This window comes from Brienomyrus brachyistius, chromosome 23, assembly GCF_023856365.1.
Source record: "Brienomyrus brachyistius isolate T26 chromosome 23, BBRACH_0.4, whole genome shotgun sequence".
In the NCBI taxonomy this organism is placed as follows: Eukaryota; Metazoa; Chordata; class Actinopteri; order Osteoglossiformes; family Mormyridae; genus Brienomyrus; species Brienomyrus brachyistius.
Window position 1 is genome coordinate 22,034,302 of NC_064555.1, and position 248,543 is coordinate 22,282,844.

At 44.5% G+C, this 248,543-nt stretch overlaps 12 protein-coding genes and 1 long non-coding RNA gene across 23 annotated transcripts in view; 6 read left to right on the top strand and 7 right to left on the bottom strand.

Annotated features, from left to right (window-relative positions):
* The window catches only part of LOC125718908 (CMP-N-acetylneuraminate-beta-galactosamide-alpha-2,3-sialyltransferase 1-like), a 25,456-nt gene extending 6,141 nt beyond the window's left edge, over positions 1 to 19,315 (top strand). The window contains exons 2-8 of one of the 2 annotated variants that reach the window (XM_048993212.1): positions 7,941 to 8,058; positions 8,589 to 8,748; positions 10,484 to 10,677; positions 11,788 to 11,967; positions 12,861 to 12,906; positions 15,740 to 15,859; positions 16,048 to 19,315. In XM_048993212.1, coding sequence (XP_048849169.1) covers positions 7,941 to 8,058; positions 8,589 to 8,748; positions 10,484 to 10,677; positions 11,788 to 11,967; positions 12,861 to 12,906; positions 15,740 to 15,859; positions 16,048 to 16,221 — 992 coding nt within the window. In that variant the 3' untranslated portion in view covers positions 16,222 to 19,315. Of the gene's footprint in view, positions 1 to 7,940; positions 8,749 to 10,483; positions 10,678 to 11,787; positions 11,968 to 12,860; positions 12,907 to 15,739; positions 15,860 to 16,047 lie in introns of both variants that reach the window. The other variant, XM_048993213.1, reaches the window with a different exon arrangement.
* Positions 19,316 to 22,425: 3,110 nt separating this feature from the next.
* On the bottom strand, positions 22,426 to 57,428 carry LOC125718909 (serine/threonine-protein kinase PLK3-like). The gene is made up of 8 exons (XM_048993214.1): positions 57,330 to 57,428; positions 46,585 to 46,701; positions 35,570 to 35,699; positions 24,274 to 24,352; positions 24,076 to 24,171; positions 23,684 to 23,882; positions 23,434 to 23,578; positions 22,426 to 23,341 (listed from the first exon to the last, which is right to left on the bottom strand). Exons 1-8 carry the CDS (start codon positions 57,423 to 57,425, stop codon positions 23,211 to 23,213), a joined length of 993 nt encoding a protein of 330 aa, XP_048849171.1. The 5' UTR covers positions 57,426 to 57,428; the 3' UTR covers positions 22,426 to 23,210.
* cpsf1 (cleavage and polyadenylation specific factor 1) lies at positions 29,220 to 110,599 on the top strand. 6 transcript variants are annotated; one of them, XM_048993189.1, is made up of 38 exons: positions 29,220 to 29,223; positions 95,275 to 95,419; positions 95,580 to 95,607; positions 96,163 to 96,296; positions 96,485 to 96,565; positions 96,808 to 96,959; positions 97,767 to 97,913; positions 98,082 to 98,221; positions 98,317 to 98,427; positions 99,042 to 99,135; positions 99,207 to 99,294; positions 99,435 to 99,557; positions 99,876 to 99,927; positions 100,509 to 100,603; positions 100,716 to 100,790; positions 101,195 to 101,275; positions 102,181 to 102,273; positions 102,830 to 102,937; positions 103,162 to 103,303; positions 103,385 to 103,563; positions 103,893 to 104,032; positions 104,312 to 104,489; positions 104,613 to 104,819; positions 104,911 to 105,000; positions 105,084 to 105,233; positions 105,336 to 105,488; positions 105,962 to 106,078; positions 106,260 to 106,350; positions 106,523 to 106,607; positions 106,849 to 106,990; positions 107,153 to 107,305; positions 107,568 to 107,744; positions 108,001 to 108,067; positions 108,159 to 108,206; positions 108,291 to 108,446; positions 109,208 to 109,337; positions 109,429 to 109,567; positions 110,358 to 110,599. In XM_048993189.1, the coding sequence occupies exons 2-38, from the start codon at positions 95,276 to 95,278 to the stop codon at positions 110,403 to 110,405; spliced, it is 4,338 nt and encodes a 1,445-aa protein (XP_048849146.1). In that variant the 5' UTR covers positions 29,220 to 29,223; position 95,275; the 3' UTR covers positions 110,406 to 110,599. The 6 variants fall into 6 exon arrangements, with proteins under 6 accessions (XP_048849146.1, XP_048849147.1, XP_048849148.1 ...); XM_048993190.1 differs by lacking the exon at positions 29,220 to 29,223 and adding an exon at positions 39,266 to 39,269; XM_048993191.1 differs by lacking the exon at positions 29,220 to 29,223 and adding an exon at positions 50,035 to 50,038.
* On the bottom strand, positions 64,027 to 66,413 carry LOC125718905 (serine/threonine-protein kinase PLK3-like). Its single transcript, XM_048993208.1, has 9 exons — positions 66,129 to 66,413; positions 65,954 to 66,049; positions 65,744 to 65,860; positions 65,524 to 65,653; positions 65,272 to 65,350; positions 65,074 to 65,169; positions 64,682 to 64,880; positions 64,435 to 64,576; positions 64,027 to 64,342 (listed from the first exon to the last, which is right to left on the bottom strand). Exons 1-9 carry the CDS (start codon positions 66,228 to 66,230, stop codon positions 64,248 to 64,250), a joined length of 1,056 nt encoding a protein of 351 aa, XP_048849165.1. The 5' UTR covers positions 66,231 to 66,413; the 3' UTR covers positions 64,027 to 64,247.
* LOC125718904 (serine/threonine-protein kinase PLK3-like) lies at positions 74,715 to 77,416 on the bottom strand. 2 transcript variants are annotated; one of them, XM_048993207.1, is made up of 10 exons: positions 77,187 to 77,416; positions 77,012 to 77,107; positions 76,802 to 76,918; positions 76,582 to 76,711; positions 76,330 to 76,408; positions 76,132 to 76,227; positions 75,740 to 75,938; positions 75,490 to 75,634; positions 75,377 to 75,397; positions 74,715 to 75,340 (listed from the first exon to the last, which is right to left on the bottom strand). In XM_048993207.1, the coding sequence occupies exons 1-10, from the start codon at positions 77,286 to 77,288 to the stop codon at positions 75,267 to 75,269; spliced, it is 1,059 nt and encodes a 352-aa protein (XP_048849164.1). In that variant the 5' UTR covers positions 77,289 to 77,416; the 3' UTR covers positions 74,715 to 75,266. The 2 variants fall into 2 exon arrangements, with proteins under 2 accessions (XP_048849164.1, XP_048849163.1); XM_048993206.1 differs by having other exon boundaries at positions 74,715 to 75,397; positions 77,187 to 77,415.
* Positions 82,002 to 84,184, bottom strand: LOC125718916 (uncharacterized). Its single transcript, XR_007384978.1, has 2 exons — positions 83,914 to 84,184; positions 82,002 to 83,336 (listed from the first exon to the last, which is right to left on the bottom strand). It is a non-coding gene; the product is annotated as an uncharacterized LOC125718916 (long non-coding RNA).
* On the top strand, positions 84,202 to 92,122 carry parp10 (poly(ADP-ribose) polymerase family member 10). Of its 2 annotated transcripts, none has more exons than XM_048993196.1 (11): positions 84,202 to 84,297; positions 84,767 to 84,942; positions 85,066 to 85,302; positions 85,448 to 85,678; positions 85,833 to 86,833; positions 86,985 to 87,197; positions 87,787 to 87,892; positions 88,228 to 89,175; positions 89,389 to 89,522; positions 90,081 to 90,255; positions 90,951 to 92,122. In XM_048993196.1, exons 2-11 carry the CDS (start codon positions 84,768 to 84,770, stop codon positions 91,247 to 91,249), a joined length of 3,519 nt encoding a protein of 1,172 aa, XP_048849153.1. In that variant the 5' UTR covers positions 84,202 to 84,297; position 84,767; the 3' UTR covers positions 91,250 to 92,122. The 2 variants fall into 2 exon arrangements, with proteins under 2 accessions (XP_048849153.1, XP_048849154.1); XM_048993197.1 differs by having other exon boundaries at positions 88,279 to 89,175.
* Positions 110,600 to 110,792: 193 nt separating the features above from the next.
* On the bottom strand, positions 110,793 to 119,974 carry adck5 (aarF domain containing kinase 5). Of its 2 annotated transcripts, XM_048993202.1 has the most exons (15): positions 119,605 to 119,974; positions 118,489 to 118,580; positions 117,761 to 117,910; positions 117,018 to 117,093; positions 116,692 to 116,892; positions 116,270 to 116,410; positions 116,070 to 116,183; positions 114,576 to 114,707; positions 114,354 to 114,437; positions 114,147 to 114,228; positions 113,000 to 113,078; positions 112,767 to 112,858; positions 112,306 to 112,558; positions 111,860 to 111,976; positions 110,793 to 111,770 (listed from the first exon to the last, which is right to left on the bottom strand). In XM_048993202.1, exons 1-15 carry the CDS (start codon positions 119,626 to 119,628, stop codon positions 111,668 to 111,670), a joined length of 1,740 nt encoding a protein of 579 aa, XP_048849159.1. In that variant the 5' UTR covers positions 119,629 to 119,974; the 3' UTR covers positions 110,793 to 111,667. The 2 variants fall into 2 exon arrangements, with proteins under 2 accessions (XP_048849159.1, XP_048849160.1); XM_048993203.1 differs by lacking the exons at positions 118,489 to 118,580; positions 119,605 to 119,974 and having other exon boundaries at positions 116,692 to 116,887; positions 117,761 to 117,820.
* Positions 119,975 to 120,190: 216 nt separating this feature from the next.
* On the top strand, positions 120,191 to 189,611 carry ctdp1 (CTD (carboxy-terminal domain, RNA polymerase II, polypeptide A) phosphatase, subunit 1). The gene is made up of 13 exons (XM_048993201.1): positions 120,191 to 121,234; positions 124,327 to 124,410; positions 124,534 to 124,627; positions 124,736 to 124,864; positions 125,552 to 125,702; positions 129,028 to 129,118; positions 129,872 to 130,035; positions 131,269 to 132,252; positions 135,894 to 136,035; positions 136,370 to 136,594; positions 139,369 to 139,522; positions 155,408 to 155,607; positions 187,892 to 189,611. The coding sequence occupies exons 1-13, from the start codon at positions 120,927 to 120,929 to the stop codon at positions 188,061 to 188,063; spliced, it is 2,898 nt and encodes a 965-aa protein (XP_048849158.1). The 5' UTR covers positions 120,191 to 120,926; the 3' UTR covers positions 188,064 to 189,611.
* Positions 189,612 to 207,358: 17,747 nt separating this feature from the next.
* On the top strand, positions 207,359 to 221,226 carry kcng2 (potassium voltage-gated channel, subfamily G, member 2). The gene is made up of 3 exons (XM_048993204.1): positions 207,359 to 207,925; positions 213,148 to 214,001; positions 219,996 to 221,226. The coding sequence occupies exons 2-3, from the start codon at positions 213,243 to 213,245 to the stop codon at positions 220,818 to 220,820; spliced, it is 1,584 nt and encodes a 527-aa protein (XP_048849161.1). The 5' UTR covers positions 207,359 to 207,925; positions 213,148 to 213,242; the 3' UTR covers positions 220,821 to 221,226.
* A 770-nt stretch (positions 221,227 to 221,996) lies between these two features.
* Positions 221,997 to 242,749, bottom strand: LOC125718910 (solute carrier family 66 member 2). 2 transcript variants are annotated; one of them, XM_048993215.1, is made up of 5 exons: positions 242,290 to 242,749; positions 240,139 to 240,272; positions 238,045 to 238,095; positions 233,108 to 233,324; positions 221,997 to 224,520 (listed from the first exon to the last, which is right to left on the bottom strand). In XM_048993215.1, the coding sequence occupies exons 1-5, from the start codon at positions 242,490 to 242,492 to the stop codon at positions 224,313 to 224,315; spliced, it is 813 nt and encodes a 270-aa protein (XP_048849172.1). In that variant the 5' UTR covers positions 242,493 to 242,749; the 3' UTR covers positions 221,997 to 224,312. The 2 variants fall into 2 exon arrangements, with proteins under 2 accessions (XP_048849172.1, XP_048849173.1); XM_048993216.1 differs by lacking the exon at positions 238,045 to 238,095.
* A 599-nt stretch (positions 242,750 to 243,348) lies between these two features.
* On the top strand, positions 243,349 to 245,043 carry LOC125718915 (heat shock factor-binding protein 1). Its single transcript, XM_048993221.1, has 3 exons — positions 243,349 to 243,871; positions 244,303 to 244,369; positions 244,495 to 245,043. Exons 1-3 carry the CDS (start codon positions 243,827 to 243,829, stop codon positions 244,587 to 244,589), a joined length of 207 nt encoding a protein of 68 aa, XP_048849178.1. The 5' UTR covers positions 243,349 to 243,826; the 3' UTR covers positions 244,590 to 245,043.
* Positions 244,950 to 246,502, bottom strand: txnl4a (thioredoxin-like 4A). The gene is made up of 4 exons (XM_048993218.1): positions 246,305 to 246,502; positions 245,835 to 245,988; positions 245,559 to 245,662; positions 244,950 to 245,310 (listed from the first exon to the last, which is right to left on the bottom strand). The coding sequence occupies exons 2-4, from the start codon at positions 245,985 to 245,987 to the stop codon at positions 245,139 to 245,141; spliced, it is 429 nt and encodes a 142-aa protein (XP_048849175.1). The 5' UTR covers position 245,988; positions 246,305 to 246,502; the 3' UTR covers positions 244,950 to 245,138.
* Positions 246,503 to 248,543: the final 2,041 nt, after the last annotated feature.

Sequence of the window (248,543 nt, forward strand, 5' to 3'; positions counted from 1 at the left end):
CTCATGAGGAGTGATTCCGGAGTAAGCTCTTAGAGCAGGGCATGGCCTTTTTTGCAAAGTTATGGGTGCCATAAAGAGGTTACATACAGGAGTCACAATATAATTCAGCTACAGAACGTTCCAGGATGGGGAAGTTGGGGGGCAGGTCTTGTATTCCTACCTCTGCATGTATCCTTTATGGGTTTTAAAATCAGAAAGGAAATGTTTCATGAAAGCACCAATAACTCATTATGTCCGGTTTTGCGGCTGGAGAGACAGCTATGATTTTATTTGCTGATTTTATTTGTCTGTATTTTGCGATAGGGGATGAATGGTAAACTGTGTCATTACATTACTGCTCTACAGTCATATCTGATTAAGTCTTTTGCATTTTATCTGGGTTTGCCCTGTGGAATACGGTCTTGGTTAATGTTTGTGGGACTGCTTTTGTTAGAGCTTTAATAGCTTGTTTGCTTGTTTTTCAATAGCTTCTGTGAGATTGTTGGCTGCAATGACTGAGGCAGAATTTTCTATCTTTTTATTGATTTTTTTTCATCACTGTTCAGGCAATGATGGAGCATTTTGTCTAAATAAAATTTCCATCCATATATTCTCGTTTAGAAAAATAATTGTTAGAGACCTGCTTATTTGGTTGTTGTTTTTTTTGCATTGTTTTTAATTCAAAAGGTTATTCGGGATGATTTTTTTTTTTTATCATATACTGGAAATAATTACCCTAAAGTGTTTTAATTTTTAGGCATTCAGGTGACATTCGATCTGCATCTATAGTAAGAGCAAAAAATGGGACCTACAGTTTCACCTTCACTTTCTCTTCAGTTAAAAAAAAAAGTGGATAATTTGCACCAGGAGAAGCAGGCATAATGATCAGGGTCACAACCAGAAGCTCATCCCATGAATGGCATGAAAGAAGGAGCATCATTGTGCGATGAGCAGCTGTCTTCATCCAGAGCACACTGCCACATTACCTGATAGATGTTAAACAGGTAATTCAGACTCAGTATTCAAGTTGTGGCTGCAGATGTTCTATCCCGGTGTTATCTTTGTGAAAGATAAATAGGGAAGTAGAGATAATGCCGCTGTTATTATCCTCAGCTAATGAAGTGCTATGTAGAAAAATCCTTTTTTTTTTTCCTTGTCTCACTTACCAGGCTGAAACTAAAAGACAATTAGCTGGTTTGAAGCACAAATGAAAAACAGTCTGCTTTAGTGACAGTCTGCGACAGCTGACATTGTAGCCCAGATTGGTGGCAGATAAAGATAAAAATAACCACTTCATTTTATCCTCGTTATAGTAGGAATTTGCTATGAGCAACATGCAGCAGAAATGAGTCACATAATGCATTACTATATTTTGAGTATATATACACCGGTGAGCCAAAACATTATGATCACCCCCACATGACGTGAATAACATTGTCTATCTTGTAAAAACAGTGTATGTCAAGATCTGGGATATATTACATGGTAAGCCAACATTCGGTACTCGCGCTCACCGTGTTAAATGCGCAGTAATGGGCAGGAGGGTAATGACCTGACTGACTTTGAAAAGGGTCAAATTGTTACGGCCAGACAAGTGGGTCAATGCATCTGCGAAACAGCAGTGCTTGTGGGCTGCACACTGTCAGCCGTTCTGAGTGGTCTACCTACCAAACCTACCTCCCTAACCAAGCAGGGAAAAACCCTGACCTCAGATCTTCACTCAGATCTTTTCCCCTTGCCATTTCTACTGCAATCAGGATGTCAACTATGAGTTACAAATGTTGACTTACCGTGTCATGTTGACTTACATTATTTGCTTCAAATGGGAGGCTATGTTTCAGCTCATCGGTGTGTATGTGTCACTAGTTTGAAGTGTGTAGTTTTATACATTATTATAGCCTTTATTAGATGCGTATATAATTCCTTTTTTATTATCTTTAAAGATAGACTTGTCTCGTGTTATCTTTCATTATACAGCTTATACCAAGTTTTATTGCTATGCTTTGCCAGTTCAACATTGTTAAACGAGTGGGAAGGAAGATAAGCCACGTATGTGTTCCATTGATTGAAAAATTGATAGAATAAGGAAGAACAAGTTAGTTAAAGAATATTCCCCTTTTTCCACAAGAAAAAAAAATCAAGTTGAATTGAACAAGTAACTCTTACAGTTAGATTGTTAGATTGCACCAATATCATGTAAAATAAGTAACCAATATTGAATGTTAAAATGGATGTTGACCTTTCAGGCCGTGTTAACCTCCCTTAGTGCCTCCTGTTTATTCAGTTCTTTAAAAGGAGTGTTACCCATATTATGCCCCCACCCCCAGTATAAATGTGGCCTGTCAAGCTGTTAAAGACCAAACAGGTTGTATTGGGGAAGTAAAGTGTTATCATTGAATCATTATCATTGAAAGGAATCGCGATGATAATATTGCGTGATTATGATGATGTGTGATCTACCAGTAGTGCTGGAGCAGAACTGAGTACAGGAACATGTAATATTCAGAATGTTCCGGGGTGGGGAAGTTGTATTGGATAGAGGAATAATGTATTGTCCGCCAATACATTATGTTTTTATATTGTTCTGCAAGCTCTAAATATAGACCCGTGTAATATCTAGGTTGCAACTACTGTAAATTTAGTTGCACAAATAGCAAAGCAGCCAAAGGTCAGTCATGACTGCAGAATCCATGTGGAAGTTCAAGGGAAAATTAAGGATCAAATAAAACTAAATGTGTTTTCTCCAGAGTAAGTGTTGCTAGAAGACTGCATGTAAATCGCATGGCTTCTCTTGTAAGTTACCAGAAAAAAATCTTTGTCTTCGGTGTATTGTGATTGTACAACTGCAGTTAAAACACGCTGAACCTTGGAAGATATCGTAACACATGATTGGAAGATATAATATTGATCATCGTTAATGTAAAACCTGTAAGTCACATATCGTGCTTGAACTTGAGAGGTTTAGGAAACGGGAAATTAAGACGTGGTATGTAGACGGTACGTTACGAAAAAAATGACTTAAAGGCACTCTAAGATTTATTTATTTTTTGTTTGTTTTTTTTGCTTTGTATGGACAGATATTTAAGTTTCAGACTTGAAAGTAAATCTTGCTGTGTGGCCCCGAAATGGGTGTTGTGACGGTTTCTGATAAATTTAGTAAAACGTGTAATTTCCTTCCCCTTCACTCTCTGGTCAAACTCCTCGAAAGCCATTTCTACTGTGTTCAGGTCAGGTGGCCAGGTCATGTCAACACCATCACTCTCCTTTGTAGACAGCTTAGCAAGTCCAAACTTTTGACTGGTACTGCAGAAAAACATGTTTACAACTACCTAGCCAAAATTAACTTCAAATTAATTGTAGTTTAATGGTAATCACATTCGCAGTTACGATCAAAATGTGAATGAACTGAGGAGTTTCAATTGTGGTATGAACACCACAGGGACCAGGGGTCTCCAGCTCTGCTCCCAGAGAGCTACCGTCCAGTATATTTCCTATCCTGCCTGGCCTCTCATGAGCCTCACTTGTTCCTTGTATTTACCTCAGAATAAGTGCGGCTCATTAGAAGCCAGGTAGGATAGAAAACCTACTGGATAGCAGTTCTCCAGAACCAGAGTTGGAAACCAGTGGTGTAGGCCATTGCCTCTCCCTTTGGACCAGTTGTGACGTCAGAACTTGGTTGTTAGGTATATTCGAGTCTCTGCGCAGTAGATAAGCAAGTATCTGTACTGACAGGAGTCTGCATCTGCTAGGTAGTAGTAGTTAGCTTCAATTTTACTTTGCTTCTGGTAAAAATATATGTTACCCAAGAATTCTATTACGAAAATGACAGGGCAGTCTAGTTCCCGAAACATTTAGAGTGGCATTCGGACAGTTATGAATCATTGCCTCTTCCAAGGCTACGTTTTAGGAATGTTTTCTTGGCTCCTAGCTTGATCTTCAACGTTCAAAAGACATTCTGGTGTGCGTTCACCCTCATGATAATTGCTTTATTAAAATAATTTTGTGGGTAGCAAGTCAATTTCTGTGGCCCTTGAGGATTGTCGTTAAGGACTGTAATGAGGCTATTATCATCTAGAGCTTTTAACTGAAGAGCCACAGAAATGTTGGAGAATGTTTATCCAATCAGTTCCTGTTTTATAGGGCAAAATAATGTTACATTTTTTATATTAAAATTCAAAGTAATATGAAATAGCAACGTGCATTTTTTGATAGTATGTTTTCAATAAAAAAGGGAGGGATCTTTCAAACAAGACGGAGTCGCTGCGGACATGAGGTCCAGTGGTTTGCACTGCAGCCACACGTCTCCAGGTTTTGGGGTCTGCTTCCTGCCTCCTGTCGGCCTGCGCCTACATCTGTATCGTCTGCCATTCTTCTCCCATAGTCAAAATGTATATACTTAGGATAATTGGCTTTTCTAAATTGGCCTTAATACACCTAACATATTGGCCTATAGGGGCGGCATGGTGGTGCAGTGGTTAGCACTGTTGCCTCACACCTCTGGGTTCCAGGTTCGACTCTCTGCCTGGGTCACATTGTGTGTGGAGTTTGCATGTTCTCCCCATGTCGTCGTGGGGTTTCCTCCAGGTACTCCGGTTTCCCCCCCCACAGTCCAAAAACATGCTGAGGCTAATTGGAGTTGCTAAATTGCCTGTAGGAGTGCATGTGTGAGTGAATGGTGTGTGAGTGTGCCCTGCGATGGGCTGGCCCCCCATCCTGGGTTGTTCCCTGCCTCGTGCCCATTGCTTCCGGGATAGGCTCCGGACCCCCCGCGACCCAGTAGGATAAGCGGTTTGGAAAATGGACGGATAGATGGATATTGACCTATATTTTTTTACCCTTATTACCCCCACGCTAAATTGTAAGGTACGTGTGAATGGGACATTTCATATAGCGGCAGCTTTTGCAATGTTTGCCTAACTTGACCAATTTAGCTTGTTTTATGGATAAAGAATGACAATGGATTCTGGACACTTTGGAGAGGTGGGTGGTTTCTACACAAGCAAATAAACAGGAAGATTCACAGACTTTATGAATACGATATAATTATTTCTACGCTATTTCAATTGGAAAATGGCTCAAAACTGTTTGAAATGTAACAATTTTATGCTAATTTTTCCCTTAAAAATGAAGGAATTAAGTTTTTGCATGCTCCATGTGAAAATGGCAATTTACGGCTTGCCAGGGGACCGGTGTTTGAGATGTAAAAAGTTAAATTTGTTTAGAAATACAAATGTCTTAGTGTTCGAGGAAGGTGTACTCAATCTAGTATTTCTTGAAAGTCCTATATATGCATTAAAAGGGTTTAGTTCTTTTGACAGACATTGTATGCAGTATAACCGTTAAAAATGTTTCCAAAAAGAAAACCAATGAGATTTTTCTCTTCTGAATAGTTACTATTGCTCTTCAATAAGGCAAAAGTATTTTATTTATTCGATCACCCAATTTTTCAGTTTAATAATGAATAAAATACTTAGCTGCAGCCCTGCTTAACAAAAACAGCCAAGTCTGAAAGTTTACAGTGTGACAGGATGTCCTGATCTACACGAGGGAGACAAACATATCGGAGGAAGTTACAGTTTTCAAAGACATTGCTGAATATTATTATGTAACATCTGCGCTTCTTAATTTGCATTTAGCTACTTGAAACCTGTCGTACAGGCATTGCTGTGGGTATAAATTTTACCGTTTCGCATTTGGCATGTATGTGCTGCAAATAAATACGGCAATAAATATCAGTACTTATCATTTGTGCTAATGAGGCACAGAATGCAGGGGGGTCCCTGTTAGCTTGGAAATTGCCTATATAAAAACTGGAAGATCGTAAACATATACCACAACCTCTGGGGTTTATTATAGCCATACCTGCAGAGCGGCCTTCGGTTTAGATCAGTGTTTCTCAGTCTGGTCCTTGGGGACCTACAGACAGTTCACATTTTTGCTCCTACTAGGAGCTGGGAGGGAGTAAAATGTGGACTGTCTGGCAGGGAGCTGGAGGGGATCAAAAAATTGGACCGTCTGCGGACCCCCGAGCAGCAGATTGGGAACCACTGGTTTAGATTGTTTATTCCTGTGTCTCAGTTTGATGAATGTGTGGTCACTCTTCAGCAGGACAGGGTCAGGGGGCAGCAACAGAGATCTACATGTTGAGGGGGGGGGGGCACCATCTGTGTACCTTGTCACCTGACCCTCTGGAGTCTGACGCCTCTCAGCCACTTTCGAGATAGTCTGACGTACCTTAACATTCTGAAATATTTTATCCATCTAAAAAAAAAAACATCTCTCCCAAAGTGCCACTAATGCTTTTATTCAACAGAAACTCAGCACCAATAATCTGAGACCACTTAGACTGCCATTATTTTTTGTTAAAATCAACTGAAAACATACACTTTTCAAAAAACGATTTTCAGAGGTGCTGAGAAATTATAAAAAAACCTCATAAATATTTCTAACCAAAACCTTTGAGCTCTGGAGCTTTTAGACATAGGGGTTGGCTACACACAGGTGTATGAGACATTCTGAAATTTTATGTGGTTTGATTACTAAAGTGTTAGAGCTTTGGAGTGAGACTTTTCTTTCACTTCTTCAAAATCAGTGGCCTGCACTATGAATATTGATGAGATAGGTGTCACCACCTAAATTTCAGATGTCACCATGAAATTTCATTACTCCGAACACTACTCCTAGTGCCAAACGTGATTGGCTTCTCACTACCATCAGCCATTTTATGTGAAATGACCTAGTCCTACCGGTGAAGCGTCACATGCTAAAATGAGGGGTAGTTCTGGGTGATAATGCACTAGAGCCTGATTGGATTTCAAGTTCCCTTTGCCAATTGTCTGACGATTCCCACTTCACGTCGTTGCATAGCAATGCTGTCACTGGCTGAATAACTGTGGAAAGTTTGTTTAGCAAGTCCAATCAGCCTCAGCATGTTTTTGGACTGTGGGGGGAAACCGGAGTACCCGGAGGAAACCCCACGACGACATGGGGAGAACATGCAAACTCCACACACATATGACCCAGGCGGAGACTCGAACCTGGGACCCAGAGGTGCTGAATAACTGTTGTTTGGAATAAATTTCTTATAGTAATTCAACAAGAATTAGCTCAGTTTAGCTTTGAGCTCAGTTACAACAGCAGCCTTTTCAGTTACTTCAGTTTTTTCCTTGGGGTGAATCCCAGTTGCATCAATAACATGTCCCAAATAAGACACACTGCTCTGAAAAAAGAAATATTTGTCTCTCCTAACCCTTAAGGTGTAAGATTATCAAAAGTTTCAGGATGAAACATCCCATCCTCGTCGCCAAAAACCTGTTGTGTCCCGAATAAAAAGAAATACACCAGAAGTTTTAACAGTAATGGTCAAAATGAGAAAAACAAGGGAAATTTTGTAATTTACAAAGTCACTGCTAACCCGAATTCGCAGTTATACATGAATATATATATATTAAAAGTAGATCATTCAAGGTCTCTGTTGTTTGTTTTTTTTTTTTTAATGTTTCTATGACCAAAAAAAGTGTGAGATTTCTGTTTGGTCCCACGGACGGGACCGCCAAGAGGGATAACGCTTCAGGTGTTTAATGAAGGATACTAAGGACAGATTGCAGGCATGTCAACTTTGAATCTATGCGGGAAAGAAGTTTCAACTTTCCACACAATTCAGAGATTGATGTAACTCAGGGGAACAGTGTTTTCACTGTTTATATCTGTGTTTACTCTTCAGGGATTCATTTGGAGTCAAGAATAGGTCATACAGTACCTGCTACTATCGAGGTATATCAAATAAAATGCGTCCTACCCAGTCCTAGCTAGGTGTACTTAATAAATATTTCAATTCCCCCCCCCCGACTTAGACTGTTGGATTTACTCGATTTGTATCATGCGGTCAGTGATCCTTATTTTTTGATGTATGAAAATATGTGGCTTCATTGTTTAAAAAAACATGTTTTTCTTTGTTTCAGGTGAGAGGCAGCAAAGACAGAGAGAGAACCCTGAGCTCTCAACACCAGACACTGCACTGAAAGTCCTCACAGCTGGCTCGAAGGAACCTGGAACTTGTAGATCAAATGGGAAAGTTCCGTCAGTAATTTTAATAATTTTAAGAAATCAGAATGCCACTTAATAATGAATTTGTACACAGCACCACAATTTAAATTTAATTCGTTTTCATTTTTTTTTCTAAGGCTCTCCAGAGACAACATGGACATTATTATTTTACAAGCTGCTATCAAAGGGACATAGACTTGCGGGACAAGCTCATTTTATTTTAAACTATTTTGTAATTGTTTTAGATGGTCAAACACTCTGTATTTGCAGTTCACCACTTTCGTGTTCTGGGGATGCTGCACATTCTTCTTTCAGTATGATCGTGAGCCACTATGATGTAAATGACCTAAACATGCTCCCTGCATCTCTTAATCCTGTCGAACTCTGCCTTTGAGACACGCCCCCCCCCCCCCCCCCCCACCTTCTGCGATTTACAAGATGTTTGTCATCAAGCCCAGGAATAACCGAAAATTCGCTCTTTTCTGCATCATCTCCCTGACAATGCTGTTTCTCAGCTACACCTATCACAACCCTTCGATGTACCTCTTAAAACTTGCCTTCAGACAGCCCAGCGGCGATTTCTCCAAGGGGCCGTGTGCCTGTGCGACGTGTATAACTGAGATGGATGACGACTGGTTTAGTGAGCACTTTAACCAGTCCATACAACCCCTGCTGTCAAGGAAGAATAGCCTGCTTTCAGAGGACACCTACAACTGGTGGCAGGTAAGAACCACCTATAGGTTTGATAACTGCAGTCATGCCTCAGACTGGTTAAACATTCTCAGTGGATTTTTTTAAGGTTAACATGTAACAGATTCCTTGCTGGCTTTACAGGGAAGTTGGCTGCCCTCCCAGAATTCAGTTTATTTATAATTGTAATATTGATTTTATTACCTTGAGGATTTTCCATCACCACTCGCACTATTTTTCCTTATTACACCTCTTACAAAAGCATTTAGTTGTGAAATGGTCCCTTGTTGATTAAGATTTTATGTTTAGATACGTTTTAAAACTGTTTTTTTTTTAGTTTCTTTTGTACTCATAAATTAAAGGGTGGGAAATCAAAGATGTGTGAATAATGAATGACCGGCTAACGTCAAAGGCGTGTTTTTGCCAGATCTAATGAAGATGGAGGGATTGGTGGCCTGGACTTGGGTGTCTCAAAGTCACTTTCTGTGTGTGACACGGGCACATATTTCAGTAAATAAAATGAACTCCCCGGGCTGCTACCCAAAGTGTTTAAAATGCAGCTTCATTATATCAAGGCCAGAGATTCATTTCGAGGTGAAGGGGTCAGGGGTATGCTAGCTTTAAAATACGCTTTAACGGCATATGTCACGACTCCCATATCCAATCAGAGTAAGAGTTCCAATTATGGCTCGTGCTGCCGCCATTCGTTTTTTTCTTTTCGGGTATTATTTCACACGGTGCTTTGATAGAGCACCAGATTAGGTGCTGTTCCGGGCTTTGCTGAAAGCAGACAGTGACTCACACAGTTCCCTGCACGGCACTATGTATTTGTATGGCCCATCGCTGCCAAAAAAATTAACATAGCGATTCATTAAAAATAAATGAGATCAGGTCCTCTGGCAGTCTGTTTCACCTGCATCTACAAATAGTCACGTGTCCTGTGTAGCGGGCAGATTTACCTCTAACTTCTATCATCTCCTCTGCTTTCTTCTTTTCAAGTGTTTTCCAATATGATCCTTGAGGACCCACAGACAGTGCACATTTTTGCTCCCTCCCAGCTCCCGGAGCTAAAATGTAGACTGTCTGGCAGGGAGCTAGGAGGGAGCAAAAACATGGACCGACTGTGGGTCCCCGAGGAGCAGATTGGGACCTTGCTCTTCTCTCAGTCAAGTTTCACAGTGGTACCACTCCATGCTTGATGTGAAAACGTGTATCTCAAGAGGGACACTTACGGACACTTTAACCTTTCGGAAAATGCCCCGATGCCCCCTTTCGCATTTTGACAAAAGCATGAACTGTACTACCAAGTCTTAAAGGTTGCTGTGAGGGTCATTTCTGATGCCCTGGGGTGTGTCGACCTTTTAACCAGCACATGAGGAAGGGCAGTGATGGAGTCAACATGTTTGCAGGGGTACTTTTCAAAATTCGCATAGTCAACTGCAAAGAAGATTTTATCTCTGATTAAAATCAATACAACCAATTACAGCCCACTCTCCATAGGACAAAACACAGCCAAGTATTGTTCATCCAAAGTGTGGGAAATTACATACTGTTCAAAAATCAAGCTTACTTAGTCTTTAGTAATTAAATGAAGATGGAGGTATGCTATGGAGAGAGAAAAATATCCATAGTCTATTATAGAGGCCTTTAAAAAGGCCCCCCTTTGCTGATTTGTGTTGCCTTGGTAACCTGCTTGTCATTAAATGAGTTTGACTAAAGGGAATGTTCAGTTTGACCCTTTTTGTCTCCCCCTGCTGGCCGTCATCAGTGGCTGCAGAGAGAGAAGGATCCAGCCAACTACAGTGATGTGGTGCAGAGGCTTTTTGAGGTCATTCCCGATGAGGAGTGGTATGTCGACTCAGGACCCGGTCGCTGCAGGACCTGCGCAGTGGTAGGGAATTCTGGGAACCTCAAGGGATCGAGTTACGGAGCGCGCATCGACTCACATGATTTTGTTATAAGGTGACTGGACTTTTTGTCTCGAATAAGCTACACTTTTCGTGTGAGCAGCAGTCATGTTGCTTTGAAATGTACCGTCATGTCACAACAGTCTGCTCTTGACTTGCATGAAACACAACTCTCCTTGATGAGAAAAGCAGTCTCGCTGGGAATAGCTGTCAACAGGAAAACAACTGCGTACCTTTCCTTGTTTAGATATCAAAGGAAACAGCCTCTGAAACCATTGCATATGTTTTGCTTTGATACTATGTTTGTACATGTGCATGTATATATTATTATAGTTAGGGGAGTAGCTAGAAATGCTGGGTTCCCTCGATAAAATGTCCACCCTGCCCAGTGCTACTTATAATAAATCTGCCAGGGTGTCCATTAACCCCGCGAGCCCCGGATTATGCCTATAATTGTGGTATGCAATGGCAGCTCACTGTAATTTACAGAACGTGTGTCATCTTTAGAAAAGCCTGTTTGAGACTTAATAGCAGTAGTGGGACATGAAGGGGAGAAGAAACAACAAAATGCAGTACCGGTCAATGCGTTAGGCAGCTGCCTAGGGCGCCATCTCCTGGGAGGGGGGGGGGGGGGGGGGGGGGGGCACTGACTAAGCAAGAGAATTTCACTTTGTGTCAGACGAGGGGCATCCTCTCGAAAGCTTGCCCAGGGTGCCACATGGTCACTGACTGGTACTGACAGACTGGGTAAGCTTGGCCCTGACCTCCAGGGGGCGCCGCTCATTAGATTCTGGGCAAAACTGGAAGCTTATGTTGATCCCACATTACAGTTTAACTTAATATTGATGCTCTAACTCCTCACAAGTGTGCACATACACAGCTTTGATTGCTGGTTCTGGGCAGTGATCGTTCACTGCAGGACTTCTGAAATCTGGCCCGCGATTCCAAATCCAGGCCTTGTTTTCAGTTCTCCCAGGTAGGTAGCTTAATAATTACTGATTCTGATTGGCCAGAGGCTTCACACCTGGTTCACCAGTAAAGGGTGGCTGGAAAATCAGCGGGGCTCAAACCTGGAGGACTGTGATTTGGATAACCCTGGTTTACAGTGTTTTTTTGAGAGTCCCTCCCTACAAGGCAGAGTGACTGATACGTTTTTGCTCCATAGAATGAATCACGCTCCTACACTGGGCTACGAAGACGATGTCGGGAGCAAAACCACTCATCACCTCATGTACCCCGAAAGTGCCAAACATTTGCAGAACAGTACAAGCTTGGTGCTGGTCCCCTTTAAGACCCTGGACCTGGAATGGGTCATCAGTGCATTAACCACGGGTACCATCACCCAGTAAGTAACCCTTGATTAATCATCACAGTGAATATTGCGGTTTCTTACACAAATAGCACCTTTCATTTTCGTTTTTGGTATAAGAAGTGCGGTGCAGTGGTGCAGTGATTAGCACTGTTGCCTCACACCTCTGGGACAAGGGTTTAAGCCTCCATGTGTGTGGAGTTTACATGTTCTTTCCATGTCATTGTGAGGTTTCACACTATCACACCTCATCTTGGAGACAACTGCTTACTTACCCATAAAGGAGGAACGCTTATTGACAACGAAACTGAATGATGTTTTAGACGATAAGCAGTGACATAACTGCCATACGATTCCTCAACTTCCAGTTTCCATGAAAAGTTTGCACTGTAAAGCATTCTTCTTTGATCACTGGATGATTTACCGAGTAGAACAAAACCACTCTCAAATCAACGCATTGACTGATAAATGGAATGAGTGGTCGCATAAGTTCACAGTTTATGAGCACAGGATTGCAGTTGGACTCCCCAAAGCCTCTTAATCTAATAGATATAAATGTAATTTTTCATGTGAAAATATGTCTTGTAAGCTAATATTGTTCAAACGTAGATGCCATGTGACAGCGGGAAACATAGTATAGATGGAAGGAAAAGTGTTTGTGCCTGTATTGTGTTTGTTACATAGAGAAAAAGTCTCTTACAATTAATGTAAAATTAATGAATTGTTCTTTTATACAAGTAGTTATTTGCGCGTTCAATATTTATGAAGCTTTGATAATCCCAATGTAAATCGCCACTTACAAGGTTGCCAGTCACTTTTAGCGGGTTTTAAAATAAATACTGGCACATGGTAGGACACAGTTTTGCAAAATAAATAAATATTTTCAAAAAGTATTAGTTCTGTCGTTGACAATTGTTGCTATGTTGCAGGACTTACATACCTGTCAAATCCAGGATAAAAGTTAACAAGGATAAGGTAAGTGCCTTGTTTGATTTTCCACTAGCGGTGAGTGACTAGAGGCACCTTAACTGAGATTAGTGTAATATAATTCAGGATTAACTGAGATTAGTGTAATATAATTCAGGATTAATATCCTAACATTTGAATACACACCACACAAACCGCAACTTGTGAAAATACTAAAATATGGTATATGACAGGGCTTGGCAATTAGTTTCGACCACAGGCCAGTTTTTTCCAGCTATGTTCAATAAAGGGTCAGTATAGTTGTACAGATGCAAATATAGCCTTGGACTGCATCCGTCTCTTCAGGGTGGGAATTTAGCATACTAATTAGTAAGATATGAGGTTACATTTGATGGGAAATACATAAGCTGTGTAAGTCTATTTAAATAGTGGTCTACATCAGATTTTTAAATGAAAAATAAATGAAAACTGAAAAGGGAAACGGGGCGGATCTGGTCCATGAGCTGCCATTTGCCGACCTGTGGCTTACGACTTCATCAAGACAAAAACCGTGATTTCCTGCCAGATACCCAGCAACACACACAGTACACTGTCTGGCCAGAAAAAAATGGGTCGCTACTTGAATGTTTTGTTCGCTTTTAGCTTTGATTATGGCGCACATTTGTCATGGCGTCGTTTCCACAGGCTTATGCAACTGCTCAACATTTATTTTCATCCAGATTTGCATTCATTTCTCACCGAGAACTTTTATTGATAAGTGACTTGAACCACTCCATAGTCTTAGGCAGCACATCCCAGAGACTTTCAGTGGGATTACGGTTAAGACTCTGTGCTGGCCAAATCATGTGCGAAAATGAATCCTAATGTTCCTGAGGCACTCCTTCACAATTCCAAGCTGATGAATCTTGCCATTCTCATCCTGGAATATGTCCATGACATGAGGGATGAAACAGATCCATTGGTGATGGCTGGATGTATAACCTGGCCATTCAACAGATTCAGACTCAGCTGCCTCTACTTTATTGCTCTATAACTTTGCTGAGCTGTAATAATGATCCAGTATTTGGCTTTTAAGTATGTGCGGAATTAAATTCAACATGGCAACCTTGTTTTTAGTGGGACACACGTGTGTAGTTTGCATGTTCTCCCCATGTCGTCGTGGGGTTTCCTCCAGGTACTCCGGTTTCCCCCCACAGTCCAAAGACACGCTGAGGTTAATCAGAGTTACTAAATTGCCCATAGGTGTGCATATGTGAGTGTGCCCTGCAACGGGCTAGCCCCCCCCATCCTGGGTTGGAGCCCACCTCATGCCTGTAGATTTCGGGGTAGGCTCTGGACCCCCTGTAACCCAGAAGGATAAGTGCCTTGGAAAATGGATGGATGGATTTTGCATCCTTCAGCAAACTCCCACTACTCAGCTACTCTGTTCATCTTACCATTTCTCTGTATCTGCTCCTAGTCTTCAATTTTTATACTGCATCACTAAAGCAAAGGTTGCACGTTTTTACGAAGAAAGGCCTTCCACATTGCAGATTTGTTTTCCTGTAAAATATACTCATTTGTGTCTGTTTCATCTTTGGGCACAAAATGAATCACTGGGCTTTATTTGGGCAGGATACAGACAGGAGTGTATTTCCTATTATGTTATGATGAGGTTCAGAAGCCGTACCTATATATTTGCTTGTAGCAGAAGACAGTTCGTCAAACTGAGTCGCCGAGTGCATCTTAGGGGAAAAGGAGAAGTCATGGAAATGCCCACAGGGAAAAGCATGTATCCACTTTAAGTCACATGTAAAAATGGATCACATTTTATTCCGATGAGGAGAATTCATGCCTGTGCAGTGACTTATTGTCCATGTACTTTTCATGCCTGTGCAGTGACTTATTGTCCTTGCACTTTTCATGCCTGTGCAGTGACTTATTGTCCTTGCACTTTTCATGCCTGTGCAGTGACTTATTGTCCATGTACTTTTCATGCCTGTGCAGTGACTTATTGTCCTTGCACTTTTCATGCCTGTGCATAAAGCACAGTCATACAACCTGTTAACGTCAATGGACACTCTCATGCACATCTACACTCACATCTGAACTCACATGGTCATGTTTACATTCTGGACCCTTGCACAAAGTCACTTTAATAAGGCATCTTAAGACACTTTTTTTCATGCATACTTGCACACCATACTTCCTCCACCTAATTTCAATTTGAAAGAAAATTTCTATTGTACAGTATATTTCTATTTTTATTTCTATTTTATGTACAGTACACTTCTTTCTATTTTTACTTCTATTTTATGTACAGTATACTTCTATTTATATTTTTATTTCTATTTCTGTTCTAGTTAAGTTTTAATTTTTCTATCGTATTTCTTCTATTCATATTTATTTCTTACGACAAGCTTAATTCTCTTTTAGGTCACTGGCGGTCGTGTAAGCATTTCACTACATATCGTACTGTGTATGACTGTGTATGTGACAAATAAAATTTGAATTTGATTCATATTACTGTAGTTACTGTTTGAAATATGCATATATTTTACCTTAAACATTTCGTATCCCATGTGTTCTACAGAAAGTCAACCTTACTGTCATTCTGTCTTTATTTAACAGTATGGCAAATTCTTGGCTTTTTACTTGTTTTGCCACAGCAACAAGAGACGTTTGCAAAAACTAGACTTCCATATTTACAAGCATAGACAGGGCACTTACTATTCTCTCCGTACATTTTACGTAACATTTTTAGTCTATGTCAAGAGCGTAGTTTTAAGTCATATATACATATTATATATATATACTAGGTAATTATGATTCATCTCCAGCTGCATGGTTAGTCTTTGACTTAACATGACTTCTCATAATTTCACGTTCTCACAATTTGCAGGTGTTGGTGTACAACCCCACCTTCTTCAAATATATCTATGACAACTGGCTGGAGAATCATGGAAGGTACCCCTCCACAGGCTTCCTTGCCTTAATGTTTGCCATTCACATTTGTGATGAGGTAAGCTGTTTCTAGTCCAGGGCTCCCCAACTGGCCAACACTATTACAGATACAAATTAAATTTTATTATGGTATTATATTGACATCTAGTGGTCATGTTGATATGATTTTTTTTTTAACCATATTACTTTGACTTTGGTGTTGATTTTGTTTATGAGCTTAAATATGGATGAACGGCTCTTGTCCAGGTGAGTGTCTATGGATTCGGAGCGGACATGAACGGAAACTGGCACCACTACTGGGAAAACAACCCTGGTGCTGGAGCTTTTCGCCACACCGGGGTGCATGATGGGGATTACGAATACAACATTACGATGCTGCTGGCTGACAAAGACAAAATAAAAGTGTTTAAAGGAAGATGATGCCTTAACCATTTCAAAATGTTTATCTAAACAACACGGATCTACTGAGTGTGCTTTCAACATGGGAAGTGTTGAATGACGATGGACTGAAGGCAGTTCTACTCTTCTGACCTAACTTTGCTCACATTCTAAGTTTATAATGCTTTTTTATTGGGAATGGACAGCAACGCTGCCTTATGTCATATGGCCCATGAGCAGAAGTGGAGTCGAGCCCAATTTGAGATAATCTAAATGAGTGGTTTGAGATTTAAAGGAGATTTAGTTGCTTATTGCGGCTAACGGCGTTATGTAGCGCTGCATTTATCATCAGTAAGGTTGCAGCACCACCCCGTGGCCAGTAGAAAAAGCTCATCAGTGTTATGATGGGTTACATTTTCAAAATTATATCAGTGTGATTTTCTCCTAATGGTTTATATTAAGTAACTTTTAAAAATTAGTTTTGATTATTTAAAAAATATATTAACAAATAAAGAATGTTTTATGTACACACACACACAGTTTATTCTTTTTTTTTTTTACTTTCTCATTACGCAAACTTTATAATTCTGATATCACACTGCATGATGAACGGGTAATCCCAGTATTCCATCAATGTGGAAAGGCTCATCAACACAACTCTCATTTCGGTTTAAGAAGGGTAAATGGCTGCACACAGCTCAACCCAGTGCTGCTTACTTAGTTCCACCCACAGGTTGAAAGGGCCCATCTGACAGTAGATTACCTAGTAGAGCTGTTGAGAAAAAGAAAAATCCTGCCTACTTACACACCCAGTTTATTTTAAATCATTTTTATTCCTCCAACCTGCTCAACACAGACATCCAATGCAGTGTGGTCTAGACGGAAATCATATCCCCCTACTGTGTGATTACCTTGATTTTACCTACCTGTGCCACTGGAGAAACACCAATGATATCCAAAACAATGCCACACGAACCGTTTTCTGTATTCTCTGACCCAGTATGTGGTTCTCTGTTCAAAAAAAGTGCTCAGCGCACACCAAGAGCATCATCTAGTTGGGTTAGAAATACAGCAAATGGTTCATGAAGAGTAGTTTTGGCCAACACCACGAAACACTGTGACTGCTTACATACTATTACATACTGTAACAGCCTGATAAGACATTTAACAAAGGGTTTGCAGAGGAATCAATCAGAAATGTTTTTTTCACCACCAAATTCGAAAGCACACTACCACTGCCTATGAACTTCATCTGCACTTTAAAAACAATGCAAATGTACAACCAATGGCTTTTGTATGACTTTTACTAAAGGTAGATATAGCGCGTCCGTGTACCTATAACTTTCGGGACTTAACAAATGGGGTATTGTCCAAATCAAATTGACATTAATATTGCATGATTTGCTTGGAAAGAGATGAATGGGAATTTTTGTAATTTGAAGGGTAATTAGTTTTTATTTGTATTTAATGTTATGGGACATTGGGATGTACCTTATATGAAGTGCCTTGCAGTTTTGATAGATAGTTCAAATGATGTAATAGTTGTACTTGTCTGTGTGAAGAAGGAACCAGATTCATGTGCCTTTTTAAACTTAATTTTTCAGTTTTTATAGGCTTTGGTTTCATTGATCGGTTATGCGAGGGGTTAAATATTCACATCCAACTTCAGTTTCATTTCTTTTGGATGGTTCAAACGTGGGGATACTATTATGAATATTTTGCAAACAAATAGGAAACATTTAATACATGCTGGGGTTGGTGCAATACTACACAAAGGGTGTAAATTTTTATTGGTTTGAATGTAAACTGCTCCCACTTGTGTGGAAGTAATGTAAACATTTTTAATGAATTCCCAGTGTACAGAAAAGACTCATTCAGAAGTGATGTCTAATATACACCAATCAGCCATTAAAACCACCTGCCTAACGTTGTGTACGTCCCCCTCGTGCCGCCAAATCAGCTCTGACCCGTCGAGGCAGGGGCTCCGCAAGACCTCTTAAGCTGTCTTTTGGTATCTGGTACAAAGATGTTAGCTGCAGATTCTTTAAGTCCTGTGATTTGCAAGGTGGGGCCTCCATGGATCAGACTGATTTGTCCAGTACATCCCACAGATGTTTCACTGGATTGAGATCTGTGGAATTTGGAGGCCAAGTCAACGCCTAGAACTCTTTTCATGTTCCCCAACCCATTCCTGAACAATTTTTGCAGTGGGGCACACCGTCCTGCTGAAAGAGGCCACTGTAATTGGGGAATACCACTACCATGAAAGGCTGCACTTGGTCTGCAGTAATGTTTAGGTATGTGGTACATGTCAAAGTAACATCCCCATGAAATGCCAGGGCCCAAGCCATCCTAGCAGAATATTGCCAAAATTATCACACTGCTACCGGCAGCTTGTCTTATACCCAAATCATCACACGCACACTTACGTTTTTCCTTCTGCCAACTTCAAGAACTGACTGTTCACTGACCTGATATATATTGGCACCCGTGACAGGTGTCATTGTAATGAGATAACCGATGTTCGTCTGTCAGTGGTTTTAATGTTACGGCTGATCGGTGTATATTTCCCATGGTTTGCGATTTAGTGAATGCAACGTGACATGAAATGTTCAGTTCTAAGAAATCCTACATTGCGTAAATATCGGAGAGATGTTTAAAATGCAGCGTCATTTCATATCCATGTAAGATTTTACATTCCTAGTAAATGTAGATCCATTTCAAATCACTTCTGTATTTATTTTACTATAAATTTGTTTCTTTTTTTCTCTCCAGACTGATAACCCTCGAATAAACATGAGTCAGTGCTCCAAATGTTATACAATAAAAATTATTAAATGTGGGATAAAAGAAAATAATATCAATCTTTATGTTAAATTCACTATGTGGTAATTATTGTATGTAGTTTTTGTTTTTCTAATAATTTCCTATGTCTTACTTTAATCTGATTTATATATTTAAGTTAAAAATGAAATTATGCATGGATTCTATACAATCTGTACAACTGTACAGTAGAAACATTAAAATAGTCCTAAGGAAGCTTTATAAATATCATTAAAAAATTTTTTAGATCATTACTGTCCGAATAAGGATATTTCATGGGTCGTTTGATTAAAGTTCACTTTCAGAAAAAGTTTTCCTTTTGTGTGTGTGTGTGTGTACTGTCTGCCAGCGCTACTCAGAAGAATATATTTCCCTAAGGTAGGGGTGGCCAGTCTTATCCGCAAAGGGCCGGTGTGTGTGCAGGTTTTCGGGATAACCTTTAGGTCAGCCATTCAAACCCAGGGGTGAGGACTCTTCAGCCAATCAGTCCTCTAATTAGTGACCAATTTATGGAGTTGCAGTGAAAACCTGCACACACACCAGCTCTTTGTGGATAAGATTGGCCACTCCTGCCCTAAGGGATTAGAAATTAGGACAATAAAACCCTTTGGCAGGACTGGGCAGACTAACACGCTAATTGTATAGGCCAGTAGTACAAAGTTTTCATGATGGACTTTCTGTGACTGAACTCAACTTGTACATCACATTAATTTTTCTCCTGCCCGCCCTGCATTCCCCCTTAACAAAGACATAATAACTTAAACAATTAGCCTAAAGTTTAGAATGGCCCCAGGGTTTTAGCTTGCACTAGACTAACAAGAAGACTATTCCATTCTCGAACTTCACGCTGTGTAAATAAGTGTTTTCTCAAATCCAGGTATTAATGTTCTCCCGCTAATTTCCACCTATGGCCACAAGTTCTTGTATTTGAACTAATATTTAAGTAACTATTTGGTTGAACAGCATCCAGACCTATTAGAATCTTATATACCTGGATCATTCCCCCCCTTAGTCTCCTTTGCTCGAGGCTGAACTGATTCAGCTCGGCTAACCTCTCCTCATAAGACATTCCTCTAAGGCAGGGGTGTCAAACTCCAGTCCTGGGGGGGAAGAGCCCTGCACAGTATTCAGTTCATCCTCGTTTAACAGACCAGATTCAACTTCTTGTGCTAATTACAGCACAGCTCTTGTGCTGAATAATTTGTGATAGAATAGGAAAGAACTAAGCTACACAGGCCTCCAGCCCCCCAGGACTGGAGTTTGACACCCCTGTTCTAAGGCCTTTTTAAGGTATGGTAACCAAACCTGCACACAATATTCTAGGTGGGGTCTTACTGAGGAATTATATAATCATAGCATCACCTCCCTTGATTTAAACTCCACACACAAAGAGATGTAACCCAACATCCTATTGGCCTTTTTGATTGCTTCCCCACACTGGCAAGAGTGGGACATGGAAGCATCAAAATACACACCGAGATCTTTCTCATAATCAGCTACCTTTATTTCAGTGAAACCCATAAAATATCTGTACTTTATATTTCTACTTACTGCATGGATTACCTTAGATCTATCTACATTAAATTTCATCTGCCGGGTATCAGCCCAATCACTAATTAGTGTTTTTTACACTCACATTCGTCTCAAAACCATATTTGAAAGCTCTTCACACAGTGGGCTTTATCAGTACACACCTAAGTACATCACTTAACCTTTGGTGCCAAATGCACTACAACCACCAAAGCGTTTCACAATTCACCCAAAAGGGACTCATGCTGCCATAACAATGACAAATGCTGACACCCAACAATAATACTGGGGCACTCAATGTTCCGTGGGCTAAAAAACACTAACAACGTTCTGCATTACAAATTCCACATATAAAGTGTGGCTGTATCATCCAGTTGGGCACGAATTACTGTCATGCTGCATTGTAAAATGAGTTAAAGCCATGTTAGTATCAGCACCCGTACTTGCGTACTACGATGCCAGCAAACCGACAGTCGTCAGCGCCGATGCAAACAGCTACGGCCCAGGAGCCGCCCTGCTACAGGCACATGATGGTGAACTTAAGCCCGTCGCCTTTTCTTAAACTGCTTTTTACATATATAATGACAGCATAAAGTTTTTAAAAGATAGCAAAATTCTTCTTGTGTACATCCATCCATCCATTTTCCAAACCGCTTATGGTAGGCACTTTCTTAAATAAAAATATTTACATAACGTTAGATGTTTATGTTAATATTACAAATGATATGCTAGTATTTCACGTTAGCTAATTATAACATGTTTAACATTAGCTATGTCTACAATAGTCTTAATATAATATTAATTATAATATTATTATTTGGCGAATTATCTAATCCATTCAAATCTAAAACTTCTATGACTTCCAACGAGACGTTCGTTTGCAATCGGTGCATACGCGAAATGCGCCTGGTGGCAACACTGTCAAACAAAGCATATATTTTAAAAAGTCTAAATATACATACCTTAATATGTGTCTTAGTCCTTCTCTGACTTCGTAGCGCTTTCTTGTATCAATTCTCAGATGATCCCATCAGTTCTGATCTGCAAACCTTTTATTTCTTTAAACAGATAAATAGAGCCTTCCACTGACCTCTGCGTATGCGCACAAGTTTGAAACCAGTTGCGACCGGAAGCGTCCGGTCCATCACAGTATAGACCTTTTGCGAATGTAGGAATTATAAATCTCTTTAAGTCTAATATAAACGCTCCTGATTGTTCATGTTAAGATAAACACGCTGTAAACTGAGCTATGACAATCTGCTTTTGATGAGTAATTATTTAATAATATAATTACACTAAATACCAATTCGGTGACTCGTACATTCCCAATATTATCTAATTTTCAATTATTTTTTGTAATGTTTGTAACCTTAACTCTACACAAACCATTTAATATATACACAACAACACAGTACAATTGTGGTGGATATATGTTTAAGAATGAAATGTGCAACAGGTTTTAGAACGGTTAACCAATGTAGATTTTATACACACTGAATGCAAAATTAAAGTTAATGAAAGAAAATTAACAAAAAAAAGTGCTGTTGCGCTTTAATAAAACACCAGTACATGTTGGTACAGTAAAAACATTAAAATTTTACAGATAAAACATGTCACCATAAGTCTAATTTCTGTAAAAATACAGAAAAGAAATTGTCCAGTTTCACTGAAGGGATCTCTCTGTTATTTTACAAACTGTGCGTAAATATACGTTTATGCAATGTAGTTTTAATAAAACTTTTCTGTCATTTAACATAACAGGAAAAAAATGTGAATTACATTCAAATTGATTGACATAAAACTGTTGAATAATTGCAGCACCAACAGCGATAAACTCGAAGGAAAAAGGACGGAGTCAGAGAGCGCTTCTTCTTCCTTTTATTAAATCACACAAGTAATAATAAAAAAAATCTCACTGATAGTGGCACCAGCGCCCCTCAGTGGCAACAAATACACTACCTCATAGTTATCACAACATAAGATAGCAAACATATACTGCAATTTGAGTATACCGATTTTACTTCTTAACAAAAATAGTCTAAAATTCTGAAAAAAATGTCATTTTTTACAGTGTACACAAAGCACCACTTAGGTGCCAGCGTCTGTTGATGTGCCTCATGCGTTTCAATGTGAAGGCCGTGCATCTGCCAGGCAAGCAACTAACCGTGGCTGACACACTGAGCAGAAACCCACTGAGAGATGAGACAATGTCCAACACAGAGGAGGATGTTGAGGTCTTTGTGGAGGCTGTGGTGACGAGTAGGCCAATGTCAGTTCATAGAATAGACGACATTAGAGAGGCCACGCGTAATGATGCAGATCTCCAAACGGTCATCAGTTTCATCTGGTCAGGCTGGCCAAAAAGAGTTGGTAATCCTACTGGGCAGAAGGCAGGGAACAACCCAGGATGGGGGGGGGGCAGCCCATCACAGGGCACACTCACACCTATGGGCAATTTAGCAAGTCCAATTAGCCTCAGCATGTCTTTGGACTGTGGGGGGAAACCGGAGTACCCGGAGAAAACCCCACAACGACATGGGTAGAACATGCAAACTCCGCACACATGTGACCCAGGCGGAGACTTGAACCTGAGTCCCAGAGGTGTGAGGCAACAGTGCTAACCACTGCACCACCATGCTGCCCCTTGTTGTTGACCCAGTGTATGGTATATCTTTTCTTTAACAGGGAGACTTTGCTGGCTCTTCCTTTAGCGGTATGATCAGCGGCCTGCGTTCCACCTGTCTGATGCTGGGTGTCTCCGCAGGCTGGGCAACCTGAACCCTGCTGTGCTCCACATATGAAGACTCAACTGCAAGAAAGTATGTAGATGCCAGATCAAGGGTGTGGCACTGAGGAACAAAGAGACCCTCTACTGCCAGGGTGTACATTAAGGGAGCTTACCTCTGGATCGGTTCCTCCAAATGAAGCACTGGGTCAACCTCCTGAAGAACCTCCTGACACGGCTTACTGGTTGAATATGTTGTATTTCTTCCAGCTGTGGCACTGAATAACAACTACTGTCAGGAAGTTCCTCAGGGGTGAAGCCCTAGGGTGATGATTTAAGATGGTTAAGTAAAACAATTCTATTGGAGGGATAAATATCAGTGACCAGCAAGTCATCCATGTCCCAAAAGTTTGCAGGTGCGCTAACCTCAGTGAAGAATTTATCCTGGAGAATCTGATCCAGAGTTGGTCGATCCTGTGGATTCTCTTGAAGGATTTTTTTAAGGAGTCTCCTGGCTGATTTTGGGACTTTCCTTGGCACAGTGAAGTTCCTTCCCAAGATGGAAACAATTATTTCTCTTATATCACTGCCATCAAATGGCAATTTCCCAACCAGAAGCTGGTACCTATATTGAGAAAGATAGCAAAGGCGTTTAAGTTTCATTCACATATGATATAAAATCTTGCACTGATGCACATTTCAGATGTTATTCTTTCTCATATTTATGTATGTAAATATATGTTACTGTAAAGCCCCACACAGACTTTAACTGCCATGGTGATCTTTGACTGTGAGGCTGCTTGAGAAGGTATACGTACATGACACAGCCCATTGCCCAAACATCAGACTCTGGTCCGTGCCCCTCCCCTATCCACACTTCTGGAGCAATATAATGGAATGTCCCACAGAGTTGTCTACAATACACAGAAATGTGAAATGTTAAAGCACACATGTGATTTAGTTTGCTACATAAGCAATCTGAAACTTCTGCCAGAAAATCTAGAAAAAGCACCTACATATCCCTTGGGTCCTGCTTGGTTGCCAATCCAAAATCTCCGATTTTTATTTCCATGTTCTCATTTATTAGCAAATTCGCTGAAAGATGAATGGATTTGCATTAGGTATATACTCAAGTACTTCACAAAATAATACACTTTTACCCGGTTGCAAAATTAACAGCGGAATTCAATATGAACTTCACTGACAATGCTATGTGAAATGCAATATTAACCGAAGATTAAGCAAAGCATGTGTGCATGCACACATACCTAATTTGATGTCTCTGTGGACATAACCTTGTTCGTGGATGTACTTCAACCCCGAAATCAGCTGCCGCATATAATAACGGACTTCGGGGGTGGTCAGAGTCCCACGAACATTTTTGATGCTCATTAATGTCTGGGCAAGGAGAACAAAGGGCGGCCTGAATCAACACTGAGTCTTAGCCTTAGCAAACTGTCTGTGAAGATCCAATACAACTGCACTCACCTCCTTACGACATAGTTCCATAAAGATATACATGTTTGTCTCATCCTCAAAACTGTGTGAGATGCCCACCACATGTTTGTGTTGCATCTTCTTTAAAATTTCAGCTTCTTTGCATGCCTGTGAAAAATGTCAAACTGCTTCATTAAGTAAAAGGGAAACATGGTTAAACAATCTAGAGGACTGACATTGAACACAATTTATAGCACATACCCTTTGCTTTTGGTCATACTTTAGGGGAATAACTTTCACAGCATAGGTCTCATCGCTGTCCATGTCTGTCATTTTACAACATTGTCCATATGTACCCTAAAAAACATGTAAACATATTTATAATGGAGGAACGTCTGCTATCACTGCTCTACTGCAATATATTTGTAGTGCATACTTCTCCTAAATGTTCTTCTCTGCTGTACCACTTTGAGGTTCTAGGGTCATTCAAAAACCTGGGCACTACAGGTCTCCTCAGAGTCCCTATTTGACCACTCATGATATGATTTTGAAGAAAGCAACGATGAAGAACTAAACCAGGGAAAGCACAAAATGAACAGTGAGCCTCAATTACAGTCGCTTTTATACTCTTAGTGGTCGAGGCAATTCGTGACGTCGTATTTGGCAGGGGCAACGTCACCGCATTCTAGAATCTATCAACATAGCAACTATACCTAACTACCACGCTGAAGATTGCATGTCAGTACTGCATACATAGCTCACTGTACGGAGGGAATATTACGTAGCAATGACACAGGAAACATTTTATGTTTAAGCACAGCGGCCAATAAATGCTTTCATAACATTTCCTACTTTCTCATTTCGGCCGTTGTCGTTGAAACGTCGACTTTCGGAAATGGACGGTTTATCTACAGTACAGCCCGCTAGCTAACAGCCATATCATATAATACCTGTATAAATAGGTAAACTTTAGTTTGACGCTACAATATTCTGACTTGCTAACTTCGATGGACATCTTGTCTTTCTGAACGCTTCGAAGCCGTTCGGCGTAATAATGTTCTTGCCCGACAGCGACACAGATCATTTCGATTAAATAATAAATTTCAACGATTATTTTTGCGCTTCAAACCATTTCGTGATTTCTGCAAAATCGTGTTAATAGCTAACATCATAGGTCCTTTCAGCTGCAATGACATGGTGGTTTAGCATTTTGGGCTCATAGCGACTGTTGCACACCTCTTTGTTTCCCAGATTGCCTTACGTACGAAGTTTAATTAATTTTTGAATGTTCGAATGTATCCGTATAATGTGCAATGGGACAATACATGAATGGGTTAATTACTTTAAAACTAGACAGGACAGGCACATCTACGGAAGTGTGCTTTGATCAGTGGATTACAGGGAACCAGGGACGTACACAGGAATTTTAAGGGGCCATTGCTCTGAGCTGAAAAAAGGGCACGCAGGCTGTATGGAGAACTGAAAAACATACCATTTCTTTATTAATTAAGTCTTTATTAACATACCTTTAATGTAATACATAGTGCTTTGTCCCAAAGGCATATAATATGGATACAATGTATCAAATAATAATTGTTAGAGAGAAATTAATACTGAAAATCCAAGGCGTGTGCATTGTCCCCCAGGTTCCCCTGATCAAAGCCCACTCCATATGATATGCCAAGGATGCAAACAGTGGGGCAGGGCACGAGCCCATGTCCGTCAGCACTGTCCACGACCAACCCAGATCAAGAATGGATCTATACCTTATCCCAGGACGGTTCTGACCTAAGGAAATTCCAGCGAGAGGATCCGGACATTGCCACCCTCCTGTCGTGGCTGGAAGGCAGCCAAAGACCACCCAGGTGGACACTGAAGGGCTCAAGTCAAGGGCTAACATTAAGCACAATTTATAGCGCATACCCTTTGCTTTTGGTCATACTTTAGGGGAATAACTTTGACAGCATAGGTCTCAGTGCCGTCCAGGTCTGTCATTTTATAACATTGTCCAAATGTACCCTAAAAAACATGTAAACATATTTATAATGGAGGAACTTCTGCTATCACTGCTCTACTGCAATATATTTGCAGAGCATTCCTGTCCTAAACATTGTCTCCTGTACTCTCTTGTTTTGGGGTCATTCAAAATCTTGGGCACTTCAGGTCTCCTCAGAGTCCCTCCTTGACCACCCATGATATGATTTTGAAGGAAGCAAGGATGAAAAACTAAACCAGGGAAAGCACAAAATGGACAGTGAGCCTCAATTACAGTCGCTTTTATACTCTTAGTGATCGAGGAAATTTTTGACGTTGCCAACAGCACCATCGTGACACCGTATTTGGCCAATGTAGCGTTCCAGTGTTAACGTCACCGCATTCCAGAATCTATCAACGTAAGCGGCTACCTAAGCGCAACATAACAAGATGAAGAATAGCTACTACGCTAAACATTACCAACATATCACTACTGCATACAGCAGGACTTTCAAACATTTTTAAGATCTCCTTCAGTGTCTGGGCAGGCAGAGAAAAGGGCAGCCTGAGTCAACACTGAGTCTTAGCCTTAACAGACTGTCTGCATAGGTCAGATACAACTGGGCTCACCTGCCTATGACACAGTTCCATGAAGATGTACACATAGTGCTGGTCTTCAGAACTATGTGAGATGCCCACCACATGTCTGTGTTGCATCTTCTTCATGATTTCGACATCTTCCCAAACCAGAGAGAAATTGCAGACAAACTACCTCATTAAAAGGGAAACACAGGAAACTGTTATTATTTTAGTAAAATGAGTATTCTATCGATTATTCCATCGATTAATCGGATAAGAAATACTTTTGTCTCATGAAAGAGCAGCAGTAACTATTCTTAAAATGAATAACTCATGGGTTTCCATTTTAGGAACATTTTTAATGATTAAACTCCATACAACAACTGACAAAAGAACTAAACCCTTTTAGTGCATTATGTACATATTTGTTTTGCTTTTTAAAAGAAAGCACTTTTTTAAACGCAAAAAATAAAATGTCAAATAAAATTACTGAAAAAGGTATACATATATCTTACTAAGGCATAAATTAAAAGGCCCTTTACTCTCTGTGTTCTTGTGCATTTATCGGAGGCATAAAAAAGGTTCTGACAGGATTGTATCTCCTGGATGAGATAGGAATGCTATGTTCATGTGTGTGTAAGTGAATGTGAGTGAGATATGTGTGTGAGCCTTTAAAGGAGCATATGTGGCAGTAGGATAATTCAGCGTCTCAAAGTTTCACTGGCCCAAGGCTGTTGGGGGAGGGGGGGTGGGTAATTTTTATGTTATATTTATAATATATTATTTATGTTATTATTTTACATTATTCATATTAATCTAAATCTGCAGAATATTACTAAAGCCTTGAAATAGATCTAGTTGAGTACACCCCATGCTCCCCTTTAGACTCACCCCTGCATGCTGCAGGTATCATTGCGACAAAGTGTGACGGCTGCTGTCAGTCTGCTGCAAGTTGCCAAATTTAAATACTGTGTCAAACTAAGCTTACAGTTTATCTGCAGACAATCAGCTTCTGTTTTAACTTGTATAGCTTTACTGTAGCTTTGCTGCTATGATGGACAAACGGCAGTTGATGGGAGCAGCTGAAAACATTTTCCAAACCGCTTACCTGACTGGGTCGCGGGGGGTCTGGAGCCTATTTTGGAAGCTATGGGCATGAGGCAGGGAACAACCTAGGATGGGGGTCAGCCCATCACAGGGCACATTCACACACCATGCACCATGAACTCCTACGGGCAATTTAGCAAGTCCAATTAGCCTCAGCATGTTTTTGGACTGTGGGGGAAACCGGAGCACCCGGAGAAAACCCCACAATGACATGGGGAGAACATGCAAACTCCACACACATGTAACCCAGGTGGAGACTTGAACCTGGAACCCAGAGGTGTGAGGCAACAGTGCTAATCACTGCACCACCATACCGCCCCCTCTTGTGTACATAAACCTACAAATGCTCAGCTACCAATAAAATACAATGCATTTTGTTGTATTGGTAGCATACTGATTAAAAAATTACATGTTTTTGGGGAAATTAATGACACATTACACAGATATTCAGTTATGTCCGGTTTATTAACAACTTTCAAAAGCATTAAAACTGACATTAACTGTCTTCAAATGTGTCAACACATTTTAACATCTAAAGTACTCACATAAACAAGCTCAAAAACACCAAGCACAGAAACATGCTTATATAAACTGGCAAAAGCCTTGTGCAGAACAAAAGAAGTATAATCACTTTTGTTATTTACAATGTTCAGAGATCGCATTGTGAGGGCAACTTATGCTACTCCCTCCACTCAAAGTCAGCTATATTTTAAATAAGAGACAGAACATTTGAATTCACAGCTTGTCTTTTTGCTCCTTTCTCCACCTTGAAGCCCCTTTCTGGGTTAATTTGGTGATTTACGTATCTTTTTAAGGATGTAAATGCACTGTCACAAAAATGGCACTTGAATGCTGCAAACTTGACATCTCAAAATGTTGAAGGAACAGTTGCTCATTACATTGAACTTCAGACAAGATGGTCAATATGGTATCTGATGGAATCTGAGTATCTGGGGGGGAATCGAAATTAGAAACCAAATGCAGAAATCACCATTTTGTAATGCATAATTAGCAACTATGAATATATTTTTCGTAACAGGGTAATGGTAGGCACTTTCTTAAATAAAAATATTTACATAACGTTAGATGTTTATGTTAATATTATAAATGATATGCTAGTATTTCACGTTAGCTAATTATAACATGTTTAACATTAGCTATGTCTACAATAGTCTTAATATAATATTAATTATAATATTATTATTTGGCGAATTATCTAATCCATTCAAATCTAAAACTTCTATGACTTCCAACGGTCTGTTCGTTTGCAATCGGTGCATACGCGAAATGCGCCTGGTGGCAACACTGTCAAACAAAGCATATATTTTAAAAAGTCTAAATATACATACCTTAATATGCGTCTTAGTCCTTCTCTGACTTCGTAGCGCTTTCTTGTATCAATTCTCAGATGATCCCATCAGTTCTGATCTGCAAACCTTTTATTTCTTTAAACAGATCAATAGAGCCTTCCACTGACCTCTGCGTATGCGCACAAGTTTGAAACCAGTTGCGACCGGAAGCGTCCGGTCCATCACAGTATAGACCTTTTGCGAATGTAGGAATTATAAATCTCTTTAAGTCTAATATAAACGCTCCTGATTGTTCATGTTAAGATGAACACGCTGTAAACTGAGCTATGACAATCTGCTTTTGATGAGTAATTATTTAATAATATAATTACACTAAATACCAATTCGGTGACTCGTACTGTCACGATCGGCGATAGCGGGTGAGGCGCAGGAACAGGGCGACGGGCAGAGAAGCAGGAGATCAGGCAGAAGCATGGAAACCGGGGATTTATTGGGGGATCTACGGACAGGAAACATCGGTCGTAGACGAACATCAATGACAGACAACGGCAACAGGGGAGACCAGGACTTAAATAAGACAGGACCAATCAAAGTAAATGGACAAAGCTGGAGACTATCAGGGAAGCACGCGTGGATAATGAGGGGGCGTGGCACACATGAGGAGCCGACGAGCCGGGTCATGACACGTATTATTTTTATTTTTATGTAATAATATAATTACACTAAATACCAATTCGGTGACTCGTACATTCCCAATATTATCTAATTTTGAATTATTTTTGTAATGTTTGTAACCTTAACTCTACACAAACCATTTAACATATATACAACAACACAGTACAATTGTGGTGGAGTTTTTCGTCAGTCCACGTCGGAATACGTGTACAGTCGTCAGGCTCTCTTACACATTCGGAGAAGCAAGATCTGCCAAGTTTTGAACATGAACGTTGTGATGCTAAGGGAGATAGGACTTCTGCGACAGCCTGCTAGCTGGCCTAGCAACTCACCGGACTCGCCTGCTACCCCTCCCCGGACAAGGAGGCGTCGCAGGCGGTGCGCTAGGACAAGGAAGCGGGGCACGCGCGGAGGTGTCCGAGTCAGGCTCCAGGCTAAGCCAACTCGCCCAGCCATACCATCGATCCTCTTGGCCAACGTACGATCTCTGGACAATAAAATGGATAACATACGACTTCTGAGATCAGCGAATCGCAGAGTAAGTGACTGTTGTGTGCTAGTTTTCACTGAGACATGGCTTAATGACAACATTCCGGACTCGGCCATACAACTGGAGCAGCTAGCATGCTACAGAGCCGACAGGGCTCTCGTAGACGGAGGCAAGACCCGAGGTGGCGGGGTCTGTGTTTACATCTGTGACGAGTGGTGTCAGGATGCCACCGTAGTACGCAAACACTGCTCATCACTGGCGGAGTTCATGATCGTGAAGTGTCGCCCTTTCTACTTGCCTAGGGAGATAAGTTCGATCCTGTTGGTCACTACTTATATACCTTCATCTAGCAACAACAGCGATAGAAATGCGGCGCTGAACGAACTGTATCAGGCCATCAGTGAGCAACAAACGGCACACCCAGACGGTTTCATCATCCTATCAGGAGATTTCAATCATGCTGATCTTAAAACTGTTCTCCCAAAGTTTCATCAGCATGTTCATTTTCCAACACAGGGAGACAAAATATTGGACCTGGTCTACACACAGGAAAAAGGAGCATAGAAAGCCACCCCCCTCCCCCACATCGGCACCTCTGATCACCTCACTGTTATACTAATGCCAGCATACAGACAGAGAGTGAAAGTCATCACACCCGCTATGAAAGAGGTAAGGGTGTGGCCACAGGAGGCCACCTCTGCTCTTCAAGACTGTTTTGGGTCAACAGATTGGGAAATATTCAAGGAAGCAGCCACCTACAATAACATCATAGACATTGAGGAGTACACAGACACTGTGAGCTCATACATCACCAAATGCATTGATGATGTTACACAAATGAAAAGCATCACAACTGGAGCCAACCGGAAGCCATGGCTGACAGGAGATGTCCACAGGCTGCTGAAGGCCAGAGACGAGGCCTTCAGAGCTGGGGATGAAGCAGGCCTGAGAACAGCGGATGCCAACCTCACCCGTGGCATCAGGAAAGCGAAACAGGACTACACACACAAGATAACCTCCCACTTCAATGATAGCAAGGACGCACAGAACCTATGGCGAGACATCCAGGCTACTACAGACTACAAGCCTGCAGCGCGTAGCTGTGAGAGCGACACCACTCTGCTCAACAACCTGAACAGCTTCTTTGCACGATTTGAAGCACAGAACAAGACACGCCCACAGAAAACACCACCACCTCCACACGACCAGCCTCTGTGCCTGTCTGCTGCCAGCGTGAAGAGGACACTCTCTGCCATCAACGCCCGGAAAGCAGCGGGTCCAGATAACATCCCTGGTAGGGTGCTGAAAGACTGCGCAGAGGAGCTGAAGGATGTCTTCACAGACATCTTTAACACCTCCCTGACGCAAGCCATTGTCCCATCATGCTGCAAGACTGCCACCATCATACCTGTGCCAAAGAAATCATCCCCAGCCTGCTTCAATGACTACCGCCCTGTGGCACTGACACCCATCATCATGAAGTGCTTTGAACGACTAGTCATGTCACACATCAAATCCACCCTGCATACCACCCTGGACCTATACCAGTTCGCATACAGAGCGAAACGATCCACAGAGGATGCAATCTGCTCTGCTCTCCACCCAGCCTTAACTCACCTGGATAAGAAAGACTCATACGTGAGAATGCTGTTCATAGACTTCAGTTCAGCATTCAACACCATAATACCACAACAACTCCTCTGCAAACTGGACAGACTGGGCCTCAGCACCTCCCTCTGCAACTGGCTGCTGGATTTCCTCAGCCAGAGGCCTCAAGTGGTGCGTGTGGGCAACAATGTCTCAAACAGCATCACCCTGAGCACGGGGGCTCCACAAGGCTGTGTGCTCAGCCCGCTGCTCTTCACCCTGCTGACACATGACTGCACACCAACCTACAGCTCCAACCACCTTGTGCAGTTTGCAGACGACACAACGCTGGTGGGGCTCATCACCCAGGGCGAAGAGACCCACTACAGGAAAGAGGTTGAGCTCCTGACCACGTGGTGCAGAGACAACAACCTCCTGCTAAATGTTAGCAAGACCAAGGAGGTTATTGTCAACTTCCAGAGAGGCCACACCTGTTACCACCCATTGACCATCGACGGCGCCGCTGTCAAGAGGGTGAGCAGCACCAAGTTCCTGGGGGTGCACATCAGTGAGGACCTCTCCTGGACTACCAACACAGCATCACTGGCCAAGAAAGCACAACAGCGCCTCTACTTCCTACGCAAATTCAAGCGGGCAAGTGCTCCACCACCCATTCTGACCACAAGTATAATGCCTTAAGCCTACTTGCACTTTTTTTTTTTTTTTGACTTAATATTACCTTATTGTGTAGAACGGTTTTTGTGTGCATCTGCACTTATTGTTGTCAATGTCTACGCATGGGACAGTGTGAAACGTAATTTCGATTCCTTTGTATGTCAAGTACATTTGAAGGAATTGACAAATAAAACTGACTTTGACTTTGGATATATGTTTAAGAATGAAATGTGCAACAGGTTTTAGAACGGTTAACCAATGTAGATTTTATACACACTGAATGCAAAATTAAAGTTAATGAAAGAAAATTAACAAAAAAAGTGCTGTTGCGCTTTAATAAAACACCAGTACATGTTGGTACAGTAAAAACATTTAAATTTTACAGATAAATCATGTCACCATAAGTCTAATTTCTGTAAAAATACAGAAAAGAAATTGTCCAGTTTCACTGAAGGGATCTCTCTGTTATTTTACAAACTGTGCGTAAATATACGTTTATGCAATGTAGTTTTAATAAAACTTTTCTGTCATTTAACATAACAGGAAAAAAATGTGAATTACAGTCAAATTGATTGATATAAAACTGTTGAATAATTGCAGCACCAACAGCGATAAACTCGAAGGAAAAAGGACGGAGTCAGAGAGCGCTTCTTCTTCCTTTTATTAAATCAGCGCACACAAGTAATAATAAAAAAAATCTCACTGATAGTGGCACCAGCGCCCCTCAGTGGCAACAAATACACTACCTCATAGTTATCACAACATAAGATAGCAAACATATACTGCAATTTGAGTATACCGATTTTACTTCTTAACAAAAAGTCTAAAATTCTGAAAAAAAATGTCTTTTTTTTTACAGTGTACACAAAGCACCACTTAGGTGCCAGCGTCTGTTGATGTGCCTCATGCGTTTCAATGTGAAGGCCGTGCATCTGCCAGGCAAGCAACTAACCGTGGCTGACACACTGAGCAGAAACCCACTGAGAGATGAGACAATGTCCAACACAGAGGAGGATGTTGAGGTCTTTGTGGAGGCTGTGGTGACGAGTAGGCCAATGTCAGTTCATAGAATAGACGACATTAGAGACTCGAACCCGGGTCCCAGAGGTGTGAGGCAACAGTGCTAACCACTGCACCACCATGCTGCCCCTTGTTGTTGACCCAGTGTATAGTATATCTTTTCTTTAACTAATTAAAGAAAATTAACAGGGAGACTTTGCTGGCTCTTCCGTTACTGGTATAATCAGCGGCCTGCGTTCCATCTGTCTGATGCTGGGCTCCATATATGGCGACTCAACTGCAAGAAAGTATGTAGATGCCAGATCAAGGGTCTGGCACTGAGGAACAAAGAGACCCTCTACTGCCAGGGTGTACATTAAGGGAGCTTACCTCTGGATCGGTTTCTCCGGGTCAACTGGGTCAACCTCCTGAAGAACCTCCTGACACGGCTTACTGGTTGAATATGTTGTATTTCTTCCAGCTGTGGCACTGAATAACAGCTACTGGCAGGAAGTTCCTCAGGAGTGAAGCCCTAGGGTGATGATTTAAGATGGTTAAGTAAAACAATTCTATTGGAGGGATAAATATCAGTGACCAGCAAGTCATCCATGTCCCAAAAGTTTGCAAGTGTGCTAACCTCAGTGAAGAATTTATCCTGGAGAATCTGATCCAGAGTTGGTCGATCCTGTGGATTGACTTGAAAGATTTTTTTAAGGAGTCTCCTCGCGGATTTGGGGACTTTCCTAGGCAAAGTGAACAACAATCCCCAGATAGAAGCAACTAATTTGCTTATATCGCTGAAATCAAATGGAAATTCGCCAACCAGAAGCTGGTACCTATATTGAGAAAGATAGCAAAGGCGTTTAAGTTTCATTCACATATGATATAAAATCCTGCACTGATGCACATTTCAGATGTTATTCTTTCTCATATTTATGTATGTAAATATATGTTACTGTAAAGCCCTACACAGATTTTAACTGCCATGGTGATCTTTGACTGTGAGGCTGCTTGAGAAGGTATACGTACATGACACAGCCCATTGCCCAAACATCAGACTCTGGTCCGTGTCCCTGCCTTCTCCACACTTCTGGAGCAATATAATTGAATGTCCCACAGAGTTGTCTACAATACACAGAAATGTGAAATGTTAAAGCACACATGTGATTTAGTTTGCTACATAAGCAATCTGAAACTTCTGCCAGAAAATCTAGAAAAAACACCTACATATCCCTTGGGTCCTGCTTGGTTGCCAGTCCAAAATCTCCAATTTTTATCTCCATGTTCTCATTTATGAACAAATTTGCTGAAAGATGAATGGATTTGCATTAGGTATATACTCAAGTACTTCACATAATAATACACTTTTACCCTGTTGCAAAATTAACAGCAGAACTCAATATGAACTTCACTGACAATGCTATGTGAAATGCAATATTAACCGAAGATTAAGCAAAGCATGTGTGCATGCACACATACCTAATTTGATGTCTCTGTGGACATAACCTTGTTCGTGGATGTACTTCAACCCCAAAATCAGCTGCCGCATATAATAACGGACTTCGGGGGTGGTCAGAGTCCCACGAGCATTTTTGATGCTCATTAATGTCTGGGCAAGGAGAACAAAGGGCGGCCTGAATCAACACTGAGTCTTAGCCTTAGCAAACTGTCTGTGAAGGTCCAATACAACTGCACTCACCTCCTTACGACATAGTTCCATAAAGATATACATGTTTCTCTCATCCTCAAAACTGTGTGAGATGCCCACCACATGTTTGTGTTGCATCTTCTTTAAAATTTCAACTTCTTTGCATGCCTGTGAAAAATGTCAAACTGCTTCATTAAGTAAAAGGGAAACATGGTTAAACAATCTAGAGGACTGACATTGAACACAATTTATAGCACATACCCATTGCTTTTGGCCATACTTTAGTGGAATAACTTTCACAGCATAGGTCTCACCGCTGTCCATGTCTGTCATTTTAAAACATTGTCCAAATGCACCCTAAAAAACATGTAAACATATTTATAATGGAGGAACTTCTGCTATCACTGCTCTACTGCAATATATTTGTAGTGCATACTTCTCCTAAACGTTCTTCTCTGCTGTACCACTTTGAGGTTCTAGGGTCATTCAAAATCTTGGGCACTACAGGTCTATTCAGAGTCCCTAATAGACTACCCATGATACGATTTTGAAGGAAGCAACGATGAAGAACTAAACCAGGGAAAGCACAAAATGAACAGTGAGCCTCAATTACAGTCGCTTTTATACTCTTAGTGGTCGAGGCAATTCGTGACGTCGTATTTGGCAGGGGCAACGTCACCGCATTCTAGAATCTATCAACATAGCAACTATACCTAACTACCACGCTGAAGATTGCATGTCAGTACTGCATACATAGCTCACTGTACGGAGGGAATATTACGTAGCAATGACACAGGAAACATTTTATGTTTAAGCACAGCGGCCAATAAATGCTTTCATAACATTTCCTACTTTCTCATTTCGGCCGTTGTCGTTGAAACGTCGACTTTCGGAAATGGACGGTTTATCTACAGTACAGCCCGCTAGCTAACAGCCATATCATATAATACCTGTATAAATAGGTAAACTCTTAAACTTTAGTTTGACGCTACAATATTCTGACTTGCTAACTTCGATGGACATCTTGTCTTTCTTAACGCTTCGAAGTCGTTCGGCGTAATAATGTTCTTACCCAACAGCGACACAGATCATTTCGATTAAATAATAAATTTCAACGATTATTTTTGCGCTTCAAACCATTTCGTGATTTCTGCAAAATCGTGTTAATAGCTAACATCATAGGTCCTTTCAGCTGCAATGACATGGTGGTTTAGCATTTTGGGCTCATAGCGACTGTTGCACACCTCTTTGTTTCCCAGATTGCCTTACGTACGAAGTTTAATTAATTTTTGAATGTTCGAATGTATCCGTATAATGTGCAATAGGACAATACATGAATGGGTTAATTACTTTAAAACTAGACAGGACAGGCACATCTACGGAAGTGTGCTTTGATCAGTGGATTACAGGGAACCAGGGACGTACACAGGAATTTTAAGGGGCCATTGCTCTGAGCTGAAAAAAAGGCACGCAGGCTGTATGGAGAACTGAAAAACATACCATTTCTTTATTAATTAAGTCTTTATTAACCTCTTAAGTCTTAGCCTTAACAGACTGTCTGCATAGGTCAGATACAACTGGGCTCACCTGCCTATGACACAGTTCCATGAAGATGTACACATAGTGCTGGTCTTCAAAACTATGTGAGATGCCCACCACATGTCTGTGTTGCATCTTCTTCATGATTTCGACATCTTCCCAAACCAGAGAGAAATTGCAGACAAACTACCTCATTAAAAGAGAAACACAGGAAACTGTTATTTTAGTAAAATGAGTATTCTATCGATTCTTCCATCGATTAATCGGATAAGAAATACTTTTGTCTTATGAAAGAGCAGCAGTAACTATTCTTAAAATGAATAACTCATGGGTTTCCGTTTCAGGAACATTTTTAATGATTAAACTCCATACAACAACTGACAAAAGAACTAAACCCTTTTAGTGCATTATGTACATATTTGTTTTGCTTTTTAAAAGAAAGCACTTTTTTAAATGCAAAAAATAAAATGTCAAATAAAATTACTGAAAAAGATATACATATATCTTACTAAGGCATAAATTAAAAGGCCCTTTACTCTCTGTGTTCTTGTGCATTTATCGGAGGCATAAAAAAGGTTCTGACAGGATTGTATCTCCTGGATGAGATAGGAATGCTATGTTCATGTGTGTGTAAGTGAATGTGAGTGAGATGTGTGTTAAGTGTGTTAGAGAATGAGTGAGTGTGTGTGTGAGCCTTTAAAGGAGCATATGTGGCAGTAGGATAATTCAGCGTCTCAAAGTTTCACTGGCCCAAGGCTGTTGGGAGAGGGGGGGTAATATTTATGTTATATTTATATTATTTATATTATTATGATTATGTAATATTATTCATATTAATCTAAATCTGCAGAATATTACTAAAGCCTTGAAATAGATCTAGTTGAGTACACCCCATGCTCCCCTTTAGACTCACCCCTGCATGCTGCAGGTATCATTGCGACAAAGTGTGACGGCTGCTGTCAGTCTGCTGCAAGTTGCCAAATTTAAATACTGTGTCAAACTAAGCTTACAGTTTATCTGCAGACAATCAGCTTCTGTTTTAACTTGTATAGCTTTACTGTAGCTTTGCTGCTATGATGGACAAACGGCAGTTGATGGGAGCAGCTGAAAACATTTTCCAAACCGCTTACCTGACTGGGTCGCGGGGGGTCTGGAGCCTATTTTGGAAGCTATGGGCATGAGGCAGGGAACAACCTAGGATGGGGGGCCAGCCCATAACAGGGCACATTCACACACCATGTACCATGAACTCAATTTAGCAAGTCCAATTAGCCTCAGCATGTTTTTGGACTGTAGGGGGAAACCGGAGTACCCGGAGAAAACCCCACAATGACATGGGGAGAACATGCAAACTCCACACACATGTGACCCAGGTGGAGACTTGAACCTGGAACCCAGAGGTGTGAGGCAACAGTGCTAACCACTGCACTACCATGCCGCCCCCTCTTGTGTACATAAACCTACAAATGCTCAGCTACCAATAAAGTACAATGCATTTTGTTGTATTGGTAGCATACCGATTAAAAAATTACATGTTTTTGGGGAAATTAATGACACATTACACAGATATTCAGTTATGTCCGGTTTATTAACAACTTTCAAAAGCATTAAAACTGACATTAACTGTCTTCAAATGTGTCAACACATTTTAACATCTAAAGTACTCACATAAACAAGCTCAAAAACACCAAGCACAGAAACATGCTTATATAAACTGGCAAAAGCCTTGTGCAGAACAAAAGAAGTATAATCACTTTTGTTATTTACAATGTTCAGAGATCGCATTGTGAGGGCAACTTATGCTCCTCCCTCCACTCAAAGTCAGCTATATTTTAAATAAGAGACAGAACATTTGAATTCACAGCTTGTCTTTTTGCTCCTTTCTCCACCTTGAAGCCCCTTTCTGGGTTAATTTGGTGATTTACGTATCTTTTTAAGGATGTAAATGCACTGTCACAAAAATGGCACTTGAATGCTGCAAACTTGACATCTCAAAATGTTGAAGGAACAGTTGCTCATTACATTGAACTTACTTCAGATAAGACGGTCAATATGGTATCTGATGGAATCTGAGTATCTGGGGGGGAATCGAAATTAGAAACCAAATGCAGAAATCACCATTTTGTAATGCATAATTAGCAACTATGAATATATTTTTCGTAACAGGGTAATGGTAGGCACTTTCTTAAATAAAAATATTTACATAACGTTAGATGTTTATGTTAATATTATAAATGATATGCTAGTATTTCACGTTAGCTAATTATAACATGTTTAACATTAGCTATGTCTACAATAGTCTTAATATAATATTAATTATAATATTATTATTTGGCGAATTATCTAATCCATTCAAATCTAAAACTTCTATGACTTCCAACGGTCTGTTCGTTTGCAATCGGTGCATACGCGAAATGCGCCTGGTGGCAACACTGTCAAACAAAGCATATATTTTAAAAAGTCTAAATATACATACCTTAATATGCGTCTTAGTCCTTCTCTGACTTCGTAGCGCTTTCTTGTATCAATTCTCAGATGATCCCATCAGTTCTGATCTGCAAACCTTTTATTTCTTTAAACAGATAAATAGAGCCTTCCACTGACCTCTGCGTATGCGCACAAGTTTGAAACCAGTTGCGACCGGAAGCGTCCGGTCCATCACAGTATAGACCTTTTGCGAATGTAGGAGTTATAAATCTCTTTAAGTCTAATATAAACGCTCCTGATTGTTCATGTTAAGATGAACACGCTGTAAACTGAGCTATGACAATCTGCTTTTGATGAGTAATTATTTAATAATATAATTACACTAAATACCAATTCGGTGACTCGTACTGTCACGATCGGCGATAGCGGGTGAGGCGCAGGAACAGGGCGACGGGCAGAGAAGCAGGAGATCAGGCAGAAGCAGGGAAAACGGGGATTTATTGGGGGATCTACGGACAGGAAACATCGGTCGTAGACGAACATCAATGACAGACAACGGCAACAGGGGAGACCAGGACTTAAATAAAACAGGACCAATCAAAGTAAATGGACAAAGCTGGAGACGATCAGGGAAGCACGCGTGGATAATGAGGGGGCGTGGCACACATGAGGAGCCGACGAGCCGGGTCATGACACGTATTATTTTTATTTTTATGTAATAATATAATTACACTAAATACCAATTCGGTGACTCGTACATTCCCAATATTATCTAATTTTGAATTATTTTTTGTAATGTTTGTAACCTTAACTCTACACAAACCATTTAACATATATACAACAACACAGTACAATTGTGGTGGAGTTTTTCGTCAGTCCAAGTCGGAATACGTGTACAGTCGTCAGGCTCTCTTACACATTCGGAGAAGCAAGATCTGCCAAGTTTTGAACATGAACGTCGTGATGCTAAGGGAGATAGGACTTCTGCGACAGCCTGCTAGCTGGCCTAGCAACTCACCGGACTCGCCTGCTACCCCTCCCCGGACAAGGAGGCGTCGAAGGCGGTGCGCTAGGACAAGGAAGCGGGGCACGCGCGGAGGTGTCCGAGTCAGGCTCCAGGCTAAGCCAACTCGCCCAGCCATACCATCGATCCTCTTGGCCAACATACGATCTCTGGACAATAAAATGGATAACATACGACTTCTGAGATCAGCGAATCGCAAAGTAAGTGACTGTTGTGTGCTAGTTTTCACTGAGACATGGCTTAATGACAACATTCCGGACTCGGCCATACAACGGGAGCAGCTAGTATGCTACAGAGCCGACAGGGCTCTCGTAGACGGAGGCAAGACCCGAGGTGGCGGGGTCTGTGTTTACATCTGTGACGAGTGGTGTCGGGATGCCACCGTAGTACGCAAACACTGCTCATCACTGGCCGAGTTCATGATCGTGAAGTGTCGCCCTTTCTACTTGCCTAGGGAGATAAGTTCGATCCTGTTGGTCACTACTTATATACCTTCATCTAGCAACAACAGCGATAGAAATGCGGCGCTGAACGAACTGTATCAGGCCATCAGTGAGCAACAAACGGCACACCCAGACGGTTTCATCATCCTTGCAGGAGATTTCAATCATGCTGATCTTAAAACTGTTCTCCCAAAGTTTCATCAGCATGTTCATTTTCCAACACGGGGAGACAACATATTGGACCTGGTCTACACACAGGAAAAAGGAGCATACAAAGCCACCCCCCTCCCCCACATCGGCACCTCTGATCACCTCACTGTTATACTAATGCCAGCATACAGACAGAGAGTGAAAGTCATCACACCCGCTATGAAAGAGGTAAGGGTGTGGCCACAGGAGGCCACCTCTGCTCTTCAAGACTGTTTTGGGTCAACAGATTGGGAAATATTCAAGGAAGCAGCCACCTAAAATAACATCATAGACATTGAGGAGTACACAGACACTGTGAGCTCATACATCACCAAATGCATTGATGATGTTACACAAATGAAAAGCATCACAACTGGAGCCAACCGGAAGCCATGGCTGACAGGAGATGTCCACAGGCTGCTGAAGGCCAGAGACAAGGCCTTCAGAGCTGGGGATGAAGCAGGCCTGAGAACAGCGGATGCCAACCTCACCCGTGGCATCAGGAAAGCGAAACAGGACTACACACACAAGATAACCTCCCACTTCAATGATAGCAAGGACGCACAGAGCCTATGGCGAGGCATCCAGGCTACTACAGACTCAAGCCTGCAGCGCGTAGCTGTGAGAGCGACACCACTCTGCTCAACAACCTGAACAGCTTCTTTGCACGATTTGAAGCACAGAACAACACACGCCCACAGAAAACACCACCACCTCCACACGACCAGCCTCTGTGCCTGTCTGCTGCCAGCGTGAAGAGGACACTCTCTGCCATCAACGCCCGGAAAGCAGCGGGTCCAGATAACATCCCTGGTAGGGTGCTAAAAGACTGCGCAGAGGAGCTGAAGGATGTCTTCACAGACATCTTTAACACCTCCTTGACGCAAGCCATTGTCCCATCATGCTGCAAGACTGCCACCATCATACCTGTGCCAAAGAGATCATCCCTAGCCTGCTTCAATGACTACCGCCCTGTGGCACTGACACCCATCATCATGAAGTGCTTTGAACGACTAGTCATGTCACACATCAAATCCACCCTGCCTACCACCCTGGACCCATACCAGTTCGCATACAGAGCGAAACGATCCACAGAGGATGCAATCTGCTCTGCCCTCCACCCAGCCCTAACTCACCTGGACAAGAAAGACTCATACGTGAGAATGCTGTTCATAGACTTCAGTTCAGCATTCAACACCATAATACCACAACAACTCCTCTGCAAACTGGACAGACTGGGCCTCAGCACCTCCCTCTGCAACTGGCTGCTGGATTTCCTCAGCTAGAGGCCTTAAGCGGTGCGTGTGGGCAACAATGTCTCAAACAGCATCACCCTGAGCACGGGGGCTCCACAAGGCTGTGTGCTCAGCCCGCTGCTCTTCACCCTGCTGACACATGACTGCACACCAACCTACAGCTCCAACCACCTTGTGAAGTTTGCAGACAACACAACGCTGGTGGGGCTCATCACCCAGGGCGAAGAGACCCACTACAGGAAAGAGGTTGAGCTCCTGACCACGTGGTACAGAGACAACAACCTCCTGCTAAATGTTAGCAAGACCAAGGAGGTTATTGTCAACTTCCAGAGAGGCCACACCTGTTACCACCCATTGACCATCGACGGCGCCGCTGTCGAGAGGGTGAGCAGCACCAAGTTCCTGGGGGTGCACATCAGTGAGGACCTCTCCTGGACTACCAACACTGCATCACTGGCCAAGAAAGCACAACAGCGCCTCTACTTCCTGCGCAAACTCAAGCGGGCAAGTGCTCCACCACCCATCCTGACCACATTCTTCAGAGGAACCATTGAAAGCATCCTTTCCAGCTGCATCACTATGTGGGGCGGTAGCTGCACTGCATACAACAGGAAAGCTCTACAACGCATTGTGAGAACAGCTGAGAGGATAGTTGGTGGACCACTCCCCTCCCTGCAAGACATCTACACCACCCGCCTCACCCGCAAAGCCATCACAATTGTCAACGATGCAACCCACCCCGCACACTGTCTCTTCAGCCTCCTGCCCTCTGGAAAGAGATACAGAAGTCTCCGCTCCCGCACTACCAGGCTCACCAACAGCTTCATCCACCAGGCGGTGAGACTGCTGAACTCTCTCCCCTCCCGGCTCCCAGCCAGCAGAATCACCAGACTGGCAGGAGTATAGGAAGACAGACTGGACTCTACCCCCCCCCCCCCCCACACACACACTCCCCAACAAGGAAACAAACATTCTGAACTAAGAACTAAAAAAAACAACACTCTTGACTGAAAATAACTACCTCTGCATTGCAAATTGCACACACCTCCTGCTATATATTTTTAGTATTTTTTTTTATACCAGTATTTATATTACTACTACTGCTGCTACAATCTTGTGCTGCACTAAAACAAAAAACCCTTACCAACCACAACCTGGGACTATCTCAAGTAGACTAGTATACTACTTCCCCTGTGCACACTGCTGGAACACTTTACTATATGCTATGTTTTTGTCTTGTTATATCCTGTATGTTACCTAAGTATTATGCCTCAAGCCTACTTGCACTTTTTTTTTTTTTGACTTAATATTACCTTGTTGTGTAGAACGGTTTTTGTGTGCATCTGCACTTATTGTTGTCAATGTCTACGCATGGGACAGTGTGAAACGTAATTTCGATTCCTTTGTATGTCAAGTACATTTGAAGGAATTGACAAATAAAACTGACTTTGACTTTGGATATATGTTTAAGAATGAAATGTGCAACAGGTTTTAGAACGGTTAACCAATGTACATTTTATACACACTGAATGCAAAATTAAAGTTAATGAAAGAAAATTAACAAAAAAAAGTGCTGTTGCGCTTTAATAAAACACCAGTACATGTTGGTACAGTAAAAACATTTAAATTTTACAGATAAAACATGTCACCATAAGTCTAATTTCTGTAAAAATACAGAAAAGAAATTGTCCAGTTTCACTGAAGGGATCTCTCTGTTATTTTACAAACTGTGCGTAAATATACGTTTATGCAATGTAGTTTTAATAAAACTTTTCTGTCATTTAACATAACAGGAAAAAAATGTGAATTACAGTCAAATTGATTGATATAAAACTGTTGAATAATTGCAGCACCAACAGCGATAAACTCGAAGGAAAAAGGACGGAGTCAGAGAGCGCTTCTTCTTCCTTTTATTAAATCAGCGCACACAAGTAATAATAAAAAAAATCTCACTGATAGTGGCACCAGCGCCCCTCAGTGGCAACAAATACACTACCTCATAGTTATCACAACATAAGATAGCAAACATATACTGCAATTTGAGTATACCGATTTTACTTCTTAACAAAAACAGTCTAAAATTCTGAAAAAAAATGTCTTTTTTTTACAGTGTACACAAAGCACCACTTAGGTGCCAGCGTCTGTTGATGTGCCTCATGCGTTTCAATGTGAAGGCCGTGCATCTGCCAGGCAAGCAACTAACCGTGGCTGACACACTGAGCAGAAACCCACTGAGAGATGAGACAATGTCCAACACAGAGGAGGATGTTGAGGTCTTTGTGGAGGCTGTGGTGACGAGTAGGCCAATGTCAGTTCATAGAATAGACGACATTAGAGACTCGAACCCGGGTCCCATAGGTGTGAGGCAACAGTGCTAACCACTGCACCACCATGCTGCCCCTTGTTGTTGACCCAGTGTATAGTATATCTTTTCTTTAGTTAAAGAAAATTAACAGGGAGACTTTGCTGGCTCTTCCTTTAGCGGTATGATCAGCGGCCTGCGTTCCACCTGTCTGATGCTGGGTGTCTCCGCGGGCTGGGCAACCTGAACCCTGTTGTGCTCCACATATGGCGACTCAACTGCAAGAAAGTATGTAGATGCCAGATCAAGGGTGTGGCACTGAGGAACAAAGAGACCCTCTACTGCCAGGGTGTACATTAAGGGAGCTTACCTCTGGATCGGTTCCTCCGAATGAAGCACTGGGTCAACCTCCTGAAGAACCTCCTGACACGGCTTACTGGTTGAATATGTTGTATTTCTTCCAGCTGTGGCTCTGAATAACAACTACTGGCAGGAAGTTCCTCAGGGGTGAAGCCCTAGGGTGATGATTTAAGATGGTTAAGTAAAACAATTCTATTGGAGGGATAAATATCAGTGACCAGCAAGTCATCCATGTCCCAAAAGTTTGCAAGTGCGCTAACCTCAGTGAAGAATTTATCCTGGAGAATCTGATCCAGAGTTGGTCGATCCTGTGGATTCTCTTTAAAGATTTTTTTAAGGAGTCTCCTCGCGGATTTGGGGACTTTCCTTGGCACAGTGAACTTCAATCCCAAGATGGAAGTAACTAATTCGCTTATATCACTGCCATCAAATGGCAATTTGCCAACCAGAAGCTGGTACCTATATTGAGAAAGATAGCAAAGGCGTTTAAGTTTCATTCACATATGATATAAAATCCTGCACTGAAGCACATTTCAGATGTTATTCTTTCTCATATTTATGTATGTAAATATATGTTACTGTAAAGCCCCACACAGACTTTAACTGCTATGGTGATCTTTGACTGTGAGGCTGCTTGAGAAGGTATACGTACATGACACAGCCCATTGCCCAAACATCAGACTCTGGTCCGTGCCCCTGCCCGCTCCACACTTCTGGAGCAATATAATGGAATGTCCCACAGAGTTCTCTACAATACACAGAAATGTGAAATGTTAAAGCACACATGTGATTTAGTTTGCTACATAAACAATCTGAAACTTCTGCCAGAAAATCTAGAAAAAGCACCTACATATCCCTTGGGTCCTGCTTGGTTGCCAATCCAAAATCTCCAATTTTTATTTCCATGTTCTCATTTATGAACAAATTTGCTGAAAGATGAATGGATTTGCATTAGGTATATACTCAAGTACTTCACATAATAATACACTTTTACCCGGTTGCAAAATTAACAGCAGAACTCAATATGAACTTCACTGACAATGCTATGTGAAATGCCAATATTAACCGAAGATTATGCACACATACCTAATTTGATGTCTCTGTGGACATAACCTTGATCGTGGATGTACTTCAACCCCGAAATCAGCTGCCGCATATAATAACGGACTTCGGGGGTGGTCAGAGTCCCACGAACATTTTTGATGCTCATTAATGTCTGGGCAAGGAGAACAAAGGGCGGCCTGAATCAACACTGAGTCTTAGCCTTACCAAACTGTCTGTGAAGGTCCAATACAACTGCACTCACCTCCTTACGACATAGTTCCATAAAGATATACATGTTTCTCGCATCCTCAAAACTGTGTGAGATGCCCACCACATGTTTGTGTTGCATCTTCTTTAAAATTTCAGCTTCTTTGCATGCCTGTGAAAAATGTCAAACTGCTTCATTAAGTAAAAGGGAAACATGGTTAAATAATCTAGAGGACTGACATTGAACACAATTTATAGCACATACCCTTTGGTTTTGGCCATACTTTAGGGGAATAACTTTCACAGCATAGGTCTCATCGCTCTCCATGTCTGTCATTTTAAAACATTGTCCAAATGAACCCTAAAAAACATGTAAACATATTTATAATGGAGGAACTTCTGCTATCACTGCTCTACTGCAATATATTTGTAGTGCATACTTCTCCTAAATGTTCTTCTCTGCTGTACCACTTTGAGGTTCTAGGGTCATTCAAAATCTTGGGCACTACAGGTCCCCTCAGAGTCCCTATTTGACTACCCATGATACGATTTTGAAGGAAGCAACGATGAAGAACTAAACCAGGGAAAGCACAAAATGAACAGTGAGCCTCAATTACAGTCGCTTTTATACTCTTAGTGGTCGAGGCAATTCGTGACGTCGTATTTGGCAGGGGCAACGTCACCGCATTCTAGAATCTATCAACATAGCAACTATACCTAACTACCACGCTGAAGATTGCATGTCAGTACTGCATACATAGCTCACTGTACGGAGGGAATATTACATAGCAACGACACAGGAAACATTTTATGTTTAAGCACAGCGGCCAATAAATGCTTTCATAACATTTCCTACTTTCTCATTTCGGCCGTTGTCGTTGAAACGTCGACTTTCGGAAATGGACGGTTTATCTACAGTACAGCCCGCTAGCTAACAGCCATATCATATAATACCTGTATAAGTAGGTAAACTTTTAAACTTTAGTTTGACGCTACAATATTCTGACTTGCTAACTTCGATGGACATCTTGTCTTTCTGAACGCTTCGAAGCTGTTCGACGTAATAATGTTCTTGCCCGACAGCGACACAGATCATTTCGATTAAATAATAAATTTCAACGATTATTTTTGCGCTTCAAACCATTTCGTGATTTCTGCAAAATCGTGTTAATAGCTAACATCATAGGTCCATTCAGCTGCAATGACATGGTGGTTTAGCATTTTGGGCTCATAGCGACTGTTGGACACCTCTTTGTTTCCCAGATTGCCTTACGTACGAAGTTTAATTAATTTTTGAATGTTCGAATGTATCCGTATAATGTGCAATGGGACAATACATGAATGGGTTAATTACTTTAAAACTAGACAAGACAGGCACATCTACGGAAGTGTGCTTTGATCAGTGGATTACAGGGAACCAGGGACATACACAGGAATTTTAAGGGGCCATTGCTCTGAGCTGAAAAAAGGGCACGCAGGCTGTATGGAGAACTGAAAAACATACCATTTCTTTATTAATTAAGTCTTTATTAACCTCTTAAGTCTTAGCCTTAACAGACTGTCTGCATAGGTCAGATACAACTGGGCTCACCTGCCTATGACACAGTTCCATGAAGATGTACACATAGTGCTGGTCTTCAAAACTATGTGAGATGCCCACCACATGTCTGTGTTGCATCTTCTTCATGATTTCGACATCTTCCCAAACCAGAGAGAAATTGCAGACAAACTACCTCATTAAAAGGGAAACACAGGAAACTGTTATTTTAGTAAAATGAGTATTCTATCGATTATTCCATCGATTAATCGGATAAGAAATACTTTTGTCTTATGAAAGAGCAGCAGTAACTATTCTTAAAATGAATAACTCATGGGTTTCCGTTTTAGGAACATTTTTAATGATTAAACTCCATACAACAACTGACAAAAGAACTAAACCCTTTTAGTGCATTATGTACATATTTGTTTTGCTTTTTAAAAGAAAGCACTTTTTTAAATGCAAAAAATAAAATGTCAAATAAAATTACTGAAAAAGGTATACATATATCTTACTAAGGCATAAATTAAAAGGCCCTTTACTCTCTGTGTTCTTGTGCATTTATCGGAGGCATAAAAAAGGTTCTGACAGGATTGTATCTCCTGGATGAGATAGGAATGCTATGTTCATGTGTGTGTAAGTGAATGTGAGTGAGATGTGTGTTAGAGAATGAGTGAGTGTGTGTGTGAGCCTTTAAAGGAGCATATGTGGCAGTAGGATAATTCAGTGTCTGAGTTTCACTCAGGCTGTTGGGGGAGGGGGGTAATTTTTATGTTATATTTATATTATTAGGATTATGTAATATTATTCATATTAATCTAAATCTGCAGAATATTACTAAAGCCTTGAAATAGATCTAGTTGAGTACACCCCATGCTCCCCTTTAGACTCACCCCTGCATGCTGCAGGTATCATTGCGACAAAGTGTGACGGCTGCTGTCAGTCTGCTGCAAGTTGCCAAATTTAAATACTGTGTCAAACTAAGCTTACAGTTTATCTGCAGACAATCAGCTTCTGTTTTAACTTGTATAGCTTTACTGTAGCTTTGCTGCTATGGTGGACAAACGGCAGTTGATGGGAGCAGCTGAAAACATTTTCCAAACCGCTTACCTGACTGGGTCGCGGGGGGTCTGGAGCCTATTTTGGAAGCTATGGGCATGAGGCAGGGAACAACCTAGGATGGGGGGCCAGCCCATAACAGGGCACATTCACACACCATGTACCATGAACTCAATTTAGCAAGTCCAATTAGCCTCAGCATGTTTTTGGACTGTAGGGGGAAACCGGAGCACCCGGAGAAAACCCCACAATGACATGGGGAGAACATGCAAACTCCACACACATGTGACCCAGGTGGAGACTTGAACCTGGAACCCAGAGGTGTGAGGCAACAGTGCTAACCACTGCACTACCATGCCGCCCCCTCTTGTGTACATAAACCTACAAATGCTCAGCTACCAATAAAATACAATGCATTTTGTTGTATTGGTAGCATACTGATTAAAAAATTACATGTTTTTGGGGAAATTAATGACACATTACACAGATATTCAGTTATGTCCGGTTTATTAACAACTTTCAAAAGCATTAAAACTGACATTAACTGTCTTCAAATGTGTCAACACATTTTAACATCTAAAGTACTCACATAAACAAGCTCAAAAACACCAAGCACAGAAACATGCTTATATAAACTGGCAAAAGCCTTGTGCAGAACAAAAGAAGTATAATCACTTTTGTTATTTACAATGTTCAGAGATCGCATTGTGAGGGCAACTTATGCTCCTCCCTCCACTCAAAGTCAGCTATATTTTAAATAAGAGACAGAACATTTGAATTCACAGCTTGTCTTTTTGCTCCTTTCTCCACCTTGAAGCCCCTTTCTGGGTTAATTTGGTGATTTACGTATCTTTTTAAGGATGTAAATGCACTGTCACAAAAATGGCACTTGAATGCTGCAAACTTGACATCTCAAAATGTTGAAGGAACAGTTGCTCATTACATTGAACTTACTTCAGATAAGACGGTCAATATGGTATCTGATGGAATCTGAGTATCTGGGGGGGAATCGAAATTAGAAACCAAATGCAGAAATCACCATTTTGTAATGCATAATTAGCAACTATGAATATATTTTTCGTAACAGGGTAATGGTAGGCACTTTCTTAAATAAAAATATTTACATAACGTTAGATGTTTATGTTAATATTATAAATGATATGCTAGTATTTCACGTTAGCTAATTATAACATGTTTAACATTAGCTATGTCTACAATAGTCTTAATATAATATTAATTATAATATTATTATTTGGCGAATTATCTAATCCATTCAAATCTAAAACTTCTATGACTTCCAACGGTCTGTTCGTTTGCAATCGGTGCATACGCGAAATGCGCCTGGTGGCAACACTGTCAAACAAAGCATATATTTTAAAAAGTCTAAATATACATACCTTAATATGCGTCTTAGTCCTTCTCTGACTTCGTAGCGCTTTCTTGTATCAATTCTCAGATGATCCCATCAGTTCTGATCTGCAAACCTTTTATTTCTTTAAACAGATAAATAGAGCCTTCCACTGACCTCTGCGTATGCGCACAAGTTTGAAACCAGTTGCGACCGGAAGCGTCCGGTCCATCACAGTATAGACCTTTTGCGAATGTAGGAATTATAAATCTCTTTAAGTCTAATATAAACGCTCCTGATTGTTCATGTTAAGATAAACACGATGTAAACTGAGCTATGACAATCTGCTTTTGATGAGTAATTATTTAATAATATAATTACACTAAATACCAATTCGGTGACTCGTACTGTCACGATCGGCGATAGCGGGTGGGGCGCAGGAACAGGGCGACGGGCAGAGAAGCAGGAGATCAGGCAGAAGCAGGGAAAACGGGGATTTATTGGGGGATCTACGGACAGGAAACATCGGTCGTAGACGAACATCAATGACAGACAACGGCAACAGGGGAGACCAGGACTTAAATAAGACAGGACCAATCAAAGTAAATGGACAAAGCTGGAGACGATCAGGGAAGCACGCGTGGATAATGAGGGGGCGTGGCACACATGAGGAGCCGACGAGCCGGGTCATGACACGTATTATTTTTATTTTTATTTAATAATATAATTACACTAAATACCAATTCGGTGACTCGTACATTCCCAATATTATCTAATTTGAATTATTTTTTGTAATGTTTGTAACCTTAACTCTACACAAACCATTTAACATATATACAACAACACAGTACAATTGTGCTGGAGTTTTTCGTCAGTCCACGTCGGAATACGTGTACAGTCGTCAGGCTCTCTTACACATTCGGAGAAGCAAGATCTGCCAAGTTTTGAACATGAACGTCGTGATGCTAAGGGAGATCTTCTGCGACAGCCTGCTAGCTGGCCTAGCAACTCACCGGACTCGCCTGCTACCCCTCCCCGGACAAGGAGGCGTCGAAGGCGGTGCGCTAGGACAAGGAAGCGGGGCACGCGCGGAGGTGTCCGAGTCAGGCTCCAGGCTAAGCCAACTCGCCCAGCCATACCATCGATCCTCTTGGCCAACATACGATCTCTGGACAATAAAATGGATAACATACGACTTCTGAGATCAGCGAATCGCAAAGTTAAGTGACTGTTGTGTGCTAGTTTTCACTGAGACATGGCTTAATGACAACATTCCGGACTCGGCCATACAACTGGAGCAGCTAGCATGCTACAGAGCCGACAGGGCTCTCGTAGACGGAGGCAAGACCCGAGGTGGCGGGGTCTGTGTTTACATCTGTGACGAGTGGTGTCGGGATGCCACCGTAGTACGCAAACACTGCTCATCACTGGCCGAGTTCATAATGTGTCGCCCTTTCTACTTGCCTAGGGAGATAAGTTCGATCCTGTTGGTCACTACTTATATACCTTCATCTAGCAACAACAGCGATAGAAATGCGGCGCTGAACGAACTGTATCAGGCCATCAGTGAGCAACAAATGGCACACCCAGACGGTTTCATCATCCTAGCAGGAGATTTCAATCATGCTGATCTTAAAACTGTTCTCCCAAAGTTTCATCAGCATGTTCATTTTCCAACACGGGGAGACAACATATTGGACCTGGTCTACACACAGGAAAAAGGAGCATACAAAGCCACCCCCCTCCCCCACATCGGCACCTCTGATCACCTCACTGTTATACTAATGCCAGCATACAGACAGAGAGTGAAAGTCATCACACCCGCTATGAAAGAGGTAAGGGTGTGGCCACAGGAGGCCACCTCTGCTCTTCAAGACTGTTTTGGGTCAACAGATTGGGAAATATTCAAGGAAGCAGCCACCTACAATAACATCATAGACATTGAGGAGTACACAGACACTGTGAGCTCATACATCACCAAATGCATTGATGATGTTACACAAATGAAAAGCATCACAACTCGAGCCAACCGGAAGCCATGGCTGACAGGAGATGTCCACAGGCTGCTGAAGGCCAGAGACAAGGCCTTCAGAGCTGGGGATGAAGCAGGCCTGAGAACAGCGGATGCCAACCTCACCCGTGGCATCAGGAAAGCGAAACAGGACTACACACACAAGATAACCTCCCACTTCAATGATAGCAAGGACGCACAGAGCCTATGGCGAGGCATCCAGGCTACTACAGACTACAAGCCTGCAGCGCGTAGCTGTGAGAGCGACACCACTCTGCTCAACAACCTGAACAGCTTCTTTGCACGATTTGAAGCACAGAACAACACACGCCCACAGAAAACACCACCACCTCCACACGACCAGCCTCTGTGCCTGTCTGCTGCCAGCGTGAAGAGGACACTCTCTGCCATCAACGCCCAGAAAGCAGCGGGTCCAGATAACATCCCTGGTAGGGTGCTAAAAGACTGCGCAGAGGAGCTGAAGGATGTCTTCACAGACATCTTTAACACCTCCTTGACGCAAGCCATTGTCCCATCATGCTGCAAGACTGCCACCATCATTCATACCTGTGCCAAAGAAATCATCCCCAGCCTGCTTCAATGACTACCGCCCTGTGGCACTGACACCCATCATCATGAAGTGCTTTGAACGACTAGTCATGTCACACATCAAATCCACCCTGCCTACCACCCTGGACCCATACCAGTTCGCATACAGAGCGAAACGATCCACAGAGGATGCAATCTGCTCTGCCCTCCACCCAGCCCTAACTCACCTGGACAAGAAAGACTCATACGTGAGAATGCTGTTCATAGACTTCAGTTCAGCATTCAACACCATAATACCACAACAACTCATCTGCAAACTGGACAGACTGGGCCTCAGCACCTCCCTCTGCAACTGGCTGCTGGATTTCCTCAGCTAGAGGCCTTAAGCGGTGCGTGTGGGCAACAATGTCTCAAACAGCATCACCCTGAGCACGGGGGCTCCACAAGGCTGTGTGCTCAGCCCGCTGCTCTTCACCCTGCTGACACATGACTGCACACCAACCTACAGCTCCAACCATCTTGTGAAGTTTGCAGACAACACAACGCTGGTGGGGCTCATCACCCAGGGCGAAGAGACCCACTACAGGAAAGATGTTGAGCTCCTGACCACGTGGTACAGAGACAACAACCTCCTGCTAAATGTTAGCAAGACCAAGGAGGTTATTGTCAACTTCCAGAGAGGCCACACCTGTTACCACCCATTGACCATCGACGGCGCCGCTGTCGAGAGGGTGAGCAGCACCAAGTTCCTGGGGGTGCACATCAGTGAGGACCTCTCCTGGACTACCAACACTGCATCACTGGCCAAGAAAGCACAACAGCGCCTCTACTTCCTGCGCAAACTCAAGCGGGCAAGTGCTCCCCCACCCATCCTGACCACATTCTACAGAGGAACCATTGAAAGCATCCTTTCCAGCTGCATCACTATGTGGGGCGGTAGCTGCACTGCATACAACAGGAAAGCTCTACAACGCATTGTGAGAACAGCTGAGAGGATAGTTGGTGGACCACTCCCCTCCCTGCAAGACATCTACACCACCCGCCTCACCCGCAAAGCCATCACAATTGTCAACGATGCAACCCACCCCGCACACTGTCTCTTCAGCCTCCTGCCCTCTGGAAAGAGATACAGAAGTCTCCGCTCCCGCACTACCAGGCTCACCAACAGCTTCATCCACCAGGCGGTGAGACTGCTGAACTCTCTCCCCTCCCGGCTCCCAGCCAGCAGAATCACCAGACTGGCAGGAGTATAGGAAGACAGACTGGACTCTACCCCCCACCCCCCCCCACACACACACTCCCCAACAAGGAAACAAACACTCTGAACTAAGAACTAAAAAAAACAACACTCTTGACTGAAAATAACTACCCCTGCATTGCAAATTGCACACACCTCCTGCTATATATTTTTAGTATTTTTTTTTTATACCAGTATTTATATTACTACTACTGCTGCTACAATCTTGTGCTGCACTAAAACAAAAAACCCTTACCAACCACAACCTGGGACTATCTCAAGTAGACTAGTATACTACTTCCCCTGTGCACACTGCTGGAACACTTTACTATATGCTATGTTTTTGTCTTGTTATATCCTGTATGTTACCTAAGTATTATGCCTTAAGCCTACTTGCACTTTTTTTTTTTTTGACTTAATATTACCTTGTTGTGTAGAACGGTTTTTGTGTGCATCTGCACTTATTGTTGTCAATGTCTACGCATGGGACAGTGTGAAACGTAATTTCGATTCCTTTGTATGTCAAGTACATTTGAAGGAATTGACAAATAAAACTGACTTTGACTTTGGATATATGTTTAAGAATGAAATGTGCAACAGGTTTTAGAACGGTTAACCAATGTAGATTTTATACACACTGAATGCAAAATTAAAGTTAATGAAAGAAAATTAACAGGGAGACTTTGCTGGCTCTTCCGTTACTGGTATAATCAGCGGCCTGCGTTCCATCTGTCTGATGCTGGGCTCCATATATGGCGACTCAACTGCAAGAAAGTATGTAGATGCCAGATCAAGGGTCTGGCACTGAGGAACAAAGAGACCCTCTACTGCCAGGGTGTACATTAAGGGAGCTTACCTCTGGATCGGTTTCTCCGGGTCAACTGGGTCAACCTCCTGAAGAACCTCCTGACACGGCTTACTGGTTGAATATGGTGTATTTCTTCCAGCTGTGGCACTGAATAACAGCTACTGGCAGGAAGTTCCTCAGGAGTGAAGCCCTAGGGTGATGATTTAAGATGGTTAAGTAAAACAATTCGATTGGAGGGATAAATATCAGTGACCAGCAAGTCATCCATGTCCCAAAAGTTTGCAAGTGTGCTAACCTCAGTGAAGAATTTATCCTGGAGAATCTGATCCAGAGTTGGTCGATCCTGTGGATTGACTTGAAAGATTTTTTTAAGGAGTCTCCTCGCGGATTTGGGGACTTTCCTAGGCAAAGTGAACAACAATCCCCAGATAGAAGCAACTAATTTGCTTATATCACTGAAATCAAATGGAAATTCGCCAACCAGAAGCTGGTACCTATATTGAGAAAGATAGCAAAGGCGTTTAAGTTTCATTCACATATGATATAAAATCCTGCACTGATGCACATTTCAGATGTTATTCTTTCTCATATTTATGTATGTAAATATATGTTACTGTAAAGCCCCACACAGACTTTAACTGCCATGGTGATCTTTGACTGTGAGGCTGCTTGAGAAGGTATACGTACATGACACAGCCCATTGCCCAAACATCAGACTCTGGTCCGTGTCCCTGCCTTCTCCACACTTCTGGAGCAATATAATTGAATGTCCCACAGAGTTGTCTACAATACACAGAAATGTGAAATGTTAAAGCACACATGTGATTTAGTTTCCTACATAAGCAATCTGAAACTTCTGCCAGAAAATCTAGAAAAAGCACCTACATATCCCTTGGGTCCTGCTTGGTTGCCAATCCAAAATCTCCAATTTTTATCTCCATGTTCTCATTTATGAACAAATTCGCTGAAAGATGAATGGATTTGCATTAGGTATATACTCAAGTACTTCACATAATAATACACTTTTACCCGGTTGCAAAATTAACAGCAGAATTCAATATGAACTTCACTGACAATGCTATGTGAAATGCAATATTAACCGAAGATTAAGCAAAGCATGTGTGCATGCACACATACCTAATTTGATGTCTCTGTGGACATAACCTTGTTCGTGGATGTACTTCAACCCCAAAATCAGCTGCCGCATATAATAACGGACTTCGGGGGTGGTCAGAGTCCCACGAGCATTTTTGATGCTCATTAATGTCTGGGCAAGGAGAACAAAGGGCGGCCTGAATCAACACTGAGTCTTAGCCTTAGCAAACTGTCTGTGAAGGTCCAATACAACTGCACTCACCTCCTTACGACATAGTTCCATAAAGATATACATGTTTGTCTCATCCTCAAAACTGTGTGAGATGCCCACCACATGTTTGTGTTGCATCTTCTTTAAAATTTCAGCTTCTTTGCATGCCTGTGAAAAATGTCAAACTGCTTCATTAAGTAAAAGGGAAACATGGTTAAACAATCTAGATGACTGACATTGAACACAATTTATAGCACATACCCATTGCTTTTGGCCATACTTTAGTGGAATAACTTTCACAGCATAGGTCTCACCGCTGTCCATGTCTGTCATTTTAAAACATTGTCCAAATGCACCCTAAAAAACATGTAAACATATTTATAATGGAGGAACTTCTGCTATCACTGCTCTGCTGCAATATATTTGTAGTGCATACTTCTCCTAAATGTTCTTCTCTGCTGTACCACTTTGAGGTTCTAGGGTCATTCAAAATCTTGGGCACTACAGGTCTATTCAGAGTCCCTATTAGACTACCCATGATACGATTTTGAAGGAAGCAACGATGAAGAACTAAACCAGGGAAAGCACAAAATGAACAGTGAGCCTCAATTACAGTCGCTTTTATACTCTTAGTGATCGAGGAAATTCTTGACGTTGCCAACAGCACCATCGTGACGCCGTATTTGGCCAATGTAGCGTTCCAGTGTTAACGTCACCGCATTCCAGAATCTATCAACGTAAGCGGCTACCTAAGCGCAACATAAGATGAAGAATAGCTACTACGCTAAACATTACCAACATATCACTACTGCATACAGCAGGACTTTCAAACATTTTTAAGATCTCCTTCAGTGTCTGGGCAGGCAGAGAAAAGGGCAGCCTGAGTCAACACTGAGTCTTAGCCTTAACAGACTGTCTGCATAGGTCAGATACAACTGGGCTCACCTGCCTATGACACAGTTCCATGAAGATGTACACATAGTGCTGGTCTTCAAAACTATGTGAGATGCCCACCACATGTCTGTGTTGCATCTTCTTCATGATTTCGACATCTTCCCAAACCAGAGAGAAATTGCAGACAAACTACCTCATTAAAAGGGAAATACAGGAAACTGTTATTATTTTAGTAAAATGAGTATTCTATCGATTATTCCATCGATTAATCGGATAAGAAATACTTTTGTCTTATGAAAGAGCAGCAGTAACTATTCTTAAAATGAATAACTCATGGGTTTCCGTTTTAGGAACATTTTTAATGATTAAACTCCATACAACAACTGACAAAAGAACTAAACCCTTTTAGTGCATTATGTACATATTTGTTTTGCTTTTTAAAAGAAAGCACTTTTTTAAATGCAAAAAATAAAATGTCAAATAAAATTACTGAAAAAGATATACATATATCTTACTAAGGCATAAATTAAAAGGCCCTTTACTCTCTGTGTTCTTGTGCATTTATCGGAGGCATAAAAAAGGTTCTGACAGGATTGTATCTCCTGGATGAGATAGGAATGCTATGTTCATGTGTGTGTAAGTGAATGTGAGTGAGATGTGTGTTAAGTGTGTTAGAGAATGAGTGAGTGTGTGTGTGAGCCTTTAAAGGAGCATATGTGGCAGTAGGATAATTCAGTGTCTGAGTTTCACTGGCCCAAGGCTGTTGGGGGAGGGGGGGTGGGTAATTTTTATGTTATATTTATAATATATTATTTATATTATTATGATTATGTAATATTATTCATATTAATCTAAGTCTGTAGAATATTACTAAAGCCTTGAAATAGATCTAGTTGAGTACACCCCATGCTCCCCTTTAGACTCACCCCTGCATGCTGCAGGTATCATTGCGACAAAGTGTGACGGCTGCTGTCAGTCTGCTGCAAGTTGCCAAATTTAAATACTGTGTCAAACTAAGCTTACAGTTTATCTGCAGACAATCAGCTTCTGTTATAACTTGTATAGCTTTACTGTAGCTTTGCTGCTATGATGGACAATCGGCAGTTGATGGGAGCAGCTGAAAACATTTTCCAAACCGCTTACCTGACTGGGTCGCGGGGGGTCTGGAGCCTATTTTGGAAGCTATGGGCATGAGGCAGGGAACAACCTAGGATGGGGGTCAGCCCATCACAGGGCACATTCACACACCATGCACCATGAACTCCTACGGGCAATTTAGCAAGTCCAATTAGCCTCAGCATGTTTTTGGACTGTGGGGGAAACCGGAGCACCCGGAGAATTTCGTAACAGGGTAATGGTAGGCACTTTCTTAAATAAAAAGATTTACATAACGTTAGATGTTTATGTTAATATTATAAATGATATGCTAGTATTTCACGTTAGCTAATTATAACATGTTTAACATTAGCTATGTCTACAATAGTCTTAATATAATATTAATTATATTATTATTTGGCGAATTATCTAATCCATTCAAATCTAAAACTTCTATGACTTCCAACGGTCTGTTCGTTTGCAATCGGTGCATACGCGAAATGCGCCTGGTGGCAACACTGTCAAACAAAGCATATATTTTAAAAAGTCTAAATATACATACCTTAATATGCGTCTTAGTCCTTCTCTGACTTCGTAGCGCTTTCTTGTATCAATTCTCAGATGATCCCATCAGTTCTGATCTGCAAACCTTTTATTTCTTTAAACAGATAAATAGAGCCTTCCACTGACCTCTGCGTATGCGCACAAGTTTGAAACCAGTTGCGACCGGAAGTGTCTAGTCCATCACAGTATAGACCTTTTGCGAATGTATGAATTATAAATCTCTTTAAGTCTAATATAAACGCTCCTGATTGTTCATGTTAAGATGAACACGCTGTAAACTGAGCTATGACAATCTGCTTTGGATGAGTAATTATTTAATAATATAATTACACTAAATACCAATTCGGTGACTCGTACTGTCACGATCGGCGATAGCGGGTGAGGCGCAGGGACAGGGCGACGGGCAGAGAAGCAGGAGATCAGGCAGAAGCAGGGAAAACGGGGATTTATTGGGGGGCTCTACGGACAGGAAACATCGGTCGTAGACGAACATCAATGACAGACAACGGCAACAGGGGAGACCAGGACTTAAATAAGACAGGACCAATCAAAGTAAATGGACAAAGCTGGAGACGATCAGGGAAGCACGCGTGGATAATGAGGGGGCGTGGCACACATGAGGAGCCGACGAGCCGGGTCATGACACGTATTATTTTTTTTATTTATTTAATAATATAATTACACTAAATACCAATTCGGTGACTCGTACATTCCCAATATTATCTAATTTTGAATTATTTTTTGTAATGTTTGTAACCATAACTCTACACAAACCATTTAACATATATACAACAACACAGTACAATTGTGCTGGAGTTTTTCGTCAGTCCACGTCGGAATACGTGTACAGTCGTCAGGCTCTCTTACACATTCGGAGAAGCAAGATCTGCCAAGTTTTGAACATGAACGTCGTGATGCTAAGGGAGATCTTCTGCGACAGCCTGCTAGTTGGCCTAGCAACTCACCGGACTCGCCTGCTACCCCTCCCCGGACAAGGAGGCGTCGAAGGCGGTGCGCTAGGACAAGGAAGCGGGGCACGCGCGGAGGTGTCCGAGTCAGGCTCCAGGCTAAGCCAACTCGCCCAGCCATACCATCGATCCTCTTGCCCAACGTACGATCTCTGGACAATAAAATGGATAACATACGACTTCTGAGATCAGCGAATCGCAAAGTAAGTGACTGTTGTGTGCTAGTTTTCACTGAGACATGGCTTAATGACAACATTCCGGACTCGGCCATACAACTGGAGCAGCTAGCATGCTACAGAGCCGACAGGGCTCTCGTAGACAGAGGCAAGACCCGAGGTGGCGGGGTCTGTGTTTACATCTGTGACGAGTGGTGTCGGGATGCCACCGTAGTACGCAAACACTGCTCATCACTGGCGGAGTTCATGATCGTGAAGTGTCGCCCTTTCTACTTGCCTAGGGAGATAAGTTCGATCCTGTTGGTCACTGCTTATATACCTTCATCTAGCAACAACAGCGATAGAAATGCGGCGCTGAACGAACTGTATCAGGCCATCAGTGAGCAACAAACGGCACACCCAGACGGTTTCATCATCCTCGCAGGAGATTTCAATCATGCTGATCTTAAAACTGTTCTCCCAAAGTTTCATCAACATGTTCATTTTCCAACACAGGGAGACAAAATATTGGACCTGGTCTACACACAGGAAAAAGGAGCATACAAAGCCACCCCCCTCCCCCACATCGGCACCTCTGATCACCTCACTGTTATACTAATGCCAGCATACAGACAGAGAGTGAAAGTCATCACACCCGCTATGAAAGAGGTAAGGGTGTGGCCACAGGAGGCCACCTCTGCTCTTCAAGACTGTTTTGGGTCAACAGATTGGGAAATATTCAAGGAAGCAGCCACCTACAATAACATCATAGACATTGAGGAGTACACAGACACTGTGAGCTCATACATCACCAAATGCTTTGATGATGTTACACAAATGAAAAGCATCACAACTCGAGCCAACCGGAAGCCATGGCTGACAGGAGATGTCCACAGGCTGCTGAAGGCCAGAGACAAGGCCTTCAGAGCTGGGGATGAAGCAGGCCTGAGAACAGCGGATGCCAACCTCACCCGTGGCATCAGGAAAGCGAAACAGGACTACACACACAAGATAACCTCCCACTTCAATGATAGCAAGGACGCACAGAACCTATGGCGAGGCATCCAGGCTACTACAGACTACAAGCCTGCAGCGCGTAGCTGTGAGAGCGACACCACTCTGCTCAACAACCTGAACAGCTTCTTTGCACGATTTGAAGCACAGAACAACACACGCCCACAGAAAACACCACCACCTCCACACGACCAGCCTCTGTGCCTGTCTGCTGCCAGCGTGAAGAGGACACTCTCTGCCATCAACGCCCGGAAAGCAGCGGGTCCAGATAACATCCCTGGTAGTGTGCTGAAAGACTGCGCAGAGGAGCTGAAGGATGTCTTCACAGACATCTTTAACACCTCCCTGACGCAAGCCATTGTCCCATCATGCTGCAAGACTGCCACCATCATACCTGTGCCAAAGAAATCATCCCCAGCCTGCTTCAATGACTACTGCCCTGTGGCACTGACACCCATCATCATGAAGTGCTTTGAACGACTAGTCATGTCACACATCAAATCCACCCTGCATACCACCCTGGACCCATACCAGTTCGCATACAGAGCGAAACGATCCACAGAGGATGCAATCTGCTCTGCTCTCCACCCAGCCTTAACTCACCTGGATAAGAAAGACTCATACGTGAGAATGCTGTTCATAGACTTCAGTTCAGCATTCAACACCATAATACCACAACAACTCATCTGCAAACTGGACAGACTGGGCCTCAGCACCTCCCTCTGCAACTGGCTGCTGGATTTCCTCAGCCAGAGGCCTCAAGCGGTGCGTGTGGGCAACAATGTCTCAAACAGCATCACCCTGAGCACGGGGGCTCCACAAGGCTGTGTGCTCAGCCCGCTGCTCTTCACCCTGCTGACACATGACTGCACACCAACCTACAGCTCCAACCACCTTGTGCAGTTTGCAGACGACACAACGCTGGTGGGGCTCACCATCCAGGGCGAAGAGACCCACTACAGGAAAGAGGTTGAGCTCCTGACCACGTGGTGCAGAGACAACAACCTCCTGCTAAATGTTAGCAAGACCAAGGAGGTTATTGTCAACTTCCAGAGAGGCCACACCTGTTACCACCCATTGACCATCGACGGCGCCGCTGTCGAGAGGGTGAGCAGCACCAAGTTCCTGGGGGTGCACATCAGTGAGGACCTCTCCTGGACTACCAACACAGCATCACTGGCCAAGAAAGCACAACAGCGCCTCTACTTCCTACGCAAACTCAAGCGGGCAAGTGCTCCACCACCCATCCTGACCACATTCTTCAGAGGAACCATTGAAAGCATCCTTTCCAGCTGTATCACTATGTGGGGCGGTAGCTGCACTGCATACAACAGGAAAGCTCTACAACGCATTGTGAGAACAGCTGAGAGGATAGTTGGTGGACCACTCCCCTCCCTGCAAGACATCTACACCACCCGCCTCACCCGCAAAGCCATCACAATTGTCAACGATGCAACCCACCCCGCACACTGTCTCTTCAGCCTCCTGCCCTCTGGAAAGAGATACAGAAGTCTCCGCTCCCGCACTACCAGGCTCACCAACAGCTTCATCCACCAGGCGGTGAGACTGCTGAACTCTCTCCCCTCCCGGCTCCCAGCCAGCAGAATCACCAGACTGGCAGGAGTATAGGAAGACAGACTGGACTCTACCCCCCCCCCCCCCCACACACACTCCCCAACAAGGAAACAAACATTCTGAACTAAGAACTAAAAAAAACAACACTCTTGACTGAAAATAACTACCTCTGCATTGCAAATTGCACACACCTCCTGCTATATATTTTTAGTATTTTTTTTTTATACCAGTATTTATATTACTACTACTGCTGCTACAATCTTGTGCTGCACTAAAACAAAAAACCCTTACCAACCACAACCTGGGACTATCTCAAGTAGACTAGTATACTACTTCCCCTGTGCACACTGCTGGAACACTTTACTATATGCTATGTTTTTGTCTTGTTATATCCTGTATGTTACCTAAGTATTATGCCTTAAGCCTACTTGCACTTTTTTTTTTTTTGACTTAATATTACCTTGTTGTGTAGAACGGTTTTTGTGTGCATCTGCACTTATTGTTGTCAATGTCTACGCATGGGACAGTGTGAAACGTAATTTCGATTCCTTTGTATGTCAAGTACATTTGAAGGAATTGACAAATAAAACTGACTTTGACTTTGGATATATGTTTAAGAATGAAATGTGCAACAGGTTTTAGAACGGTTAACCAATGTAGATTTTATACACACTGAATGCAAAATTAAAGTTAATGAAAGAAAATTAACAAAAAAAAGTGCTGTTGCGCTTTAATAAAACACCAGTACATGTTGGTACAGTAAAAACATTTAAATTTTACAGATAAAACATGTCACCATAAGTCTAATTTCTGTAAAAATACAGAAAAGAAATTGTCCAGTTTCACTGAAGGGATCTCTCTGTTATTTTACAAACTGTGCGTAAATATACGTTTATGCAATGTAGTTTTAATAAAACTTTTCTGTCATTTAACATAACAGGAAAAAAATGTGAATTACAGTCAAATTGATTGATATAAAACTGTTGAATAATTGCAGCACCAACAGCGATAAACTCGAAGGAAAAAGGACGGAGTCAGAGAGCGCTTCTTCTTCCTTTTATTAAATCAGCGCACACAAGTAATAATAAAAAAAATCTCACTGATAGTGGCACCAGCGCCCCTCAGTGGCAACAAATACACTACCTCATAGTTATCACAACATAAGATAGCAAACATATACTGCAATTTGAGTATAACGATTTTACTTCTTGACAAAAACAGTCTAAAATTCTGAAAAAAGTCTTTTTTTTACAGTGTACACAAAGCACCACTTAGGTGCCAACGTCTGTTGATGTGCCTCATGCGTTTCAATGTGAAGGCCGTGCATCTGCCAGGCAAGCAACTAACCGTGGCTGACACACTGAGCAGAAACCCAATGAGAGATGAGACAATGTCCAACACAGAGGAGGATGTTGAGGTCTTTGTGGAGGCTGTGGTGACGAGTAGGCCCATGTCAGTTCATAGAATAGACGACATTAGAGACTCGAACCCGGGTCCCAGAGGTGTGAGGCAACAGTGCTAACCACTGCACCACCATGCTGCCCCTTGTTGTTGACCCAGTGTATAGTATATCTTTTCTTTTAACTAATTAAAGAAAATTAACAGGGAGACTTTGCTGGCTCTTCCGTTACTGGTATAATCAGCGGCCTGCGTTCCATCTGTCTGATGCTGGGCTCCATATATGGCGACTCAACTGCAAGAAAGTATGTAGATGCCAGATCAAGGGTCTGGCACTGAGGAACAAAGAGACCCTCTACTGCCAGGGTGTACATTAAGGGAGCTTACCTCTGGATCGGTTTCTCCGGGTCAACTGGGTCAACCTCCTGAAGAACCTCCTGACACGGCTTACTGGTTGAATATGGTGTATTTCTTCCAGCTGTGGCACTGAATAACAGCTACTGGCAGGAAGTTCCTCAGGAGTGAAGCCCTAGGGTGATGATTTAAGATGGTTAAGTAAAACAATTCTATTGGAGGGATAAATATCAGTGACCAGCAAGTCATCCATGTCCCAAAAGTTTGCAAGTGTGCTAACCTCAGTGAAGAATTTATCCTGGAGAATCTGATCCAGAGTTGGTCGATCCTGTGGATTGACTTGAAAGATTTTTTTAAGGAGTCTCCTCGCGGATTTGGGGACCTTCCTAGGCAAAGTGAACAACAATCCCCAGATAGAAGCAACTAATTTGCTTATATCACTGAAATCAAATGGAAATTCGCCAACCAGAAGCTGGTACCTATATTGAGAAAGATAGCAAAGGCGTTTAAGTTTCATTCACATATGATATAAAATCCTGCACTGATGCACATTTCAGATGTTATTCTTTCTCATATTTATGTATGTAAATATATGTTACTGTAAAGCCCCACACAGACTTTAACTGCCATGGTGATCTTTGACTGTGAGGCTGCTTGAGAAGGTATACGTACATGACACAGCCCATTGCCCAAACATCAGACTCTGGTCCGTGTCCCTGCCTTCTCCACACTTCTGGAGCAATATAATTGAATGTCCCACAGAGTTGTCTACAATACACAGAAATGTGAAATGTTAAAGCACACATGTGATTTAGTTTGCTACATAAGCAATCTGAAACTTCTGCCAGAAAATCTAGAAAAAACACCTACATATCCCTTGGGTCCTGCTTGGTTGCCAGTCCAAAATCTCCAATTTTTATCTCCATGTTCTCATTTATGAACAAATTTGCTGAAAGATGAATGGATTTGCATTAGGTATATACTCAAGTACTTCACATAATAATACACTTTTACCCTGTTGCAAAATTAACAGCAGAACTCAATATGAACTTCACTGACAATGCTATGTGAAATGCAATATTAACCGAAGATTAAGCAAAGCATGTGTGCATGCACACATACCTAATTTGATGTCTCTGTGGACATAACCTTGTTCGTGGATGTACTTCAACCCCAAAATCAGCTGCCGCATATAATAACGGACTTCGGGGGTGGTCAGAGTCCCACGAGCATTTTTGATGCTCATTAATGTCTGGGCAAGGAGAACAAAGGGCGGCCTGAATCAACACTGAGTCTTAGCCTTAGCAAACTGTCTGTGAAGGTCCAATACAACTGCACTCACCTCCTTACGACATAGTTCCATAAAGATATACATGTTTCTCTCATCCTCAAAACTGTGTGAGATGCCCACCACATGTTTGTGTTGCATCTTCTTTAAAATTTCAGCTTCTTTGCATGCCTGTGAAAAATGTCAAACTGCTTCATTAAGTAAAAGGGAAACATGGTTAAACAATCTAGAGGACTGACATTGAACACAATTTATAGCACATACCCATTGCTTTTGGCCATACTTTAGTGGAATAACTTTCACAGCATAGGTCTCACCGCTGTCCATGTCTGTCATTTTAAAACATTGTCCAAATGCACCCTAAAAAACATGTAAACATATTTATAATGGAGGAACTTCTGCTATCACTGCTCTACTGCAATATATTTGTAGTGCATACTTCTCCTAAACGTTCTTCTCTGCTGTACCACTTTGAGGTTCTAGGGTCATTCAAAATCTTGGGCACTACAGGTCTATTCAGAGTCCCTAATAGACTACCCATGATACGATTTTGAAGGAAGCAACGATGAAGAACTAAACCAGGGAAAGCACAAAATGAACAGTGAGCCTCAATTACAGTCGCTTTTATACTCTTAGTGGTCGAGGCAATTCGTGACGTCGTATTTGGCAGGGGCAACGTCACCGCATTCTAGAATCTATCAACATAGCAACTATACCTAACTACCACGCTGAAGATTGCATGTCAGTACTGCATACATAGCTCACTGTACGGAGGGAATATTACGTATCAATGACACAGGAAACATTTTATGTTTAAGCACAGCGGCCAATAAATGCTTTCATAACATTTCCTACTTTCTCATTTCGGCCGTTGTCGTTGAAACGTCGACTTTCTGAAATGGACGGTTTATCTACAGTACAGCCCGCTAGCTAACAGCCATATCATATGATACCTGTATAAATAGGTAAACTCTTAAACTTTAGTTTGACGCTACAATATTCTGACTTGCTAACTTCGATGGACATCTTGTCTTTCTGAACGCTTCGAAGCCGTTCGACGTAATAATGTTCTTGCCCGACAGCGACACAGATCATTTCGATTAAATAATAAATTTCAACGAGTATTTTTGCGCTTCAAACCATTTCGTGATTTCTGCAAAATCGTGCTAATAGCTAACATCATAGGTCCTTTCAGCTGCAATGACATGGTGGTTTAGCATTTTGGGCTCATAGCGACTGTTGCACACCTCTTTGTTTCCCAGATTGCTTTACGTACGAAGTTTAATTAATTTTTGAATGTTCGAATGTATCCGTATAATGTGCAATGGGACAATACATGAATGGGTTAATTACTTTAAAACTAGACAAGACAGGCACATCTACGGAAGTGTGCTTTGATCAGTGGATTACAGGGAACCAGGGACATACACAGGAATTTTAAGGGGCCATTGCTCTGAGCTGAAAAAAGGGCACGCAGGCTGTATGGAGAACTGAAAAACATACCATTTCTTTATTAATTAAGTCTTTATTAACATACCTTTAATGTAATACATAGTGCTTTGTCCCAAAGGCATATAATATGGATACAATGTATAAAATAATAATTGTTAGAGAGAAATTAATACTGAAAATCCAAGGCGTGTGCATTGTCCCCCAGGTTCCCCTGATCAAAGCCCACTCCATATGATATGCCAAGGATGCAAACAGTGGGGCAGGGCACGAGCCCATGTCCGTCAGCACTGTCCACGACCAACCCAGATCAAGAATGGATCTATACCTTATCCCAGGACGGTTCTGACCTAAGGAAATTCCAGCGAGAGGATCCGGACATTGCCACCCTCCTGTCGTGGCTGGAAGGCAGCCAAAGACCACCCAGGTGGACACTGAAGGGCTCAAGTCAAGGGCTAACATTAAGCACAATTTATAGCGCATACCCTTTGCTTTTGGTCATACTTTAGGGGAATAACTTTGACAGCATAGGTCTCAGTGCCGTCCAGGTCTGTCATTTTATAACATTGTCCAAATGTACCCTAAAAAACATGTAACATTTATAATGGAGGAACTTCTGCTATCACTACTCTACTGCAATATATTTGCAGAGCATTCCTGTCCTAAACATTGTCTCCTGTACTCTCTTGTTTTGGGGTCATTCAAAATCTTGGGCACTTCAGCTCTCCTCAGAGTCCCTCCTTGACCACCCATGATATGATTTTGAAGGAAGCAAGGATGAAAAACTAAACCAGGGAAAGCACAAAATGGACAGTGAGCCTCAATTACAGTCGCTTTTATACTCTTAGTGATCGAGGAAATTCTTGACGTTGCCAACAGCACCATCGTGACGCCGTATTTGGCCAATGTAGCGTTCCAGTGTTAACGTCACCGCATTCCAGAATCTATCAACGTAAGCGGCTACCTAAGCGCAACATAACAAGATGAAGAATAGCTACTACGCTAAACATTACCAACATATCACTACTGCATACAGCAGGACTTTCAAACATTTTTAAGATCTCCTTCAGTGTCTGAGCAGGCAGAGAAAAGGGCAGCCTGAGTCAACACTGAGTCTTAGCCTTAACAGACTGTCTGCATAGGTCAGATACAACTGGGCTCACCTGCCTATGACACAGTTCCATGAAGATGTACACATAGTGCTGGTCTTCAGAACTATGTGAGATGCCCACCACATGTCTGTGTTGTATCTTCTTCATGATTTCGACATCTTCCCAAACCAGAGAGAAATTGCAGACAAACTACCTCATTAAAAGGGAAATACAGGAAACTGTTATTATTTTAGTAAAATGAGTATTCTATCGATTATTCCATCGATTAATCGGATAAGAAATACTTTTGTCTCATGAAAGAGCAGCAGTAACTATTCTTAAAATGAATAACTCATGGGTTTCCGTTTTAGGAACATTTTTAATGATTAAACTCCATACAACAACTGACAAAAGAACTAAACCCTTTTAGTGCATTATGTACATATTTGTTTTGCTTTTTAAAAGAAAGCACTTTTTTAAATGCAAAAAATAAAATGTCAAATAAAATTACTGAAAAAGGTATACATATGTCTTACTAAGGCATAAATTAAAACGCACTTTACTCTCTGTGTTCTTGTGCATTTATCGGAGGCATAAAAAAGGTTCTGACAGGATTGTATCTCCTGGATGAGATAGGAATGCTATGTTCATGTGTGTGTAAGTGAATGTGAGTGAGATGTGTGTTAGAGAATGAGTGAGTGTGTGTGTGAGCCTTTAAAGGAGCATATGTGGCAGTAGGATAATTCAGCGTCTCAAAGTTTCACTGGCCCAAGGCTGTTGGGGGAGGGGGGGTAATATTTATGTTATATTTATAATATATTATTTATATTATTATGATTATGTAATATTATTCATATTAATCTAAGTCTGTAGAATATTACTAAAGCCTTGAAATAGATCTAGTTGAGTACACCCCATGCTCCCCTTTAGACTCACCCCTGCATGCTGCAGGTATCATTGCGACAAAGTGTGACGGCTGCTGTCAGTCTGCTGCAAGTTGCCAAATTTAAATACTGTGTCAAACTAAGCTTACAGTTTATCTGCAGACAATCAGCTTCTGTTTTAACTTGTATAGCTTTACTGTAGCTTTGCTGCTATGATGGACAAACGGCAGTTGATGGGAGCAGCTGAAAACATTTTCCAAACCGCTTACCTGACTGGGTCGCGGGGGGTCTGGAGCCTATTTTGGAAGCTATGGGCATGAGGCAGGGAACAACCTAGGATGGGGGGCCAGCCCATAACAGGGCACATTCACACACCATGTACCATGAACTCAATTTAGCAAGTCCAATTAGCCTCAGCATGTTTTTGGACTGTAGGGGGAAACCGGAGTACCCGGAGAAAACCCCACAATGACATGGGGAGAACATGCAAACTCCACACACATGTGACCCAGGTGGAGACTTGAACCTGGAACCCAGAGGTGTGAGGCAACAGTGCTAACCACTGCACTACCATGCCGCCCCCTCTTGTGCACATAAACCTACAAATGCTCAGCTACCAATAAAATACAATGCATTTTGTTGTATTGGTAGCATACTGATTAAAAAATTACATGTTTTTGGGGAAATTAATGACACATTACACAGATATTCAGTTATGTCCGGTTTATTAACAACTTTCAAAAGCATTAAAACTGACATTAACTGTCTTCAAATGTGTCAACACATTTTAACATCTAAAGTACTCACATAAACAAGCTCAAAAACACCAAGCACAGAAACATGCTTATATAAACTGGCAAAAGCCTTGTGCAGAACAAAAGAAGTATAATCACTTTTGTTATTTACAATGTTCAGAGATCGCATTGTGAGGGCAACTTATGCTACTCCCTCCACTCAAAGTCAGCTATATTTTAAATAAGAGACAGAACATTTGAATTCACAGCTTGTCTTTTTGCTCCTTTCTCCACCTTGAAGCCCCTTTCTGGGTTAATTTGGTGATTTACGTATCTTTTTAAGGATGTAAATGCACTGTCACAAAAATGGCACTTGAATGCTGCAAACTTGACATCTCAAAATGTTGAAGGAACAGTTGCTCATTACATTGAACTTCAGACAAGACGGTCAATATGGTATCTGATGGAATCTGAGTATCTGGGGGGGAATCGAAATTAGAAACCAAATGCAGAAATCACCATTTTGTAATGCATAATTAGCAACTATGAATATATTTTTCGTAACAGGGTAATGGTAGGCACTTTCTTAAATAAAAATATTTACATAACGTTAGATGTTTATGTTAATATTATAAATGATATGCTAGTATTTCACGTTAGCTAATTATAACATGTTTAACATTAGCTATGTCTACAATAGTCTTAATATAATATTAATTATAATATTATTATTTGGCGAATTATCTAATCCATTCAAATCTAAAACTTCTATGACTTCCAACGGTCTGTTCGTTTGCAATCGGTGCATACGCGAAATGCGCCTGGTGGCAACACTGTCAAACAAAGCATATATTTTAAAAAGTCTAAATATACATAACTTAATATGCGTCTTAGTCCTTCTCTGACTTCGTAGCGCTTTCTTGTATCAATTCTCAGATGATCCCATCAGTTCTGATCTGCAAACCTTTTATTTCTTTAAACAGATCAATAGAGCCTTCCACTGACCTCTGCGTATGCGCACAAGTTTGAAACCAGTTGCGACCGGAAGTGTCTAGTCCATCACAGTATAGACCTTTTGCGAATGTAGGAGTTATAAATCTCTTTAAGTCTAATATAAACGCTCCTGATTGTTCATGTTAAGATGAACACGCTGTAAACTGAGCTATGACAATCTGCTTTTGATGAGTAATTATTTAATAATATAATTACACTAAATACCAATTCGGTGACTCGTACTGTCACGATCGGCGATAGCGGGTGAGGCGCAGGAACAGGGCGACGGGCAGAGAAGCAGGAGATCAGGCAGAAGCAGGGGAAGCAGGGAAACCAGGGATTTATTGGGGGATCTACGGACAGGAAACATCGGTCGTAGACGAACATCAATGACAGACAACGGCAACAGGGGAGACCAGGACTTAAATAAGACAGGACCAATCAAAGTAAATGGACAAAGCTGGAGACGATCAGGGAAGCACGCGTGGATAATGAGGGGGCGTGGCACACATGAGGAGCCGACGAGCCGGGTCATGACACGTATTATTTTTATTTTTATTTAATAATATAATTACACTAAATACCAATTCGGTGACTCGTACATTCCCAATATTATCTAATTTTGAATTATTTTTTGTAATGTTTGTAACCTTAACTCTACACAAACCATTTAATATATATACAACAACACAGTAAAATTGTGCTGGAGTTTTTCGTCAGTCCACGTCGGAATATGTGTACAGTCGACAGGCTCTCTTACACATTCGGAGAAGCAAGATCTGCCAAGTTTTGAACATGAACGTCGACAGCCTGCTAGCTGGCCTAGCAACTCACCGGACTCGCCTGCTACCCCTCCACGGACAAGGAGGCGTCGAAGGCGGTGCGCTTGGACAAGGAAGCGGGGCACGCGCGGAGATGTCCGAGTCAGGCTCCAGGCTAAGCCAACTCGCCCAGCCATACCATCGATCCTCTTGGCCAACGTACGATCTCTGGACAATAAAATGGATAACATACGACTTCTGAGATCAGCGAATCGCAAAGTAAGTGACTGTTGTGTGCTAGTTTTCACTGAGACATGGCTTAATGACAACATTCCGGACTCGGCCATACAACTGGAGCAGCTAGCATGCTACAGAGCCGACAGGGCTCTCGTAGACGGAGGCAAGACCCGAGGTGGCGGGGTCTGTGTTTACATCTGTGACGAGTGGTGTCGAGATGCCGCCGTAGTACGCAAACACTGCTCATCACTGGCGGAGTTCATGATCGTGAAGTGTCGCCCTTTCTACTTGCCTAGGGAGATAAGGTCGATCCTGTTGGTCGCTACTTATATACCTTCATCTAGCAACAACAGCGATAGAAATGCGGCGCTGAACGAACTGTATCAGGCCATCAGTGAGCAACAAATGGCACACCCAGACGGTTTCATCATCCTAGCAGGAGATTTCAATCATGCTGATCTTAAAACTGTTCTCCCAAAGTTTCATCAGCATGTTCATTTTCCAACACGGGGAGACAAAATATTGGACCTGGTCTACACACAGGAAAAAGGAGCATACAAAGCCACCCCCCTCCCCCACATCGGCACCTCTGATCACCTCACTGTTATACTAATGCCAGCATACAGACAGAGAGTGAAAGTCATCACACCCGCTATGAAAGAGGTAAGGGTGTGGCCACAGGAGGCCACCTCTGCTCTTCAAGACTGTTTTGGGTCAACAGATTGGGAAATAACATCATAGACATTGAGGAGTACACAGACACTGTGAGCTCATACATCACCAAATGCATTGATGATGTTACACAAATGAAAAGCATCACAACTCGAGCCAACCGGAAGCCATGGCTGACAGGAGATGTCCACAGGCTGCTGAAGGCCAGAGACAAGGCCTTCAGAGCTGGGGATGAAGCAGGCCTGAGAACAGCGGATGCCAACCTCACCCGTGGCATCAGGAAAGCGAAACAGGACTACACACACAAGATAACCTCCCACTTCAATGATAGCAAGGACGCACAGAACCTATGGCGAGACATCCAGGCTACTACAGACTACAAGCCTGCAGCGCGTAGCTGTGAGAGCGACACCACTCTGCTCAACAACCTGAACAGCTTCTTTGCACGATTTGAAGCACAGAACAACACACGCCCACAGAAAACACCACCACCTCCACACGACCAGCCTCTGTGCCTGTCTGCTGCCAGCGTGAAGAGGACACTCTCTGCCATCAACGCCCGGAAAGCAGCGGGTCCAGATAACATCCCTGGTAGTGTGCTGAAAGACTGCGCAGAGGAGCTGAAGGATGTCTTCACAGACATCTTTAACACCTCCCTGACGCAAGCCATTGTCCCATCATGCTGCAAGACTGCCACCATCATACCTGTGCCAAAGAAATCATCCCCAGCCTGCTTCAATGACTACCGCCCTGTGGCACTGACACCCATCATCATGAAGTGCTTTGAACGACTAGTCATGTCACACATCAAATCCACCCTGCATACCACCCTGGACCCATACCAGTTCGCATACAGAGCGAAACGATCCACAGAGGATGCAATCTGCTCTGCTCTCCACCCAGCCTTAACTCACCTGGATAAGAAAGACTCATACGTGAGAATGCTGTTCATAGACTTCAGTTCAGCATTCAACACCATAATACCACAACAACTCATCTGCAAACTGGACAGACTGGGCCTCAGCACCTCCCTCTGCAACTGGCTGCTGGATTTCCTCAGCCAGAGGCCTCAAGCGGTGCGTGTGGGCAACAATGTCTCAAACAGCATCACCCTGAGCACGGGGGCTCCACAAGGCTGTGTGTTCAGCCCGCTGCTCTTCACCCTGCTGACACATGACTGCACACCAACCTACAGCTCCAACCACCTTGTGCAGTTTGCAGACGACACAACGCTGGTGGGGCTCACCATCCAGGGCGAAGAGACCCACTACAGGAAAGAGGTTGAGCTCCTGACCACGTGGTGCAGAGACAACAACCTCCTGCTAAATGTTAGCAAGACCAAGGAGGTTATTGTCAACTTCCAGAGAGGCCACACCTGTTACCACCCATTGACCATCGACGGCTCCGCTGTCGCGAGCGTGAGCAGCACCAAGTTCCTGGGGGTGCACATCAGTGAGGACCTCTCCTGGACTACCAACACAGCATCACTGGCCAAGAAAGCACAACAGCGCCTCTACTTCCTACGCAAACTCAAGCGGGCAAGTGCTCCACCACCCATCCTGACCACAAGTATAATGCCTTAAGCCTACTTGCACTTTTTTTTTTTTTTTGACTTAATATTACCTTATTGTGTAGAACGGTTTTTGTGTGCATCTGCACTTATTGTTGTCAATGTCTACGCATGGGACAGTGTGAAACGTAATTTCGATTCCTTTGTATGTCAAGTACATTTGAAGGAATTGACAAATAAAACTGACTTTGACTTTGGATATATGTTTAAGAATGAAATGTGCAACAGGTTTTAGAACGGTTAACCAATGTAGATTTTATACACACTGAATGCAAAATTAAAGTTAATGAAAGAAAATTAACAAAAAAAAGTGCTGTTGCGCTTTAATAAAACACCAGTACATGTTGGTACAGTAAAAACATTTAAATTTTACAGATAAAACATGTCACCATAAGTCTAATTTCTGTAAAAATACAGAAAAGAAATTGTCCAGTTTCACTGAAGGGATCTCTCTGTTATTTTACAAACTGTGCGTAAATATACGTTTATGCAATGTAGTTTTAATAAAACTTTTCTGTCATTTAACATAACAGGAAAAAAATGTGAATTACAGTCAAATTGATTGATATAAAACTGTTGAATAATTGCAGCACCAACAGCGATAAACTCGAAGGAAAAAGGACGGAGTCAGAGAGCGCTTCTTCCTTTTATTAAATCAGCGCACACAAGTAATAATAAAAAAAATCTCACTGATAGTGGCACCAGCGCCCCTCAGTGGCAACAAATACACTACCTCATAGTTATCACAACATAAGATAGCAAACATATACTGCAATTTGAGTATACCGATTTTACTTCTTAACAAAAACAGTCTAAAATTCTGAAAAAAAATGTCTTTTTTTTACAGTGTACACAAAGCACCACTTAGGTGCCAGCGTCTGTTGATGTGCCTCATGCGTTTCAATGTGAAGGCCGTGCATCTGCCAGGCAAGCAACTAACCGTGGCTGACACACTGAGCAGAAACCCACTGAGAGATGAGACAATGTCCAACACAGAGGAGGATGTTGAGGTCTTTGTGGAGGCTGTGGTGACGAGTAGGCCAATGTCAGTTCATAGAATAGACGACATTAGAGACTCGAACCCGGGTCCCACAGGTGTGAGGCAACAGTGCTAACCACTGCACCACCATGCTGCCCCTTGTTGTTGACCCAGTGTATAGTATATCTTTTCTTTAATTAAAGAAAATTAGCAGGGAGACTTTGCTGGCTCTTCCTTTAGCGGTATGATCAGCGGCCTGCGTTCCACCTGTCTGATGCTGGGTGTCTCCGCGGGCTGGGCAACCTGAACCCTGTTGTGCTCCACATATGGCGACTCAACTGCAAGAAAGTATGTAGATGCCAGATCAAGGGTCTGGCACTGAGGAACAAAGAGACCCTCTACTGCCAGGGTGTACATTAAGGGAGCTTACCTCTGGATCGGTTCCTCTGAATGAAGCACTGGGTCAACCTCCTGAAGAACCTCCTGACACGGCTAACTGGTTGAATATGGTGTATTTCTTCTAGCTGTGGCACTGAATAACAGCTACTGGCAGGAAGTTCCTCAGGAGTGAAGCCCTAGGGTGATGGTTTAAGATGGTTAAGTAAAACAATTCTATTGGAGGGATAAATATCAGTGACCAGCAAGTCATCCATGTCCCAAAAGTTTGCAAGTGTGCTAACCTCAGTGAAGAATTTATCCTGGAGAATCTGATCCAGAGTTGGTCGATCCTGTGGATTCACTTGAAAGATTTTTTTAAGGAGTCTCCTGGCTGATTTTGGGACTTTCCTTGGCAAAGTGAACAACAATCCCCAGATAGAAGCAACTAATTTGCTTATATCACTGAAATCAAATGGCAATTCGCCAACCAGAAGCTGGTACCTATATTGAGAAAGATAGCAAAGGCGTTTAAGTTTCATTCACATATGATATAAAATCCTGCACTGATGCACATTTCAGATGTTATTCTTTCTCATATTTATGTATGTAAATATATGTTACTGTAAAGCCCTACACAGATTTTAACTGCCATGGTGATCTTTGACTGTGAGGCTGCTTGAGAAGGTATACGTACATGACACAGCCCATTGCCCAAACATCAGACTCTGGCCCGTGTCCCTGCCTTCTCCACACTTCTGGAGCAATATAATTGAATGTCCCACAGAGTTGTCTACAATACACAGAAATGTGAAATGTTAAAGCACACATGTGATTTAGTTTCCTACATAAGCAATCTGAAACTTCTGCCAGAAAATCTAGAAAAAGCACCTACATATCCCTTGGGTCCTGCTTGGTTGCCAATCCAAAATCTCCAATTTTTATCTCCATGTTCTCATTTATGAACAAATTCGCTGAAAGATGAATGGATTTGCATTAGGTATATACTCAAGTACTTCACATAATAATACACTTTTACCCGGTTGCAAAATTAACAGCAGAATTCAATATGAACTTCACTGACAATGCTATGTGAAATGCAATATTAACCGAAGATTAAGCAAAGCATGTGTGCATGCACACATACCTAATTTGATGTCTCTGTGGACATAACCTTGTTCGTGGATGTACTTCAACCCCAAAATCAGCTGCCGCATATAATAACGGACTTCGGGGGTGGTCAGAGTCCCACGAGCATTTTTGATGCTCATTAATGTCTGGGCAAGGAGAACAAAGGGCGGCCTGAATCAACACTGAGTCTTAGCCTTAGCAAACTGTCTGTGAAGGTCCAATACAACTGCACTCACCTCCTTACGACATAGTTCCATAAAGATATACATGTTTGTCTCATCCTCAAAACTGTGTGAGATGCCCACCACATGTTTGTGTTGCATCTTCTTTAAAATTTCAGCTTCTTTGCATGCCTGTGAAAAATGTCAAACTGCTTCATTAAGTAAAAGGGAAACATGGTTAAACAATCTAGAGGACTGACACTGAACACAATTTATAGCACATACCCATTGCTTTTGGCCATACTTTAGTGGAATAACTTTCACAGCATAGGTCTCACCGCTGTCCATGTCTGTCATTTTAAAACATTGTCCAAATGCACCCTAAAAAACATGTAAACATATTTATAATGGAGGAACTTCTGCTATCACTGCTCTGCTGCAATATATTTGTAGTGCATACTTCTCCTAAACGTTCTTCTCTGCTGTACCACTTTGAGGTTCTAGGGTCATTCAAAATCTTGGGCACTACAGGTCTCCTCAGAGTCCCTATTTGACTACCCATGATACGATTTTGAAGGAAGCAACGATGAAGAACTAAACCAGGGAAAGCACAAAATGAACAGTGAGCCTCAGTTACAGTCGCTTTTATACTCTTAGTGGTCGAGGCAATTCGTGACGTCGTATTTGGCAGGGGCAACGTCACCGCATTCTAGAATCTATCAACATAGCAACTATACCTAACTACCACGCTGAAGATTGCATGTCAGTACTGCATACATAGCTCACTGTACGGAGGGAATATTACGTATCAATGACACAGGAAACATTTTATGTTTAAGCACAGCGGCCAATAAATGCTTTCATAACATTTCCTACTTTCTCATTTCGACCGTTGTCGTTGAAACGTCGACTTTCGGAAATGGACGGTTTATCTACAGTACAGCCCGCTAGCTAACAGCCATATCATATAATACCTGTATAAATAGGTAAACTTTTAAACTTTAGTTTGACGCTACAATATTCTGACTTGCTAACTTCGATGGACATCTAGTCTTTCTTAACGCTTCGAAGCCGTTCGGCGTAATAATGTTCTTGCCCGACAGCGACACAGATCATTTCGATTAAATAATAAATTTCAACGATTATTTTTGCGCTTCAAACCATTTCGTGATTTCTGCAAAATCGTGTTAATAGCTAACATCATAGGTCCTTTCAGCTGCAATGACATGGTGGTTTAGCATTTTGGGCTCATAGCGACTGTTGCACACCTCTTTGTTTCCCAGATTGCCTTACGTACGAAGTTTAATTAATTTTTGAATGTTCGAATGTATCCGTATAATGTGCAATGGGACAATACATGAATGGGTTAATTACTTTAAAACTAGACATGACAGGCACATCTACGGAAGTGTGCTTTGATCAGTGGATTACAGGGAACCAGGGACGTACACAGGAATTTTAAGGGGCCATTGCTCTGAGCTGAAAAAAGGGCACGCAGGCTGTATGGAGAACTGAAAAACATACCATTTCTTTATTAATTAAGTCTTTATTAACATACCTTTAATGTAATACATAGTGCTTTGTCCCAAAGGCATATAATATGGATACAATGTATCAAATAATAATTGTTAGAGAGAAATTAATACTGAAAATCCAAGGCGTGTGCATTGTCCCCCAGGTTCCCCTGATCAAAGCCCACTCCATATGATATGCCAAGGATGCAAACAGTGGGGCAGGGCACGAGCCCATGTCCGTCAGCACTGTCCACGACCAACCCAGATCAAGAATGGATCTATACCTTATCCCAGGACGGTTCTGACCTAAGGAAATTCCAGCGAGAGGATCCGGACATTGCCACCCTCCTGTCGTGGCTGGAAGGCAGCCAAAGACCACCCAGGTGGACACTGAAGGGCTCAAGTCAAGGGCTAACATTAAGCACAATCTATAGCGCATACCCTTTGCTTTTGGTCATACTTTAGGGGAATAACTTTGACAGCATAGGTCTCAGTGCCGTCCAGGTCTGTCATTTTATAACATTGTCCAAATGTACCCTAAAAAACATGTAAACATATTTATAATGGAGGAACTTCTGCTATCACTGCTCTACTGCAATATATTTGCAGAGCATTCCTGTCCTAAACATTGTCTCCTGTACTCTCTTGTTTTGGGGTCATTCAAAATCTTGGGCACTTCAGGTCTCCTCAGAGTCCCTCCTTGACCACCCATGATATGATTTTGAAGGAAGCAAGGATGAAAAACTAAACCAGGGAAAGCACAAAATGGACAGTGAGCCTCAATTACAGTCGCTTTTATACTCTTAGTGATCGAGGAAATTCTTGACGTTGCCAACAGCACCATCGTGACGCCGTATTTGGCCAATGTAGCGTTCCAGTGTTAACGTCACCGCATTCCAGAATCTATCAACGTAAGCGGCTACCTAAGCGCAACATAACAAGATGAAGAATAGCTACTACGCTAAACATTACCAACATATCACTACTGCATACAGCAGGACTTTCAAACATTTTTAAGATCTCCTTCAGTGTCTGAGCAGGCAGAGAAAAGGGCAGCCTGAGTCAACACTGAGTCTTAGCCTTAACAGACTGTCTGCATAGGTCAGATACAACTGGGCTCACCTGCCTATGACACAGTTCCATGAAGATGTACACATAGTGCTGGTCTTCAGAACTATGTGAGATGCCCACCACATGTCTGTGTTGTATCTTCTTCATGATTTCGACATCTTCCCAAACCAGAGAGAAATTGCAGACAAACTACCTCATTAAAAGGGAAATACAGGAAACTGTTATTATTTTAGTAAAATGAGTATTCTATCGATTATTCCATCGATTAATCGGATAAGAAATACTTTTGTCTTATGAAAGAGCAGCAGTAACTATTCTTAAAATTAATAACTCTTGGGTTTCCGTTTTAGGAACATTTTTAATGATTAAACTCCATACAACAACTGACAAAAGAACTAAACCCTTTTAGTGCATTATGTACATATTTGTTTTGCTTTTTAAAAGAAAGCACTTTTTTAAATGCAAAAAATAAAATGTCAAATAAAATTACTGAAAAAGATATACATATATCTTACTAAGGCATAAATTAAAAGGCCCTTTACTCTCTGTGTTCTTGTGCATTTATCGGAGGCATAAAAAAGGTTCTGACAGGATTGTATCTCCTGGATGAGATAGGAATGCTATGTTCATGTGTGTGTAAGTGAATGTGAGTGAGATGTGTGTTAAGTGTGTTAGAGAATGAGTGAGTGTGTGTGTGAGCCTTTAAAGGAGCATATGTGGCAGTAGGATAATTCAGCGTCTCAAAGTTTCACTGGCCCAAGGCTGTTGGGGGAGGGGGGGTAATATTTATGTTATATTTATAATATATTATTTATATTATTATGATTATGTAATATTATTCATATTAATCTAAGTCTGTAGAATATTACTAAAGCCTTGAAATAGATCTAGTTGAGTACACCCCATGCTCCCCTTTAGACTCACCCCTGCATGCTGCAGGTATCATTGCGACAAAGTGTGACGGCTGCTGTCAGTCTGCTGCAAGTTGCCAAATTTAAATACTGTGTCAAACTAAGCTTACAGTTTATCTGCAGACAATCAGCTTCCGTTTTAACTTGTATAGCTTTATTGTAGCTTTGCTGCTATGATGGACAAATAGCGGTTGATGGCAGCAGCTGAAAACATAACTTTTATTCACCTGTCAAACAGCGGGTTTTATTCCTCCATTGTCGAACAGCTGGTTTGATTAAGGACTCTCGCCAGCTCTTTACCAGTAAAGGTTTAGTAGCGATTACAAGCACTGCTGTTATTTTCCGTCACTCCACCTGAGTTCACCATCTCTGTAACGGAACCGTCTTTTTGCTCTTTGCTGTTTGTGTATAGACAGGCTCCAGCTCCATGTTAATTAACTACGACAGCATCATTTTCGCTGCTGTTGTGTTATCAGTGTTTTTATTGAGGAAAATAGGGGCTCCTTGGGCTGAATCTCGTTATACTTTTTTATTCACACAAACAGCCATAAATATGTTTCTATCGCAGGTCTGTTTTAGCCCCGAATGTGAATGAAGCGTTCGCACTTACTTTATATACTGGTTCCGCTATGTGGAGTGGATGCATAGACTCGGTGCTTTCTGTTGAGATGTTGAATCATTGCCGTTGTGCTATTGTGGTAAGCTAATTCGGTTTAACAATGGACACACTGTACGGTACTTTCACTTTTCTTTTGTTTGAAATGGTCCCAAACTTTAGATATTTTGGCATTTAGGCAGATCTGTTCAGAAGCTGTGGTGGTTAGGAACAAGCAAATGGACAGGAAATCGACAGGCAGATCCGAAGTCGGGGTTATGTTGCGGGGATGGTCATGAATTGGTGAGGTCAGTCCAACAGAGAGCACTCCAGACTTGGGGCAGGCCTGAAGGGGAAGTTCAAGGAAGAAGAGATCAGGATGGGAATGGAGCAAAATGGGCAGGCAGGGTAGATCAGGGCTAGACAAGAGACACTGGTTTGTATGCTCGATAAGTTTCATGCAACCACTCAGCGGTACCTCACATGGAACCCAGGGTTAAATGGGGAGTTTGCTAGGTGTTTCCACTTAGATGTGGCTGCCACTACTGCATTGTCACAAGGGGGGCATGAAACAAACATCTCTGAGACTAGGTCTGATGCAGCAATATGCAGATTTGGAGCAACAGAGAGGTAATGGGCATGTGCTAATTATAGTACCTTGCTGCATCCACCACACAACAAACCACCACAGGAATGAGAGTCTGAGTGCAGCCACGTGGCAAGCGATACCTCAGCACCACACTAGTCTGAATGGAACAGTGTGAGTTTTTCTCCAGCGGCTGGAGTGGCAGTCCTGCCACCATCCGCCAAATTTTCCCTATAAGTTGGAGGACCTGCTTAGAGAACTGAATGTAGATTAACTACATACCGAGGACACAGCAAGTATAAGTTAAGGGCTTTGCTCAAGGGCCCAACAGAGAAGAGTCACTCCAGGCATTCACGGGATTCAAACCAGCAACCTTCCGATTGCTGGCACAGATCCCTAGCCTCAGAACCACCATTCCACCTGGAGTGATAGACATAGATTGTTTTAACAATGCTGTCACGCAGTTCAAATTCTCAACATATTCCTTTGATCCACTCCCAACTGCTGTGTTCAAGCAAACATTCTTGCTGTACAGTGACTGGGTTCTTGACATTGTAAAAACGTCACTTACATCAGGTATTTTTCAGGATCCTTTGCGTAAGTTCACCCACTTTATTTAGAAGCCTACCTTAGATAACACCATTCTTAATCATTGTAGAGGGGAGGAGCTGGGAGAGATTGTTAGCAGGATGAGAGGAGTCCCTAAGAATGCTGTGTGCCCGTCGTAGACATCTCTTCTTGTGGACATCCTCAATGGCAGGAAGTGGAGTTCCTATAATGCGTTGGGTGGTTTTCACCACCCGCTGCAGTGCCTTGCAGTCAGCAACAGACCAATTTCCATACCAGACTGTAACATAGTTGGTCAGGATGCTCTCTATCGCACAGCGGTAGAAGTTACACAGTATGTCAGCAGATACGTGGTTCTTCTTCAGCGTCCTCAAAAAGAAGAGGCGCTGATGTGCCTTCTTGACCAGGTGGAGATGTTGGTTGACCAGGACAGGTTCTCTGAGATGTGGGTCCCCAGGAATTTGAAGCTGGAAACCCGTTCAACAGTCAAGCCATTGATGTGTGTTGGGGAAAGCGCCCGGCGTTTCCACCCCAACTCCACCTTTTATTGAGACAACACACTTTATAGTTTTTACTTGCAAGGGTACTCTCTGCAATGCAACCTACAGCAGAATGTGTTACAAAGGGTGGTTCCCCTTGGCTCCTTTATTTATAGTCAGTGGGAGGTGCAAGAGTCATGCAGAATAGGGAGGTGAGAACAAGAAAAGTTTTTTACCTAAGTGTACAGCTGTTGAGCACATACTCAGGGTACGTGCAAGCTAAATACTATTATTAATATAATCTAGAGCATGTGGATAGAAGACAACAAAATAATGTATATACATATTTACACTCATAGCTAATCATACAGGAATGATAACAAAATGATTAATAACAGTTTCTTCAACCTAACAAAGTGGATGGGGTCATGGGTGTCTCCCTTCTCCTTCCTGAAGTCCACAATGAGCTCCTTGGTTTTGCTGGTATTCAGGAGCAGGTTATTGTCAGCGCACCATACAGCTAGGTGCTTTACCTCTTCCCTGTAGTCAGACTCATCATTGTCACTGATAGTGGTAGAGCAGTTATGGCCTGAACTAAAATGCTGGGGTCTGGTGGTCAGAAAGTCCATGATCCAGTTACAGATAGAGTTGCTGATTCCAAGAGATTCTCCTTCAGCTTCTCCTCAGGATATCACCCCTAGACGAATGCTCAGTCTGAGAGACTGAATCAGGAGACAGATGGATTTCTGCAACCATACTCGACTAACAATCAGTCAGACTGGACCCAGTTTCTGCCATGGGCCAAGTATGCCCAGAACTCACTATACCACGATTTTCCACATCTTACCCCTTTCCAGTGTGTTTTTGGTCACCAATCCCCACTGTTCCTTTGAGAGACAGAACCCAGCAAGATACCAGCAATGGATTAGTACAGAGAAGTGAGAAAGTCATATGGGGGTTGGTCATAATGTTTCGGCCTGTCGCTGTATATGCATGTGCATTGCTATGATGCTATGAGAAAAACATATGAAGATAAAGCTTGGAGATCATTCTGATTGTTGATTCACGATGGAGCTATAACTGTATTAGCAGGCCTTATGCCCAAATAACCCCAGGTGGTGGGTAGGGGTTGATTTGACGTAACTCAGCTTTAACTATCCCTGGCTCTCAGCACCACCCCTTTAGACAACCTGCTCAATCATTCTGGCCTCTAGGTGTCACAGTTTCCAACATTGCAATACGTTTAATAATATTACAACTGTTCTTGGCTGACAGAAAATGTGTTTTAAAGTAAGATTTTGCAAATGGGTTATTTCGTAAATTAATCTCAAAAACAGAGAAGGTACTTGCTCTTTATCTCTATGGACCACCCGCCTCTAAACAGTAGTATGTAAGTTCTAAGGTAATCTCCCTTCTTAGCAATGGACTCAGTCGCACAGACACATTAACGGCGTAAAACTTCACCTGGGACGGACAAATGCAGAGAAAATGCAGTATATTCTTAGAAGCAACAACAGAACATGATATTCTGCTATTACATTTTAGCTATGACAGTGTAATAAATGCAACACTGCGCACACACAAAATCAGGTTAACAAATACGTACACGTTAAAGCCCATAGCTGCGAATGTTTAAATTTGTGCAGAGGTAATAAATATTTACATCATGATTTACTTTTACGGTCATGAGGCATCGCACCCCGTCTGTGTCGCATTTCATTTACTCCTCATCCTCCCCCTGCTTGTGCGCAGCTGCGTAGGATCGGGAAGTAAGCGCAGCAACCGTTTCCGTGTAAAGGCAGCCAGGGGGACTGACATGTCGGATTTCACGATCCAGCATTAATTCGGGTAAAAATAAAACCTGCAACATCATGACAAATTTCCTTGCTATTCATTGTCTGTGTTTCCTAAGATCATATTTATATCTGCTCGTCAGCTCAATTAATAAGTCTTGCACTAATAATAATATCGTTTTTGGCTGCCTGTAACGATCGGTTTCACTTTTCTTTTCGTGACTTTTCAGACTTGACTAGCAGTGTGGTTAGGGTTTTGTGACTTTTAATAATGTTATTGTAGTTAACATAAATAGTCGTGTGTTATTGATGATACAGTATATGGCACTGGGCAATTTCGGAAGTATTAAATAGTCCGGTTAGGGTGGCGCTGCGTGAGGTAGAACTTAAGATGTTTTGCTTCAACCAAACAAAAATGACGGAATTAGTGTATTTAACCACCGTAAAGAGAATATTGTTTATTTAAAATAATGTTTGCGGATCTACAGTCAACTGATTGTTCTTTTCTTTCTCTTTCGTTTTAGTATGTCTGACATCACCTTGGAAAACCGGACTTTGGAGGTGTCCGGGATTCCTGAAAACTTTACGGACGAGTTTTTGACTTTGTACTTCGAAAATAAAAGACGGTCAGGAGGAGGACCGCTTGTTTCTCTCCAAAAGAATGGCAGTTGCGCTGTCCTCGTGTTTGAAGAATCAGAAGGTAAATATACATGTAGCAGATGTTTCATGTCAAGTCACATGCCATATTCTTGTACTTTATAAGTATTTCACAGCACAAACTGCTTAAACGTCGTTTTACATATATGGATATATCTGTTCGCAGCCGCTGAAAGGGTTTTGGCTAAAGGAAGCCATACTGTGCAGAATAATACACTCTTTGTGGGGAAGAAAGCGCCGCATGACCCCAAAAGATTACTACTCCGCGGGATAAAGCCTTGTACCAGCCTTGAAATGGTGCAGTTGTATGTGGAAAATATGACAGACGTAGACTCCAATGAATACACCGTAATCCGTTCTCCCAAAGGAGACCTGGCGCTCATTACCTTCCAAAATCCACAAGGTTTGTTTATATATATGTGTGTGTGTGTGTGTGTTTATATATACAATTATGCAGTTGTAATAATAGAAAAAACAAACAAATTGTTGCTGGTGAATTATATTTGCCAATAGAATTAATTTTTTGCCCTGCATATATATTTGGGCAGATTTTCAAAATGTTTTTGTGAAGATTAAAATGAAGACTTTGGATGGTGCCACCATTCATCCCGAACAAGTAGATCAGACAGACTCCATTTTGGTGCAAAACCTGGCTCCCAGTGTCTCAGATGATCTTCTCAAGCTTTATTTTGAAAGCAAGCGTGGTGGTGAGACAGAAGTGAAGGAAGTTGTCATGATACAAGATGGGATGGCCAAACTGTCCTTTCAAGACTTAAACGGTAAGATATTGGCTGTAGGGTACAATGTGTCATAGTGCTTAATTAATGAGAAATATGATTGAAATCCTGATATACAGATAAATATTATGTTGATACAGTATAACTATAAGCTGTTCTTCTCTATAGATATTAATTAAAAAGTACTTTTTGTCAGGTGTGGAACGGGTCCTTGGGAAATCCCACAAACTGGAAGAGCGGGACTTGAAGATTCAGCCTTACTTTGATTTTCTACAGACAGAAGATCTTCCACTGACTCTCAGTCTCACGCAAACACAAAACACGGTTCTTGACTTGGCACAAAGTGACAGTCTTGGGCCTGCAGAAAATGATATAGAAAAACAAACCCAGACCAGTCCTGTCACAGATACACATACCGACATGCCTATTCCTGAACAAGGAGTGGTTGAGGAGATAGCAAAGGATACTGTAGCTGATATGTTCTTCTCTGGTATTACACTCCCTGACCCACTGAAACTCAGCCTATTTAAAACAAGCAACTACCTCAAAGACCTCCAAAACTCACATCATGATTATGTGATTAACATTGTGGACAATGTAGTGGAAATTTCTGGGCCAAGCAAGCTGGGAACCGAGCGGCTGAAGAGCCAAATTCTGGAGTTTTTCACTGGCTTTGCTCAGGCCTATGTGACTCTTGAAAAGACAAAGGCAATGTTTCTCTCAAGAGAAGAAGTCAAGGATACAATTCTGAAAAATCTAAGACAACAGGGCCTAGCATGCATATACAGTGTGACAGACTGCACGGTGATGGTCTTGGCATTGTCTCTGAGTATGGTGGAGGAAGCTTGTGACATTATAAAGTCTTCCGTTTTTGAATTTAGCGTAGCGGTCTCTTCCGACATCGAGTGCATGTTGTACTCGAAGGAGTGGCCGACGTTCATGAATTCCCTAGAGCTCTGTTCAGTGACGATTCCCGAAAAAGGTGAGAAAATTGACGTTTTGACAGTCAAAGGCATGGAGGATGAGAAAAGGAGTAAAATTTTCGAGTTTCTCAATACGTCGATTCAGACGGAGGTTATAATCACTATGGAGCCCGGTAGGCTACGATACATTCAAACCTACTATGACCAGATTCTCGCTGACATGGACCAGGTCTCAATCTTACCCTTGGAATCAAAGGATGTCTCTGGATTTAGAGTATGTATATTTTGCTTTGATTTTGCTATTACATTATGATATTGTAATGTGTGGGTTTGAAGCTGCATGTTAAAGCAAAATGTGTTTTTACAGTTCTACTTCAAATTGCTCCACATTTCTTGAAGTTACAGCATCCGGTTTCGCTTCTCAGATACACGGGAACTGCATGGCCTGCCAGGCAGCAGAAGATCTCCTGCGTAGCATCATGACCTCTATTCAGACCAAGACTATCACGCTAAACCAGCCTGGAGTGGCTCGCTTCCTGGTCCATGGGGAAGGAGTTGAAATCCTGAAGGAAATGGAGCAGAAATTTGAGGTCCACATCAGTTTGGACAAGGTTCACTGGGAGCCCTTGGAAAATGAGGTGAACTCGGAGCTCCTTCTAATTTCAGCAACTGCTTATGAACTATAGTTTCTTACCTGTGGCATGAGTAACAAGAGAGGTTACACCTATGGATCCATATAGGCAGTACTGGTGCTTATAGCCATTAGTTGCTAATACTGCATGATTTACTGCACTTTATGTAGCTTGGTGATCTGAAAGCAAGAGCATACTTTAAGGATTTGCTTGTTTATATATTTATTCTATTTTGTATTTTATGTTGGGTTTCCTAAAGCCCTATGGAGCAAGTGTATATAGAAAATATGTGGATGGATTTTGTACCTTGTGAAAATAGTTCTACAATGTCATAAGAGCACACATTGCATATGATGCACTTCTGCACATTAAATAATTGTGCATTCTTACTGCACAACCGCATACACTTTTGCATGTTTCATGTTTTCTATATTTATACTTGTATTTTGAGTGTTAATTCGTGTTATACTGCGGCTGCTTTGAGAGGCTTTGCACACAAGCATTTCGCTCACGTGAATCGTATTTGTGTACTGGATACAAGTGACGTGACAGAGTGATTTGATTTGATTTTAACCTGCTGTTTGATCTACTGCAGGACATCTTGGAATCCGCATGGAAAATGATGTCACAACAAAACTTTCATAGAAATTCCAGAAATCAGGCTGATGTTCCTGTTAATGGCATTAATGCTGCTGAAGGAGGTTTGTCAATATTTACATGTATAAGCCCAGATGACTCAGAATTATTGTCTTTAAATATTAATTAAAATGTGAATGTTAGCGGGTTTTCTTTTACGCAAGTTTTCTATTTTTTCACTTGCTAGAAAAGCAATTATTTGGAAGGTGATGCATTTTACCCCGATTAATATATTTTAAGGTATTTTACTGTCTAAAGTTTTTCCCAACCCGATCCTCAGCACCCACAGACAGTCCATGCTCTCTCCCAGCTACTGGTATCAAAAACATGGACTCCTCTTCAGAGGACCGGGTTGGCAAGCACTGGTCTAAAGCAAATTCTGTTTAATATCCTTGTTTAGGTATTATAGAAGAGGCTAAAAAGCTTGTCTCCATTATCCATATGGATTCAGGTGCCACAGATCAGAACAGCGCAGAGGAATGTAACCCTACCACAAATACTGAAGACCAGGCAGAAGATGACGTAAGTGTAGAAGACATGTTGCAGACCACAACAGGAGGAGATGATGAGACAGTGTTGGGCCATACTGCCCAACTTTCTCTGGATAGTTACCATGACCTTGAGGAGGATGCTAAACTCTGTCTGGCTATACAACTCTCAATGGAAAACGGCGCTAGACAGGCAGAAGCTGAAGATGACGAACTGCAAAAGGTCTTAGAACTTTCCAGGAGGGAACAGGGTCCCACTGCAGATTTCCAACTGGAGAGAGCTATCTACATGTCCCTTCAGGATGCCATTATGGCAGCGAATAATGCTGAGATTTTGGTGTTTGCACGTTACGGTCATGATCTTATTAGGGTAGACATTGCCCTTGGGAAGAAGGTTGACGTACGGCAGTGCAAGGAAAAAGTCGAGGACAAGTGCTTTAAGAAGCTGTGTGAACATCAGACGAAATGTATAGACGTCCTTAGAAGAAAGCATGCAGTTGACATCCATATTCAAGGGACTACTGCCATGATCTCGGGATTCAGGGAATATGTTCAGAGTGCAACTTCAGAGCTGAAGCAGCTGTTGAAGTGGATTTCAAACACGTCATCAGACTCCGAAATTTTGCGCACTGTGCAGTGGGTGTGGCATGATGCCAAGTCACAGTCTGTACCGTACCCTGGCAACGCCAATATTTTCATAGAGAATTCCTGGCAAATGAAGCTAAAGACGATCGATATCATATTTGATAATCGGCCTTACATGATAAATTTTGAGACAATGCATGAATATAGCATTGCCTCAGGAAAATCGGTTCCAATCAGAAGAAAACTCCTCACATCAGGAGATATGACTATACCAGGTAAAACTGCTGGCAAGGAAAATATTAATGAAGAGCTTTATGTAATTACAGTAAATATGATTTGTTGATTTGTTTGTAGATATGTTTTTAGTATTTATGAATTTCTTTGTTTTTCATTCATGTTTAGTTAATTTATGTGTTATGACATTAAAAAGTATTAACCTTGGGTGCCATTTTCACATTTGTCTATGTATACATTCATTTTTTGCTCAGAGGAAGAGTACAGTCTTCTGTCAAATATGTCTGAAGCATCCAGAGTTCATGAGAACTCCAATGAATTCTCCGACGTTGTCAAAAACTTTTATGAAACCATCAGGGAATACCACAACAAGATCAAAATCATAAAGGTGAGGATTTATTTGCATGCTGTTTAGAGAAAATGTATGGATAAGTTTAGGTCTCTACAGGCTGGAGCACTGGGTGTGTTGAGACCTGGGTGTCTCAAATGGTTTTTGGGCGTGTAGAAAAGTGGGTGTGTCAAGGTTTGTGGGGGTGTCTAAAATGTGCCTTGAAAGGTTTGTGGGCGTGTCAAAAGATAGGTGTGTCGATAGCAAGAGGGGAGAAGTGGGTGGAACCGCACACATTCTTTCTGAAAGTGTAAATAGTAGGACAGGTCTTATGCTACATGAACAAATATGAAGCTGGCATTTAATTGTAGATATTTGTTAATCCAATCATTGACAGCATTTTTGGCCAATAGAAATAAGCTTTTGGTGCCACTGCTCTATGACATGCATCACCTATCGATACACCCACCTACTACTCCAGCCTGCAGAGACTCGTATCTCTCTTGACCCTCGCAGCCCATAAAAGTGCAAGTAATGTAGAAAATCAATTTTACTGAATAATATCACTGGTTTTTGCATATTATCAAGAAAATATGGACATTGTGTTTTGCTTCACAGGTGGAAAAGATTACAAATAATCTCCTACTCAGCCAGTACAAGTTGAAAAAGACCAGCGTTCTGGCGAGCTCCACTGAACCCGTGATAGAGAGAACACTCTACCATGGAACAGGGGAAATGAGTGTGAAGGAGATCTGCATTCATGGGTTCAACAGAAGCTTCTCAGGAAAAAATGGTGAGGAAGAGACCTATATTGAACAGCAGCGCACGTTTAAAAAGAAAACGAAACTCTTTTGATTCTGTAACGGAGACGGGGCAGCATGGTGACTGTAGGACCTGCTGAAGCCCTAGACCTTGAATGTTGTAGTTTCAAATCCCACCTGCTTGTGTGTGTGTTTGGTTTGCTTTCTCTCCACATGTTGCAGGTGTTTCCTCCTGCACTCAAAAGATGTGCAGTTAGGCGTATTGGAGCCTCTGTGTTTCTCCTGGTGTCTGTCTTGTGATGAACTGCCATTTCTCCCAGGGTGTCCCTGACTTAAGCCCGACTTAAGTCCTGCCCGCCCTGTGTGACCCTATACTGGATAAACGGTTAAAAGGTGGATGTAACAGATAATAATAGTTTAATTGTTCATTAATTGTGGTGCGTTCTCTGAGGGTGGTCCAGCTCGCAGGATCCTCAGAGCTGGGGACCTGAGAGGCTGGACCAGGCCAAGGGCACGCCCACGTAACACCGGGCTGCAGCAGATAGATGGGCACCTCCAGAGGGTGGGACCAGATCTTGCGTCAGTCTGGGGGGAGGGGGGGGCGCCAACTGGGATCCAGAGGTGTTGTGTCATGTGGTGTCATGTGCTCCCCAACCTGACCTCACCTGCTAGTTTCAGGTTAGCACACTGTTTTAACATTTCATGTCCCATTGCTCTACACCTACAGCTACTGTGTACGGCCAGGGGGTTTACTTTGCGGTAAATTCGGCCGTCTCCGTCCAGGATCAGTACTCACCCCCCAACGCTGATGGCCACAAGTTTGTGTTTGTGACCAAAGTGCTGACAGGGGACTTCACCAAGGGGAACCATGACATGAAGACCACTCCTCTGAAAGAAGGCTCGGAGATGCCCCTTAGATACCACAGTGTGGTGGACCGTGTGGACTCTCCCACAATATTTGTCATCTTCAATGACACCCAAGCCTATCCAGAGTACCTTATCACATGCCAGAAAATCCACGGGTGAAAGATTCATTACGGCAACATCACCATGATCCAACTCCCAACAACATAATTCCTTCAGAAATAGGAGAGGGAGACATACAGAAATAAAGTGTGTTCGTTTACTCATAGGAGGATACTGGAAGGAACTTTTCCTTTTTTGAATTTGGTCGTTCGGGAATTAGTTCAAAATCAAATTCTGGAATATTATGCCAAGTTTAAACACATTTTTCACAAATCAGCATTTCTCTCCATAATCACATGTTCTTGGTGCAAGCAGTCTATCTCCTCCTTGGAAACATGCGTTCTGTTTTTTCTGTACATACTGTATAGATTAATTCCCATAAATAAACAAGTGTTATTTTAAAGCTGTATGAAAGTTGCAGGTACTGGATGGAGCACACACATGTATATCAGTTGTCTTAGGATACTGTATTTTCATTCTGTTTGATGTTACTGTGAAAGCCTCCTTTGAATTGATAAGTGCTGAATTAGTTGTCTTGGATCTACCACATTACAGATGTCCTCCAGTATGCATCTTATATTTAATCAAGACCGGCAATAGAACTTCTTTCTTTTATGTAAAGGTTTATATTTGATCCAGGACGTAGCCCAGCCTTCTGCCCTGTGTTTCTTGGGATAGGATTTGTGATCCTTTCTGAACCTTGACCAGGACATGCACTTACAAGATGATCGCATGCATGGATGACTGCTAATATTAACATTTTTTTTTTATGTGTTTACTTGATTCTGTCCACTGTGTAATTGTTGAGAATACGGCTTCCTCTGTCTCTGACTGCCGATTTTCTTTCAACACACTTGGGTGTAACAATGAATGGAAAATTTAGATTTTGTGGTTTTTGAGTACTCTTTATTCAAATAAAAAATATACACACAACCCACCTTTGTGAAATCATCTGTTTCAGTTTTAAAATCTTTGATTTACATTATTTAATGCCTAGCGGCATTTAAGTTTGCAAATTGGCGGTAACCAAGCAAACTAAGTGCTTTTCGGTATCCTTATATTTTTTTTATGAATGGCATTATTCAATAAGCATTTATATGTGGAGTGAGAGATCAGCTGATTGACATGCGTATCCTCAGTTGAATTCTGTTTTCCGTATTCTCCATTGTTATTTGTTCTACGTTTGAATATATATTAAGAAACATTGTCAATTAGCTATGAGATGCATTCAGTAAGCTATGTAGGGCTACAGGGAGAGGAATGAAATATGCAACCTCTCATTTCCAGGGTTCCAGTGCTGCTTCTGAGTGTGGCTTGTTTGTTCTCCTCACGATTGCAAAGGTTACTTCAGGTTGTCTGATTCCTCCAGTAGTAGTAGAATATACAGTGGGGGGAACTGGTGTTGCTAAATTGCCCATTTTATGCGTGTGTGTGTGTGTGGCCCATGGTACACTAGCAGTCTGGAATAGACTCAACATTTAGCACTAAATTGTACAGTGCTCTCTTTTGTGAATATACAGTCAGAGATAAATTCTCTACAACCAAATACAGATATAGGACAATGTGGAATTCATTGAATAATTTATATGAATTAATATTTGAAAATAAGAACATAAGAACATAAGAACTATACAAACGAGAGGAGGCCATTCGGCCCATCAAGCTCGCTTGGGGAGAACTAAACTAATAGCTCAGAGTCGTTAAAATCTTATCTAGCTCTGATTTAAAGGAACCCAAGGATTCAGCTTGCACTACATTATCAGGAAGGCTATTCCATACTCTGACTACACGCTGCGTAAAGAAGTGCTTCCTTAAATCCAGCTTGAAATGTTCTCCCGCTAATTTCCACCTATGGCCACGAGTTCGTGTATTTAAACTAATGCTGAAGTAACTATTTGGTTGAACAGCATCCAAACCTGTTAGAATCTTATATACCTGGATCATGTCCCCCCTCAATCTCCTTTGCTTGAGACTGAACAGATTTAGCTCAAGTAACCGTTCCTCGTATGACATTCCTCTAAGACCAGGAATCATTTTTGTGGCCCTACGCTGCACCTTTTCTAAGGCCACAATGTCCTTTTTAAGATATGGTGACCAAACCTGCACACAATATTCTAGGTGAGGTCTCACCAAGGAATTGTATAATCTTAGCATTACCTCCCTTGACTTAAACTCCACACACCTGGAGATATACCCCAACATCCTATTGGCCTTTTTTATTGCTTCCCCACACTGGCGAGAATGGGACATGGAAGCATCAACATACACACCAAGGTCTTTCTCATGATCAGCTACCTTTATTTCAGTGACACCCATGAAATACCTGTACTTTATATTTCTGCTCCCTAGATGGAGTACCTTACATTTATCGACGTTAAATTTCATCTGCCAGGTATCGGCCCAGTCACTAATTAAATCAAGATCCCGCTGTAGCTGCTGAGCCACTAATTCAGTATCTGCTACACCACCCACCTTGGTGTCATCTGCAAATTTCACCAGTTTACTGTATATATTTGTATCCATATCATTTATGTAAATTAGGAACAATAGTGGTCCTAAAATCGAACCCTGCGGTACCCCACTATGAACGCAAGCCCACTGTGACATTGTGCCTCTTATAACTACTCGCTGTTTCCTATCTGTTAACCAGTTATCAATCCAGGTCGCTACGGTACCTAAAATACCAGTCGCTTTGAGTTTAAGTAGGAGCCTCTTGTGGGGGACAACATCAAAAGCCTTTTGGAAATCTAAGTAGATGACATCATAGGCCTTCTTATCATCAACTTCCTGAGTAGCTTCCTCAAAAAACTCCAACAGATTTGTTAAACAGGATCTACCTCTTCTAAATCCATGCTGGCTATCCCGCAAAATGTTATTGGAGTCCAGGTAATCTATCATTTTCTCTTTGATTATAGCCTCCATAACTTTACCAGTTATACAAGTTAGACTGATTGGCCTATAGTTAGACAAATTGCTTCTATCCCCTTTTTTGAAAATAGGCGTTATGAAGGCGTGCTTCCAATCAGAAGGTACCACACCTTCAGATAAGGATTTTTGAAACAACACAACCTCTCATTATATCTTCCCCTTTTCTTTCAGCCAGTCTGTAACAAATTAATAGTAGGCTAAAAAAATAGCGTTTTTAAGCTGATGCTCTCTAAAACAGGACCTGGGGGAGTGTTTGATATATCAGGGCACAACTTTAACGTTTAAATGCAAAGTTATATTTTCGGGGGGGGGGGGGTGAATTAAGCCAAATTATATGTATACTCGCCTCTCCCTGGTTCCTACGCCCCTGCTTTTAATGAAACTGTATAAACAAGAACTGGCTCTGTTTGGGAACCCCAATCACAGCGCCTGTTTTCACTCCGGCAGATATTTGTTCTCCCACCTGCGCGGTGCATGCCGGGAACTGCTGTGAATGGTCCGGTGAAAAGCGCCGTGGATCTTGGATAAAAATTTAACGAGGGAACATGAACTAAGAAATTCAATAAGTGTGTTTATTAAAGGAGGAAGTCCAAATTAAGGAAAGTGAACAATCGGTGTGTGTATAATTTTATTTTGAGTTTAAGTCGGATGCTCGCTGACCAGTATAATGTTACCGCTGCTGACATCTTCCACGGCTTAGCTAGCTTCATTATGTTTGCTTTTAAATCTAACACGTTGTACATACTATTTCACTAAAAATGCAGGTTTCTGGACGCCGAAATTACCCCATAATCCATTTTGACAGTCAGGTGATAATCTGTGTAGACTGGTGGAGTGAAGAATGGTCCATCACTGGTTGTCTTCTGTAGCATATTGCGTAGCTCGTATAACTCATTATCTTTGAACGGATTCGTTGTATAATAAAGTATTTCACGGCATAAACAGACATTAGCTGCGATTCACATCCGTCGCGTGTTTTACCCTCCAAGCACGTCGTTATGCCCTTTGTGAGCATGAATATAAATCATGCTTATCTGTTTCAGGGATGACTAATTTGTGATGTTCAAGTCCTCTTGTGTGTCTAGGTGTAAAAAAAAAAACTTTCTTTCTTCATTCATTTATCAGGTGTAAAGACGTGCCTGACCGGGTGCTAGCAAGATGTACGCTGTTTACCGGCAAGTCCACTGTCCGACCGCGGTTGAGTTCGCCGTGTACTGCAATTTCATCTCCGGCGAAGAAAAAAACCTTGTTGTGGCCGGTACTTCACAGCTCTACGTCTACAGAATCATTCATGATGTGGAGGTACGTGGTCTCTCGCATTTCACAACCTCTTTGGGGGGTGACACGACACACATGTTCCGTTCAATATTGTGTTACTCTAATGTATCTGTTGTTTGTACCGTGTTAATGAAATGTACACATAGGATTAAATTCTTACAAATTTTTCCTTGTTTTGTTGTAGAGCTCTGCAAAGATGGAGAAGTCATCAGGTATGAGCAATAATTATATTTTTCATAATTTTAGTTATGGCGGCATAGTTGCACTGTGGCTTTATACTTCCAGCCAGGAGTTCCAATCTCAGCCCTGCTCTGGGTATGTGGAGTTTGATTGTTCTCCCTGTGTCTTGCAGTATTCTCCAGATACTCTGGTTTTCTGTCATAGTCCAAAAACCTGCTTTTAGGTGAATTGGTGTCTGTAAATTGCCTCTATCATATCATTGTGAGTATGTGCCCTGTCATGAATTGGCATCCTGTCCAAGGTCAGCCAGGGTCTATCCCATGGTCTGTGGAAGACGGGATGATATCAGTGCTCTGTGTTTGTGGGCTGGTGACCAGTTAACGCTATAGCTTACTTAGTGGCTGTCTAACTGTGCGTCTCAAACTGAATATCGTACCATCCCCTGCCAGGGGGCCCGTCTCAAGTGAGACATTCCTGAGCTGAAATTCAGTCCCACTCCGGCCCTGATGGATATGTTGGTTACTGTGAATATTCATCTGCAGTCTTAATCTTAATGATTCACCAGTGTACCGTGGAATTTTTCCTAGATGTCAAGAGTCGCAAGGAGAAGCTGGAGCAGGTGGCCTCCTTCTCCCTCTTCGGCAACGTCATGTCCATGGCCAGTGTTCAGCTCGTTGGGACCAACAGAGATGCTCTTCTGTTGAGCTTCAAAGATGCCAAGGTAAAAATCAGCCAAGCGCCCCGGGAGCGGAGCCCCACATGCTTCCCAAAGCACCTCTCCATAGCTGTGTCTGACTTATGGTGCAACATTGGGATACTTGGAAATGTCTTTCAGTTTTATTAATACACTTCAAAGCATCTAAATTTTTTTTCCCATAAGAAGATGATGCATTTAAATATCTATTCTAGCTGTCAGTAGTCGAGTATGATCCAGGAACACACGACCTGAAAACTCTATCCCTGCACTTTTTTGAGGAACCAGAGCTGAGGGTGAGTGTGTGATCGCCTTGCTAAGCTGTAATAGATCCTAGTCTACAAAGATTTTCTCCTCTGAGTCTTTATTGTTGTTTTGTTGTCGTCAGTATGTATGTATGTATGTTACTAGGTAGCCATTTAAAGATGCAAATGATGTCATTCTCATATCATGTATGCTAGAGGTATTTCACAGAAGAGACGTGGAAGGGATGTCGAACTTCTGTTCCACGCCTGATCTCTGCACGTCTTGTATGCAGGATGGCTTTGTGCAGAACGTGCACATTCCCATCGTCCGTGTGGATCCAGAGAACCGCTGTGCTGTCATGCTGGTCTACGGCACCCAGCTGGTGGTTCTGCCTTTCAGGAAAGATACCTTGACAGACGAGCAGGAGGGTATAGTTGGAGAAGGGTAAGTTACCAGTGAACAGCCATATTTACTTTGACTCTTACCCATATTTACCTATAATTATGCTGAGTGGCTACACTTTTGTGTGGGGTTGTTGCCGCTTTTCTTAGTTTTGACGGTGATGGTTGACACCATCTAATCCGAAAACACATTTTGCAAATAAGCTTTTACGGAGGGGGGCCGGTGGTGCAGTGTTGCGTCATAACTCTGGGACCTGGGTTTGAGTTTCCACCGTGATTCCATGTGTGTGGAGTTTGCCTGTTCTCTCCTTGTTGTCGTGGGGTTTCCTCCCACGGTCCAAAAACATGCTGAGGCTAATTGGGGTTGCCAAAATTGCCCATAGGTGTGCATGTGTGAGTGAATGGTGTGTGAGTGTGCCCTGCGATGGGCTGGCCCCCCATCCTGGGTTTGTTCCTCGCCTTGCGCTCGTAGCCTCCAGAATAGGCGCCGGAGCCCCCATGACCCTGAATAAGTCAAGTAGTTATAGAAAATGGATGGATAGATAGAAACTTTTATGGAGAGCAGTATTCATGCCATTTATACATTTCCAGCTTTTCTGGAATAGTCCACTGTAAGATTTGTAAAAAAAGAATGTTTGACCTGTCAGACCAAAGTAACAGAGAATGTGAGGGCTGTGGTTACCACTGACTGGTCTCAAACCCTTTGTTTTACATGCAACCCTATTGTAACATTACTGGTTGTCTAGGTTCATTCGCTAAATCATGTGCAGATTTCGGCAAATCGTGTTTGTTTCTTCTACGTTTTCTTTCGGTAACTGCATTCGGGACGTGTTCCTACCATTTATTTCAGGCAAAAATCGAGCTTTCTGCCCAGCTACATTATCGATGTGCGCGAGCTGGACGAGAAGCTCCTCAACATCATTGACATGAAGTTTCTTCATGGATACTATGAGCCCACGCTGCTCATTTTATATGAACCCAACCAGACCTGGCCGGGGTGAGCTCCAGTCTACACTGATCTCCTGAGCAGGGAAGTTCAGGTTTTGTGGTGGGAGGGGGGTCAGGGTAGCTGCGTGTTACCCAGCCGGAGTGGTAGGTCTAAGCTGGTAGCCCGTATCGTTGACTCTTGAGTCCGGTGGTGAATCATGCTCTTGTGTCCCGACAGGCGCGTAGCCGTCCGCCAGGACACCTGCTGCATTGTAGCCATCTCCCTCAACATAATGCAGAAGGTGCATCCGGTGATCTGGTCCCTGTCCAATCTGCCCTTCGATTGCACGCAGGTCATGGCGGTGCCCAAGCCCATCGGTGAGTCTGAGGCACCTGGGCTCTGGCTCGTGAGTAATACCGCTTCTCCAGTAGCATGGCGGTGGCGTTCATGTGGGCTCTTCTTCCGTCACTAGGTGGCGTCGTTGTGTTTGCTGTGAACTCCCTGCTGTACCTGAACCAGAGCGTTCCGCCCTACGGTGTATCGCTCAACAGTCAGACCAACGGGACGACTGCATTCCCCCTGCGTGAGTGCCCCCCCCCCCCCCCCCCCCCCCCCCCGGAGGCCCAGACACTTTTTACCTTCTTTAGATTACAGCCGCTCCCCAGGTTGCAATAGGGTTATAGTCTAATAAACCTGCCATAAGGCATAAATATTGTAAGGAGAAAATGCATTTTAATGCAGTACAGCTAAACAAACAAACCCTACCTTAAACACGCTTAGAAAACTTACATTAGGATGCAGTTGGGCAAGCTCATTAACACAAAGCCTATTTTATAAGAAAATGTTGAATATCTCTTGTAATTTATTGAATAATGTACTGAAAGTGAAAAACATTTGCCCATCATAAAATCGAAATATCCTCGTATCGTCGCTGTTAAATTGTGATTCGATATAAATGAAGTGAAACATCAGGTGTGCGATTTTCCCAGCCAGTTTGGCCAACCTGTAAAACGTGGCAGATGAGCCGATATTTTTCACTAGCTTTTGACCTTATTGCTGTTTTTATAGTGTTTCGTAACAATCGGGTAGCTACGCCGGAATGTCTTTCCAGCCATCTCATCCATTGTACCTTTCTATCATGTTTCATCGCATGCCTTGGTGGTCTCTCTTCCCAAGACGTCGTCTGTCATCTTGCAGGTGTGCAGGAGGAAGTGAAGATCACTCTGGACTGTTCCCAAGCAGCGTTCATTGCCTCTGATAAGATGGTTATTTCCTTGAAAGGGGGTGAAATGTAAGGATTTGCTGCCTCCGTTTCCCTGTAGCGTCCGTTCCCGTGTTAAACGCCCCCGTCTCTCTGTACAGATACGTACTCACGCTAATCACAGACGGGATGAGGAGCGTGCGAGCGTTTCATTTCGACAAGGCTGCTGCCAGCGTGTTGACCACCTGTGTGAGTTGCTGAGTCGATTGGTGTCGCGCCTGCCTCTCTTGGGCTGGGGCTCGGCCGTGCGAAGGACTGGGAGTCGGGGCCAGCCCCAGCACCTAAAGCGGTGGGAGGGACCCGTCACATGACCTGCTCTTTGCCCGCAGATGATGACGATGGAGCCGGGCTACCTCTTCCTCGGGTCTCGTCTAGGAAACTCCCTGGTCCTGAAATACACGGAAAAGCTGCAGGAGACGCCGATGGAGGAGAGCAGGGAGAAGGAGAAGCAGGTACGGGTGTGATGTCATGGCGACACACGCACACACATGTATGCTGGTAGTCTGTCTGGCTCCCCCATAAAATTGTCATATGGTATCTTCCTGCTACGGTGCCCTGGTGAGTCAGAAAGGCCATGCTTGTTAGCTCCAGTGTTCCCACAGTGCTTGGCATTCAAAACTGTACCGGTCACAACTATAATAGTAATGTTATTAATTAGAAGTTTTTCAGATATACTTTTTTTGGGGAAAAAAATCTGTCTTATACTTGTGGCAATACATAATAGGAATTGGCTCCTCTGTAATCTGTAATTATTTCCTTGCAAACATCAGGAAGAACCACCCAACAAAAAGAAGAGAGTGGATTCTACGGCCAACTGGACAGGTCAGCAGAGTAACGGTCGTGCTCTTCACCCTTAGGAACAGTGTATGGCTCTGCATGTCAGGACACTTTACCTTTTGACTGAATGGTCATTGGTTCAAGTCCCATGTCTGGAAGAGTGATGTCATCATTGGGTCCTTGTGCAAGGCCCTTAATCCCAGTTGCTCCAGTGACACTGGCTCTAATTTCCACTTGTGTGTTGTTTTGGACAGAAGTTTCTGCTAAATAAATTGTATTATAGAGCAGTTAGTTCCGACCAAGAAAACGAATTGGGCAAGAGGCATTCAATGTGTGCAGTTATCTGAGTATTTAATTTCATCAGCTGTATTACTCCGCTTTACTGATGTATCTAAAAATCGTTACATGGTACCTTATTAATACTACTTGATAAACTGTTGTACAAAAGCAGTAACATACTCGAAGTCATGCAGTTATACTCCAGTACATCACGGCTGTGATTGCCTTCAGCACTCGGCCTGCGGCCTCCTGATTTATTAGAGTACAACCGCACTCCTCGTTTGTCGCGGCTTAAGTATGCTGAACTCAAGCATGGCCGTCGTGGTTCACATCTGCTTGTGCGGCAGGTGGGAAGGCCCCGCTTCTGGACGAAGTGGACGAGATCGAGGTGTACGGCAGCGAGGCCCAATCGGGCACCCAGCTGGCCACCTACACCTTTGAGGTATTACACCTGCTCCTCCCATTCCTCCTTTGTACAAGCTGGCCTCCCGTCCAATGCGGGCGCGTAGGCTGGACGTGTTGGTAAGACGCCTCTCTTTCACGCTGGTGTACAGGTGTGTGACAGCATTTTGAATATCGGCCCTTGTGCCAGCGCCTCCATGGGGGAACCAGCCTTCCTGTCGGAGGAGGTACGTGATAATTGACCTCTATCATAATACTGCGTTACAGGGACTGGTAGCCCTGTAACAACACATTTTATAATATCCCCGCATTATGTGAAAGAAAGCCTCCATTTTGCTCATTTATTACGTAATGCAGCGTATTGTTGCATTTTAATCTAAAAAAATAAATAATGCAACTTGCATATTTAATGATAACCACTGAAAAACTTAATAAATGATCACAAAGAGCGAAATTTACGACATTGTTTGAAAATGCAGAAGATTATTACAAAATGCAGGCACTATTACATAATAAAGTGAAAATTTGTTGCATTTTGTGGAGTTTCACCACAAGGCGGTGCTCTCACGTAATGTTCAAAGCCCTTCAGGGGGTTGGGTGTATGTGACGTGGTTGTTCTGCTTCTCCTCAGTTCCAGAGTAACCCGGAGCCGGACCTCGAGGTTGTAGTTTGCTCAGGTTATGGAAAGAATGGCGCTCTGTCTGTGCTGCAGGTAAAACGTGTCCGAGTCCGACCTGCCCAGACGCACTTGTAATGTCCTGTCATTCCTCTTAGAGTAATAGGGGCTGTTTGCTGGCAGACTAGGCTGTATTTCTTATTCATGTGCAACGCTATTAACAGAGGAAATCCAACTCGGTTTTTATGTAGCGCCTTTCACTAATCTCTTTGAAATCTCTCTGGATTTCCACATTATTTTAACAGCATGCGCCGTCTTTGCAGTGTGCTTTGGTGTGCATATGCAGGTGTGTGTGTAGGGCTGGGTATCGTTCCGAATTTTTCAATACCATTACCAGAATAATACCTTGATTACACTGGTTCACTGGTTTGTCTCTGCATGTGTTTTTTTTCCTCCAGCCTCTATGTTGTGGCTCGTGAAAAGTTACGTTAGACAGCCAATCACCAGCGACTTTAGGTATTTACACAAGTATGCTGCGTGCTTATTAGCTCTCGGACGCTGAGATTTACTGTTTGGGTATCAGAATTTGGTACGAAAGATGATAACTTTTTCGACCCTCGATATGATTGAAGCATTTTGGTCATTACCGCAAAAGTATGGAAGTTTGGTACCCAGCCGTGTGTGTGTGTGTGTGTGTGTGTGTGTGTGTGTCCATACGCCCGATGGCCGCCGCGCTGCACTGGTCCAGCCCTGTGACAGTGAGGCCAGTCTGCCACAGGCCCCGCAGTGGTGCGACAGTGATTTCCGGGTTTACCAGGGCTGCCTCAGAGATTCATGGAGTAGCCTGGAAACACTCGTGGCACAGTGGGTGTAGGTGGTGGAGGTACCCGAATGAGGGAGCGTTGCTGTGTGGTGGGAGGGCAGTGGCCGGGGGGGGGATGTGAAGCTGCTGCATTAAAACCCCGGGCTTTTACCCCCCTGTGACCGTGACTTTGTTCCAGAGGAGCATCCGGCCACAAGTAGTCACCACCTTCGAGCTCCCAGGCTGCCATGACATGTGGACGGTCATCTCCTCTGAGAAGAAGGATGCAGAGGTAAGATCCCTCACTGCCACCCCTCCCTCTTCAGTGTGATGGGAAAACGTCCAAGCAGGAAGCGCCTAAATGACTGCTGATGCTCGTTAATATTCCCTGATTTCTCTGGAACTGGTTATATATGACAGAAGTCTTACAAGATGTCTATGCTCTGATGTGCCTGAAAGGACTTCATGTACTTTTTACACATTTAACAAACGCTGTTATCCAATGATGAGCATATTGTGAAAGCAGGGGTCAGCCAGTCCAAGGGGCAGTTGGGAGTTAAAGGGAGTTGCTCAAGGGCACTAATGATAAAACCAGTCTGTCCACCTTGGGAGTCGAACTGGCAACCTTCCAGTCACAGGCACAGCATCCTGACTGACTAATCCACACACTGCCACATGGAGCAGTACAATATCGTAGCGATGCTTCTGTGACCATTGCGCACACTGTGAGATTCCGCACTTGTATGAGGTAGAAGTATGCCTGTTGGGTTTGGCCTTGGGTGCGGCCGGCTTTCCCAGACAAGTTCCGCTAAAGTACTGAACAGGTTCAACATGCGAGTCTGTAATAGGTACCACCTGAAGGGGAGGATGAGCCCTCCACGGAGCCCCCACCTGAGCCCACTGACGACAACAGGAAGCATGGCTTCCTCATCCTCAGCAGAGAAGACTCCACCATGGTACTCGCCTCCCAGACCTGTAGATGTAGAGTTTGTGGGAGCTCTGTAGGATTTCGGTTACTGGCAACTCTAGATTCTGTTCAGCAATTCATTACTATTATTAAACATGATTATTACTTGGATTTGTTTCATTCCACTGTCTCTACCATAGAAATCCCAGAATTGGCTTCCTTAATGTTGGGATTTCTGGGCCTCATTTCTCCCATATCCTACATTCTGTGCAGATCCTGCAGACAGGACAGGAGATCATGGAGCTTGACACCAGTGGGTTTGCAACTCAGGGCCCCACTGTGTTTGCTGGCAACATCGGTGACAATAAGTACATCATCCAGGTGTCACCTATGGGCCTCCGGCTCCTGGAAGGAGGTAGCCGCCCTCCCGCCCCTCCAGCTCTGCCCCGCATGCGATAATAAGCTCATGGTCCTCTCTCTCCCATATCTTCTCAAGTGACGCAGTTGCACTTCGTCCCCGTGGATCTGGGCTCGCCCATCGTGCAGTGTGCGGTCGCCGACCCCTACGTGGTCATCATGACGGCCGAGGGGGTAGTGACCATGTTCGTGCTCAAGAGCGACTCCTACATGGGCAAGACACACCGGCTGGCTCTGCAGAAGCCACAGCTGCACACCGTGAGTGACCCTCCCTCGCCATTCCCTTTGTCTTCACCGAAGAGCTCTTTCCCCTGGCCGTCATGTAGAGTGAAGGTGTCCCTTGACATGATACAAACATGGAGACCAAGATGGGTAGGAAAATAGCTCCCCCTGGAAACTCTAAAGAAGTGGGATCATCATATTCACTTCTATCATATCATAAAACCCTAATTTTCCACGTTGTAGTTGTCTTCTAACATAGTAGATCTGAATAACTTGGAGATGCAGTATTGGTAGTGACTGTACTACGCCCAGACGGAGTAGCAGTCTGTAAAAGCGCGTCTGTGTCCATGCCTTTGTCCGGACAGCAATCGCGGGTGATAACACTCTGCGCGTACCGGGACATCAGCGGGATATTCACCACCGAGAGCAAGGTGTGCAACCTGACCAGGGAGGAGACGGCCTCCAGGAGCCAGTCTGAGACACAGACCATCATACACGACATCAGGTAAGGCCGCCAGCAGGGACCCCAGGCCATGGGGAGAGCCCCGCATAAACTGCAGGTCTTCTTGTGTCCACGATGTATTACGATAGATGTGAAGCAATGTGGTTGAAGTTCAGCTTACTGAGTGTGAATTGTTTCCAAAGAAATTAATATGTTGCCTGTGTAAGTGAGTTTCTTTGCCAATTCTGATTGGGTAGTCTTAGTTCTCGCAATATGACATCAGGAACGAATTCCAGTTGTGTGAGATGTGTCCTGGGTGTGTGTCCCTGATGCGGCCTGCAGTAACACGGTGGATGATGAGGAGGAGATGCTGTACGGAGACTCCAGCCCCCTGTTCAGCCCGACTCAGGAGGAGCCTACCGGCAACACGGGCACGACCTGTCCCGGGCTGGAAGGAGCGGCCCACAAGGCCGAGCCCACCCACTGGTGCATGGTGGTGCGGGAAAACGGCGTTATGGAGGTGAGGCCTTGTCCATGTGCTCCATTCACAGCCCGAGTCCCACTTACCTCTACAAGGGCAGCACAACAGCTTCTGTCGATTCGTCTCACATAAAATAATGATCATGTTGCGTCTTGGGCCCAGATTTACCAGCTCCCGGAATGGCGCCTCATCTTCCTGGTGAAGAACTTCCCAGTCGGCCAGCGTGTGCTGGTGGACAGTTCCTCTGGGCAGTCTGCTGCACAGGGGGAGGGCAAAAAAGAGGAAGTGACACGGCAAGGAGAGATCCCATTGGTCAAAGAGGTGGCCTTGGTGGGATTGGGCCACAGCCATTCTCGACCTTACCTCTTGGTCAGTTTCTGAGTTGACCTGTGAATTTCTTGCTTGATGGACAGGTTTGTGAGCTTTGTTGATGTTCTGTTTTCCTTGTTGTCCCTGCCAGGTCCACGTCGACCAGGAGCTCTTAATCTACGAAGCTTTTCCATATGACCAACAGCAGTCACAGAACAACTTAAAAGTGCGGTTTAAAAAGGTTAGAAATTAATCCTTCAGTAACCTTTGTCACATATTTACCCATTTTGGTCGGGAACACATATTCATTTATCCTGTCCTCAGATGCCCCATAACATCAACTTCCGTGAGAAGAAAATGAAGCTGTCGAAGAAGGACAAAAAGACTGAGGGCTGCCCTGGGGAGGAGGGCTTGGGGCCCAGAGGCCGGGTGACCCGCTTCCGGTATTTTGAAGACATATCTGGTTACTCGGGGGTAAGGGTCTCCTTTCCGTCTGCCGCTCTAACGGTCATATTCAGAGCCAAATCCATTGCTGTGAACACCGCTACCGGGCCTCATGGACCGTCTGACCTACAGGTGTTCATCTGTGGACCTTCTCCTCACTGGATGATGGTGACCTCCCGTGGAGCGATGAGGCTTCACCCCATGACCATCGATGGCCCCATTGAATCCTTCTCCCCCTTTCACAACATCAACTGTCCCAAAGGATTTCTCTATTTCAACAAGCAGGTATGAACTAGGATGAGTCCTACTTTTGTCTGGTTGGCTTATATCCGGTATCTTTTGCTTTTTCTTGCCGGCAAATGTGTCGTAGCCTAATTAAAGATTTTTTGGCATACATTTTTTTTTTCTTAAATTTTTAATAATATTTTTATTTTTTATATAAAATTAAAATATTGTATATTTTTATAATATTTATTTTTTATAATTTTATATTTTATTACGTTTGTATTTACTAGTTAAAAAATATTAATAAGATGTGTAAATATATGTTATCTTTACTGAAATATGAAGTAAAATGAGCTCTTGTATCGGAATCGGATCGGAACGGAACTGAAAAAATGTGGATCGGTCCCTACTAAGATACTTAGCTTTATGACAAGGAATTTACCGATTTGAACTCAAACATATGGAGTTAAAGATCACGTATGTGATCACTAGTGTCAGTAGTGTGAAACTAGTGTCTGGTTTCCCTTGCACAGGGTGAGCTCAGGATCAGTGTGTTGCCGACGTATCTATCGTACGACGCCCCATGGCCCGTCAGAAAAATCCCCCTCAGATGCGCCGCCCACTATGTGACGTACCACGTGGAATCCAAGGTGAGAGTTGATACCAGACTGAGGCTCATTCCATTACACGCACAGCAGCTTCCTGTGGTTTTGGATACTGGGACTCGGGATTTGTTCCTCCTTAACGGGTTCGTCAGCTGTCGTGATGGATTTCTCAAAGGGCTCCGATAAGCATTTCTAAAAGGAGCTCCATGCTTTTCCCTCCCATCAGGTGTATGCGGTATGTCTGAGCGTGAAAGAACCTTGCACACGTATTCCCAGAATGACCGGGGAGGAGAAGGAGTATGAGGCCATAGAGAGAGGTGAGATCCTCGCTGGCCATCTGCAGACGTATGTCTGCCGTGTGTATCAGTGCAGGTAGCAGTGATAGGGGGGCAGTGGCAGTTGTCTTTCATGCATTTGGTCTGTCCACATCACTGCGCACCAGGTAGTCTCCTCGTTAATGGGGCCGCCTGTCCTTCTTTATGCCCTCAGACGAGCGGTACATCAACCCTCAACAGGAGAAGTTCTCGATCCAGCTGATTTCTCCTGTCAGCTGGGAGGCGATTCCCAATACACGGTAAACGTGGTGCAGTGCCTCTGCAGGACCATCTGTGCTGCTTATCAGGGTGCCAAATCTGGTCTGCAGTCAAATTATCTAATGCGGTACTGGAATGTTTACAATAGTCATATTCTGGATGTGTATGACACCCCAAAAGCAATAATGTAGATAAACGGCCAATAGGACTGGACAATTTTTAAATAGCTTTTGCGTGCGGAAGCATTGAAATGGAAGTGTGCATGCATGGTGTCCTTGGCAGAATCGATCTGGAGGAGTGGGAGCACGTGACCTGCATGAAGACGGTGGCACTGAAGAGCCAGGAGACGGTGTCAGGCCTCAAGGGATACATAGCTGCCGGGACCTGTCTGATGCAGGGAGAGGAGGTCACATGTCGAGGCAGGGTAAGCGGCCCCCACACCACGGATTCTGGCTTAAGGCAGGCCTCTTCTAAAATGACGCAGGCTGACAAAAGTTTTGGGGTAGTTCGAAGTTCTGTTCGGCTTTGCGTGTTTTATTATAGAAATTTTTTTTGGAAACTTGTATTTTCTCTCTTTTGCTTCCAGATCCTGATCTTGGATGTAATTGAAGTGGTACCTGAGCCAGGACAACCTCTCACCAAGAACAAATTCAAGATCCTCTACGAGAAGGAGCAGAAGGGCCCTGTCACTGCCTTGTGTCACTGCAGTGGCTACCTCGTCTCAGCTATTGGCCAGAAGGTGGCTCCTTCTCCCACTGAAACGCTGTACACTTTTTAGGAGACTTGGGGTTTTTTTCCATTAAATATACGACTCCAAGACACACATGAAAACCATACAGATTCACCGTAACCCTGTCTCCATCAATTTGTAATGCGCATTTCATATTAAATATACATCAGTTTTTAGCAGAGGGAAGACATCCCTGGACTGCAAACCTCTCAAAGTTCTCCAAAATGATATGTGTTCTGAAATGTGAGCTCCACTTTTCATAATGCCGTAGATATTCCTGTGGAGCCTGAAGGACAATGACCTGACCGGCATGGCCTTCATCGACACCCAGCTCTACATCCACCAGATGTACAGCATCAAGAACTTTATCCTGGCGGCTGATGTCATGAAGAGCATCTCGTTGCTCCGCTATCAGGAGGAGAGCAAGACACTGTCGCTCGTCAGCAGGGTACTTGAAAGCCCTCTCTCTCTTTCTCTCTCTCACCCTAGAATTGACCCAGACCCAGAAAATAAGTCCTTGATCTACAGATTAGCTGTTGCCCACATAATTGCTTTTGTGAAGAACCTGGTCAGAATTGAGTTAAAATGGTCATATTCTGTGACACTCGTCAACGGGGTTTGGGTCGTACTAGGCCTTGCCATGCCGTCATGTTGGTTGCCCATTGAGCTGTTTAAGTTTCCGACTTTTGGCTGTGTGATTTTAGGACGCCAAACCGCTGGAGGTATACAGCATCGAATTCATGGTGGACAACAACCAACTTGGATTTTTGGGTACGTTTTTGGGCAGATCTGCTGTAACGCTGGGACATGAATGCGGCGTGTTCGGTTCTCTAAGAGCAGCTTGTGTTTCTGTACATTCCAGTGTCAGACCGAGATAAGAATTTGCTGGTGTACATGTATCTACCAGAAGGTATGTGGTTCTTAAATCATCATGTGGACAGCAGTAGCCAAAGACGAGCACATGTCCGAATGGATTTGCGTTTGTTTCGTGCAGCCAAAGAGAGTTTTGGCGGGATGCGGCTGCTGCGTCGTGCCGACTTCAACGTAGGCGCCCACGTCAACACCTTCTGGAGGATGCCGTGCCGGGGGGCCATGGAGGCCGGCAGCAAGAAGACTCTCACGTGGGACAACAAGCACATCACCTGGTTTGGTACGCCATGAACTCCCGGCCGTCTGTCTCTCGCGAGGAACAGGGAATTGAGTGCCCTGTGCCTCAGGACAGGATTGTTGGTGAAAACCATTGGGAATTTGAAAACTCCTATCTATGCATCAGCCCAGGGCAGATCAGCTACGTGTATTTCATTGATAGATGGCAGTTAACATGGTCTGTGTCTTAGGTTGGCATCATTGCACGTGTCCGAGTACTTTTAGGGGCACGAGAAGCTAGTTTTTTTTTTTCCAATTTTTTTCGGAAGGTTTGTGCCACGGGCAATTCAGCACCCCTGGCAATATTGGACTAACTGGCCCTGGTAATTAGGCAATCCTGTGATAGGTTAACTAATAAGTTCATTTGGGGAAGCATGCCTTTAATTTTATGCACCTTAATTGCAAATCCAATAAGTAGGGTGACCATACGTCCATTTGTTTTCTTCTCTTTTTTGCGACCTAAAATGCCTGAAATATCCAGGATTTCACTTTTTCATGTTGAGATTTGCTTTCTACAGTCAGAATATTTTCTATGTGCTTATTTGCACTGCATTGACGCCTGTCTTTGGAACCTACCCCAGAGTGTCCTCTTTTTTTACAAAGCACAATGGTCACCCTAACATTGTTCTCTGTAGAGGGTAGGTCATTGCTCGGTGATGGCTGGCTCAAACGCTCAGTCCGTGGCACTGGGTGTCCAGTAGGCCCAACGTCACTGGGCATGTGCTAGGATGCCCCACCACATACTCTGCATTTTACTCTGCACAGCAACACTGGATGGAGGCATTGGGCTCCTTTTGCCCATGCAGGAGAAGACGTACCGTCGACTGCTCATGCTTCAGAACGCACTAACCACCATGCTGCCTCACCACGCGGGACTCAACCCAAAAGCATTCAGGTGCGTGTTCTCAGTGAGCCCTGTTCACTCAGAGCCATGGGGAGTTTCGTGAAGTCATGCAGGCTGATGTAATAATCTTTGCGTTTTGCAGGATGCTTCACACGGACCGGCGTACTTTGCAGAACCCAGTGCGTAACATCTTGGATGGGGAGCTCCTCACCAAGTACCTGTATCTCAGCACCATGGAGCGCAGTGAGCTGGCCAAGAAGATCGGGACCACCTCAGATATTGTGAGTAGAGCTCTGATCATGCCTAGGAAAGATGAGGGTTACGTAGCTGATTTTGTGTGCGTTTCAGTGGACTGTTAGAGCACGAGAGACCTTACAAACTACCCCTCAGAAGATGCTTGTGGAACTTTCACTTAAATAAAAATGTTCTGAGGGCAGAAAGAGAAACGATTGTTTCGGGGAGATAACCAATCAGATTGTAGAGGAGGTGGGTCTAAGCAACTAGGGGAAGATGGTGGCGCAGGAGGTAGTGCTATCGTTCGGCAACTGGAGGGTTGCAGGTTCGAGCCCTGGTTCCTCCTGACCCCATCAAAGTGACCTTGAGCAAGACACTGAACCCCAAGTTGCTCCTGATGAGCAGGTTGGCGCCTTGCATGGCAGCCACCGCCACCAGTGTGTGAATGAGTGTGTGGATGGGTGAATGTGAGGCATAAAAAATGTAAAGCGCTCGTAGGAGTAGAAAAGCGCTATATAAATGCAGTCCATTTACCATTTAAGCAACTAGAAGATGCAGGATCAACCAATCATATCTGAATCCACCCCCTCTACATTGATTGGTTATCTCTCTGAACCAATAATTTTTTGTGCTGCCCTTAGAACATTTTTAAGTAAAACTTCCATGAGCCCAGAAAATGACTTTAAGGCCAAACTGAAGGAAGATGTCCAGTCTAAGTAAATCTCTGCTAGTGTACATATTTTTTTCCCCAAATGACACGTAGAGACTAGCAATTGCACTGTTGTGCCAGGAAAACTGAAATTTGAAAACATTTTGTTTTTCTCCTGGTTGTTTCAGATTTTGGACGACCTTCTGGAAATTGACAGAGTGACAGCTCACTTTTAAAATGAGTTTCTCATCAAAATGATCCTTACTGGTTTTGATTGTTTTACAAGGGGTCAAAACAGTTTTCTTAAACTGTTCCCATTTTCAGTGTTTTTGTAGTATGTATTTGAGGAAGACGGATGTATCATTTTTTCATAAAGAACCATATTTTGTAAGCAAAAGAAAAAAAAATAAAAAAACAAACCAGAGTTGTCTAGAAGCAATTCATGCACTTTGAGCCCAGCATCAGTGGGGTGACAGATAAGCCGTCAGCAATTCTCTCCCTGTCCTGGTTCACTTTTACCTTTTTATTACATGATACCAGGGTAAAGGTTATGAATTCATATAAATCTGATCCAAAAGATCTATTAGTAACTGTCGTGACAGAAGTGGCACAACAAGTGGACAGAAGTTAAAAATCACCAAGTTTACTGCAGCTGCACGTCATGCCACATTTGTATACACAGTGTACAGTGTACTGAGAAAGCGTCACTGTAATACACGAAAGGTTTGGGTGACAGTAAATTCACAGAAAATCAGGTTTGTGATGTGTGGAAAAGAGGGCTGATGAGGAAAATGAACCATTTTCTTGCATATTTAGTTGTCTATGTGGATTCTGTGCGTTACCTACCTAAATGTGGGCTCACTGCCACATTTACATGAAAAATGATATACATTTAATACGTGTGTAATATAATTTAAGACGGCTTGTTTCAGGAATAGTACAACTGCACTAATCTATGATTCTGAGACTGATTTATTCAGTCAAGGTAAACACAATAAAAAACCATTAAAAATTAAGGTCAAAGTAAAACGTCTCATTTGGCTGGGATACATAATTCAGTTCTTAGTCACTTTCATGATTTCTGCTTTAGTCCAGCAAGCTCTGTTGCACCCTGTCAGGTTTTTTTTTTTTTGTTAAAAAAGTTTGGCTTTGAATATTTTAAGTAATCAGTCTTTTAAAGTTTCCTGAAACCATCTGCTCTGTACATAAGGTCCTATATCCTAAGGTCTGTGACTTGTCAAGCCCAGTTCTGTCCAGCTGTTTGATCGGGAGGGGGAGGGGGACACCCCACACATAACCCTTACATTACCAATCTCCTACTTTATCTATAACCTATGTTGACCAGAGTATCCCACCTGCAAGGGCATTACCCAACAGAGCCACCGTACTTTGAACTTTGTTTCTTCAAAACCGAACTTCATTGGTCCATAAAGACAGCTATCCAATCAGCTTCAGCTCAGTGGTTCCATACACTGTGTGTCAAGGTTAAAAAAATTATTTACTGGAGGTACTGATGGATTTTGTCATCCAGCGTCACCAGGCCGAAGTAGGAGAGAAGTCGCAGTAATGAGCGGGTCAGACTCATCTTTGCCATCTCTGACCTGCAGACAGAAGTATTATTTTAAAGTCTATATAAGTAAGGTAACAGGGCATTACATGTCAAGCAGAGGCAGAGGGAGATGTCTGATACCTGAGAGCGCACTCAAACTTGAGGCCCTCCCAGGCTGCCCACAGCCAGTGAAGCACCCAGATCCTGGGTAATCGCCCGGCCTCCTCTGCCTGGATGCGGCCCCAGCCCCTCACAGCACTAGGACCAGGTAGCGGAAAAGAGCAGGCAAATTAGGCAGGGCCCAGACACCTTGAGGCACGGGGCTGCTCCTTGTTGCTAAACAGTCAAGCTGCCTCATGTCAGAACATGCTTTATTACTGGGTGGTCACAGATCGCCATACATGTTAAATGGCCATTTGAACCCTCACACAAATGGCTGAATGTGACATAACCATGGTCACCCATGCATGGCTGGAAAATAATAAGAGTCTGGAGTTTTTCTAAGATTAGTAGGAGAAGCCATACTGGAAGAGACCCAGAATCTCACAGAGCCTCCAGGCCAGTAGAGGGCGAAAACACAAGCTGACCTCTTGGCCATGACAGAGTAGCGATCGACGGGCGCCCCCAGTGTGATGTTAATGCTGCGCACGGTGTTGACGTTGCGGAACACCAGGAGCATGGGCCGCGGCAGGGACTTCAGCACCCTCATGATGTTCTCGAAGTGGTGCGTGGCCATGTCTCGCATGTAGGACGTCTCCTCGCGAGTCAGGATGTTGCCCAAACCCAGCTCACGCATGTTGATGGGCCGCTGCAGCAGCATCTCAGAGAACAGGAGGTAGTCTGGCCGACAAACAGGTACGTATGCAATTAGATTTACACTTTTACCATGTTTAATGTTTAGGAAAAGACTGATTAATCCTTGTGTATGATGTGTAGACCTTTCATTGCTGCCCACCTTGTATCAGATAGAGCAAAAACACGGACTGCATGCTGGTCCCCATGGATCAGACTGGGAAACACTGATATAGAGGTACATTTACGTGCTTACCTTTGACCCCAAGGTCATTGGAGTGTTTCCTCATGGCATCCTCATCCCGCAGGATGATGGCACGCCAAAGCTTGCACAAGGCCACCCTGTCGCTATTGGGGCCGCAGTAGACACAAAAATGGCATCCGTTCAGTAATGCATTGTTTCCACAGCCCGTGGAAGATCCCATGTGTATGTGATAGCACTCAATGAGGGGTCATGCTCTTAGAGTGCAGGATCCATTAGCCTCTTACCTTTTGCTGAGTAGCTGATAAAGCCCATGATCCAAAAGAACCAACTCTGCTTTATTATCTGGTCCTTTTCTCACCAGCACTGGAAATGTGGGAAATAGCTTTTCTGTAACTTCTAGTGAAAACAACCTCCATCCATTTTCCATACCCGCTTGCCCTATGCAGGGGGACACAGGGATCCCAGAAGCTATGGGCACAAGGAAGGGAATAACCCAGGACAGGACGCTGACCCATCACATGCGCACACGCACACATTCACACCTATGGAGAATTTGGCATGATAGCAGGTTTTTAGATTGTGGGAGAACACCGAAAGAACCCTAACAACAATACAAGAAGAACATTCAAATATGAACGTTATAACACTTACTACTGAGCAATATCTGTAATAACTCTTTCCCAACACAGGTTCTAACTAAGCTTCTACCTAACTAGACCAGTAAATAACCGTATTTGAATATGGTCCTTAAACCAAATCTAGCTCATCAAATTAATATGCTACACAGACACTCCTCACTTAACAGCTGACCTGTTTAACGACCACCCAGTCAGTGTTTTATGCTGTATGAGAACTTTGGCTGTGGAAATTTCAGCACAGCATCTCAGCGTGAAGCATCTCATCTCACATTACCTTTTGTTCTTGCAGTCGCTCAGTACACTAGCGTTCACAATATCCAAGACTGCATATTTCATCTACATATAGATATATATGCACAAATATATGCATTAATATGTATAAACATATTAATATATACTAAAAATGTTTTAAATGGTGCAAAGGTGACTGACAGAAACCCACTACCAGTACAGTCTGCTTGAAAGGTCTTTTGCTTATCGACCAGTTCGCTTAACGACCGAGTCATAGGAACGGAACTTGGTCATTAGGTGAGAAGTATCTGTTTTAAGCTAGTAGATGTGAAAAGGCGATGCTCTCTCCACTTCTGTTTTATGTAACTAAATGGATCAGAACCTGTCAGGGACAGGCATGAGACTATGCTGATTGCAGGCTTTGACCCAAAATGCTCCCCCGTCAACACCAATCCTAACCTTCAAATAAACTGCTGCATTTTAAAGCTTCGCCTCCCATTTTGTGATGAGGCAGCCCCACCAACAGCATAACCATGTTCAAAGTAATACTTCTGACATTTACCGTTGCCGGGATGAGGGTCAGCATGGATGAAGCCAGTGTAAAAGATCTGCTCTGCGAACGTCCGGATCAGCTTGTCGGCAACCTGAGTAGCAAGCAGGAAGAATCGAGAGCCGCCCCCACCTTCACATCCAATCACATGCTCCGAATCACCGATGTCTTGGAACCTCCAATTAGAGAAGTAATTATACACTCGATGTCTGTACTCACATCTCGCAAGTCAAGCCCTTGCTGTCGGATTCCTTCTATGTTGTTTATCTTGCAGCCCTCACAATATTCTGCTGTGAGCACCCTCTGTAAGGCCAAGTAAACTGGTTCGATTAGTCTGTCCTTCACTAAGGAGCTGCTGGAACCAATTGTAGTGATATAGCGAGTCGTTTCCATTTAAAATGGCGTTCATACCACTGTGCTGTTTGGATTATGTTTGCACACCTTGCTAGACTGATTCCAGAAAACCTTGGGAACTATGACAAATCTGAATTGCTTGAGATCTTCTGCGCAGCGTTCAGAGTTCCTAGCCTCATTCTCAAAGTCCAGCTCCTGTGCCAGAGTCCCCTTCAGGTCCTGAAACACAAGCACACTGACGTCTAAGTGGCATCTCTGTCACCTTCCACTGTGTTAATGCTAGTCCTATTCAGAGGGGTGGTGGCTATAACGCGACGTGCCATAAATGAACAGAAGGTCCTTCGAATATGAGAGCTTAGTTAGCAGTGCGACAGGATGCAGTGGTTACTCTGGATCATGAATATGGTGCATTTTGTAGTTCTTCTCTGTATTCTGTTTACAATTGTCACAGTCTTCCTGACAGGCCCTCCTCCTAAACGTTTTTTTAGATACTTTTATTTTTAGGTATATGTAAATTTAAAGGCATATGTACAGGTATTTATCCCCCCCCCCTTTATCCTCATTGTTGATCTGTCTAAGTGTGTTGTATGTTGCACATTTGGTCCTGGAGGACGTTATTTCATCTCACTGTGTGCTTTAATGTACATGGCTGAGATGACAATAAAGCTCTTCTACTACTACTACTACGTGAGTAGTAGGGATAAAACGATAATGACAATTACCACGGTATAATTGCCCTCGATAACGATATGCCAATTGCTTGATGAAAGTTCAGCATAATTTAAGACACAACATGCTGCTGACGACGCGCTCTGCATCACAAAATTACCGCATTTTCTCCATGACTACTTGTCAGGACCGGCAGTGCAGCACAAGCACAAAACACAGCTGTGGAAATGGGGGATTTATCGAACAAATAAAAGAATGCAATAGGGCAGGTAGGCAGACAACAGACAAAACCGTCAAAACAACAGGGCAACTCACCGGAAGAGCAAGTAAGTCCAAAGCTACCCATTCAATAAGGGTAATCCAGCGAAATCCGAAAGGAAAATCCACAGTAAAAATCAGTCCATGAGAAATCCCGACCGTAACAGTCCACAGAGAATTCAGAAAGGATAGGATGAATGCCAGCAGCAGCGTGTTTCATCGATGACTACAATAACCTGCTTATTTTCTATCTTGGACTTGTGAAATGTGAAATACACATCTGAGCCCACATGGCGCTTTTGGTTTCCTTTTGGGCACGCTTTGAGCCCTTTTTTTGAACAAAGCGCTCCATCTAGTGGGGTCACATAATGTAGCAAATTGTTCCGGAAGCGTCATTTTTGTCATCACTACTGTTTGGCAAGTATCGTTAACGTTCTGATGCCAAATAAAACTTTAGAACTATGATTAACCTTCTGGCTTCTGCAACTTCAGCTTAGGAGTACGAGTCAGCCTTTAAACTGGAGAGAAATAATAATCTGACGTTTATCACAATAGTTATTGATATCGACTGACGCAATTTTTTTTTTTATCGTGATAACATTTTTGGCCGTATCGCCCAGCTCTGTTTCAGAGGACAATGTCTCACACATATACCTGTAGGACCCATCGGAATCCAAAGCTGGGATGCATTAATTTTATGACATCCAGAAGAATCTCCAAAGTCCGAATATCCCCATCAAATCGATCTCTCAGGTCTATGTACTGCACCTGGCAAAAAGATCCAGACATCTTGGTGTGTCATAGTTCTCAATTATATAAATATATATTTTAAATCCATAAACATGATTACACACCTTAACGGCCACAGGAGTTCCATCGTGCAACTCTGCCTTGTGTACCTGAGCTAAGCTTGCAGCTGCCACAGGTTCATAGTCAAATGTTTTGAACATCTTATCTGGCGTAGTACTGAAATCTTCTAGAAAGAGTGCATCTACCTGTGGGACAGAGCAAATGAGAAACAAAGAGATGTGAGCTGGTGTGTAACTCAGCATGTTAGGGTTAGGGTTAGGGTTAGATATCCCATGGCAAGAAAAGTGATCTTATGATTGCTGGGCCCGTCAACAAGGCCCTTAAGCTTTCCACACTTCACTTTGGACAAAAGTGCATGCTAAATAAACACAAATCTGGATACGGCCCTAACTAAGTGCATTTCATACTTACTGGTCCAGCATGGACCAGCCAAAATCCCTCAAGGACCCACTGTAATGTATCTCACCTCCTTGTACTTCCGGCTGAGTGCCTTGTCCTCCAGCACTTGCAGAGTGCGAATGTACTCTGGGGGTAGCAGATGATTGAAGGAGCAGAGGCCCTGGCCCAGCTTAATGTACAGGCCCCCATTCTGTACGGCACCACTGACCATGCTCTCTGCTGCCCTCTGGTGGCAGGCCGTCATGCCGTCCTTAAAGGCTTGGCTGCTCTGGCAAGGGAGGACAGGTCCTTCATAAAGAGCACAGCTAGGGAATGATGTCACTGTGCAACTTTTTTTTTCTTTTCTTTTTAAACTAACCAACTAAGATGTCAAGAACCGTGAACGAGCTTTACCTCATCCAAGCTGCGGAGCGTTACATTGGCCGTCCACCAATAATCAACTGAAATCTGGATTCCAACAAACAGCGACCTGTCCAATAACAGTTCAGTGTGAGATGTTAATTTTTTAAAAACTGACCAACATAACTTACACCAGTGACACATGTGAAATAGGTGTTTGTAACGGTCACTGCTTGAAGTGGGGAAATAACAGGTACAGTAAAATGCCGTTATGATGGACTTCAAGGGACCTGGCAAAACAGTCCTTTATATTCAAAGTCCGTTACATCCAGAGTTGCTGTATGCCGAGAACACAACTACAGGACACCATTTACTCATGCCACGCCCCAACAGACACACTTGTGGTACAGATTATAATATTGTACATGTAGTAATCCAAATTTACCTGACCAGATGCATTACTATTAATAATCCCAACTACAGGACCAGCGGACCTTGTCTGTTACAGACGATATTCCATTATAAGGGAGTCCAGCATAACAGGATTTTACTGTACTAATACCTCCTGTGTTATTCAGTGTTGGCATGCAAGAAACAGTCCTTCTATGTACAAGGTGGTGCCAGTGCTGCGGACCAGTAAGTACTGGCCCACTGTAAGCACTGGTAAGTGTGCTGAACATCAGGGCATTCTACCTTCTGCAACCATACTCCATCTGTCTTTATTTTACATACTTTATTCCCTATGTTTCAAAATTCATGTGAAATTGCAGGAAAAAAACGCAAGGCCCAAAACCCACCTACAGAATCGGCCAACCCCCTCTACCAAGATCCTCAACTTCCGCCGCTCCCGATTATCCGATATGCCGTACTGGACCCCAGCCACAAGGGGGGCACCAAACAAGAGGCCGAGCAGCATCTTCTTCAACAGCCCTCGGTCTTTTCCCCGCCTGCAGAGTGAAACCCCCAGCGATGAGTCAGCCATGTAAATCACCATCCTGCACTGAGACTGCCCTCTTCATCTGTACAGTACGAGCTGGACCAGAGTGGCATCTCGCTTTGAACACAATCAGCTAATACTGCAAAATCTCTGCAACAGTTTCTCCAGTAACCCGTCAGCATTTCTCACTAGAATTCCGCAATGCGATATATTTGTTAAACTTGGCGATACCATACGAATACATTCACGGTTTATACCAGGTTTTAACTGGATGACTTTCATTGACATTTACGTAACTCTGTTTAGGTTACTCAGCGATCAAAGGGATTTCACGGAAGCATTCAGTTCTCTTTTTCATACTCCCTGAACGGGTAACAACAAGTTAAAGGGCATATTTACTTTCCTTATGCACACATTGTTTAAATAGCTGGTTACATTAACTAAAAACATAGATTCTCTCAAAATGCTAATGTATGTTAAGTTAAAGACCAGTGTATGAAAAGCTTTTCATTAAGCACCAGTTAGTAGATAAACATGCTGCTTAGTTGGGTGCCTGACCTGACAGCTAGTGTTTGCTCTGCCACTTACCTGTGTGAACTGAAGGGCCTGTGCAGTACCACCTGGGATCCAGACAGTGTGGTTACGCGCAGCAGGGCCAGGTGATGGCGACATAGATGCAGCTGAAACAGCACAACAGAGAGCGAGTGGAATATAATGGGCAGTTGCAGGGGAGCAAAGACAAGAGCTTCCAAGGAAACCAGGGATTGGGGGGGGGGGGGCATATCATATCCACATAGTGGACCTGATCTGAAGAACATTAACAGTTATTTTCAAAAATAATTTAATTCACAATCCTAAGCCCTCCCCCCCCTTGTAAAACGTGGCTGAGGAATTAGACCAATGTTTTCTCGGTGCCAAGGCCAGGGGAGATAATCCAGTCAAGTTTGTTGTTTTCATTACTTATATCAGAGAACAACATGTTACAGACAAGATGATTTAGAGACTGGGCCTCTATGTCAGGGACCTGTCCCCGGTGGAAATTTAAAGTTATGCAACAGTGGGAAATGTAAACTATCCTTTCTGAGATCATTCTTAGAATGAGTAGCATGTTGTGGAAACATTCAAATAAATATGTTGAGTGATACTCATTAAGGAACTTATTTCCCTTCAATAAGTATCCAAAGGGAGCGCAGGGGGTCAAGGAGCACAAATAAACAGAACTGTTATTACTGAGAATATATCTGAGAAGTCAATGCAGTGTATGGATTAAAACCATTATTATCTTATTATGATTCTACCAGGGTTCCTCAAGGGTCTTCCAACATTTACGTCGAACATGCAGATAAATACCATCCTACAGCTTTGTGTGTATTTTGAAGAACTTCAACTGTAATTGCAGGTCTGCGATACTAAGCATACGAGTATAAGATCACGTTTAACTGTTAATCTGTCAATTTACCAGATCTTCATTATTGGCTTCTACAACAGGCGTTTAGAAGCCGTGTTAGGGGCTTTCAACAGCTTCAAGGACATACAATACGATTTCAATGCTATTACCGTGTACTTTCAGTGCGTTAAAGCTCACCAACCGTTAATTATCTAGGGGGCTGGCGAACACTGTCATTCAACTGATGTGACACGTTACGCAAAGCGCATTCAGCTGCAGAGACTGAAGTATCTGAGAGAGAGACAGCGTAGCCTTACCGCGCTTAACATGTCGCCGGCCATATTCTCGCCTTCTTATTGCGACGCTCTTGCCCGCTTTGGCTTCGTCTGTTCGGCCACTAAAAGGCTAAAAACACGTCGTTACCAACACGTCAAGGTACAGCCATAGTCCCCACAACCCAAAGTCACTCAAGCCTCCCCGCTCGCGCGCCGCCGCAGCTCACGCAGATAGCGCGCGGCCGGTCACGTGACCGATCGACCGCTGACAGACCGCCAGTCTGGTGTCAGTGGGGGCGCTTCGGCGGGGTGTCCACGGCTCCGCCTGAACGGTTAGCCCACAGTCAGCGGCCAGTAACGAGAATGTTTCATTGCGTGGCACAAGTACAAAGTATTCTAACAATTATACATTTATTTGTGGTTGCACAAAAATGTGTACACGTGATTTAGCGTAAAGGGATTAACCTTGCTAAAAAAATGTATATAAAGTAACATCTTATGTATTTCTCGTTTTATTCCGAAAAACATCTTCCCTTTCACTTATTCCTACGTAACGCATGGATTTAAGGGTTTGCGTAATCACGTTGCCGATGCATACTTGACATTTTTTTTGTTGCTATTCCAATTAAATATTTATGTGTCTGTTTGCCTCGCTTCTTCTTTCATAAAGCTTCAATGTGTAATATACATCACTGAAGTTATTTTGAAAGTGTAATTAGTGTAAACGCAGAGAAAATATGCTTTCTGACTGACACCCCGGGGTCACCTGCCGCTGCGTAGTATATGATGGAGACGTTACATCACATTACATCATAATCACCTGCTGCACCTTTGAGGAAACTCACGCCGGACCTGACAGTGAACTTCTGCAATAAAAAAACTAATTTGATATACTATGTTACGGTTAATTGCACTGGCCAGACTTGATGGCTTTTCGAGGAAAGAATCTTTTTCGAGTAATGGAGTAGCATACACCTCGAATGCTGTGGGCGTCAGCTGCACGCTTTGTCCGACGCACTAGCCGTTTCCACCCCAAAACATCCAGTGACGTTTGTGTAAATACAGTATCGTGCACCGCTGCTGACCTGCCCACCGCTGGCAGCGCCTCCCGGAAGCCGCGCAGCTGCGCTGTCTCTGCGGTCTTGTGTTTCCTGTTTACGGGCGGGAAGAGCGAACGATAGCTGGGCGCAGATCGCATCACGGCGTTGGGCTTTCTGCTTCCGCGGACTGCACGCTGCTGCTGTCTGCTGAATTTCCAGTAACGGTGCCGCTGATCCGCTTTTGCTCCTGAGGGATTTTGATACATTTCAGTAGGTGCTGAAGTTTTTTTTCACCGCCACAAGGGATCGGGGCTGCGAGAGCAGATGGAGGACCATGCGGACTCTGGTGGTGGCGGTACCGCTGCCTTGGCGGGGCCCTCGGTCGTGGTGACCGAGGTCCGCTGCCCGGCTGCCAGCCGCCCCCTCCGCCTGCTGGAGTGGAAGGTGAAGCCCGGATCGCTGGTTAACGTGGACTCCGTGCTGGCACTCTGTGCTCCCGTGCCCCCGGAGCGGGAGGACGGCCCAGACGTACGCCAGCGGCCGATCAGGCCATCGGAGAAGAAGGTGAAGTCGGACCGCGCCGGGGTGGTGCGGGAGCTGTGCTGCCAGCTTGGACAGCTCATTCCTCCGGGGTGAGTAGCGCCGGGACCGGGCCACTTCCATGGGTCCTCCGGTTGCTGATGCGCGGGACTTCATATGTTAACGGTGTTTAGCTAATTAGCTTTAGCCTGCTGTTGTGGAGTTAATAATAATACATGTGCCTGTCCACCCTTATTATTAACGCCCTGCCGCGCATTCTTTGCAAAAAAAAAAAACATATGCCAAGCACGGTTTTCGTTTCAGTAAGCGTGTGATCAGTTGTTGACATGCAGGATAGGCTCAGCATGGCTTAAGGTCTGCTTAATGTTGCCGGTAGTGAAAGTTTGACGTGCGGTAATGTGACTTTGTGTTTCCGAACTGATGCTTTTTTGGGGACAGCAGTCGCCCAGACAAGGACAGCTGATAAGAGCTAAAAAAATGCTTTGGAGCGGTTTAGATGAGGCGCAGCGTACTGTTTGTGGCCATCAGCTCTGCTGTTAGAGCACATGCTAGTGGTTTTTGTATGTGGGTTTGGGTCATTGACCCTAACTAGCCAGTTAACTAATTCTTAGACTGGAAAATGCTTTCAACTCAACAAATACAGCATATCCCTGATTTGTGTTTCTATGACTATAAACCAGACCTTTCTGTAACTTTAATTTCTGAAAGACAAATAGTGCTGTTTCATGTGTCTCTATTGGTAATATTTATGTTTGTTAAAACACGAACTGTTTCACAAGTGATGCTTAAAGTGACTTGTGTAGCAGATATTGTTTTGGAAAAAGCAGGAATTTGAGGGAAAGGAAGCTAAATCCTGTCCTTCGGTAACAGACTGGACCCTCTTGAAGGTTGTGACTCCTGGTAAAATGATAGACGTTTGTTAAAGATAAACCCTTTGAAATCCATCCATCCATTGTCCAAACCGCTTATCCTTCTGGGTCGCGGGGAGTCCGGAGCCTATCCCGGAAGCTATGGGCACGAGGCAGGGAACAACCCGGGGGGGCAGCCTGCCCAACCCTTTGAAATAGTAGCTAAAATTAAAAAGTCTGATTATATGAATTATTGAGATCTGTTTTTACACCAAACTTTAAAATGGAAAGCTGGGAAAAATCATCTGACAAGGCATGAGCATCCATGTGAGGGGGCCCCTAGGGACGGGCCGAATGGTGGCTCAGTGAGGGGCTCTGTGGTCCCAGACCCCCAGCGTTTAAATCCGATACCTTCTGTGTGTGGAGTTCATGTCTGCTTCCTGTATCTGTATCAATTTAGCTGTTTCTCTACACCGTTTCATTGTACAATCACTGTGTTGTACATCCTAGGATAAGCTAAGTAGTGATTAAAACGGGTTTTGTGTGCAATATAGAAGGAGGAAAGTGCAGTTTTTCCTTGATATTTATGCAAATATGTATGCATGCATGTATGTTTGTGATTTGATGTTTGTATCTGATCAGGTATTGGTAGTAATATAATTCATAAAATGATGTGGGGGGCGTTATATGCATTTTCTTGTGTCGGACACACTTTTAGGTGTGTGGGTGCTCATCTTTATTTCAGTCTTGGCTGTTGATATATATTCCAAACATAACTGTTCTGGCCCACTGTAGCTAAAGGCTTAAGACCAGTTCTTCAGAAGAGGACGTGGCTTCCATTGTTGGGATATGGCATTCGATACGGGGACCAGTAAGGTGATGGGTTTTACAGTGCTGTACATATGCGGCATGCGTTTAATGCAAATGAACTGGCTACATGGAATCATAATCCTGACATTGTTTTTAATAATAATTTAACACTCCTGGGCAGAGTTAAACCCCCCCCCCCCCCTCCCCGCCAACGCTGCTACCGCCTCCTCCTCTCTCTGATTAAATAGCATCCTTGCAGCATTGCCTGTTGCGCCTTGACTTTTAGTAAGAAGAATTTTTAAATGTCAAGTTAACAGGTTACCGGAGCACATTGGTAATTCTGTTACTGAGAGCCTCTGGGTACTTTTAAATGGATTTTACTTTTGTTAAATACTAGGTTCCTTAAAAACAAAGTAAAATTAAAGTCAGTGTGTTTCCTTTTAACATGCTGAGTGTTTTTTTCCCCATTCTCTCTAAATGCCATCATTCAGTGAGGAATCGCTGCGCCGGCCTTCATTCGAAAGAGCAGGGCGTTTATAATGAAGTCCTCGTCTGTTTCAGGACGTGCTGGTGTCCCTTTTAAAGTAGAGAGGGCAGTTCTGGGTGTGAAGCAGCAGCAGGCAGAAATCATCCACACCCCCCCTAGACTGGCAGTGCTGTCCAGACCATTTTTACTAAATTGCCCTTTAATTGGAAAAAAAAGTAGAAACGCAAATATGTTTTTGTCCAAAGGCATGATTAATGTGTTCTGTGTGATAAGTTTTTGCACTGGCAATAAAACGTGTTGTCATTGCCAATGGTAAATATTGTGTAAAAGGGGTTATTAAATGGGACAAGATTAAATGCATCCATCTGTTTTTCTGCTCTGTTCAATGAAATCATAATATGGGAGAGAAATAGCTCATTCATGTGGTCTTTAAGACTTTCTCAAACCCATTGTCAAGGGGGATGGGTCATTTAGATCCTGATTCTAGGAATAAAAGTAGTTTTGTGGCATTAAGGAGTTATTAAAGAAAATTGCATTTTCCATTCCATGCTGTTTAAGCCTAGTAATACAGCTCACTAACAGCAGGTGGCAGTGTCTGTGTGTTTATAATTCAAACAGTCTGAAAATGCTTTTCTGTGTGAGAACAGTGATCGTTTCAAACTTTGCTGTTTGTGCAGATGTGTTCTGGTTTAGAGGTGAGACAGTATTTTATGCAATTTCAGTTGCACTGTTAAGAAGAGGACACGTTTTGCACAGTTTAAAAAGATAAATAAAGGAATATTTTTGAATAAATTTGTCTTTAGCTCATTCTGTTAAAAAATCATTAGAAAGTCATCATTTTGTTAGACAATCGTGAGAAAATCGTATCATTCACATCTTATCGCGAATGTATCGTTACATCCCTTGTGAGCATAGCAGCACCCTGCGCTGTTCTGTGTGAGAACAGTGATCATTTCAAACTCTGCTGTTTGTGCAGATGTGTTCTGGTTGAGAGGTGAGGTTTTGGGCTTGATGTGTAAAGCGGCGTGTTCTGTACCAGGAGCGTGTTGGTCCGGATAGAAGAGTGCAGCCATCCCATCGTGATGAAAGGCCTGTGTGCTGAGTGTGGCCAGGATCTTACGCAGTGAGTGCAGCACGTTCGCGCACAAACACACGTGCACAGATAAATTGCATTTCAATTACTTGCTACAAATAGCAGCATTTCGCCCGGATGCCAACTGGGATTCATTTTTATTTCCCCTTCCAGACTGCAGAATAAGAATGGCAAGCCGCAGGTGCCCATCTCCACAGCTACCGTCTCCATGGTGCACAGCGTCCCAGAGCTGATGGTCAGCTCAGAGGTGAGATCTCTGATGCAACGTCTGGTGACCCTTGTACTCTGTGCGCTGCGGTCCGCAGAACTGTTCCCTGATCAGTTTGCCACGGCCGTGCTCTCGCCTCCCTGATAGCAAGCGGAGCAGCTGGGCCGAGAGGACCAGCAGCGGCTGCACCGAAACCGGAAACTGGTGCTCATGGTGGACCTGGACCAGACACTCATCCACACCACGGAGCAGCACTACCAGCGCATGTCCAGCAAGGTGAAATGAGGCCTGGGGGGCGGAGTCTCCGCCGTGGCACGACATCTGCCAGAAAAGGGTGATTTTGGGAAAGGGTTATACAGTGAGGTGCCTGTAAAAGTGAATTTGGAGTGATTTTAAGGTGCTAAAGTGATGATACACGGGGCAACTTTTTGAGCAATGTTGCTGGGCAATTGCCAACCAGGTGAGTCAAAGGGCAACTCATCTTGATCTGGATGATTGTGAGAAGTTTGACGTTTTTCAGATAGAAATTTGTTGCCCGGTATCAGTGGGAAATTGCCCAAACATCATTGGTGAGCAGCACTGCTCCAGGAGACCCCTCCTGTACCATCACTCTAATGAAGCCTTTTGTGGTGACCATTTTGTTGTAATAATAATATGATACTTTAATGATCCCCATGGGGAAATGGGCAGCCACCCGTAGAAGCACCCTGGGAGCTGGGGTTTTAGGGCCTCGAACCGGCGACCTTCTGATGACAGGCACAGAGGCTTAGCCCTCTGAGCCACATGCTAGTTAGAATGTAGACTGTAAGACAATAAACTGCTGATTGTTAGCTGTGTCGGCGAGCTCATGGCACGGTTGCCGTCGATGGTACTCCCGGCAGCAGGCCCCCCCCCCCCCCCCGCACGTGTAATGGTGGGGGCTGTTTGGGTGGAGCTGTAAAGAGGGCGACCCTCTGTCCTCAGGGCGTGCTGCACTTCCAGCTGGGCCGTGGGGAGCCCATGCTACACACGCGACTTCGGCCCCACTGCCGCGAGTTCCTGGAGAAGATCGCCAGGCTGTACGAGCTGCACGTCTTCACCTTCGGCAGCCGGCTGTATGCGCACACCATCGCAGGTAGGCGGCCGGGCTGAAGGGGGGAGACTCTCGGCGGCCGATATCGCCGCTCGTCTCTTCAGTCATCATTAGCCATGCCCCCCCGTCTAGCTGCAGTCTGTTCAGAGGCCGTCACAGTGGCATAGTAAGCTTGGATCTCATCCCTGCTGACTGCATGTGTAGTTTGCACACTCCCTCCGTTCCCTGTGGGATTCCTCTCACAGTCCGAAGACATGCCGTGTCGGAATTGCCCATAACAATTTTGCGTGTGTGCGTGTATGCGTGTATGTGTGTATGTGTGTGTGTGTGTCTTTGAGCATTAAACATGTAATGATGAATTGCAAGTCGGTTAAAAATCGATGTAAATGTACGACAGTTTAATCCGGCTGATGCGGAAAATGAATCGCTACTTTAGGAGTACTTCACGGTACTGTACTTAACAGAAAAACTGGTGAAATATTACATTTGATGTAATATAATGACATACATCGACATTGTACGTTGTATGATTTTGACCGAACACGAGGTGGCTAGCAAATTTGAAATGGATGACAAACAAATTTGTCTGCAGCTCGTTCTGTTAAAATCGCTAGAAAATCATATCGCAAATGTATCATTACATCCCTAGTGAGCATACCCGCACCCTGCACTGCCTTGGTTAGGCCCAAAGCTCACCGTGACCATCTGCGGTGAAGATGGATGTCTAATATGTTAGGTGTTTATTGTCAAAAGGAAGCTGGTATAACTTTTTTTCATAACTTCCAAAAAGGAAACTGACCTGATAGTTACTGATCCTGGTCGAAACACGTCAGTGGTTAAATTTCTTGTTTCGTAATTTTAACGTTAAATGAGATGTGTTGTGCTGATGAGGTGCCTAGTGTATTATTTCACCGCAAGGATTAATTTGAATATTCTGTAGTCTGGACACTGGATGCTGTTCATGTGATTACTGAGAACCCGCCTCTGCATTACATTAGTGTCTTTGACTGAATGGCTTCTCTTTGTGATGTTTGTCTTTGCGTCTCCTCAAGGGAAGAACACAGAGGAACTAAACATGTATTAATGCTGTTTAAATTATGGCAAAATATAAGGGAAGTTCTAATGAGAAAACCCAGCTGGTGGTAATAAATGATTCCCGTGACTCGGGGTGCTGATATCTCTAGGGGGAATTCTGATGAGCTTAGCCTGGAAACTGTTGTTTATATTCTTCCCTCACGCTTATGAATTTCGTTGTTGGGACCCATCTGAGTGATGTAAAAATAGGGAAAAATGTTATGACCTAAACTGAAATTTTGTTCAGTACAGGCAGTCCCCAGGTTTCAAACAAGATCAGTTCCCTATGTCTGTCTTTAAGTTGAATTTTTAGGTAATTTGGAAAAATAATACAGTATGTAATAATAATAGCTTTAGAGTAATAATAATAGTTATAGTGTAATAATGATGGTAACTACGTACGGTAATATTCTGTATCTCGGGCTGACGAACTACTGAAGCCATGCAATGTTTTCACAAGCGTCACAAAATAGTGCCTGCTTTCGTTATTACAGTCCATTGTATTCACTCTGCATTTTTTTATATACGTGTTTTTATCAGAGGTGCAGCGATCAGATATTAAGATCGGCATCGATCCATACCTGTTACACGCATTTGGTATTGACCATATGTGACCGATTCATGTCCGATACCTATTTAGTTGTCAGCAGTCTGTAGAAAGATAACCTCCTATTTCTTGTTAAATTGATTTGTTCAATCAATTGTGCGTCTGCTCATTCCCATTGTAGATGTTTTTTGCAGCATTCAAGCTGAACGCCAATGGTGCCACTCAGTTTTTCTGCCACTCAGCAGATGTGAGCGCAGTGACTTCTGCCTGCTGTGACGTCATGCGCATACTCTTTGCGGTACGAGGAGCGTAAGAATATCAGATATGAGGGTGACGATCTGGAAGCATTTCACGCTTTTAAGAACAACTAGTAGCACAACGATTTGCAGTCTTTGCAAAAAGAAAGTTCTGCGGCGGAAGCAGCGTTTAGTGGGAAATCCTACTGAACAAAGTGCAGGCGATTATGCCTGACAACACAAGTAACATGAAAGAAGCAGTGGGTGATCTGGGAGTCGCTAGCTTGGGCTGTTTCGCATGCTCTCTACAGCTTATGATACAAAAGGGGCTGCTATGGCAAGGAAGTGTAAGTAACGATGCTCCCAGTGGGAGAAAACATTTAAGCATTAGCCACTAGCGTACTCTCTCTTGGAAATTAATCAAATTGACGCTTAAAACAAGATGTACAAACAAGGTAGAACTAACTGTACGTTATGTATGTTTCTAATAGCCTGATTATAGATATTGTGGCACACATTTTTCATTTGTATTTACTAGTTTAAAAAAAAAACATTAATACATAAAGTATATATACATCTATTATATTAATATATTTAAAAATAGCTCTTGTATCTGTATCGGCAGTTGTGCATTGGAATCGGATAGGAACTGGACAGAATGTGGATCGGCCCGTCCCTAGTTTTTATTTTTTATATTCAGGCATTATGGCTATGTTTGTGAGTGTCCAAGTTAGGAACAACTTGTAATCTTAACCTGGGGACTGCCTGTAGTAAAATTGTAGTAAAATTTTAATTTTAATTCATTACTTTATTAATAATTTGTATGGTATGTAATTATTTACTTTGACTTCCACTAGGTGGCACCATTGCACTCATTTTTACATGCTTTCCATTGGATCAGAGGGTAGGCAGTGTGCCAGTGGTTAGGGGCATATATGCACAACAATAACAAATGTCTCTGTTGTACAAAATTCAGGTAGGAAATCTATTGGATTGTTTATTTCGAGCAATTTTTCATGAAGATCCCGAGCCTCGTTTAATTACGCTCTTGCACTGAGATTTCGGTACTGCCATTCGGATTTGTATGTATCGCCCATTACAGAGCATTCATTACAAAGCACCATACCTAAGATGTGTTATCTAGAGCCCCATCTAACAGGTGACAGGTGCTTTTTTTTGAGCAGGGCTGATGCTGGGCCTCTCTTCTGCCGCAGATGAACATTCTGGAATGAATCGGAGTGATAAACACACTTTCGAGAGTCTCTAGTTTGATGAATTCTCTGAAAGCGAATTTCGCCATGTAAGAGAGTCGATAAGCGTGCTGCCAGATAAACCACGGGGGGAGGTGGGTTTGGGGGGAAAGCCCCCCTCCCCCAGAGCAGATGTGATTTGGATCATGTGAGAGATGTGGCTGCTGTGTTTGTTGATTCATCCCTTTTAAGGATGGCCCTCATTCCACATCTCCCGGAACCAGCCTCTCATCAGCCTTCTTTCCTTCTGTTTCCTGCAGGCTTTTTGGATCCTGAGAAGAAGCTTTTTTCCCACCGGATCCTTTCGAGGGACGAGTGCATCGACCCCTTCTCGAAGACGGGGAACCTCAGGTATCCCCACCTCGCCACGGTGTCTTGCCCCTCATGGCTGTTTCTCCTGGCTGTCCACCGTTGTTACTTAGGTTTTGAGCAGGGATGCACGTAAGTGGTACGCATTTGGCGTAAAAAGCAACACGTGGCAATTTCTTGCCGTAACAGCGCAAACGCGCATAAAATATGTATACGCTTCCGCTGTTATGGAAAGATATTACCATTCGTTTTAACCTTTATACTGCAAATAAAAACTGTATCTCTGGCTATGTTTTTGGTCCTTATCGAGTGTTTTTACCTGCACTACAGTGTCGTCGCCCATTTGGCCTCAACCAAAGCCTTTATTTTGCTCAGAATGTTGATGCAGTCAGATGATTTTCCCCCTTATTGACCGATAGCACAGACTCTCTGTTGCTGTCCTTTCCTGTCATTCTCGGTTGAGATTCGTGGACGTAGTACTCTGCTTTGCATTTATATCTAAATCCCCCCACCCACCCACCCACCTTGTATGACGGAAACTCAAAATTCAGCACTGATCAGCCTTCTGAGGGTAATAGGAGATATTTTAGTCACAGAAGGAATTAATGGGATTCCTTAATTTATTTCTTGCTGCTTCATCCATTGTTGGAGTCCCCCTCTCCATCTCTCTGATGGCCCTAGACCTCCAGAATGGAGAACCCCCCCCCCCATATCCCTAGATGCTAATATTTATGATAGGGGGGAAATAAAAGCAGATTACAGATTAGTGTTTGCTTGTGTCGTTGTTTTTAACAGGAATCTCTTTCCCTGCGGAGACTCCATGGTCTGTATCATTGACGACCGCGAGGACGTGTGGAAGTTCGCGCCCAACCTCATCACGGTGAAGAAGTACACTTATTTCCAAGGGACGGGTGACATAAACGCTCCTCCCGGCTCCAGGGACGCTCAGCCGAAAAGAGGTAGGGGAACTCCTCCGCGCGTCCCCGTTAGCCGCCTCACATGATCCGGAGGGCAGCTACGTTCTGTGTCGGGGAGCGGAGGATCGGATGGGGTTTAGGGTCGGATGGTGGGAGAGTGTGCATCGGGGGCTTCAGCAGTACCTAGCATGGCAGGGATTTACAGGATGTTCTTGATGGCTTGGTTCAGGTGAGCTGGGAGGGAGCAACACTCTGGACCGTCTAGGGACCCACGAGGTCTTGGTTAAGAAACTCTGCCTTAAAAGTTCTAAAAATGTTGACCGGCAGCATGAGGGGATGTACTCGTAGGAGGGCTGAGATCATAGTAGATTCTGATGCGGCACTTCATTGCAGTGCTCTTTGTGGATAGGGGATAATGCCGAGAGCCATTCGCCCTGGATTAAGATGTGCTATTGGGATGCTCTTATGCCGTAGAGTGAGCTCTGTGTAAGCGTGGAGTACCATGCTCGCATCATACTCGTGCCCTACTCGCATGATACACAAGTCCGTGGGAAACCACTGTCGCCTTAATGGGTCATGTCACTGTCTGGGACAGTCTGGTGAGACTCGGCCCGCTCTTCCCCGACCTTGTTCCGGCAGGATTTCCCAACTTCTCAAGACCTCTGTGCAGATCCGTACACATGAGTGGCCCAGTAACCCACATGCGCAGTATCATCATCGCCAGGGGGGGGTTAGGGTGGGCGAGAAGGGGGCGGGCCGTAAGCGGATGGCGGTATAATGAACTGACAGCCCCCGGCTGCCGGTGCCGCACAGGAAACGGTGTGAACCACCTCTGTGCGCTTAGTCAGGGCAGGGGGGCGTGAGCCGGCCTGCTGTTATTGCGGTTTTTATAGAAAGTGGCCCTTTCCTTCCGCGGGGGTGTTTTTAGGGAGGTGTTTCTGTCAGCCAGTGTGGCTCGTTCTGGGGGGGGGGGGAGAGACACCAGCAGCGCAGAGGTTAAGGACGCAGGCAGGTCTGTGGTTTGTAGACATTACTTTCTTGATTTAGCGTGTAGATCGACATGCCTTCAAGTAGCCTCAGCTCCTATAGGGGGCACCTCTGCATATCAGATAATATTGTAAAGATCAGATCCTGGATCAGTTCTGTGTAGAGGCTGTACTTGAGCGCAGAAATTAAAGTTGAAAAGGGTTGAAAACATCACGCAAAGTGTCCAACTTGCCCAAGCTGGTCACATGACCTGGGGTTCCGCATGCTAATCGAGTCATCTTCTCACAGCCAATCACGTGGGCAGGCCGACGGAGGGCGCCGAGCTCACACCACTGGCCAATAAGGAGGAGAAGAGCAATGGCGTCCGGAAACGGTGCCGAGAGCGGCCCACTGGACGGGGCCCGGCCGAGCCGGAGGACCGGGCCGCTGGGGATAATGCTTCCGGGTCTCAGGAAATCGTCGGCGAGCGGACTCCTGTCGCCGAGGAGGGGGCAGGGCTTGCGGCGGGCGCCTCGCAAAGAGGCGATGCTGCAGACGCTACGCAGCCGGCCGACAGCATGGGGGTGTCGCCGGCCATCCCTGCCAGGGGCAAGGGTGTCACAGAAAGGACTAGCAACGATTTGGACTTTGAGCTCTCCAGCGATAGTGAGAGCGAGCCGGGCCTAGGGAACCCATCGCCCTCGGGGAGCGAGGACGAGGGGGTGCAGGGTGGGGAGAAGGACACCAGTGCTGGAGGGGTGAACCTGGCTGCTGAGGACTTTGGGCAGGGGGATGCCGGGCTGTCGCTGGTCCCTCCTCAGCAGGAGGGTCTCCAGGATCTGGACAATGGCTGCCCCGACAGGAAGGAGGCGGAAACGGAGTCCCAGAACAGCGAGCAGTCCGGCGTGACTGTCGGTGAGGAGCAAGAGGAGGACCAGAGCGCCGAGGAAGATGAGGAGACGGAGGAGCCCGACCTGGACCAGGATGACCACCTGATTTACCTGGAGGAGGTCCTGACCCGCATTCACAGCGAGTACTACGCCCGCTACGAGGCCTTCCTGAAGCAGGGGAGCGAGGAGATGCCTGACATCCGCAAGATCGTCCCCGAGCTCAAGAGCAAGTCCTTGGCTGGGACGGCCATCGCATTCAGTGGCCTGTACCCGACCAACTACCCCATGGAGCGGACGCGCGAGTGCTACCACGCCAAGGCGCTGGGGGCCCGGATCCATAAGAACCTGGTCCTGAACCCCAAAGATGTGAACCAGACGACACACCTCATCGCAGCCCGAGCCGGTGAGTCCCCTCGCGAATGCGTAATCTGCTGGATAATCCTGCCTCATCTGTAATACCCTGCCAGTGGATATCGGTTCTCTCTGTTGTCTTTCTGGTGATTTCAGCCATTTCTTATAATTTTACTTAAACATTCCTCATGCTTGGTCTACGGTCAGTTTATGCAGTGTATACGCTATAACGTAATTAAAAACACAGGAGACACTAAACTTTCTTTAAATAACGTACAGACGCTCCCCTACTTACGAATGAGATACGTTCCGAATGGCCGTTCGTAACTTGAAATGTTTGTAAATCGTTATTCAACATCATTGTAAAGGTATACGCAAGTACAAAGAACTAGGCTGCTGGGAGTGCGCACGCTGCGTAATTGGAAAAAAAAAACTGATGTTACAGACAGGAAACGAGAGCCCAATGAACACAATTTGGACTTGCAGTCGTCTTCGTTCGTATGTCTGAAAGTTCCTAAGTTGAAAGTTCGTAAGTAGGGGAGCGTCTGTATAGCATTTGACTGGCTGCACTGCACCAGTGTGTACATGCTATTCATCTTGGATTCCTCTGATTTATTTGTTTCCTTTTGAAGTCCAGAATTATGCAGCTAAGTCAGTTGTACTCTGCCATGCGATGGTTTGGCCTCGTACCCAGGGTGTCCACTGCCTTGTGTGCGCAGTGGTCCACAGGATCGGCTCACTGGAGCCCTCTGCTGGCACAGAAGGATCGGCCCACTCCAGAGTTTCTCTCCCAGATGATAAGACCTGTCAGTTACACAGTTGTAATTTTATTCTGGGGTTGATCTGAAGTTCACATCATCCACGTTTTGTTGAAGTGCCAGTGAATTGTCATTCTGGGAAGCTGTCTGTCAGGTTATGTAAGCGGGTGATGTGGGTAACGGTGTCGTAACGAGGCGGCGAATCAGGTGGGCTCATCAGCCCCCTGTTTAGCGATAAAACCCGTAAATGGCATGTGCTGTAAACAGCGGAGGATGTGCAGAGGTGCACAGGTGACAGATGAGTCCCGTGGGTCTCCTTCCATCATGCTGGGGAGGGTATCCGTTTTCAAAGCTGCTCTACAAGTTGTGAGATTCCCAAGCTGTCTGGGAAAGAGGACTGGTGCCCTTGTTACAGCTGATTGTTCTTAATGTCTGTCTGATTGCCATTCATTTCGTAATACTTATACATTGTACATGCAGTTATAAATCCTAGGTCGTCTGTTTCATAATTGTTCTACATTAGTTATTTATAACCATAAATTTATGATTCCAGCATACAGCTCTTTCAAGTTACCATTGTTACGAATGCATATATAACATTTAAAACCAATAAAGATTTATAAATCTGTTTCATGTGGAAACATCTTTTATGCAGTTTTACTCTTCGTAGCGTTTTTGATCCAGCTCAGTTATGATGATGATGATGATGGTGACGATGATGACAATGATGCCAAGCCAAGTGGAGTCCATGGTGAATGAGAAACTATTAATATAATCTTTCGCTTGTTTTTATTCTTATTTTTTTAGATTTGGCTCGTTAGCTATTTGTTACTGTGTTTATTAGGGAGCTGACATAAGCGTACTGACCGGATAACGACTACAGATCGTTATTTATATTTATAAGGCCACTGTGCCTGTGATCCAAAGGTTGCTGGTTCAGATCCCATGCTCGGCAGACTGATTTCACCATTAAGTTTTTAAGCAAGGCCCTTAACCACTAGTAACTCCAGGGACTGGCTGACCTTCAAATGTACCTGTTTGGATAAAAATGCCTGCTGAGTAACTAAAAAGGTAGATCTTCAGAGCGGCCCTTCATTACGGTCTTTCTTGAATGCCAACTGCTTTCATTCTGAGCTCGGGTTGGTCTAGATTCCGATTGGCTGGAGGCGGTTTCCCATGGCCGCGCCAGCGAGGGTGCTTCTCACAGCTGGCGTGGGAGGCACCTATAAAGCCTCCTGACAGTGAAATCCAATTAGCTTAACGTGAGGCAGGATTGGCTGGAGAGGTCATCTTCCGGTAAAGGGGTCCAAGCTGGAAGCTCTCGTTCCGTGTTCCTTCATGGGGGATGGAAGCTATACGTTTGCGATGATTCTGATGCCAGCTTTGAAGCAATCTGGAAAAGTTTCCAGTTTGATCGTTGCTGCCGAATATGTTTGTCTGAGTGGGTCATTTCTGAAGATGAATGGACAGGCATAGCTGAGGTATGTAAACACAAGGGGGCGCAATTTGTAAACATGGTGTCCTCCAAGTCGGCTGGGCTTTTGTGTATATATGCAGGGCTGTTGACCTGGGACTTGTGACGTCTATAGCTCCCAGCTGAGCCTTCGTGGTGATGTTATCCAGATTGCTGGCTGACCCTGCTTTCATCTCCTTGACGTCCTGACCTTTAAAGTCACAGACAGTCCCAAGAATCTGTATCAGATATCGCTTGTGAGTGTCACGGCCCTGGGCCTTCGTCCTTCGTGCCCTTTTTCGACATGCCCTGGCAAAGAGTGTGTGTGTGTGTGTGTGACTTGCAGTCGAACCTGCCTTTGCAGGGCTAGGTGGTACTGTTTCTTTAAATGCTTCGAAGTCTTCTTGGGTATCGTTTTTTATTTCCTGTGTTTTGTAGGAGCCATTAATGCTAAGAAAAAGCTTTACGGGAAATAGAGGTTTAAAATACTGAGGAAGTGATGCGGCGGATAGCGGCGAGTGAGTGAGAGGTTGGGGGCGTGGCCTTTGGCACGGGGGCCGTATCCATGTGTCCGGAGCGGCGTGTATCTGTCATCCTGGGGTCACGACCAGAGCGCGGTTCTGATTCTGATTTGGGCCCCTATTCTTCCTGCGGTTCCTCATTCCTGTGTCAGGGAGGGAGTGTCAGGCATTAAGGGAAAGTGATGTGCAGCTCAGCAAGGTAAGACGCTGCGCGCGGGAGCAGAAGGTCGGCGGTGTAAGTCCCAGGGTCGGCCGAATGATGTCATCGTAAGGCCCTTAATCTCCAGTTGCCCCGGGGACTGTCTGACCCCGCTTCCTCAGTTGTCTGCTAAATAATGTATTTATTGCAAGCCCAGGTCTACAGCTGTGCCCTTCATTTGCCTCGGTTTCATTAGCCTTTTTCAGGCAGCCGCCTGTGAACACCAAGGGCACTGACTCAGCATTTGGGGAGCAGAGCGTTTGAACAGCACCTACTGCTCTCTGCACAGCCCCGCATTCAGCGGCGATCTTCCTCTCGCTTCTGCTGCCTTCCATTTCGTCCAGTGTTTCTCAGTCTGGTCCTTAGGGACACTCCGTAGAGAGCTGGGAGAGAGCAAAGATGTGGACCGTCTGGCCGGGAGCCGGGAGGGAGCGAGAGCATGTGGGCCGTCCGGCAGTCGCCGGAGACTGGGTTGAGAAACACTAGTATGGTCAGATTGTTACATAGTTGGGCGGCTTTATTCCTACAAACAAAACACAGATCTATTATCTGGCACTTCGGTGAGTCGCCCCCCCTGTCGGCTTCTGGAACTTTCCGCAGGTCTCGTGACCGTCGGAAGCCCCTGATGCTGTTCGGGGCTGAGACTCCTCCAGCGTTCTGTCATGACGGGACGTGACGTCATGTGACGCTGCTGGCCTTTGCTCTGTGTGTCTGACTGTTTTTGCCTGACCCCCCCCCCCCCTTCCCCCACATACCCCACAGGCACGGAGAAGGTGCGCCAGGCCCAGGGGTATCGGCATCTGCACGTGGTGAACCCCGACTGGCTGTGGACCTGCCTGGAGCGCTGGGAGCGGGTAGAGGAGCAGCTCTTCCCACTGAAGGATGACTACACCAGGGCGCAGAGGTGAGAGGGCGCCCCCTAGCTGCGAGTACGCAGCACTGTCTGACTGAGTTTTTCTCTACACCAGTGTCTCCCAGTCCGATCCTCGGGGACTCACTGGCAGTCCACGTTTTTGTTCCCTGCCAGTAGAGAGCTGATGTTCGGGATGGGCAACACTGCACTAGACATTCACTGCACTGTTACTGGCACATGCTGACTATTAATTATGGATCACATCAGTTTTAATATGTCCCACCTTTAATTCTGTGCCTTTAATGCTGAGCGTAACCCTGATGACATAATGACCTGATGTGAGTCGTCTTTATTAATAATTATAATATTGCCGTTCGGGGCTCAGGAGCAGCAGCCCGGCCCCGTTTCCCGACCTCCAGGGCAGGATCCACTTGGCCTCACTCCAGTCAGCGCCGCCCCAGCCCAAGCCGGCGCCGGCCCCAGAGCTGCGGACGTACGACCCCGTGACGGGGAAGCTCATCCGCAGGGGCCTGCAGGCGTCACGGCCGCTCTCCTTTCAGAATACCTCTGCAGCCCCCCTGCCCCTGCATATGGCACAGTCCTCCTTCAGGTACAGCACAATTGTGGGGGTCCATTAAAGGGGGCCTTTGGGGTTGTGGCGCTCTTTTAGATGCAGTGTAGCCTTGGGGGTCCCTAAGGCTGGTCTGTTGAGGTTGTGGTCCTCCTGCAGGTACAGTGTACCTGGTCATCATTTGCATACGCCGTAGTCCTTTGGGGTCACGGTCCTTCTTCGAGTATGACATCATCACGGGGTCCTTTGGGGTCGCGGTCCTTCTTCGAGTATGACATCATCGCGGGGTCCTTTGGGGTCGCGTTCCTTCTTCGGAGAATCCTCGTGTTCCCGCGCTCTCTGCAGTTTCACGTCACCCCTTAAACTTCCAAAGCAAACACTGCAACACTGCTGCAGTGGGTCTCTCTCCAGTGCTCTGGATTGTGATGCTGCCGTGTTTTTCTGTTCGTCTTAATTGTCAGTACTGACTCTACACAGGCCTGCTTATTTAGTGCCCTGCCCTGGAAAAGCTGTATGCAGCATTTTATATATATATATATATATATATATATATATATATATATATATATATATATATATATATATATATATATATATATATATATTTTTTTTTATTTTTTTATTTATTTTTTTTTTTGAATTCCTGCCTAATTTCGTTTTTGAATTAGGCTTTATATCATCCTGACGTTAGTCACTGCTTGTAAATATTAATGTCCGCTGCTGGAACGAGCACCGTGACTGATTTAGCATCATGGGCCGCAGCTGTTGGCGATTTTCATCAGATCTCCAGCTGCTTCCCGGCGCAAGAAAAACGGCGATTATGTGGTGAACGCGGAAAGCGTGGAAGAGTGAGTATGGGGTGTAAAACGTGGTGCTGCGTCAGCGGGAGCAGCGGGCCGCGGCGACGGGGAAGTGTCAGGAAAACGAGGCCTGCCACCGTCGTCACAGAATTCCTCGTCTGGTGTAGGGCGTGTTAAAACCACACCACCTAATCGGACGACTTTACTGGCTCGCCGGTGTTAGGGGCGAATGACTGAATTACTGAGGAACACATTTTGGTTACAATTCATGGGGTCCAGTGGGATCCAGGCCTCTCGTCCCTCAATCGGTGGGTGGCCCTGTTTTAGGTGAAGGCCATCCTTCACCTGCAGGATGAGCGGTTACCGTGGTTTCCCTCTGGCTGGCCAATAGCCCTTTTGGTTTACCGTGCATCGTCACCAGGGGGCGAGACTGAGACGCCTCATGCTTCTCAGAAACCAGACAAGTAACGTGTTCCTGTAACCAGTATAGGGTTAGGAAAAAATCCTGTGTTTTCCAGGGCTTCCTGTTCCCATTTTATTGGGATAGTGCGTATTAAACACTTTTCAACGGCATGGGAGCGAAATGTTCTCAAGCCATCTGTTTGAACTCTGCGAATAACGGCATGGTGAGTTTGCGCTTTGGGCCGAATGTCGGCTTAATAAACACCTTTCAGTTTTGAAGTGTAATGCGCCGCTTTGAACCGGGTTTCGTGTGATTCCGTCAGCGAGGGTGAATTTCCAGTCATGAGGTCCTGAAGGAAAATCAGAGCAGCTTTGCTTCGATCTAGCTGTAATACCTCGGCGTGAGACCGGGGGCACTCATTTTGGCAGTATACTGCTAGTATTTGGCAATAGTATGTTAGTATTATAGTATTATGGCACCTGTTGCGTTGTGTTGCGATGTTCTTGGGAAGCAGTACTGGAAAATCGACGGAACTTATTTAGTAACAAAGCGAAATGGTAATGGAGCAAGGAAAATTAGCATGACCACATGTTAAGATGTTTACTCACTGAACTGGATGGCTGGGACTTTAATGAGGCCTCTGGGTGCAGAAAACGTGGGAGTTCCTGCCCAGCCTGTTACCCTGGGGAGTGCATGTTATCGGGATCGGCAGGCCGGCCCTCCATGTCCGATGTGGAGATGAAGGCACTGTGCTCCTCTGTTCTGCGTGTTTCGGAAACCGCTCCTTCACCGGAATGGCCTTCCATAGCTTGCGCCCAGCTGGGAATCCTATTTTTGTATAACAGACTCGGCTTATGGGCGCAACAGTTTTTACTTTTGTTCTTCGATCAGGTTATCACTGCACAAGGAGAGTTCATTAGCGAAATCAAACGAATGGAGTCGTCTTATCGACCCTATCAGCGCACATAAATACTGAGCGAAATCCTGTGCCGACTCGAGCTCTGTGGCAGCTCTGCATTTATTTTAAAGGTGTTGTGGGTAAAAAGCCCATTCAGTGCTGTCCCTGCTTCAGTTCCCAGCATGCCGTGCATTACATCAGTCAAAGCCATGACTGCTTGTGTGAGGGTTAGTAGAAGATGTGTTTCTGCGAGAGGGTATCGTTTCCTCATCGGTCATCCTGAGCGATCCGGCTCTTCCTTTCAGTTACGACGGGTCACATTCCCTTTCACAGTTGGAAACTCTCTCCCGGCGGGACACAGTAACCTGTGCAAAGTGCCCTGCATGATTAAACACCCCCTCGCTGCCATGTGTGTCCTTGTTTTCTCCATCGCTTTCCGGTGGAGAGCTATTTCAGTTGCTATGGTTACTGGAGAGGCCCCGTGTGCTTGCCGCTCACCTGCCTGCGTGGAGCCTTTTCTCTATAAACCCCAAGTTGAACATTTAGTGTCTGGAGGAGATGAAGTGCGACCAGCGGGAGCCGAGTGTGGAGAATCTGGGACACGACCTGTTCTGCCCCATGCTCTATCTCAGGCCCGGCGGGGGGGGGGGAGGGGTGGCTGGTGACTGCCCGTGTTCTTAACGTGTTCGCTTATGTCTGTGGTGCCATGCAGGCCAGCACATCCCCCCGCCCAGCAGGACAGGGCCCCCCCGAGCCAGGATGACGAGCAGCCGGGGCCGTCGCGACGGAAGCGGGAGCCCAGCATGTCGGAGACGATGCCGCTGTACACGCTCTGCAAGGAGGACCTGGAGAGTATGGACAAGGAGGTATGGACACTAGCCAAGCGCCTCTAAGACCAGCCATTTATACAGAGTGGGAACAGGGTAATAGGAAAAGAGAGAACGCTGGAGAATTACAGAACAGGAAAAACCTCTGGAGGTCCAAGACTGACTGCTCAACCACCCCTGAGCGTGCTAACATTGCATTAGTCTTTTTTTATTAATAGCTTGTAGTTAAATTAGTTATTTTATTAATAGCTTGAGTGCTGCACCCACGGTCTCATGCTTCCTTGGGACGGAATCGGCTCTAAACCAGCTGAAACAGTTCACCATCCAGACATAGACGTATTGATGGATGAACATGAGTCTATCCATGCTGGTATACTATATTTCATCAAATAGCGGCTGGAGCCTTTCTTTACCTAAGCTGCAGAAATAGCAGGCCTTTATTTAGAGTCAGGCCTTTATTAAGAGGCAGGCTTGTATTAGAGGCAGGCTTGTATTAGAGGCAGTCCTTTATTTAGAGTCAGGCCTTTATTAAGAGGCAGGCTTGTATTAGAGGCAGGCTTTTATTTAGAGGCAGGCTTGTATTAGAGTCAGTCCTTTATTTAGAGTCAGGCCTTTATTTAGAGGCAGGCTTGTATTAGAGTCAGGCCTTTATTTCCAATTCCCTCTGTTACTGCATTAAGCTCAATACACCGGGTACAATTTTTGGAAATATTCTCTTAAAACAAAGTGTATAATGGTAGAATACAGTATTGCAAGGTAATCAGTACCAGTATTACCTTCTGGAAGTGTAATCATGAAAGTTAATGTTTCATCAATGCCATGTAAATCATACATATGATCAGTGTAAACAGTGTCTTCTATGACCAGTCATGTACCAGTGTTTACCGTAAATACACCCAGGTGTCACAACATATAAAAACAAAATAATTCCTGAGTTAATTCAAATATTAACATTAATAGACATTCCCTTTTTTTTTACAGCACAGTCAAATATCTTATAAAGATCAGATTTAGTTTCAAGCAAAATCCGAACTGGAAAACTAGGACGCTGAATGTTATAATAAGAATATTTCTGTATTTATTAACAGGCATTTCTTCAAACACTGAAACTGACTGAATACAACTTAGATAAACATTTCTATCTGAACCCTACATGTTTCTTCAGTTTCTTCCAAATCATTTTAATACCATTCATAGATGTGCGGATTTTTTCGGGTATGTTTTATTTATGCTGTTTCTTTATAAATCCCAAAATCTTCATATAACTGTGCTTGCTTGTTTTACTTGTCTATCTCGTTTGTACATAGTTACAGTGCATTATGTGTTAAGGTGTGCTTAAACCAGACTAAATTTAATAGGTCATCAGTTGAGATTGTCCTGTCTAATGTCAAGGTGATGTTGGGCTCTCAAATCTGAAAATTAATACGGCAAACTGTTGAAGTCTTACAGCAGATTGTACTTGTTATCCAACCCCTCACCCTATAGAGGGAGTTTTTCTCCAAAACACAGGAAAATGAAGTTTCTGTTTGTCTGGCTCCATAATAAAGAGGCTGATCCCCCCCTTTCATGTCAGCTGGGGGGTTTTTCTGCTGATCAAAGCCTTGCCTCTGTTTCGGCGGCGCGTTCTCCTTGGCAGGTGGCGGCGTCCACACCGGCGGGCTGTGGGGTCTGCGCCCATCACGGCCGCTAATGGAAGCTGAGTGCCACCGCCGGCTTTGACTGTGACGCGCCTGGGAGGGCCTTGGGCCCCCACTTACGTTCCCTCAGAGCCTTTTTTCCCGCAGAAGTGTGTTTTTCTGCATAAGAAATAGATGTAATCCATTTGTCTGGGTACTGGACTGAGATGCAGAGCGGGGGTTTCAGCGTTCCTCTGACGCTCTGGCCGCCTTCGAGTTTGAGATGTTAGCTGGCCAGGGATTGCTGGCGTCTGGATGTGCTGGTTTAAATCTTATGAGCGTTTGCTGCAGTTTTAGCGCAGTTCTGCCTGCTTGTTTGGTAGGGGTATAAGACAACAGATGTTACGAGAAGTATTTTCCTCCCACAAGAGAGAATCTGGGGGAGACTGGCTCTCATTGGGTGGGCTGCTCGTCTGTCTTAAGCCAGAAACCTAATGAGCGCTTCAGGGAGCCGATCCTGGAGCCCCCCTCCTGCCCCCCCGCCTTCGACTATTATGCACTGTCATAAGGCTTAGTGAGGAGATTAATTAAAAATCGGACAATCCTTTGACATCTTTTCACAGTTAGTGTTTTTGTTGTTGTGATTTTCCCTCCACTTCCTTCCCCTGCCCCACCAATTAGCCGCGTTCCTAGATAACTAAGTCGCCAGACAGCTCAAGCGCAGACTCATTTGAGGGATCACACCGAATCGGGATTGGAGAAAACTCAAGCCTCCTGACGATCGATTCAGAGGTCAGAGGTCGTGGCAAGAGTGACTTGACGAGGTCGTGATACGCAGCTCTTTGTGAGGCAAGGACAAAATACCTCCCTTAGGGTTGTCGGTCCCCCCCCCCGCCCCCCCCCCCCCCCCCCCCCACCCTACTCTTTCAGGCTTCGGGTCGTGTGTCTTGTGTGGCTCGGTCGCTCGTCTCTTGCGTTTTCCGTGACCCTCCCGCCAGTTCCTGCCCATTCAGCACCGGAGAGGCTCCCTTTGCTATAGTGAAATTCACACATTCTAAACGAGCCTGATTCCTGTCCAGTTCTGTCCACTGTGATTCTGCGGCACGTCACACAGTAAAATGATTAGCAAATTCATCTTCACGCCAGTCTCACTGGGTGTCGGATCAGGTTCATTGTGTGGCTGATATCAATTAAACGTTGGACTTGGGTGCAGCCGTGGGTCGCAGCTGGCCAGCTGTTCTGCGAAGCTGGGGAGCTGCTCCCCCTGTTGGGAATTACGAAGGTGTCAGTTAGTATCCGCTCTACTGTGGCATTTTCATTTTGAAGCTTTATTTGACAAACACACTCAGTTTGGTCTCTGAAGCATGTTGGTAAACTGTTGCAGTCTCAAACGACATAGAATGACTGTGTGTGTGTGTGTGTGTGTGTGTCTGGGTGGGTGGGTGGGTATACATTTTAAAACCTAATATTTTGATCTTATGGGGACATTTTTTCAGTCCCAGCAATGGGTACCTCAGTTTAATAAAAATCTATAAATGAAGTCAAAAAACTAAGAACGCAAGTCCTTTATTTTGCTTGGTTACTTATGGTTAAGGTTAGGGCTGGGTAGGGTTAGGGTTGTCTTTGCTAGTATTAGAGTTTTTCTCATATAAATCAATGGAGTATCCCCACAATAGCAGGACTATCGGAGCTGTGTGTGTGTGTGTGTGTGTGTGTCTGTGTGAGTGAATGAGTGTGTCTTTGTATCTGTGTATGAGTGTGTCTGTGTGTGTGTGTACGTGTGTGTGTGTGTCTGTGTGTGTGTGTGTTTGGAGGCAGACACTTGCTGTCGGTTCATTCATTTCCTGCTCCCCTTGGACACTACAGTCCTCCCCTTGCTGTTCCTGGGGCGTCTTGGCTGCTGCCCGCATGGGACGCTATGAAATCTCCACCATTGCTGGGGGTTAATGCCCACCGGTGAGGTGTGTCGGCGTCCGCATTATAAGACTGGGGTTTCAGTGGGGGGCCCGTTTGTGGTTAGTGGCCCCTGGGAGAGACGTCACCGGTTTCTATAACTGGCTGAAGTCTGCGTGCTACCCTGTAGGTGTCGCTGTAGTGCAGCAGGAAGAGGTGGGGAGTCCGGCCGTATAACCTTCCCACCGGACCGCGGGCCAATTTGCACGTTTGGTGGGTTCGCCCACAGACCAACGACGAGACCCAGCAGAGCCTCTCGCTCCGTGATGCACCTTTTCTTTCCTGATGGTTCCATTCACAAGGCTGGTGCTAGTGTGTGAACATCCCATAGAGGCTCTTCAAGCCCCGATCGAGGCTCTCATTCCTGCCCTGGAGTTCAGCTTCCTTTGTTATTTTATGCAGAATTATTGTTGCCCTAATAGATTAAACCGTATCCTGTTGATTCAAAAATTCTCACCCTGAGTCACCAGTCCATCTGTCTATCAACCTACCAGTCTATCCATCCATCTATCTTACAAACCCACATAAATAGGACTGGTTCATAGGCATGGGCAGATCTCACTTGGTATACAAATGTTACCGTCAATATTGATGAACTGTGAATTATGTAAATACTCATGTTGGCTCTCAAAACAGGACAGCCATAAATGTGACATTTTAGCCGCAAATTAAATATTAAACCATTCTGAAGCTCAAATACCAGATTGGGTTTAACCAATTCACTCTTTAGAGTTGGGATCCTATTATTTACTTAATTCTAAGTGTCTTGCTTGCATTCTAGTGAAGGACGTTGTGTTTTATTTTGAACGACTGGCTCTTCTGTTCCCTGTGTAAATATTTTTATTTCCATGTGCGGTGCGGCTCCTTTAATTCAGATGGATCTTCTCACGGCCTCCTCCTGGAATCTGGTTCTTGGCTTCTGACGTCAGGAACAGCGCAGACGTAACGCGTGACGTCTTAAAGGGGCGCGCACACGTGAAAAATAATTTGTGATGCCCCCTAAGAGGACCTAGCTGAGGACGTTCAGGCGATACAGCTGATCGCATTTAGCGTGTTGATTGTGTGAGGTGCTAAGATTGCTTCCTGTTTCTGTTTTTATCCGAATTTATGCCTGTGGTGTGAAAAGCCAAATTCTTAGTGACAAAAAGCCTTGTGGGTGGGGTGGGGGGGGGGGGGGGCAGTCACGCTCCAGGGGCGGTGGCAGACACACCGCGTGAATTCGGCATCTGAAATGTCAGCGCCTCTCTCCCGTAGCGACACCCCATTGGCGGCACTCTGAAGTTGCCCCTAATTGGCCTGGATGGTTGATTTTCGTGGCGGACAGCCGCAGTCCCGGTTAAATGTCACAGGTGCCCTCACTGCCCCGCGCCATGACTGCCGAAGAGCTCCGTGCGGCTCTGAGGCCTGGCATATTTTGCTGGTACCCATGCATACGTGCTCCCTGCCCCTTCGTCTCCGAGAGGTTGCGCGTACCTATTAGCCTGTGGCATTCCTGGCCGTGAAGTATTCCTAATGCATCTGAGAAGATCGACTTTCCCCTTCTGCAGAAGTTCCCGAATACCGGGAGAAGGGGAAGGATCCCTTTAGCCGGCAGAGGTTGATCCCGCCACTTTGAAGGAGTCCAGAACTGCGACTCCCGTCAGAGTACGCATCGTGCGTTTCCCACATACGCGGCGCTCGTGACTTGAGAGGAAGAGAGGAAGTGCCATTGTACCCTTGCCCCCTTGCCCCGAACCCGCCTCCCCGTAATCATTATCGCCTCCCGGTGGCAGGAAGCTCGGCAGCCCAATTCGTGTTCACACTTCCCCTCTCTGCTGGACCTTTATTATTTTTCCATCTTGGTAAAACAAGGTGCCAGGGGCTGTGAATTCTGCACCGTACCTAATAACGGCACGGCAGGGTGATTTGTGCCAGTGAGGGACCTTATTTATCTATTTAATCACACCTTGGGGCATGTGTGAGTTAATCTGCCCCATCGGCCCACTGTGAATGTACAGAAATAGCTTTCTTATAAAGCCTTATTGGACTGGATGAAAGCCATACAGAAAACTATTATAAACCTTTATGGGACTAGGTATACACCCTAAATTTATATATTTTTGCGGTTTATGTGGGCTTTGTTTGTGTGGCCAAGAATGGAAGTGGATTTCAATGTAACTCTGGCTAATGAGATGCGTGTTAATGTCAGGACAGTGTAGGTGCTGTCTCTCTAGGACCAGCGGTGCTTCATGCTGTTATGACTGACATTATTCTATGTATGTATGTTTATGTCTGAAGAATTTATGAAGAGAATAGCTTAATTTTTAAGTCTGTCATCTCACTAGTCAAACTGTTTCGCTGAAATTGCTCCATTTTGTGTAACTAATGTCAGTGCCAGGTAAACTGACCCGTCCTCGGCCAGATTCTCCTCTTCCAGCATCATAAAGTTCACGCTGCTTTTCATTTTCGCTCTCAAGTGCACAGAAATTGCTCTTAATAGTTTCACGATCCGTTTAGAAATGATTTAAATCACTGGAGCGATTATCTTCTTGATTGAGCTGTACTTGGGCTCCCTTAGTCTCTCTGCTGACCAGGAGGAAGATGTTTTCATGCTCGCCATTGTTCAGACTGTCCAGCCTCAGCCGTCAACCCACCATTAAGCAGCGCCGTCAATTCTGGCACGTAATTACCAATGGTAATTAGCGTTTTTGTGGAGGATTGTACTTAATTTTTTTTTTTTTTTCTTGATGGAAATTTTTACCTGATTAGCTGGTGGGTTACCTTGTGTGGGCAGTTTTAAAAAGAGAGGCCTCCTTCAGTCTCCTCGATGAGTGGGCCATAAGTGTATATCACAACATTCTGTGTTGCCCCGGGGAGCGGGGTGGAGGCTAGACCGTGTGTGTGTCCCCCCCCCCCGCTTTAGAATCGACTGTATGCTTTATGCCCATAAGCAGCCAGTCTGCCACGGTTTCGGTGCCTCTGTGTTTTACATGATACCAGTTCTTGTATCAAGGTCCCAGCAGCACAACTGTCATGAGCCGCTCAGTTGAGCTGGGCTGTTAATAAATTACTGCAGCCATGTGGAGGTGGGGGGCGGGGGGGGGGGGGTTTCAGATGGCTCCCTTCACAGTACAAATACGCATCGCTTTAGATTTCCTCCTTGCTGAAGTTCACCTCCAGATAGTTTCTGCCTGTCTGGTCCCCCACCAGGCAATTAATTGAGAGAGCAAAAACGAGTCCACGGTCCAATTAAAACGGTCCCTGAGCACACAGTGGGGCCGCCCGCTGTGAACGCCTGCAGAAATCTCTGTGGGGGGTGGGGGGCTTTCAGCGTGGGATTAGAGTGTGTTATCGGAATGTACCTCTTCGGCGAATGGCCGAGAAAGGAGCGGCTGTCCGTCTCTGGCATGCCATACTGTCTCAAGTTGGTGAATGACGAGACCTGCTAGACCTGGCCCGCTCCGGAGGAAGGGGGAAGTTCTCTTTGAGGGATCAGAGGAAAGGGGGGGTGCTGGCTCAGATCCGGAGACCCCTGGAGGATTCATCAGACATTCCGCTGCGTAAATGGATGGTAAGTTCAAAACGGGGCAGGCGATAGGCTCCCCTGGCAAAGGTATCGGCCAATCACACAAACGCGGTGCTTGATGGCCAGCGGAGCCATGGAATGCCATTCATCTTCAGCCTTTGTTGAAGCAGCAGGACTCGGACCTAGTCTTCCTCTGTAGCTGTAATTTGGGCTGTGTGCCCCTGTCTGGCACTGAGTAGTGCAGACAGAGTGAGACGGGGAAGACCCTTGTCCCTGCGGGATACCCTCGATGTCTCTGTTTCAGTAGCACAGCATCAGGGGGCCGGGCTTTGCCTGGCGTGAATATTTACAGACCCATGGAGGTTAAGGTCCAGGACCACCATTGCATTGTAGAGAGCAAGTGCTGAATGTAAAATGTTGATCACATTTTGGGATCCGGGGTTTTTGATGGCAGGTCTGTAGTACCAGGCTGCCTTAGAACGTCGGCCCTGTTTTGGAGAGTAAAATGTTAATCCGTCTGTCCATCTGTTAATCCATCTATCCATCCATCTCTCTGATTCCAGCTTATGTGTTTTACATGAAATGTTAAAATAAACATGCTTTTGCCTTGATTTATTTTCCATGTACTTTCTTCAACTTTAATAACAGCGAAATAGCTTAACACGGTGTCTAATTTGATTCTGAAAAGTGCCCTTTCAGCGAGTGCTGGAAATTGGATGTTCTTTTGTGTTACACAAGCAGTCCGCCGCTATAATTGAACGGAGCCCCTGAATTCCATTAAAAGCTGTCGGTGTTCAGTCGGGCGAGGAGCCGTTTCATCTTCAGTAGCACTGACAGGCACAGAGCGCCCATCGGCCTCTTCACATGACAGCTGCCATTATTCTCAGCCACGGGAGACAGTTGCACGGTTTTCTGCCACTCAGGACAGTGCCTGACTCTGACTCCATCTGAATATGAATCTGACTCCATCTGAATATGAATCTGACTCCATCTGAATATGAATCTGACTCCATCTGAATATGAATCTGACTCCATCTGAATATGAATCTGACCCTGACTCAGTCTGAATGTGAGTCTGACTCAGTCTCAATGTGAGTCTGAGTCTGACTCAGAGGAACACGGTTCGGGGACACTGGTCACTGAGGTGATACCTGTTTATAGTAGCCATTTAGTGCATACCGGTTGAGCAGCATGGTGCTGAAGCTGCCCAGTACTTTTTGACACCCCCTCCGTCTTACTCTGGCAAATAAGGTTACCCTTCAGCCTCCTCCCCTGCTGGCAAAGATCCCCCATGTGGTATGAACAGTCAGTCTTTTGGTCTGCCTCCTGGAATTAACCCTTCCTCGTTTCTGTGCCGACAGAAAATCTCCGGCCCTAAATAGAAAAGCTGGAAGGAAACGATGGTGGTCTATGTGGGCTGTAACAGTGCTCAGCCTTGCTGCATTACGTGGGGTGGGGGGGCGGGGGGGTGTAGTGTGTGCCGACCCCCATCTTGCTCCCGGGATGGACAGGCGGCCGACTGTAGCTGCCGGTCGAGCCTCATCTCCCCTCTGTGTCTCTCACATGTCAGACAGACAACATCATAGAGCTTACATAACTCTCCTTGCATAGCTCTGTTCATCAGACAAAGCATACTATTTGTCAAGAACAGGCAAAAAAACCTCAAATAAAATGAAAGCTTAGCCTGGTCCTTTCTGGAACCTCCCTCGGGCTATAGAGAAGCATCGTACCTGTGGTCTCTCTTCCCCTGTCAGACACATACTATCGCTTTATTTCCTGGTGAGGGGTTCCATGTAGCCAACAGCGGTCGGGACACGATTGTGAGCCTTTGAGGAGGCAGTAATGAAATTCTCCCCGGCCTCTCGGGTGCTCTTCATATCAGACTCAGTCGGCGTCACGTTGTTAGGAGGCTCGAGGCTCTGATCCACAAACACCTTGAAGGATGGGAATTGAACTGACGGCTGGCTCTGATTTCAGCGCCACTGCATTGTGGTTAAGGTTTTATTAATCCATTTTTCAGGTTCTCATCAGCACCCACACCCCCTTACCTTTTACCGGAAGGAAGAGGTACATGCGGGAGTCCGCCTGCTTCGCTGATGTTTTTGTTTGTGCCCAAAATGAGATTTCCTCTCTCGGAGTAAAAAACTGTGGAACATTGTTAACATTTGACTGAGGACTTCTGACTGCTGCCTCATGTAAAAGTGTCGTTAAATCTGGCTTCCCAAGTTTATTAATTTGGTGCCATCTGGGCTAACCTCCTGAACTCCTGATTCTACGCTCTCTGCCCTGATTTTCCACATCCGCTAGGTCTTTTGATGTCGGGCTGTAAATTCCACCTGAAATTTCCCACACACGTGGTTCTCTGGCAGCTCGTGCAATAAGGCTGTGCAAACAGCACGAGTAGTGCGACCTGTCGAACCCCTGGCCGACTCACTTTCCGGCTCGTCGGGTCACATGGTTTCCACGGCTTTAGTCTGTTTGCCCTCCCCCCGATTATTGCGGTATTCAGCCTTGACATTTTCGTTTTATTGCCATTTCAGCATTGCCTCATCTTGGTCTGCAGCATTGTGAAAGTTTTTAACCATGTATTTCAGGACTGAATGAGCATCCTTGTGTTAGAAGGTAAACGCTTCTGTCTTTTGTGTGCTTGTCTAGCACATCACTGGGCGTGTACGTAGTTACGAATTACGTGCAATTAAAGTCACCGATTGACGTGTTTGGACTGCGAGAGGAACCTGGAGTGCCCACAGGTAACCCACACAAACCCCTCACACACTGACTGTGGGTGTGGGATTCGAACCTGCAACTGCCTCTCAGGATACTTTTCCACTTTCAGCACTTTCCCCCTTTCCTTTAACTTCCGATCGAGTACGTGTACCAGAAGTTCCAGTATCCAGAGTGCCAAACCAGCTGGGGACGCTATAATGTCTGGGCAGTATGTAGGTATGAAAAAGTCTGATCTCAGCCCAGCTGACTATCGCAGTCCTTGTAATGTGAGAATTGCATGTGCATAACATGCGATGTCGGTATTAATTTTGCACATCGTCTAGTCCTATAATATACCTTGGAGATTTTTCCAATTCAACACAAAATACCCAGCCTTGCGCTGCGATGTCGTTCAACGCTGGTACCAGTTTTTACGCCAGTGGAAAACCAACACCTTGAAGTGCTGTTGTTTTGCTACTTGTACCTGGTGCAGTGGAAAAGTGCTCCCACAGATATAAATAATTTAAAAATGACTTCAGCTCCATTGTAAATTGCCTATAATTACTGTCATTAGACAGTTCGTAAGTTTTTAAGTCTCTCGAAAGTGGGTTCTGGTTATTTCTTTTCGTTTCCTGATACTAGGTGGAAAATAAGCGGTGAATTGGTCCCCGAAGTGAAAATGGGCAAAAAATAACAGAGAAGGGGAATCGGTGTCACCCGCACTCAGCTTGTCTGTTACTCCATCCCCGCCAGCAAGGCCGCGCACCAGTGTCGCACCTGACACCAAGTGTGCCCCCCCCCCGTCTCCGCAATTCCGTGACTCCTGGGAGGTGCTGGCAGCCATACGCGTCACAGTATTGATTCGACTGGCCAGCGGCCCGGTTCAGCCCGTGACGACCTGCAGCGGTCATCGTCACGGCGACCGCCGAGTGAGAGGGGTACCGCTGCGGCTCTGTGTGTTTGCTGCGTATTCCATCAGTGTGATCCGGCCGCGTGAATCCTGATGTCCCGCGATCTTCCTCGTCTGCATCTAATCTGGCATGTCTCTTGCTCGTGTCATTTCTGTAACCCGGTAACCCAGGAACAGTGAGGTGGGGTCTGGTTGCTTTGGCGACAGGACCCCGAGAAAGGGGGTGATGTCTGTAGGCATTCTGGGGGGATCACTGACCCACTGTCACCCAGGGCAGTTCCCTGCAGTGAGAGACCTCACCCTAACCCAGTGTTCAAGAGTAAAGGTTCACTCTCGAGATTCCTGCTGCCATGTTGGCATAGCTCAGCCATGAGATGTCAGTCTCACAGGCGGTCATGCACCCAAAGTTTTACGCATCATTGTATTCCTGTATGTACAGGTTTTATTGTTTTAATCTTTTTTTTTTTTTTTAACTGCCCGTCTGACTGCCCTCTGTGCGGCTCAGCTGAGACGTACGCGAACCTCATGAGGCAAGCGGAGGATGAAATGGCTGAAGAATCAAGTCGGCACCCGGGGGAGCGGCGGGGTCTCGGTGGCCTGCTTACGGAGCCCCCCTGCCGAGTTCGCTGCGGTCCCTCTTATCGCTGTGCAGCCCGGTCCATGTGGTAGGAGTGACAGGGAGATTCGTCAGAGTGAGAAACCGTAGACGGTCTGCCGGCGTGTCTGTCGCATGAAAGTATATTAGTGCCGTCCGCGCCCGCGTTATGTATCGCCGGCTTCCTGCAGCCTGCGTCACGCTCAGCGAGCCCGTGAGAGAGTGCCTGTGGCACAGCATTCGGCGATTTCTGTCATGCAGGCGGCCATTCCCTCGGCCTCCATCCATGCCGTCGCTCTCTGCTCTGACTCCTCCATACATCCCAGCATCCTCTCTGTAAGAACCGTTAGCGTTTATCTCTGTGCCCCTCCTGCATTCCCGCCCTGTCATCCTTCACCTCTCTGCATTCCCGCCCTGTCATCCTTCACCTCCTGCATTCCCGCCCTGTCATCTGTGACCTCCCTGCATTCCCTGTCCTCCCCGCTCTTACATCCCTTATATCTGCTTGTTTAATCTGTTTTTCTATTAACCGTTGAGACTTTTTTTCCTCCATTATTGCACTGCTGCTCATTTATCATTTATTTCTTTATTCCCTTGTTTACTACTGTCAGCTTAAATCATTTCGATTGTCTCCTCATTTTCATCCCTGCATTACTGCCCCTCCGTGCTCTTTTGTTCTCAGTTTTCCCAAATGCAAACATCTTTGGGCTCTTGAAGGCTGTTATTCAGATTTAAATGTTTTATTATTATGTCAATCATCATACAGTGGCGAGTATATTCTCTGTTAGGCTTTTGTGGGAAGGTGCAAAGTTCTAGTAGATTGGGCAGATCTTCTTCCACGGCCGGTTCGGGGCTGGCAAGCCTGTCTCCTAGCGTTAAGGCTCATGGATAATGATCTTGGGCGCAGTGCATTCACTGCAAGACAGGAATTAGCCCTGTGACGCAGCGCTTCCCCGGCACTCTCCAAAAGGTCAGCCTGCATCCCGCCCTGCCCTCGGACGGCTTTGCCGGCCGCAGGCTGTCATTATGGGGGCATGGCCCCGGGGGTTCGCACGCACTCTCCCATTTAGTGCCCGTAGACCTTTTGTGAATGTGCAGATGTGATTGTGTTGCTGCGGTCACCGGAGTCCAGCCTTTGCGTCGGAGCTCCTCCGCTGGGGGGGTCCTGATGGGTGCAAGTTTTTGGCCTTTTGTGCCCCATTGGCTTCAGACGTGCTGGATCCCTGAAGCTCTCAGCTGCTTGGAGGCATGATGCTAGAGGGGGAGGCTGACAATCTCCCTTGAATTAGCCCGGTTCCTCATAAATGACATTTGCTGAAACATTATGGCTGTGCTGCCTGGGAGCTTCTCTAGCTCGATCCGGTTTAAATAAACAGACAGCGGTCGGTATTGAGAGTTCAGTCAGTGTCTCATGGTAATACAGAGAGAATATAGACTGCAGGAATACTGAACCAGGGAAGCTGAAGGATTAAGGTCCTTGTGTGATAATAAACTTCAGATTTATTTTATTTGTTGTTAAAGGCATGTAGTCCTTGCGGATCAAACCCTGGAGGTTAGGGGATTTCTCTCTTATTACAGCTGGCAGCTCAACGCCGATTGTGCAAAAGGACACGCAGCACACAGGCAGCCCTTTGCTGGCCAACTTAAATATCTCAGCTGGCCTATCGCTTGTCAGACGCCATTCCCATTATCTTCACTGTTAATGCTGTTTTATATTATTGGTTTCATAAATCATGCTTGTCATTTACCACCGTTTGTCATAACTTAACCATCATACAAATTTGTTAGAGGGGCAGGGAAAGGCCTGCCAGCATTTTTAAATTGGCAATGTTTGTGCATTCGGCTTCAGCTAAAATACTCATATTATATTCATCGTCATTCTTCTTCTCATCTGTGTTATCTTTATCTAGTATCAATAATTGCAAACACACTAGCTGCCAAATTATTCTCATTCATTGATCAGACTTTGTAATTGCATATCCGTTTACGGTTTACTTAACACCATTCAAACTTCCTAAACTTCCTGGTTTATGCAGGGAAACCGAGGGACTGTACCACTTTGGTAAAATAGAGGGGCTTCGCGGGAGGTTGGTGGGTGAAACCATTTGGACAGGGGTGTTTCATTTGTTATTACCTAAGATGTATTTTTAGGGGCAATGGGACACCTGGGTGTTCGAAGTTGGTTTTGTGTTATTGTTTATTTTGTATTTGTTCATTTGATTTACTATTTTAACTATAATAACAGTGTTGTTGTTTAGTTAATTGATTTCTGATGGTTAATTGTTTTGGGTTAGGTTTTCTCTGGTGGGTGGGACTACAGCTTTCCTTAGGCTGCATTAGTCTCCAAGGCCTGAGTTTGAGAGGGTCATGAGGGAGGTGACGTGTTGTGGCTGGTATGTAACAGCTATTCTGTACAGGGTCTAGTAAGACATAGTCTGGCAAACTTTTGCCTGTTTATTTTCGTTTGGCTCAGTTTTTGTTTGGGCTCTTTGATACTGTTATTGCACTGATGTTGCCTACATGGATGTGAAGGAAAAGGGGAAAATAGAAAAATAAAACCCTTCACTTTTGTGGGAAACGTTTTGGGCCTCTTATGTCTACTCTGCTGCAGACTATCCTGCCACACTGGTGTTAGGGTCATGGGGGGGGGGGGGGGGGGGGGGACCGGACTGTTGCAGCTATTCTTTGGGATGACGACACATTCCTTTCTGGCCGTTCTACCCGGGAAGCTGACCCAGTCTTTGCGGTTCTCCGAGGTGCTGGGACCATTTTTCCGGTCATTCTCTGGGAGACCAGCCCAGCCTTTTCTGGATGTCTCGTTGAGGAGCCGCATATGTTGTCCCGCTTGGAGTTTTTCCTAACTGGGAGCATAACCGCCTGTGCGAACAGAGATTGGTGGGTGCCGGGGCAGTGGGATCTGCCATCTGCAGCTGCAAGCGAAGCCTGTCTGTTAAAGTTAGACGCCGCCATTCATGACGCGTAACGATGTCGCTCCAGAATTAGGAGGAAATTCTCCTCGTACAGCGTCCCGGTTCACGGGGGCACTTGTCACTGTGGCGTGTTAGGAATTAGTACGTTCAAAGTGTACGTTTGAAGCCGGTGTTAAATCAGTGTTACTGCGAAGTCTGCTCTCGAGTTTGTGTAAAAACCAAACTGTCCGGACAACACGAAGTGCTGAATTCTCCCCAGAGTCCACCCCCCCCCCCCCCCCCCGGCTCCTATTTATTAACCCTGTGTTCTTGGGACTGCTGCCTCGCAAGTGGGTCCTCTCTTCAGTATATGCTCACTTTCGGTCACACAGGCTGTAGATGCTCCTCTGCCCCGAATATTCCAAAAGGAAGCCCTCTGTGTTAGCAGAACGAATGATAGCGGGTTTTTACATGTTCGTTTCGAGCCGGCGGAGACTTTTTTTTTTTTTTTTTTTTACTTACTGATTGCTCTCAAAATGTTGAAATGTCTTGATGAATAATTCAAGTCAATTCCAGGCATTTTCTTCTGATTTTAAATTATATGTGGGCCTGCGACATATTAATAGTCAAAGGATTTTGAGCAACACGAGCATTTCTTCCTTTCCTACGAGTCTGCATTTCTAATTCGAGGAAAGTTAAGTGCCGTGCTTGTGATTTCCATACGAGAAACAACTGGCTTACCTGCACGGTGTCCAGCGTAATGTCCGTTTCTGCGTTGTTACTACATCCCTTTTTTAACCGAACAGATTTGATTTGTCTCTGCCCAATGTGCAGCTCTGGAAAAAAGAGACCACTGTATATTTTTTAAAAATCTGCATTTTCAAATCCTGGTTTAATGGTTTTGCTGACAGAAAGCTGCACTGAACGGCAAGTTGCATCCAGGCTCAACATCTCTGAGACAGCAGTACACAAGAATAAGGTGAAGCAGGAGACACTGGCAGTGACCAGAAACCAGCCAAAGGGCAGAAGCAACTTTGTAATGGCAGAGATGACCGTTAACTTATCTGACAGTTTCTCATGAATCGTGGAATGACGTCAAGTGACCTTCAAAAGGAATGAGAAATTAAGTGCAGGTGTGAAGTGCACTGCTAGGACAGTTCATATCAGGCTCCTAGAAGCAGGACTGCAGACCCATAAAGCAGGGAAGAAGCTCTTCATTAATGAGAAGCAGGGAAGAGCCAGGCTGGAGTTTGCGAAACATCTATATTTTATATAGGTACATACATATAAACTGAGAAATGAGTGACACTGAAATTTTGGTTGCAGTCTTTAAATTTTTTCCAGAGCTGTATTTTCGATCCATAAACTTTAATCTGTCGAATGTCCTTAAAGGAACAGTAGGAAAATTGGACTGACGCCACGAAAGTTTAACTCGGCGGCTGTTTTGCGGTGGTCCCTGGCCCCATGTGCTCGGCGGGCCACACCAGGATGGACAGTGGCCTTTGTAGGCGTGACATGCGTGTTGGTCCACAGGGGTGCTGGCATCACGGTGCAGGGGGCTTGGAGATGACAGGGTCACCCACAGGGAGTTTTTTGGGAGGGGGGAGCGATGGTCCATTTGGAAAACAAAGAAGGGAGTCTGCAGTGGTGCCCCCTCTGGGCCAAATAAATAAAAAAAAAAAAAAGATGATAAAAGGAAGGCTATCGGTTATGTTCCCTTTTTGGAATAGGTGGATGACATCCTCGGAGAGGAGAGCGATAATGAGAGCGAGGGAGAAAGGAAGGAGGAGAAGATGGAGGAAGATGAAGAGGAGGAAGAAGCTGCAGTGGCAGTGAGCGGGCATGATGGGGAGGAGGATCTCGCCAAGCTGCTGAGCACGCCGATGGAGGCGGCAACTGAGCTGCACCCAGGAGATGGGAAGGCACCCAGGTGGGCTTCCGGATGATGTCCCCATCGCCCCCTAGTGGTCACTGTTAGCACAGCCTTTGGCCCTCTTCCATGCAGTTTCAATCTCCTTTTAAAGGGCCACTCACTGCCTGTCAGAATTGTTCATGGTTCATGCCGTTTTTGGTCTGGAGGACGGGGCCTGCTTTGTTGCCAAGGCGATATTGCGGAGCACGTCTTTCACAGTAGAAGCAGAGTGGTTTCCTAGGGCAGCCATTGGTGCCACCTCTTGGTGTATTAATCCTTCTAGTGTTTCTTCACTGAGGACATTTCCACTCCTGCTTGTTATGTCTTGAGATTCTTTAACGAACCATAAAAGGAGGACCTTTCTGAATTAAATGTGTTGCTGCGTTTAAATAAGAACTGCAGTATCCTTTCTTTGAAAATACCTCTACGTGTTTTTGAACTGAAAATATCATCAGTTTTTCTGTGTGGACGGGTGTCTGTGCTTTTTACATCCAGTATGTCGGCTCTAAGTATCCATATGCCCACATTATGTCAGTAACGGTGAGGATTCCTTTGTTGGCTTAGGGTTGATCTAGAAGGGTACCTTGGTGTCCTGACCACCGCAGCCTCTCATCGATCCCTTCAGCTTGTTCTCCGTGCTGCACTGTCCGCACCGCTGAGGAGCGTGATTTCCGTCCTGAAGCTGACGCTTTGTGCGTCTTGTGTTTTTGTCGTGCTCTGCTCAATAATGGCTTGTGAGGGATCCAGTCCCTCAAGCGACCCCCAGCTTCACGGGGAATTGCATTAGGCCAACTTGACTCATGTTTTTTGCCAGAGACTTCCAAACAACGAGCTGCGCGACACTCAGGTGAGCAGCCCCCTGATTGTGCGTGGGGAGATCTGCAACTCGCACCAGGTGGACTGCTTGGTGGCTTAATACACTTTGCTCGTTTCCTGGACCAATTATATATATATATATATATATAAGTAGGCTAAGTAATTTACTTTAATTGCACCTTTTTATGTGGAACTAAAATTTAATTTCTTCATTGTACATTTTGTCATTGTGGCTGATTTTTAACTTAATTCTGCTTTATTTTGATAACTCTGATACTGAAGGGAAGTTTCAGGCCCCTTATTAACACTGGTAAGTCATGAGCGCGAGAGAGTGACCTGTATCGCAGTATCTCCCTCCATGCCTAAATAAGGTCTTCTGGAAGGCAGGTCTCCCTTTGCAGATGCTACACGGTTACCCTCTTAGTTTGCTTTCATGTCTTTTTATGACACGGGGTGATCTTTCGCTTTTTTTTTTTTTTTCTCCTTCTGTGCTGGGAAGGGGGGGAGATGAGGCCCGGGCATCTGCCAGGCCGGGAGTGGGGTGACTGAGGGGGGTGGCGGTGAGTTTTATCGTCGGGGGGAACCTGCAATTTACTGGAGAAGCTGCGCTGCCGTGCCGAACGGCTCCCTGGCCACTGGGACTTTGGGGACGTGTTGACAGCGATTGGGGGGGGGGGGGGGGGAGAGACTGTGATATAATGCAGTGCTAAGTCTCCCTTGGATTTCAGTTGGCCTGGCCATTCATGCTGTGTTGACAGATACCTTATCAGCTCCAATTTAGGGGACGGACGCTGTCTGTGGATGCGGCAGTGAAGAGCCCCACTGTCAGAGCCCCTCTACACTGGTGGGGGGGGGTCACAGCTCACTGGGCACCTGCTGTCCCCAAAGATCCGAGCTCCCCGTATAGAGCCGGACTGCTGCGCGTGGTACGGTCTATGAGCCGGTGTGCTGGTACAGCGAATATGACGGAGTCCTGCGCGATCCCACGCCGCTCCACACTTTGATGGCACCACGTGGCCTCCGGAGGGGGAGGGGGCCTCTGTCACGCCGCTCATCTGGGACCACCGTGACTGGTTTGTCGGACCAGAACACCAGCAGCGCTGGAGCGTAACAGGAGACGGTGAAAGCGATATCGGACCCGCGCGCCGTGAAAAGGGCCTACGTCTGACAAAGGCGACTGTTTACCGCCGCGTTTCCTCGCTCTCCCTCTTCATCGCCGGCAGGCACGCAAACGAGGGCCGTTAATGGCGAGCCGGGGGATGGCGCTGCCCTGTCGCTGGGCTCACTGTCACGCTGCACGCTGTCGCTCTGAAGTATTTCTGTATGGCCGCATGACACGGCTCTGCTCCATGCCAGAAGGGCACAGGGATGATCCACCCTTAGTCCTCCATCAGACGTGATTTTGAAATGTCTCCCTGATCCCACAGAAATACTGCCAGGTTCTCAGAGTCTGCAGTTTGCAGGGTGTAAACACTCGGTCGCCCAGCCCATGTTCAGCCGGAAGGTTGATTTTATTACTGTGTTCTCCAAGGTTTGCTTCAAACTAATGACTGAAATCACGTCATACGCCACTGGGTCTCGTTTTCCCTGTAACCGCAGCAACACAGACACCCATTTAGACACGAATAGATGGGAAACTGTTGCTAAGGTGAGCACTGAGCACCATGGAAACGTGGCTCTGATTCCCGTGGCCTCCCGCCCTTTGGAAGCGGAATGTTATTTTAATTAAAGTTTTTGGGCTCCTCCAGATCTTCACGTGCTTCCTGATGGATTCTGCATCCAGTCCCAGGTGGCCACCATAATTGTGTTCCTTAACTTTTAATAGCCGATACGTTCGGAATCACACTGGAGTGGGAGGGGCTGTGTTTGAGTGCACGTGTATGTGCACGAGTGTGTGTATGTGCGTGCGTGTCTGCCTGCTGGCTGACCCAAGCACATGAAAGGTTCACATGTCTTTGTGAGCACCTCTCCCCCCCCAGCTGCCCAGTTCTGCCTGCAATTATGATAACAAAAGAGAATAGGTTTGGTACCTATTGTACGAGGTTGATGCTTATGTTGATGTCCTGTTTCTAGTACTTAAATAAAAAAACAGGAGACCAATTAGAGAACTAGAGCTGCTACTGATTGATGATGTTGATAATGATTGGTGATAAAACAAGTTATCGATTCTTTTGCATTTTTGCGGTTTACTGTGTAAATCTGATACATCATTTTTCGTCTGAACACCTAATGAAGCAAATGAATACATTGTTCGATACAGGCAGAACCTACATTCCGAAGTAGATGTTCTAAATGTTCAGTGGAAAGCTTGCTAATTGTGGCTGTGAGCTGGTTATGTCTAATGCTAGTTACCGTCAGTCATAGTCAGTAGTTTGGGAACATTTGGCTATCGGGGTGCTTATCACTGGAGATATGCACCAACACTTGGTACTAGAGAACACGGCATTTATTTAATTATGATTATTGTGATGCTTTTTAATTTTATTTGACATATTTTTACAATGTGCAAATAAGTATCTCATACACATTACCTTTCGTTTAAAACTATTCCTAATTATATTTGCAGTTTTAATAATAAATAATTTCAAACCAAATTCTGTTTTCCCTGCAGTACCAAAATTGCACCGAACCATAAACCCAAAACCGAGGTTTGTTCTATTAATGTTGGTCTGTTTAAATACAGTCGTAAAAATATGAAGAAGGCGGTTGGTCCGTCTGTTGGTTATTTTGTGTTTGTGTCCCCGTCGAGTTTGGCCCCCGTCACTGGGGTCCCCGTCGAGTTTGGCACCCGTCACTGAGGCCCCTGTCGAGTGCGGCTCCCGTCACTGGGGTCCCCGTCGAGTGCGGCCCCCGTCACTGGGGTCCCCGTCGAGTGCGGCCCCCCGTCACTGGGGTCCCCGTCGAGTGTGGCTCCCGTCACTGGGGTCCCCGTCGAGTGTGGCTCCCGTCACTGGGGTCCCCGTCGAGTGCGGCCCCCGTCACTGGGGTCCCCGTCGAGTGCGGCTCCCGTCACTGGGGTCCCCGTCGAGTGCGGCTCCCGTCACTGGGGTCCCCGTCGAGTGCGGCTCCCGTCACTGGGGTCCCCGTCGAGTTTGGCACCCGTCACTGAGGCCCCTGTCGAGTGCGGCTCCCGTCACTGGGGTCCCCGTCGAGTGCGGCTCCCGTCACTGGGGTCCCCGTCGAGTGCGGCTCCCGTCACTGGGGTCCCCGTCGAGTGCGGCCCCCGTCACTGGGGTCCCCGTCGAGTGCGGCCCCCGTCACTGGGGTCCCCGTCGAGTGCGGCTCCCGTCACTGGGGTCCCCGTCGAGTGCGGCCCCCGTCACTGGGGTTCCCGTCGAGTGCGGCTCCCATTGTAGGCCATGGACTTACAGCTCTACATCAGACAAGGTGCTGGTACCTCTTTTGGGTACTATTTTTAATGCCCTCCCCCCATATTCATGGGAATGTGAGTATATCTCACCCGTTAAAATGTCGGCTTACTCACTGCTTGGCTCGCTCAAGCTCTTCAGTTTGTCGAGGAGTCCAGGAATATCCCAGCGTCTCGCTGCCAAAGACGATTGATCAAAAATTAGATTTATGGATAGATGAGATATAAGCAAATGAACATTCATTTGATGTTTTGAAGGTTTGATCTGATTAACCTGCCTGGCAGGACAATAGATTAAAACCGGTCGATGTTCAGGCATTTTCCTGATTGTTTCCACCTGCTTTGTCTGGTGTGAGGATGCAGCATGAAAGTTAGACACTGAAGGGTAATCTAGCGTACCTGGAAAATGCTTCATCCAGATTTGCTTTTAAAATCAGTGATGGTGTACCTTTTAAGGGGTAAAATCTGATAATTTGATAATTTTGTCTAAAGTCTCCCAGACCTCTGAAATGCGAGGTGCCACTTCATCAGATCAGAAATCCACAGATCTGCGGCACATTCTGCAGATAAACGTCCATCTTTTTGCGAATGTCTGCTGGTACTACTGGTCATCTTCTGCCAGTCAAAGGCTGTTAAATTTCTGCTAAATGTTTTACTTATGAAGATTCACGAGATTTGCACTGGACTTCAGTGGTGCCCCGATTTCCTACCTTTTTATTTCCTTAAAGTTATATGTCTCATGTGTCTTATCAGTCGGGGCTCCTGGTGTCCTGGGTAAGTTCATAAGGTTAATACTTTATTGTCTGGGGATAAAAAAAATTATAATTATAGTAACTGATGTCTCCGGGGCTGATATTTCCTAAATTGATTGTAAACAGATTTTTATGTGATGTTCTGAGGAGACCTGCATTATGGTTGATGGCCAGTAAGTAAATGACAGTGACTCAGGAGGACTCTTGTGATGCTGCTCTTCTCTCGTTTCTCTTATTGGCCTTTTGGGGATAAAATAAAACAAAAGGACTCGCACTCAGAAAGGTAAAGTTCAGCATTTCTTAAAGATAATCCTGACAGTGCTGCCTGCAGTTTGCAGGATGCACCTTTATGCTGTTGGAGATGTAATCCTGCGTCGTTATGAATTTCCCAGCTTCATATTGGCACTTTCATGCCCCCCCTCCCCCCCCCCCCCGCTTGTATACTCTTGTCTGCGGGGGGATTGGGGAATGTGATGTCATCTGCTGTCAGTCGAGAATAGTATATGGACACCAGTGAGTGCGAGCTGCCCATCACTGGAGTGATGACTGACAGCACAGTGTGCTGGAAGTGATTGAGTCTGCCATGATTATCTTAACCATCGTGACACATGTGTTTCTGCCCTGCAGTTGTTTTGACCTTCCAGTAGGGTTTGGTTTCTGATCAGGCCATAATCACTGCCGACAGCCCCTCTCTGACCCCTCCCTCAAGCCTCTTCCGTGGGTAATACAGTAACCTCTATCTTCAAGAGGCCTTTCACTTCAGAATATCGTTTTAACCTCTGAATGAAAACAGAAGCGGCAGTGACAAGGCAGCACTTACGACAGGACAGCACTTACGACAGGGCAGCACTTACGCAAGGATATGCCCTTTTAATGTAAGTTATTCCCAGTTTAAGGGGAGCACTGGTGTGTTAGACTAAACTATAGACCCAAACTCGTGTGTGTATCCAACTGGTTGGGGGTCAAATCTGGGCTAAATCGGGGCCCGGTGTGTCGCCTTCACATTCTGATACCGTGGAGACAGGCCAATTGAGGATGGCAGGCAGTGCTCAGCGGGAGCCGGCTCTGGGAAAGGGGCCGCGGGGCACAGCTGTCCCCTCCACCCCCGCAGAGCTCCCGAGGCTGCTGGTCGCTTTAGCTCTCCGGCTCTCGGTCCTAATTTCTGCCTCTTGATGCCAGGCTTCTGGATGCCTCCTTTCTCCGAGGTCCCTGTTAATAGCTCATACAGTCATGCAGTCCATGCGACACATAGGGAGTTCAGTAAGTGTCTCCATTTGAATCCTTAAATAAAGCCGTAAATACCCTCTGGGAAAACGTAAGTGTTACTGCAAATGTAAAGAAGGACTTAAATGCATTGTTTGTCTACTAGAAATGAATGTTTTCTCCCGCTCGTGGTGTCTGATAACTCTGCATTTGGGTGAATTTGGAATGGGAGCCAAATGGCCGTGTTCCCCATTCCTGCAGCCTTGACAGCTGGCGGTAATTCTAGCAACTTATCACGGAAATGAGGATGTGCTGGGAGCAATGCGAGCAGGTGGGCTCTGATGTAAACTCGCCCCCCCCCCCCCCCCCCCCCCCCCCCCCCCATGGGAAAGCGGTGTATCGCCGGTCAAAAATTACAGCCTTATAAAGGGTGCAGTGCAGATTTGAGAAATATGAAACCTCTCGAGAGGCAAAATCTTGCCTGTACCTCAAGGCTGCTGCTGGATTCTGGGCCTTATAAACACCTCTTGAGTAGTACTGCTTGAGATTTGGCCCTGATTGGCAGGGGCATACAGTTGCATGGGGACTGTGGGAGGGGGTTGTGCAATAGGTTTCCTTCAGCGTTTCAGTGCTTGCAGGGCTAATCTCCTAGCATTCCTCAGGTCACGGAGCCGCCTCACTTGTAAACCAAGGAAAGACGGAGCGGCGTGCAGATTTGCTCATTTTTTCGCACGCAAAAAAAAAACGTGATGGTCACAGGCTCGCCGTAATGAGCACTGTTCTCTTGAGTTGGCACTGTGGACGTGCAGAACTACTGCTAGGTGTCCTTTGAATGCAGCCTCAGTCTAATGTATAACTGTTGACCTTTGCACCTCCCAACTGCCACGTCTGTATCACAGCAGGTAAAGACGACATATGCAGTTTTCTGTCATGTTGACATTTTACACTGTAATTAGCTGCGTTTATGTATCCCTTTAAGCCATTCCCTTCAGTCCAATTCTGCCATTATCCTTTATAATGAAGCCACAGCTATTCACTATGAAGTCTTTTATCATGGGGGCTTGTTCTCCAGAAGTCTCTATTTGCCACGAAGTCCTCTCTGCGGGTGAGCTTTTATTGAATGTGCTGAAAGATGGCCTTCATCAGAGCCACATCAGACGGGCTTCATGTTTTTCTGTGTATTTTACCTATAAAATGTAAAGCTGGGTCCTGGCAGCCAAAGCGAAGACCTTCAATCAAAAACTGCTCGGGTGAAATTACGTTTTTATTATTTGCGACTTTCTCCTGTCACCCTGACCAGGATAAGAGGTCAGGAGATGGATAAATGTGGGAAGTTGAATTTTTGTTTGCCTTATGAGGCCCACAGTGTTCAGTGAGAAGCTGGGTGTCTAGGTGATACCGATAAGAAGGATTGTCAGATGACCGCAGCCCGTGTTCCTGCCAGGGTCACACGTCAAACAGGGGAACTGCGCTGTTGAAAAGCCAGTCAAATCAAATCAATTTGCGTTACCCTGGAGAAAGCACTTAGCATCCAGCTATGTCGCAGTGATTTCAGTTGAAATCCGGTGACTCATCGGCTGGTAAGTGAATGTCCCATGGCGCCGTTGTGTTCAGAGGTGTCTTTTGGAGAGAGTCCACACTTCTGGTGCCTTGTTGGTTTTCCATGGAGACTTTGGTTCTTCAGGATGGTGAAACCTTCTGCCTATAGAGAGGCCAAAGTACAAGGAAGGGTGGACAGTGTATTGTGGTAGAGCCAGTCACTCTCCCCATATCGCCCCTGCTGTGTCTTACCCTTTGAACACGTCTTTTGGATTCTAAAACCTTCCTTGCTCACATGTGGATGCGGTTTGTCCTGCATCGTTCTTTATTTTGTTGAATTGGAAAAGGATATCTTAAGTAGTGGGTGAATCATAGTGTTTCGGTTGTTGTAGAGATTAAATGATGTGGATGTGGTTTGCCCTGACGTTGTGGAGGTGTTTCACATGACTGCCTGAGGAATACCAGCTGAGAGGTATGTGCTATGGACACTTGCCACCTGTGAGAAGCCCACAGTAAAGTAAGGTTCTGTTCTTGTCGAAATTGAAAAACGTGTCTCGCCTTTAAATTTTTTTTGGGTTATTACCGAGGAAACTGATATATCCTGATACTGCTGGTGTTCCTGGAAGATGTGGTTTTAATCATTTTTGTAATGGGACTTCAGTGGATTTAGTCATCAGCCTGGTAGTTGCTTGTCTTTTGCCAGGTCACTAAATGGGGGCTTGACCCCATTAGGTAAAGTTGTACGTAAATGATTTTTGCACCATGAGGTACCTAATGGAGCAGAGGTGCCTGAATATTGCCTTGCTGATGCAACAAATGGGCTGTCACTGGAAATGCTTTCTCCATAGCTATAAGCACAAAAAACAATGACTTGGCATTCTCAGTTCCTCAGGAAAAAGCTGATTGGTTGGTTGGTTGGTTGGTGAAATTGATAAGTGGTTTTGTTTAGATCTTAATAGATAATGAGAAGTCATCAACAGGAACCAGTCATTCACTTACTCTTGCAACATTTAAATTAAGCTAATTAAGAGGATGAACAGATAGATGCTCTGAAAATGAGGGCTTAAAACATGATCACTTGATGGGATTATTACATTATAATTCCTCTGATTTTGGACAAGGGTAAAACTGCAGGGCAGCCTGTTTTACCATCTCAGTAGTTCCAGCAGATTCAAGTAGTCTGTGTTTCTCCTTGAGTAGAAGCTATGAGGCCCACAGGTTTAAATGTAAGTAATGTTTTCAGGAACATAAGTTATCGTTTAGTTATAGAAATGCGCTGTGAATGGCAATGGCACGCAAGTAATTTTAACCAATTGTTCGTCTCTGGCTGACAGCAGTATTTTATGTCAGTTGTTAATCGAAATCAGTCACGCCTGCCGTCTCCTCCAGATGTTTCACACTGAAATGTAGAAACCTGCCAGTGGGCTCAGGCTGTCATTTACATTTGACGTGTGTATTGTTAGGACAGGGTGTTGACAGCAGAGGGTCTGTCAGTGCGGAATACGGAGAAAGGGCTCTATGATTCTGGTGCTTTGTGTGAAACTGTTGGCCAGGGTGCCGTGTGGCTAGACTGTGTTGCCGTTCGGCTTCTCTGGTGCAGCCTGCTCACAAGGGCACGTGCTTATGGCTCCACAAGTGTCTCAGCCCCAGGAACAGACTGAAGGTAGCTCATTAGTCCGATTTTATTCTAAGTGGATTCACCAGTGTTCACCAGTTCATTTATCAAGCTCTTGATTTCAGGCAGTGACACAGTTGTTTCCTAGGAGACTTGGTTTCACATGTATTAATTAAGGTCCTGGGGAAGAGAAGATCTTTGTTTTGATTAGGTGTTCACTACAAGAGCAGCATTTAACCTGTTCTAGGGAGGAGACCTCTCTAATTAAAACTTAGCTGAATGTAGACAAATGTTTAGGAAAAAGGTACTTGACCTTTTTAATTACATAATAGTTGGGTTTCCCTGCTACATTATACTATGTGTACAGGTCAGAAATGGATAATTCACGTCCCAACAGTAAAAATCCAGACCAAGATTTTATTTCAACCAAACCAGTTGACTACTGAACTGGTTGGTTGAAGCAAAGTCTTATTCTAGATTTTTACTTTCTGGACCTGAACTATCCACCCGTGCTGCAGGTTGATGTATTTTGGTTTAACTTTAAATTAACATTTTTTAATGTAATAAATAAATGATAATAAATGAACATTTATTATTTGGCAAATTATTTGTTCTTGTATTTGATGTCACTGTGGCCATTGGCTTCTTTCAGAGTATTTCCTTTTTAAATATTTTTCGTCGGCAGATTTGTTGATGTCGTAACACCACAAGGAAGTAATTGCTAATTAATTTATTGCTAATTAATTTATTTTGCAAAAGACCATAATTCCTTGCAAAGATGGCTAGTACCATAATGTTAGATTGCTTAAGCAAATTAAATATCTTGATACAAGTCAGGCTACTGCAAGAGTTCAATTAAGGCTCTTTGATTGGGACAGGCTTGCTGCATAATTTTATATCTGAGAAAGAGCAGATTATGGCCCAGAATCCTTTGCACTGTGTGGAGCAGTATCCCTACGTTCCCTGCGGTCTTGCTACGCTTTATCACACTTTCATAACCATGGAACAATGTAATCCACCAGAGCAATCTGGACACCTTGTCTTGCGGTCTGCATCTCCAGCTTAGGAAACACGCACTGCCTTGACCACTGTGACTGCAGTGGCTGTCTGCCAGTGTGCTCTGCAGTGAAAGCTTTCCACAAGGAGGGGGAACCGCTGAAAAGATGGTAAAGGCCTCTTACTGGGAGAGAACCGTTTCGTAACTGGGAACAGATTTGGGATGCCATGGCAGGATCGCCGGGAATGTCTTCATGTCTTCATCTGGGTGTTAAGTGCCAATACCTTGGTACCCATGTGGGATGAGTGCTCCCAGGTGGCCGGTGTGACAGGGGTGTTCCGTACCATGTTTGTTTGCTGGGGTTTGTTGTTTATTAGGTTTTTGCCAAAAATATTGGGTTTAAACCATTAAGCGCCGATTAAACACCTGAATACATCCCCCTAGAGAGTCATTAGTGTGTAAGACCCCTGCCCTTGGCCCAACAATGTCCACTTTAAGCCTTACCCAGCCCTAACCTTTATGTAATCATTTCATAAAATGCCAATGAAACCAAAATTTAGTCCTAAACAAAATTCTTGTATATGACACATTTTTATTCATAGTAAAAGAAGAAAACTGCATAGAAATTGATTAAAGAAAAACTCAAGTTTTCTCTCTCAAAAATGTAAAGTGAAACCCAACTGGCTTGTGCTTATTTTTATACCTGGTTCAGTCTGTGGCAATGAATTTCAATGGCAGTGAACTTTTCAAACCCATTAAAAGAAAAAGCAACTATTTCTTTTCATTCCAGAAAAGCACTTCACTGTTTGTGGTGTTCTTACGGGTCATTATCGCTCCACATGGCTTCTTTTGCAACCTTAGCAAAATGTCGGCATGTTTTTTTCCTACTTAATGCCGACTGTGACAGACGTAAGACCAAAACAGTTTACAGACTTCTCAAACAAAATGATGGTTTGTACATGTTAGATGGATGCATGGTTTACCTGCTTGAAGCTGGTCGGATGAACATTATCTAGTTCACAACTACAGTCAGCACTAACTGAAGATAGTTGATAGAGATGAAGGAAAAAATAGATTATGAATCGCGATTCTTTTGTGTGGCGATTCATGTACACTAACTCCAAAATAGATGTTTTTATTCATTTTTAATTTATATATGTTTGGATTTGAGGTGGAGGAACATTGCAGTTCCTCTGAAATCCTGCTGGTGGCGCTCTCAACTATTCCCGCATTGACAGGTAGCAGAGCATCCCCAGTAATAAAAGCTAATTATTTTCTAACTATGTTTAGCAATAACAGGAATGGTGGACGACAGCAGAGATTCATGCTGCTACTCCACAGTTTAAATCCAATGTACCGTAAAGAGGAATCCAACATGAGGCATTCTATATACAAACTTTATCCTCAGGAAGTTAAGCATAGTGGTAATATGAGGAATTTATGAACACATATATGACCCATCGCCACGAAATGAGTCTTAAGTCTGGTAGAGCTGCACCCATAAGACTCATTTTGTGGTGATGGGTCACATATTTGCTAGACATCATCCTGAGATAGACAAGGCAGCGAATAAGCATAAAAGCTTTTTAACCTCTGACTTTAAGTTAAAATTTATACAGTTGTATGTGAAGGTGCTTCGATTAGTTTAAATGCTGCATTCAGTTTTTTGAGGAGGAAAATCATTTAGGTTTATTCATCTTCAGCTGTGCAACTATTGAATTAAACTTTAATGGTTATGATTCAACTTCTTTATTTTTTTTTTTACATGGTTCAAGGTTTTATAATTCTAAAAAAATGTAGTATTGAATTGGGATATACAAAGAATCGCAGTACATATCGAATTGGCACCTAGGTATGATGATAATATTGCAGGTCGCTGTTGATTCCCATCCATAAAAGATACCATTCATCACTAGCCAACAACTTTGTCTCATTTTTTTTTTAGGTGACGACAGTTTCAGTACATTTTGTCAGTTTCTGACATCATATATATCATATATATCGTCTTGTTTTCATCAATGAAAAGTTGTAATTGACAGATAATTTTCACCATAGTTTATGTGAACAAAATGAAATTAAGACTGGTTCAGCCAGTGGGATGCCCCCATGAAGTGGTTGAGAGACGGCTGTCTGATATTTGTGGCAGGTATCATTGTTGTATAGAGAACGGGGAGAATGATGATTTTAGACACAACTTCTGTTCAGATTTCAGATGACAATGGATATGTCTCTTGGTGGTATCAGACTGTGCTTTGTGGAATATAGAGGGCCTGAATTTGTAGTACAATTTATTTTGGATGCAGTCGATTATGTAATGGTGAACCAAATAGGATTCTTTAAAGTGTCATGCTGCTGTTCATCACCCAGCTTTGGTAATGGGGATGGAAGCTCGTCCACAGCCAACATTGTGAGCTGCCTTTCAGCGTAGGAGCCAGATCACGGTTAAGTAGGGAAACCTTAATCTGACATCTCTGTGAGTTTCCTCATGGCCCCCATGAACATTTCCTATTAGGGTTATATTACTTTGTGGTTTTCAATCACCTGGTCATTAGCTACACGTCCCTTTGGATGTGCTGTCATGGATACAGCGTTGAAGGATGCTGACTATGAAGAAATTGTCCTCTGATAGCTTTAGGATTTTCCTCCACAACCACAAACTAGATCAAAACTTCTTTTTATGTGTGTATAAAACAAAATATACCTTTCCTGTTTCTTCCCCTCCCTGAATGACGTGTGTGGAACCAAGCAGTATATACAGTAGAGTCATTTTAATGTATCTGCAGCTATGCAGTTAACCGTAAAATGTATTATCGTATCTGTATGGAAAGCTTAATGAACTTTCAATTACCGCATTAAATGGGGAAGATCATTTTCCCCTAGTTTTGATATTCCAATATAGATTTTTTCTTCATGCATTAAAATGCGACCACTTTAATATTATCCCCATAAATCCCTCGTGAACCACAGCAATTAAAACATCAAAATGTATAAAAACGATCAGAGCTCCCCTGAAAATACATAAAGTTCTATAAGGAGATGCATATTAAATTTAAGTTCAAAAGATCGAAGTGTGTGAAGATTTTCCTGTTGGAATACAGATTTAATTCACTTATTTAGCTGTCGCATTTATGCAGTGCCTTGAGTCATTAGGGTTAAGTGCTTTACTAACCGTGGGATTTGACCCAGCGACCTTTCGATATCACAGGAGCCACATACTCTAGATCAGGAGCATCCCAGTCAGCTAGTTTTACGGGCACAATGTACAGGCAGTCCCCAGCTTAAAAATGTCTTAAAGACACCTCGTGCTTATGAATGGACTGCTAAAAAGCCTATTATATAAAAAAAATTGAGCTAAATACAGTGGTTTGTAACTTTGTGATGCTCATGAAAACATTGCATCATTGTAACCTGGAGGCTGCTGTATGCCAGTTCGCAGTTATCAAAAGGTCAGGAACAACCCACCCCTACCCTAGAAGACTTGAACTTCTACAGTACAGACTGCCAAACTGCTTACAAAGGAAAGTGATAGATTGCTACATCACATAATCGGGCCCCCTGATCGAAAAACAGTAGAAATGGCTTAGGCTTTGTCCAAAGTGTGAAGAAAAAGCAGCCAATGAGTGCAGAATATGTAGGACCACCTTGGAGACAGTATAATCAGCCAGGCCCTGGAGCAATTGGGGTTAAGGGCCTTGCTCAAAGCCCCAAAGGTCAGATCACTCTGCCGACCCAGGGATTTGAACCAACAACCTTCTGAGTCCCAACAAAAATTTTTCTTCAGTTAATGCTTTTTTGGTCAGTGCAAAGAATCCATATGTTATTTTATAATTTTAATGCCCCCCTAATGGGGGCAGCATGTGGTTAAGTGGGCTAAGCCTGTGTGCCTGTAATCAGAAGGTCCCTGGTTCAAACCCAGCTTCAGCACGTCAGCAGGTCCTTGAGCAAGGCCCTTAACCCCCAGCTTCCTGGGCGCCGCTACGGGTGGCTGCCCTTCACGAAAAAGAGCAAGTTGAGGGAGGCGTAAAGACAATATCCCCACGGGCATCAGTAAAGTATCAATAATGATAATTGTTGATAAATAATAATTATTATTATTTACAAGTTTTCTAAAATGTAGAGAATAGTACAAAAACCTTTCTGTGGGTAGGTGTGTCCAAACCTTTAACTGGTACTGCAGTTCTCTGTCTGTTCCATAGCTCTAATGTAAATAACACAGATGATAATGTCAGTGGTGGCCGGTTTCAGAAACGGAACATTTCTGCTGCTCAGTATGCAAACCTCGAGCAGGAGGAGACCTTAATGCAGACTGTTTTATGCTGAATAAAATACATATTTTTATTGTTGACAAAAAGGCATAAAATGGTAAGAATGTTTCATGTCGCTTTCTGGTCTGGTAGAGGCTCAGCACCGTGTTTTATGTGTTATTAACTTTTTAAATTTTTTTCTGACATCGCCATGGTAGCAGAATCCTCTCCAAATGGGAAGCGAAAGCCTTCTGGCTGCCTTCATTCATTCAAATTTCCGTGAATTGCCGGAGGAAGGAGAATAGGAGCCCTTAGCGTTAAGGGAACTTGCCTCCCCAGCTGCCATCGCCTGAGTAGCAATGTCAGGCCTGACCCCGGGTTACCTGCTTATGTGTCAGCAAACTTGTGCGTGGGGCGACCCGGCAGACCCACAGCATCAGTGCTGCGGATCATGGACTGAGAACTCGTGGTCCTTTCTGGTGTGAATTCCGCATTAGCGGCAGCAATTGTGCGAAAAGACGCGATAGCGTTTCTGAAGCGTAGCTTGTCAGAGCCGTGGGTTTGGAGAGGTGCCCACTGTCTCCCGCTACCCCCCCTCCCCCCCCCCCCCCCCCCCCGTCCGCTCCCAACAGTTTGGCCTCCTTCGTCCCACAGCCCAGCTGTTCTTTTCATTCCCCCCAATCCCTGCTCACCGTCACCATCCCAAGAAGAATGTATGACCCTTTCAGCCGCGTTTCCGCCACATCGTCGATCTTCCAGCGCGCGACAGCTGGGACGATGTCGGCTGGGAATAATCTGAGGACGCCGGGCGCCCGTCTCCCGGGTGATTATGGGTGACACTCCAGGATATTAGATCCCGTGGTTTCACCTTCCATCCCATAGTGCTACATCAGGATTCCCTCAGATCGCGAAGGCCAAACGGGCGTCGTCTCGGAACCCCGCTTTCACAGTGGATGGCGATATGAAAAATGACAGTCGGTTGTCATAGAAACCAAAAGGCTAAGTAGTTTTTAAAGGTTAGCAGAGCTTTATTTTGGAAACATTCATCCTAGACCCGCAGTTTTAAAATACATGAGAAATGCATGAATGCCCACTGAAATGCAGCACAGACGATCTTTGTTCTCGCAATATTCACTGACTTCTATTTCTTGCATCTCCTTTCTTTTAAAATCCACAGGGATAGAAACTTTTACTTTTTTTTACAGCATTCAAAAGACTGTTTCAGCTCTTTGTGTGACCTTGTCCATGCTCATGGGATTGTTGAAAAAGACTAGCGTAGGATTTAGAGGCTTTTTGGGACTTTAAGTGTGTCTTTTTCTGTTGACATTGAGCATTACAAAAGCCGGAGGATCAGCACCCTTACCCAGGAGGTCCTGGCATTCTGGGCACTGCATCAGTGCTGTCCATGCGGTGCACTCTGCTCTCTGATCTTGTTCAGCTTCTGCGACAATGAAATTTGAGACCACTTCTGTCACGTGACCCTGGAACGACACAATGACAGGACATGAAATAGCAGATAGTTACTTGCTATATGTGGCTGTATCATCTATATACTGTGCAAATATGACATACTATAAGAATTACATAATGTCACTGAAATATTCGTGTTTGAACCTTGGGTTAAAGTGGTACTTCTTTGATGGAGCCAATTTTAAGGGGTTCCCATTTTTCTGGAATTCAGCCTGTGTGCTTTATATAATCCTGCTTAAAAAAAATAACATGCCATCCTTTGAGAGAATGCAAATTGCAATTAAGAAATTATCTACAGGCAGGAAACTCTGAAGTAGAACTGTGATACGATCTGATTGGACCAGTTGCTCTCGGAGCTGAAGTTGGACTTTGTAGCTCAGCAGGAAGTTGGATGTCTGTAAGATCTCTATGGGGGGAGAGTAGGGAGCAGGAAAGGATGAGAGTCATTGAGCAGTTGTGTGCAAAGATATTAAAACAAATATTTAAGCTGCAAACAATATTGATAGAAATGGGGATTTCAAAAATCAGGGCAATGTGTACCTTGGGTGAGGGTCCAGGTGAGTTCAGAGAGCTTATGCAAGAGATGTGAATATGGCAGTTACTGTTGACCGTGCACATGGGTTTCTATGGCCTGATTCCCACTGCAGTTCCTCCCTTCCACCTCCTCAGAGGAAACATTCCAGCGAGTTTGGAAGACAACATCTTGAACCTGGCCATTTTGCTCTGTTTCTCAGTTCTGTTGCTGAGGTAACACACATCTTAAAAAAATCTACATGGCAGCGTTCTGCAAGCTCTTCTGTAAACACTTGAGATTTTGAAATAGTCCACCTTTAAATTATTTTGTCGTTTTGTGTATAAACTCAAGATGTTTATGAGTAATCAGCAGAGAACGATGGCAGAGACCCCAGTTGACCACCACCTTTGACTGCTGGGAAATTCTTGGCGAAAAAATGGTGGGAGTATCTGGACCACTTTTAGGGGGTTATTCACCACTGACCCCAGCTTTAATACTCGGATTTAATCTATGGCTTCACTTAGGGGTTTGCCCCCTTAAAGTCAAGAGCCAGGTCATGTTGAATAGGCAATAAATACTTTTAAACTCTGTCAGCTAGTCAGGCTCTGTGGAAGATAGAGGAGGAATTGTGTAAAATGGCATGAAAGCTCATTGTCAAGTGAGTGGTACATCTTTATCAGCTTAATGTGATCCTTGTCCATTACTGTCACTGCAACAGCAGGCCTTACAGTGTAAATCCCTGCCTTGTGCATGGATCGATGTGCCTTGCTCGGCTTTGTCTGGTGAAATCTCGGTCGCTCAGAGCCGTTATTGCTACAGCTGAGAGGCTCAGCGGGTTTGGGGAAGGAATGATTTTGCCAAGGGAATGCAGAGCAGTGACCGAGTGATGGGGAGTTAGGTGGTAGTTATGGTGCAGGTTTCGCCTGAGGCACCATCATACTGCTTCTGGCCAGAAAGGTTTTCCCAGCTGCCTGTTCAGTCATCTGACATTTTGACATCATTTAGAATTCCTTTCTAGAAGTATCTCTCTGTCCTACTTATACTACGATTTGTTTATTTTTGTTAATTGTGTTTTGGTCCAGGACAAACCCTAAACTGGATAATTACTCTTTGAAAAGATCTGAATACTATGGAGCATACGCCTTTAGTAATACGCCTTTAGTAATACGCCTTTAGTAATACGCCTTTAGTAATACGCCTTTAGTAACTCCTGCATACTGTATATACCACGTAATGAATAATATTACGTTTTGGTGTGGATGAAGCAAAACCTTCCTTTAATATATATGTGGGAGTTTTATATTGTAATAAAAATGATCGCCATGTTTTTGAATATTACCCAAAAGCGGTGACAAGTAGAATGGAAAATCCGTGCAGAACGTAAATTAATCAGTATTCACACGAACAGTATAATTACCCAGGATAGACAGGATTTGTAAAATCATTTATTAGGTGACATCGGCTCTTTTAATCTGAAGGGGCCGGTAGCATAGCAGGTTTTAGTTTAATATTGCCGATGTGAAACAGCTGGGCTGTGAGATTTTTCGAATGATATTTGGTATTGAGCACATTGTACTCGGCCTCAGAAACCCCTGGAAAAGCAGACGACTGCAGGTTTTGGCGCAGTGCTGCTGGAGAGGCTCCGACTTTTCAGGGCTAAACTGGCAACAGGTGTGAACAGGACCAACTGCAGAAAAATTATCCCAAAAGGATGCAGTCTACTTACAGGCAAAATGAAGTACTTCAGGGACCAAATGAGGCAGGCCCTACCAGGTGTCGTTATGGGTCTGACGTAACTGCATTTCAGTCCTGGTTATTTGTGCAAGACGAATTGTACCAAATTATCCCTACGCTGGAAAAGGATGGGGGGGTGGGTGAACTCAGGTAGCCCCCATAATTCCTGCCGCCTGCTCCCCATGCCTCAGATGGATGTTGGTCATGCCCAGTTGCCCCGCCCTCGTGCTGAAATGATGGAAATGAGCGAAGTTTGACGTTTAATAATAGGATGGGTAGAAGCTTTTTAATATTTCCCATCATGCTTATTTGTCAATTTTTCCAGTTGACTGCGATTCAGGCAGGATGCTCGTTATATAAATCATGGCTTCGGGTCATTGTCGTTCGTTGCGTTCCCGGTGCCGTCTTCCACGGCATGTTCTCGGAATCTAGCATGGAGTAAAGCCTCTGAAACTGCTTATATAAACACGTTTTATTTTCTTCATTCCGCTTTGCACGTCCTGCTGTTCCCTCGTCATCATTAACTAGCCAAACCCAATGAGGAATGAAGAGGACCTTTCAGTGGTGCTCTACACCGCTGTCAACAAAAAGAATCGCTTTATTCAGATGTGGGGGGGGGGGTTGTGTAATGCTAAGCTTAGAGTGCCGAGCTGTTGCCGTCACAGGAAGCGTCAGGGCCCAACAGCCTGGCCCACTGCATGCCGCGTGGAGTCTGGACTGTAACGATGGTCAGATCGGCTGCAGTTTCAGCAGTGTCTTGCCACCACACTACCCTCATTCATCTCTGAGGTGGTTTTCTCTTGCCATCGTGATGTGCAACTATGTGCTAGTTTTCCAGTCTTACAGTCATCAACATTTTTTCCTCCGTTCGTTTCCGCTGGCTGTCGCGCTCCCCTCCACCTGCTTCTGGCTCACCTGGACTCCTACCACTGCTGCTGATTTTCCCACCCCGCTCTCTGTTCCCTCCATCTTCCCCCCCCCCCCCCCCCCCCATTCCCTGCCATGCATTTCCTGTTATTGTAGAACATTAACGGGTGGTGATGAAGGTAATCAAACAAATATGGAATTTAAATATTTAATTGCATTATTACATGCTGTAAAACTTCAGTGTCAGGTTTCAATTAATCTCATTTATGATATCCATGTAAACAGCGGTGGAGCTTTGAATTCAATCATTTTTTAATGTTATTTGTTTTCAGCATGCGGAGAGCTAATGGATAGGCGTGTTGTATTATGAACCACTGATTTTAATGATCTTGTTCGATTTAAGGGTTTTCAGTTTCAGGAACACATTTTTCAACGTCTTTTTAAAGAGAGGATTCTGGAGGCTTTGTGAGACTTTGGTGTTGATGCTAATCAGTGTGTGATGATCTCCTCCCTGTTCTTTTCTCCCGTCTGTGGCTGGTAATAACTTGCCGATGAGCTGCTCTTAGAAAAGAGACACCAAAGAGTCTGGTGGTAACATCCTAGACTGAAAGGAGGAGCTTGTCCCTGCATTGATGGACTTTAGCCGCGAGCGATTTGCTTTAACTGCGATCACATTTACACAGCTGGATTGTGACGTTAGAAACCTCTTCAGACATTTTGATCCGGTTTATTGTCGCTAATCTAGTTAGTTGGTTCTTATTTACATATCGGTATCTGCAGTTATGTAACGCATCACATTGCGGGTGCTTGTGGAAATTCAACCCGTAAGACATACTGGGTGAAGCACAAAGAATCTGTCAGAGTCGCTGCTGGGCCCAGCCAGCCCACTCACGCTCTGAAGAAACCTTCCGCTGCTTTTTCTCTACGGTTTTGTCGCGTTGCGGTTCTGTGCTTTCAAACACCGAGCGATGGTGGAGCGAGCCCCACCTTCCCCCAGATCTGTGAGCTTTTTAGCTACTGGCAGCTCGAGCCCGGAGCCTCCGGAAGGTTCTGGTAGCTGGCACATGCTACCTTATGTACAGGGAATTAAAGTGTGAGAATTTCTTTGGAGTGATATGAAGGGAGAAAAGAACAAATCTGTTTTGGAAAAATGAATTTCCTCAAAGGATTCCCTGTGTTGTATAACCGCTCAAAGCTACAGCTGATTTGCCCTGCAGTTTTCATTTCTTTTTAGTAATTATACTCTGTACAATCAGTGGGTGCGCAGTTTTTTTTAAATTCCTCTTTACTAAAGACTTGTCAATCCCTGTAGGAGTCTCATGGAGCAGCTGTGATTTAACCCTGTGCATTTCCAGCCCTTTGTAGGAATTTTTTAAATGTTCTGGTATACATGATCACTATAAAAACCGTTATATCATCCTTTGTCATCACAGACCCTGATGATAAGCTTCCCTCGTGCTTTTGATTTTCGATAAATCGCCAACGTAGAGAGCTTACGTTTTGGGAAATATTAAGCATGTATTTGGAATACTGTTTTTGCCTATTAAAAAAATACATCTACCTATCTTCTGCTTGATATAGTGCCCTCCTGCTATTCACCGTAGCTGGCCATGATAACGGAGGTTTCCATTATGGGGGGGGGGGGCACTGTCTGTGACGATTTGACCACTGGCTTTTCTGAAAATCAGACACATGCTTTTTTTCATACGTATGACTGCAGCTAATGCTTTTTTTGAAATACCTTTCTCCCGGCTTGTTTGAAATTATGTGGGGGGGTGCAGTGGACCTTGGCTTTTGTTACTGATGGATTTTGACTCTCTGGGGAAACATAGCTGAGGATCCCAACTGTATATAATTGGCTTTACTGATCCAGTTTGAGATATTTGTTCAAAAGATGAAAATTTGTGTTGTGTGTTTTTGGAAGGTGTCTGACCTGGGATGCTTCACTTTGTTAGTGCCAGTAAAATTGCTGTTCCAGGTTTATTTGTTTTGAAACATTGGCAAAGCAATGAAGAAAGTGTCCCTGTGTTAATTAAGCAACTAACCCTCCTCCCTTAGGGTCATATCTGTAAATTCTACAGCCTGTTTGACGGGAGTGTTGTTGACAGCCAGTCGTCTTACTGATTTTTCATGGGAAATGGCAACTAAGGTTTTGCTGGCCTGAAACTCTGAGTGATGGACGGCATCGACCAGGTACGACCGTGGTGGAAGAAGTGCCAATGCCGCTCTAAGATCCTGAGCAGAGCAGGCCAGCCGTTCTGAAGCTATTGATTGCTCATCCCTTAGATTGACGTTTGAGGGCCATTTCATCAAGCGCAGTCTGTCGAGAACCTCACAGATGGATTCTGGATTGGTCGCTGTACCTCGGGCCCTTATTATGCCTAAAAATAACTTTCTGCAACCAAAGTGATGTGATCTACTGAGCCGTGGAAAGAGCATGATGAGATGATGAGTCACCCTTTACTCTTCTCCCCATGTGGACTAATATATGTGTGTCCCATGTTAAGAAGACCCGGAAGTTCTCAAAGTCCGGACCGTGGTCAGGATGTGGACCAAACCACAAGTTAGTCCAGACCTAGCCAGTAATGTACCTTATAACTCGTAAAAAAAAATCTAAAACGTAAAAAAAAATCTAAACTAGTACAAAAATACGAAGTTGAACCACCAAACTTCACACCCATAACTCGTCATAATCCCTCCCAATTAGTCGAAACGGTCAGAGGGCGTTAAAAAGGTTCCGTTTTTGTTATACGGTACAGTGCAGAAGTCTTGGGCAGCCAAGGAAAAATGTTTAAATGATCTTCATGTTGCTGTAAGACTATAATCAATACGTCTTTCAAATTGCGTTAGCTTAGCCGATTCAAAACCTCTGCCAAGGTCGGCTCAGTATTTGCAGCAATCATACAATACAGAAATGTTTTTTTTTTACTTTAAAACCAGCACACCTTGTATAGCTAATCAATAAAAAATACTTTTTAAAACTTAATTTATTTCGATTGATTAAGGGAGATGGTGGTGAAATTTGTTAAATACATGAAATGGCTGAGGTGGGCAGCATGGTGTTGCAGTGGTTACAGCAAGAAGGTCCTGGGTTCGGTTCCCGGGGTCCGGCGTTGGACCTTAGTGTGTGGAGTTTGCAGACTTTCCCCGTGTTCACGTGGGTTTCGGGCAGGGTCTCTGGTTTCCTCCCACAGTCCAAAAGTGTGTGTGGTAGGTTAATTGGCGACACTAAGTTGGCCCCGTAATTGTGTGTGTGTGTGTGTGCGTGTGTGTGCATGCGTGTGCGCCCTGCGGTGTGTTGGCAACTGCCCAGGGTTGGTTCCTGCCTGCGCCCCCTAGTTCCCGGGATAGACTTCCGTCCCCCCCTGCGACCCCAGTTGGGATTAAGTGGATCCGGTGATGGATGGATGGAATGGCTGAGGTGCCCCTGTGGAGAGGTTTGGGAATTGAAGCGGCGTTCATCCAGCCATCTAACAAGATATCAGTAACTAATGGGAGAAAATTTATACTAGTCCTTGATTGTGTTATTCTCTATTTGTGTATGTTCAAATACTAAATTGTGTTTTTGTTCTGAGCAAATGTGCACTTACTACACAGACAAATAGCTTTAAACATTTCATTGACTGCCTAAGACTTTTGCACAGTACTGGGTATCGACGTCTGTATCGCTATTGTCAATTCATTAAAGTTCATGAAATGCTGTTTTACCTTTGACTTTGAAGAAAAATCTTTGATAAGAAAGTTTGAGAGCCAGTGCCCTAAAGGTTTTACAGATTGTTTACTGAGGTTCAGGGTTCCACTAACTCCGTTCCATCATTTTGATCCACTCAAAGTTACCCAGATCACTCTCTTCATCCTTTGGTGAAGTCCACCTACACTGGTGTGATGAACATTCCAGCGCAGCTTGTCCCAAACAGCTACACTTCATGGTGGATGATGTTCTGAATATTACCAATGCTACCCAAACCCTAAAGACGCGGTCCTGGGTGGATGGATATTTATGGATTAAATACCATATTACTGTTGCTACATGAGTATTTCATTGGAAACGCTGTGTATATAATGTACTTTTTTCTTCAAAGACTTATGAAGCAGATCTGTGTTTAGCAGTCCATGAAGACAAAGCGCCTCATTTTGTATATGTACATAGCATGCAACATTTGTAAGAAGCTGCAACTGCATCAAGTATTTCCAGAAGCTGTTAGTGAAAAGGCCTGATTTACCATAACAAATGTTACGTAATTACCATCAGGAATTGTCTAGTTATTTTCCTTAAAAAAATCCATGTAGAGATGTCGCACTCAGATTAACATGCAGGATAATGGCTGTAATTCTCACCTGAGGCATTAAAATGGTTTAATTGGCATTAATGAAAGTTTTGACACACAAATACAGACATAATGCAGAGTTAACCCGAAGCAAACACTTCATCCTTGTTTTTCTCATTGGCTGCCTATTGAGACGAGATCGCCTTCACGGAGATGACCAGCGTTTGAGCGAAAACAAATCTGGTACCAGCTGTTTGCTGTGGCTCGGGGCAGGGTACCGACCCGGCTGTGTCCTTGGGGGTTTCCTGACCCTAGACGCTCGTGCGATGTCTTTTAACAGCTCTTGCTCCACTATGCTGTGGTTGTGACGAGCTCTCAGCAAATTGCTTTGGGCAGGTTTGTTGAAGTGGTCGATCTCAGTCACGTCTGTTATGGCCACTCCGTTCTGCAGTGGTGTCGCTGGAGGTGTTTTGGGTGTCGGCGGTTGAGTGGAGTGCAGTGTAACTCATGACGACGTCTGTAATGGTACATTATCCTGTTTTCCAGATGTTATACAGGCAGCGGCGCCTTCTATGTGCGGCCAGGATGCACTCGCACCTTCAGAAACCCGTAAGCCAGGGCAACATGTGCACACAAAACGTCGGGTCAGTGTGATGGAGGAACCACACTGTTGTGTAATCTGTTCTGGTGTCTCCAGCCTGGGTAGCCTGCTTGTGGTCGTCCCGTCTAGTGTAGATGGTGCACGCCAGGGATTTCACTCAGTGGGACAGTGTAATTACCCCCCCCCCCCCCCCCATAACGAACTGAGCCTGAACAGTACAATGGAATGCTGAGTTCTTCTGGAGCTGCAGGCGTGGTGGAGGTGCCCCGCAGACGGAGAGCCGAGAGGGCGCTCGCACTCAAACCCAGCTGACAGGACAGGTCTGAGCGGGCTCTCATTAACTAGTCACAGAGGGGTAATTAACGAGCTCAGGAATGATAGATCAAAAGAGTGCTGGGGAGCACGTCTCCAAGTTCTGCTCCAAGGTGTGCCCTCATTTTATGGCTGCTGCCCGCTGAGAAGATCCCTTCGCTGTACCTTGTAATATAACAACCCTGACTTCTGTAATTGCCTGTTAAACACCGTCTCCTGTAACATTGGTCAGGCAATGCGATGCCGTACTCTTAGGTTATTATAAAGTGGAAGTAAATAAGGAAAAGTAATTGATCTACTGGCATCCTGTTCAGCCTTCTGCCCTATGCTGCCTGGGTTAGGCTCAAGGCCCTCTATGCAAGCCTGTCCAGGACAAGCTGATTGATGGATGAGTGGTTGGATGGATGGATGAGTGGTTGGATAGATGGATGGATGGATGGATGGATGAGTGGTTGGATGGATGGACAGACGGCGGGGCGGACAGATGGATAAAATGATGTTATTTGGTTTTGGTTTTTGGTTTCTATTTGGGACGTCCATTCAGTTTGTCCCATTCAGGGTCGCGGGGGGTCTAGAGCCTATCCCAGAGGCTATGAGTGCAAGGCATGGAACAACCCAGGATGGGGGGCCAACCCATTGCAGGGCACACTCACACACTACAAGTTGATGGAGCATGGATGGCTGGATGGGTGGGTGGATGCATTGGGCAGATAAAACAATGTTATTTGCTTTTGGTTTGCAGTCTTTGTATGGGACAGTGATCTGATTATTCAGTGGCCAAATGGTACAGCAACTGCTGCTGCACGATATCACAGTTATCGTCAACCAGCGTGTGAAATAACTTAGTGGTGCTGCGGCGACTTATCAACCGACACAAAGCAGTGCCGACAAATTGCGACGTGATTAGCGCATGCACACAATATGACGCAGCCCTGTTCACATGCAGTTATATGTTCCTTAAACAGCTGGAGACTTTTTGAACTCGGTTTCTCCTTCTACAGTGAATATGGGGATAAAATCCGCAGTGGTGTTTTGCCAGCCTTTCACCTAAGTCATCTGTGACCCGTCAGGATGTAGGCCACGTCCACTGGTGCTCTCCCAGTCCCAGCAACCCTGTTGTAAATTTGCTGGTTTCTCTCCAGTTCAGTGCCCTGTGTTATGTTTGATTCATTCATGGAAATATTGATCGATGAAACTCAGGATCACACGCTCGACGCTTTGGGAAGGCCTCCATTCCCGCTTTACCTCTTCCCGCTGTCTGTTAAAGTGCATAAAAGTAAGTGATGCAAACATTACTTTGTTATATGTATCTTTTCTCTCCATGAAGTCCATCTCTGCCTGAATTATACAGAAGTTATCGATTAGCTACCATCTTCTATGTGCCTTTGGTATCGCTCTCTGTATCTTTTCTGGCCCAAGGCCCTGCTATCTGCGGAGATTATGGGAGGATAAATCTGCAATCCACCATAAAGACGAATTTAAACAATGCGCTTGTTTCAGCAGAGGGCACAGCCATCCGCACTGATGCGAAACCCTTCGTGGCATTCCGAAGAACCAACGTCTCTGTATTTCAGCGTTTCGGTTCGTGTAGCTTAGCCAACTTTGTTTTTCCGTTGGCCTAAAGCAGGAAAGAGATTAAAGGAAAATTGTTTTAAAAATTGACAACCTGCCCTATAAGTTTACATACTTTATATTAAGCTTCAATTCCCCGAAGGCCTTCTTGAACGGGGCTTTCCATGCACCAAAGGTTTAAACCGGGCCTTTCATCCTGCAAATTTAATACTGGAATTTTTCACGCTATAATTTCCAGAAAACTTTTCTGCAGACTTTTCGGGCGTCTCTCAGTTGCTTGTCTCTAATATGATGCCAATTTAAAGGTCCTCTCCCGTCATTTAATAACTGACCAAAAAGAAGAAGACATTTTATCAAGAAGATTTCTCATCAAAGTTGTCAATAAACACAAAAGAAAAACGTAAATTTCTCTAGAAATCTTCTACAGGGCAGCAAGAAAATGCGTCCGATAATATTAAATATTCATTGTTGTGCTGCTCATTAGCGGAGTGACAGATGGCGTCTTGGGGTCTGTTAAAATGAGGTCGACCCCTGGCATCTAGAGGTGACCCCTGATCCAGCCACATACTGGCATTTCACAGACATCGGCGGTGATTTAATCAGCCGTCCTACAAGTATGTTATGAATCACTGTCTACCCTCATGGCCTCCATTTGATCCATTGTGCCATGTTGCTGCTCGTAGCAAAACAGGCACTTGGAAGATGTACATTTAAGACCCGCAAAGTAAATAAGGCACGAGGGATTCAGATACTGAGAGCTTCTCCAGGCTGGTTTAAAGATTGATGCAGATACTGTCTATCCAGCATGGATTCCGGTTGAAAACCTTAAATAGCCCATACTTTCGTATCCTCTTTTATTGCTCCTTGTTATACCGCAGTAACCTCTGGCGTAGGCAGATTTAGAATAGTTATTTTTATTTTTAACGAAGTCCTTCAGAATTGGAGAACTGCGGTCCTTCGGATAGCTAACCGGTCGATAGATTTATGGAATTATGTTTATTAGCATAACGGTGATTATCATTAGCGTCCCTGTTAAGGATGCTGTGCGTTTCTCTCCAGAAGCCCGTTTGCTCTTGGCTCGTGTTGCGATGCTTGATCCGTTCTGAATGCAGGTCTCCTGCGGAGGGTTTCCGACGCATTTCCGCGGCACGCTGACGCCTTGTTCCACCGCTGATATGACGGCTGAGCCAATAGGGGCTTCTGCAGTGGGTGGTTTCACCCCCCCCCCCCCGTGTCTGTTCTCCCGGTTTGCATATCATTCCTTCCATTTACACTGAAGCAAACTTCAGCTTTTACCCCACTGGAGGGGAACTATTTCCCTTCCTGGAATCTCCTGCATTGAACGCCCTTTTAAACAGATGGTAGAGGAAGCCAGTCACTATATTTTAATATTTATATTTAATGAACTATGGAAGTTGGAGTCACATGGTCTGTCTGTACCTGATCATATAATCTGGTTGAGGAAGCTGGCCGATCCAGTGCTAACTGCGGAGGTACATGTGTAAACGGCAGTCACAGTCTCTCTTGTGGAATAAAACATTCATTGAGCTTTTTTTTTCCCCATACTGCATTTGCTGCAGCTGTATTTTAGGGCGCAGTTAAGAAAATAGCCGTTCACTCTTGCTCTGTGCAGTGAACCAGTTCTAATTATTTGTTATCTAGTTATTATTTTTTATAACTTTCTTTTCATCTGCATTTCAGTGCAGTGCATTCTCAACTGTGTCTAGGAAATGGCTTTTTTATTGATAAAGATGATGGTTTTTTTTTTTTTTTTTGGGGGGGGGGGGGGGATCCAAACCAGAGGTTCCTTCTCTGACCACGTGAGTCAGGCTGTCCGTCCATGATAGATTGAAGCCCCTCTGATCTGCGCTTCTCTTTTCCAGTTGTAGGAAGGGGAGGGTGATAATCACACTTGTGTTGGGTCCCGATAAGAGCAGCAGGCCTCTGTAAAACACCCGGGATCTCTGCTGTCAAACTCATAGCCCTTATCCCCGGCACTGGGGCGGACGGGAAGGCGTGGGAAGCTGGCTGGAAGCGGCTCGTCCTGCACTGAGGCCCCATGATGTTCCTTTAACGGGGAAGCAGGATTTATATCGAGACGCTGAAGCAGTGCTAGGATGAGGTGCTTTTTTACACCCTGCCCCACCCCCCCACCGGGTGATCAAACGGCATCAGTGGTGAAGAACCGCCACCTCGCTGCGATCAAGCTCAGTGGTAGATGTCAGTGCCGGTTTGAGCAAAGACCTCCATGTAAACATGACCCCCCAACTCCAGCTTCCCCGCTGCTCACCCTGATTCCCCCTACTAGCCGCCCGCGCTAATTGCAGTGTTCTGCACTGCACATAAAACATACCTGTCAGCTGCATTTTCATAGCTGAGCCCAAATACTCCTACAGATGATTAATATATTTAGCTGCATAGCTAACAAGTAGCACGCATGGCTAGGTTCTGCAAGCATACCGTGACCGCAGATGCAGTGACGGTCTACTTGTAAGGCATAACGGGTCCATGTCTTACGATGTCTTGTAATGTGTTAAAACCTCATACAGTGCTGCATTGCTGACTGCGTCAGGTTGCTCCAAAACGAGGCAGTAAATCCTGACTCTCTTAAGCAGCTGTAGAAGGTTTCTCTCCCTTGGTCTTCACTGTGATAATCCTGCCTTGTTCTTCAGCTACACGCCTGGCCATGAGCCTCTCTGCAGGATTTAAAGGCGCACGGTTCACCAGTCACATGTGTTGAGCTCAGAGTGCATCTATGGCCTTACAACCTATATGTCAACATACGTTTGCTGCTGTGATGTGTCCTGTGGTGTGATTACATTGTGATATGATATTTTACCCATAGGGGGCGATCCCGCCCCTCAGAATAGATAATGTTTTTTGGCTCCCTGGTGGAGAGGTGATCTTAATTTAAAGAGGCCCCTCTTTAGCCATCCCTGTCCATGCCAGACTGTCTGATGTGATCTGCATGGATGAGGTCGAGTCGGTTTTTTCCATAGTTTCTCTGACTCTCATACAATTTTTGTAACTGAGGCTACCTACCTGGGGAGATGAGTGAATGGATGGATGGATGAACAAATTAATTGATGAATGAATGTTACATTTATATGGCGTTTTACAGAACGATCGGGGAATTATAGAGTCATTCTGCACCAGTCCCTTCACCACACAGTAGCTAAGGTGGTGGAGGGGCTGGAGAGAATTCACCAATTAGATATAGGGGATGATTAGGAGGCCTGATTTGAAAGGGCCAAAGCAGGTGTCCCTCACTTCTCCTAATCAGCTTATCAAGGTTTGTAGCTGGAATGTTTTGCCCCCAGAGCCTATCCTCAGGAGAACATCTACAGAAACACCCCCAAAAAGAGGCAGACCAGCACCCCCAGGGCTGGAGACGTAGCCGTGGGACCTGTCCGCTGTGTCCCTATGTTTAGAACAGCGTTACTGGGACACAGAATGAAGCCTACGGCCATTATACAAAGAAAAGGTTTCTTTAATTCATGCTGGTCCCCCAGCTCACCACCTCCACCCCACCTATAAGCCCCTGCTGAGAGCTCAGAGCACAAGCCCGGGGGGGGTGCGATTGAGGTTTTTAAGGCTATTTTTTGCACGATTTCCCTGCCAGCGCTCCCTGTGGTGTCTGGCGTCCGCTCAAGGCTGTTTCTGCAGCAGTGGGCTTCATAGCCGGTCCGCCTGAATCATTAGCATAATCATCTGTCGAGCTTTAGCCGCGGTATGCTAATGGTAGCGTTTCAGTGCAAGCGCCAGACTTCCTGTGTTGTTTATTGCTCATAATTACTCAGTGCAGTGATTTTTCTTTTTTCCTCCTCCTTTTTTTTTTATTTTGGTCTTTTGGCTTGACCTCAACAGTTGGCTTCTTGGTGTTTTTCCACACAGTCAGTGATGTCGTGCCAATCAATTTCCGTAGGCACATTCCTACCCAATATTTTGTAACACCAATAACTTGCCTAAATTGACAGTGAATAACAGGTCGTTGAGCTTGCAGTGAACTTGCAGCCGGGTTAGTCTGGCCAATGAGTGAGCTTCCTCCGTCAGATGACATCTCTTAATCCCCTCCCCCCCGAGCGTCGTCATTCCCGTCGTCTTCCGATAGCGCTACACCTCATCAATGAGTAGTTGCGTAAAGTTTTAAGGACACTAATATCTGCGTATGTGTATTTTTTATGTCTTGTGTGGTCTTCAGACGATGCCTACCCACAAATTTGATTTGCAGACCAGCACTGCACTGCATGCAGTGGTGCCACACCACCTTAATCAGCATTGAACAGTATCCTCCAGGTGTTTAGTAGCCACTGTCCCCTGCCGCCGCTCGCCGTATGGAGACATCTTCACCCCTTAAATACGGTCTTAATATGTTTTACAGCTTCGTTAAATGTGCCGCCGCAACATCTTCCCGGTTCAACATCCTCCGTTTCGACAGGAGATATTAAAAATACTCGACCTGTGTTTATTACTTTATTACCTCGTAAAACATCTCGAGTAATGGGACAAGACGCCTCTTAATCACATTTGGCTGTTGCCCTGCCCTCTTGGGTAATGGAGAGGAATCACAGCGGTGGCCGGCTGCAGAGCCATTCCAGAAGGCCTTTCGGGGAGTGTGGTCCGGTGGTTCCGCCTGGTCACAGGATGCCCGGGTGTACTACCGGGTCGGGGTCAGCTTGGGCATCTTATCGACGCCAGATGGCCCGAATCCAGAAGCCACTCTGGGTGGGATTCAAGCAGAATGTGGAGCAGATTCTCTTCATATTTAATTTGGTTAATAAAGACCAGCAGTGGCGTGACTATATGAAGGAGAGAAAACGACATTTGTGAAATTACATTGCAGGTTTCCATGATATACCCCGGACCCGTCGCCTCCATCCTCTTAGTAATTTTTTCTATAATTGTTTCTCTTCATGTTGGTGTTTTTCTTCACGGGTCGTTGATCCAGTAGATGTGTGGATCATGTATCAGCGGTAAAATAAAAGGCAATGTATTTAATGGATTCTGAGACTAAAATGCAAATGAAGGGCTTTTCCGATTGGTCCGTTATCTTCATATAGCCAGTCTTGATATGCAGCTCCTCCTACAGACTTCCTGCACTGCGTGTGTTTGGCTGCTTGCGATGTGGAGCTTGCATGGTACTTGTCTGCTTCTGGACTGTTTCTGCTGTTGAGTTTTGGCTTTAGCACGTGCAGCTCTGGTTAACATGGACTCTAAAAGAACCAAAGTCTGCCATGGTATTTACCTTAAGTAGACGTTGTTTTTGTAGCTGGGAGATCTGCTGTTCTGCTCTGCTCCATGTGCCCGTAATGCGCAGTCCAGCTGAAGAGTGATTCACGACCGATGAAATTACCACTATTTGCCAGCCGAGGGCCCAGTATTTGTTTGTGCCAGTGAGAATGGTGCCGATGGCGGGATTCCTAGCTCTGTTTCACAAGTGTTAGTGAATGTTATCTCTTGGACGGAGCCTTGAAAATGGAAGAAAGAGAAAGGAATGGGGCTATATGAAGGATTGCACTTGAAACCATGATAGCCCTCTTTCATCCAGACGACTCGGGTTTTCATACGAAACCCTGAAAGTTGCCTCTGACGGGACAACTGATTAGCAAGGAGCTTCTGCTCGGTGAAGCGGGCGGCGCTGTGGGCTGCACCAACCAGCCTGATTAACACAGCCTAACGAGCACCACTGAGAGGACTCCGGCAAGCATGTTTACGGGGTCGCTACCGTTAGACCTCCACCTGTGAGGTGTCCCTCCTGAGGGTTCAAATAGGAGTACAATTTTAGGTCGTCCCCCCCCACCCCACCAAACATTAATGGTACGTCTCTTCATAAGGCAGCTTCACTTCTGCAGTCAGTCACTGTAATCTACACTGGACTTGTGATGAATGCTGGGCAGGTCTGCTGCTCACGTCTGTCATAAATGCAGGACGCGACCGGCCAGACCAAAGGCTGGAATACAGGGAGCGGCCGGGAATCCAGCAGCACATTATTACACAGAGATGCACCAGCCCTCTGAATACCGAACGCGGCTCGTTTTGGTTGGACAAACTCAGACCAGCAGTTAGGATTTTTTTCCCCCCTTCCTGTATGAAATGTATATTTTTATATATTTAACTGTCTAAATGCGCTTTAATAAAGCGGATAAACTTTGCAGTCTGTTCAGTCGGCGTTTGGATTTCCTAATCTGAAGGTTTCGATCATTTAAAAGAGGATAATCCATTGTTTGTTGTGCTTCATTTAGTGTTTGTGGAACAGAGCATCCTTCATGTGATCAGTCTTTTCACACTTACTACCGTATTTAATCGTGAAACACAAAGCTGGCCTTTGATAGGAGGGATGATAGGAGGTGTGTTCGGCCATGCCGGACAGGAGCCTGTTCTCCGGTGTCTTGGAGTTTATGGGGCCTTCAACCTGTGTGTGTCTGTCGCAGGGGTCAGAAACGCAAGCTGGACGACAACGACGACGGAGACGGTAACCAGGACGACGGCGCCGATTCCTCCAGCGAGTCCAGTAAGGAGTCGAACGAGGATGAGGAGGGCAGCAGCTCCGAGGCGGACGAGATGGCCGCTGCCCTGGAGGCCGAACTCAATGACTTTATGTGACGCGGCCGGGGATATAAACGCGCTTTTCTGCCTGAGGCAATCGTATGTTCAACCAGAATGTTCCGGGGGGGTGAGGGGCTGAAGGGGGGCCCAGAGGGGCCGAAAATGCGTGTATAAATAGTTATGCAGCTATAATAGACGATTTTAGGGGTAAAAGAGTAATTATTGAAACACAGCGGTGTTAATGTTTTATTGTGTAATAAAAAGTAGAGGGAAGTTTGTGGATTTCTTTCGTGTTGTTTCAGTTATGATTTTTATATAAGTATAAATATATGTAAAGAAAAAACGATTGGTTGAATATGCCAAAGAGTTGAAATGGGCACGTCTGAGCCTGCAGATACATCTATGTACTTAACCAGCTTCATTTTCTCTTCTTGTGATTATATTTTCTTTATATAAAAAAACACTCGATTTACCAGCAGTGAAACTATGACGCCTGAATGTGTTGAATTAAGAATTTTTCTGTCCTTTACCTTAAGCAGACCTCAAGAGCCTCTTGAGTAAGAATGAAATTAACTAATGGAAGGAGGGAAACTCTGCGTTTCAGACTTCTGTGTTAAACTAACGCTGTCCTCACCTAACTGCGGGGGGGGAGTCAATGGGTACAATCTGACTGACAGGTGGGTCCTGTGTTCTGGTGCATTTCCAGCCGTTATCTGTAGACCCGATGCTCTGTGCCCCCCCACCCCGGCCCCCCTGGATGATCTCGACGGCTGTCCAGCCTGAGGGGTTTCCCGCTCTGTATGGGGGGTGGGACGAGCGGGTTTTTGGGCCGTTTCAGGTATTTGTCATGCTGTGCTGTGACTCCCGGTCGCCGTGGCACGTCGCTGTGTGACCGTCAGCTTCCGACGATTCGTGGTCTCGGCCACCTCACATTTTGTTTGACCCCAACCCCCCATCTTTTTTTTTTTTGTCTCTCTGTTTTTTAGTGCCGTGTTTACTTTTAATGAGAAAACTAATGTGAAGTTTTTTTGTATATTCTATTTCATACTTGACAAGAGATAAAGATTCTTTTCATTTAATAAAGATTTGTTTTTTAAAATCTGCTGCTTTCCTGGAGGGTTAAATCATGAGGAGAGAATAGCTGCTGTACATGTACGCAGGATGAATCCGTTGTCTACCTGTCAGTGAAACCCAGCTATGAACTTCGTCCCCTGCTAATTAGAGTTTTAAGTAGGTACGGCTTTTATTTACCTGAGGATAAATCAGATGTTTCCATGTCCTTTTCCACATGAAGATACTAGTGTCACCTTTTTGTACGAAAAAGCTTCTCAGCTTTCCTTTGCATCACATTTAAAGTAAACAGTTTCTTTAAATACAAGTAAGCAATATGTATTTTGAAATTTTTGCTTGTGGTAACAGACTACCCATAAAAGCTACTTATCACTGTTTGTTACACTGTTTGTCCTTGTATTGAGGAAATTGGCTATGCAGTAACATTGTTTAATTATTGATGCAGAAATATTCTCCATGGTTTCTCTGTACTCAGGAGATGGTGCCAAACGTACTTTATCAGCTGTGGTGAAGACAAGCATCCATGTTGTGAGAGAATTATTTTACCAAGTATTTTGAATTATGGCGGCATGATGGTGCAGTGGTTAGTACTATTACCTCACACCTCTGGGACCCAGATTCGAGTCTCCGCCTGGGTCGCATGTGTGTGGAGTTTGCATGTTCTCCCCATGTCGTCGTGGGGTTTCCTCCAGGTACTCTGGTTTCCCCCCACAGCCCAAAAACATGCTGAGGCTAATTGTAGTTGCTAAATTGCCCGTAGGTGTGCATGTGTGAGTGAATAGTGTGTGAGTGTGCCCTGCGATGGGCTGGTCCCCCATCCTGGGTTGTTCCATGCCTCGTGCCCATTGCTTCTGGGATAGGCTCCGGACCCCCCCCCCCCCCCCCCCGATCCAGTAGGATAAGCAGTTTGGAAAATGGATGGATGGACGGATTTTGAATTATTTTTTAAAATGTATTAATTCTCTTGGTTCTACAATAGCTATTGATTAGAATTAAATTATGTTGAATCTCAATTGATATAGGGTTTCCTAAATCTATTTCTGCTTGATTTTTTATTATTTATATTTTTTACATCATGACCTGGGAAGAGTAAACATTTCTGCATGTAGGAGTATGTTAGAATTTAATAAATATGTCTTGGTGCTTCAATGGGACAGTCCCTCTATAACCCCGGGAGCCATTTCAGTGTGGCCTCTCTGTTTCTCTGCTAAGAGGTTGTCCAGAAAAGGTTAGTTTTCAGCTCGGCTGAAATGGCAGGTCAGTGTTATTACTGGCAGTATCATTATATGAGAGATGCACTGGTCTCTGATAGGTTTACATTGCTACACTTCTAAATGTGTCATTTACCGGCAGGAACCTGTGGTGCTCACTAAGTATTCGATTTATGACCCGGGGTTCTGGGGATGAGCCTGTTTCAGTTGCTCGTTTTCCCAACAGAAAAATAACAAATCAGTTAGAAATGTCAAAGGAATCGGCAGGAGCATCCAGTGAGAGAGGAAATCTCAGGTCTCGGCCCATCATGCACTGGCAGCTCTAGCCCCTTTCTTCAGCGTAATTAGGCGGATGCATCCCAGAGGCCCGTGAGGTTATGAACTTGCTGCTGGGGCTTTGGGCCTGAAGGGACGAGCAGTTTCAGTAAATCTTTTCTTTTATTGGCTATAAAAACAGCAAGCTCCCCCCCATGTTTTATCCCTCCCCCTCCCCCGGGAGCACCTTCTCAGTAGCTGCTTATGATCATATGGAGTCTCTGAGAGGAAGTATATTGTTGGCGCTTCGATGGCTCTCTCTTACAGCGCCGCAGGAGATGATTGACATGCCTTTGAGCCAGTCATGGTGAAGCCACAGTGGGGGCCGGCTCCTGAATGGCTGACAGAATTAGGCGGAGTATTCATGTGCTGTCATGTCAGATTCAGATCCACAGGCTATAAACATTTCAGACTAAGTAAACATCCATCCATTTTCTTGAAATACTTATCCTATTCAGGGTCGCGGGGGGGTCCAGAGTTTATCCCAGAGGCTACAGGCAGAAGGCAGAGAACAACCCAGGAAGAGACGCCAACCCATCGCAGGGCACACTCATACTCACACCATCCACTAAGCCTGTGTGCCTGTAATCAAGGTCGCCGGTTCAAACCCAGCCTCAGTACATCTGTGGTCTTAAACCCCCAGCTCCCTGGGCACCGCTACAGGTGGCAACCCTTCACGGACAACATCCTCCACAAAGAACTCAAGTTGAGGAGGTGTAAAAAAGTAAAAAGGTATGAATTATTATTATTATTATTATGTAGTCTATGGGCAATTTGGCAACTTCAGTCAGCCTCGGCATGTTTCTGGGTTGTTGGAGGAAACCGGAGTACCTGAGTAAACATGACAGTAAAACCTTGGATTGCAAGTAACTTGGTCTGCGAGTGTTTTGTAAGACCAGCAAAATTTTAAAATAAATTTTAACTTGATAAAGGAGCGAGGTCTTACAATATGAGTAATTACGTATAGACTTTGTCACAACTGAACCAATGGTTCTTCTCTTTCTCTCGCTGTGGGATTGTGGGTAATCGTCTCCCGTTCTCGGACTCAGTCGGCGTGCCTCGCTCGTATAGTCAAAATTTAATAGAAAAGCACCACCCAAATAAGGGCTTAACAATGCAAGTGATGGATCTGTTTAACAACAATGCAATGTCCACATTTCCACAAACCCTAAAAAAAGCAAAAGCGGCTGTCATTGGGTAGGTTCCTTGTTAAAGTCGCACAAAAAGAAAAAGATTCCAGTGAGCCAACAGATAGCAGTGATTCCGTTAGTTATAGTGAAAGTCATCCTAGAAAATAACACTCCTCTTCTACTCTCTCTCATCTCGCTCACACCATCCACGATTCTTTTCAAAGGTAAAGTGCAGGTTAATTTCTTTTATGTATTTTTACTTAATATTTTGTATTAATCCTTTTTATATGAATATTTTGGATTGTGGAACAAATCATCTGAGTTTCCATTATTTCTAATGGGAAAATTCGCTTTGATATACGAGAGCTTTGGATTACAAGCATGTTTCCGGAACAAATTATGCGCGCAAACCAAGGTACCACTGTACTGTGAAATGTCTACTACTGTTACGAATGAAATATGCAACACTTTGTAATTTGTATTAATTATACTTTAAAGGTGTACTATAATAATAATAATTGGATGGATGGTATTGAACATGATTTAAAAATCTGCCTTGGAGTACTGTGCACCCAATCCAGGTGTGTGATGCGATTCTGGAATGTCCCTGGTGTCGACCTGACAAGTTAGCGACCACCACCAATCCTGAAAAATGAGCATAAATTACTTTCTAGAACTGTTAAGCACAAATCCCAGTGAAACTACTCTACTACCTTATTAAGGATCTAGCAATAAAGCACCTTTCACACGAATTTCTCCATTTGAATTTCAGTGTATGGGCGGGCAGTGAATGTCTTTGATGGCGATGAAAAGTCGTCACACTGGGTGATTTCTGTTGGAATGTAAGTGTGAGTTTAAGAATGTGACACCATAGTCCCCTTATTCCATAAAAGAGTTTTTACGATCCTGACTCAAGGGGAAGGCAATAAATGCACTTGACCCCCCCCACCCCACAGCCCCTCATTGACGCTGAGCGATCGACGGGCAAGACGGCGACCTGACACAAGTTCCATGACTTGTGTCTGATGCCAGTGAGCTTCGGCTGCCCATGTGCGCGGAGCTTTACGTCACCTGCTAACATTAATAGTGCTCAGTTTCAGGCTCACTGCCGAAGTCCCCTCTCTCTCTCGCTTTCTGTGCAGACCAGCATGCCCCAAGTCTGTCACAAAGACAAGCTTTCATTGACGGAGGCAGATGAACCTCTGCCTGGGTCTTAGGTTCCTGAAAAGAAACTTTCGCAGTGGTTATTCACCAGGTCGATCGTTTGCATGGCGGTAACTGGTGTGTGAGTTACCATGCCCTTACTAATTAGCCCAGAATGAAAAGCCAGTGTTGCAGCAGATTGGTAGCACCCCAGATACATGCAGAAAGTCTGCGGATTGACTGGTAAGTGCCTAAGCCGAGTCCGACACCTGAGACTTACACACAGGATACCCTGAACACAAGAGGCGGAACAGAAAGAGCCAGAGATTTGCCCTGTTCCCCGACAGAGGATCCTCTCCCCAGTTTTCTGTGCGGAACACAGGACTCACAGGATTAATGACCTCAGACCTCCAGAGCACTTCACTTCTACTTTATTTCTACTTTATTTCTTAATATTTAGGGGTATGTTTTGGCAGTGCACCAGGTGGCTGACTGGTTAGGTAATTGCATTTGCACTCCCAAATGTCTGAATGGGGAGTGCTTTTGGTGCCCTTAAGAAAATTAGAAAAGTCTCATTGTGTAACATGCAAACTACCTGAGTAAGTCATCCTGAATAAAGCATGCCTGTCAGGCGAATGAATATTTGATGGTTTCTCATCATAGGCAAATCAGTCTGACTTCATTCTTGCCGCTGATAGTTTTTGTTGTAATGTGGTTTTCCCTGTAACAAACCCGCCTCTGGGGTTATTAATGTAGGATGCATTTTACCTTAAACTGCTTTCAGAATCTTTTCATAGGTGAGGCCAGGATGGAATGGAATCTATGTACTAGTAAATGTAATTATCCTCGTCATTTATCATTGACATGCATTCTAATAGCCGCCTCTGTAATGCTTGTTTAAATTAGTATGTTAATTAATAGTCTGTTTGATAGATGTTACCCATGTTCTAGTAAAAACCTACACTGTCATAGTGACTGATAATTGAATTTTAATTTTGATTTTAATTGCACATTGTTGGGACTGCTCCCAAGACCCTGGGCAGGATAGGTGGTTAGAAAATGGATGGATTACTGTGATTAATGATTGAATTTGATGACATAAAATACATTTCCCACATGACAACTCAACTCCATACTAACAGATAAATTTCATTATTTATAGATAAGATTTTTTTTTTCCAAATGTGTGAATATTTGAATGGATAGCAAGCAGCAATAAAAGCTTATTTTTATATAAAATGTTTGAATCTTGCAAAGCTGTAGAGTTTAAAAAGTTCAAAGGGAATAATTAATTGAACAGTGGTTGATGTTCGCATCAAGTCACAAATGCACAAGGCAGGGGAGCAGCATAAACAGGATGCCAGTCACGCGCAGGGCACACGCACACAACCACACACTATGGGCAATTTAGAGATGCCAGTCATGCGCAGGGCACACGCCACCACCAACCACACACTATGGGCAATTTAGAGATGCCAGTTAACCTAACCAGAAGTCTTTGGACTGTTAGGAAAATCCTTTAGAACTTTTTTTTTATAAATACATTTGACTGGTTTACTTGAAACATTCTCATGGATGTCAGCTGATATTTTCTTCCCCTGTATAAAAAAATAATAATAATAAACTGTGAATGAAATTTGGAAAATCTTCTCACCTTGTGCAGGGTAAGAGATGGATGGATGGATGGATGGATGGATGGATGGATGGATGGATGGATAGATGGATGGATGTACTTGTAGAAAAATCTGAAAAAATATGTTAAATATTATCAGAAATTTCACACAAATGATTTCATACCTTATACATTCTAAATATACAATATACGGTGGTGGACTGTCAACATCTTTTTCATTAAATAATATTTCCAATGCAGCTATTCATACGAAATTTATAGCAGACATTTGAAGGAGGCAGAGATGCTGTCGGAGGGTCATTTATTGAGCCTGGAGGGTTATTAAGCCTCAGAAAGAAGTCCTTGTTTATCTCACGGCTCTGTTCGCTGTTTTCAGCTTGTCAGGCAGCACCTGATGATGCACAAACATGCTCACACGTGCCATCATGCCACCACAAGCACAGATGTGGCCCATTAAAACGCAAACGAACACTGCAGGAGCCCGAGTTTGCTATAAATCACTGACACATTGATATACCTGTGTTACAAATATTACAACGATATATAAAACCCCACATATGGAAAAAGGTTCTATAATTCAATCATCTGCCTACATCATGTCATCCTGTTAGCCAAGGGATTCATCTGGCCTCAATTACAGCAGCCAGAAAATCTAAAAATGTCCATTGGTGCTGCTTGAATCTGCATCACCTGTCAGTGTTACGGTAATGGAGCCTCTGACCAGCTTTTTCTGTGTTGTATAACACAGCCCCCTCTGCTACCACTCTTTGAAAACCCTACTGGTAACGTTTTACTGGAGGGGGGCATAAATAATGTACGCTCTTACTTAATGTATTAATTAACCAGTAACTGTTAAGTGCTAGTTATGTACTGTATTAATTAACCAGTAAGTGCTAGTTATGTACTGATCCATGTTCGCTCATCATTAATCAGTCATAAAGGTTCATGTATTTCGTGCAGTTTCTCTATTTGCTCACGATTTATACTTGAGTAGTAGCTGAGTTACTTGTGCCCCCTCAGGTTAAGTATTACTAGAGTGTTTTTGTATCAGTAAATCATGTTCTGGAATGTACAGCATCTACTGGTAGTTAGTAACGGTCATGCCATGGTTAATGCACGGCTGGGGGGGTCAATGATTACATGCTGGGTCAGAGTGACTGTAACCATGACGATGGTGACACGACTTTATACGCATAGAATTGCATTTTTTGCTTCCATTATGACAACATATTTGTTAACATCAGTAACCACCTGGCCCATACGCAGGGAATTCATAATGAATTTTCTCTAATGAATTACAACAAAATGCAAATACCCCGCATTTACTAATTAACTTAATCTTCGTCTGAATGCTGACAGAGGGAATGGTGTCCTGACTTCTGTGTTAATGTTCGTTTCTGTTCTTCGATGACATGTGAAAGGCCAGAGGTATTTGTGTGTTGGCCTTGTGTAAGTAAAAATAAATCATTCTTCATAACATGACAGTACTAATCATTTGTATGGGCATCTCTGACCCAGAATTCAGCATTAGCCGAACATAATTGGCATCATTATGTCACAGAATGGGGGGGGGGTTTGAATTGGCCAGCTTGCGTCACAGAAGAGTCTTCTAGAAGCTGCTGGATGGAGAGGCACATAAGCCCAGCACTGGCTCTCCTACACTGAGATTTCTGATCTGTAGACCGTTTTTTCCTGATGATATACAGTAAAGCTAGCTAAAGGCAAGAAAGCAGAAAAGTAGAATCCCTTTGCAGCAGGGGGAACCGTGTGCCTGCTGGAGTCGCCACTCATAGCTGTTTATGGCATATTTTAGTCTTCCATCCTATACTGGCAGCATATTCCCAGAGAAAGCACATAGGCCCCCATAATGCCTCTGTAATGAATTCAGTGCAAACACTTTGAGATACAATGTAATACCATAATCATCTGTTTCATCTTCACTAAAGCGCTACACATGCAGCAAATCCCGAAACTGCACACTGCATAAATAAACTCCCATCATTTAAGGAATTCTTACATTGTGTTATGGTGTCCTACAAAAAAACAACGACTGATCAAATTTTCTTTATCTTTGTGGAACACATGGGCAGGATGTTATCTTTAAACGCAAGGACAACGATCTGATCCTTCAGCCTCATTTTAATGCATGAAATGCTTGAAAAGTGTCCTTTTCACTAGAGAATGGGGGACAGATTACACCATGCTAAAAAAGCTTGAATTTAGTGCCGCATGAACCAGACCCTGCGTTGGAAAGGGAGCCACGTTAACTTGTACATAAGAACACAGAGGGACTCACATAAATCGTGTTCGAGTCACAGAAGTTTTAGGTGTCGTATAAACTCTTACTTCAAAACATAGAGGGAGTCATTTTAAATGTGCTTTGAGTCATGGAGTGAGGCACAGAAGTTTCATGCCTCATGTAAACTCATCAAAAACACACGGAGTGACAGAAAATGTTTTGAGTCACTGAATGAGTCACAGAGACGTTTTAGGTCTCACATAAACTCATACATCATAACACCGAGGGAGTCATATAAACCAAACCTAGAGAGATAAAGGGAGTCAAATAAACTATCCCTCAGGCCAATCACATGGACCATTCTTGACTCACAAAGGATGTCGTATGCTCCTTGTCTCACTGAGGCCATACGACAGGCACTATGAAAGCAGCCTGAGTAGTGAAGAGAACTTTCACTACATACATACTATACGAGGGATCCAAGGGAAGAACGTCCCATTGTCTCTCATTCTCCACCTCTCCTCCCTCTAATTTGAGCCTTTTCTAGAGGTAATAACATCCCTTACTGTTACATTTTACTGAATAAGTATGAAAAATCAGCAATGCCTCTTACTCCAGTGTACGTACATTGGGATTTTTACGCTGCCTCGTTCACAAAGTGGATGAAGGGCGTTGTAACCTCTAGATGACAGCTTGAGGATTATGACACACCAGTTGCTTGAATATTGCTGGAATTCTCTGGTCACCTTTGGATTCGAATGACTCGTAATAGCAATAAGCCTCATGCATGCTAGAAGAAGGAATAGACCACATTGTCTGCATTTTTATCATGGAGGTGCCCTTGCAGGGTCACACAATATCTCAGAATTAGTTTTATTAGCCAAGTATGTATGCATTCAATACAACATACAAATAATTTGACATGGATTTCACATAAGCCCCAAGTTATTGCTGTGTGCTGATTGGTCAGTCTCCTGTAATCATGTGTTACTAATGGAGGCAGCATGTGAGGGAATGAAATTTAGTACCGAGGTCCAGTGAACAGAACTATAGTGTAAAAAACAAACATCCATCCATCCATCCATTTCCAAACCACTTATCCTACTGGGTTGCGGGGGGTCCGGAGCCTATCCCGGAAGCAATGGGCACGAGGCAGGGAACAACCCAGGATGGGGGGCCAGCCCATCGCAGGGCACACTCACACACCATTCACTCACACATGGACACCTACGGGCAATTTAGCAACTTCAATTAGCCTAAGCATGTCTTTGGACTGTGGGGGGAAACCGGAGTTAAAACAAACATTCACTTTAAAGTAATTAGTAAAAGTGGAAGTAGCTCAAAGTGTCCTTCCTGACATAAATGATCTCATCATCCTAGCTAAAAGAGAAAGCAAGTCAAACTGAGGTAGGGTGCAGTTCTGGTGTTGGGTAGTGCGGCTGCTTGGGGAGGGGGTCAGTCTCGTGGCTCTGATGGACGGGAGCCGTCTTCCACAGGGAAAAACTTTGAAGAGTGCCTGACTGGGGTGGAAGGGGTCAGCGCTGATCTCGCAGGCTCGCTTGCACGTGTGTGTGAGTTACTGACACCTCCACCTGCCTGCCTGTGCACTGCACACAGGAGTGAGATTAATAGCAATAATCTTCAACCTTCCCTCTCCAGCTTCCTGTTCGGAACAGAAGCAAATACTGAGAAATTCAGCCTTTTGCTTCCCTGCAAAGTCCTGCAAGGATTTTAAAAAGCCTTTCGAAGGCTTTAGAAGGCCTAACCCATGCAGGACAAAGTGAAAATTGACTGGAAATCTGATTAACCTTTCTGTCAAAGACAACTCATGGGTAACATTAGAAAGATACAGTACAACCATATTTCAAAAGTTAGTAAGCAAAATACATTCTTCCTTTCCAGCTCTGTAGTTGCCTGACCAGGAACAGTAACAGCCAGACAGAGTGTGAGGTGACCAGTCTTTGCCTACTCATTAAATTCTGATTCCAGGAAACCTTCAGTGGTGAGCAGGAATGAACACCCTCCTGCCCCCCCCAAACCCTACTCTGTGATGCTTAGCAAGTAGTCAGTTATTACCGCGGTGACGCATGATGAAAAGCTGCATCGCGGTCTGCGCGCATCCAAGCTGGGCACTTTGTTCCAATAAATGGGAACATTACGCTTCATTATCTAAAGACGATTTCATGGCTCAAAGCAGCTATCGCCTAATAGTGTGGACTATCCTCGCGATGTACTTTCCTCACCAAAATGCCTTGTCTTAAAAATGCCATCGGCTGTGAATGAAGGGGGGGGGGGGGGGGGGGGGGGGGGTGTATGCAAAGACGCCAAGCGGATGTTTGCGTCTGCGTGGGTGTCTGTGTATTTAGTCAGGCATTAGGGACAGAATGGAGCTGCTCTCCTTTTAGTCCGACGTTTCTTTTGATGCTGCATATACCGTGTGGGGGGGGGGGGGGGGGGGGGGGGAATCACAGGCCTGCCGCAAAAAAATCAGTCATTTTTACGACTTTTAGAAATGCAAAGCTACCCAGCATGAATGACATTAAGGGGCCACTTATCGTCTCCCGCCTGTTTATATGGGTCATGTAGAACATAATTAGCTTTTACTTTCTTCCTCCTCAATGCAGGAACTGCAGTACAGGCCTCAAATCCACTCCTATACCATACTTTCCAAGTCATTACACAGTGTTTTACTTGTCTAATTGTCAAACTAGATTAATTTTTGGAGTACATTTGTAGCTATATTTCTGTGAGTGATAATATGATTACAGAGTTCTACACATAACAATTTCATTTTTCATTTATTATTACTGTTTATTACTGTGTACTTCAGGATTAGTAACATCTATCTATAAATCAATCAATCAATCAATCAATCCATCAATCAATGAGCTACTAGCTAATTTAGTCGAATAACATCACCAGTGCCTGGCATGGACTGGCATCCTGTCTTTAGCGTCCCCTGCTTTGGACCCTCTGCTGCCTGGAATCTGCCCCCCCCCCCCCCATGACACACTACCAGATATTAGGATGGATACTAACAATGAAAATATGCAGCAATGTTCGGCAAATGTGCGCTTTTTTGGCGTAGCATCTGGTGACGATGGAGAATGAGAGCGAGCAGCGCCTAGCTGGAGAGAAACCTGTCCTCAGCAGCGGAACGGGCCCAGCTAGGGAGCCAGAGCCCTGCGTGTGATCAGCCGGCGAGTCACCGCTGGAGATGGAGCCGTCCAATACTGCATGGCCAGGAAGGATGGGGCCACTGCCAACACCCCGTGGAGGTTCATGTTAAAGTGAAACTCAGTTCCATCTGCCAGAGCTGCTCTGCCACCCTCTGCCACCCAAATTACATGGCCGTCATTTCACATCGCGCATTTTCTCAGGCGATGTTTTTATCTGAAAGCGAGAGGATGGCTCAGGCTTCAGCGATTTACCGGAATGATCCGGCATTAAAACACCTTTGCCTGACCCTCCTGCCAACCACGGTTCTCTGATCTCGTATGAAGTCTCTGGTGTGTCTTCACACACAGTCTTGGGGTGTGACGCTATATCTGTCGCTCCACCATGTGACTGTGTTGGGGGGGGCCGGTGTCATTACAGGTCACGCACAAGGGCGGCGATATTCCTCACACCATTTTCAGGCATTTTCACACTTGGAAGAAACACAACTCAAGAGATTAACAGAAGCAAGTCTGAACCAAATGTATCAACCATTTACTTAAATTCTTGGTAAACGTCTTGTGCATGCAATTACAGCGAAGGTCATCGTTATTGTTAGTAGCTATATTTATAGGTATTTATATACCAAAACATTGATACTTGGATGGAGCAGAAGCAAGCCAATGGATCTCCCTTTGTAACATTGCACTGGGGCATTTGCTTTCAGCAGCCTCTGTATGAAATTCTTGCATTGATCTCCTCTGGTTACAACATCGATCCCCTGACAGAATCAATAAGTACCATTCTGTGCGTACATCATCAGCGCTGCAAGAAAAATGCATCTCTTGATATTTAAAGACAGCCATGCTCACATGTCTTAATTAGTTTGTTACCCTTGAGTATAGGTCCTGATTGTTATTACACTGGAGATTTGTTTATAATTAACTTGGAAATGTCAAAACACCATGTTTGTGTTGACAGGAAATTTCTCGTCTACCGGCAGATTGTGTGTGCCCATTTAAACGCACTAAAAACAAACTGTAAATGAGGTCTGTGTGGATTCCTGGGGGCAGGTTTCTCTCTGAATTCACTGCCTGTATCCCAAATACAGCAGGTACATTTTACAGCAGAGGTAGGCAGCCCTGACCCTGGAGCGCCAGTATCCAGTAGGTTTTCCATCCTATGATTAAACCACACCATGATCTCCGGCAGATAGTAACTCATCGGGTAGGATAGGGAACCTGCCAGATTCCAGCCCTCCAGGATTAGGGCTGCCTACCCCTGTTTCATAGTACCCACCCATTTTGGTATGAGTTCTTGGTTCTTCACTGTGATTGATCAGTACTTTGAAATATAGAGATGGCACTCATAACTGGATGGATGGATGAATGGACAGACGGACGGACGGACGGATGGATGGATGGATGGATGGATGGATGGATGGATAGATAGATAGATAGATAGATAGATAGATAGATAGATAGATAGATAGATAGATAGATAGATAGATAGATATTCAAACATTACTTTAGGCGATAATGCAGAAAGCCTTATTTAGCATCTCTAAGTTTCCATGGAACAGCTGTCAATCAGGAAGACGTTACACCTTCATCATGTCCTGTCATGTGATGCATGTAACGCACTCGGGCACTCAGCAAATCAGAGTGGAGCTTGTTTCCTTGACGCTGGCCCGGCAACGACTGTCCAAACAGAGCCACTGTTTATCTGTCACGAAATGCACCGCGGTTTCACATCTCCACAAACGGAAAAATAAATAGGCAATGTACCATGATGCTGGCAAATCCCTTTAATAACATCTACCTTTTAATGCTGTAAACAGAGGCATAGACTCAGCCAAACACAGACATTCGAAGGCCTAAGAAAAATCCCTACCAGTGTAATGTGATACACATGTAAGGACAATGAGAGAGAGGAAAATAAGGTTATCATTAAGCGGCTCGTCTTATCATTAGGCGGTTTATTCTGTTAATAAATTTAACACCCCCCCTCCACCCCGCAGCATGCCTGGTTAATTTAATTTTCCGAACACAGCTTCATACCTTCTGTTTGCTGAGACTGTGGAGAGACCAGCTGACCGACGGTGGATCAGTACCACAGTCAGCCAGCAGGGGCTCACTCTGTATAGGAGGTTCAGCCAGGATGGTCCCTTGGTCTCGTCGCTCAAACTGCACTGCTGGGGAAAAATGTGCCCATATAAGCAGGTTTCCAGCAACACTGCCAGCAGGGAGAGGAAAGATTCAAAATAGGTAATTAGGGAGAAACTGTGCCGTACTGCTTTAGGCTGGAGATCTTCCACAGGGCAGCAGATGCGCACTTCTGGGCAGAGGTACTCTTGGACTCCTATCGAACTTGGAAGTGACGTCAGAAAGTACATGGACGTGTAAATGAATCAGTATAAAGATCACGAGATCATAAAGATTAACTTGTCCGTCGAAGCATTTATGATGTAAAAAGGTTAGTGGCAATGAATATTTAAAAATTAATTTTCCATAAATGCTATTAAAGCACAAGTGGTGTCAGAGATGTATACAAATGGGTTTAATGTGCCTTGGCCATGACTGCTACGATTTGGACAAGGGGGGGAATAGAGGGTTTGAATGGATGGAGCTCATTGAGCTTCATACTTATTATAATTCTCTCGATGGCTTTTTAGCAGCATCCAAAGATACAGTCTGTTGGGTTGATAGAAAAAGGTTTTTTATGCTGGTGTGATTTGTGTTTCTTTTGGGTTGTGACCGAATGGTCTTTTTAAGTGGATTTAGATTACTGACGCCACACTGATAATGTGGGCTCTGTACCGCCGGCCTGGAGAGAGGCCAGCCAGACATGTAACCCTTTTATTGTTCTGTGAATATTTGTCCCGCAGCCCATGGCAAGCTACACAACTACCGAGCCGTATGTCTGAAATATAAAGTGTTTTTGTAAGAAATCCTTACCGGAATTAATGACATTTAATGACCAGAAGCATTTAATGACCCCCCCCCCCCCCCCCCCCCCCCCCCCCCCCCATAACTCTGACTAGGATAAGGAGCCACAGAAAAATGCATAGTTGACCATGAGCACTAAGGCTTTGGTGAGGCATGCTAAAACGGGCATCCAGTAAATGTATGGGGCTTTTCTTAGGAAGTGATTCCAGAGGATTGTTTTGTCGAACATTATTTCAAACAGATATAGGCCATAACCAGCTTCTTGTTGAGAATGCTGATTCCCGTCAGAGCCCCCACAAGAGGTTGAATAGATTCTTGTTTACAAAATGCCAAATGATTGATTGCTTATGTGACATACACTTGCACACTGGCTTTCCTGAATCCCGTGCACAATCTAGCCGCCCCGCCGATGTCCCCAAACGAGGCTACGAGATGACCTGCGATAATGAAATAAAGGGACACTATCGGCTTAAAGTAGGTTATTTAAAGGATCAGTGAGGGACATGTTAGCCTACATTTTTTTTTTCAATTAACTTGATTAATTAATCTGATTGGCAGCTAGGTGGGAACAAACCCAAACCCACAGGAGACGCTGCACCACACAGGAATGTCTCTACATTGAGAGGTGAACTTGAACACTAGGATCCAAGCGTTTCTAGGACCTTGAGACATCTGGGGGCGTCTCCTTGTCCTCAAACTGAGAGCACAGTTGTAAAAACATCTGAGCTAAAGAAAATCATTTGGGTCTTCAGCTCACGCTGTCGCTAACTGCTTCCATATGCCTGTGGATTGGTTATGTAAACCACAGCTGTTAATTACTAATCAATGATAAAGGTGTCGCCAGGATGCGAAGGCCTCTGATGCTGGGAGCTGCTGTGTGGCTGTTTACAGACGGACATACTAACTATGTATAAACATAACCGTTGCAGCAGGGCCAGAATCACACACAGCAGCGAGAAGTGCCGTTAACGGCAGTGCATACAGTATGAGGGACGCAGCAAAGACGAACGGATGGCACATTTCTTAATTTCCAGAAGTGTGGACGAAGGAGTCAAAAAAGGCTGTTATCGTGGGCTCTCATTCGGCTCATAGCGAGTAACATTCAGCGGGTGAGAGATCATCACACCTGAGACCTGAACCTTCACCACAGTGAATGAAGCTGGCCGGGGGGGGGCAACATCCATAAATTGCGATCGCCAAAAAGAGAAGAACTGAAAACAGACTGGCATAAGGGTGTGAGTTCAAATAATCTATGAGCTACAAAGTGCCTGTTCCATAATTAGGCCGGGTGGCGGTAATCTCGCCGCTGCAGAGGGCGCGTAGCGTCTGCACGAACACAGAGCTGGGTGTTAACTGAGGGGTTCAGCTATGCCGCATTGAAAGCCTGTCTGTTACTGCATGTGATGTGTAAGGTGAAAAATAATAAGTAAAGCAGCACAGAAACTGGCCAGAAATGAGTGAATGAATTTAAATACCGTGTGGTAATAGAATAAAAATAATACCAATTTTATCCTTAAAAATAATAATAAGTTCTGGGGGTAGCATGTGGATCAGTGGGCTAAGCTTCTATGCCTGTGATAGGAAGGTTTCTAGTTTGAGTCCAACCACAACAGAATAGTCCGGTCTGTGGGCCCTTGAGCGGGACCCCTAAGCCCCAGCTTTGTGGGCGCTGCTGCCAAGAATATGGACAAAAGTACTGGGACACCTGGCCATCACACCCACATGTACTTGTATGACATCCCATTCTCAATCTATAGCCATCAATATGGAGTTGGTCCCCCCCTTTGCAGTTATAACAGCTGCCACTCTTCTGGGAAGCCTTTCCACAAGATGTTGGGAGTGTGGAGTGAGTTTTTGCCCAGTCATCTAAAAGAGCATTTGTGAGGTCAGGCGTTATGCTGGCTCACTGTCTCCATGTTAGTTCATGTCAAAGGTGTTCGATGGGGTTGAGGTCAGGGCTCTGTGTGAGCCCATCAAGTTCTTCCACGCCAAACTTACCCAACCACGTCTTTATGGACCTTGAAAAGGGCCTTCCTTCCCCACACAGAACCCATGAAGTTGGAAGCATAGAATTGTCCAAAACGTCTTGGTATGCTGTAGAATTAAGAGTTCACTGGAACTAAGGGGTCTAGTCCAACCCCTGAAAAACAACCCCATACCATTACACCTCCTCCACTAAAGGGGGTGATTCATCACTCTACAGATCAGGTTTAAACTGCTGCAGAATCCAGTGGCGGCGTGCATTATACTACTCCCTCTGACGCTTGGCACTGTACTTGGTGATGTGAGGCTGGCATGCAGCTGCTCGGCCATGGAAGCCCATTCCATGAAGCTCCCTGCATGCAGTTTTTGTGCGGCGGTTAATGCCAGAGGAAGTTCGGAACTCTGCAGTAATTGAGTCAACAGAGCGTTGGTGCCTTTAACGTGCTGTACTATGCGCCTCGGCACTCAGCAACCCGCTCTGCTATACTTTGCACTTCGTGGCTGAGTTTCTGTTGTTCCTAAATGCTTCCACTTTGCAGTAATACCATTTACAGTTGACTGTGGAATAGTGTGTGGCTCAGTGGGCTAAGCTTCTGTGCCTGTGATGAGAAGGTTCCCAATCTGAGCCCAGCCTCAGCAAGTCCTTCAGCAAGGCCGTTAACCCCCAACTCCCTGGGTGCTGCAACAGGGGGCTGCCCTTCATGGTCATGCTTACTCTCACCTACAGTACAGAGAGCAACTTGGGGGAGGTGTAAAGAGAATTTCCCCACAGGGATCAATAAAGTGTCATTATTATTATTGTTATTATTATTATTGTTATTATTATGATTATTATTATGAAATAATTTGTATGCTCCAGTATAACACAGTATAACATAAAATTGACCACTGGGCTGGATTTAGAAGTAAACTACGCCGCCCGGAATCTGTCCTGAAGCTGATTACATTCGCGCTTGTCCTGAAAAGCTATAAGTTCTCCTCGCCTGCGGTACTTTCCCCTCATTATTTCACTTATCATTTAATTTAATTAATTTCAATGTTACAGAAAGCCAGAAAGAGACCAGTAGTACGCTGATAAGAATGAGCATTACCGCAACATTTTAAAAATAATTCTAATAACAATATAAGCTCTAAAATAATTAATTTGCCCTTTATTGCCGTGAGCCGTGCAGCGCAGAACGCTGAGGAGTTAATGATGTACTCAGAAAGCTCATTTTAATATTCAGGTTTACGTCTCATTTTAACAGCATTGCTAGATTGCTCTCCACTGTCGGAATTATCACTGAGAATAGGATTTTTGTTTAATAATTTATAATACCAATAATGAGTTATTATACAATGTGTTTGAATAAAGCCATTACTTAAATTTATTTCAGTTTTTAAAATCAGTTACATGTTTTTGCCATTTGTGTACTGTAGTCTAATCGCGGATTTTTTTAACATTACTTAGTAAAAATGTTACACGACAGTATTTTATAAGCCATTTACTTAACGTCTAACTTCAGCCCTTAGCGTCTAACTTCAGCCCTAACGTCTAACTTCAGCTGCCTTTACTCGCAGGCTTTGGTGTAATTCACGAATTCATTTGCTTCAGGCAGATGTGTTTTTATCTTCTTCCAAACGCAGAAATGCCAGTCCAACTGCTGTATACTGTAATACTGCAAAATCCCAAATGTCAGATACTGACAGCTTGCAGCGGTATATTTCACAACCGTATCAGCGGGAATCACTATCAGAGTTTATGAATGCATCCATCCGACGTCAGATTTACTGCATGAGCTTTAGGGTCGTATAGTTTTGCTGAGTCTTGCAAACTTGCAGCTTCCCACAAAACGTCCATCCATCTCCCAGGTGCTCATTTAACACGGGGTGGCGGGATGCTAACACGTCAAATCACATATTTAATGTTTATATGACCAGACACGCTCCTCTGGAAAGAAAAAAACAATTAATATAGCACCGAATTATGTGCTAGGCATTTCTGTTGAATATTCATCAGTGTTTCGTCAATAGACTGAGTATTATTCGTATGCGGATTCTTGAACACATTTTTATTTGGGATACTAAATTAGATACGTCCAAGTTCGTAGTTCAGTGTTTTTCCACATGCATGGAACGCGACCCCATTTTATATGTGTGATTCAAAATGAATTTGTCATCTTAATTTATGCAAATCAATGAATCAATAAACTGCAGTTGACTTTGTCATATTATGCCTATATATTGCTTAACGTCACCTCATATTATGGAAGGTTACTGCTTTTTGTGTTATTTTTTCATTAATAACATAAATATGCACCTATCTTAAACCAAACATCAAATTAAGCAAAGTAGTATATGCACGAAGGTCGAGTTTGCAACAGTAAACTTTATTGCAGTGTAATGAAGGATATGAAAGCGTCTGTGCTGTGGGCTGTCTGTGTGCATAAAGCAGCACGTGAATGCCACGGTGTGCTTTCCATCACCTGTTCGCTGCCAGCTGGACTCCTAACAAAACTATATTTTAATGCGAGTAAGAAAGCACTGCTGAGTTGCGAGTCTCTCCTTTCCGTGCATTTCCACTCTTTCTCTCTCCTCCGTTTTTCCGCGTCTCCTTCCCTAGGACCGTATACCCTATCCTGAAAGGGGATCAGGAAGAAGCAACGCCGGCACACTCCCGTGGCAACGATGACATGGCAGCACCCGAGCGGTGGCTATAGAGAGTAACCCTGAGTCATTATTTTATCTTTACTCATCTAATTGACCTGAAGAATCCGCATGCATATGTACACCCGTCTACAATAAATCTGTATTTGCGTTTGCCTTCGTCCACATTTAAATCATGCATTGGCGATCTTAGACGAAAATTACATTACATTGCATTTTACAGCTCTTAAAGAGCTATGAAAACCAATCCTTACGCTCTGAAAGACAAAAACACGTGACTCTACCTGGGTTTGAAAACACCTGGAAAACGCGGCTGAAGGGGCAGCGTACATAAGGAGGAAAAGACGAGAGATGGGAGATTAGAGGGAAAAACGCCACCGAGCGATTATTATTACTGACATGTAAGGAATTTATGATCCGATGGACACAAACCATCCGAAGCAGGTGAGATGCTTTTCCTCTTAAATATATATCTCAGGCAATTCTGGGTTTGCTATAGTATGTGCGGTAGCTTCTCGAGTGCATTCGCGCTGTTTATTATTAACTTTGTGAAACACTCTCAAAGTAACGTGTAATATGTTACTTTTCGTCGGATATTGAAAAGCAGCTGTGAAAAGGACGATCTCACGCTTTAAACAAATGTGTGTTTCACCATTACATGACTGTATGCTGTTCCGGTATCTTTACGTGCTTAAATGACAGAATTACTTTTGGGTTATCATCTTTATATAAAGAATTTAAGCCACACGTATTTAAACCTAGTTAGTAGAAATCTAATCAATTATTAAATTGAAATAAGAATAACCAGACATATATATATATTTCAAGCGAGCGACGTCTGTTAAGCAATACTGAGATGTCTTTGATTTGTTTAAATTAAAATAAAGATTTTATCAATGCAGCTATGCGATTGGATCAGAGTTGGATCAGAGGCAGTGTTTACATGACTGATTCTATCTTACTGGTTCAAAAACTGACGATGACGCTTAATTAAATTAACAAGCAGGACCGTGGTTACATTTTAAAAAGGGGGTTCATATCAAATACCTACAGACTGCCCATTGTAGGTAACTGATTAAATCGGTACTGATTAGTACTCATAGACTGATATATGAGACAAATACCGAGTGTCTGTCAACGGCGCCCCAAATGTGATCAATCTTTTATTTCTGCAGCGTGTTTGGGCAGCAAACTTTTTGCACGGACGTGTTTTTTTTAATAGCAACGTGGGGGGTAGGATTAGATAAAGACACGTCCTGTTAAGATTCTTGCATGTTTTAGTTCCCAGTACGCACGAAATTGCTTTGCTTCAGATGTCCGGAGTGTTTCACTAAATCAGGCAAACCTCGATTCATAGTGTTTTTTAAAACGAGCATATGCTGATGCATAATAGTTTAATAATGCAAAACTCGTACACAGCTGTGTCCGACCATTAAGTAAAGGCGACACAAAGGAGAAAACCCATATATTTGCCATTTCTAATAGGATTTCGTTAGCCTCTAAAATGCTCTCATTGCAGAGGGCTCTGACAACATGAGCTTTGAGTTCAGGCTAAAAAGATGGACTATTCTGTAATCTTCGTTTCATATCCATTATCCAGTTTTACGTAAAACACGATCAGTTCTAAAATGGTCAATTTAAAAAAGCTACTAATTAGACAGTCGATCCCTTTCAGCCTTTGCGACCGTAATGATCGTGATGAAAGCAGACATTGGAAGAAGCTGCAGAGGTGCGGACTAAATGCCCTTTTAGAGTTCAGGATGTCAATGACCGTGAGACAAACCAAGCGCTGTTGGAGGCAGATTAATGAGCCACATCTCTTATACTTTCCTAAGCACACTGACAGTTAGCTGTAAACAGCAGCTCCGCGTACAATACCTCAAAGGCTGAAAATAAAACGAATGGTTATATAACGCGCTGCATTGAGAACACCTATTTGTCGTAGCGATGTCCTCCGAGGATTTAAGACTCGTAGATCTTTTCTAACTGGGCTCTGTAAGCATTGCCATTTGTATTTCACATTTATATAACCCCCCTTTGAAACGACCAAGGACACCAATGTCTTATAACAACAAAATATTATCAATAGGCTGTGAGGAAAGTGCCCCTGCACAGTTACAAAATCTAAGACTTTTATAGGTTTTTCCTCATTCTCTGGTCACAAAGTGGGATATGAAAAAATCACATCCAGTAAGTGTTACGTTTACTAACTTACAGGCATTAATTTTTTGTGTAACTAGGCAAAGGCATAGTTTAAGATTTTACGAACAGCAGATTTCAGATTTATGTCTTTGGGCACGAGGGAGTCTGCGTTTGTCTAATGTTACATTTCGAAAACCGAACTTCCTCCATCACTGTCAGAATCACTGATCGGTACAGTGATTTTAAAATCCTTTAATCAGCCACTGCGCTGTAACTTTTAAAATAAAGTTTCCTTCCTTCTTATCTCCGTTAAAATGGACTTTCCTTCATGGACTCATAAAACTCCACTTGAGATTATATTATACAGGAGACAGAATTATAAATGTTTTGAATATGAAAGCCTTCATCTGAAGAATACAGGCAGGGGGCGTAGGTAGAAATTCTGGAGGCCCCGACAAAATGTCACCTTGAGCTGCCCCGCCCACCCCACCCCCCGCACAATTTAACGTAGGACGGCCCCCCTGAATTTTCCAGGGCATCCAGGGCTACTACGTCCTGTGTGTAGGACTTGCATCGACTTTCCATTTGGGAATCTGGCCGTATGCATTACCGTATACATACTGTATTACAACTTACATATGGATGGTCATTAAACCTCTGGCAGCGCTGCCCACTCTCCTGCACCTGTTACAATAAGCGACACACCCGATAACTGCTGTGTCGCTTCCAGGCGTCTCTCGATCCAAGTATATTATTTTTACTAAGGACTTCGAACATAAATGCGATCTGACGGGACTCGATCATGCGTAACTCGATTACTTATATGGTCTATAGCTGCATCTAGGTGAATTTCTATCAGTAAGATAATACAGAATTAAACCAATAACAGTGAAATGGTGATCATACACCCACCGCCTTCCATAGCTGCCTATCCAGTACGCTGTAATAGTGGCGACGCCTCGGAAAACACAGAAAGTTGTATAATGAAGCTTCGACTAGACCAGCCGAGACCCATTAAGGTGATTTTTCCCCTCGTAGCTCATCCTTATGAGTGCACTAATGATAACAGCTCTGTTTTCCATACAAATCGTGCACCAAGCATAAACGAGGCAGTCATTAATATTCTCAGCGTTAATTGCCCTTTTGAAAGAGAAAAAGGAAAACCTGTCTGTTAAGCGCACATTTCTATAAATATGTTGACAAAACTGTTCACCCGCCCCCCAGTTATTTTCCTATTTCTTGACGCATTCTCTAATTGATTTAAGACAGCTCCTTAACACTACTAGGCACCAACTGCAAAAAGAAAAAAAAACAAACAAACAAGAATCAACAGCACAGCTATTAGTTCTGCTGTAGCCGGTGATCCCAATAAGTCCTTTTAAATGTAATTTTTACAAGGTAGCGCTGTCTTAGCGCAAACTGCAGATGGCTGAGGTTGGCCTACTAACGCGTCAATTTTCCAAATTAGCTCAGATTAATCGCTCCCGTCGTCTGAAGCGCTCTGTCATAACATGTCACTGTCCGACGGGAAGACGCTATACTCATGTTTTGCTGTCACTTTGAATATATGAGCAAAAAGGTCATTACAGAGCCAAGCATGGCGTTTAATGGTGTTTATCTGTTAGTTTATTGTACTGATGTCTAATGTCAGAAAGTGTTTGTTTTATACACTCTTTTGCAATTATTTCCCCGTGCATGCAAATTAGCCTTAAGGCACGTCTCAGTGTCACAGCAGTAAATTACACTGAGTCAAACTACTCACCTCAGGGGCGTTAGAAGCATTTTGAATGTGGGGGGACACACTGGCATAAAACTAATATTTTATGTTAAATGTTGGGGGGGGAGGGGTCCAAATGAATAATTATGAAATGTGAGGGGGACACGTCCTCACCTGAATGTGCAGAGTGCATAACCCCGTTCACCGTTAGCCTGTCATCAAAGCCATTAAACCTGCTGTATTCGTTTTTGGGTGATTTTATACAAAGGAGACCAAGGTGAATCACGAATCCTGCCCTGGTCGTAACCTAGGTAATCATAGAATAGCCTCGTTGCAGAGTGGAAAGTGATATCCAGAGAATGGTAAAAATTGACGGATTCGGTGAAGGGCTTGTTTTCGCAGCTCTTGTGCCCAATTTACTACTTAAAGTCGTGAAATCGGGTTGCCCCCCCCTCCTGGCCAAGCCAGATGGCAGCCATACTGCTTTAGCCATCCGATTCACTTCCTGTTTGATTTTACCCTGTTGCTTTGCCTGTAGCCGTACAGTGACCAGCATGATTAACCTCCTACATGAACCATTTATCGGTGAAATGCATCATTTCGGCAGTCAGTCCTGGCCTATGCGGATTTAGCCGTCGACTTTGGGACAGTTTTCTATCGTGTCCCATTATATCCCGCTTGACGTTTTCAGCAACTGGTAAATCTATTGAAAGTTAAATTAATAATAATCAAAGGAAAGTCAGAGGAAAGGTTTATGCTGTAAAAGCCTGTGTTTAAAGGGGACTTTCTATGCTCATTTTCACTCTTGATACATTTTGGGATCTACTTGAACAGATTTACATACTTCAGTGGTCCAAAAATTACATTTCTCCTACTGTACGTCTCTATTCGCCCTCTGTCTGAAGCGCACTGTTGGAGTTTTAAGCCCCAACCCCCCCCCCCCACCCCCATGAGCCCAGTGTGCTCTGACTAGTCTAGTCATCTTGTCCAGTTGGTTTGCTTGCCCTATACATTCCACCCCTGTCTTGCAGTCTGCTGACAGATCTTTGCAGGGAGGCATGGTGACCTCACCATGTCAGGGAAGATAGGGCTAGAATTCTAACGAGGCGTTTCAGGCAGATTAGATAAGACTGTATTTTTGTGGCGAGAGTTACTCCCTTTGGTGTGTACTTGGGGCCTTAAGACTCTACAGATCATTAACATGCATGTAAAGCTATATGACACAATAAAGGAAAGGGGAAAAATCAGAAAAGCATCGCAGGTCCCCTTAAAGACCAAATGGTGAGAGTTTACAGGGAGAGCCGTCCTCTGCCTAGCATTAGTGAAAACCACTAGCGTGCCTGTGCTACGTAAGGCTCTTGTTGTACAAGTATACAAACTCTGCTACAGCTCTGAATAAAAAAAAAAGCTTTACATAGAATAATTTCATTTAGAGGTTTGGTTATGCGAGAGAGAGAGAGGCGCTGAGGCTGAGGTCACCATTTAACGCTAATTATCTACACCCTGGGATTCTGTAGAAGTTCATTTTAAGTGGTTTTTCATGAACCCGATCTGACAGTTCTAAACACATCTGTATATCAGAGGTAGTGCAGTTAAAACCAGACAAGCGGTTATCAGCAGAGTACATTTGCGTACAAACAGAGACGTGCTCATCTGGGTAGGTATCCCTCCTTGTGATAGGATGCTTGGACTCCATAGACGTTTTGTCAGGCTCCATTTAACTCTGCCTGGTGTCCGAGTTAAATTAAGAGGGATTCTGAAGGAAGTTCAGGAATGATGACGAATGCTCCTGACGTATTGCTCTCAGGTAAGAGGACTCGTGTGGGAAAGGAGCTCCTCCCTCCTCAACATCGACCAATAAGACCTCTGCGCCCGGACGCCGAGAGGCAGGAAGTCTAGGCCATGTATCAGGAAGTGGCCTTTCTTGCCGGCAGTGCGGAGCGCCAGTTCTCCACCTTCCACGTGAACGCCCTGGAGAACGTGCACGAGATAACCACCAACAAAGGCGTCTTCTACAAGAGAGCCAGCTTGCTGAGGCAGAAAGAGGATGCGTACCACTCGGAGGAGGGCTATGCGGGTGCCGCCATCATCAACGTGGGCGGGATCAAGTACCGCATCCCCTGGACCACCCTGGAGGAATTCCCACTCACTCGGCTGGGCAAGCTGAGGAGCTGCAACAACCACGAGGAGATCATGGACGTGTGTGACGACTATGACATCAGCTGCAACGAGTTCTTCTTCGACCGCAACCCGAGTGCCTTCCGCGCCATCGTCACCTTCCTGGCGGCGGGCAAACTACGGCTCCTGCGGGAGGTCTGCGCCCTCTCCTTCCAGGAGGAGCTGCTGTACTGGGGGGTGGAGGAGACCAGCCTGGAGTGGTGCTGCCTGCGCAAGCTCCGCCAAAAGCAGGAGGAGGAACGGGAGGCCCAACGGCAGGATGGCGGACAGGCTACCCCGCCCAGTGAGGAGGCCGCACCCTGTCCCCAGGTGGACGAGGGCCGTGTGGCGGACTGCATGCGTAGGCTGAGGGACATGGTGGAGAACCCGCACTCTGGGCTGCCGGGGAAGATCTTCGCCTGCCTTTCGGTCGTCTTCGTGGTCATCACGGCGGTCACGCTCTGCATAAGCACCATGCCCGACCTGCGGGCCCAGGAGGAGAGGGTGAGTCCTCTTAGACGTTATGGTTCCATCCACTTACATTTCCTAACGGTCTCTACCATGACAGGAACCATTATGCTAATTAGCCAAAAAAGTAGTAACCTATGTTAACAACTGCTTCCTTAGTTCATTAGTTGATGATCACCATAAGAAGGACATTGCTGCCTTGGAAAAGGTGCAGCGTAGGGCTACGGGAATGATTCCTGGTCTTAGAGGGATGTCTTATGAGGAGAGGTTAGCTGAGCAGAATCTGTTCAGCCTCGAGCAAAGGAGACTAAGGATGGACATGATCCAGGTGTATAAGATTCTAACAGGTGCTGTTCAACCAAATGGCTACTTCAACATTAGTTTAAATACTAGAACTTAAGTCATAAGTGGAAATTAGCAGGAGAACATTTCAAACTGAATTTGAGGAAGCACTTCTTTACATAGTGTGTAGTTAGAGTATGGAATAGTCTTCCTGCTAGTGTAGCGCAGGAACCCTGGGTCAGAGCTAGATAAGATTTTAACAGCCCTGAGCTATTAGTTAAGTTCTTCCCAAATGAGCTTGATGGGCCAAATGGTCTCCTCTCCTTCGTAAATTTCTTATGTTCTTATCATTTTAAATGAGAGTGTTATGTCACTTTTTTGGCCTCATCTTCTCCAAATTGGCATATGGCAACGTACAGGGAGTCGTGCAGAGAGTGCATTTGGTTCACCATACAGATCCTGAGATTCCAGGTGGCGTTTAAGTCAATTTTACGCGAGGTGGATATGAGTTTTAAAATTTCTATTTTATTTTGATCACGCAGAAAATATAAATCAAAAAACATCCAGTCTGGTACGTGTCTACTTCATTACAGTTGAAAGGACTCGCTGTCAGCCAGAAATATTAACAGAAATGCTAGAGTGTTAAGATCTTCCATCCATCCATCCATTTTCCAAACCGCTTATCCTACTGGGTCACGGGGGGTCCGGAGCCTATCCCGGAAGCAATGGGCATGAGGCAGGGAACAACCCAGGATGGGGGGCCAGCCCATCGCAGGGCACACTCACGCACCATTCACTCACACATGCACACCTAAGGGCAATTTAGCAAGTCCAATTAGCCTCAGCATGTTTTTGGACCGTGGGGGGAAACCGGAGAACCCGGAGGAAACCCCACGACGACATGGGGAGAACATGCAAACTCCTCACACATGTGACCCAGGCGGAGACTCGAACCCGGGTCCCAGAGGTGTGAGGCAACAGTGCTAACCACTGCACCACCATGTATTATTATTATTATTATTATTAATAATAATAATAATAATAATAATAATAATAATAATAAAATAATAATAATAATATTAATAAATTCACCTAGATGTCCATAACATTCAGATCCTTGTTTTATTTGACTCTAGTTTTGTCCATTGATTAATGACATAGTTCCATTCATGCCAAATTCTGTAGGGTCAAACTTTATAACCCTTTCCTTAATAACAGATAGTGGATCCAAGATTTTCAGTACTGAATGACTGTAGTATTTACTACAGAACTGTCTAACTCTTTAAGCACCCAAATCATTTGACATCATAACAGAAATGTATTTCTTTTCATTTTTTGGAAATGTGGCAGTAAAGAGTGGGACGAAAAAAGCAGTCTGACCTTAATCAAACTCACATGTACAACACAATACAACATGGCTGAGCCTTTTATTCTCAAAATAGACCCAAATCAGAGGGGGAACTTAGACTTTCTTTAAGAAACAAATTTCCTCTCCATATGAAATTTATCTTTATTTTCCGAATTTAGAGAGAACATAGTCTCTTTTGAAAGAGCTTTTGAAAGGGAAAAAATATATGAAGTTTTACACGGCTTTCTGAGGTTTTAATCACCTTTTTTGCACAAAATGACTATGTTCATTGGTGTCTCTATACAGTGAGTCACACTAAAGTGATTCAGAACAGGTAATTTTCTCAGTTTCAGTGTCAGTTATGCTCCCATCCAAGGGATGCCAATCTAAGTTTGACAATTCGTATAACTGTTAATTATCCCAGAGAATTACCACTGATAGGGGAAAACAAGGGACATTTCTGCTCGTTCCCAGTAAGCAGTTCTGTGTGTAAGCTTAAGATGACATCATCTGTTCCTTGCCATTGAACTGAATTAGCATCCAGTAAAAAAAAAAACCCAAAAACCTCAAAATTCCCCAGGAAGTTAAGCCTTTGCCTGGCCTTGGGCTGTGGTACAAGCGGCAGCAAACTGGGAGCGCGGAGGGTAAATGCGGGTGGCTTAAGGCAGACACACCCCTGAAAGGATTTTACACACAAAGGCAGCAGTTCAGGGAGTTTCTACAGACAAGCCAGTCAGCCAGAAAGAAGCCCTGCCAGTCTATTAGGATGATAACAAGGAGTTTGATTGCTTTCAAATAAGTCTTAAGGGACACAGGAACCAATGAAATGAGGAAGCAAAGACTGGGCAGATTGTTCCGTACCGAACCTTACAAGACATTCTGGCTGAATCTCAATATGTGCACTTGGCCGTACCTGTGTTCTCACCTACCTGTTTCTTGTCATCTTCCACTGCCAAAGACCAGTTCAAATACAAACAAAACAGGTTCTGAGGATAGTAAAAAATCCTGGATGTTGGTCTTGCTCATGGGTTGCACCCTCACCGAATGAGACCAAATCCCAAGTTTGCTCTTCAAGCTTGCAAGACCGGGCCTCACCAAGACCACAAGTATGGTCTTTGAATTCTTGGTATTGAGATTCACCCTCTGTTTGGAAGAAAGCACACAGAAGATTTACGCTTAGCGCAGTCACATGGCCATGTGGAAATCATAGCCTTGCTGCATGTCATTCCACAGAGAAACCAGCAGGAAGAGTAACTTTCACTAGGAAATAAACTAAGCAGGGAGGGTATTGGGTTATTTCTGGAAGTGATTTCTAAAGACAGAATTCCTTGACTGAAATAGCAGTTAGCATTAATGACCCTAATATGTACTGCGAATCTGATGCCAAATCGGATAATGAATCGACTCCAAAATACCCTGTCCTCAAACTTTCTGAAGTATATTTTTGGTAAGGAAGTTTCACTCTGACACAACTGTGTTCTGAATGTTGCACTGGGAATAACCTTCAGCTGAAATGGGAAAAGCGACTGTTTGAAAGGCAGGCAGTCTGTGCTCATGTGGATAGAAGCCAGTACTGGTGTGTCGGGGGTGAGCAGTTTGAGCTCCCAGGACCCAGAGCTGTACGGCGGACAGCACAATAGGCGTCACCTCCAATCTCACAGGTGCTGCCAGGCACCTTTATCTGCCGGAGGCCGGCTGACCGGGCGCTTTTCGGCTGCCTCCTGCTGGGACAGCCTCAGGCGCTTAGCTTTGTTCCGCTCTCCTCGGAATCCTCCTGACCGGCATCGTTCACAGCGACCCTCCTGAATCGTTGTGAAAGATCATCCCTCGTGGATTATACTTTCATAGCAGCAGTTTAAAACACTTTTAATAATTTCATCACTGATAACTAATTTCATTTAGCACAGGCAGTCCTCGGGTTAAGAACATCTGACTTGTGAACAACTCGTACTTACGAGCGAACTGGCGTAAAGCCTGTCATATAAAAAATGCAGGTTAAATAGCTGACGCTCGTGAAAACACTCGGCGTACAGTACAATATGTAGTTACTGTCATTATCGTTGTATAATAATCATAATAATATACCGTATTATTATTTTTTCGACATACCTATAAATCTGACTTATAGACAGATTCGTTCGTAAATTGAGTACTGCCTGTAGACAATAATTTTATTGTTGACAACGGAAGTGTTTGAAAGGTGCACATTTTCATACACACATTGGTTGTGACCTGCCTACTATTCCTAGCGGCTTTTACCCTAAAAACCGTCTTAATTTAGCTTTAATAACTTTCACCAGCGAGGGAAAAGTCTTCCAGCCTTGCAGCTCTGCTCCGTCTGAATACCAGTAAGATAAGTTTCCCATTCCATGATCTATTTGATCATTACAGCTCATACCAAGATAGGAGATGTGGAGACATACAAGTTTGGGAAATGAAATCTGCTCTAAACTTTCTCCAGTATTTGAGAAACCGTGATTGTATGTGAGCTCAGCTGGTCGGGGAGCTTGTGGTGATCAGACGCATGGTTTTGTAGGGGCGCTGATGGCGGGACACACTCGCTCATCTTGGTGTACCGCCCATTCCCAAATGGCATCAGGAACGGGGCAGAGATGGGTTAGAATGGCGAGGCAATCAGCCAGTCAGTCTATCCAATGGCATGAAGCCCAACTACCAAGTAACAGAATAAAATCATAACACCCTAATGAGATTAGGCTGGAGTGCATATGAAAGGAATTAATGATAAATTCCTTATTTTATTTCAGGGTGGAAATCTGAATTAAAGCCTGCGTGTGAACGGTCTGCTGATTGAATTACCTTCACAACCAGCTCCCACGAGCATGAACATCTTAAGAAAATAATCTGCAAGCTGTTCTGGCCATCTTTGGGGGCATTTAAAACGGGGATGTGGAAGCCCTATTTAATGCCCGTTAAATCGACTAATTCGTTAATTACTCCTGCCTCTTTGGTAGGGTTAGGTTTTAGTTGCCATTAATGAACTTCACCACGTCAGATGATTAAATCCCTCGTTCCCTCAGGTTTACTGCATGACAGTTCTTGTCAAATTCAAACCTTGAGACTGAACCAGAATATGTAAACAAATTTAGATAAAAACTAAACTCCTGTATTTGACATATCTCTCATATCCCCAAGCATGCCAGCTAGTCCATTAAACAGATGCTAATTTGACACTGTGGTTTTGACTACAAAACTTGGCACCTGTGTTCTGACTCGCCAATGTTTCAGGTATAATTGATGCGAAAACTTTGAACGTTTGGGGTTTTAAACCTGTAAAGACTGGGGACTTCATTATTAACAGAAGAGAGGTCAACATTGATCAAATAAACATTGCTTTTGTTGCTGTATGGGGAACATTTTTTGGAGGGACACAACATAGAAAAACAAAAACCAGAGTAGCATGACCTTCTACCCTTTTACAATCCAGATCAAACAGAAGCCTGGATCTTTTGTGTCCCATGGTGCCAATTATGCAAAAATCCCATTTAACTTTTACTTTGATGGCTAAAGTGTTTGCGTGTAGGATCCCCCTTGGGTTTTGCTGTAGGAATTAATGTAAGAAGTTCCTCTTAAACCTGGATTTTTGTCTCTAATCTGACATTCTGAATTCCATCTTCCCATCCCGTTACTCTGTATTCTTCAAGAAAATCCAGCCAGAAATATGACACTTAAAAACTCTTCCTTCCATAGTGTTGAGTTTTAGCCTCTGCTGGAGAACACAGATGAGTTTTTCTTTTGTTAAAAAAAATCCATCTAAATCCTCATACATTAAAAGACATCTATAGAACAGCTGATACTGGATAAAATGCAGAAATGCTCAGATGTTTTTCCAGACAAATAAACCAGATTTCAAAGCCCGGCGTTTAATCGCTGCCAGAAGGCCAGTGTGTCTGGCAGACAGGCACCGAAAACGGGCAGCCCTGGTCCTTAAGAGAACAAAGAATAATCACTGGTAATTACACCCTCAAATGTTTGCAAGCCACTTTACCGCAATCAAAGATTAATTATACACTGACGCTTGAGATATGGTAGGGTGACAAAAATTAATGAGGGAATTTGCAAATTTGCAGCCACTGGAACGTACTTAACTTAATGAAATTCAAGAATAACTGCGGCCATAAAATTTAGGGGGAATTAAACTCGGTCTGAAGGATATTTCCACACTTTTAGGTTTTTTTTTTTTTTTTTTACACAGGCAAGACAGAATTATTCTTTCACTTTTCTTACTACTTCAGGCAAATAAATACTGACATTAAGTAATGGAGGGACAATTGAAACAGAGAGTCTGATATGATTTCGGACACTGAGGTGGGGGGGGGGGGGTGCATACCTCCAGCTCAGGGGAGTCGCTCACTCTGCGGTCTGTGCCCCCCCCCCACCAGGGTGAGTGCTCCCAGCGCTGCCACAACATCTTCGTGCTGGAGACAGTGTGCGTGGCCTGGTTCTCCTTGGAGTTCCTGCTGCGCTTCATCCAGACGCAGAGGAAGTGCCTTTTCTTGCGGACGCCGCTCAACATCATCGACGTGGTGGCCATCTTGCCCTACTACATCACGCTCATCGTGGACTCGCTGTCGGCAGGCGAGAGGCCCGCCGGCTCGGGGAACAACTACCTAGAGAAGGTGGGCCTAGTGCTGCGGGTGCTGCGGGCCCTGCGCATCTTTTACGTCATGCGACTGGCGCGTCACTCGCTGGGCCTGCAGACACTGGGCCTGACGGTGCGCCGCTGCACCCGCGAGTTCGGCCTGCTGCTGCTCTTCCTCTGTGTGGCCATGGCGCTTTTCTCGCCGCTGGTCTTCTTGGCGGAGAGCGAGATGGGCGCCAAGCAGGAGTTCACCAGCATCCCGGGCAGCTATTGGTGGGCCGTCATCTCCATGACGACGGTGGGCTACGGGGACATGGTGCCGCGCAGCATCCCCGGCCAGGTGGTGGCGCTGAGCAGCATCCTGAGCGGGATCCTGCTCATGGCCTTCCCCGTCACCTCCATCTTCCATACGTTCTCACGCTCCTACCTGGAGCTGAAGGAGGAGCAGAGCAGGGCATCCCGGCAGAAACCGGACTCCCATGACAGCAGCAAGTCGCAGAACAGCGAGGACTCGCAGGAGACGGACAGCTCCTTCCCCTCCGTGGTGGAGACCGCCACGCACAGGAGGTCCACAGTCACGCCGGCTCGGAGAGCTGCGGAAAACAGGAAGGCGTCAAATGCCTAACAAATGCCCTCCTGTGGCCGGCCATGGACGTGCTCAGGGGATATCAGACAGCCTGGGGGTTCAAAAATGAGGTGAAGGAAGAACTGGTACCACCATGCCCAAGGTTGCATTGGCTGCTCCGTATAGACAACTGTTAGAAGCTGTTGTTGGGTTGATTGTTTATTTTTTTTTTTTTTTAAAAGAATTTTAATCCTCTTTACAAAACTCAGCTTGAAACTCAACCCATAATGTAAAAACAAAAGTTTTACTAAAAAGTTGTACAATATTCTGCAATAATAAGCTAATGTATATAAATGAAGCATTTATACCTGCTGAATGATTTAGATGCAGTAGACTCAGGATTCGCTCATTTTACAAAATGTCATTGCTCTGTCTTTTTAAGTCATACTGTGTGCAGATTAAAATTTTATTTGACACCGAAACCCTGTTTAATATTCCCCAGCGGCGGCACAGCTCAGCTGAACATCCGAGCACACGGACAGTAGCCTAAATTCATTGCCATTAATTAGATATTCTTTATTAGCTACATAAAGGGTTCCATTTCCATCCGGAGGAATAGTCATAATATTTGCCATTAATATCAAGCACAAGAGCCTTTTGCTGAGATGATCTTGGAGCAGGGAAACCTACAGTAATAGATTTAGACAGAAAGTAGACTGCATGACACTGGAGTAACAACCTCATGACTTTGCAGGGAAACTCCGTAACATGGATCTTAGTCTCAGCAGGCCAATGGGAGGAATACAGCCCCGTAACACAGTCAGATATAATCTGTAATGCTGGAAACCAACAACAATCCGCTTTTGGTAAATCAATTATTTTGCAGATTCGTCTGGGATCTCTAATCCTTATTCTCAGCCATCCCGAGGGGGGGGGCGGGCACTGGACACCACAGGGAGGTGACCACCACTGTGTCCTGCACTTTCACATTTCTGGAGAACGCAAAAGCACGGAGGTATTCAAGCTCGTACAAAAGACGACGGCGGAGATCAATATCCTTCAGCTGTTTTATCTAAAACGCTTTGAACCAATCGGCTCATCAGTAATATGCTCTGACCTTGTAAGGGACTAGCACAGAATGTAATAAAACATTGCTTTTACTGCATGGTCGTGTTTCAGAGTAAAATACGGTAACAGGAATAGCAGATGGGAGAAATGAACACACAGACAGCCACATCCGTTTACCTTTAATCCTTTACTGACCGTTTGCAACATTCTCAAACCATTCATTTATTAGATTTTTTTTTTTTTTTTTACATTTTCTTCCTACCAAATCTTCATAGAATACAAACAGTTTATTAAAAAAAATGTATATGAACACATGTAGGCAACCCCTGCAGATTAATCTTATAGGGGGGACTTAAATGACAATAACCCAGCTGCCGTTACCATACTCATTTACAACAAATGCATCAGCAAATGACCACATTTGGCTAATGCCGCAAATGACATACAATATGAAAAAAAGACTGAAAAGAGGAGCTCCATGGAGACAGAAATCATGGGAGTTTTACACATATATGTTCTGAGGGCAGAAGGAAAAATTATTGGTTCTCTCTCTGAACCAATCAAATTGTAGAGGAGGTGGGTGCAATCAACTAGGACCAAGACATTTGATTGGTTGGTCCCACCTCCTCCAGTCTCTCTGAACCAATCATTTTTCCTTCAGCCCTCCCAACATTTTGGTATCGGTAAAAATCCCATGAGCACACAGATGTGTCCGGTGCTGGTCAGCACAGGGTGAGGAGGAGCGTCAAAGGTTAGCTTTGAAAGTGCAGGAGCGGAGAGGCAGTGTGACCCTGAGGCGGGCCTGGGGAGCTGGAGTGTACCCCGCCGGGGCCACAGAGCCGGGACACGCGGGTGCGACACGCGGGTGCGACGCGCAGCATCAGAAAAGCGCACATATGTGAGCGACTTTGTTTTGACCGCTCTGTCAGGGAAGCGGGCTTGTGGTTCAGCTCTCACATTTACATTAAACACTTCATTTTAAAGTAATACTGGCACATCTTTCCAGAATTCACCATGAAAGGAGGACAGCACAGAAAGGGGAGATGTGCTAAACTTCACAGATCCAATTGGGTTGAACCGAGGTGAAGCCGGGACAGACCATTATGATATAAGCAAGGACTGGGGGCCCAGTGAAGACGGCACGGATGACAGAGAGGGAAGGATATGGCCTTACGGGCTAGCGAAGGCCATCCGTGCACTTTAAGTGACCTGCATGTGGTGAGCGAGCTCACCAGGAGCGCATTAATGGCGTGTAACATAAAGGATGGTCAAATCTGTAACTAGGAAGTGAAATGTTCTTAAAAACGAAATGTATAAAACAAAGATAAAATTCTAAGGAAAAACACAGAAAATACAGAAAAACTAACACATGTCTCCAAAAAAATCCTTTGGAATGGAGAAACACCAAGAATAATAAAAATGAGATTAGCGGATTCCCCAAATCCATGTGACCAACAGATTTATTCATCCAAAACCTGAAAGCTGAACCTCGAAGGGTAACCATGGACACGGGAGCAAATGACAGCTGGTGTCCACTCCGAGTACCTCCACGAGGTCTGTCCCCCCCCCCAGGAGAGGTCAGACCTTGCAGCGTAACAGTGGTTATGCAGTTCAGGCTTAAATTGGCTTTTATCCACACATTAACTATAGCAACCCATGCCCATATCGCACAAGTAATTAAACATAATAATGAAAATAATATACTATCCTGCACCACACGGAATCATCTAGATGGCTGCAGGTGGATGGCTGGACTGTGACACCATGAAACCCCACCAATAAACCTCCAATGAAACGTACCAGCTTCTGAGGCATGGACCATCTGATTGGCTCATGAACACGTTTGACACATTGACGTCTTAGTAGTGCTGCCCCCTACTGGCTCTTGTGTGTGCGTCCATGGGTCATGGCCTTTTTTGGTATAGCTGCGATCGATGGAGACTGAGCCCCCGGACGTCAGCAGGGTTCTCTAATCGCCTGGAAAGACGAGAGTAACCAGGTCCCCACCGGGACTGTGTGACAATGGCGTCGGAAGTCGTGACTGTCGGGGGTGTTTAAAACCTACAGAAGAGTGAACAGTTTACGGGGGGGGGGGGGGGGGGTTTCCAATGTGGCACCCGCTTCTTTCCCGATGCTCCAAAGCCGGGGCAGCCCTTGAGGAATTATCTAAGGCAAGGTTTGCATGCAGCAGTCGTTATAGACGCAGGCCAGGCGTAAGGAAAACATCCATATTACGAGTGTTTACGCTACAAACACACACATTGTGCACTGTATACATATGTACCAATCATCGGTGTGTGCAAGTACAAGTATACATATTTATAGTCTGCTCACAAACTGACATATGCCCAAAGAGATTGCGTATAATATTAAAGGACTGGTTATAAAAAGTAGGAAGAGATCCTCCCATCGCAAATGCCATGGGACGCCTGTGTGCCCGGGGGTGTGAATGAGCGTCCCCACCTAGCCAGGGTGGGGGGGAGCTCAGAGAGCCTTGGCGCTGGTGGTGTGGGCCGTGTGGGACACAGGCTTCTGGGGGTAGCGGCTGTAGTAGTAGACCTGGAAGAGGATGGCGAGGTCCACGAAGACCTGCAGGAGGCCACAAACCCAGAACTGCACGGGGGCCTGGGTGAGCAGGAAGTAGGCCGTCTTGAAGGTGTCGCCGCTGGTCCACATGCAGACCATCTTGATACTGCCGAGAAAGAGGGACAAGGTCAGAGGGGTGCGGAGAAAGCCGGGGCAGGCTTGTAGACATCTCAGAGGCTTTCTGAGATCAGCGGCAGAAGTTATACAGGAGCTGTGTGGTCACAGCTCATTATGAGAAAGTAACCTGAACACAGGGCACAGAACAGAGGACACCAAGGACCTCAGGATGGATGGATGGACAGAGGCACAGGCGCACACACACACACACACACACACACACACACACACACACACACACACACACACACACACACACACACACACACACACACACACACACACACACACACACAGACCCTGGTTGACCTCAGGAACACAGGGACGACAAACTTAGTGATAAATGACTTTCACAAACGGACACAAAGTGCCCTGCAGTGCCGCGAGAGATCGGCCTTGTCCTTTATCTGCTCATGGTCGCTGCTGGTTCGGTGTGACGATGGCGATGAGCATCTCCGGGCCCTTTCGATCATCAGCTGGCCTCCAGGTCTCCAGACGCCATAAACATTTACAAACGAGGGAGGTTGCATTCACTTGATAGCATAATTCACTTTAGAATCCAATAACCTGATTAGTAATTTATCTGGTCAATTGACCTTATTAAAATTAAATGCAATGTTATATATAAAACTTGTGCAAACAGTAAAAAGCTGAATTTACAGCTCAGTTTAAAAGACGGCCTTCATATTGAGTGTGCACTATTCCAGAACCAAACTGTGTTTGGCAGACATTTCACGCTGCACATTAAATATGAATTTCGACTTCGGTGCACCACAGACATCTCTCGCACACCGACTCAGTTCTCGCCAAACATGTGTGAATGAAGCTCCCAAATTTACATACAGCAGCGTCCATGAGGTTAAGGCAACATCACGCTGGCTACATCAGGACAGACTGTCAGAGCAAGTTTCCATAGAGGACTTAGAGGAAAGCCCTTACTGAGCAGCCCTGTCACTATGCACAGATGGAGGAACATCACAGACACACATTATATGGCCAAAAGTACGAACATCTCACTGCGAAATCAAAAGTCATTACTATGAAGCTGGTCGGCCCATTGTTGCCATGAAAACACTCTTAGGACGGCTTCCATTAGATGCTGGAACATTGCCAGTGGGACCCACTGCCATTCGGGCTGGATATTGATGCTGAGGGATTAGGTCTCTTTCTGTGAGTCTGTATCTGTGATACATCACTTTGCAGCTGAACTTGCTCCTAACCAGGTCAGTTCCAGCAATGGAGAAATTTAGCAACCTGACTTGTGGCGAAGCTGGCATTCAGTGATGGTGCCAAGCTGAAGGTTACATGCCTCTTCTGTAACCATTCTGCTAATGTACGTCGCTGGAGACCGCCTGGCTTCGAGCTTAATTATACATCTGTGTCAGCAATAGGTCTGCCTTAATTAGCCAGTGCCTCTCATTAAGAAGGGGTGTCCACATGCTCTTGGCTGTACTGAGTATTCCTCATAACTATTTTTCAAGTAAACATTTCCAACTTTCATGACTTTCCCAGTGTCTGTGTGTGTGTGTGTGTGTGTGTGTGTGTGTGTGAGAGAGAGAGTGTGTGTGTGAGAGAGAGAGAGAGAGAGAGCGAGAGAAAGAGAGAGGGGAATATAATGAAACATTTACCCCAAAGGTAATAACATTTTTGGGCTGAAAATTGACTCGCTCAGTTCGGTCTTCGCTCCTACTACTTTCCATTCTTCGATACCAAAAACATGCTGATCCAGAGATTCTCCAGGAGACATGCAGACCTTCCCTGAAGCACCACAGTCACAAAGCCAGTAGATGTAGGCCATTCAGTGCATCTTTGGTCTTCGTTCAGGACTGGAACACGAGTCACCATGAAGGACGCAGTGCTCTTCTGAACTCTATAATCAATACGAACCAAAGCCAGCAACCCAAAAAAAAACACCTGTACGTTTCAGCAGGAGTATGATGCTTGACCCAGGCAACCCAATCTGTCAGCTGTGAGCATGTTTAATCTGAGCATGTACAGGGACAGGAGAGGGCGCCGACAGAGGCCCGTCTCACTGACACCAGCGGGTACAGGGACAGGACGGGGCGCCGACAGAGGCCCGTCTCACTGACATCAGCGGGTACAGGGACAGGACGGGGCGCCGACAGAGGCCCGTCTCACTGACACCAGCGGGTACAGGGACAGGACGGGGCGCCGACAGAGGCCCGTCTCACTGACACCAGCGGGTACAGGGACAGGACGGGGCGCCGACAGAGGCCCGTCTCACTGACATCAGCGGGTACAGGGACAGGACGGGGCGCCGACAGAGGCCCGTCTCACTGACATCAGCGGGTACAGGGACAGGACGGGGCGCAGACAGAGGCCCATCTCACTGACACCAGCGGGTACAGGGACAGGACGGGGCGCCGACAGAGGCCCGTCTCACTGACACCAGCGGGTACAGGGACAGGACGGGGCGCCGACAGAGGCCCGTCTCACTGACACCAGCGGGTACAGGGACAGGAGAGGGCGCCGACAGAGGCCCGTCTCACTGACACCAGCGGGTACAGGGACAGGTCGGGGCGCCGACAGAGGCCTGTCTCACTGACACCAGCGGGTACAGGGACAGGAGAGGGCGCCGACAGAGGCCCGTCTCACTGACACCAGCGGGTACAGGGACAGGACGGGGGCCTGTCTATGTCTTTGTGGGGACCCTACATTCATTTCTGTAGGCATAACCCTAATCCCAACCAAGACAACCTTCACTCCTACACAGCCCTAACCTTAACCATAAGTAACAAAACAAAATACAAGACTGTTGGCTAAAAAGATTTCATTCATAGATTTTTATAAAACCAAGTTTCCCCTTGTAGGGACAGAAATAAAGTCCCCACAAGTAAAAAAAAAAAAAAAAAAAAAAAAACAGGATTTTTGCCACAGTGAGGACGTTGTAATGAAACGTAATACATACATAAAACCCCCCCCCCCCACACACACACACACGCACACGCACACGCACGCCGTTTCTATATTCAGTTAAGTATGGCTGACTTATCCTGACCTTGAAGCAGGAGGAGTGTGGAAAAGGGCCCCTCATCTCCAGTCAGCTGACGGACCCTTCAGAAAGCCTCCGGCGGCGCAGGGTTTCACTTTCTAGCTGCCAATTTGTTGAATCCACTTTAAAAACTTTAAAAAGCTTAGGAGGAGGAATGCTAACCTGACACTGCATGAAACAGTTTACCTGGTGTGAAGTAGGAAACCGCTACGCACATCGCACATGGAGCAAATGTGAATTTTAACACAAGTGGACAAAGACATAGACCTCTACCAACCACTGTTTTGGCACGCGAGTTAGAGAAACACCGCATGTGTGGGGTCATCCAAGCAGCACACCCCTGGATACAAATGGCATCTTCCCGTATCCAGGCAACCCTGTGTAACATCTAACGGATGCGGGTGTCTCTCTCGCCTGGAGCCACCAGGCACCAGCAGCCCATCGGCACGCTTTCTCCGGCAATCGGCATCCCCTAGCAGGCTGACCACCCAGGCAGCACAGGGCAGACACACTGGCTCTCTGGAAGGCCACCACTGGGACCTCACAGGAGCTGATACTCTCCAGAACACAGTAATGCTTCCATGACCTCAGAAGAAAGGGGTCCAGACCGTCGTTCTGTTTATTAGCTGAAGCTTTTAACCAGAATTATTCATTTGATGGATATTTAATGAGATTAAGACAATATAGCCGTGTCCCCCCCCCTCCCCCATAGGAAGCATGTCGTGACTCAGCAGGGGTTAGCATTAGCAATACAGGCGGGTGGGGGGGGGGAAGGTGTACCCAATTAAGGGGGGGGGGATCTATGATCTGTATAGCAGACAGGATTCGGAGCTGCATGGTCCACTGGCCTGCCCGCAGACGCACGCCACGCCTCCCGTTGATTATTAAATCAGCACGAGACAATGAGGGCGTCTAACGAGCTGTCATGGTGAGCCTCGTCAGGACGGAGGACACAGACCGCCCCATCCCCACTTCCTGGGGGCGGCAGACGGGCACCCATCGGCGGCGGCAAGGACGCTGCGTTTTGGCAGACGCTGCGAAGACGTGGCTGTAGATAAAAGCCAATTTCCAGCCGATTGTTATGAGACAGTCGATAGCGAGCATGAGGCGGGATGAGAGCGGCACACGGGGGCCTCGACTCCTGACGAGAGAGAAATCGCTCTCGCCATCGTCCGCTGATGTTCCGTCCGGAAACAAAACACTTTATAAACAGAGAGAGGAACATTGAGCAGAGTTACTATGGAGACAGAGTGGGGAACCGAAAGGCAGAAGGGGGATCGTGCTACGGATGCAACAAGTGTAAACACGACGTCGTGGGTGAGCATCCGGGGGCATTAGCAGGGACCGTAACGACCAAGGACTAACCATTCCTGTGTGATGGGGGAGGCAAAACCATTATGCAACCACTATAGTACAATATAGGTATCCAGGACAGGGAGGTGCTCAGAACTGGGACTTCAGCATAGCAGCGCCTCCTCACAGTGAATGGAGGTCAGAGGTCGGGGGGTGGGCAACACAGGAAAGTCAGCTTACACTGATAGCCCCAGCTTACCCATACACCCACGGGGAATACGTGGGTACAACAGGTATGGGCGTGACAGGTGTCTACCTACAAACGTTCTTCACTTTACCCATGTGCCCGCTAATAATCTGCTGAGAAGAAAGACCGTTCGTGCTCACATGTCAAATGAGTGATGTGAGGTCAGGTGCAGGCCTGAAAACTCGATCGGTCACCTAACGACGAGCTGAGGAGAAAACCCACCAGAATATTCCTCACGAGCCAACAAGCCCCCAGCGAACGCACCATGCTGGCTGATTACAGCTCTGCCAGCCGACGCCCCCGACAGTCCCCAGCCTGTCTGACTGCGGTTTCCCAAGATGAGGCCAAGATGGGCCATTACGCTGTTTGGGGGCTTCAGTGGGATGAACCATTAAAGAATGGGATGGGGGTGCTTTAAAAAAAAAAAAAAAAAACACAAAAAAACAGAATGTTAAGACAGGGACTAAAATAGGAAAGCAGTCCTGCAATCACTTAAGCAAGATTAAAGCGTTCGACAGGTTTTATTTGAGTTATTATTATTATTGTAGGTATTATTAAAATACCTACACTAATGTTGGTCTATCCGATTTCTCCACTTCCTGTATTTGCAGTTTGCATTTTTCATTTCCTGTAATATTATCCAACGTAACTAGTCATGATTCCCTGTTGGTTACGCAGCTGGATAACTGGACTATTGTTGCACAGCTTATAGGGTAACTAGGCAATCTGAATAAACCATCTGTGGGGATGGGGGTGTGGCTTGAGACACCCAATGGGAATTACTTGGTTTGCGGCTGGCCAATCACAGAAAACACGTGGGCCACAGCCTAGAGGTCATCTTCATGGGACAGGCCATCTAATCCAATGATAAACACACAGCAAGAAGTTATTTTGGGCTCCGTCTTATAAGGGCCATCCTGGGCCTGGAGCAGAGCACCAGCTGTATAAGGATTCCCCAGATCCCACCGTGACTCATTAGCACAAGTGTGTACATGCAGACGCCGGAGCCCGTGGGCCCACGGCGATATGACGGGACCTGGGAAACCGGCCCGGCATCACGGCCATCTCAGTCACCGCACTGAGTGCTGACTGAACCCGGTCATTTCTCAACGAGTCGGTATAAATGGGATCACGGAGCCCCTGGGGTCTCACTCGATTCTGAAACATTAGCAAAATGTCTCCCAGAACACTAATGTATTAAACCCCATCCAAGCCGGGGTGAGCTAATTACTCATAATGACAGTGACGACAGTGAAAAAGCAGGGTCTTAGCTTTGAGGACACGCCCAGCTGGACAGATCCCCTTCCCCTGCCCGATCGCACTGCCAGCATCGCCGTGATGCATTCCCACTTAAAAGTTCTGAGCAGCTGCTGACTGGAGATCAGCAGAGCACCTAGGCGACCAGCAGACAGAACACGCTGATTGGGGAGGGGGGCATGTTCTTCCGCAACAAGTTCCAGGGAACAAACATCGCTAATTAAAATCCAAAGGAAGCCATTAACCTTCGGCCCCCCCTGCCACCCCAGCCCCAAAGCACTCCTGTCAGAGTAACACAGCAGTGAACAGCCCGGCTCCTGCTCCACTGCCCGGTAATTAGACTGAATCAGAGAGGGCGCTGCCCCCTGGCACACGCCGCCCCCCACCCCCTACAAAGTGGCCGCGGGCCCCGGGACCCACTGGGATGGGTGGCAGGGTTTTCTTTGTGACACGGAGCTCATTAGGGGAGGAAACCATACCACCGCGATGCTGGAGTGTGTGATCCAGGGGGTCAGTGCAGAGGGAGAGAGATCGCAGGCAGGACAAATTCAGTTTAAGGCCTGGCCGCATACAAAGTGCACAGTCAGTAATGAGCCCGTTAGGAAATGCTCCACATTAGGAACAATGAAATGTGGACGGTGTGAAGAGGGATGAAGGTGTGAGGGAAAGCTGCATTTCCAAAGGGGGCCACTGGGTAGCGCTCTAATGTTCCAAGGAGATATGAAAGCTGAGAGGTTTTACTGGACCCACTGTGGTTTGATAGGGCTGGGTGAACCTGCATTACTGCAGTGTATAAAGCGCGGCCTCAAAGGGGCCCTACACAGGCCCCATGCTAAAGGTAAAGTAAACCTGCTATAAGCAGAGAGCCCCCTACTGGAAGACTGAAGCAGACGGAAGCACACCAGAAACGACAGAATACAGAGCAGAGCTGAAATCAAAGCAGAGAGCGGCAGGTAACACAGGGGGCTCCTTCACCTAAGTGAGAATGAAACCTCACCATCAATAACCAGTGTGGGGTTGGCCAGAGGAGCAGCCGATTACAGTAGTCAGGTAAATAATGGCTACGCTGCCCCCCCCCCCCCCCCCCCCCCATCATGGCTGCTTTAATTGCCCGTCAAACAGATGCAGCTTAGCCAGAGGCACCTGAACTCCCTCAAAGATCATGCCGTACGGTAACGATTCACCAGCAGCCCATTTAGCCTCTGACACAGAATCCAGGCCTCCCCGAGCACCAAAGCCAGCGGCAACTACCGCATTAATTAAAGTACCTAAAAACAAACAGCTGACACTGTCATAATTAGCATCCTGCAGTCCGGGAAACTCCTCAGTGCCTCCTGGCTGCCGTTAAAGGTATAATTACTAAAATGGGGAAAAAAAACAAACAAACATCGAAACGTGATCAGAGTACTTAACAGCACACACTGCTAGCTGTAGCAGCGATAAAGGTACGAATCATGAGGAATGACTAAAACGCTGAATATTAGCGCATATTAACAGTGCAGGTGAAATACAGGATACGCCGGATGCTAAATGCCAGATGTCCCCATCGATCTGCTTTAGTCACGTTTTCTGCTGTTGAAGTGTTCAGAGCAAAATGTTGATTTGTCACGTCGTGGTGAGACAGCGGGGGGCAATCAGGAGCCCGTCGTAGCTTAGCAATGTGAAACTGGGCCAGGGCAGGCTGAAGCAACACTGATTCTGAGGGGGCTGATTGCACAGGCCGGCGGGAAACGGCATGTGAGGACCGCTACCATCAGTCATCACTCCTTTAGCATTAGCGGTGTAGCGGGAAACGGCATGTGAGGACTGCTACCCATCAGTCATCACTCCTTTAGCATTAACGGTGTAGCGGGAAACGGCATGTGAGGACTGCTACCCATCAGTCATCACTCCTTTAGCATTAGCAGTGTAGCGGGAAACAGCATGTGAGGACCGCTACCCATCAGTCATCACTCCTTTAGCATTAGCGGTGTAGCGGGAAACGGCATGTGAGGACCGCTACCCATCAGTCATCACTCCTTTAGCATTAACGGTGTAGCGGGAAACGGCATGTGAGGACCGCTACCCATCAGTCATCACTCCTTTAGCATTAGCGGTGTAGCGGGAAACGGCATGTGAGGACTGCTACCCATCAGTCATCACTCCTTTAGCATTAGCAGTGTAGTGGGAAGCACTTACAGCAGGAAGAACAGAACTACTATGAAATGTACAGGATCTTTAAACAGTTGTAAATAGCCAACTTATTATAGATTCTGTATTCTTGATGAACAGCAGGAAAAAAACGTCATGCTTATTTTGCAAAAGTAGCAATTTTTAAAAAACTAACACCGTGTGAAATAACTTGGACTGATAACATGTACACACACACCACTTTGTGGGGACCCTACCTTTATTTCTATGAACATAACCCAATGACCTCACCCCCCACCCAGCCCTAACCATAAGTAACTAAACAAGATACAAGACATTTGAAATTCTTAGTTTTTTAATTGCCTTCACAGATTTTAAAATTGAGTTTCCATTTGTGGGTATTAAAAAATGTTCCCACTGGGACAAAATAACAGATTTTTATCACATTGTGGGGGAGAGGCAATATAATATATGCATCACTCACTCACTCACTCACACACTCACACACTCACACACTCACACACTCACACACACTCACACACACACACACACACACACACACACACACACACACACACACACACACACACACACACACACCACTTTGGGGGAGGCCCCTAGCAGCCCGGCTCCTACCTCATGCCCTCAGTGGACTTGTTCTGGTAGTTGCAGTACAGCTGCGGCGTGCCCAGCATGGCTTCCGTGAAGACGGCCAGGAAGCCCAGAGTCTCCACATAGAGCGGGGAGTCCAGCAGGAGGTAGGTGACGTAGCCAGCAGCGGCGGTGAAGGTCAGCACGCACTGCAGGTAGTCCGAGAAGCGACTCCACAGCCAGAAGGAGCTCCAGTCGAAGTCTGCAGATGGGGCGAGGGCATGTCAATCGGCCTGCGTTCAGCAACTCCTTAAAGACCTTAATTCACGGTGGGGGTTTGGCCTCCATTAGTGTCACACCCCACTGACGGTCTTGAGCAGTGACGGTGGGGGGGGGGGGGGGGGGACTTAAGGATGATCTTCATATAACACAGGAGCCCTTAACATCTGTTTCTGTCTCGGAGGTTCTCCTTACATTTCAGAAGCAGAACTACGTCATGGTAGATCTCAAATTCCTCAAGGAAACAGGGAAGGGTGCAGCTACTGAAGTCAGTTAATGAGCCACAAAACGCAAATGGAAATATAAATGTACAATTACATAAAGTGTGACTCAATCTGACAGCGCCTTCATGCTGAAAACATCCTCTGATAGTCAGCGACTAGCTGGTTGCACGTGTGAAGACCCGCTTCTAAGGCAGCGCCCTGACAGCACGCCGCCCTGCCTGATATTTTCAGGTGATCAGCAGCCATTTGAGGGAGCTGTCCTGACAGTACAGCAAGCAGGAGATCAGAGGATCATTGCCACCATAAGCCAATCCTGCCTGATGCAATTACATAAAGGGCACTTCTAACAGGAAGAATCAAAGTAAAATACACTCTGGGGTCCTAAAACGAAAAAAGTCTCTCTCCTTATTCCACCGGAGCTGGTGGGAGTTACTCCTCGCTACAGGTCCGAGGACTTCAGGGTGTGAACGCGGCGTTTGAGCCCCAGTCTCCTAAGATGAGAACCAGCCTAACGCAGGAGCATAAGGAAGGCCCGATCAGTGCGAGTGACTGAGCCGGACAGATTTGCTGAGATCACCGGCTGTTCTTGGATGAAGGTTCACGGAGCAGCAAAGGCCAGACTGTACCTTGGAGCAACACTGAAGGTCAGAGCGATGACATTAACATGGATGGCAATTTGCTAAGCGGGATGCGGATGAGTTTGGAAAACTAGATCTGAATAGAGCACTAGATGCCAATCGTTTTAATCGTGGTGACAAGATGGAGTGTTATGCATAAAGGTTAAACAAGGCTTTAAAAAGAAATATGACTGGAAGATATGGATTTGGTGCTGTGTTTTGAGGGGTGCGTTACGCGGTTCAGGGCACTGTACCTGTGATCGGAAAGCTGCGGGTCCCAAATCCCAGTGTTGAGCGATTTATACAGTCGAGCTCTTCAGCAATGCCCTGAACCCGCAACGGAACCAGCTTTCTCAATATGTACAGTGCTTTCTATAAAAGGGTCTGTGAGTTAAATGTGAATCTGTAGTATGCCCCCATCCCCCACCATTACAGAATGACCATATTGATTTATGATTTGTCCACCTGGGTAATACGGCTAAACCTTCCTATTGTGCCGACCTCAGCACAGCGAGCTCCAACCCCCAGCTTCATGGAGAACTGACATGAGAGTTAACAGTGACGCCTGCGGGACATTTATCTTCTCCACGGTGCCGTCTGGGGGCTGCCGACTCGCTGACTTGACAGGCAAGAAGCGCTCGAACAGACGAGGGGAACCTCAGCTGCCCCCAGGCAGGAACCGCTATAGCAAGCGTGGCGATGCACACCCTGGGGGGGGCGGGGTGAGCAGAATGACACACGCTGCCGGCCCCATTTAACCCAGGGAGAGTTGCACCGGCTAATAGCTAACGGCTAATAACCCCTCCCCATGGGCACACCATGGCAGGGCATTTGTGGGACCTTTTAGTCGCTACTATCATGATAGTCCTCTAGGGGGCAGCACAGATACTCAACCACAGTATGTGAAGAGCAGCTCCCATATCCTCCCTGAGCCTCCCCTGTCGCACTGCAACATCCTGACAGCAACCTACTGACAGGCGGAGGCGGGGGTGACGCTCCACGTGCCCTAACCCTGTACTCCCTGAAGGGGGCACTCACGCTGCGGATTCGCCGGCAGCCGAATCAGAGGGCCGAGAGACTCGATGTCCCTTCGAGATGCTCCGCAGAGGCGTGTAGATGGGCAGCCAGCTATACAGGCTCAGCATCTGAAGCATGCTACTTATAAAAACTCGAGAGGCTTACCTGTAAAACCCTTATATTTAAGCCAGAACAGAGGATTAAAGATTTCAGGGGACTTCTTCCCTAGCAACAAGAACTTTGATGGAAATCGCGCACACACATGGTATACTGGGAAACACACCAGAGCATTTTAACGGAATAAACAACCTCAACTCACTCCTACAAACCTACCCTTCAACTGGCTTTAGACAACATCCTCAGAGAAAGCAAGATAATTGGTTGAGAGGGGGGGGGGAAAAACACACACACACACACACACATACACAAACACAAACACACACATACAAACACACACACACACACAGCTCATCTACAGCCTGCACCAACATCCATAGCACAGAAAACTACAGCCAACATTCTCAATCTCATAAACAATGTATCAAAACAAAGGTAAGACTCCTGTGTGAAGGTGTAACAGGAAGGCCGACCGTGATCCCCCAGGACATAAATAAGGGTCCGGCTTTTATACCAGCGCGCGCTGCAGCCTGGCTCCAACGCGACGTGGGAGGGAAAAGGCAAGTTCTGCAGGCGACAGGGATCTGCATCAGCCCCAAACCGGAAAAACCGTCCGTGACTCAGGTCTATATTTTCATCTGCTTCCGATCGGTGGGGACAGGTATTCGTGCTTAAATTCAACGGCACCAAAATCCTTAGTGCGTAAACCAGCCTTATGGACCGCAGTAGATTCAAGTGAAATCAAATATTTGCAGTCTTATTTACAGTTATGAGTCAAATGTAAATTATATAAAATTCAGCAGGCGTGGTGTGACAATGGAACCAGCTGGAAGACACCAGATCCTGCTTAGAAATTAATAGTGCTATCCAGCCTTCTGCTTATAACCACCGGGGCACACTTAAGTACTCCATTATGCTCTTAGTGACTTTTTCCGGGGGGGGGGGGGGGGTCCACATCAGTCCTGCAACTACCAGTAAACAGTAGAAAAAAAAAACGTTTCCCTCTCTGGGGGCAAACTTACAATATTCATGGATTTGAACAACTGGAAAAAAACAAGAAAAATATGATGGGAAAAAAAACAATTGTTTTGGCTTCTACAGCACAGCAATGCTCTGATAAGTGACTAACAGCCCATTGCTGTGTGGAACCGGCACCTAGCACAGGTTGTGAAGAGCATCCAATGCTTTCTGTCAGTTTTCCTCGCAAGATCAGTCCCAGAGGCTGTCAGGAGTCCAGCAATTACACGGGGGCAGCAAGGGCAGCTGGGCTAGCGGGAACAACCCACAGCCTCATCTCCAAATGCCCGGCGCACCAACCTCCGTCCAAAGGAAATCTATAGGGAACACGTCTATCCGAACAGCGTGACATCGGCAGCAAGGCCGCCGAATGGCGGTAAACGTAGGTGGCGGTCCGCACAAGTCAGTCGTGCCAACACCAAAAGCAGGAGAAGCCCCCCTCCCCCCCTCCCCAGCACACCACACCCACACAAAACCCAATTCAACAGCCTCCACCAGCAGTACCAGAACAAGGCGGATTTTCCGAAGCGGTTTGTGGATACAGCACACAGACCAGTACCGTTTTCCTCGTACTGTACATGTGGTTTGTAACAATTATACTTGTGCATGTAACACCTACACATTAACCATTTCTCGTCCATAGCTTGTAGCCAAGATTCTAAATAAGATTCGCAAATGAGACAGAAGCTAAAGATTACCGCTTCGGGATACCCGCAGGTCGCGGGTTCGAATGCCACCTCCCGTCTGCATGTGCAGCCCTAATACATGCTATTAGGCTAATGCACACTACAAACGGCAACTCGGACCCAGCTGACCCGTTAACGGTGCTGGACTCATAGTACTGTTAAGGATCTCAAATGCGGAGGGTATGAAAGAGTCCAGACTAATCAACAGGAAAAGGCAGTGAAGCCTGAAAACAGCCCTGTGAAAAGCTCTCAGCGCCATCTGCTGGCAAAACCACGAGTCTCTGCCTGTCGAGCTAAGGCACAAAAAGACCCTTCCTTCACAACTCCAAGCAAAGACAAACATGCTGGAATTTTGCTTTCTACACATTTTAGCATTTTCAAACATATAAAAGAATATGAGGTGTATGTTATGACCACTATTTACTCTCAAATTGTATCCCAAATTTAATATTTATTAATTGTTGCTTTTTAACGTGTCCATACTGAACATAATCTAAGCCAAACGATTTTCATCAGAGTTCATCTACATCTATGCAATGCCAGACAATCCCAACGCAATCATGGCATGCAACAGAGCAAAAGGGGAATCCAAACGCAGCCAGTGTGGGCAGATCGCTTTACCCAAAAACAAGTGCAAAGAGACATCAGAGCACATGTGAAGGCAGCATGTCCGGCAGCATCTCCAGAGCAGTGGGGCTAGTCTGAGCCCCCCAAACTGGGCCCAGCAAACCGGGCCGGTCATCGGTCATGGCTGTGCTGCTGCTACGGAAGAGGTAATAACCATCCCTCGTCTCATTCAGACTGCCGGAGGGGTATAAACTCGAGGTGGGGAAGTGGGTCACACTCAGGGCAGCATGCTTGGATGAACCGCTGAGAGGACAAGGCAAGTATAAAGAGAGCAGGGGGTTAGTGAGTCAGGAAGGGTGATGTGAAAGGCGTCGGCCATGCTGTTAATGCCAGAGAGAGTGGATGGCGCGTGATTGGTGAGGTGTGACTGGCAGGGCACAGGAGACAGCGGTACCTACCCAGGAAAAGCTTCTTAGGAACTTTGATCTCTTCATCCTTACTGTCTGATGCTAAGGCACAAAGCAAAATAAACAGGGAGAGAGAGAAAAAGACACACAGACCATTTCCAGGGTTACTGGGGTTGACGACAAAGAAGAAATAAGCCGTTTGTCCTTCGAGGAAGTGGGGAGGCAGACAGTTGGCGTCACGAAGCTCACGTATGCACGCGCCTCTACAGATGCGAGAGGGGGTGGGGGGAATTACCCGATGTTTCAGTGGTGCGGAGGCCGACGTCTCGAAGTCCTCAAAGAAGAAGGGGAACGACAGATGGCACGCTAGCCACTAAGACGAGACACCTCCGTGTGGGATGTCACAAGCAGCTAAGTTTGGGCAGCAGATCCCACTTTAAATCCAAAAAGAAAAATTTTAATAACTTAAAGACGACCCAGAACCCAGATGAGTTAATGTTTAAGCTGTTGGAGGCCATTTTCAACCATACTGAACCTGATGTGTGAGGAGCCCTGAACAAACCTATTCCCTCTCAAAGATTCGTAAACCCAGAGGCCCCATCAGAAAAGCGACATTCAGCTCAGATTTTCCCAGATCCTCTAGTCGCTGAGTTTACACAGCTCTATATCACAAACCTCACACAAAACCCTCACCTGATCGGCAAGTATAGCCAATATTTCTTACGTAGTTAAGTCAGAAATAAAGATCAAGACAAGCGAGGTTCAAAGGTGTGGTTTGCAGAACTAGACGCTAAGTTGTCCATTTTATTAAGTGGAATAGCTCTGCTGATTCACACATCCCACTGCCATGCGAAATAATCATATGATTGTTTTGTCTGATCTAGTCGCACTTGGATCTATGCAACACACTGCAAAGTCAGTGACCACCTATGTAATGCAAACACCCAACATGAGCAATTTCAGCCATATGCTACATTAATACCACAGCTTCTGTCATATTCCTCAAATAGCTCAACGTTTTCATCATCAGAATAGGAAAGCAAGTTTAGGGCCAGCAAAAGCTTCAAGTGACAGAAAAATCATTATAAATGAGTTTTGCGAACCATAAACAGAAATGTGGAACATTCCGGCAGCTATGGTGAGAGATAGTCAGCACACACTTTATAATATTGTGTCAGTTCTCAAGATGAAGTTCAGGAAAGGGGAATAATTAGGTCTGCCATGCAGAGAACGTCATTCGGAGGAAATCGTGGCCGATACCTTTGAGAGAAGCGTGAAAAGGCAGCCGGTTTTATGACGGGAGTATAAATGAACGCACATTAACTGCTTATTTTATTCAGCTGAACATTTATGAACCTCCCTATTTAACTGAGTTCTTAACTGAATTATTCACATATTGTTAAATTATAAATGAGTCAATTTACTTAATTATTTGTTGAATATAGTAACTAGATTTTATAATAAATATCCACAGATCACTGAAGATTGAAACTGGGCTGAAAATTAACCAAGATCTTTTAACAAGATGATCAGAATTCAGCATTTCACTCAAATACCTAAATCAGGTCTAAAAGACAAGAACAAGACACAGATATTCTATACTCATTCAAGGGGGGAATCATTAAAACCCAATTTAACAGATGAATAAAACCCTATTAAAGTGAGCATCAAGGACAAGGAGGACAGGGGAAAGAAGAGGAAACGTTCATGTATGTTTTAGGCCAGTGTTTGCCGACCTGGTCCTTGCTAACCTCCAGACAGTCCACATTTTTGCTCCCTCCCAGCTCCCTGCCAGACAGTCCACGTTTTTGCTCCCTCCCAACTCCCTGCCAGACAGTCCACATTTTTGCTCCCTCCCAGCTCCCTGCCAGACAGTCCACATTTTTGGTCCTAACTGGGAGCTGGGAGGGAGCAAAATTGTGGACTGTCTGGGAGGTTCCCAGGCACTGAGCTGGGAAACAGTGTTTTAGGCCATACAATCCTAATTATCCATATTTTCATTTTGGAAAACAACACATTAGGAAAGACAGAAGAATGTGACACTTGTGTCCTAAATCATTCTCACAGGCGTCTACACTGAAACTGGACCCAGTGACGCCCAAAGCCCAAGTGCTTGGAGAGGGAGTGTTGGCGCATCATACTGACCCAGGAAGACCCGCCGTTTGGTGCTCAGCTCTGCGGCAACACGGACGCTGGTGCACAGGTTGAGCATAATCAGCATGGTGACGATCATGATGATGCTTTGCCACAACAGGGGGGTCTCAAAATACCGCCCGAACCTGCAGGAAGGGGAGACATGAGTGACCGAGTCACTGGCATGTTCGGGAAACCAAAAGTACAGAAGGAACACCAAAGGAAGCTAAGCGGAACTTTATAAAGCCTTCGGAGGTTAACGGAGAACACAAACACGGCCAGCACAAATCCAGTAGCTCAATTTCAAGAAAGAGAGAAACCCCCGTTAGCATGACGCTAACGCTCCTTCATGCCCAATAAAATCCTGACCAAATACTCCACGACTGAATTTTCATTCAGTACTGAACAATCATCTGCAGACCTCTAAACTCCCATCAGAGCAGGACTTCATAACTCACGCTCTCCCTGGCTGCGGGTTACAGACGTACTTCGTAAAAAAATGTTGCAGCTAATAAGCCGCTGCAAAGTGGTGAAGCACCAAAGGAGGGCGCACTTCCCTAAAGAAAGCTGGTGAAAACAGCGGGCGCCGCCACTGGTGGCGAGTGTAAAAACAGGGCTAAAAGGCTTCAGATTCAGCTTCCTATTTCTCTGTCCAGAATATCTCAGTAACACTTCACCTGAGGGGGCACCAGTAACTTCGCAACAAAGTTACTACTGAAGTTCAAATCATGAATAAATATAGTAACTGAATGACACATGTACCTTTATGATTGATTAATAATGAATGAACATTGGATCAGTACGTAACTAACACTTCTGTTTAATACATTAAGTAAGAGTGTAGTTCTACGTTATTTTTGTGCAAACAGGTACATACTAATGATTTCTGTATTTCTCAGCTAAGACCCATCGGAGGCCAACTGTGCCAATATCTTCCACTAGCTAGTAATGAGGTCATTCTGACCTGTCTTTTAGAGTACATTTTATCTTTCACAGTCAGGAACAAGACAATTATCAGCCTTATACAAGATTAAGGTGATATACAATAAAAAAAAACAACTTTATTGATTACAGGAGGAAAGTCTTTTAAAGAAAGCCAGCACACCATACAGCTCACGGTATCTACAGCGGGCCGGCTAGACTGTGAAGGCCAGTCCAGAACCCTGGTACTGGAGGTACAAAATATACCCGGGCTGCAGGCATCAAAACCAACACAAATGCAACTGCCCTGAACAGCCACGACACTAACTGGAAAACCTCTAGCCGCCAGTTGGTTTAATGAGGCAGAAAATCTGAACAACCAGAGGCTGACAAGTCCCGCATAAGAAGCACTTCTGTGGAAGAGAGAGATACTTCGATTCCCTGGGGGGGGGATTCGTTAGTCAATGCTTATACTGATATTAATGCATGAATATGGCGCTGGTGTGACAAATATAAGTAATATTAATGTTTTTTTTAGTTATTATTACCATATCATTAAGGTCTACTTAACAAAACGTTGGGAGGGTTGTGCAGCAGTAGCACAATTTTATTGCACATAATAGAAGCTTTTATGATCTACCATGAGTGATGAAAGCATTTCTTACTGGGCAGAAATGTACACCTTATAATATCAACTACAAAAACAAATGTCAAATTGCATATACTATCAGAACAAAGTATCTGCGGCATTTGCGATGTTTACCCAGCAAACCGACGTCAAACCGTGCTGAGGTAGGGGAAGAAGCGCCTACATCCTGTGTGTTGAGATCTTATCCGTAAGAGGGAGGATTTTCCACCTCCTTTAGGACTTATGTGCACTTATAACATTTTAACATTGTTACAGCGGTGGCGGTTTCCAGCTTAAATCGCAGGTAAATGAGCGCCTACCATTACGGGTTTTAACTAAATCCTGTAATCTAACTTTTTCGAGTGTTTTTTTAATGAATATACAAGTCATACTTCAGGGAATATTGCGGCCACCTTGGAGAAAAACATTTGTGACTGACACCTTTAAATAGTAATCGATACCAAATAAATAACGTTTGAGTACTCATCCTCCCGTCCTCGTTTAATATCCTTAAGCAATGTTCGGGGTGATGAAGTATTTCGCTGTACAACCTAATATCGGCAGGCCTAATGACAAACGCAGTGTAAAATAAAACAGTATCTATCGGCACTTACCTGAAGAGTATCCTCAATATATTGGCCACCAGGAGAACTAGGCACACGTAGGAGGAGAAGCCCTCTGCGTTTTGGGTCCGTCGGATGTCCCGGTACTGGGGGATATAGGGTACGACCCCACCGAAGACCATGGCCCCGGCGGCGAACCATGACACCAACTGATTGAGCACATAAGTCAGCTGCTGAAAGAGTTCATCTTCCATTTTCAATCAATGCCCTAAAAAGCCCCGGAGAGGTGATAAGCAATGGGGGGGGGGTCTAACTGCGCACTCCAAATCACTGGTGGTCACTCTTAGCGGATTGACACCGACCAGTGGGAAACCATTTATTTCCGGCAAAATATCTGTATCTCAAATGAATATCGGTGGGAAATCGCTCCAGTTCCCAAAGTTGGGTGGGAATTAAAGTGGCTTCAGATCCTGAACTTCATTGCATCGCTGCCACGCAAACAGGGCAGCATCCTGTAACAGAGAAAAGTACAGACTGAAGAAATATGACAAGCACCCCATAAACAAACACTCCGGAAATAGGAACGATACGATATATGAAACAAAAATCATTAGGTGCTTTGGTCAAGTAAAACCGATTCCTACCTGTAATTAAAGGGATCTTTATGTCGTATTAAATAATGCAGAAATCAAGGGAGTGTAATATAATGTAGATCATCGTTAAGCATCAATGCACAGGAATGTTACTGGCACGTTGTCAAATGCAATGTATTTTTAGACGAGGTGATTAATTCAAACTTGCCTTTATGCATCTAAGCTCCTCACGGCGAGGATCCCGGTTCCGTCCTTACGAATAGCTACTGCGCCGTGGCGGCTATCGATCTAACCTCCTCCACTTGGAGACATCGACACACGGGAATGGTGAACTCAGGACCCCTTTGGTGCGGAGCAGGACTGGAGGAACACACATCCCGCGATGGGCCAACCGCCACACGGGCAGCCAGCTTCGTTTCTGCAACCGGATTCACGGAATCGAACCGCGCTTCCGGGATACGTCACAGGCCGCCTCGCCGGGACGCCGTAGGGTCCTAAAGCACATTAAATTATTCATTCGCGTTTCAATTGGCTGGGAGAAACAGCATGGGATCGCACAGTGTGGGGTTAAAGTTAAACGCTGGGAGAGTCTGTACAGCTATGCGGGGGAAACGCCTTGCTGCGATTGATCGGTTTTTTAGGGCAACATTTTAAATACACAAGTAGCCCGATCGCAGAAGTTTCTGCATTTGACTGTACGGTGTTCAGATTGTCGTGGCTACTTATATTTTTATTATTTGTATGTGTGTGAGCAAGGTGTAATACATTATCTAATTACACGTTTCGATAGGACATTATTGGCGTTAAAGCAGCGCTAACTTTTTGCTGAAGGTGCTTTTCTGGAGGGCAGCTGTTGAAGACTTTGAATTCTGTTTCGATCTGAAATCGTAGCTTTCCTTCGGTTATTCATCACCCTTGAGAAAGATTTTACTTTAAAGGACGCTTACAAACTGGATTTGCAAATAACGAAACAGCGATCTGCCTAAAAAAACGCGATGGCTGAATCGAACTGGAATGCAGCTCAGGATTTAACAGATTTTGTAAGTCTGACGTTACATTGAGAGGCGTAGGAACCTAGGGGGACGTGAACCCCCCAGTATTTAAGTCCAGTTAGACTTCATTCATTCCCCCAATAGAGTTTCGTATTAAAATTAAGTTGTGTAGCCACCAATGACCCACTCTCTCCGCTTTCGGTAACACTTGACTCCCAGTGCTCATTTGTTTTAATCTATTAGCAACGGGAAAATGCAACAATCAAACGAATATTATCCATAGATACAATTTTTAACATGTTAACAAAGAGGGAGGCTTGTCATTTTTCGTTTTTGTTGTCACTTTTTGCAATCATACGGAATTACCAGCTCCAAATGCAGCTAGCGAAACCAGCTACTCTAGGGAAAAAGTATATTGTATTGTATAGCTCTTGTTGGCTAATTGTGTTCGCTAAATCAGATTTTCTTTTTCTGTTCAGATGGAAACTACGATGCAGAAGCTTCAGAAAAGGTTTCAGGACATGTCTGACCAGCTAGTCTCAAGAAATATCCTTAGTGCTATAATAACACTTTTTCCACTGTAAACTGCAGTTTCAAAATCATGTCACATGCACGTGAAATACCTGGGGTTGGTGTGTGACCGAAGCGACTACATTCCTTAACGTAGACACTGGACGAAATGGGAACCAGAATTGATGACTTGGAAAAGAATGTTGCTGATCTCATGAAACAGGCAGGGATGGAAGAGCCTCAATCTTCAAAATGACTTTTTGTACAGGCCGTATACATGTGCAGAGTTAATGTTTGTAAATTGCTTAAGTACAGAACCATAACGTGAACAGAAGTGCCTTTCGTGTCCAGCAACAAGATTGAAGCAGTTCAAACCAGAAATAAGTGTGAATTCAAAACCAAAACGTGTTAGCTGCATCTCACAAAGGTTTGTTTTGTTAAAAAGGATTCATTTTGTATTTGCAACTGGTTTAAACATCAGCTGCTTTGTAATGCAATGGCAACATCAGCACAATTTCACACAAGGACCAAACACCACACATGTATATTCTTTTCTTGTAACATTCTAATTTGATCAATTGGCAGTTATTTATAAATAGAATGATGCACAGAAAAAAAAATTTCAAACAGTTTATTCTGACAAGAATCTACCTTTTCCACCATTTTGCAAATTACAAAGGATTCATTATGTAATAAAAAAAACACTCAAACATTGACTTGGTGAATTTCCTTCTACAAATCATATATTCAGACTTCAGTTAACCTAAATGTCCATGGTAAACCGACAAGGAGAGGAAAACAGTACTTAGTATCTGTATTTTGTTGAGTAGTCCTTTGGAGACACGACTAGACCTCTTCCTTTCCGCGCACCACGGTAAACTGTCTCCACAATGTCTATCATCTCCTGCTTGTCCTCCATAGTCCAATTGATTTTGTTGTTGTTACCTGTTCCCAGGTCAATCATGATGTGCTTGTTCCTGGGTGAAGTGATCATAAGAAGTAACTAAACCAAACATTTCTATCAACTGGTTTGTACTAATGCAAGAATTTTAACTGAAATACGGGAGCAGTTAATCACAATAAAAACTAAAATCAGAATCCTCAGTTTTTCAATGAACAAACTTGAAATGGTTATCAGATTAAGGGAAGGTAATCACAATTATCATAACAGCTTTTGTAAAACATTTACCATTTATTACACTGAAGAAGGAAGCAAAGCACTAACCTGAAAAAGAACATTACTGTACAGGGATCATATAACTCGTACATCTTGTTGAAGTCGGGTACCTCAGTGATATCCACCAGGTAAATAACTGCAAAATTTTTTACCTGAAGAAGATAACATGAATCAGATGTGTAACCACATACAACACACAGATGCATTCCTTAGAATTTCCACCACTTCAGTCATCAGAATCTCTGAAATTAAAGTTTGAGATCAATTTGATCGGTTTTACGTGTCGAACGTACTGGAAAATGTATTTAAATTCAACATACATACCTTTTCAGCGATGCTGTACAAAACTTCGTCCATCTTCATACAAGTCGGGTCCCAGTCATGCCCGAATCGAATGACTAGAACTCTGTCCTCTTCGGACAGAATAGCTTGGTCAACTTGCCAGCCATTATGAAGATGCGGGAGCATGTACGACATCCTGATAGGGCCAAGCAAACAAACAAACAAAAAGGCGATCAGGACGCAAATATTTAACGTCGGGCCACTGGTCGTGAAGTCTTTCCCCCCTTCTCCTTTGCCCCCCTCTATAATAGCTACATACAGCTAAGGTGATGATTCGGTGAGTGGGATACTTGAATAAATCAATCCTTGTGCTTATGACAAGCCTTACAGACGGTATTAAAGTTGTAGATCGTTTAGAAAGGCACACCGGTTTCCTACCACTGACATTACTATAACGACGTTAACAGGGCTCCGGCTAACCGGGAAACGACTAAAAATAAAACAGTCCTTACCTGGCAAAGTGGCTAACAGATACTCGCTATCGACTGCTATTCGTTTTTATACGGAATACTGATCGAAATCAAAAACGGGCCATGAAAGCACTAAACCTCCAAAATCACTATAAACCTTTGAGACAAGACACCACCAAATACAGCGGTTTTAATGCAACCCCGACGTTACGCCTGCGTTCGCCTACGTCATAAGTGTGAGACGGCGCAGCGACGTTCGGCGGTCTAACTATTAACTGTTCCGGGATCAGTTACACGTTGTTTACGCCCGAATTACGATGCTCAGTTATTTTACAGATTAATTTTTAAAATGTAGATCTTGATTTGTAGGTATGACTCTACGTAATATAATTTGGGATCAGGGCGAGCCAGGAAATTATTGGTGTTTTTAAGATGTACTGATGCAGTCATGTAGGATAAAACAAAATCATGTAATGCAATTCTTTAGAAAATGTAAGACTATTCAAAAATACCTGATCGGATCCGAACTCTGATGGCTTGCGTTCTTTTGACCAGAGCTCCACCATAGGTTCACCACACCTGAACCCATGGTGGGGGCGAAACTCTTATAAAAAGAATGCAAGCCATTAAAGTTAGAGTCTAATCTTTATTGTTTTGATTGTACAGTGGTACCTCGACCCACGAACAGTCCTGTTCACGAACAAATCGGGTTACAGATGTTCGGAAAAAAAATGGTACCGGTTCGCGAACCGTGTTTCAGGCTGTGAACACAAAACATCCCCCAAAAGCGCCCCAAAGAACAACCCGAAACACGAATAAGTGTACATTATGCCCAAGAACGGTTATGGAATGTATAAAAAACTTGTATATGTATGTCTTTACTATGTCTCTTCAGAGGTCGAATATCTGAAAAAAGAAAAAAAATGAGAGAGAGAGAACGTTCTGTTATAGCGGTACCTTTAAGTGATTGATAAACATGTTTGTGATGGTGTTTAACAGTCAGGTATCTATACATAAAATTACACTACTTCATTAATAACATAAATTATTAAGTAATTCATATTTAAATGTTATATTCTCCATTCAAACATAGTGGCAAATGTGTATTGTTTGTTTACAGTACAAGCAAAGACATTCATCGCCATACAACACGTGGCATCACAATATGTACATAAAAAATTTTACGAATATGAAAATAATGTCTGCGGTGTGTTGGCGCCCGCCCAAGGTCGCGACCCCAGTAGGGATTAAGCGGTCACGATAATGGTTGGATGGGTGGATGGATGGATGAAAATAATGTACAGTATAATAAATCACATTTTCGAAATTACCGTATTGTGTTTGACCGTTACTTAGTCTTTTAATGTTAATTATTTTGTATTTTTGGGGGAATATGTTTTGTGGTTAATTCTTTTTCGTGTTTTGGCATCTTTCGAGCGACCAGCCCACCAACAAGCGTATGATCTGTTGTAATGTTTTATTTAATTTAGCATTATTTGTGTATAATTAAGGTCATTTTAAGTGTATACTCTTGGTCACAGAAAAACAAAAAAAAAATCGAAAAAATTCCGTTTCTGAGGTTTGAACGAATTATTTATATTTACATTATTTTAAATGGGAAAAAATGAGTCAAGTCGTGAACTTTTCGGATCGTGAACTGAGTTCTCGAACGAATTCGTGACCCGAGGTATGATTGTCCTGCATTGTCTACGAGCCGATGATATCGATCACCTGAATAGGTAGAGCGTGGTGTTCCAATTCACCTAGAATTTTAGAATTCACTTTACACAGGGGTTTTCGCAAACAGCTAACTTCTGCCATGCAATAAAAAATAAGTCAGTTATTGTGATCATAGGGGAGCAAAGTAGCTTAGTCGAGAGTGGGCTTCACATGCTCTCTCTGGGTGTCCTCTCATATTCCAAAAACATGGTTTGACTGCACTAGTGTCTCTAACTTGCCTTCATAGTGTGATTATGTTTGTGTTCACCGCTATTAGCGCTATACGTCCTGGGATAAGTCGCTAAGATCACCAGAACCCTAGAAAAATCATGAATTGTAAGTGTTCTTGGTAATGTTATGTTTTTTTCTCATATTTTAGGTTGCATGGATGTGCACACAACACTACTTATTTAGCTCATAAACTTTTCAGCGTTTTGCTTGCTGGTGTGTGGATCCGTGCTGTGGCAGTTCTACATAAATAATTTAAAGAACTTTCTAGCCTTTCTATAATACCAAATATTAAAGGCTTAGAAAATAGAAGCAGGAGGTACCCCGTCTTTTA

What these genes read in the sequence shown, in the direction of transcription:
- LOC125718909 (XM_048993214.1), bottom strand. Translation starts at nt 57,425, where the DNA reads ATGAAGAAGATGCAACACAGACATGTGGTGGGCATCTCACATAGTTTT. An exon ending in CCACAGAGACATCAAATTAG is followed by an intron (nt 24,353 to 35,569) that starts GTATGTGTGCAT and finishes TTCATCTTTCAG; the next exon opens with CGAATTTGCTAATAAATGAG. An exon ending in AGGATAAATTCTTCACTGAG is followed by an intron (nt 23,579 to 23,683) that starts GTTAGCGCACCT and finishes TCATCACCCTAG; the next exon opens with GGCTTCACCCCTGAGGAACT.
- LOC125718905 (XM_048993208.1), bottom strand. Translation starts at nt 66,230, where the DNA reads ATGGGTAGTCTATTAGGGACTCTGAATAGACCTGTAGTGCCCAAGATT. An exon ending in GAGAAGAACGTTTAGGAGAA is followed by an intron (nt 66,050 to 66,128) that starts GTATGCACTACA and finishes CATGTTTTTTAG; the next exon opens with GGTGCATTTGGACAATGTTT. An exon ending in AGGATAAATTCTTCACTGAG is followed by an intron (nt 64,577 to 64,681) that starts GTTAGCACACTT and finishes TCATCACCCTAG; the next exon opens with GGCTTCACTCCTGAGGAACT.
- LOC125718904 (XM_048993206.1), bottom strand. Translation starts at nt 77,288, where the DNA reads ATGGGTAGTCAAATAGGGACTCTGAGGAGACCTGTAGTGCCCAAGATT. An exon ending in GAGAAGAACGTTTAGGAGAA is followed by an intron (nt 77,108 to 77,186) that starts GTATGCACTACA and finishes CATGTTTTTTAG; the next exon opens with GGTGCATTTGGACAATGTTT. An exon ending in AGTATGGCCAAAAGCAATGG is followed by an intron (nt 76,919 to 77,011) that starts GTATGTGCTATA and finishes CATTTTTCACAG; the next exon opens with GCATGCAAAGAAGCTGAAAT.
- parp10 (XM_048993196.1), top strand. Translation starts at nt 84,768, where the DNA reads ATGTCTGACATCACCTTGGAAAACCGGACTTTGGAGGTGTCCGGGATT. An exon ending in AGGATGTCTCTGGATTTAGA is followed by an intron (nt 86,834 to 86,984) that starts GTATGTATATTT and finishes TTCGCTTCTCAG; the next exon opens with ATACACGGGAACTGCATGGC. An exon ending in AAGCTTCTCAGGAAAAAATG is followed by an intron (nt 90,256 to 90,950) that starts GTGAGGAAGAGA and finishes CTACACCTACAG; the next exon opens with CTACTGTGTACGGCCAGGGG.
- cpsf1 (XM_048993189.1), top strand. Translation starts at nt 95,276, where the DNA reads ATGTACGCTGTTTACCGGCAAGTCCACTGTCCGACCGCGGTTGAGTTC. An exon ending in GTATGAGGCCATAGAGAGAG is followed by an intron (nt 106,351 to 106,522) that starts GTGAGATCCTCG and finishes TTATGCCCTCAG; the next exon opens with ACGAGCGGTACATCAACCCT. An exon ending in TCGGGACCACCTCAGATATT is followed by an intron (nt 109,568 to 110,357) that starts GTGAGTAGAGCT and finishes TGGTTGTTTCAG; the next exon opens with ATTTTGGACGACCTTCTGGA.
- adck5 (XM_048993202.1), bottom strand. Translation starts at nt 119,628, where the DNA reads ATGGCCGGCGACATGTTAAGCGCG. An exon ending in CGCTCCGCAGCTTGGATGAG is followed by an intron (nt 116,893 to 117,017) that starts GTAAAGCTCGTT and finishes CTCCCTTGCCAG; the next exon opens with AGCAGCCAAGCCTTTAAGGA. An exon ending in TGACCCTCATCCCGGCAACG is followed by an intron (nt 113,079 to 114,146) that starts GTAAATGTCAGA and finishes CCACATTTCCAG; the next exon opens with TGCTGGTGAGAAAAGGACCA.
- ctdp1 (XM_048993201.1), top strand. Translation starts at nt 120,927, where the DNA reads ATGGAGGACCATGCGGACTCTGGTGGTGGCGGTACCGCTGCCTTGGCG. An exon ending in GGACGCTCAGCCGAAAAGAG is followed by an intron (nt 130,036 to 131,268) that starts GTAGGGGAACTC and finishes ATCTTCTCACAG; the next exon opens with CCAATCACGTGGGCAGGCCG. An exon ending in GACTACACCAGGGCGCAGAG is followed by an intron (nt 136,036 to 136,369) that starts GTGAGAGGGCGC and finishes TTCGGGGCTCAG; the next exon opens with GAGCAGCAGCCCGGCCCCGT.
- kcng2 (XM_048993204.1), top strand. Translation starts at nt 213,243, where the DNA reads ATGTATCAGGAAGTGGCCTTTCTTGCCGGCAGTGCGGAGCGCCAGTTC. An exon ending in TGCGGGCCCAGGAGGAGAGG is followed by an intron (nt 214,002 to 219,995) that starts GTGAGTCCTCTT and finishes CCCCCCCACCAG; the next exon opens with GGTGAGTGCTCCCAGCGCTG.
- LOC125718910 (XM_048993215.1), bottom strand. Translation starts at nt 242,492, where the DNA reads ATGGAAGATGAACTCTTTCAGCAGCTGACTTATGTGCTCAATCAGTTG. An exon ending in CAAACGGCGGGTCTTCCTGG is followed by an intron (nt 238,096 to 240,138) that starts GTCAGTATGATG and finishes TTTGTGCCTTAG; the next exon opens with CATCAGACAGTAAGGATGAA. An exon ending in TCCTAAGAAGCTTTTCCTGG is followed by an intron (nt 233,325 to 238,044) that starts GTAGGTACCGCT and finishes CCCCATCTGCAG; the next exon opens with ACTTCGACTGGAGCTCCTTC.
- LOC125718915 (XM_048993221.1), top strand. Translation starts at nt 243,827, where the DNA reads ATGGCTGAATCGAACTGGAATGCAGCTCAGGATTTAACAGATTTT. An exon ending in CTCAGGATTTAACAGATTTT is followed by an intron (nt 243,872 to 244,302) that starts GTAAGTCTGACG and finishes TTTTCTGTTCAG; the next exon opens with ATGGAAACTACGATGCAGAA. An exon ending in TGACCAGCTAGTCTCAAGAA is followed by an intron (nt 244,370 to 244,494) that starts ATATCCTTAGTG and finishes TAACGTAGACAC; the next exon opens with TGGACGAAATGGGAACCAGA.
- txnl4a (XM_048993218.1), bottom strand. Translation starts at nt 245,987, where the DNA reads ATGTCGTACATGCTCCCGCATCTTCATAATGGCTGGCAAGTTGACCAA. An exon ending in TGTACAGCATCGCTGAAAAG is followed by an intron (nt 245,663 to 245,834) that starts GTATGTATGTTG and finishes TATCTTCTTCAG; the next exon opens with GTAAAAAATTTTGCAGTTAT. An exon ending in ACAGTAATGTTCTTTTTCAG is followed by an intron (nt 245,311 to 245,558) that starts GTTAGTGCTTTG and finishes CACTTCACCCAG; the next exon opens with GAACAAGCACATCATGATTG.